This window comes from Raphanus sativus, chromosome 6, assembly GCF_000801105.2.
Source record: "Raphanus sativus cultivar WK10039 chromosome 6, ASM80110v3, whole genome shotgun sequence".
In the NCBI taxonomy this organism is placed as follows: Eukaryota; Viridiplantae; Streptophyta; class Magnoliopsida; order Brassicales; family Brassicaceae; genus Raphanus; species Raphanus sativus.
This window is the reverse complement of record NC_079516.1, coordinates 37,380,541-37,665,340: the sequence shown is the minus strand read 5'-3', so window position 1 is coordinate 37,665,340 and position 284,800 is coordinate 37,380,541. Positions and strand designations below refer to the sequence as shown.

At 33.8% G+C, this 284,800-nt stretch overlaps 31 protein-coding genes, 3 long non-coding RNA genes and 5 pseudogenes across 48 annotated transcripts; 18 read left to right on the top strand and 21 right to left on the bottom strand.

The window, feature by feature from the left end:
- The first annotated feature begins 4,249 nt into the window (after positions 1-4,249).
- On the top strand, positions 4,250-6,266 carry LOC108813574 (probable xyloglucan endotransglucosylase/hydrolase protein 28). Its single transcript, XM_018586160.2, has 4 exons — positions 4,250-4,636; positions 4,722-4,822; positions 4,944-5,152; positions 5,610-6,266. The coding sequence occupies exons 1-4, from the start codon at positions 4,453-4,455 to the stop codon at positions 6,100-6,102; spliced, it is 987 nt and encodes a 328-aa protein (XP_018441662.1). The 5' UTR covers positions 4,250-4,452; the 3' UTR covers positions 6,103-6,266.
- Positions 6,267-7,796: 1,530 nt separating this feature from the next.
- On the top strand, positions 7,797-10,591 carry LOC108806140 (RNA demethylase ALKBH10B). 2 transcript variants are annotated; one of them, XM_018578174.2, is made up of 8 exons: positions 7,797-8,511; positions 8,709-8,807; positions 8,879-8,964; positions 9,040-9,157; positions 9,247-9,357; positions 9,445-9,557; positions 9,644-9,798; positions 9,875-10,591. In XM_018578174.2, exons 1-8 carry the CDS (start codon positions 8,097-8,099, stop codon positions 10,320-10,322), a joined length of 1,545 nt encoding a protein of 514 aa, XP_018433676.1. In that variant the 5' UTR covers positions 7,797-8,096; the 3' UTR covers positions 10,323-10,591. The 2 variants fall into 2 exon arrangements, with proteins under 2 accessions (XP_018433676.1, XP_018433675.1); XM_018578173.2 differs by having other exon boundaries at positions 7,797-8,565.
- Positions 10,592-15,770: 5,179 nt separating this feature from the next.
- Positions 15,771-19,201, top strand: LOC108813576 (65-kDa microtubule-associated protein 7). Of its 2 annotated transcripts, none has more exons than XM_018586163.2 (12): positions 15,771-15,929; positions 16,031-16,204; positions 16,431-16,634; positions 16,719-16,982; positions 17,059-17,274; positions 17,344-17,499; positions 17,565-17,724; positions 17,802-17,953; positions 18,032-18,119; positions 18,199-18,272; positions 18,353-18,427; positions 18,527-19,201. In XM_018586163.2, the coding sequence occupies exons 2-12, from the start codon at positions 16,127-16,129 to the stop codon at positions 18,866-18,868; spliced, it is 1,809 nt and encodes a 602-aa protein (XP_018441665.2). In that variant the 5' UTR covers positions 15,771-15,929; positions 16,031-16,126; the 3' UTR covers positions 18,869-19,201. The 2 variants fall into 2 exon arrangements, with proteins under 2 accessions (XP_018441665.2, XP_056845620.1); XM_056989640.1 differs by having other exon boundaries at positions 15,778-15,929; positions 16,028-16,204.
- A 909-nt stretch (positions 19,202-20,110) lies between these two features.
- Positions 20,111-20,859, bottom strand: LOC108809607 (zinc-finger homeodomain protein 14). The gene has a single exon (XM_018581750.2). It carries the CDS (start codon positions 20,738-20,740, stop codon positions 20,231-20,233), a length of 510 nt encoding a protein of 169 aa, XP_018437252.1. The 5' UTR covers positions 20,741-20,859; the 3' UTR covers positions 20,111-20,230.
- Positions 20,860-23,296: 2,437 nt separating this feature from the next.
- Positions 23,297-24,915, bottom strand: LOC108805684 (protein BASIC PENTACYSTEINE2). Its single transcript, XM_018577619.2, has 2 exons — positions 24,756-24,915; positions 23,297-24,350 (listed from the first exon to the last, which is right to left on the bottom strand). Exon 2 carries the CDS (start codon positions 24,339-24,341, stop codon positions 23,517-23,519), a length of 825 nt encoding a protein of 274 aa, XP_018433121.1. The 5' UTR covers positions 24,342-24,350; positions 24,756-24,915; the 3' UTR covers positions 23,297-23,516.
- Positions 24,916-26,041: 1,126 nt separating this feature from the next.
- Positions 26,042-28,424, top strand: LOC108808378 (zinc finger BED domain-containing protein RICESLEEPER 2-like). The gene is made up of 3 exons (XM_018580535.1): positions 26,042-26,693; positions 26,787-28,307; positions 28,393-28,424. Exons 1-3 carry the CDS (start codon positions 26,042-26,044, stop codon positions 28,422-28,424), a joined length of 2,205 nt encoding a protein of 734 aa, XP_018436037.1.
- Positions 28,425-29,596: 1,172 nt separating this feature from the next.
- LOC108808377 (uncharacterized) lies at positions 29,597-30,439 on the bottom strand (annotated as a pseudogene).
- A 7,128-nt stretch (positions 30,440-37,567) lies between these two features.
- LOC108811325 (uncharacterized) lies at positions 37,568-39,456 on the bottom strand. The gene is made up of 4 exons (XR_008935344.1): positions 39,352-39,456; positions 39,070-39,268; positions 38,675-38,820; positions 37,568-38,091 (listed from the first exon to the last, which is right to left on the bottom strand). It is a non-coding gene; the product is annotated as an uncharacterized LOC108811325 (long non-coding RNA).
- Positions 39,457-41,145: 1,689 nt separating this feature from the next.
- LOC108809249 (protein XRI1-like) lies at positions 41,146-42,626 on the bottom strand. Its single transcript, XM_018581395.2, has 5 exons — positions 42,486-42,626; positions 42,091-42,275; positions 41,956-42,007; positions 41,738-41,824; positions 41,146-41,624 (listed from the first exon to the last, which is right to left on the bottom strand). Exons 1-5 carry the CDS (start codon positions 42,562-42,564, stop codon positions 41,353-41,355), a joined length of 675 nt encoding a protein of 224 aa, XP_018436897.1. The 5' UTR covers positions 42,565-42,626; the 3' UTR covers positions 41,146-41,352.
- Positions 42,627-50,053: 7,427 nt separating this feature from the next.
- LOC108809944 (uncharacterized) lies at positions 50,054-51,134 on the bottom strand. Its single transcript, XR_001942936.2, has 2 exons — positions 50,436-51,134; positions 50,054-50,351 (listed from the first exon to the last, which is right to left on the bottom strand). It is a non-coding gene; the product is annotated as an uncharacterized LOC108809944 (long non-coding RNA).
- Positions 51,135-60,714: 9,580 nt separating this feature from the next.
- Positions 60,715-66,424, top strand: LOC108812481 (valine--tRNA ligase, mitochondrial 1-like). Its single transcript, XM_018584757.2, has 21 exons — positions 60,715-60,884; positions 60,970-61,035; positions 61,264-61,326; positions 61,398-61,576; positions 61,676-61,748; positions 61,905-61,970; positions 62,055-62,138; positions 62,283-62,360; positions 62,450-62,533; positions 62,696-62,775; positions 62,898-62,955; positions 63,024-63,326; positions 63,411-63,581; positions 63,717-63,916; positions 63,992-64,394; positions 64,513-64,764; positions 64,864-65,364; positions 65,446-65,552; positions 65,649-65,748; positions 65,824-65,972; positions 66,064-66,424. The coding sequence occupies exons 1-21, from the start codon at positions 60,759-60,761 to the stop codon at positions 66,242-66,244; spliced, it is 3,324 nt and encodes a 1,107-aa protein (XP_018440259.2). The 5' UTR covers positions 60,715-60,758; the 3' UTR covers positions 66,245-66,424.
- A 133-nt stretch (positions 66,425-66,557) lies between these two features.
- On the top strand, positions 66,558-69,936 carry LOC108808376 (protein NRT1/ PTR FAMILY 8.3-like; annotated as a pseudogene).
- Positions 69,937-84,629: 14,693 nt separating this feature from the next.
- LOC108833214 (uncharacterized) lies at positions 84,630-86,852 on the bottom strand. Its single transcript, XM_018606647.2, has 3 exons — positions 86,291-86,852; positions 86,025-86,153; positions 84,630-84,652 (listed from the first exon to the last, which is right to left on the bottom strand). Exons 1-3 carry the CDS (start codon positions 86,850-86,852, stop codon positions 84,630-84,632), a joined length of 714 nt encoding a protein of 237 aa, XP_018462149.2.
- A 774-nt stretch (positions 86,853-87,626) lies between these two features.
- On the bottom strand, positions 87,627-88,445 carry LOC108833213 (glutathione S-transferase T3-like). Its single transcript, XM_018606646.1, has one exon. It carries the CDS (start codon positions 88,443-88,445, stop codon positions 87,627-87,629), a length of 819 nt encoding a protein of 272 aa, XP_018462148.1.
- Positions 88,446-88,739: 294 nt separating this feature from the next.
- On the bottom strand, positions 88,740-89,367 carry LOC108833212 (uncharacterized). Its single transcript, XM_018606645.1, has 2 exons — positions 88,884-89,367; positions 88,740-88,795 (listed from the first exon to the last, which is right to left on the bottom strand). Exons 1-2 carry the CDS (start codon positions 89,365-89,367, stop codon positions 88,740-88,742), a joined length of 540 nt encoding a protein of 179 aa, XP_018462147.1.
- A 2,887-nt stretch (positions 89,368-92,254) lies between these two features.
- Positions 92,255-96,678, top strand: LOC108833215 (putative Myb family transcription factor At1g14600). Its single transcript, XM_056988123.1, has 6 exons — positions 92,255-92,579; positions 92,707-92,783; positions 92,945-92,987; positions 93,439-93,553; positions 93,741-93,855; positions 96,119-96,678. Exons 1-6 carry the CDS (start codon positions 92,438-92,440, stop codon positions 96,380-96,382), a joined length of 756 nt encoding a protein of 251 aa, XP_056844103.1. The 5' UTR covers positions 92,255-92,437; the 3' UTR covers positions 96,383-96,678.
- A 27,429-nt stretch (positions 96,679-124,107) lies between these two features.
- LOC108810055 (protein indeterminate-domain 6, chloroplastic-like) lies at positions 124,108-127,603 on the bottom strand. Of its 4 annotated transcripts, none has more exons than XM_056990087.1 (4): positions 127,531-127,603; positions 126,927-127,139; positions 126,167-126,563; positions 124,108-125,239 (listed from the first exon to the last, which is right to left on the bottom strand). In XM_056990087.1, the coding sequence occupies exons 2-4, from the start codon at positions 127,111-127,113 to the stop codon at positions 124,423-124,425; spliced, it is 1,401 nt and encodes a 466-aa protein (XP_056846067.1). In that variant the 5' UTR covers positions 127,114-127,139; positions 127,531-127,603; the 3' UTR covers positions 124,108-124,422. The 4 variants fall into 4 exon arrangements, with proteins under 4 accessions (XP_056846067.1, XP_056846068.1, XP_056846066.1 ...); XM_056990088.1 differs by lacking the exon at positions 127,531-127,603 and adding an exon at positions 127,456-127,501; XM_056990086.1 differs by lacking the exon at positions 127,531-127,603 and adding an exon at positions 127,234-127,449.
- A 6,091-nt stretch (positions 127,604-133,694) lies between these two features.
- LOC130495964 (uncharacterized) lies at positions 133,695-135,477 on the bottom strand. 2 transcript variants are annotated; one of them, XR_008935006.1, is made up of 4 exons: positions 134,663-135,476; positions 134,523-134,573; positions 133,980-134,427; positions 133,695-133,908 (listed from the first exon to the last, which is right to left on the bottom strand). It is a non-coding gene; the product is annotated as an uncharacterized LOC130495964 (long non-coding RNA). The 2 variants fall into 2 exon arrangements; XR_008935005.1 differs by having other exon boundaries at positions 133,980-134,573; positions 134,663-135,477.
- A 2,360-nt stretch (positions 135,478-137,837) lies between these two features.
- On the bottom strand, positions 137,838-139,676 carry LOC108808372 (E3 ubiquitin-protein ligase SP1-like). 3 transcript variants are annotated; one of them, XM_056988018.1, is made up of 9 exons: positions 139,394-139,676; positions 139,269-139,321; positions 139,063-139,181; positions 138,902-138,985; positions 138,757-138,822; positions 138,495-138,629; positions 138,341-138,412; positions 138,129-138,235; positions 137,838-138,051 (listed from the first exon to the last, which is right to left on the bottom strand). In XM_056988018.1, the coding sequence occupies exons 1-9, from the start codon at positions 139,465-139,467 to the stop codon at positions 137,958-137,960; spliced, it is 804 nt and encodes a 267-aa protein (XP_056843998.1). In that variant the 5' UTR covers positions 139,468-139,676; the 3' UTR covers positions 137,838-137,957. The 3 variants fall into 3 exon arrangements, with proteins under 3 accessions (XP_056843998.1, XP_056843997.1, XP_018436033.2); XM_056988017.1 differs by having other exon boundaries at positions 137,847-138,051; positions 138,727-138,822; positions 139,394-139,656; XM_018580531.2 differs by having other exon boundaries at positions 137,936-138,051; positions 138,346-138,412; positions 138,727-138,822; positions 139,394-139,655.
- Positions 139,677-143,549: 3,873 nt separating this feature from the next.
- LOC108809975 (peroxidase 4) lies at positions 143,550-145,352 on the top strand. The gene is made up of 4 exons (XM_018582108.2): positions 143,550-143,842; positions 143,926-144,117; positions 144,485-144,653; positions 144,773-145,352. The coding sequence occupies exons 1-4, from the start codon at positions 143,645-143,647 to the stop codon at positions 145,162-145,164; spliced, it is 951 nt and encodes a 316-aa protein (XP_018437610.1). The 5' UTR covers positions 143,550-143,644; the 3' UTR covers positions 145,165-145,352.
- Positions 145,353-146,170: 818 nt separating this feature from the next.
- Positions 146,171-148,346, top strand: LOC108839011 (phytosulfokine receptor 1-like; annotated as a pseudogene).
- Positions 148,347-151,410: 3,064 nt separating this feature from the next.
- On the top strand, positions 151,411-153,283 carry LOC108813720 (PHD finger protein ALFIN-LIKE 7). Its single transcript, XM_018586351.2, has 5 exons — positions 151,411-151,653; positions 151,826-151,858; positions 152,315-152,543; positions 152,678-152,804; positions 152,877-153,283. Exons 1-5 carry the CDS (start codon positions 151,554-151,556, stop codon positions 153,144-153,146), a joined length of 759 nt encoding a protein of 252 aa, XP_018441853.1. The 5' UTR covers positions 151,411-151,553; the 3' UTR covers positions 153,147-153,283.
- On the bottom strand, positions 153,250-158,407 carry LOC108813719 (ankyrin repeat-containing protein BDA1). Its single transcript, XM_018586350.2, has 3 exons — positions 158,324-158,407; positions 154,432-155,056; positions 153,250-153,983 (listed from the first exon to the last, which is right to left on the bottom strand). Exons 2-3 carry the CDS (start codon positions 155,026-155,028, stop codon positions 153,276-153,278), a joined length of 1,305 nt encoding a protein of 434 aa, XP_018441852.1. The 5' UTR covers positions 155,029-155,056; positions 158,324-158,407; the 3' UTR covers positions 153,250-153,275.
- On the bottom strand, positions 156,992-163,210 carry LOC108813717 (ankyrin repeat-containing protein BDA1-like). 2 transcript variants are annotated; one of them, XM_056989722.1, is made up of 3 exons: positions 162,503-163,210; positions 158,324-158,677; positions 156,992-157,686 (listed from the first exon to the last, which is right to left on the bottom strand). In XM_056989722.1, the coding sequence occupies exons 1-3, from the start codon at positions 162,770-162,772 to the stop codon at positions 157,027-157,029; spliced, it is 1,284 nt and encodes a 427-aa protein (XP_056845702.1). In that variant the 5' UTR covers positions 162,773-163,210; the 3' UTR covers positions 156,992-157,026. The 2 variants fall into 2 exon arrangements, with proteins under 2 accessions (XP_056845702.1, XP_056845701.1); XM_056989721.1 differs by having other exon boundaries at positions 158,066-158,677; positions 162,503-163,204.
- A 17,466-nt stretch (positions 163,211-180,676) lies between these two features.
- Positions 180,677-182,610, top strand: LOC108809012 (zinc-finger homeodomain protein 4). 2 transcript variants are annotated; one of them, XM_018581135.2, is made up of 2 exons: positions 180,677-180,903; positions 181,434-182,610. In XM_018581135.2, the coding sequence occupies exon 2, from the start codon at positions 181,506-181,508 to the stop codon at positions 182,448-182,450; it is 945 nt and encodes a 314-aa protein (XP_018436637.1). In that variant the 5' UTR covers positions 180,677-180,903; positions 181,434-181,505; the 3' UTR covers positions 182,451-182,610. The 2 variants fall into 2 exon arrangements, with proteins under 2 accessions (XP_018436637.1, XP_018436636.1); XM_018581134.2 differs by having other exon boundaries at positions 181,430-182,610.
- A 4,067-nt stretch (positions 182,611-186,677) lies between these two features.
- On the bottom strand, positions 186,678-188,582 carry LOC108809826 (aldehyde oxidase GLOX). Its single transcript, XM_018581963.2, has one exon. It carries the CDS (start codon positions 188,492-188,494, stop codon positions 186,806-186,808), a length of 1,689 nt encoding a protein of 562 aa, XP_018437465.1. The 5' UTR covers positions 188,495-188,582; the 3' UTR covers positions 186,678-186,805.
- A 1,359-nt stretch (positions 188,583-189,941) lies between these two features.
- On the top strand, positions 189,942-192,124 carry LOC108810788 (probable pectate lyase 3; annotated as a pseudogene).
- Positions 192,125-194,573: 2,449 nt separating this feature from the next.
- LOC108807379 (ubiquitin-conjugating enzyme E2 1) lies at positions 194,574-196,011 on the top strand. 4 transcript variants are annotated; one of them, XM_018579658.2, is made up of 7 exons: positions 194,574-194,764; positions 194,852-194,904; positions 195,003-195,142; positions 195,235-195,260; positions 195,331-195,420; positions 195,493-195,581; positions 195,651-196,011. In XM_018579658.2, the coding sequence occupies exons 3-7, from the start codon at positions 195,018-195,020 to the stop codon at positions 195,777-195,779; spliced, it is 459 nt and encodes a 152-aa protein (XP_018435160.1). In that variant the 5' UTR covers positions 194,574-194,764; positions 194,852-194,904; positions 195,003-195,017; the 3' UTR covers positions 195,780-196,011. The 4 variants fall into 4 exon arrangements, with proteins under 4 accessions (XP_018435160.1, XP_056845504.1, XP_056845503.1 ...); XM_056989524.1 differs by lacking the exon at positions 194,852-194,904 and having other exon boundaries at positions 195,013-195,142; XM_056989523.1 differs by lacking the exon at positions 194,852-194,904 and having other exon boundaries at positions 195,009-195,142.
- A 435-nt stretch (positions 196,012-196,446) lies between these two features.
- Positions 196,447-198,683, bottom strand: LOC108806233 (probable serine/threonine-protein kinase PBL2). The gene is made up of 6 exons (XM_018578286.2): positions 198,415-198,683; positions 197,915-198,270; positions 197,684-197,819; positions 197,458-197,594; positions 197,239-197,362; positions 196,447-197,032 (listed from the first exon to the last, which is right to left on the bottom strand). Exons 1-6 carry the CDS (start codon positions 198,479-198,481, stop codon positions 196,560-196,562), a joined length of 1,293 nt encoding a protein of 430 aa, XP_018433788.1. The 5' UTR covers positions 198,482-198,683; the 3' UTR covers positions 196,447-196,559.
- Positions 198,684-204,599: 5,916 nt separating this feature from the next.
- LOC108812963 (UDP-galactose/UDP-glucose transporter 3) lies at positions 204,600-206,500 on the top strand. Its single transcript, XM_018585368.2, has 6 exons — positions 204,600-204,780; positions 204,886-204,983; positions 205,066-205,196; positions 205,464-205,494; positions 205,609-205,712; positions 205,791-206,500. Exons 1-6 carry the CDS (start codon positions 204,677-204,679, stop codon positions 206,316-206,318), a joined length of 996 nt encoding a protein of 331 aa, XP_018440870.1. The 5' UTR covers positions 204,600-204,676; the 3' UTR covers positions 206,319-206,500.
- Positions 206,501-206,715: 215 nt separating this feature from the next.
- Positions 206,716-209,135, top strand: LOC108812962 (pentatricopeptide repeat-containing protein At1g12300, mitochondrial). The gene has a single exon (XM_018585367.2). It carries the CDS (start codon positions 206,922-206,924, stop codon positions 208,794-208,796), a length of 1,875 nt encoding a protein of 624 aa, XP_018440869.1. The 5' UTR covers positions 206,716-206,921; the 3' UTR covers positions 208,797-209,135.
- A 606-nt stretch (positions 209,136-209,741) lies between these two features.
- Positions 209,742-210,655, bottom strand: LOC108836709 (F-box protein AUF1-like; annotated as a pseudogene).
- Positions 210,656-213,197: 2,542 nt separating this feature from the next.
- Positions 213,198-215,507, top strand: LOC108807249 (pentatricopeptide repeat-containing protein At1g12300, mitochondrial-like). The gene has a single exon (XM_018579510.2). The coding sequence runs from the start codon at positions 213,428-213,430 to the stop codon at positions 215,324-215,326; it is 1,899 nt and encodes a 632-aa protein (XP_018435012.1). The 5' UTR covers positions 213,198-213,427; the 3' UTR covers positions 215,327-215,507.
- A 9,292-nt stretch (positions 215,508-224,799) lies between these two features.
- LOC130496222 (probable inactive beta-glucosidase 25) lies at positions 224,800-226,539 on the top strand. Of its 2 annotated transcripts, none has more exons than XM_056988114.1 (7): positions 224,800-224,927; positions 225,021-225,153; positions 225,362-225,420; positions 225,517-225,614; positions 225,737-225,839; positions 225,928-226,034; positions 226,117-226,539. In XM_056988114.1, exons 4-7 carry the CDS (start codon positions 225,555-225,557, stop codon positions 226,123-226,125), a joined length of 279 nt encoding a protein of 92 aa, XP_056844094.1. In that variant the 5' UTR covers positions 224,800-224,927; positions 225,021-225,153; positions 225,362-225,420; positions 225,517-225,554; the 3' UTR covers positions 226,126-226,539. The 2 variants fall into 2 exon arrangements, with proteins under 2 accessions (XP_056844094.1, XP_056844093.1); XM_056988113.1 differs by having other exon boundaries at positions 226,129-226,536.
- A 3,666-nt stretch (positions 226,540-230,205) lies between these two features.
- Positions 230,206-232,492, top strand: LOC108805585 (F-box/kelch-repeat protein SKIP11). Its single transcript, XM_018577505.2, has one exon. The coding sequence runs from the start codon at positions 230,862-230,864 to the stop codon at positions 232,104-232,106; it is 1,245 nt and encodes a 414-aa protein (XP_018433007.1). The 5' UTR covers positions 230,206-230,861; the 3' UTR covers positions 232,107-232,492.
- A 625-nt stretch (positions 232,493-233,117) lies between these two features.
- On the bottom strand, positions 233,118-234,512 carry LOC108806604 (60S ribosomal protein L10-1). Its single transcript, XM_018578757.2, has 4 exons — positions 234,390-234,512; positions 233,636-234,137; positions 233,453-233,534; positions 233,118-233,359 (listed from the first exon to the last, which is right to left on the bottom strand). The coding sequence occupies exons 1-4, from the start codon at positions 234,397-234,399 to the stop codon at positions 233,291-233,293; spliced, it is 663 nt and encodes a 220-aa protein (XP_018434259.1). The 5' UTR covers positions 234,400-234,512; the 3' UTR covers positions 233,118-233,290.
- Positions 234,513-239,469: 4,957 nt separating this feature from the next.
- LOC108809127 (uncharacterized) lies at positions 239,470-241,612 on the bottom strand. The gene is made up of 6 exons (XM_018581258.2): positions 241,164-241,612; positions 240,994-241,065; positions 240,562-240,629; positions 240,339-240,489; positions 240,169-240,252; positions 239,470-240,078 (listed from the first exon to the last, which is right to left on the bottom strand). The coding sequence occupies exons 1-6, from the start codon at positions 241,392-241,394 to the stop codon at positions 239,899-239,901; spliced, it is 786 nt and encodes a 261-aa protein (XP_018436760.1). The 5' UTR covers positions 241,395-241,612; the 3' UTR covers positions 239,470-239,898.
- Positions 241,613-248,996: 7,384 nt separating this feature from the next.
- Positions 248,997-251,654, bottom strand: LOC108809982 (probable apyrase 5). Its single transcript, XM_018582114.2, has 8 exons — positions 251,052-251,654; positions 250,710-250,822; positions 250,315-250,422; positions 250,052-250,094; positions 249,747-249,926; positions 249,547-249,644; positions 249,267-249,463; positions 248,997-249,166 (listed from the first exon to the last, which is right to left on the bottom strand). The coding sequence occupies exons 1-8, from the start codon at positions 251,638-251,640 to the stop codon at positions 249,040-249,042; spliced, it is 1,455 nt and encodes a 484-aa protein (XP_018437616.1). The 5' UTR covers positions 251,641-251,654; the 3' UTR covers positions 248,997-249,039.
- A 24,626-nt stretch (positions 251,655-276,280) lies between these two features.
- LOC108808370 (uncharacterized) lies at positions 276,281-277,902 on the bottom strand. The gene is given in 7 exon segments (XM_018580529.2): positions 276,281-276,577; positions 276,653-276,704; positions 276,706-276,932; positions 277,018-277,096; positions 277,191-277,252; positions 277,323-277,375; positions 277,474-277,902. Coding segments are annotated over 7 exon segments (1,110 nt in total). The 5' UTR covers position 277,902; the 3' UTR covers positions 276,281-276,368.
- Positions 277,903-284,800: the final 6,898 nt, after the last annotated feature.

Here is a 284,800-nt window from a genome sequence, read left to right as displayed (position 1 = left end):
AGTATATCGTGAAAGCTTTGTTCCTAGTTTTGTTCCTACCATGGTAAATTTTGCAGGGACTAGGTGGCCATGGTTAATTTTAGTTCCACACTACAAGAAAACAACACTTTGGCGAGGAAAATTAACGAGGAAATAAAATCCTCGTAAAATTACGTCGACTTTACGAGGAAATTACAAAGAAAGAATAAAACGTCGTTATTTCCTCATAAAGTAATGAAGAAAATATTTCCTCGTTAAAACCACGTAAAGCTTGCATCATCTTTACGAGGAAATGAAGAAATAGAGTTTCCTCGTAAACACAACGTAAATTCGCGTCTTCTTTACGAGGAAATGTTTTACGTGATTTTAACGAGGAATACTGAAGCACGTTTTTTTTTTGCTATCTACCTATTCCTCGCAAATTCCACGCAAAACTTCAACTACCAGATTCGAAAATTTTCTATAAATATGGAAGTTTCAACATCATTTTAAACACACCAATATTGAGGTTTGAGGTTTGGAATGAAGAGTAGAAGATAAGAAAGATGGTGTTTGTGGTTTGGGGTTTTAGATTTTAGGCGTTTAGAAAGCATATCTCGTTAATTCTTCGTAGTTAACGAGGAAATAACGGCGAAAAAAAAATGCGAGCCTCGTTAATTCCACGTAAGACGAAATCGTCGTAAAGGCCTCGTAAGCTTACGTGGAATTACCGAGGCCCGTCTTTTATTTCCTCGTAATTTTTTCGTAGGTTTACGAGGTTTTAACGAGATATTTTGTCTAAACCCCTAAACCCTAAACCCCAAACCCCATATTTCTTCTATTTTGTCTAAATCCCAAACTCCAAACCCCATTAATAATTTTATAATTTTCAAAAGATTATATTTTCAAATCTTCAAAAGATTATATATTTGTTGCAAAATAAATAATTTGATTTTATATAAGTTTATATTAGAAAGAAGAGATTGATATTAGAAGTTAAAGAATTGTGGTTTTAAATTTTGAGTTTTGAAATATTAAGAAGATTATATTTTCAAATCTTCAAAAGATTATATTTTTGTTGCAAAATAGAAAATTTAAATAAATAATTTGATTTTGTATAAGTTTATATTAGAAAGAAGAAATTGATATTAGAAGTTAAAGAATTGTGGTTCTAAATTTTGAGTTTTAAAATGTTAAGAAGATATTGAGGTTAAAAGGAAGATATGTTTGTAATATATGAAGTAGAATATAAGAAAGATGGGGTTTAGGGTTTGGGGTTTCTGATTTTAGAGGTTTAGAAATTTACCTCGTTAAAAACTCGTAATTTACGAGGCATTTACGAGGACCAGAAAGACGGGCCTCGCTTATTCGTCGTTGGATTTGGACGGGCCTCGCAATTTCCTCGTAAGTTTACGAGGATTTTACGAGGAAATAAAAGACGGGCCTCTTTAATTCCTCGTAAAGCTACAAGGAAATTGCGACGCCTTCGTAAGTTATATATACAACTCAAACCTCACACTCTCCATTCGTCCCAACTTTCTCTCCAATTCCTCCCCATTTCCTCTCCAACTCCTCTCCCATTCCTCTCTCCTTCGAAATGGTAATTTCCTCGCTCCCCATAATTAGTTTAGTATATTAGGTGGTTAGTTTAGGGAATTTAGATAGGTTTACGGAATTTATGTTCGTTAGATAGATTTTTTAATTATTGATGATAGATTTTTTATTATTGATGATCATAAACTCAAAAAATATATTTTTGCAGGTTCGCAAGAACATGCTTACTGCTCACTACAGAGACATGTTCGGTGAGCCTGGTAGTCAGTTAGACCCGCCAGGTTCTTTTTCAGGTGTCGGCGGTTCCGTGTGAGTGGACTCGAGGTCTTCATAGACGTTATAGCGGCCACAAATCCGGAATGGGAAACTTTGTTGAGGAATATGAAATAACAAAATCTCATTCCAGGCGAGTCATCAGGCACACATGACGAGGAGGATGTTACGAGAAGGAGCGAAGAATTCTACGAGGCGATGAACAGGCCTTAGTTTTTTCGGTTTATGTATTATAAAATCCAAAACTTATTTATATATAAAATATTTTGTTGCATTTGAATTTTATTTAAAATTTATTTATAAACCACAAATTTTTAAATATTTTTACTAAATTAAATTAATAATTATTAAATTTATCAATATTATTTATTAATTCGAAAATTTACATTATACGATTTATTTACGTCGAAAGCTAACCGAGAAATTTACGAAGAATATTTTACGAGGTATTTACGAGGAAAACTTTTCAAGGAATCTACGTGGAGTTTACGAGGAATATATTTCAAGGAAGTTACATCAAATTTACGAGGATTTCTTTTCAAGGAAATTACGTGTAAGTAACGACAAATGCATCGCGTGGTTTCTACGAGGAAAACCCGCGAAGATTTTACGAGGAAATGCGGCGAGGAACTTACGATGAAATCTTTACTTCGTCTTTACGAGGAAATGGTTGACTCGCTACTTTACGAAGAAATGACGACGAAATGTGTGTTACGACGGCCGATAAACGACGAAATCCATTTCCTCGTTAATTCCTCGTAAACTTCCTTTTACGAAGAATTAACGAGGAAATTGGCCCTCGTTAAATATCTGTTTTCTTGTAGTGCCAGTACTAGTTAATCAAAGTTGCAATTACTTCACTGATTCGTAAGATACTCAAAACAACCGGCAATTTTCAGGCATTCATTGGCTTCGTTCCGTAGTATCAAACGTTACATCTTGGCCACTCGCTTCATCACAGTTTTAGCTGTTTTAGTTATTGGGTTATTTTTTTGCATGCGATTGTTGTAGGTACACAAGGGTATTTAATCACTTGATAATGTCGGGAATGTAACGGGATGGCAAATGGGACGGCTAACCAAACCAGCTTTTATTAGTTTTTATTATCTTTGAAGCGTCGAACCATTTTCACTCCAATGGTTCTAACTTTTTCTTATATTGGGACCTCTTTTGTCTCAAGTGGATCCATAATTTTATATTACAGATTTTTGTTTGTAATGTTGGATTGTGGTATAAAATTATAATCATATAAACGAACAATAATCCAGGTTTCCATTTATTTCTGTTTATTTTTTCTTTTTGAATGTGTTAATTGTTAACCCTTTTTAACACATATTTTATAGGAAAGTTATATAGTACTCTCTCCGTTATGAATTACTTGTCGTTTTAGAGTAGAATTTTCGTTTCAAAATAAATGTCATTTTCGGTTTTCAATGCAAAATTTATTGACAATATTTTCTATTCTATTTTTATATTGGTTGCAGTAGCGGCCCTGAGTAGAAACCAAGGAAGCATGTGCTTCTGGCCAGAAGCGGACGTAGTAAGGGACGTACGGGGTCACGTGCCCCCGTATCATTCTTCATTTTCTTTAAGCAGTTATAGTTAATCAAGATCAGTGCCCCCTATATAATTATAAAATACAGTGAAAAAATTATGTGCCCCGACTAAATGTAGTTCTAGATCCGCCACTGGCCATTTTTAAGATATGTAATAGTTCGGCCTTGTTTTGAACAAAAATCTTTAGTAGCGTAGATGGTTTATGGCTAGCATCTATGTGTTTGTGGTGCTGAGTTCAAATACAACCATCTACATTTTCCAATTTTTATATGTAATCAGCCCAAATTTTATTTTTGCTTCCAGCCTAATTAGTTTCAGGACCGAGACTGATTGATTGATATATGGTTAGTTGTATTAATAATAGTATTTTTATTTTAAAAATATGTAAAAATTAAAAATGTTGCAATGGTTGAAACAAACACTTCTGATTAGGCTGATACAGCACTTGTAGCATTTCATATGTATACGTTTTCTTTTCTCTTTCTCTTTCTCTGAAAATAAAATAATTTCGAGGGGCGAGTGAATCTACCTGTGACTATTTGTCGGGCGGGACACATGTGTAAAGCACCAAAGCACCTTGTGCTTTATTGCTATTTTGTTACCTTCTCTACGTCTTTTATATATCTTTTTGTTCCTTTCTGTATTATCCCCTAAATTTCAACGTGATTATATAGCTTCACCAATTTATATAAGTACTAGTTAAATTCTTAATCAACATTTTCTACAATTTAATGATAATTTGGTAATAAGATAAAATATGGTTAATGATTAATTAATTATTCATATTTTAAGTTTCTTTCGGTCCAACGTACTACCTTTTTCACATGTACTACTACTATTGATTCAGTGTAATACATAAATGGTAATTATATGAAAAAGTAAGTTGACATAAAATAAAACTTATAAACCAACCATAGCCAGACGTACTCTGCAGTCGAAGTCTTGATATTCATGCTATTTCTCTCTCAGTATCATCTCTCTATCTTTCTCAACACACCTCCATAGCTCGTCCTCAAGACGCTTAGTTATCCATCTATATCTCTACCCTTTTCACCCTCGTAATACTATACACACAGAAACGTTTTCACAGTTAAACAAATCTTCACAGAAATGGGGTTTCTAACTCGACTTTTAGTTTTCATATCACTCTTCACCGGTTTGGTCTCTGGATTTGCTCTGCAAAAGCTTCCTCTTATACAGTTTGACGAAGGTTACACACAGCTATTTGGTGACCAGAATCTGATTGTTCACCGAGACGGAAAATCAGTCCGGTTAATACTTGATGAGAGAACCGGTTTGTGTTCTTGGTCCCTCTCGAGTCTTTTTTTTTTGAATAAAATGTTTACTTTGTGATATTTCTTCTGTACTGATTTTTACAGGCTCTGGTTTTGTCTCAAATGATATTTACTTACATGGGTTCTTCAGTTCTTCTATCAAATTGCCAGCAGATTACTCTGCAGGAGTTGTTATCGCCTTTTATGTAAGCATCTTACATAAATCTAGTCCTGATTTTTTACTAACCAATTAAAGATTTTTCTCTCAAAGACTTTTTTATCACTATTTCAATTTCTTTTTTTTCTATGCATCTTTCTTATTATCAGCTGTCAAATGGAGACATCTATGAGAAGAATCATGATGAGATTGATTTTGAGTTTCTCGGGAACATCAGAGGCAAAGAATGGAGGATTCAGACCAACATATACGGTAATGGAAGCACGCATTTGGGCAGAGAAGAAAGATACAATCTTTGGTTCGACCCAACAGAAGATTTCCACCGATACAGTATCCTCTGGTCCCCCTCTCACATCATGTAAGTTTACAAAACAAAACTCATTTTAATTACTTCTTAGTCATCCTCTTAAGTCTCTAGTTCAGTTTAGAAAAGTTAACCAAGTCACTTGATAATGAAAAAAAAAAGTCACTTGATATTTGTTGGGCTTTTATGAGTCTTTTAATGATCTATCAGAATCTCTAACCGTCACATGATGTTTCTATCAAAAGAAAGCCAAATGGGTTTTATTTTATATGATAAATTAAATTTTTTTGTTTCTTCAACTTTATACGTAAAGCTAGTGGAGTTTGGCTTCTTGTTCTGGAAAGTTTTGTGCTGTACAGCTTTCGTTTCTGGCATCACCAGAGACCTAAACAGAGTATTTTTGGAAGAAAGAATCTTAATCCAGTTGAATATATTACCCAAAAATGTCATATTTTAAGATAATTTTCGAGGGCATGAATCAGAATCTTTATTAATTTTGATTTGTTGGCAGATTTTACGTAGACAATATTCCGATCAGAGAGGTCAAACGTACGGCGTCAATGGGCGGTGACTTCCCGGCGAAGCCAATGTCTTTATACGCAACCATATGGGATGGCTCCAAATGGGCGACCAACGGTGGCAAATACGGTGTAAATTACAAATTTGCCCCTTACGTCGCTCAGTTCACCGATATGATCCTCCACGGCTGCGCCGTTGACCCTATTGAGAAGGTTCTGAGCTGCCAAGACGGAGCGGCAGAGGATCTCCGGCTAGCGTCGGAGATAACAGAGTCTCAGAGGAAGAAAATGGACAGTTTGCGGCGGAAACACATGACTTATTCGTATTGCTACGACCGTACGAGGTACAAGGTGGCTTTGCCGGAATGTGTGGTGAACCAGGAGGAGGCTAAGCGTCTTAGGGTCTATGATCCGGTAACGTTCGGTGGGATCCCTCACCACCACCGTCATGGGAAGCACCGGAGCAAGAGCCGCCAGTCGATATGATTTGGTGGTGTGTATTATTTTAGCTAGAGGGTTTTTTTTGGCATTTTCTATCTTGTATAGGAATATAAACTATGGACTGAACGATGGAATGACAGTACTCAGATATTTTTATTTACCCCCACTAAAAATTGTCGTGAAACATAATAATAAATATATTTTGAATATTTTATTTGACACGAATAAATTAATATATTTATTTTTCCTAAAAATAAATTAATAGAATTTTGATTGTAAACTATGAATTTAGAAATACAATGATAAAAAATTGGACAAAAAGGCAATATAGAATCAAACACGAAATAACCAGACGGTATACATGAATTATGCATTGATGTCCTCGTAATCTTGGTTTTCAACTTGCACAAAAAAAAAATCTTGCTTTTCAACAAAATTGAGTACGTTTGTTTATCTTGTACAAGTATTTCAATGTCTCCAATAAATACTATTGACTTTTTTTGTCCTGGCAGCATATATTATTGACTTCACTGTCCATTTTACGTGACCACATTGCACATTTCACTTCAATGACTTCAATAATGTGTCATCAACAGTGTCATTTCGAGGTGCATCGACTTTAGAAATCGTGGGTCCGTCTGAGATGACTTTCGTGCGATGTTTTCTGAGTTACAATAATCTTTTCAGTGTAGAAAGTTGGAGCACTTGTGCGAAACCAAATGGCACCTTGAAGATAATCTATGACAAACATTAAATTGTTCGAAAGAAAGATTTGTCATAGTATGAACATATTTGTCGAAGATAAAGGTCGTATAAAACTATGTCGTGTACTTTGTATTTTTTAACAAGTGGTGTCTCCAGATGGCATCTTCCTGGTGAAGATATCCATTGAGCCAGTATGATATACATGTCTTTTTCAAACCAAAAAAAAAAATGATATACATGTCTACTTTGTACTTAATGTTTTGGTGCCTTACTTAAGAAGAGTAAGATAACAACGTCAACAATGATCATTATACGTGTCGTTTTACTATATGTGGACGGTGGACCCGGTTATATACAATTACTTCCCATTAATTAAGCAATGACTTTAGTAAAGAAAGCAGAAAATTCCGTGATTAGTGTAAGAATAAGATTGGATTACTAGTCATACTCAGCTGACTCATCTTTCACATAGCATACGCGTCGATGACTACTGATCTGAATTATCTAAAGTTTCATTTACATAATGGCAGTTGGAAACAACCACAAGATAAAATCTCATATAGCTAAAGAAGTGACAAGTCTTTTTGGGAATGTGTATTCAATTTTAAAGGGACCTCGCTTCTAACAGTCTACAATCTGTCTGTTGCAAGAGAAAACAAAACATAGAATCTATCTAGTAGGCCCATGTTTGATCCATATGTGAATATGACATATTGGGTTATCAGGCCCAGTAGATCGAAAAGTAAAAGGTGACGTGATAATCTTGTGTTATGTGACTTATGTCTATAGCAGACGAAGAAAAATCAACTTATAATCAGCATCTTTCTAAAAGATGCGGAATCTCGAATTCGTTCGAACTACGATTTTCTTAAAACACACCTTGACTCACTAAATGTGAATGTAATCTTTCGAACTTATTATCGACGACCGAACTATTGATTTGCAACAAAAAATTTCATGAACGAGGAAAAAATGAGATTAAGACTCATTTAGAGAAGATGTGAAGTGATCTAATCTAAGTAAGCCACCGTTTTAGACTGTTGAAAACGCATGCGTATTAACCTGAGCCAAAAGTCATCACTTCTTTCTTGTCTTAAGGAAAAAAAAACACCTAAGATCTGTCTTCTCTAGTCTTTGCCTTTTAGGAAGGCTTCCCCATTAAACTTTTATTGCATGATAACTTTCAACTATATTATTATACCTCTTTATGTCAGATCTGTTCTCTGTTTCTGCAGATCTGTTCGAAGGAAGCTTTGCCTTGTTCTGTTGTTTGACATCAAAACCCAAAAAGAAAAAAAAAAGAATCAAACTTTACTGTGTGTTGTTGCCAACCAATGGCAATAATGCCACCGGGTAACTGGATCCCCGACGGGCGAGACGGGTTTATCTCGTGGATTCGCGGGGAGTTCGCTGCAGCTAACGCCATCATCGACTCGTTATGCCAACATCTCGTGGTAGTTGGGGATCAGAACGAATACGAATCCGTTATCTCGACCATCCAACAACGTCAAGCGAGCTGGTCTCAAGTTCTTTATATGCAGCAGTTTTACTCGATTGCAGATATCTCTTACTCTCTTCATCAAGCTGCTGCTCTGAAGCGGCGGCAACAACAACAGGGAAGGCATTACAGTTCTGATCAGTTTGGAGGAGTAAGGAGATCAGGGTCTGGATTTAACAAGCATCATCATGGTGGTGGTGGTGGTTACAGAGGAGAAGGAGCTGAGTCTATGGTGAGAAACAACAGGGAAAGTAAGTTAGCAAGTGATGATGATAAAGCATTGTCTGTTGCTGAGGAGAAGATAGGTATTGTAAATAGTGTTTTAATTGGTTTTATTGCTTGCTTGCTTGCTTGTAAGAAAAGTAAAGTTTATTTGGCTGATAATTCTTGTCTACATTTAGTGGAAGCTCTAGACTCTTTAACTTGTTTACATGTATGTGGGACACAGATGGTAACGAGAAACCAAAGAGCGGTCTTAAAGATTTGGAAGAATCTGAATCTGCTGAAGCCGAAACAGTGAACCATGATTGTAACTCTGCTTTTAAAGGTAATTTGGAGAACCTGACTTTTTTAGATATTTTTCAACTGATACTAAACCTTCTGATTCTGTTCTTTCAGATAACAAGCAGGACAAGAAAGATAAAGAGTGTTGTGCAAGCATGGCAAGGACCTTTGTTGTTGAAGAGATGTATGAAGCAAAGTTGGTGAGTTGGATGGATCTTCTTCAATGTTTGTTTATACTTAACTTATGTATTTCTGTTTTTCGCTTTTGTGTTTAGGTTAATGTTGTTGAAGGATTGAAGCTATATGAAAAAATGGTCGACGTCAATGAAGTTTCTCAACTCGTTTCTCTTGCAAACAATCTGAGAAACGCTGGAAGAAGAGGTCAACTCCAAAGTAAGTAAGAATCATTTTTTTATTCTGATGATTGTAACTTGTTTGTATACTCAGGTTTTGAAACCGTTTGGTTCATGACAAAAAATCAGGTGAGGCATATGTGAGTTATAAACGGCCAAATAGAGGACACGGACGGGAGGTGATCCAACTCGGTCTCCCTATAGCTGATACAATGCCTGATGATGATGAGAGTATCAAAGGCAAGTTCTGTTAAAAAAAAAAATGCTCTTTACTTTGTAACTTCTGTTGTATTGGTTAACATGAGATATGAGTTTTTTTTAATACAGATAGAAGAATAGAACCAATTCCATCATTTCTTTCAGACATCATTGAACGTTTTGTCTCAAAGCAAATCATACCTGTGAAACCAGACGCATGCATCATTGATTTCTTCAACGAGGTTTTAAAAAAAAAAAAAACTGATTGCTAAATTTTAAACTAGTTGTGTCTGTTTTCTTAACGAACGTTCTTGCGTTGTCTTTTTAGGGAGATCACTCGCAGCCTCATATGTTTGCTTCCTGGTTTGGACGACCGGTTGGGATCTTGTCCTTGTCTGAATGTGATTTCACATTTGGAAGAGTCATTGTCTCTGATCATCCAGGAGACTACAAGGGCTCTCTCAAGCTGTCTCTCACTCCAGGGTATAACCAGGGTTCAAACTTTTCACTCTCAAGTTTGCAAAGTTTTTGATCGTTTATGATCTGTGCTTTTGAACAGATCTCTTCTTCTGGTGGAAGACAAATCTGCTGATCTTGCCAAGTTTGCTATTCACTCAATCCCAAAGCAGAGGATTCTCATCACTTTCACCAAATCTCAGCCTAGAAACTCCAACTGGAGTCCACCGCCTAGCAGATCGCCGCATAATCACCACCACAGCCGTCACAAGAGACCTGTTCAGACGATATTCAAAGCACCTTCTCCTCCCCTTGCCGCTCCCATGCCACCGTTCCAAGGTGGTGTCATACCTGTGGGAACGAGCTGGCCACTGCCAACTCAGCCAAGAGTGCCTTTCCCTGGCACTGGTGTGTTCCTCCCACCAGGCTCAGCACAAGAACATGCTGTACAAGGAAACTCTGGAGAAGGAAAGCTGGAGATGAAGACTAGAGAAGTAGCTTGTACTGCAGCCAAGGAAGGTGATGGCAATAACGGTAAGCAGATCAATTAGCTGAAGATAGAGAAAGTTATAAAGAGCAGTGATAGAGAAACTTGGAGCTGCAAAGTTTTTTAAACTATAAAAAAAAAGAGCGGCTACTGCTATGAAACTTTATCTCTCTCTTTTTCTTTTTTTTTGCTACTTACAGAGATAGTTTTATTAGGAGAGACGAACAAGAACAAAGAGAACGAGCAAAATTCACACGTTTTTGACGTTTTCTTGTCTCTAAAAATCATTTAGTTTTTAGCATTACAATCAAACATGAGAGATCCAGTTGTATTCATGCCATTCCTATAACCTACCACATATAGTGTCTATCGTTTTCATGTATTGTAAGAGCATTTTCAATCCAATTCCAATTTTTTTTTGAGTAAAATTGAGTATAGAGTAAAATTTTTCATTCCTATTTTTTGTTTATTTATTATTCTATTATTGAGTGAAAAAATGAGTAAGATTGAAGAATTTTTACTCTATAATCATTTTTATTCCATAAAACGTAGTATTACTTTAAACATATGTTTAGGCTTATAGCGGGAGAAGGGCCTTTTTCAATCCAAACAATATCAGTCGTACCAAATACTATCTGAACTATTGATCAGTGTTAAATATGACCCCAACTCAATTATAATTCAAAAATACTACCTAGACTTCTTAAAATGTGCCAAAATCTACCTGAACAATTGATCAATGCTAAATACGACCATAACTCAATTATAATTCAAAAATACTGCCTAACTTTTTAAAACGTGGCAAAATCTAAATTGACCATAAAATAAGTTAGTCAACCGTTAAAAAAAAAACTTCATTTTGGTTTAATCTTTTTTTTAGGAAAAATATGTTCATTCTGGGATTCGAATCCATGCATTAATACACTTTAAAAGATATACTCTAACCATTTAACTAAAGTAAATTTTTGATATATACTTCTTCATATTCACTGAATAAAACTTTGGTGATAATTGTTTCACATTTTTATGAATACATTAACATATTTTTTTAACTACCATATATTTAATATACTTATATTATACTAAAATATAAATATAATAAAATATTTTAAATTGCACAAATTAAATATAATTAAAATTTTGAAACTATTTATAAAGTTTTCTTATATAAATTATGGTAATTTTTAAAATTTATTATATTACTTCATTACTATAAATATATTATATTAATTTGTAAAAATAAAAAATTACCATTCAAATTTTTAAAATTACAATAATTTATATAAGAAAACTTTATAAATAGTTTCAAAATTTTAAGTATATTTAATTTTGTATCATTTCAAATATTTTATTATTTATATTTTAGTATAATATAAGTGTATTAAAGATATGATAATTATAAAACATTTTAATATATTTATAGAAATGAGGAAAAATTATCACCAAAATTTTATTTGGAGAAGATGAAAAAGGATAGTAGTATATATAGTTTCGAATTTGTAATAATATATCAAACATTTACTTTAGTTCAGTGGTTAGTGTCTATATTAAAGTGTATCAATACACGAATTCGAATCCTAAAATGAATATGTTTTTTCAGAAAAGGAATAAATCAAAACGTCATCGTTTTGTTTTTTTAACGGTTGACTAACTTATATTACGGATAATGTAGATTTTGGCACGTTTTAAAAAATTTAGGTAGTATTTTTGAATTATAATTGAGTTGAGGTCGTATTTGGCACTGATCAATTGTTCAGGTAGTATTTGGCACGATCGTAATTGTTCGGGTTGAAAAGGCCCTTTTCCTGGCTTATAGCTAGTTTAAGTCTCACTTCCTCTAGTAGTTGAGTAAGTGGGCTTCAGACTACTAAAAAGAAGATGCATAAAGGAGTCCGGAGAAACAGACATCATTTTGGTGCAGTGTGCAAGGTTGACTTGTATATGTGCCTTGAATCTCCATTGAATCTATATGGTGGTCCTGGACAGTGCCGTGTAACGTCAGTCCGGTTAAGCAAAGTCTCAAACCGGACGGTATGGATAGAGACATGTCTATTGTCTGTTTCTGAAGTTAGGTCAAATTGTCAGCATTTTCTTTTTTGAGTCAAAAGTTTTCGTGGAATCCTCTAGCTGTATTCGACATATCTTGCATGCACCTAACACAAAAATTATTGAAACAGTGCTGGGTTTGCTGATGTAGTGATGTAATGCCTAAATCATTTTATTCAACAACCACTGCGTCTTCCTCGATGCAATATATGACTATATATATATTAGATCCATGTGCTGTATGTGTCTTTACGTTAACAAAACGTAAGCTCTTTTTCAGGTTACACGTGTGTGGATTAGTCTGTGTGTACATGATGAAATGTAAATATAATGCTTCCAAATGAAACTGAATTATGTTGTCAGCTACTCATTGATATCAAGAGGATTCTTCTCCGAGTGATTTAGCGAGTAGAATTCTACATATCTATAACTTGGACCATGTCAAGTACAACATGATTTCCTCAATGGCATTGGTTTGTGGTCTTCTTAAATATCTAGATTTTTTCTGTTAAATATCTAGAATTGTATAATAATGATCATTAGTTTGGCACTAATCTTCTTACAATTGTGTGAAATCAAAACAAGTGTAAACAAAGACAAGTAGCATAAAAGGTAGTGTAGGAGGAGGAGGAGCCATTTGAGAAATGATGCATATATTCATATCTTTCTCTAATCAAACCCCTTGTGCTTTTGTGATGATCACATTTTATCCTTTTCTCTTTCCACTAATAATTCATTTTCAGTTTTTCATTTACATGATTACATCTTTAACTTCTTGTATTAGTTGGATCTAATCTATATAATATTCGATATAAGCAATTAGTATCCGGACATGTGGGGTCGACCACACGCCCATTTTAGTTTAACTTATCTCAAGTCTTAACCCTTCAAATTAAATAGTATATGAGAGAACATAATCTTTCATTTCCTTGGTGTTTCTTTAATGTAGAATCCATACTCAGTGTTTTTTAATCGCCCATCAGATAAATTAAAGTTCAAAGAGCCATTGAAGAAATCCTCGAAATATGTTAAGAGTTCAATAAGCTCCATGAAACAAGACGCAAACTCACAAACACAATCTTTAGGGTCCGATTGATAACAGTTATAGTTTTAAAAATTTTGCTGTAAAAAATCTGTATGATTCTTGTTGTGGTTTTAGATTTTGTTTCAGTAGAACTTTACGGAAAATCCAAATATTGTTGTGGATATTTGACTAAGTATTTGTAAGCTGTAGTTTTTAAGCTTATATTAAAATTAAAAGTCTACCGGGCTAATTCGGTTACAACTGGAAAAAATCTCGACGGTAAACTGATAAACAAAAATAACTAAAACATGACGAATGATAGACGTGGTTAAAGAAAGAAGAAACTCATAAAAAAGTTTCATTTGTATTCCTAAAATATGGTGTTCGAAAAAACTCAGAGAAATCAAAATCAAAGTTCGAAAAACCCAATCAAATTTTGAGAGCAGTTAAAACTGTTTTTGGAGATGTATGGATTTTCTGATGTTGTAGTGAAATACGGAGAAATTGTAGATTATATTAACAGCTATGATTATTTCAAAAATTAGATTATTTCAAGAGATAATTTAAAAAAATAAATAAAGTTTGATTGATGTGAATTTACCTATATAAAAATCAATGATGTCGTGGAAAGCATCTAGAGAGTACCATTACATTGTCGATCTTATGTTTTTACTAAAAACTCCCTAGAGAGTACCATTACATTGTCGATCTTATGTTTTTACTAAAAACTCCATTGTTTATCTTTACATATATGATGTGATTGGTAACTTAGAGCACCATTAATCCAGTATACAAGAGGATTTCTTAGTCATTTTTCGTATTTGGACTCTACCAAAAACACAAAAACCGGTCACAAAACATATCAAATAAGGATCAATCTTGGTGGCTTTTTAATTTTTTAATTTTGTTTTAATCAGACAAAAAAATATAAAAAAGTTAAGAAACCTTTAATGGATTTTAGGTATAAAGATGGTCTCACTAGAGTAAAATGGAGTAATAGGGTGGAAAAAAAAGTAAACTAGAGTAAAAAATGAAAAAGTTGTTGCCCTGGGTTTCATATAATAAAGATGGAGAAAATGTTTGTTCTTAAAGACACTAAGGGTATGATTGTATAGCATTTATAGAGTAAAACTTTACTCTAGATTTGATTTTTACTCCCATTCCAACTTTTCTTCACCAATCAGGTGAAAATGCAAATAAGATAAAAGTGTATTGATTTTGGTGAATCATTTCTCTACTAAAATGGAGTGGAATCCAACGCAACACATTTTCACCATTTTTTATTTTCTCTTTTATTTTTCACCCAATTACTTCATTTGTAACCAATCACACCCTAAAAGACAAACAACTTTAGCCTAATCTGGAGTAAAACATTTTTTCTCACCTTTTACATGATTGGAAATAAGCGCAACTAGGCTGAAAAATGTTTTACTCTCAGATATTTACTGTAACTTAGACTTTTCAATCACACCCATAGTTAGTTTATTATTGATGCGTGAAGACAAGATTATTGTATAACGCATTAAACTTATAAATTCATATCTGGGGTGGTTAGAACTTAAATAGTCGGCTAATAATTCAAGTTTTTACCAGTACTGGTCGCCTTTTTTGCTGTTAACCAAAATGATCTTGGCTTCTTTTTTTATCAGCACCCACCCTAATTTATTGAAAATTGACTTCTCTGTACACTGATCTGTTAGAAAATCAGTATGGTTAAAATACAAACAACAAACATCACAATATAAATAATGTCATAATAATTGCATATTTGATTGATTAGTAGTTGTGGAGTGCAATAATGAAAGGTTTGGATAGGATTGTAACTTTGTGCTGATTTAATAAAGAGAATATAAGATTTTCAACTTCTTAATGAAACTAGTGGAGTGGTGTGACATTGGCCACCACCACATCCTCCCCTTTGGCATATTTTTCTTGTTGAAAAAACATTACAACTTTTACATTAATGCCAAGCTCCATACACCAAAAAAAGAATTTATGTTTGCAAGTGCTTTAACTTTTTCTTCTCATGATAACAAAGCTCATTGCAATGTCGGTATTAGTCTATTCATTACCATTGTTTTGCATATAAAATCAACTAGTTTATAATTCCTACCATTTTAATCATATGAATGTACTAACTTAATATATCTTGGTCTAAAAAGAATCTTTGTTGGTTGGTCCACGACTGGCGTATTCCAGTAACAGCTCAAATCATACAACGTATGCATATTATATATACTATGATCACACTATACACTATACTTTAAACATCTCATTAAAGAAGCCAAATCTCATTCTTTTTTCTTTCCAATTGGCTTGCCTTTAAAAGCCACGCGCTCACCGTAAGCGCCTGCACTCAATTTTCTCGTACTTTTTCGTGTAACATAACAGGATATTAAATAAACATTTTAAGTAACGGCCAAGAAATTAACTCTACATTTATGCAATATGACAAAAAGAAGCTCAGTTTTTTGCTCATTAAAGAAAAAAAAAACTTCTTTTTCTTTATACATTCTTCAACATAATCTCTTTCTCTTTTCCTGCAACTTTAGCTCGGAACTCTATGCTCTCCGCTGATCAATCTTTCTCCTCTCTGTAAAAGTAATGAGAAACCTTTTTCTATATTTAAGAGCTTCAGATCTGACACTTGTTGTTAACTCTGCTGAGCAGTTTTTGTTTCTTTTGTTTTTTTTTCTAAGCAGCCATTGTTGTCACAAGCTCTGCTCTCTACCTCTGTTCTGGTTCAAGAATCAAGATTCTAACTTTTGAGAGGGAGAAGTAAAACAAAACTCGGTGAAATGCTTGAGATTGGAAGCCCCACTAGTCTCTGTTTCCGTACAAACACTACTTGCAATGCTCTGCTTCGAGAGCTTCAGGTTTCTTCTTCAACCTCTCTTCTCTGTTTCTATGGGGGATAAAAGTCTTCACCTTTTTTTAGGCTCCATAGCTTTAAGGGTTACTGTGAACTTTGTCTCTCCTTCTAGAGTTTAGGGTTCTGTGTACTATTCAAAACATTAGGATAAAGTCTTTACCTTTTCTCTTCTACATGTATCTGTAAGAACTCTGTTTTTTTTTTGTTTTTTTTTTTGGGGTATGGAGCAGAAGATATGGGTTGATATTGGTGAGAGTGATGCTGAGAAAGACCGGATGCTAATGGAGTTGGAGAAGGAGTGTCTAGAAATCTACAGAAGAAAAGTTGATGAAGCTGCAAATTCTAAGGCACAGCTTCATCAGTCACTTGTATCAATTGAAGCTGAGGTTGCTTCTATAATGGCTGCTCTTGGAGTCTTGAACATCCATTCACCGGTATGTCCAAGTTTATGACTCTCTACTATCTTGGAAACAAAAAGGGAAAGTTTTGATTTTGATTTTATTTTTGGGTTGTTGTAGATCAAAGAGAAAGGTTCAAAATCATTGAAAGAAAAGCTTGGCTATGTGAGGCCTCTGCTTGAGGATCTGAGTCTTCAGAGAGATGAAAGAGTGAAGCAGTTTGTGGATGTAAAGGCGCAGATTGAGAAGATGAGCGGTGAAATCTCTGGTTACAACAAGAATGCCATGATTGCTTCTTTGACTCTTGATGATGATGATCAAGACTTGACTCTTCGGAGACTTAATGAGTATCAAACACATCTCCGCTCGCTCCAGAAGGAGAAGGTGTTTTGAAGATTGTTTTGAGATTTACATAAAAACAAGATGTTACTGTGACTCATTTGTTTTTTTTTAATGCCAGGCGGATCGTCTAAACAAGGTGTTGGATTATGTGAATGAGGTGCACGCTCTATGCGGTGTTCTTGGAGTTGACTTTTGTCAGACTGTTAGTGAGGTTCACCCGAGCTTACATAGGACTAACCACGAGCTGTCTACAAACATCAGCGATACTACTTTGAATGGTCTACAGCACATGATTGAAAAGCTGAAAACTGAGAGGAGACTCCGCTTTCAAAAGGTTTTAGATACATAAAACATTGTCAGGGTGTATTGTGGATTTTAACCTTTTTTGTTTTTTTTTTTGCAGTTGAAGGATGTAGTGGGGTCACTTTTGGAGCTATGGAATCTAATGGACACACCTCAAGAAGAGAGAATGAAATTTGCAAGAGTCAGTTCTGTTGTGAGATCACCTGAATCTGATGCCACAGAGCCAAACATCCTTTCTACTGAAACAATTGAACAGGTTTACTATTTTCTTTTTACCAACTTTTAAAGTGTCATTAGTCTCTCAACCTTCTATGTTATTAGGTATCTGCAGAAGTAGACCGTTTCAACAAGCTGAAATCTAGTAGAATGAAGGAGCTGGTGATGAAAAGAAGGTCTGAGTTAGAGAATCTTTGCAGATTGGCTCACATTGAACCTGACACAAGCACATCTCTCGAGAAATCAACTGCTTTGATTGATTCTGGTAAAAAAGTTATTTGTTATTATCCTCACAAATAATAAGTAGCTGGTTCTCTTTGCTGATCCTGACGTTTTCTTCAGGGTTAGTGGACCCTTCAGAGCTTCTTGCTAACATGGAAGCGCAGATAAAGAGAATCAAAGAAGAGGCACAGAGCCGGAAAGAGATTATTGATAGGATTGACCGTTGGCTATCTGCTTGTGAAGAAGAAAACTGGCTAGAAGAATACAACCAGGTAAGAGAAGTTTCTTGAAACGCTTGTTTTGTTGAAGTGTGTAGTAACTGAGTAAATAAGCATCTTGTTTGGTTTCAGGATGAGAACCGCTACAGCGCTGGAAGAGGAGGACATGTTAACTTAAAGCATGCTGAACGAGCTCGGGTTACAGTAAACAAGATTCCCTGTATGTGTTCTTGTCTCATCTTGTCCCACCACTACTTTCAGATGAGAATCTTTAAGCTTATTATTGTTTTATTATGTAGCAATGGTTGACAATCTCATCAAGAAGACGCTTTTATGGGAGGATCAAACACACAAGTCGTTTCTATATGATGGTGTAAGTTAAAAAAGTAGTCACATTCTTGAATTGAAAGGTTCTTCTGTCCTTTGACTATGGTTACTTGTTTCCTCCATCAGGTTCGATTGGTATCCATACTTGAAGATTATAAACTGACAAGGAAACAACAAGAAGAGGAAAAGAAACGTTACAGGGTTTGTCATAATTAATCTCTTTTTACATGACCGTGTTAATGTTTTATTATATGGCTTGGATTGTTATAACGAAGCTTTTGTCATCGTCTCTCTCTGTAGGATCAGAAGAAGATGCAGGATCTGTTATTAAACAGGAGGGAATCCATCTATGGATCAAAACCGAGTCCAAGAAGAAGCAACAGCATAAGAAAGGTCAATGGTTACAGCAGTGGGAATGTATCTATGCCTCCTACACCACGCAGAAACTCAGCAGGCACAGCAAATAGCGACGTTATGATGACACCAAGATCTTACTCAGGTCATCATCATCATGGCCAAAACGGATACTTCAAGGAAGTGAGAAAACTCTCAACAGCTCCTTTGAACTTTGTGGCTATACCGAAGGAAGATTCAGTCTCTACGTACACTTACTCTGAACCAGATTCACCGTTACATAACTGAGTGTCTGTTGCACCGGTTAACGGAGTAGGAGTTGGGATGTTAGAGATGAATGTGATCAAAAGGAGGAGTATAATTTGTAGACAAATTAATGACTGTTATGTGTGTGTGTGTGTGTGTGTGTGTGTGAGTGTGACACTTTGAGTTGACTTTTGGTGACTGACTTTAGGATATTAATAGTAGAAGAGTAGAAACTGATGGATGTTATGTTCTTATAGTCTTTCTATAATGTCTCTTTCTCTTCTGGTGTGTTGGTGAATTTGTGTGAATGTGTGTGTATATGGTGCTCCTTGTTTGCTCACCATATGCAGATATTGAGAGATGTTCTTTTGATTACATAGCACTGCTTATCTTCTCTCTGTTTAGAGGTCTGTGAGTCTTTTTAATTTAAAAATCACTTAATAAGCTTTCTCAAAAAAGTTTTTATTGGGCTTGAAGTGCCCAATAAATCACTTAATAAGCTTTCTCAAAAAAATTCTTATTGGGTTTGAAGTGTCCAATAAAAGTCTATAGTCCTTCTGGGACCATAACTGAGATATTCATCTTCTGTGGATTACTTTATTTTTAGTCAACGAATATAGCTGTTTTATTGTTTCTTAGCAAGTTACATTCAACATGAAGGAGAATTTACGAATATTTTCAAAATTTTATTGATAATTTGAACTATATATTTTTTTCTCTTTGGTTAACAAGTATATGGTTTTTACCAACACAAAAGTATTTTTATATAATTTATTTTAAAATGATTATTTTCTAAAGAACTATTACAATATATTGAATTGATGACGTCATTACAATCTTTAGTAACAAATCTCAAAATAATGAGATAAATTCAATGTTGAGTTATCTCCTTATCCAGTTGTCTTTTCATTATTTAATTTCGAAGTTTTTAAATAAGATGTGTAGTAATAGTTCGTTGTAATGATTATTTTAAATAGCTCGTTGTAAAAAAAAAATATGCATTTTTGTGAAAAAAGCAAATACACGTATTTATTGTTTCTCAATGTCCGTCGCTGTTACTAAATTATTAGTCCACAGTTCATGTCAACTACTTAAAAAATTAATTTCGCATAATATTCTGATTGGTTAGCAGTGGTGGCCATAAATTAAGCGTCAGCTAGTTGTCTTGTCAAAACTCAAAACCCACCGACGTAAAAGTAAGATTAATAAAGACAATTAAGGAGTGAAGGAGCCAGTAGTAATTAAGGACATCATTAAATAAAAACACACACAATAAACCCCTAGTAATAGTAACAGGCTATTCCATTAAAATAAGAACATTAAAGATTACATGAAGAACAACAGTAGAAGTGAAAATGAAATGGAACTAGAATTATGCTACTATTAATTAATGATGTAGTTAGATTAGTGATAAAACTTTTTGTTATTGTTAACCCAAGTCTTGAAAAGATAACGAGTAACACCAATCCTTTCGCAGAAGACACTTATCTCTTCTCTAACCGCTCTCTTATCCTTCAACGTCCATCCCAGCTTCGCCGCGTAATCTCTCATCGCCTCTCTTTGCTCTGCCGTGAATTTCGACTTCCTCCGACGATTTACCGTCATCTTCTCTTCCGTGGAAGTCTCCTCCGTGTCCTCCTCTTCTTGCTCTTTTCTTTCCTCCGCAGATGCTTTCCATTTCAGCCTCGCGAGCTGCTTCACGCGCCTCAAGCTCGTGAAAGGAAACCGCGCGCGAGTAACTTGACCAGAAGGTTGGACATCAATGCGACGGTGGTAGCTCCGGTGGCAACCACAGGCGGCGCAGAGATCTCCGGTGGCTGGTTGAGAGTACTCGCGGCAGCCATCGACGGCGTAAGAGCCGAGCTTGGCCGCGTGGTTGCGCATGCATTCTCTGTAGAGACAAGAACTCTGCATCTCTTGTTTTTTTTCTTCTCTCTCTAATAGTTGTTTTGAGAGTTTGAGTAAACAAACTTGGTTTTAGGCTTTGGTTTGGGTTAAGATATGATATGCTGTTTGTGTCAGAAAGTAGAGTTGGGAGTTACAAAAAGGCAAACCTATTGTTACAATTACCGCCTTGAGATTTTGTACTTACATGTCTATTAGGTGTCATAATAAATGTGAAACCTCTACTTTTTGAGCTGTTTTACTGGCTTTTGCTTTTTTTTCTTAAGTCCAATAATTTTCAAAATTGATTTCATATCTCGACTCTTCTTACCTCGTGAAATTGCCAATACTAATAATTAGGAACCGGTGGTAGCCAAGTTTTAAGCAGTGTGGCAAAATGGTTTGGATAGCTTATAACAAGCAAGAGAAACCAGTAGGAACCAAAAATGTAGTAGACTTGTATTGATTTAGAACAGTTGAATTAATTTAATAAAAATACCTTCTTCATTTTTGGCATCTGAAGAGAAATAAATACCTACAAACAAATCTATAGGTGAACCTTTTTATAATAGTAATAAGGTTTATTAATTTTAAACTAAACCAGTCTAGAAAAGAATTAAGACTTTTTTGCTAAATAACCAAAAAAAGAGAAACTAGATTTTGAGAGAGAGAGTAGAGAAAAATAAGAAGAGAAAGTACGAGAGAGGGGAGGATTTTGGTTAGATTTGTAATTTTGTTGTTTTTTTTAGCTATTTGGCCTAATTTCCCAAGAATTAATTTATTAGTAATCTATAGTACATGGAATCATAATCAGGTGCGTAAGCAGAAGTATATGAGAATAAAACGAGAGATTTTTTAATAAAAATTAGGAAGTCAAATACGTTGTAAAAATTACAACGAGATTTTTTTATAGTTCTATAAAATTTATGACTAAAGTTATATGATTCAAATTTAAAATAAAGCATTTATTTATTTATAATAATTTTAAATGATTTCATATTAAAATATGAAAATATACCTAAATTAATTTTATAAGAAATTATTATATTAATTATTTTGAATATTTAAAAAATTGACACAATATATATATATATATATATATTATATCTCTAATAAAAACCTCAATGCATAAAGATAATATATACAGTATAACCTCTTTAAATTAATACTCGATAAATTAATATACACTAAAAATCTCTTTAAATTAATATAATGTTATAGTTCTAAATTGAGTTTTTGGTTCAATTAGTATATCGATAAACTAATAATCTTTATAAATTAATAGAAAATTATAGTTTTGGCGTAGTCCCGACATTATTAATTTATAGAGGTTTCACTGTAGTATGTTTTAATATTTGTATATTTCTATCATCTTTATTTCACTATTAAATTTAAAACTTTATACAAAAATTTGACTTTATATATTTTTCTTGATTTATATGACATTGTATTTTTTTTTAAAAACGGAACTACGATTTCAAAACAGAATTGTAAATTTTCAAAAGGTTAAAAAAAGAATATTTTAGAAACATTTTAAAAATGAGAATACTTAAATTTCTACAAAGCTCCTTTTTTATTCCGATTCTACCGCGGGAAATGGATGTCCATAAAGATTCCTTACAACTAGTTAGTAATGAATAAATATCATGAGTTTGGATTGTATGAGCTACGGAGTGGTCACATGTTTTCTAAATATGATAACCAGTGTGTTTATGGTTTGTTGACCAAAAAAAAAAGTGTGTTTATGGTTTATAAATAACAAGTATTGTAAAACCCTAGTCACATGTTTTCTTAACAAACTGAGAAACAAAAAGAAGCAAAAATTTCAACTAAATACCACTAGTCACACTACTGATACTTAAAAAGCTAAGATGAGTTGATCTTAACCATTCAGATTTCATTTGCAAGGATAAGAGTCAAAAAGCTTTCTTTTTCTTAGATGCTTAGCAAAACCGGTTATGGGTTTTCAAGCAATTGTGTGACCCACAAGTTGAATATCTTGGCCGCATGTTTATTGCCTCTACTTTTCATTTGTGCAATTAGCAAACGAAGTGGTTAGTTTACAGTCAAATGATAACAAGCTCACCCCACCGAGTCTATCCAAAAATGTCATAAACAGACTTCTCTCTGTTATCTTTCTTGTCTTAAACTCCCACCCCAACTTCAAACCAACCACACGTATTACTTATTACTTTGTTGGTCTCTCTAACTATTTTTATTCTGTGTGTTAGGATTGTTTTATTTTCATAGTCATACGATCCAGTATCAAACTAGTTTCGTGATTTTATCCTGCAAGGCTCCAACACAGTAACTTATTACATTAGAATTACAAAACATGTCAAATGATTTAGAGAGTATCACAAATTAACATTCAAATATCTTTTTTTTTTGTGCAAAAAATTAAAGATCAGTCAAGGAGAACAATATTCTCCTTAATCAACATTCAAATATCTTAATCAACGAAAACATCAGTCAAGGAGAACAAAAAATTTAGAGAGTATCACAAATTAACATTCAAATATCTTAATCAACGAAAACATCAGTCAAGGAGAACAATATTCAACGACTAGTACAAAATAGTAATAATAATCCGAGAAATAAAAACATTTAGTTAAAAAAAATTATCTGTTACACAACTTACTATTACAAGTCAGTAAAATGTTTATAAAGATAACAGAAGGAAGGGGGAAAAATACAAAAAAAAAAGAAGAAGAAGAATTCAAACTTCCCTGCAGATTTTCTAAGTCACCTTCTTCCTCTCAGACAAACAAACAAACAGATTCCAGCAAAAATTAAAGATAACTAATCATCTGATGGTGACGAACTTGTTAGTTCCATGTCTTGCCCAGTGACTCTTAAGATCGATGGGGTTCCCAAAGTTAAACCCATCAGAAGCAAGTTTCTCAAGAACCTTCTTAAACGCGCCTTGACTCATCTTCCTCCCAGAGATCCTCGCTCCACGCCGCTTAGTACTCATTGGCAACGGATGCATCGATATGTTCGTGGTGCAACACGCAGATTGCCAACCGCCGCATCCCCAACGGTAGCACTGCTGAGGAGCTCCAGTGCATGTGCAGACCGGGACTGGTAAACCGGAAATGTCCATATTCACTCCGTTAATAACCAGGTCGAAGCTTTTCTTAGCCGGTTTAACTCGCGAAACATTCGTGTTATTGTCGTTCTCCTCTTTTGGTTTACGAGGCTTCTTCGCCTTAGTAGCGCCGCCAGCAGCTTTCGAATTAGGCTTCCGCTTCTTAGTCTCGACAATGTCCGGTTCGCATTTAACCGGGTGTTCCTCGGTTTGGTGATGATGATGGTGGAGATTCATGTGCATGGATGGGGATGAGGAAGTTTGGGGAAGGACATTTCCGTAATTAGGAGTGGTTGTGACAGGCAACATGTTGAAGAACTTGTCTTTGTGTTGGTTAATCCAATTGTAGCTCATGTGGGGCTCAGGGTGGTGGTGGTATGAACCGGTTTGCCCAATCATTAGATTAGGGTCTCGACCGGGTAGAAACGGTTTAGTGTTCCGATCAATGGTTGGCATTAGCTGCAAACCGAGGTTACCTTTGAATGATGTAGCGGCCGCTGGTTCGTAGTAACCCCAATTACGAAACCCGTCGTCATCCATCGCACAGATCTACAAAAATAACCACACAAAAGAAAATAAAACTTAAGATTCAAATCCAAATTCAGACAGAACATAAAACTCTATTTCTTTCCTGTTCGTGTCGGAATGCAGCACAGCCGAAACAAACATTTCTTATAATCCAATTAGAGTTTCATATATAACGACATATCGGATCTTGTCGAAAACAACATGCAGATACAATATAGAGGTTCTAGATCTGGATAACGCAGAGCTAGATCTAAAGGAAAAACGAGACATGGATCGAGTGTTTTTAACAGCCTATGAAACTATGTAATATATAAAAGAAGGGGGGCAACAGTACACAGAAAGGTCCCATTGTAAATTCAAAAGGAGAGAGAGAGAGACATGATAGATAGATAGATGGGGGAATGGATTAGGAGAGAGAAAACTTACATGAGAGATTTGGTTAAACAAACAAGCGGGTTTCTTTAAGGGAATTTTTTTTCCCTTCTGGAGAGAGAGGAGAGAGAAACCTGAGAGAGAGAGATTGGGGAAAGAGATTGAAGAGAGAGGAGAGAGAGATATGATAAGAAAGAAGGAAAAAAAAAAGAGATCTGAAGAAAGGGAAAGGGTTTTTATTTTTGAATGGAACAGAAGAGAACCCTAAAATTGAAACATTTTCTAATTTAAAAAAATACATGTTATCTGCTTCTAAAATAAATAATCCTAAAAGGCTTCTTTCAGACTATTTTTATGTTTGGTCTGTGAAGGTACATAAAAGATAAGGAAAGCCATTTGAGAAGAAGACAAAAAAACAAAGCCCACACACATTAAAGTCTTTCTTAGACATCTTTTCATTACCAATTTTTTTTAAAGGCAATTGAGATCATTTGATTAAAGAAGATTACGATGGAAGAGGAGACTTTACATTTATTGAATAAATATTATTCTTACTATAAACTTTTATTTCATTAAACTGAAAATGTACATATGGGTCGTGGAGATAACCTGTTTACTATTTATAAAAAAAAATACATTTCCAATTCTAGTTGACTAGTTGTATGTTCTGTTTCCAAAGTGAGAGAAAAACCCCATTAAAAACAATCAGATTTGCATTTGTTTTAGTCCCATATTCTATACACTAGGCCTGGGCATAAAAACCGGATCCGAGGACCCGACCCGGAACCGACCCGAAAAAACCGGGTTCGGATGTATTCGGTTCTTGTAAAATACCCGATTGGGTTTTGCTTTCTCCTTGGTTCGGGTAACGGTTCGGGTCGGTTAATAACCGGTATCCGATAGAGTACTCATAGTTAACCGAAGTTAACAATGGCTACATTTCAATACTTCATTAATGGTTATCTTCATGCCCGGCCATAAAGCAATTTTCTTTATTTCCTTGCCTCCTTGGTTCTATCGATTAACCTGTTCATCTTCGCCGACTTCTCTAGAAAACTTCAATCGTCTGTTCGAGAATCGAAATTGAAGCTCCTAAACCCTAGCTGTGATTATCTATAAATGGAGGACCTTGATCGTTGCAGTTCCTTCACAACTCACAGCAACACAATTCGATCTAAGGTTTATTATCCGAAACTCTCAGTTCTTTTTCTCTTTCAATTGCTTGTTAATTCTGTAGTATTTGATCTATAGTTTCATATTGATGTAGCATGTGTTTGATTCTTGATTCGTGTGGCCATTGATCGTTACACTTTGATTGATTCACTGTTTTTATTTTGTAGATGGATTCATCAATAACTCCTAATGGAAAAGACATTGCCAATCAAAGAGACCAAGAGACAGAAACCCAAGAAACACAACAAGAGTTTGCATCTCCTGACAATTCAGGAAAAAGAAAAGAAGTTCCCAGCTCAAGCAGAGCTACATCTCAGCCAGCGAAGACCACTAAGGTGTTTAGCTCACGGTCAACTGTTTGGGATCACTACACAAGGACACCAAACAATCGAGACAAATGTGTCTGCCACTATTGCAAGAAGACGTTCGCTTGCCCAACCAAATCCGGAACATCCAACCTGCAGAAACATCTTAATACCTGCAAGCATTACAAAGCGTGGGAAGAGGGGAAAGTTCGTGCTCAGCCTGTGATCAGCGAAGATGGTTATCTGAAGGACGCCAAGGTTTCAGAAGATTTGTTCAAGGAAGCTACGAATGAGATGCTTGTCATCAGTGAGATGCCACTTGCCTTTGTTGAAAGCTTGGCATGGAAGTGTTTCTGCAACAAAATGAATCTGCCCAAACCACACTCGAGGAGGACTGCAACAAGACAGATTGTTGAGATGTATGTGAAGAGGAAGGCTGCACTGAGGGAATGGTTCAAAGTTAACAAGCAGAGAGTGTCTTTAACAACTGATATATGGGTCGCTCAATCAACAGGTAATGGAGTAATGGTGATAATTTTTTTTTGTTTGTGTCTGATTTTGTAGCATATGATTGAATCCTAACTTGATTTTGTTTTGTTTTGTATAGGTGCTAGTTATATGGTGATCACAGCTCATTTCATCGATGCTGCTTGGAAACTGAAGAAGCTGATCCTTGGTTTTAAGTACATCACTGATCACAAAGGTCAGACCATTTCAACCGTTCTGCTTGATTGTTTATCTGAGTGGGGTATAGAGAAGGTTTTCTGTATCACTGTTGATAATGCGACTGCAAACACATCGGCTCTTAGGAAATTTAAGAGTAGTTTTGCATTGCTTGGTAATGATGCGTTTGTTCTGCATGGGGATTTTATGCATTTGAGATGTTCTGCACACATCATAAACTTGATTGTGAAAGAAGGTTTGGCTGCAGTGGATTTTAATGTTTCTGCTATCCGTAATACTGTTTCTTATGTACGATCAAGCACAACTAGGCTTAGATCGTTTGAGTTAAGGGTTGATTCAGGGAAGTTAACAAGAGGAAGTTTGCCATTGGATTGCAAGACTCGCTGGAACTCAACGTATTTGATGTTGTCAAGGGCTATTGAGTTCAGGGTAGCATTCAACAAGATGGAGGCAGAGGACCGGCTATACAATGATCACTTCTTGGAGTTTGAGAATGGAATCAAGCGCATTGGACCTCCTGAGATTGTTGATTGGAATGCAATTGAGAGGTTAGTGTGGTTCCTCATCATCTTCTACAACTCTACTTTGGTTGTATCTGCATCGACTTCTCTGAACTCCTTTAAATGCTACGGTGAGATAGTTACAATAGAGAAGAACTTGATAGGATTGACCCGTAGTTTAGACTCGGATTTGAAGGGTAAGGCTGAGGAGATGCTTAAGAAATTTGATAAGTATTGGGATGGTATGAGGAACATCAACAAGATGCTGATTGTAGCTACTGTCTTTGATCCTACAAAGAAGATGCAGTTTGCTAAGATGTGTTTCGAGAAACTTTATGGTAAAGACACTGCAGATGCTCAAGATATGTTTCAGTCTGTCATGGATGTTCTTCGGGATTTGTTCAAAGAGTACAGTGCTCGGTTTCATACTGATGAAGGCGTTCAAGCATCTCAAGCTCCACAACCAGCATCATTCGGTAGCCAAGAGCAGCCAGCATGTGAAAGAATCAATCTGATTGATGAGTCGGGGTATGAGAGGATGGACTGTATGTATGCGGAGTTGGTTGATCTGATAGAGGATCGAGAAGCAAAAGATGAGTTGGAAACTTATCTGAAAGAGAGTGTTGTCAATCCGAGAACCATGCTTGGAGTGGAGTTTGATGTTCTGTCTTGGTGGAAGGTTAATTGCTCAAAGTTTCCGATTCTTGCAGAGATTGCTCGTGATGTCCTTGCGATGCAAGTGTCATCTGTTGCTTCTGAAAGTGCATTTAGCACTAGTGGTCGAATCATTTCCCCTCATAGAAGTTGCCTAACTCACTATATGATTGAAGTGCTAATGTGTTCTGAGCAATGGATGAAGGCAGATCTTCGTGGCAGTGAAGGCAGAGTGGTGACAATGGAACAAATTCTTAGTGAATTTGAGTATGAAGACAAGCTCAAGCGAGGTATATCTCTTACTTGTAACTTATCTTTGATCACCCTTGATGTTTCGTAAGTACTAACTTTGTTTTTCTTTATAATTTGTTTCAGATTATGATTCTCAAGCAACACAAGAAGAATAAATCAAGGATGAGCTTAAGGATCGAGCAATGAAGATTGGAGAATGTGCTTTGGAGAAGTCAAGCTTTGGTGTTTTGTAATTTGTTCTGTTTCTGTTTTGTTCTGTTTCAGTGATTTACATGTTTTCGGTTATGTTTCTGTTTTTTGGTGTGTCTTAAAAACCTATGTTGCGGTAATGCGGTTTAAGATTATAATCGGTGTATGGTACTATGGTTTATCCTTTTTTCAAGAATGCAATGTGTTTTCCCAAAGTTATTGACTTATTGTTATTTCCAAAATCTTATTCAGATTGATCATGTATGGTATTGGTTCGGTTTTAATGTTTTGCTTTGGAAATCAGTTTAACTTATTGTTATTTCCTTACATGCCGTTCCTCAAGTTTTTCAATTAAAACCAAACCTTAGTTGTGCTTCATTATAAATAGAGAACCTTGATTGTTTATTGATTCACAGCAATATGAATATGATAGTTAACTCAAGGTCGGCTGTTTGGAAACACTTCACAAGAACAGAAAGTAACCGAGACAAATGCATATGCCATTACTGCGAGAAGGTCTTTGCTTGTTCACCTAAAATAGGCACATCCAACCTGCATAAACATCTCCAAACCTGCAAACAGTTCAAAGCGTGGAGAGATAATGAAGTGGTACCAATCTCCACTTCAACCTGATCGGTTTTTCTTTGCAGTATTTGGTGTTCTGGTTTCCTTTTTTAGTTTATCTTTGTTGTTTGAAAACTTGAATATGGAATAAAATTTGCAGTTCAATGAAAGTATGGTTAGTTTGGTTACTTTTAGGAACCGAATAAGTATTTTGGATATATGTAACCAAAGTAACTGATAGTACATTGAGTCTTTGGTTATTTTTCGGTTATTAAAACTCGGAACCGAACCCACCCGAACCCGCTTAGACCCGACTCGAACCCGACCCGTAGTTTATATATACCCGATTGAGTATTCACATTACAAACCCGAATAACCCGAAACCCGAAAGACCCGACCCGGACCCGAACGGGTACCCGAATGCCCAGGCCTACTATACACTTGCATTGCTCATAGTCAGAGCTTGTCTCTCACAACATTCCATTCAATCAGATTCAAATAGACATAAATTGCAAAATGGTTTCATCACTACCTGATATTAATCCATCAATAGATCATGGACTGCTCATCATCCCTATGCCTCTTTCTCTTTTCTCTTCTTAGATCCTGGACTGTTCATCATCCCTAGGCTCCTACGTGGTTTCAACAACTTGCAGTTCTCTTTATCCAGCTTTCTGTTTTGCTCCCTCACAATCTCTACTTCCTTCTCCGCTCTATCTAGCTTCAAAACGAGAAACTCTTTCTCTTTTAGAATCTTTGTCACCAAAAACACAGCCTTTTGCATTGACGGCTTCAGTTGATCCCATTTGCTCAACAAAGTTTGACATGATTGATCTTCAATGTTTGCCTCCATTAACATACGCCCGAACTTAGTCTCGTCTTCACTAACCATCGTCGCCAAAACTGAATCAACCAAACATTATTGCTTCTTATTTACGCAAGACACGTGTCTCAGTTCTTGCTCTAGTTCTTGAACCCTACGTTCTGCTTCTCTGGCCCTTTCTTCTGACTCGTTCCCAGAGCGCATCGATGCTTCAAGATCTAGATGATAAATGAAGCATTCTCTTTTCAAATCCTTGCACTGATTCACCAATTCATCGCACTCATCTCTCAGTTTCTGATTCTCTTCAACGAATTTCTTCAGAGCCTGCGCGTTGATGCTCGCTTCAGATCTAACGAGGTCGATGACTTGATTTTTCTCCTTCAATCTTGAAACCGAAGACATGTACTGTTCATATAGACGAAGCTGAGACCCTTGAGCCGCGAAGAGTTTTCTTCTGGAGAGCATCCACGGTGATCGGAATCCCTAAAGAGTGATTGGTCGTCTCCTCGATGCATTCCTCCACATCTCGCGGGAGATCCATTGTTGCTTGATCCAGAAGAAATCTCAAATTCTAGGGTTTCAAAACAAAAGAAGTTCTATTAATCTATTTCTTTAAGGCATTCCGTTTATTTGATGAGCCTTTTATAGTTGGGCCGAAATATAAAGCCCATTATTTTGTTACATCTGCTATGTGCAGTGATATGATTCCAGATCATGTCAAGAAGAACAAGGACCAACCAGCTGAAGAAGAAGATGCCTTAGACCTTTCTAAAGGACCCATGACTCGGGCAAGATCAAAGAAGCTCAAGGAAGCTATTGGAGGCTTAATCAGAAAGTCTTTGAAGAAAGAAAGTCTTGAAGGAAGCTTGATACTTCAAGACCCACTCATCACCATTCAAGTCATCATACCATCAAGCTGAGTATCATCTAGGCTAGCAAGAGAAGTGTGCTCTTTTCCTGTCTTAGTTTTTGTCCCATTGGGTTTTGCTAAGATAGGTTTTTAACGAGGCCTTGTCTTGCTATTTCAAATCACCTAGTATGATACTCTCGGACCAGACTACATTATGTATCTTATTTTATCTTAGACTATGCTTTTTATTTCGTTTACACAAGTCAAAGGGAGCCTATTCCTTTATGACTATTAGTTGTTTCCGAGACCTTGTGCATGTACAAGGCTCTCACTATATATTCTGGTCGAGCAAGTCTAATAAGATCATCATCTTTTAACCTAAAAAACCTTTCTCTTCTCTTATTGCTGTCAACAAGAGTTCGAGAGTTCTGGTGTGTCATATCCAGAGTATAAGGACTTCTCCTTTAGTGTGTCATATCTAAAGTAGTCGTCTAGGAGTATCAAAGAGTCATCTGCATCTCTTTGTGTCACCAATCGCATCCACAAGCCTTGGAAGATTGAGTTTTGATTCATCTTTGCAAGGATCTATCCAATATCATCCATAGTTCATCCTAGGGTCGTGTTAAGTAGTATCAGAGCAGCTCTGGATAGGGAAGTTTCGATCTTTTATTGTTTTCAAATAAGAACCCTTCAACTTCTTTTGAATCCGTCAATCGATCTGTGTTCTTTGTTGTGTTATTTCACTAGATCTGTTCGTTTCAATATCTATTGTTGTTGTTTGAATCAAATCCTGATAGATCTAAGAAGTTTCATCATATTTGATCTTGATCTGTTTCGATTTCGTGTGATAAAAGTTATCAAGTTTTGATCTTTCAAATTGTGTTGCCTTAGATCGCAAGTTTTTCCTTTTAATCAAAGTTGTTTCCTTTTTAAATTTTCTTGAACATCTTACTTGTTTAGATTGTTTCTTTGTCTCAGGTACCAATGGGGAACGAGACAGATGAGGAAGCATAACTTGTAAGAAAGAGTAAGCTACTAAGGGAGGAGATGACAGAACAGTTGAAGTAAACTCTGACCACTACCGTGGCTGATATGATCAAGACTAGCATCACGGGTCTTCGTGATGAGATAAGACAAGAGCTACGACAAGCTACTGGTCAGGGCCATAGTAATGAATCTAGGAGAGACAGAAGAGGTCAGAGTCTACATAATCATCCTGAACCAAGGAGAGATCGTAGAGAGCATGCTGAATCTCATGAAACAGACAACTACTATGAGCGTCACCGGTCTGAACTCAGTGGATCTTCTTCATCAAGAGGTAGTAGGAGAAGGCAGAGACGTGATCATGATGAAAGAAGGACTCAGAGAGATTAGTTCAATGGATTGAAGATCAAAATCCCTCTTTTTCATGGCAAGGTTGATCCGGATGCTTACTTGGAGTGGGAGAAGAAGATTGAGCTAGTCTTCAATTGCAAACACTACACCAGCGATCAAAGGATCCAAATTGCAGCTACTGAGTTCCATGACTATGCTTTGAGTTGGTGGGATCAATTGGTAACTAGTAGAAGACTCAACCAAGAGTATCCAGTTGAATCTTGGCAAGAGATGAAGTCTCTTATGCGCAAGAGGTTTGTGCCTAACCATTACCACAGAGATCTACATCAGAAACTAAGAAGACTCACGCAAGGTTCCAAGACTGTTGAGGAGTATTATCAAGAGCTAGAGTTGCTGATGTTGAGAGCTAGTATTTCAGAGGACAGAGAAGCTACTATGGCAAGATTCCTTGGAGGGCTAAACCGTGAGATACAAGACAATGTTGAGATGCAACACTATGTGGAGATAGAAGAGATGTTGCATAAGGCTATCTTGGTGGAACAGCAGCTTAAGAGAAAGGGTCACTCACGTGGTAGCTATGGTTCCACACGATTTCAACACTCAAAAGAAGATAAGCCTAGCTTCCAAAAAGAGAGTAAGCATCAGCCTAAAGAAGAACCGAAACCTGCTAGCATCTACAACAAAGATAAAAGCAAGGTTGAAACAACTAGTTCAAGAGCCAGAGATGTCAAGTACTTCAAGTGTCAAGGTCGTGGTCACTATGCCAATGAATGTACCAACAACAGGGTAATGATACTGCTTGATAATGGCGAGTTTGAATCTGAAGCTGAGAAAGAAGATCATACTAAGGATCAGTCTGAAGAAGAGTATGAAGAAGAGCCGGTTAATGGGAGGTTACTAGTGGCAAGGAGAAACCTTAGTCTTCAAACTAAGACCGAAGAGCTTGAGCAAAGAGAGAACCTATTCTACACACGGTGCTTGGTACAAGGAAAGGTCTGCAGCCTCATAGTTGATGGTGGTAGTTGTGTCAACGTTGCGAGTGAAACCATGGTTCAAAAGCTTGGATTAAAGGTTCAGAAACATCCAAAACCCTATAGACTCCAGTGGCTCAATGATGAGGGCGAGATGAGGGTCTCTGATCAGGTTCTAGTTCTCTTATCCATTGGAAAATATGAGGATGAGATCTTGTGTGACATTTTGCCTATGGAAGCAAGTCACATACTGTTGGGAAGGCCTTGGCAATCTGACAGACGTGTAGTTCATGATGGCTTTACCAACAAGCACTCCTTTGAGTTTAAAGGCAGAAAGACAGTACTAGTGACACTATCTCCAAAAGAAGTACATCAAGATCAGCTGCAGCTTCAAAAGAAAAAGGAGATTGATCTTAAACCGACTCAAACCAAGCAACACAACTACTATGCCAAAACTGGTGATATCAAGAGATCTATTCACTCTAATCAATCTATTCTCTTATTCATCTACAAAGAATCTCTCTTGAATCTAACTGATTTTGCACCGGTGTACCCGAGTGAGAAGTTGTCTCTTTTGCAGGAATATGATGAGGTGTTTCCAGATGATAGTCCTACAGGGTTGCCACCAATACGTGGGATTGAGCATCAGATTGACTTTGTACATGGATCAACACTTCCTAACCGACCTGCTTACAGAACCAATCCAGTAGAAACCAAAGAGCTACAAAGACAAGTAGATGAGTTGATGGAGAAGGGTCACATCCGAGAGAGCATGAGTCCTTGTGCTGTACCTGTCTTACTAGTACCCAAGAAGGATGGGAGCTGGCGCATGTGTGTTGATTGTAGAGCAATCAACAATATCACGGTGAAGTATCGACACCCTATTCCTAGACTTGATGATATGCTTGATGAATTGCATGGTTCTAGCATCTTTTCTAAAATTGATTTAAAGAATGGCTATCATCATATTAGGATGCAAGAAGGTGATGAATGGAAAACTGCATTTAAAACTAAACATGGTTTGTATGAGTGGTTAGTTATGCCATTCGGATTGACAAATGCACCTAGTACATTCATGAGGCTGATGAATCATGTGCTTAGATCATTCCTAGGCTCATTTGTTGTAGTCTACTTTGATGACATCCTTGTGTACAGCAAGAGTTTAGAAGAGCATATAGTTCATCTTAGGTCTGTGCTTGATGTTTTGAGAAAGGAAAAGCTTTATGCTAACCTTAAGAAATGCACCTTTTGTACGGATAACTTGGTCTTTTTAGGCTTTGTTGTGAGTGCAGATGGAGTTAAGGTTGATCAAGAAAAGATAAGAGCCATACAAGAGTGGCCCATCCCTAAGACAATCAGTGAGGTACGGAGCTTTCATGGTCTTGCTGGCTTCTACAGAAGATTTGTAAAGGATTTCAGCACTCTTGCAGCTCCACTAACCGAAATCATCAAGAAGGACGTAGGCTTTAAATGGGAAGAAGCACAAGAAGCCGCCTTTCAATGCCTAAAAGAGAAGCTTACTAATGCTCCCCTTCTTATACTTCCAGATTTTAACAAAACTTTTGAGATATAATGTGATGATTCCGGTATAGGTATTGGTGCTGTCTTAATGCAGGATAAGAAACCTATAGCTTACTTCAGTGAGAAGCTTGGAGGAGCTACACTCAACTATGCAACATATGACAAGGAGTTGTATGCACTTGTGAGGGCTCTACAAACTTGGCAACACTACCTTTGGCCTAAGGAGTTTGTGATACACACGGATCATGAGTCTCTTAAGTACTTAAAGGGTCAAAACAAACTCAGCAAGAGACACGCCAGATGGATTGAGTTTATAGAAACATTTCCTTATGTCATCAAGTACAAACAAGGTAAAGAAAACATAGTTGCTGATGCTCTCTCCTGAAGGTATGTTCTCTTAAACACTCTAGATGCTAAACTCTTAGGATTTGAGCAATTCAAAGAGATGTATGAAACTGATCTTGACTTTAAAGAAGCTTATCTATCTTGTGAAAAGATTGCTAAAGGTCACTACTTTAGGCATGAAGGATATTTGTTTTATGATAATCGCCTATGTGTACCTAACGTTCTATGAGAGAGTTGTTTACTAGGGAAGCTCACGGAGGAAGCTTAATGGGACACTTTGGTAATGCCAAGACTCTTAAGGTTTTGCAGGATCATTTCTTTTGGCCTCACATGAAGAAAGATGTAGAGAAGATATGCCAAAGATGTGCAACTTGCAAACAAGCTAAGTCCAAAGTTCAGTCTCATGGTTTGTATACTCCTCTCCCTATTCCTTATCACCCATGGAATGACATTTCTATGGATTTTATTGTTGGATTGCCTAGGACTAGAACCGGAAAGGATTCAATCTTTGTAGTTGTTGATAGGTTCTCCAAAATGGCTCACTTCATTGCTTGTCACAAAACTGATGATGCATTGCATGTTTCTTATTTGTTCTTTAAAGAGATAGTTCGTTTGCATGGCATGCCTAAGACCATTGTTTCAGATAGAGATGCTAAATTCCTTAGTTACTTTTGGAAAACTTTGTGGTCTAAGCTAGGAACTAAGTTATTGTTTTCTACTACATGTCATCCGCAAACTGATGGTCAAACTGAGGTAGTGAATAGAACATTAGAAACTCTCTTGCGTGCATTCATCAAAAAGAATTTGAAGTCTTGGGAAGAACATTTGCCTCATTGTGAATTTGCATACAATCATGCTGTGCATTCTGCTTCTAAGTTTTCACCCTTTGAAATTGTTTATGGGTTCAATCCCACTTCTCCTTTGGATCTAATGCCTTTACCTGAGTGTGCTAGAGTTAGCTTTGATGGAAAAAGAAAGGCCGAGATGGTGCAGGAGATCCATAAGCAAGCACGCCACAACATTGAAGAGAAAACAAAGTTGTATGCTAAGCATGCAAACAAAGGCAGGCGTGAGATGATCTTTGAAGAAAGAGATCTTGTTTGGGTTCACCTTAGAAAAGAAAGATTTCCAAACGAGAGGAAGTCCAAGCTAATGCCAAGAATTGATGGACCATTTGAGATCGTGAAGAAGCTCAGCAACAATGCCTACAAGCTTGATCTAAAAGGAAGGTATGATGTGAGTAATAGTTTTAATGTTGCTGATTTGGTTTCTTTTATTGCAGATGATCCAGATTTGAGGACAAATCCTTTTCAAGAGGGAGGGAATGATATGATTCCAGATCATGTCAAGAAGAACAAGGACCAACCAGCTGAAGAAGAAGATGCCTTAGACCTTTCTAAAGGACCCATGACTCGGGCAAGATCAAAGAAGCTCAAGGAAGCTATTGGAGGCTTAATCAGAAAGTCTTGAAGGAAGCTTGATACTTCAAGACCCACTCATCACCATTCAAGTCATCATACCATCAAGCTGAGTATCATCTAGGCTAGCAAAAGAAGTGTGTTCTTTTCCTGTCTTAGTTTTTGTCCCATTGGATTTTGCTAAGATAGGTTTTTAACGAGGCCTTGTCTTACTATTTCAAATCACCTAGTATGATACTCTCGGACCAAACTACATTATGTATCTTATTTTATCTTAGACTATACTTTTTATTTCGTTTACACAAGTCAAAGGGAACCTTTTCCTTTATGACTATTAGTTGTTTCCGAGATCTTGTGCATGTACAAGGCTCTCACTATATATTCTGGTCGAGCAAGTCTAATAAGATCATCATCTTTTTACCTAAAAAAACCTTTCTCTTCTCTTATTGCTATCAACAAGAGTTCGAGAGTTCTGGTGTGCCATATCCAGAGTATAAGGACTTCTCCTTTAGTGTGTCATATCTAAAGTAGTCGTCTAGAAGTATCAAAGAGTCATCCGCATCTCTTTGTGTCACCAATCACATCCACAAGCTTTGGAAGATTGAGTTTTGATTCATCTTTGCAAGGATCTATCCAATATCATCCAGAGTTCATCCTAGGCTCGTGTTATGCAGCACAAAGCAAGACTCTTAGTTAGGAGATCAAAGACACACAACAGCAAGTTGATAAGAGTTCTAACATTTATTAGATACAATGAAGCAGTGCTGATCGTCTTTTACAATCTGTAAAATATACTATATAGAAGAAGAGAGACTCAAAACCTCTTAATGAGAAGAGATGCTTCTTTGGAATATAATCAGACATTGTCTTGTGTCTCTCTCTTTTCGTTCTAACAACTTATCTCTCTGTCTTTCTTTGTTCTAATAAATCCCTGAGAAACCCTGCTTCACTGAAACTTCCAACTGCAAAACGATTGGATTGCCACCAATCGTTTAATGAGAGCTCTCTCTCTCTCTCTCTCTGAGCAATATTAGCCTAGGAGTTTGGCCATGAACGAGACATATTCATCAAACCTTCTGTGGCGGCTCAAGATTTTAGTATGTCTTCTTGTCCGAGTCAGAGAGTCTACACTTTTGTCCGTAAATCTATAACCCTTGGTAAACAAGTTCAAAATCCGTACATGATTGACAATTATTTCCACCCTAAGAAAACTCAGATTTTGTTTTTAAAATATTGAAAGCTATGGTTTAATTAGGGATAAGGGAAAATAAAACCAATAATATCAAAACTAAAACCCGGTCGTTTCCCTAAGCAGAAAACGCGTTAACTTGGTACCAAAGAAAGAAAGTCTTAGGACCACTTCAAACTCTAAACAGTAACACTTTCAAAAACAAAACCTATATTATTCCCTTATATGCAACAGCTATATAATCCATAACTACATAAATAAATTTACAAGTGTTAAACGAATTTGTATGAATCGAAGAACGAGCCAACAACGCGTCTTGAAAATTTCCACGCGGTCTTGTATTGTATCTCTGTAACGCTACACCTATATAGACACAAGTCGGCAGTTCCAGCTTGCAGACAGATCATCATCTCCAATACTAAAGTAACTAAAACAAACCAAACCGCAATAAACCGAGCAGAAAGAGAAAGAAATGTGTGCAAGAGAAGCTAGTCTAGTGCCAAGGAGGGGAGAAGTCCTTAGAAGAGTTCTGAGAGGTGCTCTCTTTACTTGTCTTTGTTTCTCTTCCAGGAAAACTAGACAGTCTCGTCTCCCATCATCTTCTGCAGTCACACATTCTTCAGTAGAGAAAACGTTTAATGTATATTAGGATCAAATAAAAAAACAAATAAGGGAAACTCATTTCTCTTTTTTTTTCAAACTTGTTAACAAAGAGTCAAAGACCCATTTGATACAAGATGGGTTCAGTGTCATCAAGAGGGCATTTCACAATGTTGTAATAGTTCATGAACAAGCCACTTTAGTGTTTACTTTTTGTGTGATCATAAATCTCAAAATAGAAAAAGTCTGTTTTTTTTTCATATTGTTTCTAAAATTCATCGTCTATCATTGTAACGTTGTTTTAATAAAGTCTTACGTTTTTGAGTGACCAAAGTGAAGTAAGTAAAATTAGCACCATGGTTAAAGCAAGAGCTTGATTCTGAGAGATTTATGCTATGTGGTGTGTGTGATTCCATAAGTCCTAGGTATCCATTGTTTGAAACGCAATTTATGCAAATGTCATTAAAAATATAAAATTTGCATCTTTTAAATGAAAAACATTTTTCAGTTTCCTTTTCAAACTTTAAATGTTTTTTTTTAAGTAAGAAATGAAAATGCGAATGCGAGGTTTATCCAATAAACTTTATCAGATAGATGTACCTGGAACAGAGAAGCATCAGAGACATGACGTAGTTCTGTATACCAAAACTAGTGCAAACAAACAAGAAAGCCCCATATTTAAACTTTCAAGCCTAGAAGGTTCTCAATGTTTCCCATATATCTTTAACAATATTGTAATTGTGTACCTGCAACAAATCAACAATGATGAGCCCGTAGAAGAGTAAAGCAAAGAAGCATCCTCATATGTTATCCTATGTGAAGAAAAACCAAACTGCCCTAAAAAGAAAAAACTTAACCATAGTAAGAAGAAACATGATGCAGGCAAAGACAACAAAATATCAAAGTAAAAGATAAGTTCCCCCTTAAAATTACAGAGCCAAAACGTTGCCTCAGAACTAGCTGCAAATCCAAAACAAACATAAGTTAGTAACAACCTTTCTTCTGTTTGTCTGGTGGAATTTCTGTTTCTCAGGCTCAGGAGGTTATAGAGAGGCTTAGGAGGAACCCTAAGTTGAGCCTAAAGGTAGGGTTTTGCATCATCACCTCCTTCATCCTCATCAGCAGCAGTATCAAGTTGAAAGATCTGTTACTATCTGTATCAGTAGCCTGAGCTCCATCTTAAAAGGATCTAAGCTGCTCAGAAGGAAAGAAATCATACTTCAGAGTTCGTCTTGCAATAATGCGAGAGAAAGAGAGATCGGTAAGAAACACCGTACCTCGTCAGCCGATAAGGAACAGCTCACCGCCGCGAGAACTCTCATTAATTATTCTGAATCCTATGACTTTTCTTTGAGCGATAGCCGTTTTCAGGCTGGGCTTGTAATTTTGAACCACTGTAATTGTTAAGGCCCATTTACGAACCAAAACAAAGAGAATTAAACAGAAAGTACACAAGCCTAAATGAAAAAACATTTGATCACAAACAACGTTGGAACATAGATCTATGTTCTAAGCCTACAAACCTAAGCCAACATAAATCCTATAGATGTTAGCCTAGTGAAGAACTCTCCTCACTCGATGTTTAACCAGACCATAACAAAATGTTTACTCAAAAACTATGTTTAATCAGATCATGACTTACAAGATTTCTAATGTCTATAGAAACTCCAGTGTTCATGACAACATGGCCGATAATGAGATTTTGAGGGCTATAAACAATTTACATACATTTTTTTGATAAAAAAGTTCAACAAAGTGAGAGTTTTATTTATTTAATTTATTTTAAAATAATATTATAGAGTAATGTTTCATTTTACTATACTTACGACCATTCATGTTTTTAGGATAGGATACTATTTAAACGGGGTTCTAAATACATTACTAGTCACATTTCACAGTTTTTAAGATGAACATTTGTTATTTAAACGGGGTTCTAATACATTACTAGTTACATTTCACACGTATGATTTTGAAATTCGTTTGTTTCAGCTTAAAATTGTGAATCTTTTAAAGTTTTTCAGTTTGCCCTGTTGATTTACAATTTAAAGTGTATTACAAATATTTGAAGAAAGATGAACATGCAAAGTACTATTGTTTTCTTCATCATTGTTAATTTTAGCTGGTGGTCGCCTAATGGATCCAACCTACTAAGGTTAGAAGCTAGGTTGGTTCTTTGTAGAGGAAAAACAATGGTGATGACCGGTAAATTTCCAACTAATGATCCATTTAGTTTTGGCTATTCTAACAAAATAGAGCATTAAATTAAAGCTAATCCACATCATTAACCACCTGAAGATGTGTGTTTATTGTCGTACATGGTAAACACACTTGCTGTTACGACTTACGATTGCTAGAGAGGGAAAGAAAAAGACACAGCAGTGTGGCTTTTCTTTTTGCCGTATAACTCATGCCGACAAACGTCACATTACATAAACATGACGTTATGTATCTGACTGACGTCACATTACACAAACTGATATCATAAAAATAGTTAAAAGGTTGGATTTTGTTTCATTTCAAAAAAAATATATATTTTCTTAAAATAATATCTGTCCTAGAAGAGTACAAGGGGTTATTCAGATTCGAGTTCCCTTAAACAAACTGATTTATTGTATATCTCACTTTTTTTTTTGAAACGAAGTACTTATTTATTTTAGATTCTTGATATACTAGTTTAACAAAAACCATCAAATTTATACGGTTTTAAAATTTGTTGGTTCTACAGACTACAACTGTAACCTTTCTTTTGATTCAGAATTTACCTATGCCATGGTGTACTTACTATATAGTATATAAACTACTCAACGTGGTAAAAAAGTTTTAATAATTAGTTACAACCACCTACGAAAATTTCATGACAATGTAATACATTTTCTCACTTTCTTTTCCGTTGTTGTTTACTTGCTTTTCAGCACATTCTTTCCCTTTTTGCTTTATGTTCTTTGTTATTTTCTCTTCTTCACGCTTCGTTTATTTATTTGCTAGTCTCCACTGAATGTTTTCTTTAGAACAAAGGGTTCCTAAGGGGGAAAAGAGTAAAGAACAAAAGGCATGAACATGCAAGAACATAATACACCAAAACGATATTTTTGCGATTCAAATTTTTGGTTGATAAGTTCCTAAATGATTCTTTATACTAGAATCTGCAATAATTCAAAATAAACAATTACTGAAAAAAGAAAATCTAATTCGATTATTGAAAACATATTTAACATGTCTTTTATTCTGTCACGTCATCTCGAGTACACGTATATAACGACCCAGTCTAATTACATATCTCACCCCTTAGTTCTTATTATGGTAATTGTACCCTTCCCTGATGTGGGTATCTTGGTGAAAGCAACCACGGTTTTGCCTGAGAGACCCGGTCCGTGAGCAGAGAGACACGGACGGCAGGCAAAAGCTCCAACAGGATGCCGAACTGGCCGAGTCGATGGCATGAGAATCCTCTTATTTATATCATTTAGGGTTACATCTTCTTCTCGACCACCTGGTTTCACCACTCCAAATGGATACACCACTCTCTTCTTCTTGTCATAGAGATTTTTCTCTGTAACCCATGTGTCAAATTAGTATATATATAAAGATTAACACAAAAAAATATTCTAGTATTAACGCAAACGAGAAAAACAATCATTTCGGAAGGAAGTAAAGCATACGTACTTGAAGTGGACGTAGATGGCTCGAAGGAGTGTTTCGAATGATTTGGAGCCTCTGAACAAATATTGATGGATAAATTTGGAGATTCATCTGCTCAATATATAAGAAATTTCATTATGAAAGATCACTAATATAGTTATATTAATATTAAAAATAAATAATATACATATATATATTTATATACATTAAATCGGTGACAATAATAAAGAAGTAGGTCTCACCTGCAAACAGACTACTCGTGCAACTATAAGTCTCAGACACACCCCAATTATTCTGCACAATTATATTTTAAAAAATTAAGAAAATTATTGAGTAATTATGCAAATGACTGCCAAAAACGAAGTAATTATGTAAACCTGGTGAATGTCGAAGTGGTTAGTTGGTTTGTCCTCGGCATTGAACGAAAGACGTCTCCGTTTGCTTTTCACACTGAATTCGATGAGTGCGTCTTCGAGGTAACCGGTGGAAAGGTCGCTGATAATATCCTCCTCCGGCGAATGTAATATATGCTCCGGAAATACATCAGTGTGGCCACATGAATCTACAAGAACATTGCATGGAAAAGATATATCGCATCATTGTATGGAACCCTTAAATTAGTAGTACAAATATATTCACCTTTCGACCAAAGAATGCATTATCGTCTGCATGAAGCACCCTCGTTTATGTATCAACAAACTCAGCATAATCATGTATATAAAAAATGCATTTATGTGTACATATACATATTTGTGTGTGTGTTTGTATATACCTAAACTGAAGTTTTGGTTGAAGAATGATCCAAGGTTATGGAGATCCCAAGTGGGGAGAGAGTAAAAAAGCTCACTCATTGTTTTCTTTTAATGAAATGTTGTTGATTGATTGCGAGTGTGTTGAATCAAGGAGATATCATGTGGCTGTCTATTTATCTTGGTGGGTTGTGAATAAAAAGGTTGAAATTAAATAAAATGAATAAAACGACGTGGTGGAAAAAAGAGAGAGAGGAAGAAAAAGTAAAAGCACTGAAGAAATTTAGAAGATATCAAATTTAGTACTCAACACGGTCAACTCTAAAGAAAAGACAAATAACAATAATGGTTAGATGGTGTGTGTCATGAAAGATTAAATAACCGAATATTATTGTTTATTGTGAGATGGTGAAATTATCATTTTGTTATACTGTTTCCCATTAACCGCATTGTTTTTTCGGAATTTTACAATCATCAAACTCAACAGGTAAAAATGCATTAAAAATAAGTCTATTTCTTTTTAAAGAAGACTACTTAGTTTAACATGTTATTTATTTTTTGAAAAAGGCTTCTAACATGTTATTTTTGTAATTTAATTTAAACCCCACAGTTTTTGTCCAAAAAAAAAATTTGTCCAAAAAAAAATTTAAACCCCACAGTTTGCCCAAAAAAGAAAAAAATTAAACCTCACAGTTAGAGATATGGGGTAATTGTTATGAAACTAAGTGGAGAAACGTGTTTTTGTTATTAATTTTGACCAAGAGTCTTACATATATATATACATCAGGTCGTGTTTATCCTAAGTGGGTAAGTACAATAGTCGATAAGCATTATCTCCTACAGTCGGTACGGTCCTGGTTGGTCCGTTTATGTCGATCACAATCTGGTACATAACACTCCCCCTTGATCGACACATCCGGTACTGGTTCGTTGCATGCTTAATGTTGCCTCATTAAAACCTCTCATGGAAAACCCCAAAACCAATGTGGCAAAATGGGAAACCATGGACAGGAAAAAGAGTACAACACATGAACTCCTCCTGATGAATGCATCACTGTAGATCTTTGGACGATGCATTCCTATCTGGTCGATGAGCTTTTTGTAATATTTTGTAATTTCGCCGGCCTTCTAGAACCTCATTTGGACATGGTCAAAACGTGCTCCTTTGATGCTGACCACTCGACAATGTCTTCATGTTCTGATCGGATGGATGATGCTCAATCAGTACTCGGATAGTACTCGACCAGTACTTGGATGTACCTCTATCCTGCGATTAAATCTTTCTTGCAGGTCCTCTCATGTCCCACGGTTCCTCTAGTCTCATGGCTTTGCCATACCGTGGACACTTTCATTTTATTATTGACTCAGACATTCTTCTGATCACTATCTCTGGATGCTGTCTCATGACTTCTTTCATTTTGTCGTAGACAATGCTATGTTTTCGAAAACATACATGTTAAGTCATAGACCTTGTCATCACACGCCAATATACTCATATATGGCTAAGGTGATCTAGTCCCATCATATTCTGTCTAAAATCAATCGATAACTTGTATCATTGAAATCATTGAACCATTGAACCTCTCTTTAGGTTGGTTTGATATAAACATAAACACAAAGAATTATAATATCCTCTATAAGGATCTATGGACTGATTGTACTAAGTATTTTCTTAGTCTTTCATTATCATTTGCAGCTGCCTTATTTCAGTCCATGAATAGCTTAGGAACAAAACTATTCTATGAGAATTTCTTTTCTCATCTTTCTAATACTCTTATCATCTTTATCCAGTGATCAATCATGTTGCTGACTACATTTCTCTTTTCTTATATCCAGACCTTTATCATTTTCGAATTTGTAGTAGCATCCACCATATAGGAGTACATATCCTTATAATCTGTTCCTTGGTCTCTGTGAGTATCCTTGTGTAATCAAGCCATTCCTTGAATGCTTTAAATAGGAATATGAACACCTTAGTCCATGTCTCACGATTTCTTTTCCTTTCCTACACATGACCTATTTTTCACTGGTTTTATCTTATCAGATGGTTTGAACCCACACGGTTTCCTTTAGTCTATGAATGCATTCTTGTATTCTCGTGGGTTCTGATCCTCGCTTATATCTTTTAAACTCAAGTGCTATTTCCTTATGCATCTCTATCTTTTATGTGTCGACACTTATTTTATATGTATGGTTCCATTGTGTTCCAGACATGAACTAATCGATTAGAGATTTCATTCTTACTAAGAACCTTCATTTACCTTGCAGTTTGGCGTCCCAAACTACATGGTCTGGTACCTTAGATATTAGCTGCGCAGCCTTATCTTAATGTCTGGTCTGGTTTCCCTTATGACCTCGGATATGTCATTTCTATGCACCTTTCTTTTCATTTCCGAGGTTCCTTATCTTATGGAACATATTGGTCTATCTTTAGACTCTATAGCAACTTGATTATGTCTCTTCTAGGACATTAATTTCGTGGTGCTTAAGCTGGTATGACTTAGTCATTCTTTTTCTTTTATTTTCGGATCTAATCTGTCTGGCATTCTTTTAGCTAGCTTTGTATGATCTTTCTTTCTTTGGACGTCTTAAATCATATTCTCTGGTCCGAGGATCTTGCCAAGACAAGGATGGTTTAATACCATTCCATTTCTCTTTATACTTGTACCAGCTTATTTTTTTCTCCCCCTGATTTTGGATAGTCGAATTTAATCACGCAATCCGTAAACCTGGCCTTAATCTGATCACCCATATTTGGCTCAAGGTTTCTTATAAAATCGTTGGAGAAAGCATTATCATATCCAACATATATTCCCAATCTTATCTCATCTTCTTATGAGATTCCATCCTAGACGGCACATATTATTGTGGTTGTCTATACATAATCTCTTAGGATGGTCTATGTCTGGATCATGACCCTTTATCATTCTTAGATGGAAATATCTATGCTCACTTTATATGGCCCGATGCATATTTTTATTACATGTAAATCCATGTGTTCCCAAGCATTAGCTAGTGATCTTTGTATTACAAAGAATTTGGCCAAGTTCTATCATGGTCATAGACCATGTCACTCGGACTTTTAATGTTGTTCATGGACCACGGGAGTGTCATTTCTCCCCCTCATGAACATGCTATAAACCTTTTAGATGCTTGAAACATTATAGCCGTATGAGTTTCCCTTGTGTACATGTTACACAACGTGAGATTCTTTGGGATAACTCTTTTGTGCCTTTTGCAATATCAATCTTTTGCATCAATTTTAAAGACATGGATGGCTAGTCCAGTCAAGCCATAAAGTGTATAAAATTTCGTGGTCAACCTATCTGGTTATCTAGGCCTTTTGCCTTTATCATACTGTTCGTTTAGCATAGTTTAGATCAGTCGGGAGTACAGTCTCGACGATTTCTATGCCTTGGGCGATTTTTATTTATAATTTTGAAGGAATTTTTTATTTCCTTTGCCCATTGGTTCAAGTGGAAACCATTCATTTTCAAAATTTTATAACTCAAATGGGTCTTTTATTTGGGTGAATAATTCATTCCCCCTTTAGGCAATGCCTTTGGTCGGATAATTTTAATTACTATACTCATTTTTAAATTTTCATTTGTCATTTATCAATCAAGAAATTATCAAGCAAGTCAAACATGATAATATAAAACTAAAACAACTCTTATTATATATAAAAAATCGTAAATGACAAACAAATCAAAACATAAAATCAGAATGTCGAAATCTCGATTTTTAGGCAATGTATATGCCGGCCACTCCTTTTATTATTCTGGACATGGCTTATTTGGATTCATCCTTATTCTCTCCAGCCTTATTGGCTTCAGGAAGTCTCATCTCACTGGTTTTCTTTGGCATCTCACTATTCTTCTCAGCTTGTAATAGATATGAGATCAAATTCGTATTAGTGGTGAAACCTTTTTTCTCTGTAGGTATATTGTAACAATAGATCCCTTGGATCAGCTGTGAGGAAAGTCGTTTCCAGTAAATCTTCCTCTGTTACCTCTTCACCACATAGTTTCGATTTAGAAACGATTTTGATTAGAGCTGAGTTATATTCATCTACGGACTTAAAGTTACGAAATCTGAGATTTATCCACTCATGCCTAGCCTTTGGTAATAACACTATTGTGTATCTAGATTTTAAGTTTGTCCAAAGGTCTAGAGAGTTCTCAATATTTAGATACTGATCTCTGAGATCCTCAGTGAGATGTTGGCGAATAATTGTTACTGCCCCATATTTTTCCTTTTCAGTTGCATATTCGCCTTTGATGATACATCTGTCAAGTCCTCTTATCTTCAGGACAATTGCAGTGTTTATTGCCCATTTTAAATAATTATCTCCGGAGAGATTAAGGGCTGGATAATCCAAATTCGACATCTGAAAATATAGATTTTAGAGTCTTATTATTTGACTTATAATCGGATTCAAACAATGCATTTTTGGGTTTCTTTCAACCTTGTAATTATGCAATGTTATTTGGTTTCTTTCAACCTCTAAATTATATAATTCAATCCGATTTATTTTTAGTCAATATAGCAATGCAACTTTAGTTTCTTTCAACCTTTGAATTTATGCAATGCAATCCGATTTTCCATTCAATCTAGCAATCCGATTTTATCATATGATCAATCAATTAAAAAAAATTGTTTTATGATGCAACCTCAGCAATCATTGTCTACATGATCAAGATGAGCTAAAAAATTTAAATCAGATCAAATAATTGATTCTAGATGATTTAAAATATAATCGGATTCTAGAGAAAAAAAATAGGGTCCAGGGTTTCGAAAATATAGGGTTTCACTTTTTAATAATTATTTTCGAAACCATTGATCTGAATAGTCATTATATGACTTAAAAAATAAATCAGATCAATCTAAACAATTTTAACATTTTTCTAATCTTCCAAAAGAAAATTGGAAATTTTCCATCAACTTATAAAAGACAATTTCTCAAAACGGAAGTTTTTAGAAAATTTAATTTTGCATTCTAGCAATCTGGAAACATTCAATTATGGTTTTAAACAAGTTTTAGCAATCTTCCATTATTCTAAAACTAATATGGAAGTTTTCAGAAACCATAAAAAAAAAATTTCACAAAACCGAAAAGTTTTTAGAAAAAGTAAAATTTGCAATTTAGCAATCTGGAAAAATCCGAGATTTTTCTAGCAATCTCTAATGATTCAACCAAAATCAGAATGAGATCCTAACAATCGTTTCTAGGTGATTTAAACACTTCAAACAATCACACACTTTTTATGCAGTTTTTTCGATATGAAAATTTACACTATGACTATGTGATTAAAAACGAATTTGATGAAACTACTTATAGGGTTTCTTAGTTAGGATTTATCATTAGTTTTGGTGAATTTTAATTAATTTTCGGAATTTATTTGAGGAGGTCAATTTCTGACCAGAAACCAAAAAATCGTTTTCCACATAGTTCCAGACCAATGGGTCGGATTCTGATGATGGAAAACTAACTTTGGGGATTTTTAGGAGATTATCATGAATTTTAATTAATTTTAGACCATAATACATAATAGGTCATATTTAGGGTTTTAGTTATTTTATAGATCAATAGATCAGGCTGTGAGATTCAAAACCTTTAGAGTTTCGAGTTTAATTGTTAGAAACAATCTCTGTTGAATTTAAAACTCCAACTTACTCAAAGGATTTTGGGATCTATTATCTTAGGATTTGGGGTTTTGCAAATTCTAATAGTCTTAAACCTTTATCAATGAACAAAATTCAGTATGGTTTCTCTTTTAGGTTTCAGAAATTTAATTACCTAAACTTTGATGTTTGTAGAACCGGACCACCGAGAGCAGGAACTAGTCGGGTCGCGAACTGCATGACCGGAACGGATCAGGAGTTGGTCGCCTCTTCTTAACCTCCAATTGGGTTGAATGGAATTTATGAGTCAAGGGTTTGATCTTGGTTAAACGATTTGAGAGAAACGGCGGTTTGAAATCGTCGGATGAGTTTTAGAATTTCAGGGTTTTAGGTCACTTGACGGCGCGTCTTAGAATAGAGCGTGAGGGCGCATTCGAAGTCAGATAGAGGCGAGGCCGACGGCGTTGGATTCGTCTCGTCAATAGCTTCAATTTGGTATATGGCTCGTCGTTTGGATCCTTACGGTTGGAGAGAACGAGCTGTTTGAAGTGGCGCCGTCAATTAGTGTTTTTGAGATAACTCGGGATTTCAGAGTCTCGTGCTGATAACGTGTTATGAAACTAAGTGGAGAAACGTGTTTTTTGTTATTAATTTTGACCAAGAATCTTACATATATATACATCAGGTCGTGTTTATCCTAAGTGGATAAGTACAATAGTCGATAAGCATTATCTCCTGCGGTTGGTACGGTCCTGGTTGGTCCGGTTATGTCGATCACAATCTGGTACATAACAGTAATATTATTATTATTTTTTTTTTGTAAAAAGGCATTCTATTTAGGGAAAATTTGTGAGATATACATAAGAGGTACAAAACTAAAGAATATGTCCATTCTACAGTATAGACTCATTGATATGACAGGTTCTTCAAAAAATGTCATTACTATCCTTCAAAGAGCGCGTGGACGTGAGAAAGGGAAAACAATTAAAAACGTACTATACAATATTCATTATAGTTTAACAAAACAATGGATATCCACAAGCGAAATTCGACTATACTATATGCATAATAGCATAGACAAAGCTCCAACAAAATTAAACATTCACTTGCAAGAATATATTATTATATATTATTTATCCAAACTATATATCCTAAACACTAAACCCAAATCATATACCCAAAACTCTAAACCCAAACCCTAAACCATAAACCCTAAACCCTAAACCATAAACTCTAAACTCAAACTATATACCCTAAACCCAAAATCTAAACCCAAACCATATACCCAAAACTCTAAACCCAAACCCTAAACCCAAACTCTAAACCCAAACCATATACCCAAAACTCTGAACCCTAAACTAAAACTATATACCCTAAACCCAAACCCTAAACCCAAACTCTGAGCCCTATAGTCAAACTATATACCCTAAATCTAAACCTTAAACCCGAACCATATACCCAAACCATATACCATAAACCTAAACCCTAATCCTAAACCCTAATCCTAAACCCTAAATCCTAAACCCAAACTCTTATCCATTACGTGACTATGATATACATATTATGGTATGGGATACTCGACACACTCACAAACTTTGTATATATGAAATTCTTTAAAATTTTCATAGAAAGAAAGATGATGAGTGGCAACGGTATTGGAGAACAAAACAGTGTAACCACTACAAGAAAAACAGGTTTTATTAGCGGACAAAAAACGCTATATAACGATATGATAGCGGTTTTTGAAGCGATGTATCATCGCCCGTCATAATAGGTGAATGACATTACATAGCGGTTTTTAGCACTACTATCTTTTCTTCCACTATGATAGCGCTTTTCTATCTGCAACTAAATATTCTCTAATAGCGAATAATTTTCGTTATTATTTTTATTATAAAAAACAAAAAAAAAATAAAAAAATAAAAACAAATAAAAAATAAAATTTAATTAAATATTAAAAACATAATTAAAATTTAAACTCGTTTATATATTTAATTTTTTTATTAATGTAAAAAAAAATATGATTTACAAATTAAAAGTATAAACCAAAACCTAACCAAAACTAAACCAAAACTAAACTAAAACTAAACCAAAACTAAACCTAGTAAGAAAACCAGGCCTCCTCTTTTCTTAACGCCGTCGTCAAGACATGGATAGCAAAGATCGTGGAGGCCTCCAAGCTTCTTCATCTTCTCCTTTTTTCTTGTTTTTCTCCACTGTGTTTATGTCTCCCCCACCTCCTTGCTTCTTAGAATCCACTCAACCTGACAGAGCAGACAAGATCTTATGAAAATCAGAGGCGCTTCTCTAACAGTCTCAGTCTTGGTGTCTCGTCAGTCGATGGTTACCTCCGTTCGGAGGACGATGGGGTTCTAGGGTTTGTCTCCGACGGCGCTGATTCTTCTCATGGGCCGGCGCTGTAGAGGGCGTGTTCTTCCTTGGACTTTGAGCGGCGACTCTCCAAAGCGAGATACAGAGGTTGAGGATTCTCTTGACGGAGCTTGGCTGGCCTTGGACGCCCCGGTTCGGCGAAGTCACGAACGTGATTGCAGGTGACTTGTGGTGGTGAGAGACGGTTGAAATGGGAGATATGGTGGACCTTACACCATGGATGGTGCAGAGAGAAGAAGAAGAAGAAAAAAAATGAATCTGTTAGATGAGATACAGAGAAAAGCGTTCACTGTTATTAAAAAAAAAAAGAGAAAAGCTTACAGAGTAAGCTAAACGAGAAAGAGCCACATTGATTCTTAGCCATTGATTTATGTAATCCAATAGCCAAAAATAGAGATCCCAGATTTCAAGAATCAACCAATAAGAAATGAGCACTAGGATAATGACTTTAGACCTTTAGATTATAATTAATCAATGGCAGAAAAAAACACATTTATTTTATCTACAAATGGTTTGAACTTAAAAATAAGAACATATTTAACATTTCAAATATAAACTTGTGTGATTTGAATTTTGTGGTTATATAATTAAAGAAAAAAATGATTTGGTAGTTTTGTGTTTATTCAAATTTTAAGGTTTTAAGTTTATTGTGTTTGTTTACGGTTTAAAAGTTTATGGTTTTTTTGATAAAAAAAGTTTAAGGTTTTGTGTTGAAATTCTGGGAGTATACATAAAATAAATTTATTTTGGTTTTAACATGTATGTTTTAGTATTGAAATTTTAGAACTATCAAATATGAAGTTTAGGATTTTATATTTAAGGATTATGTATAATATAGGGTTTAGATTTAATGTATATAGGTTTGGTGTTTAATTTTAAAATATTTAAGTTTATAATTTTATATTTAAGATTTGGAGTTTAAGTTCTAAAAGATTATAAAATTGTTACTGTATTTGTGTTTATTTTTCTTCTTCTTAGAGTATAGGGTTCAGTTTGTTTAGGGTTTAGAGATTTAAAAAGTACGTTATTGTAGCGTTTATTATTTTATGTGTTATTAAGTGTATACTATCATAGCGTTTCCAATTATGCCGGTCTATCATAGCGTTTCCAAAAATACAAACGCTATCTAAAACTAACGGATATGTCAACCATAGCAGAAAGCGAAAAAACGCTATCCTGGTCTGCTATTAAAACGCATTTTTCTTGTAGTGAACTGATCAAGTAGTGACTAAGAAGAATCAGGAAGCACAGAAGAAGATACAAATTATAAAAGAATAGAAAAAGAAATGTATCATACTATACTGTAATTTAAAATAGTATGGAACATATGACGCATGATATTGTTCATCTTTTTCCCCAATTCGATCCAACCCTAAACCCTAAACCCAAACCATATAACCTAAACCCAAACCCTAAACCCAAACCATGTACCCTAAACCCAAACCGTAAACCATAAACCCTAAACCCAAACTCTGACCCCTAAACCCAAACCATATACCCTAAATCCAAACCTTATACCCTAAACCCAAACCTTAATCCTAAACCCTAAACCCAAACCCTTATCCATTACGTGACTATGCTATATATATATTATGGTATGGAATACTCGACACACCCATAAACTTTGTATATATATGAAATTCTTTAAAAATATTTTAGAGAGAGATGATGAGTGGCGACGGTGTTGAAGAACAAAACAGTGTAACTGATCAAGTAATGAATAAGGAGAATCAGGAGGCAGAGAAGGAGATACAAATTGCAAAATAAGAGAAAAAGAAATGTATCATACTATACTGTAATTTAGAATAGTATGGAACATACCGCATGATACTGTTCATCTAATTCAATCCATCGTTCTTTTCACCTAAATTTTCTGTTTTGCATGGACGACGTTCGTAAGTGAAAAAAAATTCCAATTTCCAAGTTAAAAAACGATATCCTACTTATGCCGCACAGCCGAACCATTTATACTTGATTTAACTTCTCTGTTCCCAAACTCAGATTTCCACACACCTTCTTACTATCTCTCTTTTTGCCGTACCCAAGATATTGTAAAGTAGAAACAAAATTTTCATTTTCAGAATAAAGAGATGAAATACTCGTTGGTGTTTACACGCGCAAGAAAGGATATTTTTGGCACTTTACACAATAATATATAACATATCATAGCCAAAATAGTGTTATGGGTATAAGCTTTTTTTCGTTTTCTTATGTATATGGACTCTAATTTCCCTTCTATTTAAAACCTGAAATTGAAATTACATCAGCCCAGACAGATAGTGTTTTTTTAATGGGGTAATATTATTAATGGTTCTGTTACGTGCAGGTATATATATACATATATATATATATATATTTGTTTATTGTGAGATGATGAAATTATCATTTTGTTATACTGTTTCCCATCAACGACATTGTTTTCAGAATTTTACAATCATCAAAATCAACAAGTAAAAAAGCACTAAAACGAAGTCTATTTTCCTGAAAGAAGTCTACTTAATTAGTCTACCATGTTATTTTTTTATAATTTAATTTAAACCCCACACTCTAATATTAATGGTTCTGTTACGTGCATATATTATATCACTTATCAGTCTAAACTCATTCATCGTTATGAAATCGAATTATAAAATAATTCCATTTGACCAAAAATAACATTTCGTAGACGTTTTTTTTTTGATCAACAACATTTCATAGCCTACAAAACCAAAATACTACAGAAGTACATATATGCATGCTGAAAACAACTAGACAAGTAAGTGAGCTTTTAGATATGCGCAGGTGTATAATTTGTAGAGACTTATCATTTGGTCTTTCTTTTTTAACGCTAGATGATTATGCTATTACAAATCAAAAATATTACAGACCATTATACAGCCGACAATTCTACATGCTTTATGAGGATTTCTGTTTGGCTGCATCCATGAACCGTTCTATGAATCAACGCTTAATACTCCTTGTACCATGATGTATTTCTCTTGTAAACCTTTTTTTTTAATTCACATAATTCGATTTTCTCTGGTGTAGAAACATTAATGAACCCTTAGTTAAAATACTTGACTATGGAGCTTCCGTAACTGATCATTTGGTCTAAAATCATCATTAACCACATTTTCTTAACTGAAGTTTTTAACTTCGGATAAGAGACGGTTCTTAACTTTTCTTATATTTTAACTAAGCAAAACTAAGAACCATCTCTTAAATAAGAGATATAAGAGCCGGCTTTTATCCGAAAAATGTAAAAAAATAAAAAATAAAAATAAAAATGTCAAATCATGAGTTAAGAATCCCGACTAAAAGATCGGGATTAATCAGAGTGAATACTGAACAATGTGGTATGTATTTACCTTTCCATACAATATGTATACCACATTTAAGACGGATTAAATTGATATAATGGTAACGCTTATATAAATTACCATGTTTTCCGGAAATTACCGTGTTGTAAAATCTTTGGTCAGTATGAGTAAATATGTTTTCCACCAAAAATATATCTAGATGTGATATTCAATCAGACCCATGGTTACATAGTTGTCCAAAGAGGAACTATATGTCAATATAAAAACAAATCAACACTGACTAATGTATAAAACAAAAATGGAAAACGATGGACATTAACGTTTTCAAATTTGAGTGGGGTTAGGTAAATGGGGGACTGAATAATGGCTAAAGGTAATAATACTATCATCATGATGTCTATAATCTATTTCTGCTCGTGCATGTCACTCATGGAAGAGAGAGAACGATGTTCTATAACTTGATTTCTCAGTTCTGTTACGTGCTAGACTATTAGTACGATTAACAAAGCAATGAGAAGCTATTTTATTTTTGGGTTGCAACTGCACATACAATGAGATAGCATCAATAATATTTATGATGGCTTCAGAATGCGAAAGCTACTTATTTGATGTTTAATTGAGATTCACTCTACATCAAATTTGATGGGATGATATCATATTTGGTATTCTATTAGAGATAAAATTACATCAAATTTGATATTTTTGTGTACTATTGGAGTTGGCTTTGTCGCTAAATGTAACTATTGACTTTGAGCTCTGCTTTTAAATTTGAATAGACTGCAGTTTACAAAAAAAAAGTTTGAATAGACCGATAGATAGACTGATTAAATTTGCAACATGGTAAAATTAAGATAGTGGGTTCGACGATATCATAAAACGAAAGAGGTATAAGGGGATCAAAATTATATCAAGGCTATGCCTTTACTTAGTTATATAATTAACTTTGTTTAAACATAATATAAGTGAATGCGTAATTCGTGAAATGTTCACAATCCACAGAAATAATGTAATTTGTAAATACAATGAAAAGCCATCGATATATAAATATATACCAGATAATGAAGTATTGAAATATTTTTTATCAAGATCATGCATGCTGAGTTATTGACCCAAAAAAATTGCAGCTTTAACTTTGTATGTATGTATATTCTTCAAAATAGTTTTTGGCTTTTTTCTTTAAGATTTGGGGAGGAACCTATTCTTCTTCTTTTTTTTGAACACAGCCTATTCTTCTATTATTAGGTACTTTTTCTAAGGTTTTTTTATTTTCATTTCTTCCACATCGTGGGGTCATGTCATACCTTTCACGTTTACTACATCATTACACACCTTTATTTCAATATTTTGTTATTTATATCTTGCACATCCTTTTCTTTTATGTTCCATATATTTCTATATGATGAGAATACTATCCCGAAGCATACTAATTAGTAATTACCAACTCTATTTAAGACTCGATGACAATGTTGAGATGATACGATTGTCGTATTTTATGTTTTAGATATTGGATTCTATATGATTATATTAATCGATGTAGCCACAGACTACAGAATGTATTCAATTCTAAATTTGAAGTGATTTAATTTTAATGAGTTTTGGATGATTTTAGATGAATTTAAAAATCTGATATTACTTTTGTTGTATAAAACTATGAGATTTGAATTTTAATTTATATAGCTAAAAATTCATATCAAACACTCTAAAATCTATGATTTAAATTTGGTTTAATAACAATAAATTTTAAAATACTTTATAAAATGACAAGTTTAATGATACTAAATTTTAAATTATTTTTAAAAATTAATTTTTGAATAATAGCACATTTGTTATTGAAAATAAATTGTTTGTCATTGAAAATAAATTATCTTAAACTTCTAGTTGAATACGTCCCTACAAATAACCAAACTAGAAAAGAGAGAATTAAGTATTTTATCTATTTTAAATCTTATGCTTCCTATTCTTTATAGTAAATATCATTTTTTAACTTTTAAATTTTATTTCATTATAAGTGTTATTTTATATATTCAAAGTAAATACTGAACGTTTTTAGTATACTTCTATTTTCAGTTCATTAATTATTAGAATTAAATAAAATATTATATTAAATAGAGATAAAAACATAAAATTAATTATTTTCTTAATTTGACATCAAAATCTCATTTATATCATTTACAACCCGGTATATTTCGGATGCTAGAAAGGGTATGAGTTTCTTTACAGTTATTAACAAAAAAGTTACTACACATTCTATTTTTTTTTTCCGTCTTAAGAATTTTATAAAGAGTCAAAGCCCATAACGAATCCAAAAACACCAAGGCCCAAAAAGCCGGTCCGACTAAAAATACAACAAAAAACCACAACTGGGCCACACGCCCAAGCCCAACCATTCTAGGGTTGGAAACCCTAATCCTAATCTCTGCGGCCACCGCCGCACCACCTCGAAAACGCCACTATGCATCTTCTTCGCCTGGGATCCTTTACCGGAGAGCATCATACGACCTTCGCGATCTCGTCCGTAACCCAAAGCCGACATGTGCATCACATACCAACACAGAACTATGAAGTCACTAGAGGCACCGACACAATTGATCCATCACCACCGTCGTTCACGAAGCGGTTCCAGGTGAGATCAAAAGGCGGAGAACTTTTGAAGAAAACGGACTTCATAGAGAGAACAAAGAAAATAAAACTACAGAAAGCAAGGAAATAAAACCAAACCAAAGAGAGCGATACGATCTGAGCTACCGCCTCCCGGGAGCAGGAGCCGACGATGACGGTGCTACCGGTACCACCGTCTCCCGGAAATAAAGCCGACGGTCGCAGAGCTGAGGGAGCCTCTACCCCCCGGAAACGCAAACTGGACTCACAAGCCGACTGCCGCTTCGATTAACCGACCATCACCCTCACCACAGATCCAGAGGACGACACTTTGCCGCCGTGAAGAGCACCGTAGAACCGAGCATTCTCGCCGCAAAACCATAACCCATAACCGTTAATATATCGGGAAAGACAGTAGATCGAAACCCACAACAGAAAACTGAAACTTTGAACGGAAAAAGGTGAGCCACCGACGCCAGCAAACGCGCGGACGCGCCACCGGACATCGGGATCACCGACACTACTCTCTCGCTTCTCTCTAACTTTCTCTCTTTGACACTCTTTTAATTCACTACACATTCTATTTTACCACTAATTTTAAATACAATAGTATCTATTAGTGCGACAAAGAAAAATGTTTGTCTTTTGTCTCGATTGCAATGCATATTGCCGGCATACGAATTTCAGTGGACCCGAAAGGATGCATGCCGGCGGGGCCTACTAGAAAAATTAGAAAGATTGAAATCGTATCATTTGTGGGGCCTCCTTCTTTAAATTCGACTTTGAATGGTCCACTTAGGTCCAACCAACGCACATTGAGGTCTGAGACATTCTCAAAATTACGATAACTCAACTCAGACATATGCTCCTAATTTGCTTGGTTTTCTCGAGAATGATCCATAAAACAGAGATTGTGTATTTATATTAAGCATACGATTATAGGTGTGTTAATTTCTCATGATTCATTTAGATTTTTAGGTAAGGCTACCAATTAAAGTTTGGCTGACAATCTTTTTTTTTGGATCACTTTGGCTGACAGTCTAGTAGCATCTTTCGGTTTGTTTGTATCCAAGTCTATAACAATACAAAACATGCCCAACCACATAGTTGAAACTCTCGGCATTTTATTGTTTAGACCCAATAAAACTCACTCGATTCAATTCAACCATTGAAACTCGTCTACTTAATTGTATAGTTGTTTTATAAAACCGCGAACACAGCACTGAAAATACTACTACCAACGTGATATTCAATATCTAATATATAAACTTAAAACGATATGATTGATTCATGATATAAACATCTTTTGTTTTGTATGGGTCCGAGTTGATTTTCAAAATTTGTTGTAGAATCCTGGGATTGATTTTTTTGTTTGTCAACTCCTCAGATTGATTAATACTCTGTTTAAACATAAACTATTTCAGCCAAGGTTTTTCGTACATCCCACTATATATTTAATTGAAAAGTCATTTAATTGATTTTTGTTTATTTGTCGATTATATGTGAACTCTTAAAAAAAAATGTTATAATGTGATTGGTCAACGATTTTTTATTTTAATTTATTTTAATTAGATCTAAATAGAAAAGATAAGTTTGTAACCAATTAATATTACTTGTCAAATAATCTATATAATATTACAAATAATGATTTATGGTAACTAATTTTTGAAATTATAGAAATAGTATTAATGTTGATCAATTTTATATTTATAAAATACATAAAATAATAAATGACAAACAATTTATATAAATCGATATAATGATTTTATATCCCACTATATATTAATTGAGAAATCACTTAATTGATTTTTGCTTACTTGCCGATCATAGGTGAACTCTTAAAAAATTGTTATAATTTAATTGGTCGACAATTTTTTATTTTTATTTATTTTAATTAGATCTAAAATTAAAAGATAAATCTGTAACCAATTAATATCACTTGTAAAATAATTTACATGATATTATAAATAATGATTTATGGTAACTAATTTTTGAAATTATAGAAACAGTATTAATGTTAATCAATTTTTATATTTATAAAATACATAAAACAATAAACGACAAACAATTTATATAACTCAATATAATGATTTTATATTCTTATTTAAAACATTATATATTTATATAAATTATTATAATAACTATTAATGTCTTTTAGTTTCATATATGCTTTACAAATCATTTATAAAAATTATAAATACATTCATTAATACATTTATAAAAAAAAATTATCTTGGCTTATCATATATTTAAAATTATTATAAGAGGTTGTGAGTCATTTATATTAGCTTATAAATTAGTTTATAAAATCTACAATATTTTGAAACCTCATCCCACTATCCTACTATCCCACTATATTAGTTGAAAAGTCACTTAAATGATTTTTGCTTACGTGTTGATCATAGGTGAATTCTTAAATATTGATATAATTTGATTGGTCGACGATTTTTAATTTTTATTTATTTTAATTAGTTCTAAAAAGATAAATCTATAAACAATTAATATCAATTGCCAAATAATCTACATAATATTACTAATAATGATTTATGGTAACTAAGTTTTGAAATTATAGAAAGAGTATCAATGTTGATCAATTATTATATTTATAAAATACATAAAATAAAAAACGACAAATAATTTATATAAATCGATATAATGATTTTATATTCTTATTTAAAACATTATATTTATATATTAATTATTATAATAACTATACTATTTATTATAATAACTATTAACGTCTTATAAGTTCATATATGCTTTACAAATCATTTATAAAAAGTATAAATACATTTATAAAATTGTTTATCTTGGTTTATCATATATTTTAAACTAATATAATTTTGTAAGTCATTTATATAAGCTTATAAATTAATTTATATAAGCTTGTAAATTAATTTATAAAATCTATTTTGAAACCTCATTCTACTATCCTATATCCCACTATATATTAATTGAAAAGTCACTTAAATGATTTTTTCTTACGTGTTAATCATAGGTGAACTCTTAAAATTAATATAATTTGACTGGTCGATGATTTTTAATTTTTAATTATTTTAATTTGTTCTAAAAAGGTAAGTCTATAACCAATTAATATCAATTTCCAAATAATCTACATAATACTACTAATAATGATTTATGGTAACTAAATTTTGAAATTATAGAAAGAGTATTAATGTTGATCAATTATTATATTTATAAAATACATAAAATAACAAACGACAAATAATTTATATAAATCGATATAGTGATTTATATTCTTATTTAAACATCATATTTGTATATTAATTATACTAATTATTATAATAACTATTAACGTCTTATAAGTTTATATATGCTTTACAAATCATTTATAAAAATTATAATACATTTATAAAATTGTTTATCTTGGTTTATCTTATATTTTAAATTATTATAAGAGGTTGTAAGTCATTTATATAAGCTTATAAATTAATTTATAAAATCTATCTTGAAACCTCATTCTACTATCCTACTATCCCACTATATATTAGTTGAGAAGTCACCTAAGTGATTTTTGTTTGCGTGTCGATCATAGGTGAACTCTTAAAAGTTGTTATATTTTTATTGGTCGATGATTTTTAATTTTTATTAGATCTAAAAATAAAGATAAGTCAATATCAATTAATATCACTCGCAAAATAATCTACATAATATTACAAATAAGTATTGTTTATGGTAGCTAATTAACATTACAAATAATTATTGTTTATGTCGATTATTTTTAATTTTTATTAGAACTAAAAAGAAAAAATAAGTCAATAATCAATTAATATCAGTCGCAAAATAATATACATAACATTAAAAATAATTATTGTTTATGGTAGCTAATTAACATTACAAATAATTATTGTTTATGGTAGCTAATTACTGAAACTATAGAAATAGTAATAATGTGATCAATTTTTTATATGTTTATAAATTACATAAAATAATAAACGAAAAATGTTTATTAGAATTTATATAATATAAAGTATTCATATATAAAGCCTTATATTTGTATATAAAGTATATTAGTTATGTCATTATTTTCATGTGTTGTTGTTTTTCTATTATTGTGTCTGTATTTGTATCACATATTTACTATCTAATTAATAAATGTAAGTTGATAAAAATAATTCCTTTTTCCTTTTCTTTTTGGAAACAAAGAATACTATATATTTCCCTTTTCCGATCGAGGAATAGACACTTGTAATTCCATAGCCCACTGGGCCGGAAACGATAATGCTCGCTTCATCATACAAACCCAAATCTTATATCAATTTTTATTTATTTATTTTGTAGCGTCCATATATAACAATAATAAAAAAAAAGAGAATTTCAATAAGCCCTAGGAAGCAAATCTCGTTGGGGGTCTCTGTCTGTATGTCACTGCTCTTCCTCAGGAGAGCCAAGCCGTTATTTATATCTCCATTTCCTCATCACTCCACCTTCTCCTCTCTCACGCCTGCGAATCTACTCCGTCGCTCCTTTCACGGCTCCGCAACAATGGTACGGAGGATAATCATCCCGTGATTTTTTCGAATTGTTCGCAAGTCTGAGAATCCAATTTGTTTTTTCTTCTCTGAATTCGCAGTCTGAAGCAGAGAAGAAGATCCTCACAGAAGAGGAGCTCGAGCGGAAGAAGAAGAAGGATGACAAGGTTTGACTCTTTTTTTTTCCCAATCCGCCTAGAGATTGGATAGTGATGCAATGTTCTCACAGTGACTTTGATTCGAAAAATTGAATTTGATGAGAACATATATAGATAATAGATCGAAATGTGTTGTTTTCTTAAGATAGGAAAGTTTGATCGATAATCTTTGCTACATCAGAATCAAAAGTGCTATCCACTACTAGTCTTTTGAGTACCTTAAAATTGTTTTATTAGGCCAAAGAAAAGGAGTTGAAGAAGCTCAAAGCTTTGGAGAAAGCAAAGCTTGCAGAACTCAAGGTACTTTCTGAGCAACTTCTGTTATGCATGAAAGCCACATCCTTAGTTTCTTTTCTTAAATCATTGTGTAGGCAAAACAGGCGAAAGATGGAACCAGTGCCCCTAAAAAGAGCACAAAGAAGAGTTCCAAACGTGACGCATCAGATGAGAATCCTGCCGATTTTGTGGACCCTGAAACTCCTCTTGCTGAGAAGAAAAAGCTCTCCTCACAGATGGCTAAACAATACAGTCCTGCTGCTGTTGAGAAATCGTAAGTGTGTTGTAGAGGGTTTTGATCGTGGTGTTCATTTTTCCTGTAAATATTTCTCTACGTAAACACCCATGTGTTGTTATTCTTTGATTTGGTCAGATGGTATGCTTGGTGGGAGAAATCTGATCTTTTTAAGGCGGATGCTAAGAGTTCCAAGCCACCCTTTGTTATTGTAAGGCCGCATTCGATTCTTGAATTCACGTTCATTCTGGATTACTTAGACCTTCTTTTAATTGTCTCCACTAATACGCAATTCAGCTGAGAAAATCTTGAGCATTTGGAACTATTAATTACAAGTCTGAGTTTTAATCCTTCAATGATTCTGCAGGTTCTTCCTCCTCCAAATGTGACTGGTGCCTTGCATATTGGCCATGCCCTTACATCTGCCATTGAGGTTTCATTAGCACTAACATATTTGTGCTATTGCTCTCTATTACTCCTCCTGATGATTAGCGGCTTGATTTTTTTTCTGATGCAGGATACGATTATTCGTTGGAAGAGGATGTCTGGGTATAATGCTCTCTGGGTTCCCGGGATGGACCATGCTGGTATAGCTACACAGGTTTGCCATTAACATCTTTGTTCTCTCCTTATCATGTCCGTACTAGTAAAATTCATTCTACAGTGTAGAACTCCATGTTTGGCATGGTTGTAGAATATTTTACTTTGCAGTGTTTTATGTTGTGTATTTGGATGTACATTCTAGGTTGTGGTTGAAAAGAAGCTCATGCGTGAAAGGGGATTGACTAGGCATGACGTTGGCCGGGAAGAATTCGTAAATGAAGTAAGTTGAATATAAAAATACGCTCATAAATCATTTCCATTTCCCATTGTTTTAAAATTCTTTGTGGTTAACTTATGATCATGAAAAAGGTGTGGAAGTGGAAGAACCAACATGGTGGCACGATTCTGACACAGCTTCGCCGTCTAGGAGCTTCTCTTGATTGGTCTCGTGAGGTAAAATTCAATGACCCGACCTTTCTTGTACAAGTGTTATAGAAAGTGGGCAATGTTTGATTTCTTTAGCCATTAGGTGAACTTATATGTAAATTGACCTTTTATCGTCACCTGTATCTATGGCTATTTATATAACATATTGTTTACGCTTGTATTGTGTAGTGTTTTACAATGGACGAGCAAAGATCAAAAGCTGTCACTGAGGGCTTTGTACGTTTATACAAGGAAGGGCTTATCTACAGGTATGTAAAAATCCTTAGAAACCGGAATATAGTAAAAACATAAAAGGTGCTCATTTTACTTTGTCAGTTAACTTGTTGAAAGAAAGCACAATTAACTGAAATGTATATTATGACTTGCGCAGGGACATTCGGCTTGTCAATTGGGATTGTGTTTTGAGAACAGCCGTATCTGACGTTGAGGTAAGTCAACAATTGTTAGACTATGATTATTGGATGGCTTCCTTTTTATGCGGAGAGTGTCTATGCAGGTTGATCATATCGATATCAAAGAAAAAACGCTACTAAATATTCCTGGCTATGATAAGCCAGTAGAATTTGGTCTTCTTACGTCATTTGCTTACCCGCTGGAGGGAGGCTTGGGAGAGGTTGTTGTTGCCACTACAAGGGTGGAAACAATGCTTGGGGATACTGCCATTGCTGTACATCCTGATGATGCAAGATACAAGCATCTTCATGGGAAATTTGCTGTGCACCCATTTAATGGACGGAAAATACCGATTATCTGTGATGGTATACTCGTTGATCCAAACTTTGGTACTGGCTGTGTTAAGGTACATACTCATATATTTGGATGTATTTCTTCCCCTATTAGTTGATTTTTCGTGCATCAAAGTATTTATATTCCTCTTTTGTAGATTACTCCTGCCCATGACCCCAACGATTGTGAGGTCGGAAAGCGTCACAATCTTGAATTTATAAACATATTAACTGATGATGGAAAAATCAACACAAATGGCGGGTCTGACTTCACAGGGATGCCACGCTTCGCAGCGCGTGAGGCAGTTCTTGAAGCTCTGACCAAGAAGGTAATTCATTAATACTTCACGTAACATATCATAGAACCTTGATTGATTGACCGTTTGAGAAGATATTGTTACCCGAGGGTGGTTGTTTTTACAGAGATATAACTTAACTGTTTCGTCAATATAAATATGTTCCAGGGTCTGTACAGAGGTGCCCAAAACAATGAAATGAGGCTTGGACTTTGCCAAAGAACCGGTGATGTTATTGAGCCTATGATTAAACCTCAATGGTACGTCAATTGCAGCATGATTGGAAAGGAGGCTCTCGATGTTGCTATCAATGATGAGAACAAGAAGCTCGAGTTTATACCGAAGCAGTACACTGCAGAATGGAGAAGGTTGCTTTCATTTGTCGTTTACTCTATGGTTCTATTATTACCCCATCTATTAACAATCGAACTGGACCTTAACAGATGGCTAGAAAACATACGTGACTGGTGTATTTCAAGACAGCTTTGGTGGGGCCACCGGATTCCAGCATGGTATGCCACTCTAGAGGAAGATGAGCGCAAGGAGGTTGGTGCTTACAATGACCACTGGGTTGTTGCTAGAACCGAAGAAGAAGCTCGTAAAGAGGCCGCTGAAAAATTTTCTGGGAAAAAGTTTGAACTGACGCAAGATCAGGATGTTCTTGATACGTGGTTTTCTTCTGGGCTCTTTCCATTATCTGTTCTAGGATGGCCCGATGAAACTGAAGACTTCAAAGCTTTCTATCCAACATCTGTCCTAGAAACTGGACATGATATTCTCTTTTTTTGGGTTGCTCGTATGGTTATGATGGGAATGAAACTAGGTGGTGATGTTCCATTCAGTAAGGTACGTAAAGTTTTAGCTAAACATTGATCTTACCCTTCTTATCAGTCCTTTTCGATGCCAAGTCTTATCTTGTGACTTTACGTGTATGCTAAAACATTATTTGTTGTCGTTGCTGTAGGTTTATTTCCATCCTATGATACGTGATGCACATGGGCGTAAGATGTCAAAATCTCTTGGAAATGTCATTGATCCGCTTGAAGTAATAAACGGGGTAACTCTTGATGCTCTTCATAAGAGATTAGAAGAGGGTAACTTGGATCCAAAAGAGCTGGTTGTTGCCAAAGAAGGACAAGTGAAGGACTTTCCACATGGTATCTCTGAATGTGGTGCTGACGCTCTTCGCTTTGCACTCGTCTCTTACACTGCTCAGGTACTATCTATTCACAATCAAAACCTCTAATTTTCTCCTTCAAGTTTATATTGATCTTGTAAAACTAAGAATATTGCTCTACTCTTGATTGTTTTGTAGTCTGACAAAATAAACTTGGACATCCTCCGAGTGGTTGGTTACCGCCAATGGTGTAATAAGCTGTGGAACGCCGTCAGATTTGCGATGATGAGGCTTGGCGATGATTACTCGCCTCCGCTGACTCTAAGCCCTGAAACGATGCCATTCAGCTGCCAGTGGATTCTCTCGGTGCTAAACAAGGCAATATCAAAGACGGTGGAGTCACTGAATGCATTTGAGTTCTCGGATGCAGCCAACACAGTATACGCATGGTGGCAATATCAATTCTGTGATGTGTACATTGAAGCTATCAAGCCTTATTTTGCTGGTGACAACCCTGCGTTTGCTTCAGAGAGGGCTCATGCACAACATGCCCTCTGGGTATCTCTGGAGACTGGTTTGAGACTGCTTCACCCGCTTATGCCCTTCGTTACTGAAGAACTATGGCAACGGCTGCCTTCACCCAAAAACACTGAAAGGAAGGCTTCTATTATGATATGTGACTACCCATCTGCGGTAGAGGTCAGTAAGATTTTTAAAGTAACTTGTCTGTCGTAGTTTTGTTCCGTTTTCTAACTCTTCCTGTCCATATTGTGTGACCAGAATTGGACAAATGAAAAAGCGGAGACTGAAATGGAAACCGTTTTATCGAGCGTGAAGTGCCTGAGGGCGCTTCGGGCTGGGTTGCTGGAGAAACAGAAGAATGAAAGGTCTGAGTTACTTGACTAAAATGAACATTTCGAAACATTTTTATAACCATCCTACTCTTCTAGAACAAAGGTCATTTTTGTGTACATTTATCTCAGGTTACCTGCTTTTGCTCTGTGTGAAAACAACTTAACATCTGAGATTGTAAAATCTCATGAGTTGGAGATCAGAACGCTTGCAAATCTATCGTCCTTAGAGGTAAACAAGCCCCCCCCCTTTGTTTTATTCTCTACTGTTTCATTTTCCTGTTTCTAAGGGGATTTGGTATTATAGGTTCTGTTAAAGGGAGAACACGCAGCCCCACCTGGATCTGCAGTTGAGACGGTGAATGAGAACCTTAAGGTATATCTCAAAGTTAACAGAGCCATTAACACAGAAGCTGAGCAAGAAAAGATCAAAAACAAGATTGACGAACTACAAAAGTAAAGTCCATCCAAACCCATAACTGAATCAAAACATAATGTTTGAAAGAGAGTTCCTCATTTGACATTTGATTTTCTTATTTTTCATCAGACAAAAGGAGAAGTTGCAGAAGGTGATGAGCGCGTCTGGGTACGAAGAGAAGGTCCCTGCGAATATAAAAGAAGACAACGCGACAAAGCTTGCTAAGATTCTCCAAGAATTCGATTTCTTTGAGAAGGAAAGTGCTCGTCTCGTTGCAGAGACGGGAAATGAGCAAATGGAGCAACAGTGAAAGACAAAAGTCACAGTTTATTGTCCTGCATGGGACACGAAAGCATATGAGACATTTCAGGTTTGAGAAACAAAGTTTGATGTTATTGTGAACCGGTTTTTGACTATTACAAAACGTTGATTAGTTGTGGACAGATTCCGTCAAGAGACCATTTTGTTTTGGTAAAATTTTCAGTATCCACTTCGGAGTTTTTATCACAAGTCGTAATTAGGCTCAGACCAGGGAGGCTACTGAAGGGAAATAATTGTAATTATAGAAGTTATGGGTAAATATATGCGAACAAAACAAAACATATGGAACAAATAACCGACGAAGAAGAGATTCGGTTTGTTGTACAGAACAAACTAAGCACGTGGCTTGCATGCTATCATCAAGTTTGTTACAAAAGTTTTGTAACGGACCCTTTAACTTTGGGGCTTGAGAACATTGTCTAAGATTACATAGAGAATTTTGAAAATGCTAGAAGCGTGAGTGATTTTGATCAGAGGAGTTTCTTTCTCTCGACAAGCTATGGGCTCCGTTGCAGAAGAGCAGTTCCTCATCGAACAAGGGTTAATACAGGTTCAGTCAACATATATAGTAAGGATACAAACATCAGTTACATTTGCTAAACAAGTTTCAAAATATAACAGGAGGAACTGAAACTATATGCTGAAGATGGTTCAGTCGACATCAATGGAAACCCACCATTAAAGAACAGAACCGGAAACTGGAAAGCTTGTCCCTTTATTCTAGGTGAATCATTTTTTTGACTTTGTCTTCTCTATCTCGAACTGTTTGAGACTGATCTCTTTTAAATATGTGCAGGGAATGAGTGTTGTGAGCGGTTGGCTTACTACGGCATTGCTATCAATCTCATTACTTATCTAACCACTAAACTACACCAAGGAAACGTTTCCGCTGCTAGAAACGTCACAACATGGCAAGGGACTTGTTAATCGCTCCTCTCATTGGAGCCGTCTTAGCCGATGCCTATTTGGGTCGATACTGGACCATTGCTTGCTTCTCCTCCATTTATTTCATCGTAAGTCTTATCTATACTATGTTTGTACCAGTCTTGTTTTGGGAGTGTGTGTGTTGAATGCTGTTTTGTTATTTATCTATAAATACCCTTAAATACTTTAAATAATGTTTTATGACAAAATTAATACACAAGAGAGAAAAATATAAAATAGTATTCTTTCAGTTTTATTTTATTTGTGGTTCTAGGTTTTTTCAGACAGATTAAAAGATCATTGAATTTCATCTTTTACTCTTAATTAATATATTATTTTATTTGATTATATTAACTAATGAATTAAAATAATAGGAATTAAATTGGAAAACTAGTAATTAAATGAATTGAATATAAAACATTTGTAAAAAAAATAATATAAACAATATTTAAAATAAAAAAATTTAGATTCTAGAATGAAAATTACGTTGAAACAGAAGGAGTATTAACTAAAAATTAAAAATACATTTGTTATATTTGGTTTTGGATTTATTGATTAGAAATTATAGTTTAGTATTAAAAGGGTGGGATGAGATTAAAGTTTAGGAGTTCAAATAATTTATTGTTTTTTTCTTATCAAAATAGTGCTATTTTGAGATTTTTATTATTAGATGTTGTTTTTGAAATAAACTTTTTAAAAATGCTGTTTTGGAAAATTTGCCATTCTTTATTGATGATGTTTAGGGAATGTCTGCTCTGACTCTCTCTGCTACGGTTCCATATCTGAAACCCGCTGACTGCATAGGAGACTCCTGCCCGTCACCGACCACAACTCAGTACATAACATTCTTTCTCGGGCTTTACCTTATAGCTCTTGCCACCGGGGGAATCAAACCGTGCGTTGCAACCTTTGGTGCAGACCAGTTTGACGACAGCGACTCGAGTGAACGAGTGAGAAAGTCTTCTTTTTTCAACTGGTTTTACTTCTGTATCAACATCGGGTCGTTTGGATCGTCTGGTCTAGTGTTGGTTCAAGAAAATATCGGTTGGGGTTTAGGTTTCGGGATACCTACTATCTTCATGGGATTAGCTATCATCTGTTTCTTCTTTGGCACGCCACTTTATAGGCTTCAGAAACCTAGAGGTAGTCCCATCACACGGATTTGTCAAGTTCTTATCGCTTCGTTTCGTAAGATGAATCTCGAAGTCCCTAAAGACCCAACACTTTTATATGAAACTGGAACACAAGACCTGAGCTACGTGGTCGTCCAAAGTAGGAAACTCGAGCACACAGATGATTACAAGTAATCCTTTCGCTTCTTATCATGTCTTTGATTTTCATGAACTTTTTACTATTCAAAATTGACACTTGAAATCATTTGTATTAAAATGACAATTCTAGTGTTATTTAAACATTAAGGATTCTTTTAAGGAAAACAATGAATTTTTTTTAAATGGTAGATTTTAGAAATTTGATAGTGTTTGAAAGTTTTATATATAGTTTATTAATTAGTTAAAAATATCAGTGGAGATTTTATGGTTTTAGATAAGATTATAAGAGTTGTTCAAAAAAGAAAAAGATAAGATTATAAGTATAATATTTCTCGTTTGTAATAATATAATTATTCAGTATTAGAAAAATAAAGATTATAGAGGTCTATAAGTAAATTCATAATATTAATAATCTTCATAATCCAACCAAAACATTTAAAACTCACTAATGATTTAAAACTCACTAAAAATTGATTTCAAATATTAAATACTAATATTGTATACGACTCAATTTGACATTAGTTTGATTTTATGGATAATTATGTTATTATTGATTATGAAAATTTTACTAATAAATCTACAGCCTACAATTCTATATTCATAGCACCACTCCATGAGATCTGCTTGACAAAATACAATTTGATAAGAATAATATATTTGTATATTAATGTAAGGTACCTTGACAAAGCTGCTGTTATATCAGCACAAGAAGCGAACTCTGGAGAGCTTTTAAGTCCTTGGAGTCTATGCACCGTTACGCAGGTCGAAGAACTCAAGATTCTGATACGAATGCTCCCAATATGGGCTTCAGGTATCGTCTTCTCATCTCTCCACGCTCAAGTATCCACAATGTTTGTCCAACAAGGAAGAACCATGAACTGCAACGTCGGCTCTTTCAAGATCCCCCCAGCGACCCTCGGGGTCTTGGACTGCGTCGCCGTCCTCGTTTGGGTTCCACTCTACGACCGTTTCAACGTCCCTCTCGCGAAACTTATTACAAGAACCGACAATGGCTTCACCGTGCTTCAACGAATGGGAATAGGTCTTGTCATTTCGGTCTTGTGTATTGCATCGGCAGCCATCGTTGAGAAGGCGAGGCTTGAGGTGGTGGAAACAGGAACAACTGTTTCTTTAACCGTATTTTGGCAGGTTCCGCAGATCTTCATACTCGGTGCAGCTGAGGTTTTCTATTGTGTTGGACAGCTAGAGTTTTTTTATGGTCAGTCACCAGAGTCGATGAGGAGTCTGTGTTGTGCACTGGGTCTGTTGGCTAATGCGTTTGGGAGTTACCTGAGCTCGTTGATCCTCACAGTGGTGACGTATTTCACGACCAAGGACGGTGGAGTTGGGTGGATTACTGATGATCTCAATGAAGGACATCTTGATTACTTTTTCTGGTTATTGGCCGGTTTAAGTATTTTGAATTCTGCGGTTTATGTTTTCTCTGCTGTTAATTACAAACAGAAGAAGGCGTTATAAATTTTACTCTCGTTTTGTTGTTGTTGTTGTCTAATCAGAATATAAAATTGATCAGAACTTATCTGTAGAAATTAATGCCTTTCTCAAAAAAAAAAAACTTATCTGTAGAAATTCGTCTATTCATTTGTTGTTTTCTCAAATCTTAGGTTTTGTGGGAATTGTTGTCAAACCGACCCAAAACTTTCAAACCGAAAACGAACCAAACCGAATCTAGATGAACAAAACAGATAACAAATAGAAAGTTAGCAATGTTTTCATACAAAAAAAAACAAATGGAATGTCCCGACCTCAGTTTAAGTTCTTTGCCAATTTTATAAGCCAAGTATACATAAAATATCGGGAATTCGGCAAAAAAAAACACTGAACATGGTAAGAAAGACAAAAAAAACATGGACTCGAGGCTGGCAAAAAAAACCTGAACTTTTGTTGACTTTTATCAGTTTATTAAGAAACTTTGATTAACCGACCAGATTAAAACACCGTTAACTAACAGTTAAGACGATGGTTAGGTTTCTTGCCACTTGACTATTGTAACTTTTAAAAATATCCATAACATATTTTCTTTTATTGAGTATCAAACAAATCTCGAAAAATCTAAATTCTTTTTTAAAAAATCCAAATTTTTTTTAAAAATTCAAGAAAATTCTGAAAATTAAAATTAAAATTGAAATTATAAATATTTAAAAAAACCAAAACATTAATTTCTTTAATAAAAATTAATGTATCTAAGATCATTTGAGTTTTTTTTATATTAAATACATTAATCATACATTTTTTATAAATTATTATATTTGAGATAAAATTGAAAAATGATATTTATCACACTACAAATGTTTTTCATTTAATTATTATCATATTTTAGAAATTTTGTTTTTGATAATATCATTTTTTATTGTATCTTAATTATCATTTGTCTATTTTATCTTAAATACATTATTCATACTAAAATCTACAGTGTGATAAATATCATTTTTATTTTATATTACATACGTTAATTTATTTAAAAATATGTTTCAAGTTTTTTAATTATTAAATTTAATTCGTTGCATTTTTTGAATTATTTTAGATATCTTTTGAAATTTTTAATGCATTGATTTTTTTTTTAAAAAAAATTATTTGTAATTTCAATTTTAATTTTACTTTTCAGAACTTTCTTGAATTTTTAAGATTTTTTGGAATTTGTTTAAAAGAATTTAGATTTTTGAGATTTGTTTGATACTCAATAAAAGAAAATATGTTATGGAAATTCTTAAAAGTGACAGTAGTCTAGTGGCAAGAAATCTCGTCATTTGGCCATGAGTTCTCAGGTTCGATCCACGTAAACAACATATTTTTGATAATAAAAATAGGTAAAACGACGTCGTTTCATTCCATCTCAAAACGACGTCGTTTTACTGATAACTTACTGACTAAAGTTTAAAGTCAAATATAGTTCGGTGTTTTTTTGGCCAGCCAATATATTCATATTTATTATGACAATTCGTGTAAAGTTCATGATTTTTTTGTCGAATTCCCATAAAATATCTTCCTTTTGCTTTCTTTTCTTCTTTTTTTTCTCAAACATTTGATCTGATTTCAGTAAAATGAATAAGTATTACTGGACCCACGTTTACTTTGCCGCAGCCTTTTCATTTCCTCGTGTTTATCTAACATTTTGTATCTGTTCATTCTTTGATGTATTGATGCTCACTCTGGTAAACTCTTTACATAAGTCAGTGCCCATTATACTACATTGCCATTTTCCCTCGAACATTAGGTACGTTGTCTGATTTTCTCTTCGGTGATATCATTTGTTAGGTAAAACTAGGTTATAATTATTCGGCTGGCCAGGACTCTAAATTAGCTTTGTATATTAACGTTTGATACATACGCTCAGACCCTTTATCTAGATATGAAAACTCATGATTTGTTTTTCTCCAACAACTTATACATGCATATAATGTTGTGCATTCCAAGAGAAGAATATAGAACCAGGGCACATATATACCCTCATTATCAGTCTGGATCAAATGAAACAAATGTTGATTTTTAATTATTTTTGTCTACATTTTGAAGAAAAAAACGAATTGTCAGAAGTTTTAAGCTTTGTGTAGGGGCTCCATAAACACTAGACCGGCCGCCCCAAACACTCTGCATTTAGATATTGTATAGGGAATTCTTCAAAAATTGCAATATTGGTGGATAAGAGAACTTCTAAAAAGCCTGTAAAGGGTGATAATTATTCTCTGTCCCTCTCCTTCTTCCTTCTGACCAGCCACAATATTACAACCTACACAATCAATTTTTTTTGTGTTTTTTTCGATTCTTTATTGCTATGATTACAACCATGTGTGCTCCTCCCTCTAGAACCTAAACTTTCTCTTGAATTTGCCAAATAACCAAAAAAAAAAGAAAATCAGATTTGTAGTGAGAAGTTAGAGAGAGATAGGAAGAGAAATAAGGAGAGAGAGAGTGTGTTTTTAGTTAGATAGTGTATTTGTGTTTTTTGTATGGTTATTGGGGCAAATTTCCCAAAACATAACTCTCTTGATTTTTTTTCAATGTTCGATAAATTGTTGTGCGGCCGTTAGGTGCTTTACATAAGATTATTGATTAATCGGGCATCTTGATCAACTTTTTGAGTGTCTAAATTGATTTTTTCTTTTAAATCAGTGTAAGTAGGTCTGATTTGCCGCATATGCATCCTTAAATCAATTTCTAGAACACTGAATTTTTCTGTGTTATGAATTTATGATGTCCCTTTGTTTGAGTTAAACTCATAATTTGATATATTTGGACAAGGGAGATAAAAAAAATGGGATAGTAGGATTTTTGTTTTAAGGAAAGAAAAATCAAGGATTGTTTGTTTGGTCCTTATTCCTACTTAGCTTAGCTATTTGCATCGCTACCATAGATTTTACTCACATTGCTACATCTATCCTCGAGTGTATCACCACAATGTTTATGGAAAAATAATAATGACATGACATAATAACAATGATAACATGACTTCAAGTTAATTGTGATATGTATATTTATATTTAGTGTTAATTTATATTGTTTTTTCCCCAAAATGATTCAATATTCAAAGTTAAACACAAAACTAATCAATGATTTTTTTAGAACTTTCATTTATCCTATTCACCCCAAAAATTTGGATTATTCAAAAAAACACCACTAGTTTTATTTATTTTTTTCCCGAAAATGGTTGTTTTACTCAATCATTCTCATCTTACTATTTTATTTATAACATTTCATTATCATCAATACATCAACCACCATGAACAAAGAATTTCAAACTCTAAATTCATCTAAAATCAACATCTACATCTTTATATTCTTATTTCTTACACACATAAATAATTTTCCTTTCACTTCCTCTTTTATTTCATCCCAAAATTCCAACTTTTTTATTTCAAAATTTATAAGTTTACTAGAGTTATTCAAGTTCATGATTCTTGGTCAAAAACGAGTGAATAACTTTCATTAAAAAGTGATTTGTGCTTGAAGAACCTAAATATGAACCTTATTGGATCTAACAATGATTTTTTTCTTCTCATTTGTTTGCTAGTAGACTTCCGTGTAAGTCTTTTACAAGGAGAAGACTTAAGAGACTTACACGGAAGTTTTCTGGTCAACGCAGATGTTAGTTTTGCAATTGACTTTATGTATGTTTTTAGAGATACTATTCTGAAAATATTCCAACTTTTCTTTGTTCACAATTTTTCTTTTCAAAAATACCAAAGAAAACTTTCCAGTAAATCTTCTAGGATAAAAATATTAGTTTTGCAATTGACTGAATTGTATCAGAAATCTGACTTTCTCTAGAAAACTTACATGAAAATCTTCCAACGTAATACTTTCAGGAAGTCTTTTTAACTTTCGGTGGAAATCTTCTCACTGTCAGTGAAAATCGTCTCAGGTTACATGTAAATATTTAATTTTATTTAGACGAGTTCCATATAAGTCTTCTTTAAGAGTTTTATTCTGAAGGTCAAACATTGGGTTATCACAAAAGACTTCTATGTAAGTCTTCTTCCGGAAAGCTTACATGTAAGTCATCTTCAAGAAAAAATCAATTTTTTGATATAACTCGGTCAATTGCAAAACTAACATATTTATTCTAGAAGACTTACCGGAAAGTCTTCTCTGGTTTTTTCAAATTTTTCAAACAAAAGTAAGTCAATATTTACAAAAGAAGACTTTCAAAGAAGTCTGTTGTAGAGTAGACTTCTCTAGAAGTCTTTTTTTTGTAAATTTTCAATTGCAAAAATGACCTAAATGGAAGACTTCCTAGAAATCTTCTACATCAAATTTTAATAAATTTTCATTTTCTCTAAAACTATAAAGACTTTTTAACATTTTGTTGTTAATTCATGTATATTATTCGATATTGGAGCTACTGAATGAAATTAATAACTTAATTTGTTTTAATTATGAGCTAATTTTAAAGTAATTTTAAGATATGTTTTTTAACTTTCAAAAAGGTTAAGTAACTTCAAAAATATCAAGTCATATGGTTCAATGTCTCTTTTTAGATCATAAGATATACTTTTTAACTTTCATGAAATTCAAAATTTCAAATTTTTACTTAAAATTTGAGTCTCCCGTTTAAATTTTAATTTTCCGCTTAATTTTAATTTCCACGCTTTAAATTTCCCGCTTGTACTAATGCAATGTTTGATATTTTGTGAATTCAGCTATGTTTACTTGAGAAGTCTTTTCTCTTAGTTGTAGTAAATTTGACTAATTTTTTGTGTTATTGTGTTTTACTATTGAAATTGTATTAATAACTCCAATAATGTCAAGTACTTTTGGCAAAGATAATATTGTAGACATGAACATATTTACCAATTTTTTTCATTGATATCTCTTCAAATTTACAAAAGAATTCACAAGTAAAAGAGTACATATACGAATCACAAAACATATCATAAAGAAAACTAATATAGATTATCCCTCCAAAAGACAAGCTTGGACTCCACTTGACATGGTAGAAGACTCCGTCAGAAGACTTCTAGGAAGTATTCTAGCGCATTATATGTTAGAACACTTTCAAAAATATTTCCCAAAATTTTTCTAAAGTTTGTCTCATATCTAAAAAGTCTGCAAATCCAAAAACCTTTAAATGATTTTAAAAGAGAAAAATGAATGGAAGAATAGATAGATATACCTTTAAAGAACACACAAATTACATATCAAAAAAAAAATAGATCTACCTTTAAAGGAGTAGATAATGAGAACCATGTAATTAAAAACTACAAAACAAGAAGAATTAGCGAGAAAGACATAAGATAAGAAAATGATAAATTATATAAAATTTGTTTATTTCAAGTTCTAAGAGATTTAAGAGAGGTTAGAAAAATTTAGTTTGAGAAAAATGTAAGAGTTTTAAGCAACAAGAGGTTACTAAATGAAGAAAAATTAGATATATAAACTTACCAAAACACTCAAATCTGCTATAAAAAAGAGACATGGGAGAAGACTTTAAGAAAATGTCTAGGAAGTCTTCTAGTGCATTATATGTTAGAAATCTTCACTGTAAGTTTTCCAAAACTTGGCTCAATTATGAAAAACGTGCATATTCAAAAGCATTCAAATGACTTTAAAACGTAGAAAAACTTCAAAATAAAATAAGAGATTTAAGCAACAAAAAAAAACTTCCTACATGACTTACTTGATAGTTTTCTAGACCCTAAATTTACTATTCGTCCAGAAGATTTCCGCGGAAATCTTTTATTGCATACCTAATCCCTAATATCAAAATTAAAATAACTAACTAATTAGAAACAAACACTTCATAGAACCTAAAATCAACTTTAAAAGTATTTAATATACACAAAACTAGACCCACGTTTTTTTAAACTTAAATTTTTTTTAAAAGTTAAGCTTCCAAAATCTAACCCTAAGAATACATACAATAGAAGCTCATCCCAACATCGAGAACGATTCAAATAAATGCAGAAACAGAGTTCACGGAGGCTCTCATAAAGTTCAGAGGAACGGTTTGCCTGCCCCCGACAGGAGTAGTGGGAGCCATTTTGCCTTGGATACTCAGGTCGATTTGGATTGCCCGGAACAAGCTCGTCTTTGAAAACATGAGATCTACACCTGTGGAAACAGCAACCAAAGGAATCGCTTTAGCCCTTGAATGGAACCAAGCACAAGGCAAAGAGAGTAAAAGCAAGAGCTTACCAGAAGTAAAACGGGATCGACATCCCAGAGCAACGAACGCCTCCTCGATGACCAGAATCATCACATGCAAAACGGACGCAGCTTGGAATAAGAACCGCAAAGCGGTGGGGCTAGCTTGGAACTTCTCTGGTCCAACGCTAGATTCCACAATAGTAGAATCGATCACGCATGATTACGTCGCTTCCCCTCTCATCGCAGAAGCTCTAGCAATCATGGCAGCACTTCACTACAAGAAAACACGCTGATACCGAGGGACATTTTCCTCGGTATTTCGTCGGAATAAGCGTATTCCACGAGTGCATCTGCTTCCCATAGTTGTCCATAACTTTATGGACGAAGTGATAATAGATAAACAACGTATCATCGGCATTCCAGTTGAATTGTTGCTGAAAATAAAACACAATTAGTAGAAAATTAATATTAAAGATTAAAAAAATAAGTAAAAAATAGAATACTTACCGCAAACTGTTGAAACCACATATGCTGCTTCTCGAGAGGAAAGTCGGTGAAAGTCGGATGTCCATTGTCGAGGGACGAGTACATCATACTGTTGATCCATCCGCTGATCCCGTTCCCGGATCGGTCGAACCTAATAAAAAGAATTAATTATTTAAAATGAATCAAATTTTAATGAAAAAAAAATAGGTTTAATTACCATGTCTGACCCCGTCCACGTGGATACTGAGTGAGATATGGAAGATGGTCACGACCCGGCTGTCGAACAAACTCCGCAACTCTCAGAAGTGCCGGATGAGCAGGAGCAGGAGCAGGAGTGGGTGCCACACCGGGAGCGGGAGGAGAATGAGAGGGAAATGGAGAGGGAGATGTCTGGTAGGAGCTGTAGGGCGATGCGGAACCCGAAATGGAGCCGCTCCCCGAACCACCACGACCACGACGCTGTCGAGAGCGGGTCTGTTCCTCTTGAGACCTTTATGTAAATAAATTTTATTTAATATATACAATTATTTATTTAATTTGTTAATATATTAAAATTGTTTAATAATAACAAAAAAGTTTAAATATATAAAAAATAGTTTAAATATTTTAATAAATTATTAAATGATTACAAAAAAGTTTTGATATTTAAAAATTGTTTAATAATTACAAAAAAGTTTTAATATATTAAAAATGGTTTAATAATTACAAAAATAGTTTTAATATATTAAAAATAGTTTAATAAATAAACAAATAGTTTTAATATATAAAAATAGTTTTAAAAATCAAAAAAACGTTTTAAAAATCAAAAAATGTTTTAAAAATGAAAAAAACGTTTTAAAAAATCAAAAAAATCAAATAGTTACTGGATGTGATTGGTTGTAGTGGGTCTTCCAGCTCAGAACTCCCCTGAACTCGGCCTCTCGGGTTGAGTCTGGTAACAGTAACCCATGGATCATCTCTGTTCCTTATCCGGGGGTACTTGATATAACAAACCTGTAACATTTTAAATAATTAACATTTACTTACTTGATCGGCCTGAGAAACAAGAATGAAAGGATCAAAATATTACAGCTTTCGTCTCGAATTAACTGATGTAACACCAAATGCATCTGTTCTCACACCTCGATCTGGAGTGATGTCGTGCCAATCACAATAGAAAACAGTACAGCGCAATCCAAGCAAGCCCAAATACTTGATTTCCAAAATCTCATGTATGTGTCCGTAGTATACATCATCTCCCGATGCAGAACAAACACCAGCATCATAGGTCGTACGCGAACGTTTCGTCTTTTCAGTTGTGAATGCATATCCTCGAGTACAAAATCTCGGATATGACTTCACAACATAGTTTGGTCCAACCACCATCTCGCGTATCCAATCGTCAAATGTTTCACCTCTGGCCAAACCAGCAGACACCTATTAATAGCACATATATATGAGTATAAATATGTGATAAATGATTTTTTAATTTGTTTAAGGCACTCACATAAGTAAACATCCATCCAGCAAATTCTCTTTGCTTCATTTCTTCTAGTTCTGCCTCTGTAGCGTATCTATATTCGAACCGCTTTTCTGCCATGAAAATTCTGTGATGACAAAAATGTAATTAATTAAGATATAAATGTTAATTTGTTAAAATAAAATTTTGTAAGATAATAAACTTACCTCTCATATTGAAGAACATCTTCGCAGTTGGTGAGCAAATATGTTTGCAAATGACTGCGCTCCTGCTCAGTAAGTCGACGGTCCTTTGATTTTCCGCTAAGTCGTCCAACATCTGTGAAAATGTCAGGAACCGTAACATGGTATGTTGCCCGTTCGCCTCTATCATCATGCCGAGCAGGTCTTCTGTTTTTGGTCTGAACTTCTGCTGGAAAGTAGTACTCAGCAAAGTTTGAAATTTCTTCATTGATCATCTGTGCGACTATAGAACCTTCCACCCTACTTAGATTTTTCACCTTTTTCTTCAAATGGAACATATACCGCTCATACAGATACATCCATCTATACTGCACAGGACCACCAAGTTCCAATTCTCTTGCCAAGTGAATAACAAGATGCTCCATAACATCAAAAAATGAGGGAGGAAATATCTTCTCAAGGTTGCACTGAATCACGGCTATGTTAGTCTTCAGATTTTCAATACCTTCAAGAGTCACTGATCTGGCGCATAAATCGCGGAAGAAAGCACTTATCCCTGCAATTGCTTCATAAACATTTCGTGGTAATAGTTCCTTGAAAGCAAACGGAAGTAAGCGCTGCATCAGCACATGACAATCGTGACTTTTTAAGCCAATAAACTTTCCTTCCTTTCTGTCGATACAGTTACGCAAATTAGATGCGTAACCGTCTGGAAACTCCACATCGTTTGAAATCCAATCAAAGAACGCATCTTTTCCTTCTGCATCAAGTCGGTATATGGGAAAAGGAGCCCTACCATTCTCATCAACATGAAGTTCTGAACGAGCACATATATCGACTAAATCCAGTCTTGACTTCAAGTTATCTTGTGTTTTACCTTGAACGTTAAGGATCGTGTTCATGAGATTGTCAAAAAAATTCTTCTCAATATGCATGACATCTAAATTATGCCTTAGCAAATGATCCTCCCAGTATGGCAGATCCCAGAATATACTTTTTTGTGCCAGTTATGTAGGTTTCCAACAGCATCTACCGGAAAACGCGCATGTCCACCGATGTCTGGCGTCCTTTCTGCACCAAAATCTCTTAGTTGTGTCTTCAAACCTTTCCCACTAATTTCCGCAGCTGGACTGTCAAACACCTTCTTGTTCTTAGTAAACAAATTCCTACTCCTACGATATGGATGATCAGGTGGTAGGAATCTCTTGTGACAGTCAAACCAACACGTTTTCCTTCCGTGTTTTAGTTGGAAAGCATCAGTGTTATCTTGACAATATGGACATGATAGCTTTCCATGCGTTGTCCATCCAGATAACATACCATATGCTGGAAAATCACTTATTGTCCACATTAGTACTGCCCGCATTTGAAAGTTTTCTTTACACGAAATATCGTATGTTTCAGCACCTTGAGCGCATAGTTGTTGCAACTCATATATTAGTGGCTGAAGAAACACATCAAGTGATCTCTTAGGATGCTCTGGACCGGGAACGAGAATGGAGAGAAACAAAAACTCTCGTCGCAAGCACAAGTTTGGGGGTAAGTTGTATGGTGTAACAATGACTGGCCATAGAGAATATTGTCTTCCACTCTTTCCATACGGGCTGAAACCATCAGTACATAATCCAAGGTAGACATTTCTTCTCTCATACGCAAAGTCGGGATACTTTGATTGGAAATGTTTCCACGCTTTTGCATCTGAAGGATGTCTAATCTCACCATCTGTTGAGTGCTCCGCATGCCATCTCATTCGTTGCGCTGTGCGTTCTGAAAGATACAACCTCTGCAACCTTTCCGTCAAAGGCAAATACCACATCCTTTTATATGGCACTGGAACTCTTCCACTCGTATCTTTATAACGAGGCTTTCCACAAAATTTGCATGTAGTCCGCTGATCATCCGCCCTCCAATAAATCATGCAGTTATCGCTGCATACATCTATTACCTGATAAGATAAACCAACCCCAGCTACGAGTTTTTGAACCTCGTAGTATGAACCTGGAGCTACATTATCCTCAGGTAGAATACCTTTAACAAAATTAGCTATCGCATCCACACAGTCTTCAGCCAAGTTATAATCTGTTTTAATGCCCATCAGTCTCATAGCAGATGATAAAGCTGAATGACCATCTCTGCAACCTTCGTACAATGGTTGCTTTCCAGCATCCAACATTTCATAAAATCTCCTAGCTTCTGCATTGGGTAAATCTTCCCCTCTAAAATGATCATTTATCATCTGCTCAGTACCTACACCATAATCTACATCCGCCCTAATTGGTTCTTCTAATCTAACCGCCGGCTGAGGTTCGCTAGTACTACCAAGTTCATAATCAGTTTCTCCATGATGATACCAAATTTTGTAACTTCGTGTAAACCCACTCAATAATAGATGAGTCCAAACATCCCACTCTTTAATAACTTTTCTATTTTTACAATTAGAGCAAGCACATCTTAACTTACCTGTTTCTGCTTCCGGTTGTTTGCGAGCTACCCTCATGAACTCGATTATACCTTGATTGTATTCTTCCGTAAGCAATCTCGTGTCCGGATCCAAATGAGGTCGATCTATCCAAGAACGAAAATAATTTGAAGAAGACATGTTTTTCTGGAATCAAATTCGTGAGACTAAGAGAGAAGAAGAAAAGAAATGGAGTGAATGAAGAGGAAGAGGGGTGGTTGTATTTATAGATGAAATCCTCCCGGCATACTGAGGAAATTTCGAGGAAATTTCGAGGGAAACAGACATTTCCTCGAAATTTCCTCGAAATTGTTTAAATCCTCCAACGGCTCTCTAACGGCTACAAGATGTCGTCGAAATATTAGAAATATCCGTCGATTTTTTCGACGACCCTGGTTTCCTCGGTATTCCCTCGAAAAATACCGAGGAAGTTGGTCTTCCTTGAAATTTCCTCAAAAAATAGTGAGGAAATTTCGAGGAAACCCCATTTCTTGGTTTCCTCGGTATTTCCTCGATATTTTGTCAGAAATTTCCGAGGAACTCATTTTCCCTCGGTATTTCCCTCAGAATCTGCGTGTTTTCTTGTAGTGCTTGGGTCGGCAAGGGACCGCGGCTTCACCACCCTCAACGTCTTCTCAGACAGTCTAACGCTCATCGGAGCAATCAACGGCAAGATCCAGCGAAAATAGTTGATCGGAATCATCACCGATATCCGATCAATCTCAACTGGATTCACCAACCTTTCGTTTTCTTTTTTTCAAGATCGCAAAACTCTCTTTCTGATTCTCTAGCAAAAGCAGCCCTTCGTGTTGTAACGACATCCTTAATGGGCTAAACTTTATTTGTTTCCTTGGGCCTTGACCCATAATGAAACTCTTTCGTGACAAAAAAAAAAGTCCGATATATGTTACCAAATCCTTAACCAAAAAATACAATGACACACTACATTTACTCATCTACGTTGAAAACAATTCAATTTTAATAGATCTTCGTTTATATCATTTACAAATGTTTATAATTATATGATTTTATTTTTCCCCTATTATAAAATATATAAATTATTTTTAAAATATATTATTTGAGAAGTTCCAGAAAAATTACAAAACCTCAGAAGACTTACAAAACCTCAGAAGATTTTACGGGTTACATTCGTAAAAATGAATTCTGATTTTTTATTTCGTCATAAGTGGTTGGTTGTAATTTTACTAGCTTTCAGGTTACTTTGCATTTGATTCTAGTTTGGGTATATATTTAGGGTTAAAATCAAGTTTTGAGTCATATTTGGCAAATTCCCTATTTATATTTTGGTATATTTTTTAAAATATGGTAATAACTAAAAAAAGGTATAACTCATAGATTATCATCGATATAATTGTTAAATAATATAATAGAAGAAATAGAAATATATTAATATTTACTTTTGAAATATTATTATTTCTATTTTTATAATTATATAATTTTTATTGCTAAAACAATTCTTCAAAATTTTATGCAGCTTTTTAGAATTGTAATTTTCTAATACCATTACCATTAATTTTTTTTTAGTATCTACAAATTTTAGGAATAATTATATCTTACGTTTTGGTAGTTATATACTTAATTTTACAGAATTTTATTTAATATATCTTACCAAAAGAAATAGATAAAAATCTTTCTAAAATTATGATCTATAATATATACATAGATGCTATTAAAAATAAATTTAAATAAAATATTATTTATTTTATCTTTTTACATATAATAAAATTAAATTTAAAATTAAAAGTCGTTAGCAAATAATATATTTTTTAAATTGACAAAAAAATATTTTAAATATAGTTTAAATTTTAGAATTTCCACACATGGTGCAAGAAAACACTTAGTAGTATTGTATATTTGATTAGTTTAGTAACATATTTTTGGCAAAAAAAAATTTGTTAAATCATTTTTAGAAGAAAAGTTATGTATTAAATATGTTTTTTGGTGACCCACCTATTCTCAAATCACACTTTAAAACCAACCCTCTCTAGGTGTTTTTCTCTCTCGGTTGATTGCACTTTTCTACTATTATATTTTCGAATTTAGATCCCTCGTGCATGTTCTATATATATGTAATATGTGATTGAAATCAGTTAATGTGTTAGGGGAAGAAATTACGGCTTATAAAATACCATTATATAGTGGTCAAATCTAATAAAATGGTTCGGTGAGAAATTTGACCAATCAGAAAATAATTTAGCTGTTATGATAATCCACAACTTTTCAACAATCCTATGTTATTGTCAAGCTGCATGTATATATATACAAATCACAGACACAAATATGTATCAGTGGAAGAAACTTATTAAATGTTGGATTGTAGTAAACGCCATGAATCATGGACCTGCGGTCAATTTCACATTAAATTGATTTGGATCTATTTGGGAACTCATTGCATGTTTGATTTTTCGTTTCTCGTTTTGATAAATTATTTAAGAAAGCAATGAACTAACGTCGTGACATGTAGCCACCGAATACATTTCGTCGCACCAACTTTGTATGTGATAAATTGCTTTAGAGTAAGTTCAATCAGTATAAACCTAACCAATAAGGAACATAAACTTTAAGGCCCCTGCCACCTGTATCTCGTCTGATGGATTACAGATGCGGTTGAGACTATATAAAATACACACTTGTATACTTTTATCGGATTCAGGTCACAAGTGATGCTATAAGTGTAAGAGTTTTATATATGGTCTTGGCGAGGTCTCATGAATGCTTTGTCTTTGCAAAGTACCTTTTTAGGATGAGAGGAGCCTTGATGGGTTGAGGGCCGGTTCTGAACCATGTTAAGTGAAACATTTGTAACCGGCGAAATTTTTGAAAAAAATTATATAGGTATAAAAATTTAGATCCCCAAATTAAAAAAAAATTCACATAGACATTACCACAAGTCTCCAAACTTCCAGGGCCGATTCTGATGGGGGTATATTCCTTAACAAACATTATTTGAGACATGTAGGAGAAACATGCTCCAACAAGATATTTTCAGTCTTTCAGATGTAAGATTGTCTTATTTAACATGGGTCAGACACAAGTGATCATCTTATATACTTCCTCTATTTCACAAAGAGTGTCATTCATACACTTTTCACATATATTAAAAAACTCATTAAAATACATTTATATTTTCATTAATGTCATATATCTAACGAATAGTATTTTACATAAATAGATTTATTTATAAGATCAATGCATTTTACAATTAATTTTTAAGCTGAAAAATTGTATAAATTGTATTGGTATTGTAGAATGACATTTTTTATGAAACAAGAAAAATGAACTAAAGTGACACTTAATATGAAACAGAAGGAGTATATAATAGGTAACTCGTATGTCTTGTTGTGTGTACAGCCGATATATAAATATTTTACTTGGTTTACCATACAATCAACCCTAAATTTTACACAATTTACTTTGATTTTCGAAAGCATATATAAAATAAAAGTGGTTTTTGGCTTATATGTCGTACATATTGCACATGTGTACTATTGGAGTATTATGTATAGGACACTTCGGCTAGATTTTAGGTGCAACGTGAAGAAAACCATAGCGTATTTTATGTGTTACAGCAAGTCTTTATCTTGAAAGTCAATGAACATTAGTATCCGTATGGGGTAAAAGGTCCACTTTGGACGTACGTAACCTCTAAAATCACCTCTGATTGATTATTACGGCTTGGTTTGATTTTTGTAGTGTTTATACATGCAACTTTCTCTTTTTGGTCGGTTTTGTTGGAATTCTTGCATATGTAGTTTGTTGAATATCTAGGATCTAAATAATACACAGTTGAAAAAGTATCATTGATACATCTTAAGAAAGGGTGTAAAATATGTTAAACATGCCAAATAAATTTCGCCTACTGCAAACAAACGGATTGATATGTTAAAAAAAAACGGATTGACTGATAAGAATGATTTATATAATTTTGTTTACTTTAAAACTGATGACAGTAATCAATTACGAAACCTCTACTTTTTGCTTAGTTTTTGACCTACATGGAAGTATTAACATTTACACCTCAAAAAACATAGATACCCAGGGGGAAAACTGAAATATTTATTGTAATAAAAACTAAGTTGATGACGAACCGTGTCTACGGTCAAGATGTGTACAACTACAAGTACTACTTACATACCCGTTTGGCCATTTCTCATCGACGACATTTACGTCCCACCACCTTCCTACTTTAAGCAACCTCCTACGTTTTTTTTTTTTTGCAAACAGCAACCTCCTACGTTTTTCTCAATTCTTTTTATTTTTATTTAATTTCTCTATATCAATGTGGGATCCGAATTACACTGGAAGTAAAAAAGAACCGATATAAATTGAGACATACAACGGGATCACTTACCCTATGCCAATCGTCTTCGTACTTTCTTTTTGGTGGAAGGTCTTCGTACTTGTATATATGGTTAATACCATGTATTTATGGTCTCCTATGTGGTCTGTGATTTGTTAATAGGAAATTTAGAGCTAAAGATACAGTATTGAGAAGCATTTAACTGCAGTTCAATTTGAGGATTCTATATTCCTGACGATTAGATATCGTCCATTATAGTTTACGGACTCTATAGATGCATGACGATGGATTATCCATGAGTGAATAAGTTGATTCTTTTGCAATATTAATTAGCTAATCTATGGTTATTAACACATTGTGTAATGCGGAGAAGTGTTTAGAGCATGTGCAATGGTGGAGTTGTGGATGGAATCCTTAGGAATTGTTTAATCAATTTTTTTTTTTTTAGAATAGTTAAGGAGTTGAGTGAAATTAGTGTGTACAATGGTGATATCCAATTAGGAATCCTTAAGAATAAAAAATTAATATTTTTTCAAATTTGAAAATTATTTTATATTTATTGCATTATAAAAATTAAAAAAACAATAATAAAAGTTCATAGATACATAAATTATTAATCATCATGAGCAAAATTTGTTCCAAATATGCTTAACTAAATCTTTTTTCAATTGTTCATGTATATGCGCATCCCGAAGCTCTTTCTGGTTCTGATCGGAAAACATGTTATTGAGATTTGTAGGTATGTCGGTTTCGGTTTCCACCTCTGAACTCCTTGTCACGCTTCCATCTTCAAATTCCGAGATGTCGATACGCCCGTAGCCATTGCGTTCATTTTCGACTATCATATTGTGTAATATGATACATGCTCGCATAATCTTCCCAATCTTTTTTTTGTCCCATGTAAGAGCCGGGTTTTTTACAATCGCAAATCGAGCTTGCAAAATGCCAAATGCCCGCTCGACATCTTTTCGGGCTGATTCTTATCTTTTAGCAAATAACCGCGTTTTGTCACATTGAGGCCGTGTGATAGATTGAATAAATGTTGACCATCTTGGATATATACCGTCTGTGAGGTAGTAAGCGAACTTATACTTGTGTCCGTTGACCACGTACTCTAACCTTGGAGCTCGACCTTCTATAATGTCATCAAAAACAGGAGACCGATCAAGGACATTAAGATCGTTTAAGGTACCTGGAGGACCAAAAAAGGCGTGCATATCCAAAGATCTTGTGAAGCTACAGCCTCTAAGACAATTGTCGGTTTGTTTGATCCCCGGGCGTACTGTCCTTTCCAAGAGGTTGGGCAATTTTTCCACTCCCAATGCATACAGTCAATGCTCCCAACCATCCCAGGAAACCCGCGTTTCTCTCCAATATCGAGTAGTCGTTGAAGATCCTCTGCTGTGGGTCTTCGTAGATACTCATCTTCAAATAAATGTATTACTCCGTGAGTGAAATGATGTAAACATGAAAGTGCCGTCGTCTCACCTAGTCGGAGATATTCGTCAACCGCGTCAGCCGCAGAACCATAAGCAAGCATACGAAGGGCTGCCGTACATTTTTGTAGTGCAGAAAGACCAAACCTCCCGGTAGCATCTCTTCTTTGTTGAAAGAATGAGACGTTCTCTGAGAGGGCATAGACAATACGCATGAATAATCCCCTGTTCATACGGAAACGGCGTCTGAATAAATGTTCCTCATAAGTCGGATGTTCGCTGAAGTAGTCATTCCACAAACGATTGTGTCCAGCTTCACGGTTTCGTTCTATATAAGCACGTTTCTTTTGCTTCTTGGTTTGGGCCTCGATAATGTTGTCGATTGTATCGTCACAGATATCGTCGAAAATCTCGTCCAATCTTTCATCCAATCCATCCTCTGAAGATGATGACATTTTGCCTGAGAAAGATTTATACATACATTATTTAAATAATTTATACATACATATTTATAAATTTATACAAACATATTTTTATAAATTTATACAAACATATTTTTATAAATTTATACATACATATTTTAATAAATTTATACATACATATTTTAAAGAATATGTAATACAAGGAGAAGAAGTGATCTAAAAAGAAGGAGAAGAAGTGTTTCTTTACGGATTTCAGTTTGTGTATTATAGAAGAAGAGTATGTATTACTTTGAGTCATAAAAGAAGGAGAAGAAGTGATGCAAGCAATACAGAAAACATTATAATACAAAGATAAAACAAGGAGAAGAAGTGATAATGTCAAACCGTTTTACAAGCCGTGGGATCAATACACTTCTTAGTAGCAAAATATTACAAGCATTCAAACTTATCATACAAAGTTTTGATAATGAGAAAACAAGGAGAAGGAGATAGTACTTATAATACACAAACTGAAAAACATTAACCCCGTGACTTCCTCACATGGGCTACAAAAAAGGACCACCCGTGACTGCTTTCACCCCGTGACTTCTTCTCCTCTTCACCCGTGACTTCTTCTCCTCTTCTCCCGTGACATCATGACCTGAAACAAAACACATTACACAACAGTTAGTATGCAACTACGCAAGCAAACTGAGCTAAGGATGCAACTACGCAAGCAACTAGCAAACTGAATTAGCACAACACTACTATGCAACTACGCAACCAAACTGAGCTAAGGAACTACTTCACGCAACCTCAAACAACACATCATAACATTTCAGATAGTAGTTTCGAGACTAGCTTCTCCTGGATCTCAGAGAGTGGCTCTTTCTTCGCAAGCAAGCGTTCAAGGACTTTATTCCTAGACACTTTTTCCTTCAGTTCTAAAACGCCTTGTAGCTTTGACAACTCCACTTCTCTAGGATTCTTCTTCTTCAAACTGGCAGCTTTGGCAGCCTTTATACCGATAGGTCTAGCCTCAGGTTCTCTATCAACCTCCAACACTTGTTTCCGCTTTTCCTTTCCACCCTCCTTAGGCACATAGTTGGATGACCATTTCTGGTCATACCTCAGCTTCCTCCAGCAGTGATCCATGACGAACTTGTTGTTGTACTTGACGGAGAATAGGTCTAAGGCGGCTTTCATTACATCATCATCGTTTTGGCCACTTCTCTGCGCCCTCAGAGCCGCATCATAACATCCAGTAAACCTTCCAACTTGCTCGTTGATCCTAGACCACCTCTGCTTGCAAGAAGGTATCTCTCGCGGCATTTGCCCAACGAGGTGAGGGTTTGCGTTGTAGTAGTCTACAATACGCCTCCAGAAAGCACCAGCTTTCTGGTCATTGCCGACGATAGGGTCCTTGCTCGTGTTAAGCCAAACACCAATTAGGATCTTATCCTCTATGGGAGAAAATTTCCTCCTCTCCTTATTAACACTAGACTCTTCAGGGACTTCAGGGACTTCAGGAACTGGGCTAGGAGACTCATCAGGAAGTTCGGACCCGAACCAAAAGGGTTCGGGTGAATCAAGGTCTACAGGAAGTTGGCTACGTAGAAGGTTTGAAAAACCAGAGGAGCTAGCCATAGTTACTCTGTGTTACTCTACTAGTTACACAGAGCCTTAAGTTTAATAGGAAGTAAACTAAGCAATTAAAGCCATTAAATCTAAGCAGTTAGGAAGATAGGAAGTAAACTACTAAACTAAAACATTAAAACCAATCAAATCAGAACATATAAAGCAATTCAGTAGCATTTATTCACCCAAACTAGAAAATTATAATACTAATTTATTCAGAACATATAAAGCAATTCAGTAGCAAGTGTTAAATTTATTCATCCATTTAATTTTGAGAACATACACCAATACAAACGTACCTTATTAGTTAAGGAAGTCAAGTGTTAAAACACTCCCGTTTGAACCCTTTGAAGCTACTCCTGCAAACACATAACATAAAGAAGTCAATTGATTAGGCACACCATTAGCTTAACTCGCATTATCAATCATGAAAAATAGATAACTTACCACGCAGAACCAAGAAGACCAATCTTATTAAAACTAATAGGCACACCATTAGTTTAACTCGTGAATTCTCTCTTCCTAGCTCACCTACACTCTTCTCTAGCAGTAGCTGCTTTTCCTCACTCTTCTCACCTTCTTCCTTAAGCCGCATTAGCAGTGACTGAAACTCCCTCATCTCCTCCATCATCGCAACATCCCACCACTTCCAGATGTGACAGTCTCCATCATCCGCATTGACGCAGCTGAAGTACCTTCGGCCTGCATCTTTGCCAGTGTAGGCGGTTGCTATAACCGGCTCCGCCCCACAGTAGCAAATTGTCGGGATTCCATCATCGGCCTCAGGTTGAGGTTGGTACTGAACCGCCTCTGGCATATGGAAGCTACTCTGACCTTCATCTGCGTACAGCTGAGCTTCAGCTTCGAGAAGTGACGTTATGTCCAAGTCCTCTGATGATGAGGACGGCTGGCTGTAGCTATATTGTCCCATTCTTGTTTACCTGCAACAAAGAATACACAGAGCATTATTCGAAAAAGACAAATAATATACATATAGAAAAAGACTGAGACTTTGTCAAAACCGTAACAACAAAAATATGGAACCATCATTGCATTTGAATCGGTAATAAAATTGAGACCCAAAGCGTTAATCTAAATCCTCTGTAAATACTAGCGGATTGAGAAACCTAAATCGAATGAAAAAGCCAAAAGATTTTGATTTTCAAACCGTAAATCAAATGGAACAAACAAGAAGAACCCTAATCGTAAATCAAATGGAACAAACAACAAGAACCCTAATCGAAAAGTTCTTCGAACAAACTAGGGTTTTCAAATCCATTGAATAAACAAAACCAAACCCTAGATTGAGAGGAAAACAAACAAGAAGAACCGTAATTACAACCGTAAACAACATGCAAACTAATCTACATCGATTAGTCTACAAGAAACGCCTTCTTTTTACCTTGACGATCCGAGAGAGATGAATCGCCGAATCACCGTCGAGAGAGGAGAGGAAATTTTTTTTCTTTGCTTCGGTCGAAATGACCAAATCACTTTACCCCATACGAAACACAAAATCGACCCGGTCCACTCACAATCGGACACGTGCATTTTTCCCGAGTCCGTAAACCACAAGGATCGAGTCCGTAAACCACCTAATTACGGACCAATCCTTAACTATGCTAAACTTTATATTATTATTTAAATTAAACCATGGGGACCATTAGCCGTTACGGACTCGGGGTGATCCTCCGTTGCACATGGTCTTAGGGAAAATCAAGAAATCCTTTGAATGAAAAAAGAAGTCAACAATCACGAACCAGTAAAATTTTATTGGGCTACCACATAGGGAAATGATTTTGATTTGTTTTTCAATATGCAGCAAGAAATCAGAAAAGGTAAGAGGACAAACTGGAAAGAAGCAGAAGCATAGGGGCTTGTGTAATGAATATAATTAAAAAAAATATTTTGGGCAAAGAATATCATTACTTATTTGGCAAAAAAAAGAATATCATTACTTAAAGAAAATGAAAACTGTGTAAACTATTGGATACGAACAAAAAAAGTAAGAAATGGAGATGGACGAAAACGAAAAAGGGAAATTAGGGTAATGAAGTCAAAAAGTCGGTTTAAATACGTAAAAGAAACAAGAAAAACGAAGGAAAAATAGGAAACTTAAAAAAGAATGATTATCTAAGGTCAAAGCATAGCAGTTGGACTATTTACATTTTTAATCTGGTCTAAAAAGAGTTACGATGAAAAAAGAAGTAAGCGAAGGAGACTTATTCATTTGGGTATGCTACAAAAATCGGTAGGCGACATCTATGCGTTCCATAGAGGCCTAGACTTATTAATCGGAGTCTAGAAATAAGATTAAACGTTAAACAAATTATTGTTTATTTTATATAAATTTTATATCTATATAAATTATTCTAATTTTTGATTTAATTTATAAAACTATTATGATGAATTAACAAAATTAGATATACAAAAGAAAAAAATTGAACAAATTTATAATTTTATATTAACATTATTACATAATTTAACATATTTAAACTAATTTAGATTAATTTTAACTGATTTTAACTAATTTAGAACATTTAAAACTGATTTGAATAGTATAAATTAGTATAAATCAGATTCTACTAAAAATATTTTGGATGGGAGTGAGTTACCGCCTAGAATCTGAATTTTAGAATCTTGATTCAGATAGAGCATAAGAGAACTATACTCCCTCTGTTTTTAAAGATGTATGTTTTGTAGTTTTCACACATATTAAAAAAACACATTAATCATGTATTGTTTTTAGAAATTACCAAATTTCAATGCATTTTAACCAATAGTCTTTCAATAAATTTAATTAATTTTATTGAAATTTACAGTTTTTATATAGAAAACATAAATAATACTATTTTTTAAATTCTATTTTGGTAACATGTGTTTTCAACGCAAATTTATCACCCATTTGACTTTGTATTCGTTATTAGAAAATAGCTTTGCAAGAATCGTTTTGAATGTTGGCTGGTATCAATAATCCATGGACCACTTCCGTTGGAGAAAAGTTGTCATGCAACTATTATCCAGAGAAATGGTAAAGAGTTTATTTATCATTGGTTACAGCAAGCGTCAATGTGTGAGATTTGTATACTTTGAAAACTGGTCTTCATACAAAATTGATGCGATACTCGTAATAAAATACTTCATCCGTCTTTGAAAGATGTATGTTCTGGAAAAAAAAAATTGTTTCAAAAAGATGTATTATTTATGTTTTCTAATTAAAATGAGCAAAATAATTAGTTAGGGTATTAAAAAGGGAAAATTCCATAAAAATACCCGAACTAAATTTTGTTAAGCTTTTTAATACCCAAACTTTTTCACTACCCAGTTTAATACCCTAACTATTTCACCAAAAATAGAATTTTTTAAGACTATTGGTTAAAAATAAATTTCCTTTTTTATTTTAGAAAACAAACTAAATACAATATTTAAAACTTAGAAATTTTATTACAAAATTTAATATTTTATACTATTTAGTTATTTTTATTTCTCAAACATCAAAACACATGTTACCTCAGAGGTCAGACTATAAATGAGTATTAGGGACTCAAAACAATATTCCAGCTGGTTACTAGTTAAAAAATATCCCATATTTCTTCTTTCTGTTTTGGTCGTCCAAGAAATTACCTATCATATCATAATTTTCCGAATTTTTATTTTTCTTTACCTTTCGATACACACGCACGAATATAATATAAATATTCACATTGTAAAAACATAAACACGAACAAAAACACACATATAAGCACGAGTTCTTCTAAAAAGGACGTCCTCTAAAAAAGACAAAAGCGAATAGAAGGAAAAAGAAACCTTTATCCTTTATAAGAACAGAAAAGTCCGTCCTTATTAATCTGTAACCTTCTCCAGTCGTAGAGAACCACGATTCATCTTAGGGTTCTTTACTTCCTTTTCTACACCATCTCTCTTCTTCTCCACAAAAAAGAGAAAATTTGTTCAGATAAATCAAAATAAAAAGGCTAGGGTTTTCGTGGGCTAATATCTAAATGGGTAGATGTAGAAGGAGCAGCGACGGAAGGATTAGTGGAGTTAGACCGTACGTACGGTCTCCAGTACCCCGCCTGAGATGGACTCCGGAGCTTCACCAGAACTTCGTTCACTCCGTTAATATGCTCGGTGGTCAATACAGTCAGTCTTGTCAAACCAGATTTTATTTCTTTTTTTCCTTTTTAAAATATCTTTAAAAGAAATTCTTTTAAATATTCATCGTCTTCGAGATTTAAATGTTTGTATTTCTTGGGTCTGAATGAAACAGAAGCAACTCCAAAACTTGTTCTTAAGATAATGGATGTAAAGGGACTAACCATATCACACGTCAAGAGCCATCTCCAGGTCAAACAAAATGATGCAAAATTTCATTTTTATTATTTATTATATCTTAGCTGCTTGCATAACATCATACTACTTTATTCACCTTAGCTTATAATAATTTGATTGTTTGTATAGTAATTTGAATATTTAAAACGTTTCTTCTTTGTTTTGTCATGCCGCAGATGTATAGAGGATACAAACCGGCCACTCTTCTTGGGCGACCAGGTAATAAATTTTATAAATATTTAGGATCACATATTAAGGCAGTAAATTACACTTATAAAGCCACAATTCAAGATTATTACGGTTAATTTCAAACTCCAACTGTAGGCATCAAAAGTGTAATGTATAAATTTAAGTCTTGTTAGACCATTGTCATACATATACATAGGGAAAAATTCAGCTATACAGTTAGTCTTGTTCCCACCATTCACATCAAAATTGTACTGCATGAATGTAATTTCACAGGACTCATTGTCATAAAAACATAAATATTAAATACTGGTGAAATATTTATTAAAACGAGGGAAAAAGAATTTATCTATGGTCTTGTAGGTAAATAGATACTTCTTAAATTTAATGGAAAAAAACGAAAGAGTGAAGAGAATATTCATCATGTTCAATTGATTAATTAATTCATGTTTTTATCATATACTGTATTTTTGGGCGACAAAAGAGAGTTCATCATCTTCAAGAAGAAGAAGACAAGACAATGAAGATCATTTTTATGACAACTTGTCTGAACACGCAAGGAATGATTGTCTTTTGGGTTTTCACCCTTTCAACATTAGGTAATTTTATTTTAATTTTGTTCATTTTACTTTTTGAAAGAAAAGGGAATATATATTAATTTGATTCTGACAAGTCTTTTTAATTTTGTTCCAGAAAATAGGTAGGCTATCATACAGTTTTGTTTGAATACGAATTGTCGAATTTATTTGATTTTTGCTTTCTCCTTTTTTTTTGTTTGGGGAGAAGAGGGCAGACTTCAGCTGATGACGATGACTTTCTTAGCATCGTGAGCATGGAGAGAACGAAGACATTTGCAGGCATTGGCGAATCCATCAAATTTCAGTCTAATCACTTTCTCGAGGTAATAAAAATAGATCAATTTATCGTTCGTATATATTCAATTTATGGTTTCATAAATAGCCGTTACGAAGTAAAACAGTATTTTAGACTCAGATTAACACTCAATTTCTAAAACCATTGAGCATTGTAATGCAATACTAGAGAATATGGATAAGGTTAATTGGAAGTTTGGAACTCTAACTATAACATTGAATTTAATGTTAAAATAATAGTACCAAATTTGATGTTTTGGTGTTAAAATAAAATTTTATGTTTTGGTATTAAACTTTATTTTTTATTTACAACCACAACATTAAATTCTACACCATCAAAATTATGTACACGATATTCCTAAGTGAATTATTCTAGATTTTATAACTTAATCATAATATTTTCCTATTCTATAATCTAGAGGTTCTAATAAATAGTCCCCTATATATTATTTTAGTAGCACTAAAAGAAAATAACCTCAAGTTGATGTGTTATTTACACAATGCTATTTCCTATGTAGCATTCTCACATTCACTTTCACCCTTTTTCTTTTAAAAACCATTTCATTACTAGAAAAATTAAATTGTTTTGCCTTTATAAAATTTGTCCAAATTGTGTTATAACACATGATAAATTGCTACAATTATTAAACATAATAATAGATGATTAGTTTTTCAATCAATCATTTATGTTATGATTTTGTTTTCCATATATAACAAAGTCACAAAGTCAAGTAGTTTCCATAATAATTCATTAAGTATGAGAATTTGGGTTGACCAAATTAACTTGCATGTCTCGTTGGCGATGACCATAATATATTGTTCAATGTTATGTTTTTTTTGTAAACAATCGACTAATACTTTTGGTTTTGTCCATGACAAAAGTCAAATAGAAAAAATCATATGTAATAACATTATATATTATATTTCATTAAATTATATATGACTTTTATCTGATTAATAACTTGTAAAATATATGACGTTAAATACCATATATTGATCCACACCTTTATATATATTAAAAAAAAAGAAGTTACAATATATATTACTAAATTTTTGTAAGTTTTTTAATATATTGAGAATCTAAATTAGAAGATATATTTGACGAGATCTCTTGAATCTCTTAACTCAAGCATCCAATTTTTTTTTACTAACACAACATAAATGTTGATAGACCAAATTATGATTCAATAAAAATTTATCGCTTCTTTAATATTGTCAAATCTCATAGTCAATATTATTTTCTATTTGTTTCTTCCTTAACTGTAAGAGACTTTCCAAAATTTTAAATTTTATACTAAAAGTTAGAGATTATTAGTATTAAATTTAAGAGAGAATTTTTCGTTTTGTTTTGAAATTAAGTGGAACTAACCCCAACTGTAAGATATTACTATATATAAATCAAGTAAACTATACTCTATAGTTTCACAACCTACAAAAATTAAGACTAGAAAAATAAAAATGCTATGAATTTCCTCTCTCACTCTTGAAGTCAGGACAGAAATCAATGTTGTAGATTAAAATGAAAGTCATTAAACTTTGAAAGTTATACTCGGCTGCTTGGTGGAGAGACCATTGAAATAGATTTCGTAGATGCAAAAATTAAATTTTGTTAGTCTTTATATTTTTTCTCAACTACTTTATGTGTTTCTAATGCATAGTTTTTTTTTTCATGAAAATAAAAAACATGTAATTATTAAGAAAGATTTAGTTTCACAATTTGATCATTTACTGAAACATGGGTGTTCTAAGCTTTTGTTTTAACTTTTCTTTTACACTCTCTTACGGCACTATTGACAATAGTTTTTTTTAGCATTTTTAATCAAATTATGTTTTGTTATATTTTGTTTCTGCATGGTTTTATTTGTCTATCTCATATGTTTCGTTTTATCTTTTATTTACGACTTTTAATGATAACAATTATATATATAATATATCTATGTTTATTTTATTTTAAATCATAATTTTATTTTATTATATCTACTTACTCTTATCGATTCACTTCCACGATATATGTTCCAAGTAAACTTTCAAAACGAATACACAAGTTTAAAAATAAAATTCATATACAGTGTAATTTATTTTTATGATTTTCCCTGTATGATGTCTTTAATTCAATTTGATCATCTCTTAAAATCTATTCACTCTGCACAGGGCGCGGGTTATCACCTATCACCCATATATTTGAGAGTTCAAATGATTTAGACTATACTAATACATTATGGACTTGTCTTAACTAGCTTTTACTGTGAAATGCTACGAAATAAGATTTCTTTTAACAACTAAAACTCATAGGTATCAGGAACTAAGAAGTTATGTCTTTGGGCTTATTTAGGCACAGAGGACGAAGACATTAGGGTAAACGAAGAAGAAGAAGAATTAACACTGTCTCTGTCGTTTGAATCATCCTCACAATTCTCAGAACGTTGGAGAAGCAATACGTCGTCACTTAGTGAAACCAGCGAAGCAATCTCGTCTCCTTTCATTTTCAGGGATTGTTTTGCTTCTTCGAAGATTGATCTTAATCTTAATCTCTATTTTTCCTCCTCTTCTTCGTAGCTGAATCTTTGTTCATTTGTTTTCAATATTAGTGTAGTGAACATTCAGATTCCTTTTAACGGTGTTTTAGCTAGGCTTCTAGATTGTTCTCGTTCGTGATGTTTTTTTTGGGCCTACGTACATTGCACAGTCTATTTCGATCAATATGACATGTTTTACCGACTGAGACAAAGCAATATGAGTGGTTATAAACTTAGATTAGACTTGGTTTTTCACATGAAGCACTAGGTTTGCACGATATGTCAAAGAGGAAGATTGGATTACAGTTGTTCTTGTTTAAATGAAAATTAATGGCTCATCCGGTGATTAGTGTATGCCTAATCTTTGTTGGTATTTATGTATTCCAGAAATAAGCATTAAACGCAGCGTTTTACCGTTTAGTAGTGGGTGTAATTTTTATTTTTGTGTGCACTTTAATTTATGAACGCATTAAATTTATAACCGTTTATTTTAGGGAAAAATGATTACAGAAATCAAAATTATTTATGGCAAGTCGCAGTATTACGATTGCAGGTGTTTGCATGTGGGTTGTAATTGCTCTTATGAATTTGGATCCACTGCGATCGTTGCTGCTATGACTTTAAAGCTACAAGTTCTGCTAAACTATCTACTGCTTTGTTTCTTGAATTTACTGGGTGAATGCATTCAAATAGCGAGTTTGGTTTTATAACTGGAACCAAAGCTGGAAGCTGTTCTGCCTAAAGCTGCAACAAGAGAACGGACAAATTTAAATACAGCTTGAGCAACTTCGGCATGACCGGTCCAGAGGGTAAGCTATTCAAACCATCGATTATGACATCCAAATTACAGAGACATATTTAAAAAAAAATCTTATTAGTATTTCTTCAACAAATAAAATTTATAGAGGTTTTTAGCTAACTATTAATTTGGGGGGTTATTTAGAAAAGTTTAAATGATTATTTTCATAGAATTAAAATTAATATTGTATCAATTATAAAAATATTAAGTATGATATGTATAGAACATTCTAAAATACAGCTATTGTAATTTCCATTATAAGTAGTATACTTTTTATTCTTTGTATATATGAAAATAATTTACTATATCTTCTAAATGATTCAGAAACCTTCGTAAAAGCTTTTTAAAATTTTATAATATAATATTATAAGTCAAAATAAATGACTTTATAAATGTTTGTATGGTTTTATAAGTTTTAATATATGATTTTTAAGTTTTTTTATAAATTATTTACGGAATGGTATGGATTCACACATAAATGGTAATGACTTATTTATAAACTGAAGATTTTTCAAAAATCAAGATCTGTGATATTCGAAAACCTTTTGAAATGCTTAAGTTTTGAAAAAAAAATCAGAAGATTGTTATCAAAACACATAAATTACTTATCATATAATATTAATCATTCTGGTATTAGTCACCACAACTGAAAGAAGTTTTCGAAGTTAAAGCTGATAAAAAATTTATATTCTACCATGTCATAAAAGATGTCAAATGGAATTTCTATATTTTTACTGAAACAACTATAATGGAAAAACTTAACTATATATATATATATATATATATATATATATAGTGAATGATTTTACAGGAAACAAATGTAAAAAAATTATATTTCAACAATAAAAGTTTTTATAAACTGTTATTATTTTTGTTGTTTAGTATTGTTTTGACGATCTTAATAATATATGTATAGAGACATAATTTAAATTTGGTTTGGGGCTATAAACCGTTAGACCGGCACCGGCTCCAGGATCTGTTATTGATTTCTTCTTCCAGAGTTTTAGAACAGGCGGTGAAGAAACAAGCAGAGTCAGCAGACTCCTGGACAATTTGGTGATTGTTGCATTTGATGCTAAGGCGTATGTGTGTTGCTTACAAGTTACAACTCCATAAGCATTGTTTCAGCCTTGTGAGGAAATAAGTTGACTTTTCTCCAGGCCTGCTTTTCTCGAGAAGCCTATTTTATGACCCGGTTTTACTTGAAAATGATGAGGACAAGGATTGATCTCTTGCGGTCTGTTCTTGAAATTGGAATACAGTTTTGTTTTCACGGATGCTGATGTGATGTGGTCCAGGAACCCGTTTCCACTGTTTTTCTAAATTGCATTTCTTGGTTCAATATTGGTGGCTAACAAAAACTTTATTGGGCTGGGCCTCTTGTAGTCTTTTATTTCTTTTTGCTCCTAGATTTTGCAGTAACAAAAAGTATTAACGGTGGGGAACTTTCGTTTTCACTGCAGAAATAAACGAAAACAAAACGAGGAGGTGACTAAAAAGCAGTTTATTCGGAGGCAATTCTTCTCATGCCCCTATTTCTCACTCATCAATCTCTATTAGACAGTTTTTTTCTTTTAATTTTATAAGTCTAACGAAAAATCATAAAATTAAATCGGAAACGTGAATATTTTTATTTGATTTATAGAATTTGATAAAAATATTTCAAAAATCAAAAAACTGTTTTTCATAGTTTCACGAAAATCATCAAAATATGGTTAAAAAATGATTTTAAAATATTTTTTTTCAAATTTGAAAGGTATAGAAGTTAAATACTTACTCATGGGTTCACTAATCCATAGGGGGTTAGGGTATAGTTTTGAAGAGGGAGGAAGATTTGATTTAGGATTTTGGATTTTGATCAAAAATAGAATTATGGAAAATGGGTATAGAAGATTATGGGAGCCCATAGAAGATTGTGTGTAGAGAAATAGGGGTATGGGAAAAGTTGACTCGTTTATTTGACGCTTTAAGCCAATATGACAATAAATGTGACAAGCCTCTCTTGGGTAGACCATTTAGCTCTTTCCAAATTTTCATTGGCTTACTAACATAAAAAAGAAGTGTGCCCAAAATGAATAGTGTTTTACCGACCCCGTCACCACAAACCGAGAAGTTTATCGACGAACCGAAGAGTTCACCGACGAATCGAAAGATCTCACCGACGAATCAAACATCTTTCCCACATGCTTTTCCAACAATTTTTTTGATGAACACTCGTCGTCGTACCGACCACGTCACCGATGAGCCGAGCATTTTTCCCAAGTGTTTCCGACGAACACTTGCCACCATGCCGACCCCATCACCGACGTGGCGAGCATCTTTTCCCAACCATTCCATCACCGACAAACCGAACATCTTTCTCAGGAGTTTCCCCGTTGACTCCACGGGCTGAGCATCTTCCCCAGCTCTTTCCCGACGACTACGTCAGTGACGAACCGAGCATCTTCCCTGACGACTCTTCACCGACAAGCCGAGCATCTTTCTCATGCGATTTTCTGCCACAGGCTGAGCATCTTCTCCAAACTCTACCCCGACTCTGTCACCGACGAGCCGATCATCTTTCCCCGACGACTCCGTCACTGACGAGCCGATCATTTTTTTCCCCGACGATTTCTTCACCGACGAACCGATCATCTTTCTTGAATGCTTTCCTGATGACTCCGTCATCGACGAGCCGAACATCTTCCCAGCGTTTTCCTGATGATTTCAGTCCGACGAAGAGCCTACCGCCGAACCGGCACCATGTTTTCCGCATTTCTCTTGGCGAAGAGCCCACAACCGAACCGGCGCCATCTTTCTCCGCAATTCTCCCTGTAATCTCACTCCGACAGATAGCTCACCGCCGAGCCGACATCATTTTTCCTAGTGTCTCCTTGACGACCTCACTCCAACAAAAAACTCACTGCCGATCCGACATCATCTTTCCCATGTTTGCTACTCCGACGACGATAACCATAACTATCATCCCAAAGAGCTATGATTTCATATCTTAACTCCCACATGTTTCCCCACTCTGGTCTGATATCAATCCTAATCTCAACTTTACCATCTGCAAACAAGCTTGAAATATAAGTGTGATGAACTACGAATGGCTTGATCTCTTCTATGAGAGTACGTATGCAATCTTTTCACAAGGTGCAGCTATAACATAAAACCACCTTTTATCTTTTTGCTTTCGTCTAGGTACAACTTCATCAACAAGATTCTTGGAGCTCCATATCTTACATGGATTATTCTAACTCTTGTTTGACGATTTATCATATTTGTTGACCATACCGAATCTAGGCTTCAACAGCCTTATGTAGTCTTTTATTTCTTTTTGCAATCCAAAAATTTGCAGTAACAAAAAGTGATATTAGCTAAGAGCATCTGTAAAAAAATTCTCTACTTCGAAGTTTTGCAAAATTTTATATTTAAAATTTCATAACAATTTTCTCCAAAAACGAAAAACTTCAAAACTTAACTTCAAAATTGTTTGTATTTTACTCTATGTTCTTTATATTTGTCACAGGTAATATAAATTCATAAAACTTTTATAAATACCAAACAAATATATAAAAATAGCACATAAATATTAATTAAATAAATCTTACACTAAAATATAAAATTATAAATAGAAATGCATGATTAAATACTAAAGTATAAGAAAATACCACATTCTTGTTTTCCAATTTTTGTTTTAAAATATTATAACTTTTTGAAATATTAATTTAAAAAAATATTATACTAGAAACAAACATTAAACTTCTTTTGTAATATTTTTGTTGTCTAATTTTAGTTTTAAAATGTTAAAAAGGTTATTTAATTTTATGTGTAAAACTTGAATTGATAAAACCTTATTTGAAATATTTATGACATGAAAATTTTAAAAATTAAAATGAAAAATATTTTTAAAAAACATAAATTTGATTTGTAGTTGAGAAGATCAAAATGCAAAAAAAAAAAATGAAACTTTAAATTTAAAATTCTGGAATTCCATTTAGGAGAATAAAAAATTATATATTTGAAATCATAGAATTTCTTTTTGAGATGCTCTGATCTGCAGTTTCATTTTTGTTTATTTTTAATGAAATATTAGCTAATATATGTTTTCACAGTAAAAATAAATAAAAATGAAACAAGGAGGTGAAATAAAATACTACAGTCGTGAATGCAAATATTTGATGCTTTAACCAAACGAAAACTCTTCCTTGGATACACCGGTATCTATGATTAGCGAAAGAATTTTTTTACTCTCCAAAAGAAATTCTATGATTTCAAATATAGATTTTTTTACTCTCCTAAATGAAACTCCAAAACTTTAAATTTAAAATTTTATCTTTTTATTTGCAGTTTGATCTTCTCAACTACAAATCACATTTATATTTTTAAAATATTTTTCATTTGAATTTTTAAAATTTTCATATGTCATAAATATTTCAAATAAGGTTTTATAAATTCGAGTTTTACACATAAAATTAAATAATATTTTTAACATTTTAATGCTAAAAATGGACAATAAGAATATTACAAAAGAAGTTTAATGTTTGTTTCTAGTATAATATTTTTTTAAAAAATTAATATTTCAAAAAGTTATAATATTTTAAAACGAAAATTAGAAAACAAGAATGTAGTATTTTATTATAGTTTAATATTTAAATGTGTATTTCTATTCATAGGGTTTTTCGTTTACCAAACCATAAGCCAAATATGATTCAAAATTGATCTTAAATGCATAAATATATCCAAACTTCAATCAAATGCAAAACTAACCCAAAGGTTTTGTGAGATTACAATCAGCCTCATATGTCTAAACAAAAAAAACAGAATTCATTTTTACGAATATAACTTCGGAAAGTCTTCTAAAGTTCTGTAAGTCTTCCCGTATATTAGGTCTTAAAAATAATTTATAAAAAAATTATAAACAAATATTTTGCTGGGGAAAAATTGAAATCATGTAGCTATAAACATTTGTAAATACGGTTAATGGGAAACATTATAACAAAATAATAATTTCATCATCCCATAATAAAAAATGATATAATTTTCCAAATATGACTCAAAACTTAATTTTAACCCCAAAAGTTCACCCAAACTTGAATCAAATATAAAAAAACAAGTGGAATTACAATCAATCTTTTATGACAAACAGAAAATCAAAATTCTTTTTATGAATATAACTCCGTAAAATATTCTGAGGTTTATAAATCTTCTTAGGTTTTGTAAGTCTTCTCATATAGTAAATCTTAAAAATAATTTATAAATTTTATAAAAAAATATTTTGATGGAGAAAAATTAAAATCATGTAATTATAAACATTTATAAATGATATAAATTAAGATCTAGTAAAATTGAATTGTTATTAACACAGATGAGTGAATGTAGTGAATTATGGTGTTCTTTGGTACAGTCACCACCCTCAATCTTGGTTTTTAGCAATATCCGACTGAGGCCCGGTTTAAAATTGTTATGGAATCTGTGCTTGAAAAAGGCATGTATTGATATTTTTTATAATTTAGGACCCTAAATCTTAAAATCGAGAACCCTTTATCTTAAAGAATTTTTTCTAAACAAAATATGACCCTATGCAAAAGCATTTCTGGCACACCCATAGAGCCTCTCCTGATCTGACTATTCCTCTCTAACGTTTAGACTCCATGACTCCAGATTTTAGGCTGGACATAAGGTATTATATGCATCTTCGTTATGTCGTTGAGCATTGTTTATAGTTTTTTATTCACAAAAATACAAAATCTTTTTTTTTTAATACAAAATCTTTCATATCACTCAAAAAACAATAAATAGTTTTACTTAAAATCACAAATTAAAAAACATATTTATAGCTTTAATATTTAACTAGATTTTGACCCGCGCTTTAAAAGCACATATATATTTTTGTTTTAATAAAATTTAGTTGAATTTGTAATTTTGATAGAGAATAAATAATTTTAAAGTTTTTTATTTGTGTTTCAAAAAATTGTTCTATTATAATAATTGAGTCTCAAGCGGTGTTTTCATATCCAACTCAGACCTATGATTGAACCGATAAAAAAATCTGGACTTTAATAAGATTTGTATTATGTCATTTGAAGAAAATGAATCAATGGTAATAGAAAATTTTATTATTGATATGAAAATATTACTTTCTTTTTTTTGGTTACTATGATAAGCTTGTATTGTTATTTATGTTTAGATCTAAACTTAATTTTAAAATAAGTTTAAAAAATTGAACACTCAAAATTGGCATATCATTATTATGTAAAAAATGGCATAATAATTTTTTTAATTTGCATGTATATATTCATATCTGATCTTTAAATAATATTATAAATAAAAAATGATATTCAAATTAAATGGAAAGTATATACTGCATAAAAATTAAAATTATTATCATTCACAAAAAATGGAAAATATTAATTACCATAGTTATAGAGAATATTCTATTTTTAGTTTAAATTAAATGCCAATGGAAAGACTTGTAAATATATTGAAATACAGGGGCATAATCCTAAATTTTTTAAATATGATTGCTTTAATAGTATAGATTAAAGAAAAAAGAACCAATCACAAATAACACTTCTAACTTTAGTTTTAACCTTTCTATTTAAATATTATTTAATAGTATTGTTTTTTGCATTGGATTTTGAAAACAATTTATATCATGAAACAAACTAAAACTCTCAAAGATACTTATATATAGAAACAGAGGAAATATTTTATTTAACAAACACAAAATACTCCCTCTGATTCTGAATAAGTGTCATTCTGAATAAATCAATAAATTTTCCATATTTTTTATACAAAAACATCATTATCCATACATTTCAACCAATAGAAAAATAAAATAAAAAATAAAATCAATAAATTCTGTTGAAGGGATCAGTTGTCGCAATTCAGACATGAGGCCAAGACTGAAAAAGGGGCTTCACCTAATGGGCTTCAATACATTTGCAAAGCCCATACGTTTATCAGTCAAGACAACAGCCCATCCCAGAAGCCTGACTTGCAAGTATATAAATAACCTGAAACTTGAAGTGCAGAGTTAGGGTTTTTACGGCAAGTACCAAGCAATAGCAACAATAGCAGGAGAGTGGCGGTGAAGATACTCAAGTGCTGATCAGGTTGTGTTGTTTGGTGATCATAGTGTCAGCTAGCGTTGGTAGTATCTCTTCTCTGGTTCCTGTTGAGAAGAAGAGATCAAGCGTTAGGTTAGAGATACAATACAAGCTAATCATATTGTAAACTTTTGTTACTTTGACACTAGTGGATCTTGAGAGCACAGTCTCTCCCCAGACGTACCGAAAGGGAACTGGGTTACCAAATTGTCTTGTGTTCTTTAACTACAAACAAACAAACGTATCAAGGTTACATTAATCAAGTATAACTTAGGTGATATAAGTTAACAGCGAGGTTAGAGTGAATTGAAATACCTCACAAGTGGTATCAGAACATCAGGCTACTGCAGTGGATACGGTTGTCAGTTTCTGATCTGCAGCTGGTGGGTCACAGGAGAAGGATCCGGTGAGAAGCCATGCAATCCACGAAGATTAAAATTGATGTGGAGAAGTTTGATGGCAAAGGAGACTTCGGGTTGTGGAAATTCAAGATGCAAATGCAGCTTGAGAACTCGGGACTAGACAGTGTCCTGGAGGAAGATAAGCCAAGTTCATCATCTGAGAAAGGTGCTCTAAAGGTTGATGAACCGGATACAAAACCAGTGAAATCTCCTGGTGAGTTAACTGAAAAGGAGAAGGATAAACGTGCTAAGAATATGATATGCGCAAGTCTTAGCAATATGGTTTTGAGGAAAGTTATGAAGGAGACTACTGCCTTAGCAGTATGGAAAGCCCTTGAACGAGACTATCAGACGAAAACATTGCCTAACAGAATATATCTAAAACAGCGGTTTGCCAGTTTTAAGATGGAGGAACATAAAAGTATTGAGGAGAACCTGGATGTGTTTCTCAGACTAGTTGATGATTTGGAAAGTCTGAATATCTCTGTGAGTGATGAAGATCAGGCCATACAAGTGTTGTCAAGCCTACCAAAACAGTACGATCCACTGGTACACACTCTGAAATACGGGAATGGTAAGGAGACACTAACTCTGCAGGAAGTTACCTCATCTGCATATGCAAAAGAAGTTGAGCTCAAGGAATCTGGACTCATAGGAAAATCAAAGTCAAATGCAGAAGGACTAGTGGTGAGCAGGGGCAGGTCAGAAAAGAAATCTACACCTCACTGGAAGGGCAGGCACAAGAGTAGAGATGCAAGGTCTAAGTCAAGACCTAGAGGTACACAGAAACCCCGTGAATGCTGGTCTTGTGGTAAGGAGGGCCATTACAAGCGCGACTGCCCTGACAAGAAAGATTACAAGCAGAATGAGTCTGCAAACATAGCACAGGAAAAGGATCAGCCTATGATTCTAACCGCAAGCATACAGGATCCAAAGAAAGAATGGGTATTAGATTCCGGCTGTACCTTTCATATTACTCCAGAGAAGGATCTACTGTTTGACTTCAAGGAAGTAGATGGTGGGAAAGTCTTGATGGGTAACAACACCTGCAGCGAGGTCAAAGGAACAGGAAAGCTTAAGATAATAAACTCAGACGGTTCCACAGTAATCTTAAGCGACGTTAGATATATGCCTTCAATGGGCAGAAACCTAATTTCCTATGGCCAACTAGAAAAACATGGATGCAAGTACGAAGGACAGGATTTCATTGTTACTTTCTACCGACAAGGACAGAAAGTGATATCAGGAAAATACCAAGATGGTTTATACTACTTGCAAGGTTCAGTGGTAAAGGATGAAGCAACAGTAGCCCGAACTGAAGTGAATTTGACAAATCGCTGGCACTCTAGACTAGGACATATGAGCCTCAAAAACATGAACCTACTGGTTAAAGGAGGATACCTGAGCTCAAAGGAGGTTCACACCTTAGACTTCTGCGAGGAATGCGTATTTGGGAAGACACATAAGCAGAGTTTCCCTGATGGGAAGCATACCTCTACGAGTGTACTGGATTACATCCATAGCGACTTATGGGGATCTCCCTCAAATGAACCGAGTCTGTCTGGCTGCAGATACTTCCTCACCTTCATAGATGACTTCTCGAGAAAGGTATGGATAAGATTCCAGAGAACCAAAGACGAGGTCTTCGATCACTTCTCAGAGTGGAAAATCCTGGTTGAGAATCAAACCAAGACAAAGATAAAGTGCCTCAGGACCGACAACGGGCTTGAGTTCTGTAACCTGCATATGAACAAACTATGTCAGAGTTCAGGAATCAAAAGACACACGACGTGTACTTATACTCCACAACAAAATGGAGTTGCAGAACGAATGAACAGAACAATAGCTGACAAAATAAGATGCATGCTAGCTGAATCTTGTTTGGAAAAGAGCTTCTGGGCTGAAGCTGCTTGCACAGCAGTCTATCTAATAAACAGATCACCTAATGCATCACTCAAGTTCAAAATTCCAGAAGAAGTATGGTCAGGTTCAAAAATCGACTATGGACACCTAAGGCGTTTTGGATGTGTAGCGTATGTTCATAAGGTTCAAGACAAGATCAGTCCCAGAGCAGTAAAAGGAATATTTGTTGGATACCCTCAAGGGGTTAAAGGGTACAGGGTTTGGCTTCCTGAAGAAGGTAAATGCACTAACAGTCGAAATGTTGTTTTTGATGAAGAAAAACTGTTTAACAGGCAGAAAAAGGAAGAAACCAGCAAACCAACAAAGAAAAAGAAAGTCACATTCAACACAAATCTGATACGAGGACCATCTAGACATGAACCTAATGCTGAGGGCACTAGTCAAGGTGGAGTACTGCCTACGACTGAGAATAATGATCAAGGTGGAGAAAGCTCAGAATCAGAGGAAAATGAATGCTCAGATGAATCAGACTCTAATCAGGAAACTGAGCCAAACGAAGGGGAAAGTCTAGATGACTACATTCTAGCTAGGGACAGAGGCAGGCGGACCATACGACCACCATCCAGGTACGATGATGGTGAGTCAGTAGTGGCCTATGCACTGGCGTGTGCAGAAAGCATTGAACTTGCAGAGTCTAAATCTGTTGCTGAAGCAAAACGAAGTAGGGATTGGAAGAAATGGAAACAGGCGATGGTTGAAGAAAAAATCTCCCTAGATGAAAACGAGACTATGATTCTAGTTCCTAGACCAGCCAAGCAAAGGGTAATTGGATGTAAATGGTTATACAAGTACAAGGAGGGGATACCTGGTGTGGAAGATCCCAGGTACAAGGCCCGACTTGTGGCTAAAGGCTTCACTCAAATTGAAGGAGTAGACTACAACGAGATCTTTGCACCTGTGGTCAAACATGTGTCAATCAGAATCATGCTATCGATTGTGGTCAACTACGATTTTGAATTAGAGCAATTAGATGTTAAAACTGCATTCCTAAATGGCACATTGGATGAAACTATTTACATGGAACAGCCAGAAGAGTTCATAGCTAAAGGAGATGAAGGAAAAGTGTGCTTACTAAAGAAGTCTTTATATGGGTTGAAACAGTCGCCAAGACAGTGGAATCAGAAATTTAATGAGTTTATGAAATCACAAGGTTTCCAGAGATGCACAAAGGATCAGTGTGTGTATACAAAGGGTTCAGACATTGAGAAAAGAATCTACTTACTACTCTACGTTGACGATATGTTGGTGGCAGCAAAAGACATTCAGAAAATCAACGTATTAAAGGCAAGTCTGAACAAAGAATTTCAGATGAAGGATTTAGGACCTGCGTCCAGAATCCTAGGGATGGAAATCATCAGAGACAGAAAGAAGGGAACATTAAGGCTATCACAAGAACGGTATCTAAAACAAGTCCTCAAGACTTTCAATATGGAGGAAAGTAGAGATGTTATCACGCCTAGTAACTCACAGTTTAAGCTAAGAAGCCTAACTAAGGAGGAACTAATTACTGAGAGACGCCTTATGGATAATGTTCCTTATGCCAGTGCTGTAGGAAGCCTTATGTACGCTATGATAGGTTCCAGACCTGATCTAGGATTCGCTATTGGTGTGGTGAGCCGGTTTATGGCAAATCCTGGGAGGAAACACTGGTCTGCGGTTAAGTGGATCCTAAGATACCTAAACGGAGCTACTGGAATGTGTTTAAACTTCACAAAGTCAGAGACATTTGATATTGAAGGGTTCTCAGACTCAGATTACTCTAGTGACTTGGACAAGAGAAGATCAGTATCAGGGTATGTTTTTCGAGTTGGTGGAAACACAGTGAGTTGGAGATCATGTCTACAACAGGTAGTGGCCCTATCAACTACGGAAGCGGAATACATGGCTCTAGCGGAAGCAACTAAGGAAGGTTTATGGCTTAGAGATATATGCGAAGAACTGGGGTTTAAGCTAAACGATTTTAAGCTAAATTGTGATTCCCAAAGTGCTATTTACCTAGCTAAAAGCAGTGCACATCATGACAGAACAAAGCACATTGACAGGAAATATCACTTCATCAGAGATATAATTGAGGCAGGGTTAATGAAAGTTCAAAAGGTGCATACGACTAACAATCCAGCAGACATGCTTACTAAGTGTTTACCTGGAAACAGTTTTGAGAAGTGCTTGGCACTTCTAAACTTCACAGCGTAAGCAAGCCATAATGGTCCAGGGACTTCTCTAGTCGATTTGAGAGTCTCACGAAATGGACCTAAAACAGATATTGCAGAAGGTCAGTATCGGTAACAACATAAATGGAAATCGACAGAATGATGCAGTTTCAGATGGTAAAGTTTGAGATGGTTGTAGAATGGTCAAAATTCTAAGAAAAGAGGAAGGTTACTTAACACTGATGGTTCATCTTGCTGGAATCTGGTTTCTCCGTTTAGCAACTGCAGATGCGAAAGGAAGGAGCCGGTCATATACAGAAGTAGAACAGTCTCAGTTTCAGTCGGCAGAATCTGAATCCGAGGCAGTCAGAGTGTTGGAGATAACTGTGAGAGTCAAGACACTTCAGAGGTAGATCTGACAAATCTGTGGCAGTTATGTTGAGCATCCGGGTTGAAGCTTATATGAGAAGGAGAATAGTCGACAACTCTCCAAATCTGTAATGAGTTTCACATTGAAGATGAGCATCATAGGAATCAGACAAAGTCAGTGACTAAGACATGAGTTACAGCAATACTTACATAGAGTCAGCAAGCTATCGTGGTCAAGCGGAGCAGATGACTCAGCTCACAACGCATCACTGTGAGCTGTAATGGCGAGTCGTAGTCAAACCACGTCCTCGGTAAAGGAGACGAAGGAGACATCGATGAATAGATCCACTTGAAGCTAAACGGCCATATCTAAAGGGGTTGAGCTGAATCAAGAAGGATCGGAAGAATCTCAAGGTCAATTGAGGATTGGGATGAGATGGATCGGCGATAGTGGCGATGGTAAGCTGAATAGAGACAAAGGTGGAGATTGAAGGGATCAATTGTTGCAATTCAGACATGAGGCCAATACTGAAAAAAGGGGCTTCACCTAATGGGCTTCAATACATTTGCAAAGCCCATACGTTTATCAGTCAAGACAACAGCCCATCCCAGAAGCCTGACTTGCAAGTATATAAATAACCTGAAACTTGAAGTGCAGAGTTAGGGTTTTTACGGCAAGTACCAAGCAATAGCAACAATAGCAGGAGACTGGCGGTGAAGATACTCAAGTGCTGATCAGGTTGTGTTGTTTGGTGATCATAGTGTCAGCTAGCGTTGGTAGTGTCTCTTCTCTGGTTCCTGTTGAGAAGAAGAGATCAAGCGTTAGGTTAGAGATACAATACAAGCTAATCATATTGTAAACTCTTGTTACTTTGACACTAGTGGATCTTGAGAGCACAGTCTCTCCCCAGACGTACCGAAAGGGAACTGGGTTACCAAATTGTCTTGTGTTCTTTAACTACAAACAAACAAACGTATCAAGGTTACATTGATCAAGTATAACTTAGGTGATATAAGTTAACAGCGAGGTTAGAGTGAATTGAAATACCTCACATCTGTATTGAAATGCTAAAACGACACTTATTTTGCAATAAAAAATCTCTACAACGACATTTAATATGAAACGGTGGGGGTAGAATCTAAGGACTTTTCTGGTTTGTCACATTTATTGTCGTATCATTGCATAGGGCAGTAAAGAGAAGGTGATTAAAAGCCGTTTTTAAGTGTTCGTGTGAGTTTTAATTTTTTTTTCAATTTATTCTATTTTACCTTTTTGCTATTTGCTAATTTCTTCTCATTTGTCATATTACGAAGCACAGCTGGCGTTGTCACGAGTGTGTGTTCTGTGATGCTTTGCTAAGATCTTTTCACGTTTTATATAATTTGCTATATTGGTATCTGTATCGACATGTATCCATATATGCATTACTGTTATCCACAAGAGTTGTCTTGTCACCATCTAAGTTAAGTTAACGGCCTAGAATCAACAGTATCCTGTCTCAACATTCATCTTCTCTTTTTCTCAAAAAAAATAAAAACATTCATCTTCTCTTCATATACATAATCGTATATAATTGTGGCTCTCCTTTCATGTTTTTTGACAAAAAAATACTTTAGGAAATTTGCTTGTGTACAGAATACTAAAACCCATAATAACAGCATTTCATGATTAAAAGTATATATATATAAATATATATGAAACTATTGTGCAATGATATATGGAACGCTAGGAGACACAGAAGAACATGCCATGTTTTGTAAATAGTATAATATTATTTTGATTTCATAGATTTCAAAGAAATGAAAAATATATTTGTTGGAAAAAAATGATTAGCTTTATTAGATATAATTGCATATAGCCATATAAATTTTGAGGATTCGTCTATGTTTTGGTTAAAAATCTCCAATCATAAAAGTATGCTATATGACCTAAATGAGTTCAGTTCGACTGATTATGAAAATTGAGGTCATACCAAATTTGAATTGACGCTATGTCTTTAGAAATTGGGATTATGGTTGTCGAATTATTAGCGTATATATTATCAACTAAATTTGACGAGTGTACTGTGGAGTCAGGGCTGGCTTTTGCATAGCTAGACAATAATAAAGAAACGTTTGTGTCCACAGATCTTAGCTGCAAACCCCACTAAAAATACTTCATATGTTAGCTGTAAGCCTGTAACAATCAGTTACGGCATCATGCATGTACTACACTTCTGAGACAAAAGGGAAAACGTAGTAATTAAGCAAATGCGAACATGCATAAAATAAAGCGTATCACAACAAAAAATTCGTTATATGGTTCGCAGTTTAACAAAATTGAATATTAAAACTGCAAGAAGAAGAAAATAGTAACAAAACCGCAATTGATAAAAATGTTTTTGAATATTTTGTTTTCTTCAAAAACTTTTTTTATATATCCATTGATCATCAGGTTCTTTCTCTAGCATATGATTCAGTCGTCCACTTTCGTCACCATACTTATTTTTACTATAGATTTGATTTCTAGTTCATCACTTTTTATTATATATATATATATATATATACATCATCTGCCTTTGTTGTTTAGAGTGATTTTATGACTAATGGAGAATTTTCCAAAAATAAAAATTGTCAGAAAATATATATGTTGCTTTATCATTCAAGAGTAAAAATGTGTGGCTATCTCGCGCGCTGTTCAAAAGAATGATTTTTCTCTTCATTTATTAAACATGATGTTTTTTTGTAACTGATTAAACATGATGTTTTCTGCCAACATAATGTGTGTGTATGTATTATGTACTAGGAAAAGCCCGCCCTACGGACGGGATGCAAATTTATATGTTTATTATATTTTTATATGAAAAATATACATATTGGTTAGACTTCGTACAATTTGAAATCTAAATAAACCATGCTATATAGAAAATTAATTATGATTTTATTTTATATTATATATTTCTTTTGTTAAGTAACATATGTTTTAACTTTTAATTATACATTAAGATTTAATTTGGCATTACATCATTCCTTGTGATAATCCGTAGTTGGAAGAACGCACATATATCTCTATTTGATTTGTATCAATTCTTTTTATATTGATGGTTAGATCTCGTTGGGGAGGTGAGAATGCAGGTTTGGTTTTTATGTCGAAAATAAGTTTATATAGAGGTTATAGGCCCATGGTGTGTTTTCTCGGAAGATTGTAATATCTTCGTATGTTGATGTGTTTATGTTCTAAAGTTGATATTTTGGGTTTAATATAGTCACCTGATTGAAACGTTTAGATATTATGGTTTAGGAGAATTGTTATTTTTTGTGTTGTTACTGAAATGCGTTTGTTATATATGATGGAGTTTTAATTTTGATATATTTATGAGAATTTTTCTTTTTTTTTTGCTGAATATGATGAATCTGTTACAATTGATTGAATTTGATATGTCGGTGACAAACAATAAATTGCTTTGTTAGGTTAAAACCCTATATTTATATATATTATTAATGTGTACCTAGAATTATGTATTAATTGAGTATTAAAGAGTAGATTGTAGGGAAAAAAGCTTAGGTGTTTCTAACTACTTTTAATATTTTCAGTATATATTATGCCGCATGCCCATAAGTTATATTGGATCATCAAATCTCAGGTACAAAAGTGAGTATATATAGATTACATATTACTGCTGTATTGAGACTGACCTTCAACCCAATATCTTTGTGAGTGCTGTTTGATTTGATGGCAGGTTTGACAGTAAACTATGTATGTCTTTATTGCAACATACAAACTAATTCAATTGTAAGCATGTGCAGCCATTTATTCTTTTTTTCTATGCTTCTAATAGCTTTTCTACTCACCAAATCATAAGCAGAGATGCAAAAAACATTGAAAGATCGATACAAACCTCTATAACCTCTCAGAATCTCCTACAGACTTGATATGTGAACTGACCGATAAACAAATTACATGCAACTATTAAAAAAAAAGTCAAATTACATGCAACTATTAACCACAAACATGACTTGGCTGAGAAATTACATGCAACTTAAAACCACAAATAAATTCCAGCAGCAAATAATATGAACTGACCGATAAAATACATAAACTCGAATCCCTTTTCAAAGAAGATACAAATACTTAACTCGGTTACCAGTGACCAGATTACAAAAGATGACTTTAGTTAGAACAGGTACATGATAATAGAAAAAGCTAGAACGGGTTAATAGCTGAGTTATGTTGGTATACTCATAATTTCATTTCTATCCTGCAAAATCACAAAAAGTGCAATCTGATGTTCGTTATATATCAAACAAAACAAAATGATAAATCATTGGAAAAAGTAAAAAGGAAAACTAAAGCTTTTTGACTGAGATTGACATCAGAGCATACATCACAGCATATCATCTCTTTCCTTTATTATCCAGCATCATGATTCATGAGTCTCTTTGATGGTGACGAAGATGATGATGTCTGAAAATCTAATTCCATCTTTCGAAGCTCCTTGACTCTTGCTCACCTCTTGATCCTTCGTAGTTAACCGACTCGACCCTGCTCCTCCGTGCTTCAAAACGGCCGCTTTCACAACCACTCTCCTCGCTCCTCCTCATATCCAAGAGCCAAAGGAACCGAACTTGAGATCAATGGTGAAGTCACCATTTTCAGGCTTTGATTAAATAAAATGTAGCAGTATAATGAATAGGTTGCAGCTCTGAGGTTTGGAGAGACCTTCGTTCCTTATTTATAGTATCATAAAAAGGGATCCAAAAGGGTGATAGAAGAGAAATTAAAAACGACATAGTGGGAAAGCTGACCGAACTTACTAAATGAGGAGGATTAATGGCAGGATTCAAATGACTGATGAGTTACGGCTGGAGACGTTTTCACATAGGCGGTGGAAAATAGGTCAATCTAGAAGACGACTGCTTTCTGATATGGATGTGGGCCGTACCGGGCTGAGGAGATAATTAGTAATAGTGGGCCATGCTTCGTTTCTTTCCAAACATTTAGGTGTGATTTGTTGCTTTCATACGTTTTTCAAAAGCTTAAATGTAGAATCGTGTGTTTCAAACGACAGACGAAGCTAAGCGCTGAAACGTGACACGTGGCAGAAGCAGGGAGAGTGAATTGATGACCTGGAATCCTAGGTGGACACCCTAGGAGAGATTCAAACTCAACTTTATATAATTAGATAGGTTGTAATTAGAGATTAGCCATAAATGAAGTGGACCAGCGACCAAAGGAGAAAGAGATTATTCCAAATCGTTTTGTTTGTAGAATACGTCGATATTTTATCGATGATATTTTCTTCACGGACATATTGATCTTTCACGTCAACAATAAGTGTATCATTCGCATACTTTCCGTTTTCCCCAATCTCTTAACGAAAACAATATAAAATATTTTTATATTGATATATATATATAGACCATTTCCAAGTTTATAAACCTCATATTCGAGAAGAAATAATAAAGTGTTTTCCATATATATTCTTAAAAAATTATGATTATAAATTTTCAAAATATAAGGATGGAAACTTTCTCAAAGGTCAAGTTTCCATTAGATTTTTACAAAAAAAAAAAAAAAGTTTCCATTAGATCATAGTCATAGTTACATGGAAAGTTTGGGTCTTGGATTCAAGCCCAAGCTAAACAGTTTATTTGGTAATCTCATAACAAGTGTTTTAACTATTTTAAAAATATTAATCAAAAGACATTCAAAATTCGGATCAGACCGTGTAATACTAATCTAGATTGGGGAAGGCACCAGCTCTCTCTGCTCAGGCCCCTGCCTTGGTATCAGATTATGAGTCGGAAGATTCAGTGGAACAACGAAGCTCTTCCTCGCTCTCGGTCCAAGATGCTACGGTTTTCAGGCTGGGAAACTCTTCACAGCCTGTTTCTACCGGTATTTTGAGATCAAAAAGAAAGGACAGAAAACGTCCTCCAGCTTGGATAAGACGTACCAGAGCTAACCTCAACTCAGGCGCTACTGGTTTGGAAAGTGAATCTCCAGAGCTTACTCCTGAAGCGACAGGAAAACGCAAAGCCGACAGCCCCTCAAAGGCACTCGCTAACAAATCCTCCAAAACCCAAGAAAACACGATGGCTTCCGATTTGAAACCGCTGCCATCCCAATGAGCATGTGGAGCTGGAACTGTCAAGGAGCAGGAAGCTCTGAGACAGTTCAACGGTTAAGGGATATACGTAAAAAATATTTCCCTGACCTCATGTTCTTGATGGAGACAAAACAAAAATGTAAATACATGGATGATTTGAAGTTAGAGTTGGGTTACGACAAGCTGTTTACGGTGGAACCAGTTGGCAGGAGTGGAGGTTTGTCTTTGTTGTGGAAGAAGCGTTATGATGTCGAGATTCTTTCAAGCAACAACAGAATTATTGACATTAAAGTGAAGTTGAGGTCTGTGTTTTTCTTTATCTCCTGCGTATACGGAGACCCAGTAAGAAAAAATTGCAGGAGGGTTTGGGATCAATTGATTAACATTGCTACTACCAGAGATTATCCGTGGCTTCTGCTGGGAGATTTCAATGAACTGATGAATAACGAGGAAAAGGATGGAGGTGCTGTACGACCAGAATCCAGTTTCTGGGATTTTAGGAATTTTGCCACCGTTTGCAAGATCAAGGAGATGAGATATTCTGGAAATTTCCTTTCATGGGCAGGCAAAAGAGATAATGTTTGGGTCAAATGTCGTCTAGACAGAAGTTTTGGCAATGATGAATGGTATAAGCTCTTCCCCAGATCGAAAACAGAGTATATGCGGATGTGGGGCTCTGATCACAGGCCTATCAAAGTGAGTTTTGCCCTGGAGCCAGAGGATAGGAGCAAATGGCGTTTCTATTTCGATCCAAGGATGATCAAGAAGCCAGGCTTCGAGGAGGCAGTTGCTAGAGGTTGGAATCTGGCCTCTCAAGCTGGGGGCGTCCATATTATGGACATGATCTCAAGTTGCAGGAAAGAGTTAGCTAAATGGAAGCGAGCCTCCAATTTCAACTCCCAGAGCTATATCGAGAAACTGTCTTCTAAGCTTGAGACTGAGATTGGTAAAAGGAACCCGGATTTCTTGCTCATGAAGAAACTAAAAACGGACCTTGCAGAAGCGTATAAACAAGAGGAGTTATTTTGGTGCCAAAAATGCAGAGAACAATGGTTAAGAGAAGGGGATCGCAACACTCCTTTCTTCCATAATAGTGTCAAGGGCAGGAAGATTAGAAATAAAGTTCTTATGCTCATGGATGAACTGGGAACAGAGTTCTTCTCGGAAGGAGCCAAAGGCAACTTAGCAGTGGAATACTACAGGGAACTCTTTATGAGCTCCAATCCACACGATTTGGAAACGATCTTCTCAGACTTTCAGAGTAAGGTGACACCTGAAATGAACTCAATCTTAACGAGTTCGGTCACTGCAGAGGAAATAAAAACGCTGCTTTCAGCGTGAGTGGAGACAGTGCGCCGGGAGCTGATGGCTTTACTGGCTGTTTCTACAAAAAATGCTGGCACATTGTTGGTCCGTCAGTCACTGAAGAAGTACTGAAAGTCTTCTCTTCGGTCTCGCTTCCATCAGGCTGGAATCATACTCAACTCTGCCTGCTTCCGAAGATTCCAAATCCCTCAATGGTAAAGGACATGAGACCTATCAGCTTATGCTCGGTTCAGTACAAAATCGTCTCAAAAATACTATGCCAGAGACTACAACCGTTCATGCCATCGTTGATATCAGATACACAAGGTGCCTTTGTATTGGGTAGGCTGATCTCAGACAACATCATCGTGGCTCACGAGATGGTTCATGGGCTGAGAACTAACGACAGCATTGGTAAGCAATATATGGCTGTCGAGACAGACATGTCCAAGGCATATGATAGAGTTGAGTGGTCCTTTTTGGAAACCCTGCTGGAAAAAATGGGCTTTGATTGAGTCTGGATTCGATGGGTGATGACATGTGTTAGCACAGTGTCTTATTCGATCCTTCTCAACAGCCAAGAACACGGTTTTATAAAACCAGAAAGAGGCATACGGAAAAGAGATCCGCTCTCTCCTTTCCTCTTTATTCTGTGTACTGAAGCTCTTGTAAATGTTTTGAACGTCGCGGAGAAGAAAGGCAAGCTCCACGGCATCAAATTGTCTCCTTCTGGCCCAGCGGTTCATAATCTTCTGTTCGCCGACAATAGCCTGCTAATGTGTCGGGCAGACGTTGCTGAGAGTTCTACACTCGTTGAGTGCCTCCAACAGTATAGTGAAGCATCTGGCCAAGAAATAAATAAGATGAAGTCGTCAATCATATTTGGTGCTAAAATCCCTCTACCTACCCGAAATGAGATTAAAAGGATCCTGGAAATTGACAAGGAAGGCGGTGATGGCTCATACCTCGGTCTACCTGAGTGTTTCCAAGGCTCTAAAAAGGACTTACTGAACTTTATTCGGGAAAGGCTCCATGGTCGCCTGAATGGTTGGTTTGCACGAGCTCTATCACAAGGTGGTAAGGAAATTTTACTCAAATCCATAGCTCTAGCTCTCCCCGTGTACGCCATGTCGGTTTTTAAACTTCCCAAAGATCTTTGTGATAAGCTAACCAGTGTTATGACCGAGTTGTGGTGGAGCAGTGGTAATAACAGAAGGAATATTTCTTGGATTGCTTGGCAAAGACTCTGTAGAAGAAAAGATGAAGGTGGCCTGGGCTTCCACGACATAAGTGGTTTCAACCAAGCTTTGCTCGCAAAACAGGCCTGGCGTATTCTACAGAACCCTCACTCCCTGGTTGCAAGAGTGTTACAGAGCAAATACTGGAAAAATGGTTCTTTTATGGACTGTGGGCTTGGATCGCGACCTTCTTTTGCTTGGAGAAGTATATTACATGGAAGAGAGCTGATCAAGAAAGGGATGGTAAGAAAGCTTGGCGATGGCAGGATGACAAAGGTCTGGACAAACAACTGGATCATTGACCTTCTTCCTCGTCCACCGATGTATCTTCCTGATGCAGTTATAGACTTGTCAATGACAGTAGATGAGCTCCTCATCCCTCATACTGGCCTTTGGGATGTGCATAAAGGACGTCAGAGGTTTGTTGAGAAGGATGCTATCTTGATCCTTAAGCTCAAAACAATTCAATATCGTCAGGACTCGTTGCAATGGGGTTTTACCAAAGATGGCACTTATACATCTAGGAGTGGCTATGGCTTCAGGACTCCATTCGTGCCTCCCAAGTCCCAGAGACTAGTAGGCCCCCTCCTCTAGAACGCAAGCTATCGCACAATATATGGAAACTCAAAACTGTTCCAAAGATCAGGCATTTCATTTGGAGAGCCATGGCAGGTGCTTTAGCAGTCGCTGACCAATTAAGATCCCGGGGCATACAAGTTGACCCTCTGCGTAAGATTTGTGGAAACAGCAGAGAGACCATTTGTCATGTGTTATTCTCATGTTCTTTTGCTCAGGATGCTTGGAAGAAAGCTAACCTCCCGTTACCTCGCGGTGGTCTCTCTTCAAACTCTGTTTTCCTAAATATGCATCACCTTGTAGAGTGCTCCAAGAAACAGAACTGTTCTGTCAACCTCAAGCGGAGTTTACCTTGGATCTTATGGCATCTATGGAAGGCTAGAAACATGATGATCTTCGAGAAGGTTCAAGTCTCTCCAGAAACCGTTATTAAAAAGGCTGAGGAAGACTCGTCTATTTGGTTTGAAGTGAACGCCTCAGCGGAAGATATGATCTCGCCAATACTACCAGCCATGCCAGGTGCGCCTCCCTGGAAGAAGCCTCCTCCTGGTTCTCTCAAGTGCAACATAGGTGCCTCATGGATTAATAACTCCACTAACTGTGGAGCATAGTGGCTATTGCGTGATCATCAAGGCAGGGTTATACTACACAGTAGACGATCCTATTCCTCTGTCCAATCTCAAGAAGATGCAGAATTACTAGGGACCTACTGGGCGGTTGATTGTTTGAAGACCATGAGGTTCGAACAAATCATATTTGAATCCTCTTTTCGTCTAGCAAAAGTTCGGCTACAAGGCCACCATGCTGCAGTTGATGCTTCTCCTCCCATTGTACGAGACATCATTACGAAGCTCCAACAGATGCAAGCGTGGAGTTTGGACTATGCGGTACCATCCAGAAACACTGCAGCTTTGAAAATTGCGGAGAGTGCAACTACGTACCATAAATACCACTCCTACATCTCCAAGGAGGGTCCAAGTTGGCTCCATTCTCATCTGGAATCAGAAGCAAATGGTTTGAACCTCAACGCTTCTTGAAACCTATTTCCTGGTTATCTATAACGAGCCTCTGGAGCTCGTAGCCTCTTGTTGTGACTTATCTCTTTGTCCCTTTTGGGTTCTCTTTATTTCTTTCCTCGCTTTGTCCTTTTTGTTTTTACTACATGCCTTTGCTTCATGTACCCAAAACAATGTTTGCCTATCAGGCTTAATGAATTTCAATGTTAAAAAAAAAGAACTAATCTATTTTATAACACTAAATGCGTTTTTTGGAACTAACTAGATTAGCTAAACAAACATATTAAAATAATAATAATAAGGATGGTAAACGCATGCGTTGATATGTTTGAGTTTAGGTAGATTGTAGTTAGGGGTGGACACAAATCGGATATCCAAAATTTTAGAGGTATTCGTGATCGAAATCGTTTCGTTCGAATGATCAATTATCCGATCTTATTTGATCCATAGTCACTTGGATATTCAAGGACACTAAATATCTAGATTATTTTAGATTTTTGACTAGATATCCGATTTGATCCGTTCAAATAAATAAAAACTAAAAAATACTTAAAAAATTCCAAAATAATATTAAATAATAAATAATTTAATAAATTATTAAAAATACTATAAAACTTATATACACTATATTATTTATATAACTTATATATATATATATATTTATAAATTTTTAAATATACGTATATATATGCACATAACGGAAGCAAATATATATATATACTATAAAACTTAGAAATATTAGTATTTTTTATTTGTTTTATTTTTTACAGATATTTTATATTAGTATTTGTTTTGTTTCGTAGAGTCACGGATGTTTAGATTTTTTTTATTAGAATCAAAATGGATAACAAATCGAATCGACAATTTTGTCCAGCTCTAACTGTTGCTATAAATATGATCACTAGAATATTTTAAAACCTTTGGTGATTGGTACTCTCTATGCCACTATAGTCTATAGTCAACGTATATTTCTACAAAAGTTATAGTTCCAACTTTATATTTAAGGATTATATAAAATTTAAGTTACAAAGCTGAAATAGTCTACTTTGTTTTCGGAATATATTGTGTAAGAATTTAGAAGTACACCAACATGACTAAAATCACTGTCAATCTATTCATAAAAGTATCTCTATATAGATATGGCAGAATTAATTAAATTGGGCCAGTTCAAATAGAATCTGATCAATTATTACATTTTGTAGCATATATATAATTTCATAGACATTAGAGTACGAAGCATGGATACACTTCATTTGTCTATAATCTATATAGAGCGCAAAAGTCGGATCGAATTATAAAAATGGAGTAGGTGGAGTCAAAGAGTTAAAGACCAAAAGACACAGAGTTAAGTTATGTCTTCAAAATGTCAATACCGTTTAGCCTTTCAACTTAAAATTTTGACGAGCACGAGTACGTAGATTAAAACTCTTTTTTTTTTCTGTTCTTCTGTCCGACACAAAAGTTTCCATCTCGAACCAGTTAAACTAATGGCGTTTGTGTAAGCTGATTTATGTTTTAGCAAAATAAATTTTTTTTTTTTTTGAAAACTAGCAAAATAAAATTGTTTGCTTAAATAATTCTATAGGGTTTATATGTAATATTTGATAACTGCGTTATTTTGTATTAATTAGGTGGCCGGACATCTTTGCTCTATTGTATACTAAAATACATATTACAACAAAACTGACAATTATCACTATACTTATTATATAAATATTGGATTAGGACATGAGCTTGAATAATGTTGGAATGTTTTTCTTCTTTTTTTTGCCAAATATAATGTTAATGTTGGAATGTTGGATGCTTCTGTTTGTATTATGCTTTTGCTGGAATATCATTCGATTCGTTTGACGTATTATTGTAGACAGATATCTCTTGAAATCTGGCTCATAACTTGCATGTGCAACGTTGATAAAAAAAATTTGATAAAAAAAACAAAAAAAACTTGCATGTGCAACGTAAGACATACAATTTATATATGAATCAATCAAGAAATTTATTCATTTGTTATGCAAGAATTAATAAATTTCATGTGGTATTTTATAATAATGTTTCTTCACATACAGTGTATAACTAAGAATTACAAAGAAATCTCATTGGTACAGTGGTTTGAAGGATTCAATATTATATCTTATAAATAATGGGTTCATCAATTTATACTAAGAACATCATTTTCTAACTTTGAGTAATATAATAAATTGTATTGAGCCGGCATTGGATACATCATACCGGAAAATGTACTTTGGTAACAAATTATACGATCGTTCAAGACGTTAAATTAAAGATAATGCATATATAAAAAAAAGGAGAAAACTGAAATATTATATATATATCTACTATATTAATTTAGGATCTGTTTTTTTATCTACCGATTAAGGTTGTTAGACACTTTTGGACCTTTTTTAGAATTAGATAATCCTAACAACCAAACACCTAAAATATTTCGATTATTTGAATTACATCTACTATATTATATTCGATTTTTGTATTATGTTTAGATGAGATTCTTTACTCTAGAATCTAATAATCCTATCATCCAAACACTTTCAATATTACGATCATTTGTATTATTTCCATTTTTTGGACATTCTCTAAACTCTGATAAACCTATCATCCAATCATTTAAAATATCACAATCAAGTTACATACCTTATACTAAATCAACTATATAATTTGCTTCTCTTGCCAGTTTCCACGTTCTGCATCTCCCACCAACTCAGTTTATATTTTGACTGCTACACCAATTCTGGTCATATTGTGACTACTTTCATCACTCAATAAGTTGTCATTGCACTCATAAATATCCACCTGCCACACCAACTCATTTCATATTTATAAAACTTTCATCATTCCAAAATTGACACAACGTATATAATTACATGACTTTTCTGCAATGCACCAATCCATTGAGTAATCAGTATAAAGAAGATTTTTAATCATAAGCCACAACCTCATCTATGTTCACTTCATTTCACGATACTTATATGTATCAATAAAACAAAATCATTTATATTTCTTTTATAAATGATTAAAAATCTTCTAATGTGAAAGTAGAAGATTAATTTTTGAATGATTAATTTAAATATATATAAATATTTTATAAATGATACTTCTTTTATATATATAAATATTTTAAAAATAATGTTCATTTGTACTTTTTGATAATTATACAGTTTTATATCAAATTTTATTAATTTTATACAAACTAATTTAATATATTTTAACCAAAATAAATAGATAAAAATATTTAACATTATGTTTTAAATATATACATATCTGTTTTTAAGTATAATTTAAAATAAATAATTTTTATTTTATCTTAGTTTTATATTTAAAATATTTTAAAATTTAAAATTTTGTTTAGAAAAACACCTTTTTGTCATGGTAGAGGAAAACAACTAATCTAAACTATTAATGCCGAAGTATAAATAGTATTTACCCCTTAGAGTTGCACAAAAATTATATAATCATGCCACTATCATCAAAACGACGTAGTTTTATTTATTTCTTATAAACTTTTGTTGCTCTAAATTGGGCTTACGAATTGTTAATGGCCCAGATTATTAATGTTAAATTTTGAATTTTACCAAACCCAACACAGAAAATCAAAACGTGTTGTTTCAAAATCTACTGACCCCTTTGCAAACCAATCCATTCAAATACAATTACAAAATGTTCTTCGTATCAAAAAGTTTCTACACCATTATACATGTTTTGTATTACATATGCATGATATAAACAGAGTATAATATTCTTTATGACTATGTTGACCAACATTTTGTATAATAATTTTATAAATGTACAGTTTGATATTTTTATGGTTTAGATTTTGGTTCGCAATATCAAATATTTATTATTGTTTGTCAATTTGTTATATTTTTGTATGCGTATAATATGCTCCTTAAATATCGTATTGTTTTAGATTTTGCATATAAAATTGTACCTAATTAAACTTTTTTCCTTCAATATATTTGCATGATAACATTTTAATTTTGAAAAATTACATAAAATTTTTAAAATCATTAAATTGAAAACTACATAAAATTTTGAAACATTGTCGTATAACTAAAATTTATATAATTATAAATAAAATAAAATAATATTTTATAAAATTTAAAATATTATTATAGTTTTATTTCTACTATTATATTATTTATTGTTATAATGATGATTTACGAGTTAAACCTATATATTCCAAAATAAAATTAAATAATACTTTAAAAATGGTAAAATATTATTATATTTCTATTTATATTGTTGTATTACTCATTTTTAAGTTAACGATAATTCACCTTAATTTATATATATATATATTATATCTGTGTGTATACACAAATGAACAACTAAAACAAATGACAATTTAAAACAAATAATGCAGTTGATGCTTATAAACTATAAATTCATATTAAATACTGGTAAGTGGTAAAATATATACATTAAGAAAATTTAGACTATTAACAAATTTTTTCTGTTTCTTTCGTGGACAAATTTTTTCTACTGGGCTTCGCATATACTTTTCCTTTCAAACTTTAACAAATCGGGCCTATTTGTGTGGATAGAGTTTCGTAAAACAATTTTCATAACAACTTTTTTTGGTACATTTCCATTAATTTTTAATTTTTTAAAATCCTGTAATTAAAAATTTAAAATATTTAAACTTACATAACTAACTGATAATAAAATTGAGTTAAAAACCCCAAAATAATATATTGATACTAATAAAATTGATATTTATATATTTTAAAATTTTATAATCAGATACTCAACAAACCGAACGAAATACACCAATATCAAAAATCAACAAATATGAAAGCCATCAAATTTATGTTTAACATTTAATCATTCCAAACATACATCCGCGCGGGCGCGCGGGTCCAAAATCTAGTATATAATTAATCAGCGGAAATGAACTCAGATGGTTGAAGAATCCATGGAGCCCCGGTTCGAAATTCAACACTGACAACATTATAGAAAAAAACGAAAACCAACTTTGCAAGACTAAAGTACTAAATATAGGATACTTAATCCCACTTCAATAGTTGACAACAGACGAACACGAAAAATCTTAAAACTAAAGTCTTCAAGGAACCCAACAATATATCTTTGCATACGATATCATCTCAAGCTCTTTCAAATGGATTATTTGGTTGTGAAAACTTCATCTCAGTGTCTAAAGGAGCTGGGTTACGACTATTTACGTTCCTCATAGCCCCTCCATTAACGCCTAGAAAATCCAAAGTCAACCTATCAGAGCCTCCCATGCTAAGACTGTTACCGAAATGAAGGTCGAAAATGCTGCTACCAGATCGACCTTGTTGATCTGTTGTCGTAGCTAGAGAGTTCATTAAACCATGAAGGTTTCCATTCTCATTATCTCCAAAGTCATTAACAACCGCACTTGACGAAGATGAAGAAGTTAACCCTCTTAGCAAAGCAGAAGGATCGTTGTTGTCAGCACCATCAGCGAAAAGTGAAGGAACACTTATATGATCAGAGTGCTTGATATTGTGTTGAAAGTTTCCGAGGTTGAACAAGTTGTTGTTGTTGTTATTGATTATGTTATCACCGAGGCTGATCATACCGTGCTGGTTCGTGAGACTCTGGTCGTTGTGCGGCAATAATCCTTGGTTTGAAGAGCATTGCAAGAGGAAATTGTTTGGGCCGGGATAAGGGTTTGTGGGCTGAGGAACGAAGTCTTCAAACTTTTGGGAAGATGAACTGTTCAGATTGTATCCTGCAGCTAGAGGGGTAAAACCAGTGTTTGAGTTGTTACCAAAATGATTGTGCGAGAGAGCAGAAGAAGCACCGCCGTAAAATCCATGTCTGCCACCACCTCCATTAACGGCTGCCATTGCCGTGAAGCTCACGGTAGGGCTTCTTGTTGACTCTTGTATTAATGCATCACAGAATGCCCTGTGTGTAATGTAACTGTCTCTTCTGAAATATCACCCAAAAAATGTAACTAAGATAAAATTATAGTGTATGTATAGACAAATGAAAAGATTAATATTTTAGAACATAAAAATAAATATCAACCCTAGAATTGCACAGTGGTTGTTAACCACTCCTACTATATCACGCAGACCACAATATTCATTACTCAAGCAATTAAACTAACCCCTCCTGTAATACATAAAGCACATGCATAATCTAGTTATTCTAGAGAGAGAGAGAGAGAGAGAGAGAGAAGAAGGAGAGAGAAGTGGGTGAGACCCACAAGAAGAGGAGTTACATGGAAAGAGGAACCTGCAAAGGTGAAGAAGAAAACAAAAGTGGGAATGCATGGAAACAAATCCAACTCACATGTGACCAAATTTAGCATCTTTTATTTTCTCCTTTCTTCACTGCCTTCCTCATTTACTCTACTCATTAGCAACCAACCAAATAAATTGATAGATCCAGTGTGCGTATATGCATATGTGTTCATGTCCCTATGTAGGAAATATGTTATTCCGTGACCAATATAGATGATGATATCTAAACGCGTAGATTTCAGTCACAAGTCAAGATATATAGAGAGAGCGCACCAAACTCATGTATTGTACATAGCTTGCATAATCATTCGTTAAATAATTAATATTCACTGACCGACATGCTTTTTTAGCTGGAATTTCAAGCAGAAGCCAGAGTACGATACCTTATAAATATACCGACATGTAAACTCGAAGTAAGAAATGCTTCTAGTTTCGCACAACAAAATGATGACCGCTATAGACTATAAGATCTATGGACTAACCAACACGTTTTTATAACAATTATTAACGTATATATGCTCTTTTCCCACTATAGTATTAATCGTTTCTCATTTCATATGATACATATAGTATGAACAAAATTATTGTATGAAACCAAGAAAGAGTTTACCTAGAGAAGATGGTACCACAGTCACATCGATACTCTTTGGTACCACAGATTTTAGAGTGAGCTTTCCAGTCAGATTGAACAGCATAACGCTTAGAGCATTTCTCGCAATTCCACTTCTTCTCACCGTGCTTCCGGTAATAATGCTTCTTTATTCCGGTGAGGTCTCCAAGAGCACGTGACGGGTCATGGTGGACACACGTGGGCTCCGGACAAATATATACCTTCCTCCTCACTTCTTTGTTCGACTTTTGTATCAGCTTCCATGGAAGGTTGTGTCCTCTCCTGTGAAGCTGTAGATTCTGTTCTCTTTGAAATCCTTTGTTACACACTTCGCATAGGAATCTGTTCGTCGCCATGATCGTCTTTGGAGATAACGCTATCACTTCAGCATCTGGATCTGTTCAATCAAAAGACAAATTAATATATTGACCACCAGAACAAAACCATTACTCAAGAGAATATTATATAAGAAAATTGAATAGACTAAAATTCTCGTTAAACTTTTTGAATAGAGTACAAGAATTTCTAAATAATATATAATCTAGTCAGATCGAATGATGATAATCTAATTCCTGATTATCAAGAATGATAACAAAGAAAAGTGAATTAAAATTTAGGGTTCTTATATTTTTTGTATTTCCTCCCAAAAGGAAAAGTCTTCACTGAGGCTTACTGATTCCTTTTATTTAGTGGAATATGAACACACTTATATGTTTGTGTACAGCAACAAATATAAATAACGGAGTTATTGGGTACTCACATGAGTTTCCGGGTTGGTTTCTTCGTTTTTTGGGTGGTGGTGCTGGTGGAGCAACAGAGTTGGGTTGTTGGATCATCGTCATCGCCGTCTCTTCACGGTTAAAGTTGTTTGCTCCGGTGGCGGCGCTGGGGAGGAGGAAAGACTGAGTGGAGGATGATGAAATTGTTTTGTTGTACGATGAAGACATCTTCTCAGGTTCTGCTTTTGCTTAATCTACAAAGATCCAATAATAAAATAATTTAAAAGTGATGAGAGAAGAGAGAAATGAAATATGATTCAGAAGAAAACGAAAGTAAGGAATTATAACAGGAAGAAGCCGTAGAGATTGACGACATGAAAAGAAAATTTATATCACTAGAAGACATTTACGAGAACAAATATAAATCCAAAGAGTTATTTTTAATTTGTAGTTTTTGACAGAAGACATAGTATGAGTTGTTTTTATTGTAACTAAGTCTTGAGATGCAGAGAAAGAAACCAAGAAGAAGAAGGTCAATAAAAGCTAAAACTCAGAGACAAAGAAAGAAACCAAGTAGATGATGATAATGTTAGAGGATGAAGAAGAAGCCATAGGCAAATATAATAAATATACAAATACACACACCTTAAAGAAAAAGCCCTATCACTTTTCTTTCCCTCTTGCTTTGTTGCTCTGTTTTTTTTTAAAATAATTGGGATTGAGTCTTGTAAAATCTCGTTATAATATTATATATAGCTACTGTCCATTTCCCTTTTTCACTACTAAAGAAAAAAATAATGTTTTTGAAAAACAAATCTAATTAAAATTTGGTACGTTTCTATTCTGTAACGTATGAGTGGTTTATTGATTAAGCGTCATCATGATCTAACCGTAGTTTTTTTTTATCAAAATGATCTAACCGTAGTTAACTAACTTTTGTAATTTTAAAAGTTTTACTCCTCTTCATTTGTGAATTAATTTAAATTTCACTTATAAATATTCATATATAAAAAAGCAGTGTTACATTGTCATAAAATTAATATCTAAAATCATTTCCCTTATATTGCAATATAAAATCAAATTTAAATAAATTGTAAACTAGTTTTAGCCTTTAATTTTAACATTCGATACATTAATATTTTAAAACTTTTTCAAAAGAATGGGGAAGATTAGAGTCTGTGTCATTGTAAAACGGTGGGATGTGTAGGGCTGGGCCAAAAATCCGAACCCGAAAAACCGAACCGAACCCGATCCGAAAAAGTAGCACCGAACCCGAATTGAAATTGATTAAATATCTGAACGGGTTCAAAATTTCGGTATTTAAAGAACCGAAACCGAACCCGATCCGAACCGAAATATTTTGGGTAGCCGAATGTATCCGAAATAAATTTATATACTTAAATATATACATTATTTTTATATATAATGTATATTAAAAACATTAAAAATATATAAGATATCCTTAAGTTTTCCAAAATACTCAAAAAATATATGCAAATAGTCAAAAGTAAATGTTTAAAATAGCTAAAGTATACTGAAAACATCAAAATAGTTAAATATCTATTGATTCTTTATCCAAATATTCAAAGAAAACTAATTTATATGTTAAATTAAGGTATTTTGACATATATGTTATAAAAATTTATATGTAATATATTATCTTTCTTATAGATTTTGAAAATTTAAAGTATATAATGAATTTTGAAAATTTAAAAACATTTTAAATGGGTTATCCGAACCCGAACCGAATCCGCAAAGATCCGAACCGAACCCGAACCAAAATTTAGAAATATCCGAATGGGGCTGAAATCTTTAACCCCGAAAATCCGAAACCCGAATAGAATGAACCGAAATCCGAATGGGTACCCGAACGCCCAGTCCTTAGGAATGTGAGCACATGCAGGTGTGGTCAGGGTGGCTACCTCATACTCCTTCTCGTGTCTCTCGTATGGCTTTAACAAATCATTTCTTTTTCTCTTCATCTAAGTCATAATTTTTGTATCTAAACAACCAAATCCTTCACTACTTTTCGTCTATTTTTCTGTTTACCTAGAATATTATCTTGCACACTAGCCACGACAGTGTACACAAAAAGTATTACTAAGTTTTTAAAAATCATATGATTTTATGTATATTTTTGTTATTTATAGTGGATGAATTAATTTATTAATTATGTTATTTTTATAAATCGAACTATTTATTTTTAATCTGCTATAGTATCATTTTAACTTCATTTTTTCAAATCACTTTTGTGAATTTTTTGTTTGTTTGCAACTATTGATATCTAATTATTTTGAAATTTTACTTATAAGATAAGTACATATATAGTGATTAACCATAATTTTCATTGCTATAATGAAAACTTATTTATTCTATACGAAAATACAATGTACACTGTAAATACAAAATATCTTTTAGCATTACAAAGAAACAAAGTTTACCAAAACCTTTTATTCAAATAAAACAAAACAGTAAAAATCAGTTGAACGCGTGTGTTCCAGTGTATGATGACATGATGTTATTAAAGAGTATTAGCAAATTATTATTCCCTCCATATCATTTTAACGGATGTTTAAGATTTTTACACAAAAATTAAGAAAATACAAATTTTTATGCATTAGCATTAAATTAAACTAATTCAACCAATAAAAAACGGATGTAATATTTTGTGATTGGTCAAAAAATTTAAATAACAATAAATTATATCTAGAATTGTAAGAACATCAATTATTATGAAACAAGATACTTCCTCCGTTCCTATAAGATGATTGTTCTGGAAAAAAATATTTTTAAAAGATGGTTGTTTTATGTTTTCTATGAAAAAAGGCAAATTTTAAAAAAATTAATTGGTTTTATTGGATTAATATTGGCCAAAAGTTGTTGAAAATTGAAAACTACAGAAAACAATAAGTTTATTATAGTGATTTAATGAATTTTTTTTAATATATGTGAAAACACTAAAAATTTATCTTTTAAAAACAGAGGGAGCAAAAATCTTTAAATACCACTTAAAGTGATACAAAGAGAATAATATTTATGACTCTTAAGGTAGAAAACATGGAGAGACGCCTCAGACCTCTGTTTCTCTGCTGAAGTTTATAGATAAAGGAGTGCGCAATCGGATATCTTTATTGCGTATGGGAGGGAGTCCAATATTTTCGAGAGCTTTAACGGATTGGTTTGCCACAAAAAGCTAGTGAGAGATTAAGTTGTTTTTCTTCTTAGTTCTTTCTTTCTCAAACTCTAGAACTCTAAAACAAAGTTACACATGATGTAAAACAAATTTTTTGATTTGAATAAATTTAACATTCTTTCAAAAAAAAATTATGACTCTTTTCATTGTAACTATTAATACCCTATTAATTACAATTGTTCATTTATATGAAAAAATAAATGTGTTAAAAGTAACTATATGCAACAAGACAGTTGATCAGCTAGCCAAATGATCGACAAAACTATTAGAAACCACATTACTTCCACTTATAAGTATTTCCTAACCCAAGACTACATGACTGATGATTCCAGTGTTTTGAAAACTTGACCGGACCGGCCAGTCAAACCGATACGACCATGACTTGACTCGTTAAAGAAGACGAGTTCTGTTTGATTTAAAAGTTCAAATTTGAGAAAATCCGGCAAATCCAACTAAAAACCGGTAAAACTAGTGACCAGATCAATTTTAAGATTCGGTTACAAATAATCAAGATATATTAATGTGTTTCCAATTATTACTAAAATTTAGTATTTCAAAATTGATTTTTGACTATCACTATTTAATTTTATTTTCTTAAAAATAATGTAAACAAAAATCTCTTTTTGACTCTCATATATTCTTTTTATTTTGCCATATTCATAAAATTAGAAACTTTAGTTGTAAGAATAAATAAATATAGTAATTTTAACGGTTAATCATTTGGTTTTTACCAATTTTAATTTATATAGTATTCACTTATTTAGTGTATATACCTGGGTTTATGATTATTGTTTATTTTCTAGTTACTAAAAAAGAAAATAAAGAACCTATCATATACTCCCTCCGTTCCACTTTAAGCGAAGTTTTAAGATTTTTATTTTGGTTCATAATATGTGATGTTCTCACTATTCTAAGTAAAATTAAATGTCATTCAAATTTTGTGACCAATTACAAAATCATGTACTATTTTGTTATTGGTTAAACTTGTTTTATTTAATGTGATTTTTATATAACCAAGATAAAGTGCATAAAATTTTATATTTTCTTAATAATTGTGCAAAAACCTTAAACATCACTTAAAATGGTACAGAGGGAGTATAAAACTACTTTTAGATTCTTATACTATATATATGTGGATATTAACTTTTAGAAAATAGAAAATTTGGTTCGACCAGTTAAACCGATTCAACCAACCAATCAGTAACTATACTGAATCGGTATCTGATCCGGTAAGTCTATGTTACTGCAGTTTAGCTCATTTGACCAGCTTTCAATTTCCATCTTCTCGAATTCATTATAGATGTTGATATATTCTTTTGCGATAAATTTAACATTTCATACAAAGAACTATATTTAACATGTAACAAGAGACAACTAATGACATTTTATCTTAGTCAACAAAAAGACAACAAGTGACATTTTACATTAAAGCTTCGAATGGTGATGGACCGTACCGCATCACCAACTTTAATAATAGCAAAAAATTTCTATATACCTACGTATCTATATAGTTTTGTTACTACTGGAACCACAATACATTGCAGTTGTCTCGCACGTTACTATTCAAAACTTAAAGTAAGTTTAACTCTTGGCCGTACACGTGTGCTCCAGTGTATTTCCATATTATTATGTATTAACTCAAAGTCAATGTCTTGGACTCCCTACCAAAAGGTGAAAACCAATTAATATGTTAATTAATACAAATATAAATAACTACTAGACCTTGACCCGTCCGACCAGACGGGTGTTTATTTTATATTTTTAGTTTTTTTGTTTATATTAAATGATGAATTTACGATATTTTAAACATAAATTTTAGACTAAAAATAAATTTTGGTAGTAATAATAAAAAGTTAAAATTAAAAATTTAATTAAATATTCAGATATAAAATTTAAATTTTCTAACTAAAATAATATAAAAGCGGGTCATATTTTTTTAATTCTAAAATCTTAGCATCTCTTATAAACAAATAAAATAAATTTATAAAAATATAAAATATATAAACATATTTAGAACTATAATTTCTATTAAAATAAATTTATTAAAGAAAATAATCTTGCGCTGTTGTTATTTATTTATAGATTCGATCCGTAACTGTATAATTATTTTTTTCACTTTAATTTTTCTGTGTCCTAATGATATAATATATATATGTACATTAAACTCTATAACATTATTGTTAATATTACATTTTAAAAATATTTTTTTATTTATTATGTTAAATAATTATATTTTATGATTTTAATTGTCTATTATATCACATTATATCATATAAACAAATCCAATATTTATAACTAATTGAACTTATATTTTGAAACCATTATACTAATAATATATGAATAAATTATTTTATATTATATTTATATGTTATATAAATTGATTATGTTATGTGATTTTAATATTTAATAAGTTAATACAAAATATATAGAGAAATCGATTTTGGTTAATATATGATTAAGGAAATTTATTATTTAAATTAGAAAAATATTAAATGTTTAAATCTATTATTTAAATTCAAATTAGGAAAATACATTTATTAATCAAAAAGACAACAATAATTAAGGAATCTAAATCAGAAAAGACAACAATAATTTTGGAAAACACATTAAATAAACTAAAAAAGACAAGCATTAAAATATGAAACTTAGTTAATTCTCAGTGGCATACATTGTAAATAAAACTGAAAATTAAGGGATATTTTTTATTGGGTACTTCTCTTTTAATAAGATAGATTTCTAACTTTCTCTTTTAATTTCTTTCGATTTTTCTCATAATTTTTAAAATGCCACTTGTATATGTAACTGCTATATTTGTTTGACTGTGTGAACTGTGTAGAATTCACGAGTTACGATGCGCAATGCACATCTACCTTAGCCAGCTTTACAATTAACTGTTGTATTTTTTGTGGTCTAACAACATTTTTAACGTATGTCTTTATATTTTTCTCTAAAATAAAAATTTTTATTATAGAAATAAATTTTATTGCAATGTATGTTTTTATAATAGAATTTTTCTATTTTTAAAAAAATATAGAACAAAATTACTTTTATCTCTATATTTAGAGATAAAAATAAGACACCTCTATATTTTCTTTTATAAATAAAGAAACTTTATTATAGAGACATACATTAAAGCATATTCGCCTTTATAATAGAGATTTTCTATTAAGAAAAAATATAGAGATAAAAATATAGGTGGATTGGAGTTAGTATAAAATAAGCATAGTGCGAGTTTTAATTTTGTGATCATTAATCCAATTAAATTAATAGAAAATGTCAAGACTCAAATGTGACCATTTAATCTTAAAATCATTCATCCATCTAAGTTATAGAGATTTAAATGATTATTGAATCTATCAAAACTTCAAAAGCATCATACTGACCATTTTAGTCTAATTTTTTTTAATCCAACGAGTTAATAGAGATTTGAAAGATAATTGAATCTTTTGTAATCATTATAGCGTAGTGACTGTTAAGTCTAAAAATTATTCATCCAATTCAAAGAATAGAAATTTAAAAGTTTATTAATTTTAAAAACGACAAATTTTCACTACTATATAAGATGAAAACTCTAAAACCTGTTTCAATATTAGATGATTTTTTTTCTGTTCATTGCAAATTAAAATTTTGGTATATTTTAAAACAACTATCCTAACATAGCATCTTAGATAGTTTAGTAGATATGATCTTTGTCATTCCCATGTATCGGTTTTGAGATTTGCGGTCACCTCCCTTTGGTTCTTCAGGCAGAGGTGGGAAAGTTGGTAGCACCGTTGTTGTAACTAGTGCTCGTTGCAGTTATTCTTCTTCCTCATATTTTGCAACAGCCTCTAAAGAAACAAGTCAGCTTAAAAGATCAAATCATACATTGAAGTTGTTGTGGACAAGTTGTAACACTAACCATTGGGTTTGGAGTTAGGAGAGTTAATGAGAAGCTGCCTCTTGGCCGTTTCTTTGAGAGAGAAGCAAAGTGTTCGCCAGGACAACTGTCCATGAACGGCACTAAATCCTCTAGCAAAGTTTCTGGCTCGACCATTCCACACCACATTCTCATCCTTTGACCAGTGGTAGTAGGATCAATTATAAGCACAACAGGAATGGATTCTAGCTTGTAGTATGTGCAAACCTTTCTACAGTATCTTCTTTGGTATCATCATAGACCTAGTACAAGAGAAGGAAGGATTATAACCAAATTCTGTAAAGAGAGTTTCAGTCTAAGCACGTGAAATCTCTCTATAATATATCAAATGCTGTTCTTTAAGCTTAAGCAACATAACTAGCAAGAAGACAAATCTTATCTTTTGACCAGAAACCTGCAACGGAGAACCTTTTATGCATGTCTTACTTGTCTGTTGAATTAGGTAATGCAAGGGAAGGAACTCAGGCAACACAAACTTGACAGTCTTACACATAAGCAAACCTTAACTATTAAGATCGAGAGCACCTTGAGGATGAAACACTAATTCCGGACTTTGAACTAGCAGCTTGAGCAATTCTGCAGCCGAAAAGATAGAAAAGTTTGGAATGATCACCCAACAAGAGCTGATATTTCAACAGATAAAATTGTTCAGGCCAAAATTTTACATGGGCTGGATAAACAAAAGCCCACAGTCCTTTAAATTTGCTGTTGCTGCTGCCTTATGCATTGGCTTTGCCAATCGGACTGAGATTTTCCAGCAGCAGCAAAAAGATGTTAGTCGAATCAATTTCTCTGCTCAGAGATTTTTTTTGATCTGATTTTTATTCTTTGGCAGAGGAAAGCTCAGAATCTTGCCAGAGCACGCATAGACGAGCTGAAAGGATTGGATATTTTTAAGATTTATCTAAATTTTCAGGGGATCGTCTCTAAAAGGAGGCATTGTGCAACCCTATTGTTGTGATATTTGGAACAGTTGGACCAAATTCACCCATAGACAACACCCGTAGTGGCATTTTGTGTGTTTTTTTTCTTCTGAGGAAACGGTAAATGTTGTCCGTGGTTTTCTTTTGGATTGTGTTTCTTCAGTCTTGAAATCAATCTCTCTCTTTTTTTGTGTTGCTTCGGGCCAAATTCGTTATAAGCCGGAGGAAATTGTACCGTAAGGAGGTTTCTTGGTATTTGGTAATATGTGTTTTCATATCACAATGACACAAACTTGTTCCTTAACTAATTAGCTTCTATTTTCTTATTCGCGTTAGGATGACGGTACCGCTCGGGTTTATGTTAATGGGAGCCCAATTTGGACAAGTCTGATAATGCAATGCCTAACGACAGTATCCTACTCCTATCTTATCAATGAAACAGCACAAGGATATGTTAAACCGGAAAGAGGCATCAAACAGAGTGATCCCCTGTCTCCCTACCTATTCATTCTGTGCGGTGAAGTATTGTCAGGCCTATGCAAAAGAGCAGAAAGGGAAGGGACCTTACAAGGGATTCGAGTGGCTCGAGGCAGTCCGAGAGTGAACCATCTCCTCTTTGCTGATGATATTATATTCTATTGCTACACCACAAAAGACAGTTGCTGCAAACTCAAAGCGATCCTGCATGAATACGAGGAAGCATCGGGTCAGAAAATCAATACCGAGAAGTCATCAATTACCTTTTCCTCAAAAACACCTAAAGAAGTTAAAGACCTTGCAATGCAACAACTCGATATAGCAAGAGAAGGAGGATCAGGCAAATACCTCGGGCTCCCAGAATATTTTGGAAGACGAAAGCGTGATTTATTCACATCCGTAGTTGACAAAATCCGACAGCGAGCAGCCAGTCGACCCACAAGATCCCTCTCCAAAGCGGGCAAACTCACAATGTTGAAGTCTGTACTAACGGCAATACCAACCTATCCCATGACTTGCTTTCAACTCCCTGCGAGTCTGTGCAAGAGAATTCAATCAGTACTTACACGCTACTGGTGGGATGACTCTGATGACAAGAAAAAGATGTGCTGGATATCATGGGACAAACTAACAAAGCCAAAATCAGAGGGTGGTCTAGGGCTCCGAGATATTCAAATATTCAACCAAGCTCTCCTAGCTAAACAAGCATGGCGGATTCTAACAGTGCCTGATTGCCTTCTAGCACGGGTCCTAAAAGGCAAATATTGTCACAATATATCATTCCTAGAGGCCCCACTCCCCTCGGTATGTTCACACGGATGGAGGAGTATATTACATGGGAGGGACTTACTTATAGGAAACCTAGGGAAAGCTATAGGTAATGGCTGCACAACCAGAGTATGGAAGGACTCCTGGATTTCCCTAGAGCAACAAATAAAACCCTATGGACCTATCCCGGAAGCTGCACTAGACCTAACAGTTTCAGATCTTCTAACTGATGATATGCAATGGAACAAAAGTAGGATTGAAGAGCTCTTACCTAATCTCTCATCACAAATCCTATGTTTGCGCCCTGGACATGCATCAACAGAAGACAAATTCGTATGGCAGCCTCTCCAATCGGGGATCTACTCAGCAAGATCAGGGTATTGCTCTGCAGTTTCAAAAGTACAATCATCAGTAACGCCACAGGAATTCAACTGGGTAAAAGATGTATGGAATCAAGATTGCTCACCAAAGATGAAAGTCTTCCTGTGGTCGATAGTTCAGAAAGCATTGCCCTTCGGGGAGAACCTTCAAATCAGGGGAGTAAGATCAGATGCTGTCTGTATAAAATGCAAAGGGACTGAAACGGCGATGCATACCTTCTTCACATGTCCATTTGCTAAAGACGTCTGGGAGAAAGTACCACTGAAGCAGGTAGTTCACATAGCTACAGGATTGAACATCAAAGACATGATAGTCGCCTTTAGATCGGTCTACTGCCTCCCACCAATAGGTATATCTAGGACAATTCTTCCTTGGATTTGTTGGGCACTCTGGACTGCGCGGAACCTCCATATTTTTGAGAACAGAATCCTATCAACAGAGGAAGTGGTTATAAAAGGTTTACAGCTTGCACGAGAATGGATAGCAGCACAAGTCAATAACCCGACAACAAGAGTAGACTTACCTAAAGGACACAGAGACAAGCGCTCACCGGCGAATCACCCCCTCACCAGCACATGCAAATCCGATGCAGCCTGGGACATAACTTCGAAGAGAGCTGGCCTCGCTTGGAGTATCTCCGGAGGATTGATCATCAACAAGCAGCAAGGTAGCCAAACGGAAAGCTTCGTCTCTTCCCCGATCGTTGCAGAAGCCCTAGCTCTCCGATCGGGTCTCATCGCAGCGGTAAATCTTGACATCACACTAATCAAGATGTACTCCGACAATCAAACGCTCATCCAAGCTATTAATTTCGAGACACAGGCAAAAGAAATCATGGGGATCATCAATGACATCCATCGTATATCCTCTGTGTTTACCGAAATCGAGTTTTTTCATCTACCCCGCGACTTGATCAAAGACATAGATCAGACTGCAAAAAAGGCCCTACGCGGCCCATCTGTTATTTAATTTCACCTTTGGGCTAGACTTGGACCAGATGCCATGTTTTTAAATTTTTATCGTAATGAATCATTTGGTGCACAAAAAAAAAAACTAAACATAACTTCACTGAACCAGTGACCGAACACTTTGAAATGCTTCACGTCCAGCAAACTAAAGCCAATTTTCTCCTATTATTACAACTTACAATTTTCACCTATTTTTTATGTATAAATATTGCAAAAAACATTACAAATATCATTTTTTCAGAAAAGAACTACATCACAAGTACAAATTATAAAATGAAACAAAATTAACTCCCCCCCCCCCCCCAATTTTTTTTTTTAAGATCATATATACAAATAACACAATCACGTTGTTTGTTTTAATCTGATTGATAAACATATAAAGTGAGCGACTAATAGAACGACAGTTAAAAACAATGCAAAAACTCAAATTGATTTATGCGTTATCATCGCGGTCTTTCTACAGCAGTTTGTATTATGTTCAGAGCTAGCAAAATTGCACCCAAAACTGTTAAGCAAAAGGATAAATTCCCGAGTCCCCTGCAAAATGTGACAAGAGAAACATTCTAAGAAAAATACATATTCAGTAATTAAAACAAATAAGATATATTTCTTACTCTGATTCTGATTCCAAATCAGTAACCAATTCGTTAAGTTGTATATGTCCATTGAAGAACTGATATGCGTTTCCTATCGTGGGAGCTCCATCTTTGTCTCTCACAGCCTAGAGTAAGATGTAGTAAATTTCACATATCAACTAGCTACTAAGTGTCGTGACAAAAAAAAAACTAGCTACTAAGTGAAACCAAGAAATGAAGATTGAACTTACCTTACCAACAACAGTCAAATACGTGCCAATCTCAAGAACTTGAGAACACTTGTTACAGTCAATATCAGTAATCTAAAAAGAAACACCAACATTGTTATTTAAGCCCAGAGAAGAAAAAGAAAAAAAGAATTACTACAAGTAACAGGACAAATACCTTGATTTTTTCATCAGAAACAGGGCTTTTAAAGTATGTAATGACTGGTTCAGTAGAGAAGTACGTTTTTAAAGTATCATAAAATCCTGTGGCATATTGGTAATCCAATACATAGACTCGAGCAGTACCATCATCCTATAATCGTGAAAATAGAAGCAACTAATTTACTTAAAGGATATATGTTTGTGAAATTGAGAAGAAAATAATGTCATATATGAAAACATATCTTTACCAAATACCAAGGAACTTCCTTACGGCTTACAGAAATGGTTTTAGAGTCCGGTACTGCCGAATCAAAGAGATTCGTCCTCTCAAACTCAACTGAATCCTGAAGGATCACCAACCAACATTGTTCAGTCAATGTCTCTCTTGGATAGATAAAAAAAGAAGGCAACACAAATCTTTACCGCTTCCTCGGTATCGATGATGATACTGCTCGAGTCCGGTACTGCCGAAACAAAGAGATTCATCCTTTTTAACTCAAGTGAAGTCTGAAGGAGCACCAACGAACATTATTCAGTCAATGTCTCTCTTGGATAGACAAAAAAAAGGCAACACAAGTTTTTACCGTTTCCTTTATGAAAACACCAAAACGGCTGTTCTCCACGGCCACGGTTGAGGTTGATCCAACTGTTCCATGTACCATAACAGTGGGGTTTTTTATCTTATTATTTTCAAGACATTCCCCTGAAATTTTTGGAAAAAGCATCAATTTTTTACAAAGCAAAAACACACCGAATCCTTTCAAAAAAAACATCAACTTATAAAACCTACCCAACCCTTTTAGGTCATTCACCGGTATAGCTCGACGTAAAAGCTCACAATTCCTGAACGGAACAAGTAGTCGAAATCAATAGTGAGCAGATCAGCAGAGAAATTTGATTTAGGAACTGACTAACATCTTTTTGCTACTGCTTGAAAATCTCATTAGGGAGGCAAAGCCAATGCATAAAGCCGCGGCGGCAAGATCCATCAGACTTTTTATGTTGAACCCAAGGAATAAATCAAACACGGACTCATCAAAAACGTACGTAATCAACTCAAATAAATTCAGGAGTTTTTAGGGTTCCGCTGAAAGATGCGCTGATGAATGAATCCGCCGAATTCTGTATATGTATATTGATCGCGATAATAGTAAACAGGCCAGGTTCGGTTAGAGTGTTTTCGGGTTTGAATCAGGTTTAGTAAAGATAAAGTGAAATCTGAGTATACCGGATATCCATTCGGCCGTTTGTTTCTCCCCAAATTATGTATTAGCCAACACATGGAGTTGCATGTATATTGCGTATATATACATGATTGAGTACGTGTTTCATACGTTTCATTTTTAAAAACATTTTCTGAAAACGTCAATTCAACCAAGTTAGGCTATTAAAACCATGTTTATCCCTCGTACCCACTTGGTTTCTTCCTTTTTTTTTTGTTTTTTTGTCTGATTTTTTTTTTTTAAATGCACCAATCGCGAGCCGTCATCTGTCGGTGATGCTCACGAATAGTGAACAAACCAAAGAGCATACGTTTCTTCCTTGGCGACTTTTGCTTTATGTTTCTTTCTTTCTATGGACCTTACAGTCTACTTTTTCACTAAAAACTTTTTGAAGACACCGCGATAAATATGCTATAAGAAAATTCCAATACATCGCTATTTTTTTCCTATAAATATATATAAAAAGTTAAAATAGAGATATTTTTTTCTCTATTGTAGTTCTTTATATTAGATAAATGTTATATTTTCTGTTGTAGAAGAATGATAACTTTTTACTCTAAATATAAAGTTTAAAATAATTAGGGAAATGTGACATTTCATTATTATAGAATAATATACTAAAACAAAATTATATTTTTATTTTCTAAAAATTTAGTTATAGAAAGTAAAGATAGATTGGAGATGATCCAGATAAGTGCATTACTCCAAACGGTCTTTCATGATCTAATTAGACTACAAGCTGTCATCAAATCAAATACAAAGTCAAACCCAATGACATCTATTTAACTAGTTACTCTTTTGAAAATATAGAAATTGTCAAAAAAAATTGTAACCCGGGATATCCGGCGGGACGTAACCCAAGCGACTAGTCCTCTAGGGGTCTGATTACCGACACCAGTCACACCTGATTGATCACAAGATGCATGGCCACATAGATGAGTAAACCTAAACTGGCACGGATTTCAACTCATGTCCCTTACGAACATTTGAGACGCTATGCGCCACCCGACCACACCGATGTGATTTAGAAAATTTTCAATTTCTGCTTCTAGAAATTGTTTTTTAGTATAACAAAAGTCATTCTATTGTTTAAATAAGAGTTAGTTTTGAGAATCTTTTTTAGTTTTGAGAATTCATACCAAAATAAACAACTAACAAAACATAAATATTTATGAAAAGTATGTATAATCTTGGCTAAAAATCTGATCTCCGGTTTTGCGTAGAAATTGTTATTACACGTCAACATTAGAATATTTGTATTAATACTGATCATATACTTTTTTAAAAAGATGTAAATTCACTACGACGATTGGAAAATAAATATCAACAGGCCAGGGTCAGGTTAAGTCGTTTTTTCTCTTACGGTGGAAGATTAGAATAGATATATTTGTATAGCCCTACACCCAATTCTTTATACAAAACCGTCAAAACGTAATGAATTCCGTGTATGATAGAATCATAGAATGTAAAATCATTTTGTTTCTCATTATATTCTACAAAGTGTTTTTGTTACAAACAAGTAAATTTTTACGCTTTCGTTGTTTTATTATTTAGTAATCATAGGTATCTAACTATAAAAGTAACAAGAGCACTTAAAACTTAAATAGGAAAGCAGAGAAGAACAAGCTAAGAAGCAACCTCGGCGCCACTTGTGGTTACGGTATGGACAATTCCGCATAACATTAAGATTCTCTCGCTACTATTTCAAAGTCAAAAGTCAATTTTCAAAATTTCACGTGAGCCTAACCGTTTTAATATTTAATATTAAGCTTGATTTGGTCAACGCAGGCCAGCTTTACGCAAATATAAACCCAAGTCATATACTTTTTAAGTTTTTTTTTTTTTGAGAAATACTTTTTTTCTTTTGATTGTAACGTTAAGTAATGCAAGAGTTGAAAATGTAGGGGTCACTAATAGAATACTCCGAATAACACTCTTCTCTTAAAAACGAAAATCTTAGTCGTAATCATAAAATTTTAACTTAAGTTAAGACTGTTGAATTCAATATAAGATGTAAACTTTTTATCAAAGTAAAGTTTAATATTCATCGTAAAAAACATTTCAAATTACTGAATCTAATAAAAGAATATTATCACTTTTCCATTATTAGTAAGAAAACTATATAAACAGGACCGTCTTTTTGCACGTGCAATTGGAGCGGTCGAACATGGTCCAAATTTTTAGAGGGTCCATAATATTGTTTTGTAATAGCTATATATATATAAAATCATATATTTAAAAAAATTAGATAACTATTATTTAAATCTAATTTTTGTATTTATTAACCAATTAATATAAATTATAAAATTAGTTTTGTTAACACAATCAACAAAAAATGCAATAAGTTAGGAACTAATTAGCATTTATCTCGATTATATATTTTGGAAAGTGAAAAAATAGAAGTTGGTGTTTGTTTTAATATTCAACTAGACTTTCGGGCGGGTATTTATTCTATGTTTTAAGTTTTTTGTTTATATTAAATTATATGTATTTGTAATATTTAATTATAAATTTATATTGAAAATTAATCTTTACAGTTATAATAAAAATTATATTTATAAGTTTAATAAAATATTCTTATATAAATTTTAAATATCCTAACTAAAATAATATAGGGGTGGATCATAATTTTTTCCAATTCCAAAATCTTAATATCTCTTAAAACAAATAAAATAAATTTATAAATACATAAAATATATAAAATATTTTGAAATATAATTTCTGTTAAAATAAATTTGTTAAAAAATAATTTTGCAATGTTGTTGTTTATTTCTGTAGCTTGATCCGTGACCGTATAATTATTTTTCCGTATAAATATTTGCTTTCACTTTAAATTTGTTCTTTCTACTAATGTATAATATATATATATATATATATATATATGTATATATGAAAATTAAAATATATTACATAATTATGGAAAGAGGTTATCTACTTATTTATAGTATTAATGTACATTAAATTTAAGATTTATCATGAATTTGTTGTGGAATCAATTTAGGAAATTATGCATTGAATTAGGAAAAGACAAAATCCTTAATATCAGGTTTATTAATTACTTTAGTGGCATTAGGTTGTAAATATTTTAAAAGTCTTAGGGTTAATTTTAAAGTGTACTTCTGTTTTAATAGAATAGATGTAGGTTTAGAAGGTTAATATTCTAATTTGATTATGTTTAGGAAACTATTATTAATTAGTGATTATAAATAGGTAGAGAAATATATAATTTTCATAATATTTCTGAAAATAGTAAATACAGAATAAAAATTAGTCTAAGCTTTTGTCGAGAAAGAAAAAAGAGTCTTCAATTTTTTGTCTAATGAAATCAAGATTCTACAATTTTTCTTACCACTATACATATTCTATTGTTCTATTATTATAACTTTTGATTACGATATAAAAAAATTAAAAAAAAAACGGACAAAATCATAATCTCAAAGAGGTGTTTTCATAAATTTTAAATGAAAAACCCAAAACATGTCTATTCCACTCAAACCAAAAAAAATTTGGTCGATGATTTTTGCATAAGAAAAGCTAGAAAATGATGCTATTTAGATTAAAAATTAGATTGGTATAATAATATTTTATCAGAAAAACATATAAATGATTTTAAATTCTTGAAAAAGATCTTATTTTATTTTTTGAATAGGATCTCTATAGAGTTTGAGATGGCTCTGTATATAAATATTGGAAAGGCAAAGTACACTACCAGAAAATACGTATTTGAAAAGGTCAGAAGGGCTTTCACGCGCTCCCGCAGCAAAAAGGGACCGCAAATGATTATTGCTTGATTATTTTTCTCCTATATATATGACCTATTTCGTCTCATTTCTATAACAAACCAAAATAACATTTTCAATATCAAATCACTAATCAACTAGCTCTTTGCGAAATTTGTTTTGTTACTTCAATACTTAACATAAAGTTTATTTTAAAAACTACTATGGTTATTTTCAAGTTTTTTGTATTGTTATTGAGCTTGTCTTGTTTCTGTCAAGCACAACTTTCTCCTACTTTCTACGATCAAAGTTGTCCAAACGCTCTCTCAACCATCCGATCCTCAATCCGAACCGCCATTAGCCGTGAACGTAGAATGGCTGCTTCTCTCATCCGTCTCCATTTCCACGACTGTTTCGTTAATGTATGTGATTAACATATGATATAACATGTGTGTTGATGGACCGGTCTAAAATTTGTGTTCGGTTTTAATTTTTAATTTGGTAGGGTTGTGATGCATCGGTCATGCTTGTGGCAACTCCAACCATGGAGAGTGAAAGAGATGCAGTGGCAAACTTTCAATCAGCAAGAGGATTTGAAGTTATTGATCAAGCCAAATCTGCTGTTGAGAGTGTCTGTCCTGGTGTCGTTTCTTGCGCTGATATCATTGCCGTTGCTGCTAGAGACGCGTCTGAATACGTAAGTTTTTATCTGTTTCTCTCGACACATTTGCATGCATAATTAGACTATCTCAAACATACTAACAAGGTATATAACGCGTTATTTTTTATATTAAGATAAGGATTTTTTTTAATTTTTAATGTAAAGTTTTATGTAATTAGTGCTTATTTTTGTTTCTCTTTTCTGTTTGAAATTAATTTGCACTATACGAATTACAATTTTTCCTTACTAAACATTTATAAAGGTTGTTTAGTTTGAGAAAAATATATTACTATAACAGCTAAACGTAAAGGCCAAGAAAAACAATCGCGTAGTACCACTTTTATATTCATTTTCTCGTAGTTCAAATAATTCTTCTGTAAAATTTGAAATATATCATCAATAGGTAGGAGGTCCAAGATATGCTGTGAAGGTTGGTCGGAGAGACTCTACCACTGCCTTTAAAGCTATTGCAGACAGTGGCGACCTCCCCAGTTTCAGGGCAAGCCTAGACGACCTCAGTGATCTCTTCCTTCGAAAAGGTCTAAACACTAGAGACCTCGTCGCTCTCTCTGGTTAGTCCCGATAAAAAGACCTTTAGTCACTTATTTATTGTCAATTTCTCTCTTTGAGATTTGAATATGACGATGAAAAAAAAGATATTGCTTATGACACACGAAAAATTTATTTACAGGAGCTCATACTTTAGGGCAAGCTACATGCGTAACATTTAAGGAAAGGCTTTACGACAATTCGAGCGACATTGACGCCGGATTCTCCAGCACACGTAAGCGCCGCTGTCCGGTCAACGGTGGAGATACAAATCTAGCACCTCTAGATCAAGTTACACCAAACTCGTTCGACAATAACTATTACAGAAACTTGATGCAGAAGAAAGGACTTTTGGCGAGCGATCAAGTTTTGTTTGGAAGCGGAGCTTCTACTGACAGTATTGTATCGGAATATAGCAGAAACCCTTCTAGATTCGCGTCTGATTATGCAGCTGCAATGATCAAGATGGGAGATATTCAGACACTCACTGGCTCAGCTGGACAAATCCGAAGGATCTGCACTGCCGTTAATTAAAGACATATTATTACTTCTCTTCTCCGAAAGAGTTTCCAGACTTAAAATTCACGTTATTTTATTTACATCTACTCATTTAATTTGGTTCATTTGTAATTGTATGTAACTAATTCCTGCATTAATTCGTTTGTTATTTGGAAATATCATTTAAACAATAATTCATTCGTATATATAGACATATAATTCGATTTTTTTGTGCAACCAGATTTTTCATTCATAGAAATCGTAACTATATAAAAACTACATTAAAATCACAAACAACAAAGATCTAAGTCCAAACTGAGTTTCAACAAACACATGATTTATTTCTTAGCTATACGATTTGTAGACCTGGTCAGTTTATTTTCTTTAAATTTTTTTAAAATTGGCGATATTGAGCTAGTACAATATGTTCGCAATTACTTTATCCACTTTCATTTATTTCAACTTTTGAGCAATGGTTTGTCCTATTTCTCACTTGAATGGGGAAAATTCTTTGTAACTGTAAGTACTAAGAGAAACTTGTGTATAATTTAATACGTTTCGTTACTTTCGTATACATTTTTTTTTATAGAAAGCTCGACCACGAGAAAAAAAAAAGTTGTTTGGCCGAGGCCAAAGACAGGTTAGCAAGCGAATGATCTCCGCGAAAAAAAAAAAATATATTTTAGTCAGAAAAAAAAAATCATAAAATATTTAAACATAATAACATAAAATAAAACCAAGGAAATGAAAAAAATTAACCACAATCAAACCATTACTGTACCGAGAAACCGGTTCAGGTTCAGAACCTGATGAATTCATTTGAAACATTTAAAAATGTCTACGTCATTCTCTCTCTTAGTTTTAATTTTTTTTTTCTCTTAGTTTTTATTAGTCAGCGGAAAGAACTTTGGGAGCTAAAAGTCAATCATCACCTCCCCTTTTGGCCTTTTCCGTGTATTCCACACATGTCTCTATCTCCTCCTCCAAGATTTGTTAAATGTTCAGTCAAAGTTTCAATTTTTTAAAATCATATTCACTTAATCTCTCTTCCTCTTGCGACATGGCTCTTCTTCAACGTTACCGGTCCGGGATGATGATCATACTTGCTGTCGTAGTAGAGCTCTGCTTTTACTCCTCAAACTCTCACAGCCTCACGTGCCATCCACGTGACCTAGATGCCTTGCGTGACTTCATCAACGAACTCTCCCCCAAGCCAGATAGTTGGGAATTCACTTCTACTGGAGATTGCTGTGAATGGGAAGGGATCACATGCAACTCTCTGAGAGTCACCAAACTGAAGCTTGTGAGCAAAACACTGTCCGGTAAGTTGTCTGAATCTCTTGGAAAACTGCATCATCTTAGAGTTCTTAATCTCTCCAGCAACTTCATCTCAGGCTCCATCCCTCCGTCCATTTTCAATCTGACAAACTTAGAAGCGCTAGATTTGAGCTTTAATGGATTCACTGGCTTAATCCCTGAGAGCTTGAATCTTCCTTCACTGAAAAGTCTCAGCTTTTCGTCGAACCAGTTGAACGGTTCGCTTCCGGTGCATATATGTCGCAACTCTACTGACCTTACGCTGATCAGACTCGAGTCCAACAGATTCTCTGGAGAGTTTTTATCTGGGTTCGAGAAATGCTCTCTGCTCCAACATCTCTTCCTTAGCGGGAACGGTCTAGCTGGTAACATACCTGAGGATCTCTTTCACCTTCAAAGGTTGAGTCTTTTTGAGGTTCAAGAGAATGGTCTCTCTGGTACACTCAGTTCTGCACTTGGTAACCTCTCCAGCCTTGTTCATCTTGATATCTCAATGAATAGATTCTCAGGAGAGATCCCTAACGTGTTCAAGAAACTGTCGAAGCTAGAGTATCTAGTGGCTAGGTCTAATCAATTCACAGGAGGGATCCCTATGTCGTTGGCAAATTCAAAAACTTTGAGTTTGCTGAACTTGGGGAACAACTCACTGAGTGGTCCTTTGCATTTGAACTGTACTGTGATGACTAACTTGGCCTCGCTTGATCTGGGGGTGAATAGGTTCAATGGCTCTTTGCCTGAACATCTACCGTCTTGCAGACAGCTCACACACGTTAATCTCGCGCGAAACCACTTTGATGGACAGGTCCCAGAGAGCTTCAAGGACTTCCATAGCTTATCTTATTTAGGGCTCTCAAACTGCAGTCTTGTGAACATTTCATCGACGCTTCACATTCTTCAGCACTGCAAGAACTTGACGAATCTTGTTCTTACTTTAAATTTCTATGGAGAGATGTTGCCTGATGACCCCAGTCTTCATTTCAAGAACCTCAAGGTACTTGTTATACCAAATTGTAGGCTTACCGGTTCAATGCCAAGGTGGTTGAGCAAGAGCACTAAGCTAGAGCTGTTGGATCTCTCATGGAACAGTTTATCTGGAGCTATACCAAATTGGATCGGTGGTTTCACTCATCTTTTTACTTGGATCTGTCGACAAACTCGTTCACAGGAGAGATCCCAAAGAGTGTGACAAGGCTGCATAGCCTCATAAGCCAAGATATTTTAGCCGAGGAGCCTTATCCAGATCACCCATTCTTCTATAGAATGAATGAGTATGGGAGATCTCAGCAATACAAACATGTTTCCAGATTTCCACCAACGCTTGAACTCAGCCAAAACAATCTCTCTGGACCCATTTGGGAGGAGTTTGGAAACTTGAAGAACCTCCATGTATTTAAACTGAATGCCAACAGATTATCAGGACAAATCCCTAGCTCCCTTTCAGGAATGACAAGCTTGGAGGTTCTTGATCTGTCTAATAACCACATTTCCGGTCCAATCCCGGGATCTCTGCAGAAGCTAACGTTTATGTCCAAGTTCAGTGTTGCAAACAATAGCCTCTCAGGGAGAATCCCTTCTGGTGGTCAGTTTCAAACCTTCCCGAACTCGAGCTACGAGGGCAACGATTTTTGTGATTACGACTGGACTCGATGCCAAGAAGATACGCTAGACCAAAACCGAGCAAGAAGCAGTGATGAGAGTGACAACAGTCCTAGTGACTATGCATTAGAATTTTCATATGGAGTTGTTCTTGGGTTTGGTTTATCGTTTGTTGTTGTTGCTACTTTCCGTCAGAGGCTGTTTAGAATTTAATCTTCACGGCATCAAGTTTCATGTTACACAATTACCACAATGTTTTGATTATGGACTGTTTACGTCAGTCAATATATGGTAAAAAAGTTTTTCGTAAACACTTATAGATCCCATGAATACTCGGTTTTACTCAAGTCTACCCATTTCAATTTTTGAAGGGAATTAAACAGTTTATGTACGTCTTGTGCAGTAATTATAAATAACAAGTTAGTTAAATACTTAAATATAAAACTTATAATTCAACAATATATATAAAGTAAATATATAGTAAAGATAACATTAAAAATACATAACTATTACTTATAAACACAAACAAACTTAACACAACACTGAACAATTTTTGACAAATTAGTAATGTTAGAATAGAGCTTTACCATTGTCTTATATGTGGTTAAGTAATTTTACTAATGTGATAAATATTTCATTTTAATAAAGTTAAAGTTTAGGTGAAATTTTAAATTTTTTTAATAAATAAGTATAGTTTTAAATCTTTTCAACTAAGGTGTGTTATTAGAAATAAACAAAAAGTTAAAAATGAACATATTACAAATGGGAAAATCACATAAAAAACCTCAAAATGTCACTTACTAACACTTTAAACCTTGAAATTTTTTCACTAACACTTTTAACCTTCAAAGTGACATTTGTATCATAAAAAACCTTCAAATCAAAAAATTGACCGGTTCAGCACGTAATTTTTTAAAAATAATTATTTAATTAATAAAATAAACAAAATAAATAAATAAAAATCCAAAAATAAATAAAATCGAAAAATTCTAATAAAATTTACAAAAATGGAAAAAAATCAAAAAAGAAAAATTAAAATTTTAGAAAATTAAATAAATATATTAAAAATTAATTATTTTCTAAAAATATTAATAAAAATAACTAAAAAGTTAATAATAAATAAGATTAAATTTAAATAGAGAAGAACTAAATAAAAAGTTCACAATTTTTTTTAAAAAATGGAAAATATAAAATTCAAAATCACTAGTGACGATGATGGTTTCTCACATAACCATTAACAATGACAATAATTGCCATATCTCCAACGACAGTTTCCAACATCATCTTGAAAATGACAAAACAAAATCTTTTTCAAACTTTTGAATTTTCATTTTTTTGAAATATATGAATTTTTTATTTTTCTGTTTTTTTAATTTGATCTCATTTAGTTTTGAATTTTAATTTTCTAAATTTTAATTAATTTTCTGATTTTTTCTAATTTTCTGATTATTATTAATTAATATATAATTACATAAGAATCAAAAAAGTTAGAAAAATCCGAAATTAATTATTATTTAGAAAATTAAATTCAAAAATAAATGAGATCAAACTAAAAACAGAAAATAAAAAAATTCATATATATCAAAAAATGAAAATTCAAAAGTTTGAAAAATATTTTTTTGTCATTTTTAAGATGATGTTGAAAACTATCATTGGAGATATGACAATTATCGTCATTTTTAATGGTTATGTGAGAAACCATCATCGTCACTTGTGAATTTTGAATTTTGAGTTTTATATTTTCCATTTTTAAAAAAAAACTGTGAACTTTTTATTTAGTTCTTTTCTATTTAAATTTAATCTTATTTATTATTAATTTTTTAGTTATTTTATTAATATTTTAAAAAATAATTTAATTTTTAATATATTTATTTAATTTTCTAAAATTTTAATTTATTTTTTTTTATTTCTTTTTTTTTTTTGATTTTTGTAAATTTTATTAAAATTGATTTTTATTTATTTTTGGATTTTTATTTATTTATTTTGTTTATTTTATTAATTAAATAATTATTTTTGAAAAATTACATGCTGAACCGGTCAATTTTTTGATTTGGAGATTTTTTATGATACAAATGTCACTTTGAAGGTTAAAAATGTTAGTGAAAAAAACTTCAAGGTATAAAGTGCTAATAAGTGACACTTTGAAGGTTTTTTATGCGATTTTCCCTATTACAAATTGAGGAGAAAAATAAAAAACAATGTTGGAGCAAAACTCAAATTCAAAATAAAATTTACTTCAGTTTAAAGAAAAATTTGAAAGAAACCTTTAGAGATGGTTTCACCACCTTTTTCTCACAACGGTCATACGATTTAAATCGAATTCAAGACGTCATCGGCCATAGCCATGAAGTCTATAGGAGACTGCAACAACAAAATGGGAGAAGAATTAGTTAACACTCAATGTCTCAGTCTATGTTATATTTTCTCTGCTTCAATTTAATAATTAGAGAAATTCCATAGGCTATTACTAAAAAAGTTTTTCTCACAAATACAACACACTAAGAAAAGAAAATAATTAAAATGTTTTATTAAAAGAATTAATTTATAACTATATTCTTAGGGTTAACAAACCTAAAATGGAGTTTAGAGGTAAGGGGTGGGATTTTGAGTTTAGGTTTTAAAGTTTTACAAAATAAAAAAATAAATATTAAAATTTTGAAAATAGAAGTTTTAAAAATAGTTTCAAAAAGTATTCTCGAATTTCAAAAAAAAAGTAAAAAAATAAATAGTTGAAAAAGAAATTGATTTTTTTTTGAAAAACAGATTTATAAAAAAATCGAATTTCAAAAGTATAATTCGAAACTATAAATAATTTTTTTAAAATTTTTTAGTTTTTAAAAAAAAATATTTATTTATTTATTTGTATTTATATATCTAGGATATAAAAGTATTTTGCACTTTAAATGATACATTTTGGTATTTTTTTTTCTTGTATGCTATTTTGTGACAAAAACATAAAAGTTCTATACATGAGAATTGTCCATTTAATTATCGTTGTATAGTAAAATTGTTTGTTTTAAAATAAATATTGTTTTATAATTTTAGTGCACAATTTATTACCTTAATATAGTATCCTCTTTTCTATTAATTGAAATTTATTAGATGTATAAGTATGTAATAGTGTTTTATATAATAAATATATAAAAATTAAATATTTTCTAAATCTCTATGCACAAATCTAATGGACAATTATGATTTATTTGTTTAATTCGAGAGTTTTGGAAATATGAAAATATAAACTAATTTGATAAATAGATAAATACATGTCGCCGTGCCTCCAAAAATAAAAATAAATACATATTTGTCCTTTATTACAGACCCCAAGTTGTCTTTTTTCTTATAAAGCTCCTCTCTCTCTCTCCTTCAATTTCAAAGAACAATTCCTATACAGTGAAGATTAACAGATTGTCTCGCTCTGGATACGAATCTTCCAAGTAAACATTATCGCTAAAAAGGAAAAAAAAAATCAAAATATCCGATCACAGCCGGCGTTTTGTGAGTCTGAAGGCAAAATGGAGGGAATACAGAATCCTGTTGTACCTCGCAGTGTGGAAGAGGTGTTCAGCGACTTTAGGGGTCGAAGAGCTGCTCTCCTCAAGGCTCTCTCTACAGGTTCCCACTTCCCCCATCTCTCTCTCTTTTCTTTTGTTCGAATCTGAAAGCTAATTGCTTTCTTTAGAGAGATTAAAGCAATGAAACACTTTGTATACATTCGCGAGTTTTTTTTGTGTGTGCATGTGTTCAATTGGGTTTACTCATTTTTTTTGTTGATTTTTTTATGCAGATGTACGGAAGTTTTACCACGAGTGTGACCCTGGTGAGTTATTTCATCATCAATCTTTGTATAACTTCTCTGGTTGAATTCAACAATTGTTCATTGTTCAAGTAGTTGAGATTGTATGTTTTTCAGTGCAAGAATCGTCTGTTGAATTAGATGCATTTTTTTTTTGCTTCATGAGTTTGTTTACAGGTCTGTTGTTTTTCTCGTTTCGATTTGTTAGATCTACAGGTGTTGTCAGGGTTCTATTTCTTGTCTCCTCTGGCCTTTATTTTTTTCTCTTCCTCCTCAGAGTAGGTTTAAGTGTTTGCTACTAAGACCAAGTTAGTGCTCTGTGTTGGTTTTCTTCTTGTGCAGACAAGGACAAGTTGTGTCTAAATGTTTGTTTGTGAGTTGTTTTGAACAGCAGAATAGAGGCTCTAAATGTTTGTGAGTTTCTTCATGTTTGCTACTAAGATGAAGTTAGTGCCTCTTCTGTTGTTTTTTCTTGTGCAGACAAGGAAAACTTGTGTCTTTATGGACTTCCAAATGAGACATGGGAGGTGAACCTTCCTGTCGACGAGGTCCCTCCGGAGCTTCCTGAACCAGCTCTAGGCATTAACTTTGCAAGGGACGGAATGCCTGAAAAAGACTGGATTTCTTTGGTTGCTGTTCACAGTGACTCATGGCTCATCTCTGTTGCCTTCTACTTTGGCGCCCGTTTCAGGTTTGGGAAGAGTGAGAGGTTAGATTCCTTCTCTGCCTAGTGTGTTCCATGTACTTCTCTACAAGTGTTTGGTTCCTGATACTACTATACAGCCAAACAGTTTAATAGTTGTCTTCCCTGCCTGCCTCTAAGCTTATTAAATTTTGTTTCAGGAAGAGGCTCTTCCAGATGATAAATGATCTCCCAACCATTTTCGAGGTTATAACTGACAACGCAAAGCAATCCAAGGATCAATCTGCTAACCACAACAGTAGCAGAAGCAAGTCTAGTGGTGTCAAGGTAGATTGAAAGCCTTCTGTTTTCACCATTTTGTTTTTTTTTCCTGCTAACTTTCTCCTCTTTTCATTGCAGCCTCGACAGTCTGAATCTCAGACTAAGCCTTCAAAGATGTCTCCACCACCAAGAGAAGAAGATGATGAGAATGGAGATGATGAGGAAGATGATGAACAAGGTGCGGTTTGTGGTGCGTGTGGAGACAACCATGATGATTTCTGGATATGTTGTGATGCTTGTGAGAAATGGTTCCATGGCAAATGCGTGAAGATCACACCTGCAAAGGCTGAGCACATCAAACATTACAAATGCCCTACTTGCACTACCAACAAGAAAATCAAAGCTTGAAGGGTTATAATAGCTAGTGGACAAAAGGCTTTTCATTGTGTAATCTTAATGGGATTGAGTCAGCTTTACAGTTAGTTATGTCCAAATGCTATAAACTAATTTGTCTTTATGTTTCTGCGAAAACTGTCTTTAAGCTTTTGATTGTCTCTGTTTCAATAGTGTTACAAACATTCTAGTCACTGTAGCCTTCAAATGACTCAGCCTCAGGGCTATAAAAATTTCCAACAGTAGATACAGAGGAAAGAGCAGGTACAAGGCGAAGGCTGCGCAGATAAACAGCACTGGGTGTGGTGAGATTACAGCCATAGCAAGCGCATAAGAAACTCCCAGAGACGCCCCGATCCAAAAGAACCATGTGGTAAACAAGCTACTGACTGGTAAGAGACAAAACGTGTAAAGTAGAGCGCAGCAGAAGCCTATAGTGTTAGAAACCCATAGTACAATGAAGAACGTCTGCTTCATTACCGCGGAACCACCTTCCTCGGATTGGCGTAGACCTCCTGGAGGCTGTAGAGCGGTTTGATAAGTCGATGTGATTATCAAAGTGCATATGATCAAGAACACTGCTCTACCTTCTTCTGAAGTGTCTGACTTTAAGCGTTTGATGCCAGTGGAGCAATAAGACCAGAAAGTGATTGGTGTCTTGTAGTGATCAGAAGTTGTCTTCTCTAGTTTAGGAAGAGAGGTTGCCTGCTTGCACCCGGTTTTAACAACAGCTTGTTCCAGTCCCAAGTCTCTAGTCTGTCCTTCGTGTCTTAAGATATCAAGAAACGTTAAACCATCACCATTTACTTCGTTTGGCTTCACCAGCTGACATTCTAGTAACAGTTTTATCGCCTGCATACAAATTAACATATAAGCCTACAATCAGTCTAAGCAATGTTCAAAGAAATATGTAGGCAGTAACTAGGTGTTTTTAGAAGACTAGTGGCTAATCGTAACTTTAACGAATTATTAATTTACTACATATATTATATTTATATAAAATATTTTAGTTTTGAGTTTAGTTATAAAATTATTTTGATAAATCATCAAAATTAGATATACAAAACAAAAGAAATTAAACAAATTTGTGGATTCATATTATCATTATTATGTAATTGAACGGATTTATACTAATTAAAATCGATTTTAAACTAATTTTACTCGTTTTAAATAACCACGATTTGAATAGTATAAATTGGATTTAAAAAAAAAGTTTTAGCTAGGAGCTACACTGATTTTTGAAACCATGAGTCCAAGTAACAAAATGTAAAGAAAAGCTGAAGCTTATTAGGAACCATGCCTGATGATCTTCCTTATATGCTGCAAGATGCAAAGTCGTGTTGTGAGATGCATCTTTTTTATTCAAGATGTCAGACTCGGTTGAAGCAGAATCTCTTTGGCTCATTCTTTGGATCCAACCGGTGAGGACTTGGAGAGTTTCGAATCTACCATTCGTTAAAGCAAGGTGAAGAGCGTTATGGCCATTCACAGTCACATCTTGGATACATTCAGGACAAGATATGAGACACTCTGCCACAAGATTTGCATCTCCTCTTACCACAATGAGATGGAAAGGCGTGAGGCCTTCTCTTCCCTTAACGCGAGAAAGTTCTGGATCAATACCGAGAAGCCATGTTGTAAAGTCTCTATGGTCATTCTGGACGGCAAGATGCAATGGACTGTAACCGCTTGTGTTCAGCTTTGTGGCAAAAGATGGCTTCAGATTCAGCATTTCTGTGGAGAAGGGTATGTTCCCGGAAGCTGCAGCTACGTGGAGAGGAGTGTTAACAAATGGCACGGCATTGATGTTTTCAAGAATGTAAGGATTGTCATCAATCAGAGCATAAAAGTCATTGATGCTTCCGGTTTCTGCAGCATGTTGTAGTCTTGGATCCATGGAGAGAGAGAGTTATTGAGAGAAAGCTCTGTACTCAAGAAAAATGTTATGATCTAGTAGACTCAGAAATTGTCTTTACCAAGAAGCTTCGAAGCAAGAACCAACAAACAAACGTAACAAAATAATAAAGAATGTGAAAGTATCTCAAGGAACCACATGTACATGTGGAATAAGAAACAAACTAAGAACAAGTGGGACTCTCTATATATTATCAGTGTCAAAATAGTATTACCATTTCACGCTATCTCTTTCACTATGCTAACTAGCCTCTTCTTCTTGGTATCAAATTTATTTTCACAACTTTATCACTGAAAGCCTCATTAATCATACACCAAGATTTATATATGCTTAAGACAATTACTGCGGGGATCATTACATTACAAGGAACTCAGAGATGTGTCAACTATTGAATTGTTACATGATATGCATGGCTGGATCTAGACACAGAGCTTTCCCAAAATAATGATTTTAAAAAAAATTAAACCTCGAAAATCGAATTGTTACTCTAAAATTTTTAAAGGTTATAAAAAATAGATGATAGAAATAGGTTCCCAAAATAATGATTTTTAAAAAATTAAACCTCTTAGTAAATATTTAAAACCCTCAAAATAAATCTCGGATCCGCCCCATACGATATAAATTTTCAAAAGTTATCTCCTCTGAATACAGTAATCTATTCTATTAATTCTTTAACATGTCCAATTGATAGTAAGTTATGTCCAATTTAAAGTACAATGCATCTAAAATATAACTGCATAAAATAAACTATAATAAAATATAATAACTAATTCACGTTCCATAACTACCAAAACTCAAATTGTCTATTTTGTTCCCTGCTTTTACGTTATAAACCGTCAAGTTCAGTTCCATTCAAAACAAATCATATTTTTCTTCATGCATATAAAAGATCAACAGAACTACAGACGCATAAAATATATTGCGTTATTGATTTTTGGATGTTCAACAAAGAAACGAAACCACAAGAGTATGTTTTTAACGTTAATGTCTAAAACTAAAATAGACAGATTAAAAACTCATCTATTGATACACAATCATACATATAACAATGACACCAACATCAATACTACTAAAATATAAACATGATCTATTGATATAGGTTTGGTTCCACTATTTTAATACAAATATTAAAAATAATTATTAATAATTTAAGAAAATACTATACAATAAAAAAACACAAATATAACTAAAACACACAAATAAACAGTTATACAACCTTTTTCAAAAGAGTCTGAACTGACATGCGGCAATTTATTCAATAGACGATAATTTGTTGTTTGTTGTTGATTATAACCTGGATTTTATATAAATTATATTTCTTAAAAATATAAAACAAAAAATATATCCGTCTTTTTAAGGACTGATCATAAGTTTGATCTAATTATTTGAAAAATTGATTTGGGGGTTCGGGTTATGAGTATTTTATGCGGGTGAATGTGGGTTGGTTGATTTTGGATCGCGGCTACCCGTCGACCTGCAAGGTATTAAAAAATTAAATATTTCTTTAAAAATATAGGAATTTGAATAACTGAAAATCTAAATCATGTGTAAATTTTTTATATAAATATATATATTTTTATAATAATTAAATTAAATAATAAATTTTAAAATATATATAACCCGCGGATAACCACAAAATTAAACGGAGCGGGTGCATGTATAAAATTATTTGTTTACGGGTTGTGCGGTCATATTTTTTAACCAAAACAAAATTGAAAACCAGCAGATTGGCGGGTCAGTGGGGCGAGTTCGACCCATAACCCAACCTTAATAGTGCATATACCAGATCAATTTTTAAATTGCTATTATTTAATAAAATATATTTTGATTAAAACTTATACACAAATATTATTAAAAAATACAAATATAAATAGAAAGAAAAAACAAATATCAAAATTAAATTTAAAACAAAAAAATATCCGCCCTTTTAAAAGCGGGTCAAAATCTAGTGTGGTATTAAACCTTTCATTTTTAGGGTTACTAAACCAGCTCAAGTGGGGCTGTCACATGCTTCCGCCACCCAACAACAGCAAGCAACAGGAGATAGAGAACATAAAGCAGGAAGATGCCAAAGGTCATCATGAGAAACATTACAGGATCGGGTGAGTTTGCCGCCACAGCTAGTGCATAAGAAACTCCCAGCAAGGTCCCTATTGAAATGTACCATGACGTAAACAGACCCCTGAGTGGTAAGAAAGAAAAGGTGTAGAATAGAGAGCAGTAGAAGCCTAGGGTGTTGGACAGCCAAAGAAGGATGAAGAATGCCTGTTTTGTTGGATCCTTGGATGGGTGTCCACCTCCAGGAGGCTGGAGACCAGTCTGATACGTAGCTGTTATTATCAGAGTGAATACAATCAGGAAAGCTCCACGAACTTCTTCTGAACTGTTAGACCTCAGGCGTTTCATACCAGTGGAATAGAATGTCCAGAAAGTAAATGGAGATTTCAAAAAATCACATAGTGCCTTAGTTTTTGGCATAGATGCAGCCTCCTTACACCGGGTCTTTAGAATAACTTGTTCCAAAACCAAGTCACAGTCACCTGAGTTCTCCAGGTTTCTTAAGATATCAAGGAATGTTAAACCATTACCATTTACTTTATTCCTCTCCACCAACCGACATTCTAATAGTAGTCTTACCGCCTACACAACATAACATCATTCTATTAGGAATTTTGTTGTGAACAAACACAAATTAACCACGAATAAAGCAAATAAAATAAGAAGAGCATAACACAACTAAGAATACTGCAAATTAATTAATTTATAACCCGTTAGATCCATATTTATACAACTTTAATGTTCTGATATTCATTTCCTTTAGAAAACATTGTTATCTACTAAAAACATTTTTCCTAATCCTATATGTCTTCATCCGGCCCAATGAATATGACATTTACTAGTGCACTGAGACTCGAATCATTTCCAGAATCAACAAATCTCATAGTTAACTCGATTCATTTCCACTGAAAGCATTATATCAGGTATGGAAAAAGAAAGCACTGGAGAAAATAAAACTTGCCCGAAGATCATTCTTATATGCTGCATGGTGCAAGGCCGTGTTGTAGCTGAAATCTTCTTCATTCAGAAAACGGAACTCGTTCTTCCCAGCGTTTCTTTGCCTTGTTCTCTGGATCCATCCCGTGAGAACTTGAAGAACTTCAAATCTATCATTCACCACAGCAAGGTGCAGAGCGTTCTGACCATTCACACTCACATCTTCGATACATTCAGGGGAAACATTGAGGCACTCTGCCACAAGATCCACGTTTCCTCTTACCACTAGGTAGTGAAATAGCGTCATGCCGTTTCTCTCTTTGACGCAAGCAAGTCTGTGATCATGCTTGAGCATCCAGGAAACAAAATCTGTATGACCCTTGTCTACAGAGAGATGCAATGGACTGTACCCACTTGTGTTCAGCTTTCTGGCAAAAGATGGCTTGAGATTCATCATCTCCATGGCAAACTCTATATTTCCGGAAGCTGCAGCTACATGGAGGGGAGTGTTGATAAATGGTACCGCATCGATGTTCTCAAGTATGTATGGATTCTCATCAATAAGAGCATACAATCCATCAATGCTTCCAGATTCAGCAGCTTGTTGAAGTCTTGGATCCATAGCAAGAGGCAGAACCTTAGTTACCAAGAAAAATGTTAATTTAATCAATAAAGTTTGAGCAAAAGGGAAATAGAAGGAAATGAGCGTTTTCTCTTTATGTTTTGAATATGTTATTTTTGTCATTACCTACCACAACACATATTATATACTCTTAATATCAGAATCGGCCCTCGGGCAGGTGAAACATGATTTATTAAACATGATTTAGGGCCTGACTGGTGTAACCGCAGCGGTTGCGGTTGCGGTCGCGGGAGTTTGCGGGTGCGGGTGGTTGCGGTTTTAAGCGTTTTCTAGAGATTTGTACGACTGGTACAACTGTTAGAAATTGTTGCGTTTGCGGGACTCTTATGACTGGTAAACTACCAAACGCAACATCTGTTAAATAATAATTTAACAATATTTACATTTTATGTAATTATAAAAATATTAAAAATCATAATAATATGATAAATATAAAATTTATATTTATAAAATCATATTATTCAATTTTAAAAATTTATAGAAAATATTTTAGTTTTGAATTTTTATAATATAAATTGAAATATAATATGAATACATTTTACAATTTCTATTATTTCAATTGAAATTTTTTATTGGATATTTTTAGTATTATTTTTATTTATTCTGTTTTTAAAGAGAAAAAAATTTACCCTCCCGCAACCGCCCGCAACCGCAAACGCTAGCTGGAACTAGCTTTTGATTTTAAGAGGTTCGGAGCGGTTTGAAGCGATTTGTAGCGTTTTCTGTGATTGTTTCGAAACGCCAACAACCGCTATGAACCGCAAAAATTGCGTTTGCGGGTGATAGCGGGAAAACCAGTCAGCACCTTAATAAGCATGATTTAAATCACCTCTTGAGCTTAGAACCGGTGATCTAGCAAAGTATTTTGGGGCAATCAAAAATCAGTTTATCATTTCGATCAACTAGTCTAGCAAGCTATAAGCTATACATCTACTTTGGTTCTTTATAATCATGTATCCCGTTAATGATGATATATTTTTTCTTTAAATCCAAGAAGATGCAAATTCTTTTTTTTTTTGAATATTTTATTTCCTAGCAAGAACAATAAAAAGGCAGAGCTAATTTTTATTTATACATGGCCAAAAAAATTTCCTTGCTTACTCAGTTAAATGCCCTCTGCTTAAAAGTAAAACAAAATGTTAGAACATGAGAACTTTAGGAGGGAGCTTGAAAGCAAAAGAGAAAAAAAACAGTGAATAAGTAAATAACCACAGATGGAAATGAATTGCAAAAGAATAAGGGTGGACTTTTGACATGAAATGCACTAACTTGTAAAAGGTAATAAATAAATTCTAGATCAGTTTGAAAGACATCCTAAGAAGTTTTTTAGATTTAAACTATGAAAAGCATTTTGATTGGTTTAAATTTTCTAAATATATCTTTGAATCTATAATATTAAAGAAAGTTTGATTCAAATTTTCATTTGTATATTCAATCTTTTATTGATATTTAATAAATTAAAACAAAATAAAAATAAGTTTTAACATCTGATCAGTTATGTATTACATCAAAGAGAAATATTAAATAGATGATTATACAGCCTACAATTCTATCACCATATGAGAATACATGTCTGACTGCGCCACTTCAAACCATTTTATAAGATTCATGTATGATGATACGTCATGTACTATGTTAAAAATTTCTTGTAACCATTTTTCATAATGTACATAATTTGCATTTAGTCACAAATCATTTAATAGAATAAAGGCTTCTTATATATTTTCTTTCTTACCATGTAGATTTTTTTTTTGAGAATTGGAATACTAATCATGTTTGCTCTCATGTATTCTATCTCCACCTATTTAAAAACGCATGAACTTATCGGAAGAAAACAATCACTGGCTTACATACAAATGCAAAACAATATATGTCTTCTGCTAAGCTCATATGTCACAAAACACCAACAAAAGAAACATGAAGTTCTCTACTAATACTCGTTCAAAAAATCGTAGAACCGTCCACACAAGAAACTGGTAAAATTCAACCCCCACCAGTTCTTTAATTTCCTACACTAGATCCTCGTCCTCCAAGCCCACCCACTAATAACGAGACCAACATGTTTATGCCTGAAAACAATGGCTCGGATGAGATCACTATGCTACCTTATGTTTTTATGATTTATCAGTGTGTACTTATCTTATATTCTTATATATATATGAATGCAAGAAAGTACTTCATCACATAAATATGATAATAATGTTTCATTATGATTGTCACCTTGAACAAATTATTTATCAAAAGAACATATGTTCACATTACACACATAAATGCAATGATGCAAAAATGATGTTCCTCTTCAATCTAAGATTTTGATATCAAACTACAGAAGGTAAAGAATTACTCCTGGAATGATGTTAACACTTGTTTGTAAAATATTATGTCGACCAAAACTCAGACTAAATTTGTGATAATTTTAGAAGAGTTTTTTTTAATTTATGATACTTTTTGAACTAAAGGCTAAAACTTGGGTAAAGTCGTGAATGATCCAACGGAAAAATGGTCTACTTAAAACCTAATTTTACGTTGTTGCGTCTATTCCATCATAATTTTAGCATAGAGTCTATTCCATTATGAATTCAACAAAATTTTAAAATATCAACACGAATTTTCACAAATATGCATATATACACGTTGACTATGACGATGGTCAGTTAACCTTTTATTCAGGTGACTAAATAGCTGACATGACATTTTCGTTAAAACGATGTCGTTTTGTAGATATAAAAAATTAAAATTTTGAATCTTAAAGACTTCAAATCCACGTCTTGGCGGATAAAACCCACTTCAAACTTGCGTCTTGGCTAATAAGTAGAATCATTTTATCCGTCAAAAAGTGGATTCGAAGTTTGCAGGACTCAAAATTTTAAATTTGTGATATTTACAAACGACATTGTTTTAACGAAAATATCTTGTCAGCTATATAGTCACGCGAATAAACGATTGACTAACCAACACTATAGTCAATATATACATATTTATGCATGTTTGTTAAGTTCACGATGCAATATACATTATACTAAAATATATGCATGTTTGTTAAGTTCACGATGCAATATACATTATACAAAATTCATGATGGAATAACATGATCAGAAAAGTTTGTTTTGAAATAGGTCATTTTTCCATGATCCAATGGTACCAAACATTTAAGAAATATTTTTCTACATTATCATTTGAGAAAAATTCTACGAAGGTACTAAAAAGTTTGTTATCACAAATATAGATTCTAAAAATCAAAATGATCAAAATGTTTCATTAAAAAGGTAAATATACACTTATATCCTTTGGTGGTAAAGATGAATAATGGTACCTTGAAAGTGGTATTTTTGAAAATTCCCCTAGAGTTAATGGGTGAAGATTTGAGATTGAGGTTTAAAATTTTATAAAATAAAAAATAAATATTAAAATTTTGAAATTAAAATTTTTAAAAATAGTTTCAAAAATATATTTTTAAATTTCAAAAATAAAATTTGAAAAAAATTCGAAAAATGTTTCAGAAAAATTACTAAAAAATTCTAATTTGAAAACATATAATCTAAAATTATAAAAAAATATTTTATTATTTTTATTTATTTATTTGTATTTATATATCTAGGATATAAAAATATTTTCTCATATTAAATAAAATATTTTGATAATTTTTTTTGCGACAAAAACTCGAAAAAGAATCTATCGAAATTGCCTTTTATCATTTTATGATTTTTTAATTAAAAAGAGTAAAAGTAAGGTATGAGGCCCAGGAGATAAAAGGTCCATAAATTAAAGAAAGCCCATGATGATTTGTCATAAGAGAATCGAAGCTAAGAAGGAACGCACGGTCGCAGAGGAGGATTTGAATCCAATACCGGAGAAAATGACGAAGCCTTTGGGTACTACCGGCGAAGAGATGAGTGGAGAAAGCATCCGATGCTCTCGAACCAAATGAGACACGCTCTTCCCGGTCTTGGCATCGGCGTCGCCGCCTTCTGCGTCTACCTCGTCGGCGAGCAAATCTACAGCAAAGCTTTGGCTCCTTCTAAATCGTCTCACCACAACCAGAAACAGCCTGCTCCGTCTCATTAATGAGCATCGATCTTCTCTGATCATGTAAAAATGAATCGTTGATGATTGATTCAATCTTGTGTGCTAACTCAGAGAGGAGGATGATACATTCTACTATAGGTTAAATTGATCACTGAGTATTCAAAATGAAAAGAGCTTTTTTTTTTTGCTAAAAAAGTGAAAAGAGTTAGTGAGTATCTTTTTTCACCCCAAATTAGGCGATCTCTTCAAACGATTGTATTCTAATTTGAAATGTAGCCTATAGATCTTACATAATATAACTCATTTGTATAAACTAAGTACTCAGAGCATCTCTAATGTAAAACACTATTTTTCCTCTAAAATAGAGTAAAAATGATTATGGAGTAAAAATGTTTCAACCCCACTCTATTTCTTATTGCATAATAGAGTGATGAAAAATAAAATAGATTACTCCATTTATGGGGTAAATTCTATTATAGAGTGAAAAATGAAATGAGGTTAAAGCATTTTCTACTCCAAACTCACTTTTACTCCATTTAAAATGAAAAAATGGAGTTGGGTTGGAGATGCCCTAGCCGTACTAACCCATTAGGGTTTTAGAGTGAGTAAATAGTCAGGACAATTCAAAAGAACTAAAAATAAAACTGTTTTTTTCTTGTTTTGCTGGGAAGAGATATGCATATGCACTCGCTGCCTAAACAGTGATCGGGTTTTTTGTCTCTCTATGTTCGAGGTGTACAGATCTCTTACACTTAAAACTGGTTGTCTGTTTGCAGATGCTCGAAACGGTGGCACCTATTTGAGGCTTCTTCTCGGTTACTAAAGCTTTCTTGAATTGACTTAAATAATCTATTTGTTGTAATTAAGAAACAAAGAATTTGACTTATCTGTTGAATTTTAAAGCTTGTTGTCTCAAAGGTTCTCTTTGTATTCCTTTCAAGTTTGTCTTTCTTCTCAACTGACAGTGAATTAGTGAAGGCTTCCCTTCTCTTTGTTCAACTGTTTCTGTAAGTATATACTCAGCTAAAACTGGGTCGTTTTGGAGATAATAGTTTTCATGGTTTAGTGGTAGAGAATCCATTCCCCTGTGAATAAGCCTGCACGTAAAATAAAGGCCCAATATGTTTAGCAATGTTGTCCATTATATATTTTCATGATTTTTCTTCTTTTTTTTTTAATAAAGGGATGTTTGTGAAATATGAATTGAAGATACTATTTCATACACTTTGGAATTTTATAATTCCAAGTACAGGTGAGTGATGGATATGTTGTTGCAGTATAGTCAGAAAATAAATTATAATAATTTCAATTATTATAATGTTTCAACTTTTATCCTTTTGTTTAGAAAATTATATTATAAGGTACGGGTTTATATTTTCTTACACGCTACGTCCATTTCATCTGCCATATAACTGTACCTTGAAAATATTTTTTTTTTTTACCTTGAAAATATATATTTTACAAAATAGTAAAGTGAATCAAAAAACATATAAATAATACATGTATGATGAGAAATCAGATGTCAGTAAACTGATTGCACGTAAAACCCCATAATAGTGTTTAAAAATCCAGGACTCGTGCATTTGCTTTGTTGGAAAGATTGTCGGCAATAAGGGAAAATGATCTTCGTAAAAATAAAAATCGAACACTAACCAAAATTTCTTTCATGTGTATATTCTAGTTATGTATTGATTCCATGTTGATGTTTAAAAAAAAATGAAACAAGGGAAATAAATAATTAAACAACAACAAATAACATAAGTAACTACTTGTTTATATATAAGATTAGACTAATAGTATAACTTAATATTTGAAAAAAAAAATGGTTTTCTTTCTTCTCTATATGCATAATCTATTATGAGTCTGAATAACATAGGATGCATCTAATTTATTATGAGAAGGTCGACCCGAACTGTATATTAATTTAGCTTTCTAGTTAACAAAAATGTATACCAAAGTTGGCAAAATATTCACTGTCACAATTCTTTTTTTTTTTTTTGGCAAACTCACTGTCACAATTCAAAACTTCAAAATCCAGGTTTTCAATCTATCTTTTGGTGGTTATTTTAAATTTTATAATCTTTCTCTTGGTATTCTCGACCGGTCAATAGCGGAACGCCACTACTACCAATAAGTTGTATCTATGTACGTAGTTTATCATCCATCGTAATCAAAACCATCGCATGCATTGTTAGTCAATAGCTGTCAGTAAGATATATTGTTTGTCTTTTTCATTATTTTAACAACTATATATTGATCTTAGAATATGTCATATATGTTCTCTTAAGATAATGCCTTTTTCAAATTAAAGTTTTCTCTAAGGAGATGAGAAGATTCTTTGTAAATTCGATTGGAATTGATATTGTGTGTTGATCTTGGGATTAAGAATAAAGAATATGACATATGTAAAGGATAATTCTTTGGGTTTTCAGAGGACCAATATTCCTCAGAAAAGAAAGATAACCAGTATTCATCCACGATACGAAATTATACATCATGAAGACATTAACCATTTTTAATTACCAACAAAATAAACGCAATGAAAAACGAACTATTTTCCAACAATTATTTTCTGAGTTAGATTATATTTACAGCAAATAGGCAATGAGCTGGTCCGTGAATTGGTCCCCAGTTCGTCTGTTGCACCGTTTCTAGTATAAATAATTAAATTTGGGGGAATTTTCAAAAATACCACTTTGATGGTACCATTATTCATCTTTACCACCACTAAGTACACATTTTCAAAAATATCTTATCTATTAAAATGTTAAAGACTCTTATATCTTTGTTTTTATATGCTTTTCAAAATTTTAATCCAAAATTCTAAATCCAAAACCCCCAATTCTAAACCCTAAACCCTAAATCTTCAACTCTAAACCCTAAACCCTAAATTATATACGCTAAATTCAATATCCTAAACCCTAAACCCTGAAACCTCAACTATAAACCCTAAATCCTCAACTCTAAACCCTAAACTTTATACCCTAAACCCTAAAACATCAAATCTAAACCCTAAAACATAAAATCTAAACCCTAAATCTTAAACGTTCAAATCTAAACCCTTCATTAAAAGTAGTGGTAAAAGTGGTTAGTGTAAACATGAAAAGTGGTACTATGAAAATGGTATTTTTGGCAATTTCTCTTAAATTTGTGCGCCTATGAATTTGTATATGTATTAATAGTTTACTATGATATATATGAGAAAAATACGAATATTTATACACATGTACACACAAAAGAGCTCTCTTTAAAATTTTGGTTGAAAAACTTTTTTCCGAAATGATGTATATCAATAGTGTATTATGTTGGAACAAAAGGGGCATCCCAATGGAAAAATTGCCAAAAGAGAACAAAAAAATAAAGTTGTTGTCCCCTTGGTATAATATCATCACATAGTTGCTTTATGGTATAAATCTTTTCATAATCCCAAAACTAACCTTTCATTAGTAAATTAATAACAAATTAAAACGAAATTAATTAATCTCTTAATTAATTATAATGAAAAAGGTTTTAAAAAAAGTTTTCACAAGACAAAAAAATGTTAAAAAATAAGATGAATAAATATCACTCTAATAAACAATTTCATTTTTCTCTCTTTGTCCTCCGCCTCTCTGTCTCTGTCGAGAGGAAACCAAACCCTAAAACATTCTGTATCCGTCTCCAGTGACATCTCCGCCTCCATGGCTCTCTCTATCTCCGGTGTAACCCCTTCATATGTCCCCTTCTCTGAGCCTCTCCGTCTCTCCACCTCTCCGTCTCTCCACCTCTTCGTCTCTCCGCCTCTCTTTCTCCGTCTCTCTGCCTCTCTCCGGTAACATTTCCGCCTCTCTGGCTCTCTCTATCTCCGGTGTAACCCCTTCATCCGTCCCCTTGTCAGTTGTATTTTCATGGAATTAATGGGCCGTAAACCCCTCTTCCCTGGTCGAGATCATGTTCATCAGCTTCGCTTGCTCATGAAGGTAAAGTAGACAACACAACAAAGACCCTTAGTAAATAAGACACGATGACATAATTTTTCTTTTTCTTCTTGCAGCTAGCTCATAGGAACTCCATCAGAAGCAGAGGTTGAGTTCTCCAACGAAAATGCAAAGCGGTACATAAGACAACTTACACCGTATCCTCGCCAGTTCATCACTGATAAGTTCCCCTTAGTGCATCCTTTAGCTATAGATCTTATATGGGAAGATGCTGACGTTTGATCCTAGACGAAGAATCACAGGTCAGTCCCCAAACTATAACGTTTGATTCTTGAATAAGTTAAGTCCTCATATCTTCATAAATCTTGATTTCAGTTCTAAACGCGCTGGAACATCCATACTTGAACTCGCTGCACAACATTAATGATGAGCCAGAGTGCACAACACCTTTCAACTTCGATTTTGAGCAGCATGCACTCTCAGGGGAGCAGATGAATGAGCTTATATACCGTGAGGTGCTTGCTTTCAATCCAGAGTATCAGCAAATAGTTTGAAGAACAGCAATTGGGAGATGACAGTGGGATCGGGCTTGGTTTGGTTGGACTAAAACATTGTTTGTCTGTCTATTGTGTATACCTGTGATAGATGCTGGAAAGGGATGTGATTAGTGAGTTTCAAACTTTTAATTTTTTTTAGTATTTTAGGTTTTCTTTTCCCTCTACATTTTGTACTTTGCTCATTTTTTTTGCTTTGTAAGACATAATGATAATTGCAATTTTGATTTCCAGTGTATTGTTGTTGCCCAAAATAAAAAAGAACTATTGATATTGCAGAGAAAATGAGGATGATGAAACAAAAAGGAATTCATGTTCTGTCTTTTGCTCTATACACATAGAAAGTGGGTTCGCTTATGTACGAATGAGATACATAGCCAGTAAGCAAAATATAGCTACAAAGTACACACAAAAAGTTGGTTCCCTGTTTCCATTACTTCCTGCGGAAAAACCTCATTAATAGTCACCATATTTCATCTTTGTTTTCATTTTAAGATCATAGAGAACAATGTTTGTGATAAAAATCAAAAGAAAAGCTATGAAAAAATCATATATTGATGAAGAAGACAAGGGAGAATCATTTTTTTTAATTTCTGACAAGCAAAATCAAAAATAACACGTTTTAGGAAGTTAGAATATTTTTAGGAGATTTTTAGAATATTTTCTTAACTGAAACTTTCATTAATTTTCGCAAAAATCAGGTAATTTTATCCGTAGAAAGTGTCTTCTAAAAGTTTAGAAGATTGACAAAATTCCAGAACACGCTTTCTACGTTTAGTAGAAGGAAGAGTAAACTTTAGAAAACACGTTCCGCAAAATTTAGAATACTTAATAATAGTAGAAGATGCTTCCGGACGAAAAGTAGAAGCTTTAGGATTAGTAGAATGCGCATTCCACATTTTTAGAAAATTAGTAAATAGTAGAATGTACGTTCTAAAAATAGTAGATGAACTTATTTATTTTAGAAATCGCTTTCTACTATACCATTTTCCGTAGAAGGCACTTTCTACCTTTAGTAGAACGTATTTTCAAATTTTTATTTATGAACTTTTTAGAAAAAAAAAAAATACCAGCATGTGTATTATAGGTGTTTTATTAATTGTTTATATTTTTAGTATTGTTTTTGATTCACAAAACTATTTATTTTATTAGTTTTCAGAAATACAAAGGGTAAAAAGGAGAAAAATTGGACAAAAAAAAAATTTATACCAAGGGGACAACACCCTTGTTTTTTTGTTCTCTTTTGGCAATTTCCCCCACCCCAATAGTACTGCAGAAAGTAAACCGAGAGACACAACAAAACAAACAACCACTATGCTTTATTAGAATCTTCTTTAAACAATCTATTACAAGATTTGCTTAATTCAGCTTTTACACGTCTAGTGTTAACACCCTAACACACGCTACTGAAAGATTCCTAAGCTACACCAGTTATATATCTCCTTCGTCAAGTACTTCAGTCACTGCTTCAGCACAACTCAGAACACTCTTGGGAATCTACACCGGTTATATATCTCCTTCGTCAAGTACTTCAGCCACTGCTTCAGCACAACTCAGAACACTTCCAAGAGCTTCTCTCTCTCTATAAACTCAGCCTCTGTGTCTCCTTTTCCTTTATCTTCCCTTCTTTCCTCTTGCCTTCGGGATCCTCACCAGTAACTTAGGTGACCCGCTCTGATACCACTTGTTAGAACAAAAGGGGCACCCCAATAGTACTGCAGAAAGTAAACCGAGAGACACAACAAAACAAGCAACCACTATGCTTTATTAGAATCTTCTTTAAACAATCTATTACAAGATCTGCTTAATTCAGCTTTTACACGTCTAGTGTTAACACCCTAACACACGCTACTGAAAGATTCCTAAGCTACACCGCTTATATATCTCCTTCGTCAAGTACTTCAGCCACTGCTTCAGCACAACTCAGAACACTTCCAAGAGCTTCTCTCCCTCTCTATAAACTCAGCCTTTGTGTCTCTGTCTTCATACAGACGACTCCATAGCTATTTTATATTATTCTCCACGTTCCTGAAACCTAGTTTCCAAGGCAACATGAATATGGACATCTTCCATAACAATAAGTGCAACTTTTCTTTTCTTGGAATGCACTTATTCCTTTTCCTTTAAGTCATAAACTTGCTTCTCAAGTTTATTCCTCTTTCCATATCTTCAAGATACTCTCTTGCTCTCCAAGTCTGTTGACTCCAGCTCAACATCTCGACTCCACATGATCTTCATCACTCAACAAGACGTCTCCTTCAGCAATTACGTCAGCGACTACTTCAGGGTTGACATTTTACATCAAAAATCTCCCCATTTTAGCTTTGTGTGCCAATCAAGCACAATACAGTTCTGGTTCAACAACCATGTTTCCCACCTGGAAGCTTTTATGCTAATTGTGCTTTTTTCCCCCACGGGATGTGCACCACACCATGCTTTTCTCCCCCATGAGATAAGCACAATCTACATCAGGACGTCATCCACCATACTCTTCTCCCTCACGAGATATGCACTCCTTGTACCAGAACGTCACCATTCTCCCCCTGCTTGATTGCATACTAAGCTAAAATACAGATGCTTAAATGTCAAGCCTTATAGACAAACTCCCCCTGAGTTTATGCTTCAATCTTGTCCACTTCTCGGAAGTACTTCACCAAGTACGTCAGCACCTAATGCACACCAGTGACACCAAGAGCACGTTATCTTCAACGCACCACATGCTCACCACAAGCTCCACACGATGGCTAACTCCACCACACAGAACGTCAACTCCAATGCCATAAAACTAAGTCCACATCGGACTCCATTATGAACTACTTCAAACACTGCTTCGACACCAAGTAGTAACACACACTAAGGAAACCTCTCTCTTTATTCTACGAGGTCTATCTTTCTCATAAGGCATGTATCTTCTTTCCTTTTCCAAGCTCATGCAATCAACACACGTACTCTAATATATCTCCAGCTTCATGTAACATGTTACGTACTACCTCCTGTAGTACTCCGCGAACTAATACTTATCTCCCCCTTTTTGACTATGTATGTGAACTCATCACCACTAGATAGAAAACCACGTCTTCATTTTCCTCCTATGAATCACATCATGGTCAAAAACTAATATGAAGATTTATATCCTCCAAAGTGGAGGAAATCTCATTCCACCATCTCCATAGTGATCAAATCTCCTAGACCACTTATTCATGAGCCCAAATCCTCCATGATTAGCCCTTTGAACAGACTTGAAACACTCACGTCGAATATGTCCTTGAACTCCACAAGAATAACATATAGGACCATGTCTCCTCATACCATAAGCTTGCACCGTTTGGTTCTTCTCCCTCAATAACTTGTAACACCTTGGCCTAATGTGCCCAATAACACCACAATAATGACAAACAGGCCGAAACTTCCGTTGAGTTGCACTCTTCAATCTAGAAACTCTCTCTGGAGCAGTCACCGTAGCAGTTGCCGTAGCAGTACGTGTAGCAGTCGTGTTCTTCACATCAGTTACAGTCTTCATTGTAGTCTTTACATTGGATGTCTTCTTTGCAGACACTTTAACCCCTGGTCTTGTAGCAGACGTAGCTAAAACCCCAGTTTTTCCTGCTGATACAAAAATACATTTAGCTGTAGAACTTTCTCCTTGATATCCAAGGCCACATCGATCACTTTTCCTAATACTGAGAAGATGATCTAGTTGCTTCGTCCCACCATTCAGCATCCTCAAACCCTTCTGAGTCTCTGCAAGTTGAGCACTAATCTGTCGTGCTTCTTCTTCTTTCTCTGAAGCATACTTAAGTGCTTCAGCAACTTGAGCTTCTAGCTTGACCTTCTCCTTTGTCAACTCTGAATTCGCCTCAACCTGTTTGAGCCAATTCTCATACAGTTTTCCAGAATTCTCAGCAAGATCAAAATCCCCATCATCATCATCACTTCCACATGAAGCCCTTGTCACAGATGCTGATGCTGATCCTGCCGCAGATTTCGTCTTAGAACCAGATTCAAAAGTTGTAAACGCCACCAAGTTCTTCAACTCTTCACTATCATCTGAATCAATATCAGATTCATTCTTGACGTCACTGTTATTCTTTTGCTTCAGTAAATTGTCATATTTCTTCTGAGCATTACCAAATTCATTACCCTCAAAGCTTTTGAATCTTAGTCTCTTGAAAGTTGGACACTCCCTTTTGAAGTGCCCATATTCTCTGCATTTGTAACATTGCACCTCTGTATTGACACATTGCTCGCCAGCTTCATGTCTTCGCTTTCTCAAACCAACTTTCTCATGTCCTTGCCACTTTATCATTTCCTGTAGTACTTGGTGAAGCACGCGAATCATCTTGATCACCTCATCTTCATTCTCTGATTTTTGACTTGTTGTTTCATCAACTGCCAAATTCACTTCAGTATGATTCCCCACGTCATCAAGCTCCATCTCATGAGCTTTTAACATCCCTACAACTTCATGAAAGCTGAATTTATCTATGTCAAGAGACACAAACATTGATGTCTTATAAGCTGTGAATCTTTCTGGTAGACACCTTAAAAACTTCTTCACTAGTTTCTTGTCCTTGTATTCCATGCCTAGAACACGAGCCTCTTGTGCTAACCCACTGAGTTGAGAACTAAAATCTGATACAGATTCATGTTCTTTCATCTTCAAGTTCTCAAATTTTGATTTGAGAAAATCCATCCTTAAGCTCTTAACCTTTTCAGTTCCTTCAAAGTGTAATTGCAGAATATCCCACGCCTCTTTTGCATTCTTGCATCCTTGAATAAGATCTAGCTGTTTCTTTGTGACTGATGTAAAAATACCAAATAAAGCTTTTGCATTGTGCCTTGACATATCCTTCTCACGCTTTGTCCATTTAGCCAATGGTTTGTTGACCACAATACCATCTTTATCTACTGTCTTGGGAACTTCATAGCCATTTTCTACTGATGCCCAAACATCCATATCAATACTTTGTAAGCTTGCCTTCATCTTTGCTTTCCAATGCCCATATTGTTCAGGATCTAGCATAAACTCAACCACCATGCTTTCTGTTGTACTTTATCTTCTCTTCTTTCCTCTTGCCTTCGGGATCCTCACCAGTAACTTAGGTGACCCGCTCTGATACCACTTGTTGGAACAAAAGGGGCACCCCAATAGTACTGCAGAAAGTAAACCGAGAGACACAACAAAACAAGCAACCACTATGCTTTATTAGAATCTTCTTTAAACAATCTATTACAAGATCTGCTTAATTCATCTTTTACACGTCTAGTGTTAACACCCTAACACACGCTACTGAAAGATTCCTAAGCTACACCGCTTATATATCTTCTTCGTCAAGTACTTCAGCCACTGCTTCAGCACAACTCAGAACACTTCCAAGAGCTTCTCTCCCTCTCTATAAACTCAGCCTCTGTGTCTCTGTCTTCATACAGACGACTCCATAGCTATTTTATATTATTCTCCACGTTCCTGAAACCTAGTTTCCAAGGCAACATGAATATGGACATCTTCCATAACAATAAGTGCAACTTTCCTTTTCTTGGAATGCACTTATTCTTTTTCCTTTAAGTCATAAACTTGCTTCTCAAGTTTATTTCTCTTTCCATATCTTCAAGATACTCTCTTGCTCTCCAAGTCTGTTTACTCCAGCTCAGCATTTCGACTCCACATGATCTTCATCACTCAACAAGACATCTTCTTCAGCAACTACGTCAGCGACTACTTCAGGATTGACATTTTACATCAACATATTAGAGTCTGATTTGATGTTTTTTTAACTATACCTATTAATTTAGAGTCTGATTTTTATCTACTATTAACAAATTATAATAGGATCATTTAAAGAATTAGCTAATATGATATATTTGATTATTTACATCAACAATAAACCAACTATAAATTTGATGTTTTTTAACTATACCAAAATCTGAAAGAATCTAATAAAATCTTAGTTAAAAATTTAAATTATTTTTTTATAAATAATTTATTAATAAATTTCGAAATTAGTAATAGAATATTATTATAAATCAATGCTAACTAAAATTTATTATAAAACAAGAAAATAAAAATTCTATAATATTTTTTATAAATTCTATGATTATATTCTGTATTATATAAAAATAGCAATGCTATGTAACAAAATCATAGATAATAAATATTAACTTTTTGAAATGTACAAGGAAAATACTAACTATAAATGTTGCGAAAATTAAAGCAACTTAATATTTTGACGTCTTGATTAAAATAAAAAACTTAATATCATAACATCCAAAACAAATATCCTATATATTAAAATTTAATAAAATAATATGATAGATACTATTATGTATAAAATTTACTAAAACAATAGGACTATATTATTTAAACAAAACAATATTTTTACTTATAAATCCTGTAAAATACTAAAATGAGATATGTTAAAGTATATTTTCTTAAACACAACATGTAAATATAAATTATCTTAAACATATTTATTTTCTATAACATAAATAAATAAAATTTAAAAATGTATAAATTAAAGAAAACAACATATTTTGAATGAGATTCTTTTTTGAGTATTTCGTATTTTTATTTTATTGTACCTAACTCAAAAACATATTAATAAGTAATAAAAGTTAATAATCAAGTAAAATGTTTAAAAAAAAATATTATATATTAATAATATCAAATAAGAAATATAAACAATAATATGATAAAGTTACACAATATATAACACTAATATATAAATTATATATTAAAATATTTGTAATAATATTAAATATATTTATAAAACAGATAAATATCTGTACGGATTTGTGGGTTAAAATCTAGTTTTGTTTAGAGTTAAGTTTTTATCCAAAAAAAAACAATTTTGTTTAAGGTTACTTTAAAAGCATTCCAGAATACAGCAGATGTCAAAGTTCATCGGATAACACAAACAAAAAAGTTTCGAAGTTCATGGCTTTCCGTAAACTATAATATACTAGATCCATATGATTATATGTCGGACATCCCGAGATATTTAATACTAACATTTTATTAAACATGATTTACTTTTCTTTTGATTGAAGTGGTGTGGTGAAGCGGTTGGTCAGCCTTGTTTTGTTTCTAGGAGGTAGAGGTTTTAATAGCTCTGTCGCCGCCGGCCCTTGCTACCGGAAGGAGAAAACGTTTCTCCGTTTCTCTATCGCCGGCTCTTGTCTTCGGGATGGAAAGGCTTCTACAGTTTTGTACCGCTGAGTTTTAGTTTTATTTTAAGTTTAGTTGGTGGCTAGGATTTGTGATTCGAGGGTGAATCGAGGTTGTAGCTTTGTAGCTTTTGCTTGTGGAACTATGGCTCGCATTGGTGCGGAGAGGGATGAGCGTTCGAAGAGATCGAGGAGATTATTCCCAGGAGAGAAAAGCATTAACGCTAAGAGATGGTTGTGGTTGGTGGTTCGCCGGTCTGCGAGCTCCGACGGATCGAGATGTGGTGTTTGGAACCGGCGGTGTTTTTGACGCGGCAGCGACGGAGTCGAGGCAGAGAGGACGCGTGGCGTCACATGGAAAAAGACCGCAATAAGCGGTTGGGTCTCCTTGTCGTTGGGCCTGCGGAATTGTTCGGGTTTGTTTGGGATTGGGGCGTAGGCCCGTTTAGTGTGGTAGATTACTGGGCTTTATCTTTGTCTTTAAGCTTTGTAGTTGGTGATCCAACAGTTGTAATATTTGGGCTTTGCCTGTTTTAATATAAATCTTTGATGGGAAAAAAAAAAGTGGTGTGGGGATTTGAATCTCATGCCAAAAGGAATAATAAAAGAAGAAAAAAGCTGGAAAAGGAGAATAAGTAACGAAGAAAAATAAAGAGCGAAGATGTTCTCAACGGCTGAATTTCTATCCTTGTGTCGATTTTTGTAGCTTTTATAAAAACTTAAGGTTACCAATTCATTCAAGGCCTCACATAAATATTGTATTGCACGAGATATAGTAGAATATAAAATACAAACCATGTTCGGAAGTTGTTTATATACAAAAATAAAAATGGTAATAAATCATAGTCAGATTATTATATGTTCTTTGTCAAAAAGAATTTGTTATATATGTTGGAAACTTTTAAATGTCTGTAAAAAACAATTTCTATCACGGATTTTAACCATATATAATGCAAATTTAACAACAAACTATAAAAAGTTAACAATTTATTTAAATCCATTTCTTTTAGTTTTATAAAATATTAATAAAGATCAGTGACAAAAAGCATATTGTTATATTCATCTATAGTATTTATTACAAAATCTCTTTTATTAAAACAGAACAATTTGATATACGTCAGACTTATTATTAACTAAAATACAGGTTAATTTTATCTAGTTTTACTTTTTTCACGTACTGTATGCAAATGCTTAACGTTTATTTTTATTTTTTGTAACTGTGCTCAACGTTTATTTCTTACCCTTAGTAAGATGTTTATATATCACTCATGCATTCTTTTTTATAAAAAAAAAAGTCACCCATGAATGTTACTGGAGAAGTTCTATAATTGTCACATGTAGATTGATGAATATTTTTACAAAGCAATATAGTTATACCAAATATAGTGATATATATAAAAAATGGATCACTCCTAAACTGTGAGAATAATCGAAATAGTGTGTGAGAAAAGCAAGGACATATCACATGCAAAAACAGAGGTAGAGCATGAATAAAATGTGAAATTTAAGATTCATTTTTGTTGCTTTCAAGTTAAATGCTTGTTGCGATATACATAATGATGAAACTTACAAAAATGATGAATTATGATCAAGGCAAGTAAGAAGGAAAAAAACTGTATTACAAAATATGGAAATAAATACGAAAATATTGGACTTATTTTTATTCTCATTTCAAATGCAAACTGCAGCGATGACTCACATAATGCCTGAGATTATGAAATCTAACAATGATGAATTAAGAGATATAATCAATTACTTTTTAATCTATTAAAATATAACAAATGATGTTGTTATCATAATTTTATTCTAACCAACCCTAAAATGAACTCATCATTATATTACTTGTCAATGGGATTGTGACTTCATCTGTATTTTGATTAGCTAAGATAAAATGATTGAAATATTGATTATATATATAAGAATAATACCATATACACTTTATTTGATTTGTCGCGATAAAGATTGTTAGAAGAAAGTTGGCATCTTAAAATAAAGAGTTATTCTTGGGTTCATCCCCTAGGATGAATTTTTAGGTTCACCAACCAAAAGAAACTTGTTATTTTAGATTCAATATCTTTTAATTAAGAAAACAAATAATTTGTCAAATTATATTATTTTTTCATAATAAAATTTAAAAATAAATAAAAATAGTATATAAAAACTAATTAAAAAAAATGTTGTCAACAAAACACTAAACCCTAAACTCTAATACTAAACTCTAAACCCTTGGGTAAACCATAAACCCTTGGAAAAACACTAAACATGTTGTCAACAAACACTAAATCCTAAACTCTAATCCTAAACCCTAAACCCTTAATAAACCTTAAACCCTTGGGTAAACCCTAATCCTTGGAAAAACACAAACATTTGGATAAATTCTAAATTATAAATCTTAAACACTAAACTCCAAATCTTATAAATAAATATTTTTTAAAATAATCTTTATTGAGAACTATTGTTATTTTTATTTATTTAATCTTTTTTATTTATTTTAAAAGCATAATATATTTTGGTAAATTATTTTTGTTTCCTTAATTAAAAGATACTAGATTTAAAATAACAACTTTCTATTGGTTGAATCCTAGGGAGTGAACCCAAGAAAAAGTCTAAAATAAATATTACTCCCTCTGTTTTTTAAAGATGTATGTTTTATGAAATTTTTTTGTTTCAAAAAGATGTATTTTTCATATATTCAATGTAATTTTTGTCAACTAATTATGAATAATTGTGAATCTCAAAAACATTAATTGCATTTCTTGAAATTTTATTGGTTTAGAAATATAGGAAATATAAAATAACAAAAAACTATGCACTAATAAGTAAATTTAATATGTTTTATTAAAAAGTGTGAAAATCTCAAAACATGTATTATTTAAAAACAGAGGGAGTATTATTTAGGGATACAAGCTTTGGCTGACCAAAAATTGATGGTTCCATCTAAAAAAGAAACTAAACAGCTGCCTTTGCACGCTTGTCACTTAATAAATATTTCAAAATGCCTAAAATCCATCTTGAATCTTATAATAATAGTAACTAGATCTTGACCCGCCCAACCGGGCGGGTATTTATTTTATGTTTTTAGTTTTTTATTTATAAATGATATATTTGTAATATTTAAACATAAATTTAGATTGAAAATTAATATTTATAGTTATAATAAAAATTAAAAGTTTAAAAACATATTCTGATATAAATTTTAAATTCCTAACTAAAATAATATAGAGATGGGTCATAATTTTTCCAATTCCAAAATCTTAGCATTCTTAATAACAAATAAAACAATTTATAAATACATAAAATATATAAACATATTTGAAATTAAAATAAATTTGTTAAAAAAAAATTTTACGCCATTTTTGTTTATTTCTATAGTTTTACCCGTGGCCGTATAAATATTTGCTTTCACTTCAATTTTTTACTTTGTTCTAATGATAATATATATATATATATATGTGTGTGTGTGTGTGTGTGTGTAAATTAATATGTATTACATAATTGTTGGTATAACATTTTAAACAGAAATTTTATATATATTACTTTAAATAATTATATTATGTGATTTTAATCGTCTATTATATCACAGTGTATCATATAAAATCTAATATTTATAACTAATTGGACTTATATTATAAAAGTGTTATACTAACAATTTATAAATAAAATATTTTATATTTTATCTATATGATATATAAATTGATTTGATGTGTGATTTTTATTTTATTATTTTTATTAATAAATATTGAAAACTATTAAATGTTAACAAAAAATCTATTAGGAAATTTATTTTGGTTAAGATTCATTCTATTAAAAAATCTATTATTTAAATTAAGAAAAGACATTAAATACTTAAATCTATCATTTAAATAAGGAAAAGACAAAATTATCTACTATCTTTATTACCAAACAAAATTTAATTTTTTTAAAAACTACTATACATGTTACCAAACAAAAGCTTAAAGTACTTCTACTTTAATAAGATAGACAGTTTTTGTAAATATATTAGATATAGACACATACCTTAATGCTTGACTTAAAAAATACAAAATGGTTTGAATTCTACTTTAATATATTATTTATTTTTTTGTAAAATACTTTAATATATTACTAACTTACCACGGTATAGCTAAATAATAGAAGTTTCATGTAGGAATTATTCAGTCACTAAGATATAAATATCTTTTTAGTAAAATGAAAAATATAGATACAAATAATTTAAAGCAACATGTATGTATACATCAAGAAATGAGTTTTAAGGGAATCTTAAGATTATCTTTTAATATCTATGGAAAATCACCCGCCTTTTTTGAGGAATGTACAATTAATTGTACATGCCTAAAAATACATCTTGAATCTTTTTTTCTTCTTTTTGATATACAGGAAAAACAAAATAAATAACCAGACGATATATATATTAAAGTGTCGTATATTAATAAAAGGGGTACGAGTAAATACGAACATCTTGAAAATTGTGAACAATTTTGGACCATCGACCTAACGTCATTTATTCTTGTGGACCCTTTTTATCTTGTTCTTTTTTGTTTTAGTTGCATGAGTAAATATATTTTGGAAAATACTAAATACATCAAAACAAATTTATATTTATTTATAAGTGCTCTAAATTATCCCTAGTTTTGTGTTTAGCCTATAATATAGTCAAACGAACACTAATATTGGTTTAAAGAATCTATCATAAGAAGAGACAACAAAACAAAAACCAGAAAAGGAAAACGCATCTCAAATGTGTGACCTGATGTTCATAAATTATTAAACTAAGATATTGGTTCATTAAACGAATGTAATTTCAAATTGTAGTGGGTAGCTATTACATGGTTACTATACTGTCTAGTGGCTACTGCTAAGAGCGGTAAGTCTGAAATTTCAAGCAAGTTTCTCCATCTGACTAAGACTTCCTATATCTAGCCAAACGAACACTTAAGTTTCGATCTTTTGTCCATGCTTCCTAATTTAAAGTACTCAAATTATAAGCTGTATAACTATACTTTAAGTGGTGAATACACTCCACAACTTAGCAAATATTGCAGGTATATACTGAAGTTTTTTGCTGAAATATATATACAAACTAAGAGAAACACGAATTAATATCTCGTTTGTGATGTGAATTGAATAGTTTACATGGTTTGATATGTGTTGTATGTGGATCTGAAAAGTTTTTTATAGTCTCGAATTTCATGTGGTGAACCATATTTCGTCTATTTAGATAAAATGCACTTAGAAATGTACATATTTAATTAAAAATCAAATATAACATACCAACACCAATTCATTTTTTTTGTTAAAGTACCGTCCAGTAGTACTTTATCATTGTTAAAATACGTAACTTTAGCTAATATATCTAAGAAAATCCAAATTCTTGTGATAAGTAAATTATAAAAAAATTGTTAAAAATTTCAGTTTTTAAAACCATGTATGGTGTTAGTTCCGGGGTTTAAATTGCATTTATATGCAGAGAATACACTTATGATAAATATGTGAAATATTGTAGGCCCTTTATTAATAGTAACTTTTGGTTAATTATATAATTCACATGCATGACATGACAACCTCGAGAGTCCAAAGTCTTATTATTGGAAAAAAATGATTTCAATTTATTTGATGTTCAACGATGAATTATCTATAATATGTGACTTTTTGTAAATTAAACGTGTAATTTCAGTAAGATATGATAACTCCAAAATCCCGATTAATGAAGGTTGAAGTACAAGGGTTCTAATACTACGCCATAGGACTTTATTTACAGTTTTCAATTCCAAAATATATATAATCAAATTAAAATTTATTTTATTTGTTGGTTGTTAACTTACTAATTAAAACATTAGTTGCTTTTTGTAAACAACTTTCGTTTATATATGAAAGTTAACTTATGCGATTTATATTACTTTTATGCTTGTCTCACTGATTCAGTACTCTCCCCACCACTCTCTGACACATTTTATCTCTACGAGTTGTGTAAAATTTGATGTCTGATAGTGCAAGCAAAGCAATCACCCATATAGCCTTTAGTTTTCTACATTTCTCCCCTTCTTTGGATATATAATATTTGTATTGGGAATTTAATTTTGTAGTTAGGTTATACTATATCTTATATTGGTGTAAAACTTCCATATGCATTTTAAAAATTAGATGGAACTACATTTTATTTGTGTAATTGATACAAAAATGAAAATACTAACAAAACTGACATAATTAGATGTTGTGTATGTAGAAAAAAACGGGAAGAAAGGATAGAGAAATAGAGTGAATATTGAAAAATGGAAATATCTAGTTTGGCTTTCTCTCTCCTGCTTTATTAGTCTTTAGGCTTTCACTACTAATACCCTAAGCCCTCTCTTAGTTTAAGACATTGTCTTCACATCCAAAACTCAAATGCAAATCTTTGTCTCCTTTCTTCCTTCAAAGTATTTCATTACAAAACTCTAGATATCTAATCTTCTCTTGCCTCTCTTAAGGGTTTCCATCTGGCTGATGCTGACTATCTTCAAACAAGTTCTGAACTTTTGAAGTTTATTAAGATCAAAGTCTTCTGCTTTTAATTGAGTGGGTATGTGTTTTTCTGTTCAATCATCAACAACTTAATTCAGTTTTCTTTCATAACTTTTACCGCTCTCTGTCTATTCCGTTCTCATCAAAATTTGGGGAGGAAATGAGGTTGATAATCATAGAACAGCTGTTTTTATGACTAATTTCTTATCTTTTTCAAAAAAGTGTTCACCATAAATCTCACTTACATTGAAGACATGACTTCTTTTGAAGTGCGTTTGTCAGCTTTTTTATCGAGCAGGCTTGCAATAAGAGTTTTTTTTTGTATCTTCCCTTAACTTCTTTATTTTTGGTATTCTTCCGTTTTGTCCTTTAATTTATGGATTTTCTAAACTTTGTGTTTCTTTTCAGTAAAATCATTTAAAATGGTTTCCGTGAGTAGTTTCTAAAAAAGTAGACATTTTCCAAGAAAAATTCTTTAAGGAGTTTTTGATAATAAAGAAAGCATCCACCTTTAGTTCATAATCATTTTTAGTCTTAGTTACTAATTATTCTTCTTCAACTGTCTTGTTTTATTTTCTCCTTAGCTAGCCTCTTTGTCCCCAAACCAAGAAACAGTTTGCAACAAGAAGAAGATTTTTTTTGTAGAAGACTCCAATAAAAATGGAAATTGCAAGTCAAGAAGACCATGATATGCCCATCCCGTTGAACACTGCATTTGTTGGTGGTGGTGGTGGTCATGGTCACATCATTCATCATCATCATGACCATCATGCTGCTAATTCTGCTCCTCCAACTCACAACAACAACAACATTACCACTCAACCACCACAGATGCCCTTACATGGCAATGGTCATGGTAACAATCATGATCATCGTCAACATCAAGATCCCCATCATGTGAGTTACAACGCCATCATCAAGAAGCCTATGATAACGTATAAAGAGTGTCTCAAGAATCATGCAGCAGCAATGGGAGGCAATGCTACTGATGGGTGTGGAGAGTTTATGCCCAGTGGTGAAGATGGCTCCATTGAAGCTCTCACTTGCTCAGCTTGCAACTGCCACAGAAACTTCCATAGAAAAGAAGTCGAAGGTGAAACCACAGCCACCGCCATTTCCTCTTACCACCAACCGCCTCCACCCCGGAAACTCATGCTCAACCACCATAATATCAGATCAGCCATGCCTCACCAGATGGTCATGCCGGTGGGAGTTTCTAACTACCGTTATATGCATCAATCGGAGTCTGATGACTTCATGGAGGAAGACGGCGTAACCACCGCGTCTAGACCCCCACCGTACAACCAGAAGAAGAGGTTTAGGACCAAGTTCACGCCGGAACAGAAAGAGAAGATGCTGGGTTTTGCTGAGAGAGTTGGGTGGAAGTTACAAAGGCAAGAAGATTCAGTTGTTCAGAGATTCTGTGAAGAGATTGGAGTGAAGAGAAGAGTCCTTAAGGTTTGGATGCACAACAATAAGCTCCACTTCTCCAAGAAGGACAATAGCAACAACATTAATCTCGAAGACAACGACAACGAAAAGATCAACAACGTTAACAATGTTGATCTGTCTGGTAATATCGACATGACTAAGATCGTCCCATAAATTACTATTAGTTAAGTTGTTTTATGATTTGATTATGATTAGTCGTCTCTTTAATTTAGCTATTAGGGTTTTAATATTATGTTCTAGTTGGTGTGGTTGTATTTATATATAAACTTGCGTTTGCTATCTGATTAGTGATATGGATTATCATATATCTTTTCTTTTCTGGTCTATGTAGTATCTTTTTTTTTTTCCTTTTATGAAGTTAATATATATTGAACTTCTTGCAATAAAAGCATATGATCACTACGAGTCTTATTTATTATTCTTCTTCTTTTGGCTATGTATGAAAATCTACTTTGGTTATATCATTTTGAATCATTAAACTTTTTTGCAGTTTGTGATCATTGTGTTCACAAACTGCTTGCAAGAAGTTAACTACATGACTTCTGAAAGCTGTAGAAATATCTAGAATAGATAATATATTTATGACGAACCATAACTCTTTTCTGGTTGTAAATTGTAATCTAGTTTTCTTCATGCCTTGGATCTAAATTGTATTATCTATAGAATAATAACTTGATTACAATCGGTGTAGACTATAACAATCAGAACTACCAGAGTAGCTAGAGAATAGTCTTGGCGTTTATTTTTATTTTATCCGTAATGTAAGAAACCAATTATCTCCTAAATACAAGTTTTACTGACACTAATGATATTGTTTTTTTTTGGTTGTTCCTATGCAGTTCTTGAACATACAATAATATAATAAATTTAGAGAAAGATATAAAAACAAATAGTTACGTTTCTACTATTGAGAGCTGGAGTGTACTTGCGAGTTGTAAGTTAGGTCCTCTTGTGTGTCACACACAGTGTGTGACGTATAAGGTTAAGTAAATATATGCAGTTGTTGTCACAAGCGACCTCATTTATTAAGTACTAACCTCTTTTTATGTACGTATGTTCAGTAATTAATTACTCCCCTTTGTAATTGGGTAGAATATCATAACTAGTGTAAATGTGAAATGTGCTATATTGGATATAATTAAATAAAAGAATTCGTCGTTAAAATCTTATGTTATTAGTTATATCACATGTTTCAATTTCCTTTGGTTGTTGTATAGAATAATTTCATGTCTCGCATGTGTTATTGTTTAATGCAGGTACATGTCTATGCTCTTGTGTATGTAATTGTTGATCACACAAATGTTAACTCTCTAAGATGGAGAATTTCCAAACAGTAAACATATTATGCTTAACTTAATTTGTGTTATCAATGTACGGTAGACAATAACCGTACGTGTTACGTATAGTGCACTACTGCTTGATGTCTCAATCTTACTAAAAACAATTATAAATTTATATCTCTTTCAGTCTTGGAATAAAAAGCATAGTTCACTCTCTTTTTTACGTCAAGTAACTTTTGATATCAAATCACTACTCACCGTGCTAAAAAAATACTGAATTTGTAGGTTAACGAGTCGTCACTATTACATTTATTGAGGGTCCGTAAAAAATATGATATTCTGAGCCCTATTTATTATGTTTGCGAAGGAAACTCCATTAATGTAGTTGAAAATAAGGTCCCCTCTTCTTCCTACTCTAAAAGCTTTATGAAATGTGATCACATTATTTGTTCAAAACAATCAAGACTGATCGATCTAGTATACTTAAATCTGAACCTGTTAGTCTGTTATGCTTATTCTCTGAGGTCATGTGTATAAAAGATTTAAATCCAATGTCGACTTACAAAAAACAAATTACTGGACAATACTCCATATTAAACATGTTATGATCTTTTTGATTCAAAAAAAGAACTACATACATGGGTCGTGAACCAATGAAGCTATCTATCGGAAAAAGTGCCTATTTTAGACTGAACTTTCCATATCGTGCGCATTCCATCACGAACTCTAATACAGTGCGGAATTTCATCATGAACTCATAATAAATTTGAAATTCCTATACAAACTTTCAAAATCGTGCATAAATCAATGTTGACTATAATGGTGTTAGTCTGTAACTTAAACAAAAGACTCTTAACCATAGCACCACATCATACTCCTTGTACGTAATTACAAACATTTTAATATATACATAAACAACTTACACGGATATTAGTAAAAGAAAAGAACCAAGTAAGGTTCGAACTCAGGGCAATGGTACACATCTCATTAATTTTTAAACCACTGGACTATCACGACTTATTGCAATGAGATACAAACAGAACTAAATATTAACATATCTATCGTCTCTTATTCATTTAATAAATCAAATTCTGTCCCGACAAATTTCATCTTTCTCCTTCTCCAAAATTGTGTTCGAAGTTAAATGGAGATTAGGGTTTTCAGAACGAATCGAAGCTAAATTTCTGAGAAACAACCTTACCTTACAAGCTGAAGTCTTTGAGAAGCAAAAATGAGGTACATTAGTTTATTCAAGGTTTAATTGAATCCGATTAAAAATAAAAAATTTGGTGTTTTTGATTCAGTTTATGTATGTTACGTTTAGTTTGCTAAATTTCAATGTTTCTATATATGGAGAAGCTTTATATTTCGATTTTATGTTTAGAAATTTTGATTTATTATTAGCTCACCAACTGTTCGATTAAATGTCTGTCAAAATGTTTGTAATTACGTACAAGGAATATGATGTGGTGCCGTGGTTAAGAATCTTTTGTTTAAGTTACAGACCACGGTTCGAAACCTGTGAAACACAGATTTTTTAATTTTACAGAATTTCTTAAAACGACATCATTTCATCAAAATCGACATGTCAGCAATCCAGTCACCAAATTAAAACGGTTGACTAACATCGTTATAGTCAACATTGATTTATGCACGATTTTGAAAGTTCGTATAGGAATTTCAAATTTATAATGAGTTTATGATGAAATCCGCACTGTATTAGAGTTCGTGATGGAATGCGCACGATACGCAAAATTCAGTCTGAAATAGGCACTTTTTCCGCTATCGATCCATCTACATACACAAGACCATGGAAACGATAAGCTATCCGGTAGGGAGAAAAAGGGGTGAGTGACGTACTTCCAAGTGTTGGTCTCAAAATAGAAAATTTCACATGTTGTGGCATTTTAGCCCTAATTCTGAAAATTTATCTAACCAACCCTGCTTGTAAAGTGCCATTTATTTTGTCTGTCTTGAGTTATCGATGCCTTGTTTTTTGTCAATTGAGTTATCGATGCCTAGGTGCAGTGCCGGACTAATCTTTTATATTACCCCAATCCAAATTTAAAATTATGCTCCTGTGCATATTTTTTTTTTGTCAACACCTTGTACATAATTTATCAAAACTACAAAACAGTACAAAAAACAAGATAAATTTTTATTTAGAAAAATCAAATTCTAGTCTACTAAAAACATTGATATTAAGAACATTTAATGTTGAAATATAGATCTTCTTGTATTTTTTATGCAAAATCATCCATTAGACTTCTACAGTCAAGTCTTTCAACCATAACTGTCTCAATTGATAAAATAGTCAGTTCATTTAATTTTTCTTGTGACATGGTAGACCGTAGATAATTCTTTATCAGCTTCAACTTCGAATAACTTCTTTCAGCTGTGGCGACCGACACCGAAATGGTTAACTATCTTATAAAATAGAAATTTACTTATATAATTAATTTTTAACAAATTCATAAATATTGTTGAAAAATCTTATTTTAATTAAAAATGCCTAATAAGTAATATTTTAACAAAAGAACCCACAAATTTTATTTATTTATCAATACTAATAATTTTTTTTTTGAAAAATATGCCCCATTAGTTTAGATGATAAGTCCAACAATCTTATTCTAACTAAAAATGCCTAATAAGTATATTTTAACAAAAGTCCCACAAAATTTATTTATTTATCAATACTAATAATTTTTTTTTGAAAAATATGCCCCATTAATTTGGATAGTAAGTTCAAAAAATGCTTAATAAGTAATATTTTAACAAAAGAACCCATAAATTTTATTTATTTATCAATACTAATAATTTTTTTTGAAAAATATGCCCTTTTAGTTTGGATGCCCCAATCTTTGGCTTGGGTGGCTTCCCCTCTGGGCCGGCCCTGCCTAGGTGGAGGAAAACTTCGCGATGTCCGAATTGTAAACAGTGTATACGTACATCAAAGTGTAATATGCGTAGGAATCACACACCGAAACTGATAATTTGATAACCAACGTGCTTAGCAGCCTTTCATGTATAATAAACCATTATTATCTTCACTAATATTAGAATCTTCTATATTATTTTAGTCCCGACAAAATCTACTAGCTTCTGTTACTAATCTCTTAATTTCACTAAAACAAAATGTTTTACAACACTGTAATACTAGAACGAATCAAAAAGTAAATGAATATATGTAAAACAGAGTCAAAAGCAGAGTAAAAACTGCATTCACGTTTAAACTTTAACCCAGATAGCCACGCTCGGAGTTCCACGGTGAACCATGAACATCATATAATACCCAGGCGGTGCCACGTAGGAGTTAGTAGGACCATCCACGTCAGCTTTATACGCGAAAACAGATAACTGAACGACGCGCCTCACGCGCAAGACCAGCATCCTCTGGTTCATCGCCGTCGAGTGCGTGCTGAACGACGGAGCCACGAGCCGCACCAACACTCTTCCGTCGAACATCCCAAACGCCGGAATCACGAACGTAACGGCAAACGACTTACCGTACAGCATATTCCCGGCGAGCTCAACCGTGACAATCGACGGCCTCACGCCCGCGTACTGAGGATCCAGGTAACGCGGGAGATAAGCCTCCAGACTGAGCTCCGTCGGATAATGCCTCGCCGTGAAATTGTAATTCCGGTGAGGATTGCTCCCTCCGATCAAGACTCTTCCGTCGGCGAGGAGGAGAGACGCGGAATGGTACATTCTAGGGATCCGAGTTGGCGCGAGAATTTCAAATCTCCGGGTCGGGTCGGGTTCATCGGGTAAGTATAAAACCGGGTTGAGAACGCCGTTTGTAGCGTCTTCCCAACCAGCGGTTCCGTTCGTCGCGCCGTTAATGATCAAAACGTCGCCGTTAGGTAGCAACAGCATATCGGGCATGACACGTGGCGACGGCATCTGCTCCATGACCCAGCTCGGTTTCGCGTCGGTCACTCTCAGTCTCCCACACGTGCGAGACGCTCCGACGAAGATCTTAGGGATCGTTCTCGCCGCCTTCAGAAACGCTCCAGGCGGAGCTCCGCCGCAGACCATAACTTCCGCCGTGATCTTCGATCGGTTATTTTCTCCGGTGAGGGATAGAGGGAGGAGTACGGAGGAGCCAGTGCTGGGGTAGTTCCGTTTATCGCCGCCGGGAATCATCGGAAACTCCTTGACGATCCGGTGATTGACGAAGTCGAACGAAATCGATCTCCGGTTAGCGAAGATGAATAGGTTTCCGTCGGGGAGAAGATGGAGAAAGGGGTAAAGATTGTTCTCTTCGTTTGGATCTCTCGTCTCCGCCAAGAATCTGAGATTGAAAACGGATTTTCCCGCGTTCTTGGGGTAGAACTCGTAGGTGAAGGCTCTTCTCCCGCCGACGATGATGATCCGGCCGTCGGGGAGAATCTGATTGGTGGAATACCACCGGCGAGAGGAGAGATAGGCTCTGTTCTCAACCCAGTCGCAAGAAGCGCCGTCGCAAGGTGTGAATATCCGTACAACTCGCTCGCCGACGCCGTAACCGCCGGTTTGGATCAAAGAGCCCGAGGAGTTTAAAGAGCCGGATGAGCACCACGTGTCGGATCGGAGAGTGAGTGGACGAAAGGTGTTGGAAGCGACGTCGTATAGGAGTGAGTGCGCGGAACAGTCGAAAACGGTGGCGTTTCGGCAAGTTTGGGAAGGGAGGGAGAGATTCGAAGGGCCGTAGTCCGTACGGTCAAAGATGACGACTTTGTTGTTGTGGAGGAGTTGCATGTGCATCGCTGATATGCCTACACTCGGCTGCAGGAGATCCCACCTCCCTCCTGTGAGAATCTCTAACGGCGAACGTGGGAGGAGCAAATCCGACGTGGAACAGAGGTTGAAGAAGGAGAAGAAGAAAGATAAAAAGACTGTGTATTGGTTCTTCTTGAATCTTTTTTCTTTCATGCTTTTTCTATTTTCAGCTCAGAATCTTCTTTCTCCGGAGAACGATGTTTAACAGTTAAAGGTTTTTGTGTAATTATTGTCTTTCTTGAAATAGTTAGGAGAAGAAACATTTATGGGTGTTTTTAACTGCGGGTGATCACAGACTCACAGTGCTATGTACTAATGATCTGTAGATGTATTATCATTAAGGGTCAAGGAATTATTTATTGCTTTTGAAAATAAGCAGAGAAGTTGGTGAAGTTGGATCTGTATAAAATTGATCACGGACCATCTTAGCAGAGATAAACAGTATAGCATCTTTTATCAACTTGCTATGTGAACTATTCATGATACTCAGTTTGCATTTCTTGTTCTGTTTTCTTCAAAATCTGTTGGGGAACAGAGAGTCCCGCCATTAATAAGCTTCTGACTGCAAGGTACACAAGTCTAGTTACTTGGACGGCAAGAATAAAGACTTCCATTAGTATTGGACTATTAGTAAATATATGGGCCGAGCTTATATGCTGTTTGACACCAACTAATTCGACCCATTGGGGTTTTGAGTCTGCAGTCCGCACCATACTACGTTACTAGAAACACTTTCTATTAACGAATCAAGTCACAAGCTAAGACTGTTAAGCGTAATGAAAAAAGAAGATTTAGACTGTTAATATGTACTATGGACACATGAATTTTTACTTTTAGTAAGTGTGAAATCCAGATATATCGAATGGTCCTGATCTGAATCGATCAACCAAATCCAAATTTATGTTACTTATATTATTTTCTTCTGTATACAAGCAAGTCAGACTTAAAATCTCGATTTTATGGTACATAATATGTATTGAAAACACATATTGGACACTCTTTAAAAAATAACAGTGCTTCTCGATTATTATTTTCAATTGTTTGGAGCTTTGTATATCATACACTATGTAAGATTATCCTATGTATGAACTAGTAAAACCAAAAATAGTTACCTCAAGATTAGGTAAAGACAAGAACAGCTGAAAATAATCTTTGATTTTCTACGTAATGTTGGGGGCATAGGCAAAGGTATGGGGGAAAAAGATTATGAGTGGGGGCATTTTATAAATTTGGCTGTAAATTACACTAAACTTTTTAATCTTGTTGGGTTCATTGACCCCATGTTGATGCATGTGGCTCCGCCACTGCCCACGGTACGTAGAAAATCAAAGATAAAGGCATCTAAAACTAAAATTTTGTGTTTAGGAAATATGGTCAAAGAAATCTAAATTAATAATTGACTAATTTCTGTTATTTCTTAATCCTCTGTTAACCCTTCATCACCCTCTCTCTGAGACTCTCTCCAGGTTCTTGTTATCAAAGCAATAGATGATTCAAAAATCCAAATTTAACCTGAGTAAATCTATCTGAAAACCACAATTTCTGCTTGTGGTTTTCACCAGGAAAAAAAAAAAATCTCAGCGGCATTTCACATTTGCAAATGGCAGCAACCTTTTTGAATATTGGCGGCTACGCTTTAGTCTTATTATTAGCCATATTGGTCCCACATGTTCAAGCCAATGTTGCTATCTTCGACGACTAATGGACGCAGCGTCAAGGCGATGCGTCGAAACAAACCATAGCCTCTTACGATCCTAATCCCCTTAACGTCACCGACCACTTGAATTACCATGTCGCTTTGTGTGTTTTCTTGTTTTTGCTAGTCAAATGTAAACCTAACTTTTAAAACACGTAACCTAATAAAACAATATGGTTCTTCTTAACAGAGCAGTGGACGGCACGGAATCAACCAACAACACAATGAGAGAGCTTTCACAGGCGCCAAGTGGTCGAAAAACGCAAGATGCGAGCGGAAAATGCATAGCTTATAACCCCATAGACAAATGCTGGCGATGTGACCCTAACTGGGAGAAAAACCGGAAGAAACTAGCGGAGTGCGTCCTCGGATTCGGCAGGAAAACCACCGGAGGAAAAGACGGACCTATCTACGTTGCCAACGACTCGTCAGACGACGATCTTGTCACGCCTAAGCCAGGGACGTTAAGGCACGCAGTGACTAGAGACGGATCGCTTTGGATCATATTCGCAGGAAGCATGATTATAAAACTGCAACAAGAACTGATGATAACGAGCGATAAAACGATCGATGGACGAGGAGCTAGGGTTTACATCATGGAAGGTGCTGGATTGACGCTGCAGTTTGCGAACAATGTGATCATAAACAATATTCATGTCAAGCATATTATTCGGGGCCGGCTTAAGATGAACACGGACCCTTGGGCAAAACTTTTTTAAAGGCCCCATGGTAAATATTTTGTTAGCGTTGTTAAAGAAAATATTTGTCTTTAAGCTATTCACACGAGCATCAAAACATGCACATCCTTTTATTTGATATTTGAACTATAAAATTTTGTGACACTGTATCTAATGCAGTCCAAACCTAGATCATCTATGCTAATGAAAATAATTAAGACCCCTAATATTGTTGGATTTGAAGCGGGCCCGGGGCGGTCGCACCGTCCGCCCACCCTACTAAGCCGGCACTGATTATTCCTGGGAACGGTGGCTTGATCAGAGACTCTGAGGGACATGTAGGGCTCAGGACAAAAAGTGATGGTGATGGAATCAGCTTGTTTGGAGCAACTAATGTTTAAATCGACCATGTCTCGATGGCAAGATGTACGGATGGTATGATTGATGCTATTGAAGGCTCAACTGCAGTAACTATTTCCAACAGCCATTTCACCGACCACCAAGAGGTAAAGATAATATATATTTTTTTGAATAATACCCTTAAATATTACTAAATCATGACAAAATTAACACACAAGAGATTTATATTAAAATAGCATTAGTTTTTTTTTTTGAACACATCAAAATAGCATTAGTTCAAAGTTAAAGAGACATTTAATTTTATATTTGAGTTTGGATTTAATGAAGAATATAGAGTTCAGTATTTAGAGGGTGAGGGTGGGATTATGGTTTAGAAATTAGAGTAATTTTTTTTTTCTTGTTAGGTGTGTTATTTAATGAATTTTTATTATAAGATGCTATTTTTGATAAATATATTTGTAAAATGCTGTTTTGGAGATTTACTTTTTGAATGATTGTGGTTGCGTGTACATCAAGTTTAGTGTATATTTTCAAATGAATCCTTAAGCCCTTCTTCGAATCTTATAGGTGATGCTTTTTGGGGCGAAGGACGAACACGTGATAGACAAGAACATGCAAATAACAGTTGCGTTTAACCATTTTGGTAAGAGATTGGAACAGAGGATGCCTCGTTGTAGATTCGGAACGATCCATGTGGTGAACAATAACTACACACATTGGGAAATGTATGCTATTGGTGGAAACATGAACCCTACAATTATAAGTCAAGGCAATCGTTTCATTGCTCCTCCTAATGAACAAGCTAAGGAGGTTACAAAGAGAGAGTACACGTCTTACATTGATTGGAAAAGTTGGAATTGGCAATCAGAAGGAGATTACTTCCTAAATGGAGCTTATTTTGTGCAATCTGGAAAACAAAATGCATGGAGCCCTAAACCCAAAAACCCTGTCCCAAACAAGTTTGCAATTCGACCTAAACCGGGAACGATGGTGCGTGAACTCACCATGGACGCAGGACCACTTGGCTGCGAAACGGGTAAAGCCTGTTGATTGGAATTACCATCTTGTCCCCTTCCAACACACAAACAAAGCATATGCTCTGTTTTGCTTGTTTCCCAAGAAAAGGGGAGAGAAGAAGATATAAGAAAGAAAGTAAAAGGGAGTGTTATTATATGAATATGTGCTAGAAATTAAAAGAGTGCATATACAATGAGCAGTTTCAGATTACTATCTAATCTATTAAAACTGAAGTACATTTTGTACTTAATCCTGAATTTTCCACAATAATTACGGTGAAATGCCACTGCTTTTAATTCTCGGTTACCAGCTATATTATTATTCCATATCTAACCAAATTCAAACGTGATACATAACCAAGTATATCTCTTTTTTTTTTGTAACAGACCAAGTATATTCTCGGTTAGGTATTATTTAAACAATCCAACTATTTCTATCCAAAATTCAATTAAATACTTATATATATACCATTTGGTTTAGGAACACGTACACAATTGGTTTAGTGTTGTCATCATAATAGAATCAAACATTTTCAAAATTCAATTGACTACTTTTGTATACAATTTTTCTAAAACGTACCACAACAAATCGATCCATTATATAACATCGTTCTTCGAACATGCCATTATACGGCAGAAGAATATTAAAAATATAGTAAAACTAATATAATAAGTTAATAACCAATTATATCTCGGTTTTAATTATAATATATATGTTTGTTCTGTTTTTAAAAGAAAAAAAATAGATTGTGAATTAGGGGTGGGCTTTCGAGTATCCATTCGTATTTGGTTCGGGTCTGTTTGGGTTTCGGGATTCCGAGGTCAAATATTTCAGTCCCATTCGGATATTTCTAAATTTTGGTTTGGATTCGATTCAGATCTTTGCGGGTTCGTTCGGGTTCAGATAACCCATTTAATTATTTTTAAAATTCATTATATACTTTAAATTTTTCAGAATAATATATTACATATAAATTTTAATAACATATATCAGAAAGCCTAAACTTAACATATAAATTGGTTTTATTTAAATATTTGGATAGATAATCAATAATTATTTTAAGTATTTTTGATGTTTTGAATATATTTAACTATTTTAAATATTTACATTTGACTATTTATATGTATTTTAAATTATTTAAACCAACTTAAAAGTACCTTATATATTCTGGATTTTTTATATACATTAAATCTAAAAATAATATATATAACTATATAATTTTTTTTCAAATACATTTGGATATCCGAAATGCTTCAGTTCAGATCGGATTCGGTTTCAGTTATCTAAATACCAAAATTTTGAATAATTTGGATATTTAATCAATTTCGGTTCGGATTGGTACTTTTTGGATCGGGATCAATTTAATTTTTTGGATTCGAGTTTTTTTGCCAAATAATAATATTGAAATGAAAAATAAATAGCAACACATTTTATAAAAATATATCCGCACGGGCGTGCGGATCAAAATCTAGTTCTTATTAGGATTCATTACCTTTCGTCTCGTCTCATGTTTTGTTGCTTCAAGAAGAGAGAATTTTTTTGACATTAATTTGCTGGGTGACATCAATAATAGGTCTTTGTAGGTGTTCATACAAAAATTACAAAGAAAATAAACTATAATTCAGATCTACAAGCCACGGCAAACATTTGCCGACAAAAAAACAAAGACAATACAAACTTTTATCAGAAATAGTTATCCAATAACCCGGATTGCTACAAATTATCCAAAAGAACCAAACCAAAATTGAATTAAATTTGAAATTTTTAGATATCAACCGATTTTATTTTCGGACCGAACCATCAACCGAAATAACCAAACTAATAAAGAATAAAATTTATAAATTAACAAACTATTTTTAATATTTTGTTTTATTAAGTTTTATATTCATAATGTTTACTAAATATATATTAAATTAAATAATTTTTATTTAGATGTCAATAATAATCGTTGAGAGAGTTTAAAGATTAATTAATAACAATTACCAAATAATCTAAATGATATACAAATAATAATGTAAGGTTATTAATTTTTAAAATTATAGAAAATGTAATAATATTTGATTACTCTTCTTGTATTTATATATTACATAAAATAATTAACTGAAATCCAATTTATAGAAACCGATATAGTGATATCATATCACAAAATATGAAATCATTATATTGATTTTTATAAATTGTTTTTCTATTAAACAGTTTAATTTTTACAATGAATCAATCATCACTTATATCTATTATATTAAAAGAAAAACATGACTTATTAATAAATGTTATGTTGAACTATATATTTTATTTATTTAAATAATTATATTATCAAATTAAATTAATATTAAATTTATGATTAAAAATATAAAAATTAAATGTGTTCAAAAATAATTAAAACAAAAAATATGTCAGAATCTTGTTTGCAACTCTAATCTTGGATTGTAAGGTAATCGACCAAGTCCGGTTAACAGTACGGTACAATTCGCCCTAACGGTTTAGTAGCCACTCGCTCGTCGAAAGACAAACGCAAAGCCATCAAACAATTACAGAGCAGAGAATCTTTCTCTAAAGCCACCACCTGATTCTCGACTTGATCGGAGTTTCTCTGGCCGCGACACAGATGTTCGCTTGACGACCTCTAGCTTCTCGCCGCCTCTCTTCCTTTTAACACGAGATCTGTTCTCCACGGTATCTTTTCATCCCATCCATGGATTTTCATTTTCATCTGAGCTATAGCTATTCTGGTGAATTGATTCGATTTTAAGCTATTTGTAGGTTCAAAGTCTTAGGTTTTTAAGCTATGTAGGCTGTGTGTGTCATCATAGCTCGTAAGCTTCCTTTACAGATCCGAATCTGTTACTTGGCATATACCCAAATATCAGTTTTTAATATGTTGCTTCTTTAATATGTTCTGTTTTTTTTGTAGACTAAGGTAGGAAGGATGTCGACTCCAGCAAGGAAGAGGTTGATGAGGGATTTCAAGAGGTTGCAGCAAGACCCACCTGCTGGTATTAGCGGTGCTCCTCAAGACAACAATATCATGCTCTGGAACGCTGTCATTTTCGGGTTACTCAACCCACCACAGCACTTAATAGTAAACATCATCATTTTCTTTACTGTGTGTGACTCAGACCCTTCTTGTTTTTGTTGCTTTGCAGGCCTGATGATACCCCATGGGATGGAGGTAACTACGTTATGTTTGTTTTTAATTGGCAAGGATCAATCGTGTTAAGTTGCTTGATCTACCTGTGCAGGCACTTTCAAGCTCTCACTCCACTTCTCTGAAGACTATCCAAATAAACCGCCAACTGTTCGTTTTGTGTCACGGATGTTCCATCCTAATAGTAAGTTTTTCTCTTTTCTTCCACTTTAGCTTCTTTTTTTCAATTTTGGCTAATACTAACCTGTTTTTGCAGTTTATGCTGATGGGAGTATATGCTTGGACATTCTCCAAAACCAGTGGAGTCCTATATATGATGTTGCTGCTATTCTTACCTCCATCCAGGTATTCCTAATCGAAATGCACATCTTTTTAATACCTCTTCTCTAATCCCTTTTCCTTATTCGAACGCAGTCTTTGCTCTGTGACCCTAATCCCAACTCTCCTGCAAACTCCGAAGCTGCTCGGATGTACAGCGAAAGCAAGCGTGAGTACAACCGAAGAGTGCGTGATGTTGTCGAGCAAAGCTGGACTGCTGACTAGTTTTTATTTAGTTACTTGTAAGCTTGTGTAAACTCTCTCCTACTCTCACACCATTCAGCAACAGCTTTCTACTTATCTTTTTCATTCATGTCTTTTGTGTTTCCAAAAAAACTCTTTTAGTGATTTGGATTCTTTGATGGGGGTTCTATGAGACCTAACATCCTTTAAAACAACTTTGTACCAAACCTTATGAATTGTTCCCCTTTTTGTTGTATATATGTGTTATTACATTCTTCATGCCTAGGAGGGGTACCACCAACGTTGTAAAAGGTTTTGATATGAAAAAATATTAAAGGGTTTGTAACCTTCTCTCTATAGCCCTTCCATTTATAACTTTCTTCATGCCAACTACTATGGCTCACAAGCTTCTCCTAGCCTCAGCTAAAGGATCTATGAACGGTAACAAATCTTTTTCCTCTACAAAGAATAGTGGTAAACAAGACTCACATTCACACAAAATTAAAAGCTTTACTCATATCAAACAACCTTTTAACTCATTCGTTTCTTGATTGTTTCAGATGAGTCAACAGAACCGAGTGGTAGGTTCATGCAAAGAGATTGTCTTACACAATCACACTTAATTCTTTAGTGTGTTCTTTCCCTCTCTGCATTTTAGTTTAGTGTGGTGTGCTTAGATAGTATTTAGTCAGAGTTCATGTCATTTCACTTTGATAAATAAATCATTTCTTCACTCATCTCCAATCATACATACAAGTACACAGACAAACCGCATTTTACATACATTACGCATACAAGCAACGATATATGATCTATTTACTTTCATCTTACACGTGGAGACTTACTATAAGAAGGCAAAGGCGATGCACCAGGAGTTATGTGCTGCATAGGCCGATCTTGACCAAATCTTACCGGAGATTTCTGCATACCAGAGCAATGACGAGCTCTTGGAGATTCCATTTGCGTGTGTTTATTACCTCCAGGTTTAGCAGCGGATTCCAGCTGCTCTAACGTGACTAAAACCTCTGACATTTTTGGCCTGAGCTTTGCATCAGGGTTTAAGCACTGCAACGCGAGGCCTGCAGCTGCGAGAGCTCCCTTTTGTGGATACTGGCCGCCTAGTTTTGTGTCCATTATGCGGAAAAGCTTTCGCTTATCGTCAAGGTAAGGTTTAGCCCAGTCCACAAGACTATATTCAACTCCTCCATTTGAGTTTTCCATGGCACGTCTTCCTGATATGAGTTCCAGTAGTACCACACCAAAGCTGTACACATCACTCTTTGCCGTTAATCTACCTGCAGTACAGTAGATTGAAAGATTGTCTAAGAAACAAAAACACTCTAAAGGTCAACAGATTTTTGGTTAATGTCAAAGATAAAGCTTTTCAAGATTTAGAAGTCAAAGATTTTGAAAAACTTGTTGAAGTGTTCTCACACTGAAACTGATAAAACCTGTTTTTAAACTATAGATTGGTTTCATGGTTTAATCTACAAGAACAAACCTGTGGCTATATATTCAGGAGCTGCATATCCTTGAGTACCCATAACCTTTGTGGTCACATGTGTGTTATCACCAGTAGGACCTGCTTTAGCCAAACCGAAATCTGAAAGCTTAGCATTGAACTCCTGCAATATTTATATGACCAACATTAATTCAAACAGTTAAAAGTCTAAGTAAATCACTAAAATGTATTTGAAGAGAGTCAGTTTGAGTTTATTACAGCGTCGAGTAGAATGTTAGCAGCTTTAAAGTCTCTATATATCACTTGTGACTTTGCTTCATGTAGAAAATTAAGCCCTTTAGCTGCACCTACTGCCACTTTCATCCTTATCGCCCATGTAAGTGGCTGTGCACCACCTGCCATAATCATTGGCCCAACGGATTATTAAATACAATGCTTCAAAATAAAAGTTATGATATATTTTTTTTTACTAAAGAAAACATACGTCTAAAAAGATGATTCTCCAAGCTTCCTTTAGGCATGAACTCATATACAAGGAGCCGGTTCTCGCCTTCTAGGCAATAACCAACTAGTAATACAAGATTTGGGTGACTAAGTTGACCAAGATAGTTCACTTCAGTCTGTTAAAATAAGAAGAAGCAAAATCTCAATGTTAGCAACAACTAAACCCACACACATCAAATCACAAGAAGGGCAAAAAGTAACCAGGGCTTACCAACCACTCTTTATGACCTTGGAAACCTTCAGGCTTAAGCTTCTTAACAGCAACAACGATACCAGAACCAGGTCGTGAAGCAGTGAGAGTTGTTTCATCAATCCATCCTTTGAATACACAGCCGAAACCTCCTTCGCCCAGTAGACTATCAGGACGGAAGTTCTTAGTTGCGTTCTTTAGTTCGTTGAAAGAGAAAGCTTTTAGATTCGGAGATGAAAGTATCTCTCCTTCTGTTCTTGGCTGCGTTTGTAATGATGATCCTAAACTACTGCTTCCTGTGCTGTAAGAGCTTGTGCTTCTTCCTGAAGGACCCGTTGAACGGCTTGTGTTGCTAGAGACTTTCGACGCGGACGAACCTATCGAGCATAGGAAACTCTCATTAATTTGCTAAAAACATCAATATCAAGATCCCTATTTGGAGACCAGAACAAATCTTCAAGAAACTTTTAACATGTGACACAAGTTAAGCGATAAAGGCTTGAGAGAGGGTAACTATTTACCAGAATTAGCATGTGGACTATGGTTGCTGCTATCCACCTTAGCTGATGAATCTAAGCAATTACCCATTTCAGATAAAAAAAAGCAACTTGAAGACAGACAAAGCTTGTGGAACAAGGACACAGATGATCAGGACAAGAACAGAGTACAGTAAGTTTCGGCGAATAGATACGTCAAACAGAATGAAAATATCAACAAGAAGAAGTCTAGAGGAAGGACGAAGGAAGGTGAAGAAGAACAGAGAGGTTCAGAAGCAAAAACAAATAAATAATAATAGTATTACAAAGTCGTCGTGTGCTTTTGTTTTCTACTCATGATAACTTATTTGAAAAGACAAGACTACCCTTGAGTCCATATTGACGTCAGTTTTCGTCTGGAAATGACAATAGTGTCCGTGGTCCCAGTACGTGTCTAACGCCATCGGACAGGACACTTCTGGAAACTCGAGTTAGACCCGGCTGCGTCATGCTCACGTTTGATTATTGACTGTACGTAAAAAACTTTTGAATGATATTTTGTTTTCAGTAACTGAGTGGTGATTAATTAGTACAAGAATGAAAGAAGGTGGTGGACGAAAAAGTCGTGTTCCCATCTCAGTGTCTGCCTTTTCTTGCTTGCTAATGGGAGAAAGATGAATATTTTAAAATTTTTAGATAATTAAATACATTAATTGAATATATAAATATAAAATAAATTCATAAGCTAAAAAAGATTTTAAACAATTATTCAAAATAATTCTTAGCTTTCTATCATTTATTTTCGCTTTACTAGAAATTATATACTAATACTACACAACACAACTGAGACGTGATTTCAAAGTGGTTTGTTTGTATTTTTGTTTCCAATTCAGTTTCAAGTTCAAAATATAGATGAAATGAAACCAGATTTTTATTTACAATGTTTGTTTTTCTTCCCATCTTTCAATATCCCCTTTTAGTTTCTTTTTCCCATGTTTTACTTTTTGTAACTAAAATTTTCCCCATATTTGTCTTTTAAATGTTATGGCATATTTTGGATGGCTCAAGTTATAGCTGACTCGTTAAAACGTGTACTAGAATCAAGTTTATACTTAAATGGCTTATTTTTCTGTCGAATACTTTTTATTAATATGAAAATATATAAGTTATGGAATAAAGAAACAAAAACGAAGGTCTTATTTTTATTTGACGTATATAAAAAATAATAAAAATTCCGGTTGTTGTTTTTCAACAAATATATGGTCTTCGTTGACGATCAAAATATTATTTATATTAAGGGACAGTAAAGGTGGTGGGGCTGGATCGCCCATTTCGTTGAAATCTTCTTGTCTATTTTGCTTTGCTGGATAATAACTTTGATGTTTCAGTCACGATCAATAATATGTGGGAATATTCTCTTACAATTAAAAATTGAATGTTTACGTTTTAAATTTTGGAGTTAATTTCCCAGGATCTGTACATTTTATGGTTTATAGGTTTTGTATCATTCGACCCCGAGATTGGAATAAAATGCATCCTTAAATGAAAAGAGGCATGCAGAAAACGGACATGCGAAAGCAAGAATATTGAAAATGAAAAATTGTGAGTTGGTGGTGAAGTTTTTTTTTTATGAATAATAGGAGATTTGAGGCTGGCGCTCGTAATCCGTCCAACCCCGAAACTATATTACGAAATATTAATATTAGTTATTTATCAAGGAAAAAAGAAATATTTATATTAGTTTTGTCTCAGTGTTCACTCAAATCGGGAACCTCGGAAATAATGGCAGAGTCTAAATTGTATTTTCGTGGTGAAGTGTTTAAGAACTAAAATAAGTTTATCATGAATTAAAAAGACTTCTTTTTTTTTGTAACAAATTAAAAAGACTTCTTGCCACAACAACAAAAAGGGATTTGGCAACAGTGACACATGCTACCAGAAGAAAATAAAGAAATGACCGAGAGATATATGGAAAGGTGAAGTCGTTTTCGTACAAGGTTAGGATGTGTTCTTCTATCATTTTTTTTTTTGGAACACTTGTTTGCTTGTTCGGAGTGCTCTCATTCTATACGGTTATGCAATGTTAAATTTATGATTTATAAAGTGTTAAAATATTTGTAGATCACTATTGTATTTATGTATCATCAAACCATGGCTAATAACTAAAAGCATTGTTTGTACCATATATAATATATAACTAATGTAAAGTGGTAAAAACCCCTTTCTCAGAAAAAAAGAAAAAAACTAATGGAAAGTGGTAGTCGACGTTTATGAATACTTCTCCTTCTTAAATATTATATCACATGATAAGAGCTGCATCCGTGAAATGAAAGAGCTGCATGGCACGTGTGGACAAAAAACAATTTGGCATCTTTTCAGAATTCTCTCAATAGAAGTAACTTTGTAAATTATAATAGAAAGAACTAGGATAATACCTGCGCAAATGAAATATTTATTAAAATTTTATATTTTTATATTGTAAAATCTGATTATTTCTACGAATCTTTACGGGTCTGGTTTGGTTTGGGTTGGATTGAAACTTTAGGGGTCTTGTTCGGATTCTTTAGCTCATGAGTTAATCTGCATATTTAAAAATGATACACTATCTTTGAGTTAAAAATTAATAAATTAATAAAAATATTTATATTATTTAGTTTCAAAAAAATTTGATCAGACGTGATGTTTGCCAAAAATAATAAACAAAGAGTGAAGATGATTACATTGGAGTCGATTAGAACCATCTCGATAGTGAGACCACCAGCAGCAGAGTATTGTCTCCACAAACGTATGATCTTAACTCTAATCTTCCACATCGATTTGAATGGTTTCAAATCACACACAACAGTAAGGGAAGCCATTTTTGTAGGATGTTAAGAACTCGACTGTTTTCCGAATGTTTGAGATGCAATAATATAGAGAGGTTGAAGGCTACTTATATAGGTAGCTAAACCTAACTATACCGTTCATATATGACACCAATGATAATTAATAACATATATTCTCACCTTGCCGTGCACTCAAAGTAATACATATATTACCATAACATATATATACACGATCAAATATATTACCATAACTCATATATCCACGATTAATTATGTAAACACGGCTTATTATTTTACTTGAAAAGGTCACACAATCATTTAATTAACCATGAAGACTCGATTATGCTGGTTTAATTCGATTTTGATTACTTATTGTCAGTTTCGGTTTAATTAAATTAATAATACCAATCGAAAAAATTATCAGTCGACATGAGAATGTTCTTACACGTACGTGCATGTGTAACAATAACATCAACTTCATCAAAAAGTCGAACCTCACAAAATGTATATCAGCAAGCAAGAAGAGTGTCATGACGAAGAACACCATTGTCTAAAAACGCCATTACTTGGTAGTCGACATTTCACTCTCACGTTTTGTAAGTATCATAAGTGGTCTCTCGAATAACACCCACACGATAAACGCACACCCACACAATAACACCCAGTCATTTAGTTTCTCTTCAAGCTTAGAGAATTAGATATTACTGATCCAAAGGTGGTCTCTTCTGTTCCTTGAAGAAAAATGTTCTCACGTCCGACATATAATATGATGGGATAGAAGAACACACACATAAGACCCGCGCCTTACAGACATTCATACGTTCGAGCTCACCAACAACACGTATTTCAGATCTTGGTACTTGCGAGCTCAGCAACAAAACGCAAGAGACTGACAATCCTCCTTCTCCATCGACGTAATGGCTCTCATGCCTCTGCATTGCTCCATTCGTAATGGCTCTGACGCCTCGTCCTTGCTCCATCCGTTAACCTTCTTCCTTGTGCAATTCATAATGCGTCTCATGCCTCGACCTCACCAACAAAACGTCTTTCAGAGCTTCATACTTTAGAGAACACCATTAGTGCAACGTAAGAGACTTACAATGCTCTTTCTCCACCGCTGTAATGGCTTTGATGCTCTGCATTGCTCCATTCGTAATAGCTGGCATGTCTCTCCCTTGCTCCATTTGTTAAATTTCTCCCCTCATCCATCCGTAATGGCTCTCATGCTCTGAAACACTCCATCCGTTAATATATTGCCATGCTCCATTCGTTAATATCACCCTCTGTTAACCTCACGTGAGTCACGACTCACATTGTTTTGTTCGTGTAATCAAAGTTTTTTTCTGTCCCGATGAACACATAATGTCAATGCAAATTAGGAAAGTAGTGCTCGATTTTTTGTGAGAAGCTCTACTTGCTTGACACGTTATCCCTTTCCTCTCAAACTCTCCTCAACCTTCCATATATAAATTTTACAATGTGAATGCATTTAATGCAAAATGCTTCTCTTTTAATAATAAGGGGATTACATTAATAGAAAGAATTACATTGTGACTATCTGAGACCAAGTTACTTGAATCCACCGGTATCACGAATTCTTTATACCTGCTCAATAGAAGAAAGCTTAAAAAAATAAGCTAACTATGCATGTGTGATTGATCAAAAAGAAAACCAGACTTATTTTTTTATTGATAAAAATAAGCTAACTAATGAAAAATTTGGTGGGTTGTAGACTTTTTTTTTTGTCGACAATGAGTGGGTTATAGACTAATAGTTACTCTTTTGATTCTTCAAACCAGACTTGTTTTTTCCAAATTAAGGACGATTATGTATGTTTATTTTACACAAATTCATTCCTTAACTATTCTCCTTCTGTATGACTTCTATTTCGTAAAATACTAAACTATAACCCGCACTATGCACCGAATTCTGTTATTTTTTTATGAAAATATAGTTAGTTGATGATTTACACTATTTTATAAGAAATTGAAGTTGTATTGATACTCTTATATGAATACCTCTGTATAAAGTTTCTATATTTATATCAAATCGTAAATAATCCTGCATGTTTATATGACATCTGTTTGGGCTTGCATTTTTAAAGTCCTATTATTGATTATTTTAACTTTTCTAAACTTATGAACATGACTTTTCCATCTAATGAAAAAAATATATAATGTAAAATTCATAGTATCAAATTTTATATAGAAAAGAAATCATTACGTTGCCAAAAAAGACATCATTTCAATAGACATTGGCAGTCTCGATTTCACTACCTGTTAACATAGGTCTTGGCCACTGAAATGATTAATTAACATATCTTTTAAGATATTTTTTGTCTATTCTAGCTTAATTAATACATTTCGAAAATTAAATTTTAACTAAAAAATCATGATAAATAATTAGTAAACTTAACTTTTAATATTCTTTGTCTTTTCCTATTTTAGATATATGTATGTTTGGAAATAATTATTAAAAATAGTTTTTAATAGTTAGCAAATAATATTGTTTTAAAATCTATAAAACTATTTTTAGTAATAACTAAAATAAAAGTCATCAAATAGAAAGATTTATTTATATATTATACAAATTTATTATGTTACATATATTTTTATATAAATAACAGTCCAATGTAAATTCGATATGATAAATGTTGAATTTTGTAAATATATAGCACTATATATTTAAAACATTATTTACAACAATTTTATTATACAATATCATAAAATTTTGATCTGTAAAAAATATATTTGTACGAGTATACGAGTTATATTCTAAAAATATAAATGATATGATTGATGGTTTAGAAGAAAAAATAAAACTACTCAGTATAAACTATTAACTTGTTGTGGTTAGAAATATTATGTAAACTGATAAATTTTAAAATATATATCACTTATATAAATAAATATTTATTTTTAAAAAGTAAAAACAAATATGGGCACGGATGCACAAGTAAGTATCTAGTTATAATTAATTAGTTTAATAACCTTCCATTCTAATTTTTAATGTTATTTTAAAACTGTAATTAGCTTCCTTTAACAGATTAGTTTCTTAAAATACATCATTAATAGACCATGTGAATATATGTTCTTTTACAGTTTTTCTTTACGTTGTTTAATGTTTACTGTCTGTAGTTTGGCTAATCAGAAGAAGGCCAAATATGGGTGCCATAAAACTCCTGAGGTTTTTCATAGAAACAAACGTCACGTAGTTCATATCTCTATCTCAGACATGGAATGCCAGTGTGTGACATGGATTTCATAAACGAATCCACGTCCCATGTCCAATGAAAAACGCCATGTCAGTTAATCCATCCAATAAAACAACAACACGTGGAACATCTACGTCTTTCTCGCGCCTCTTACACTGTTAATAACTTCCATTTCACTTCAGATCCATCTCATAAATTGATCTCCAAAAACTACTTCAAAACTCACATTCGAATCCTCGCCGGTGTAATAGTCGGAGAAAAACAGGCGATGGAATCTCACGGCACCGGTCTCCGGCGAGTTCTGTTGTTATCGTTCTGCGTCGCCGGGATCTGGGCTGCCTACATTTACCAAGGCGTTCTTCAGGAAACCCTGTAAGCAAAAATCTCTTTATCTCCCTAATCGAATCCGATCATCAAAGGCATATGCGTTTGTGATCCACAAAGTCACAAACTTTTGTGTGTTTCTTAATATAATAGGTCCACGAAGAGATTTGGGGAAGATGAGAAGAGATTCGAGCATCTTGCGTTTCTGAACTTGGCTCAGAATGTGGTCTGCTTGGTTTGGTCTTTTATAAGTGAGTACTCTTCCTTTTTTTTTAATCTGTATTGTTGTTTATATGAAGAAGCTGAAGTGATTTTTGTGTGTTTTGTGAGCAGTGATTAAGCTGTGGTCCAATGGAGGTAGTGGTGGAGCTCCATGGTGGACGTACTGGAGTGCTGGCATTACTAATACCATTGGTCCTGCCATGGGTATCGAAGCTCTCAAGTATATTAGTTATCCTGCTCAGGTAACTTAGTCATAGTATTGTTGTAAGCAACACTGTTCGTCTTTGTTTTTTGTTGATACTTCGGCTAGTTAGTTTTAACCAGTGTTCTAAAAATCGGTTTAGGCGTTCAAAAAATCGGGCCCTAACCACAGCTAGTGGTAGTGGTAGTATAAGGGGATTGGTTCCCTTGTGCCCTAGGATTAAACTTCCATTTTTAACCAAAAATAAATAAAAACTCATAGCAAAGAGATCTTGTTGATTTGGATTCTGTTTTTTTTTTTGCTGCAGGTCCTGGCAAAGTCTTCTAAAATGATTCCAGGTGAAGTGACTATTTAGGGAGATAACTCGTTACTATTTTCTCTCATGTTTTTTTTTTTATAAATCAAGATTTTCTTGTATTTCTTATCTTATACTTTTTTTCCCTTTCATGTAGTCATGTTGATGGGGTCCTTAGTTTATGGCATAAGATACACTTTGCCTGAGTATCTTTGCACCTTTCTTGTTGCCGGAGGAGTGTCCATGTTTGCCCTTCTTAAGGTAAACAAATCTGCTGCATTCATTAACATTTTGTTATCTATGGAAACATTAGTAAACGGTATTAAAATCTGGTTTCAGACTAGCTCAAAGACCATCAGCAAGCTAGCAAATCCAAATGCTCCTCTTGGTTACGGCCTCTGCTTCTTGAACCTCGCCTTTGACGGGTTCACAAACGCCACCCAAGATTCTATTACCGCAAGGTACCCGAAAACCAGCGCGTGGGACATAATGCTGGGAATGAACTTATGGGGAACCATATACAACATGGTCTACATGTTTGGTCTGCCACACGGGAGCGGATTCGAAGCTGTGCAGTTCTGCAAGCAACACCCTGAGGCAGCATGGGACATTCTCATGTACTGTCTGTGCGGTGCGGTGGGACAAAACTTCATCTTCTTGACGATAAGCAGATTCGGGTCTCTAGCTAACACGACCATAACGACAACGAGGAAGTTTGTAAGCATCGTGGTGTCTTCAGTTCTGAGCGGGAATCCGTTGTCGTCCAAACAGTGGGGATGTGTGTCGATGGTGTTTGGTGGTTTGTCTTACCAAATTTACTTGAAATGGAGGAAGCTGCAGAGAACGCAGAAGAAGAAAAAGACTTGATTGAAGCTGAGAATGGGGGCGCAGCAGAATCTATAATTCTTGTTTTTGATTTGGGAAATGTTTTACTTTCACCAGATAATGTCTGAAACGTAGATGGAAGAAAAGCTTAGCAAAAATGTAGACTAATGCACTTAGAAGAAACTTATATATATCAAGCCAAAGTCAAATCATATTTCCTTCCATTCAAGTGTACGTCTTTACATTCTGAAAGAAATACAATATCCTACAAGGAAAAATGTGTCTTTTTTTCTTTAATGTTGTGATATAGGGACTGTCTGTACAAAGATAATAAAGAAAACATGATTATTGTACCGGAGAGTAGAGATACCACGCGGTCTGGTTTTACCCAAACCGGAGTCTGAAACCAAATTAGATAAATCTTAAATTCTACAGACCGAGAACATGAAGTAGATTACCGACGACGAAACCCTCTCAAATTATTGATAAAAATAATTCATTCTGCTGTGGATGAAATTCGTTGGGTGGTGAGATTGGGCGAAGAATCATCAAGTCACTGAAGATGGGAGAGAGAGTGGAGTTCTTCTTCTTCTTCTTCTTCTAGGTTTCTTTTTTTTTCCAGATTTGAAACCGAAACAGACAACAATGTTGTGTCGGAGATTGGTAATTGAGCCTCGTAGTATCCCTCTGAGTAGTGTTGGAGGTACTCTTACAACTCCTTTCCTTGGAAGAGCCTTTTCTGGAGGTGTCAGCAGCACCAGCAGTGATAGGAAGATGTCTTCTCGTTACAAAGAGAGATTGAGAGGTGGTCTCGTCAATATCAAGAAAGATGATGCTGTTGCTCTGTTTCAGTCCATGATTATGTCTCGTCCTCTTCCTACGGTCATTGATTTCAGTAGATTGTTTAGTGGTATTGCTAAAACAAAACAGTATGATCTCGTGTTGGATCTCTGCAAGCAGATGGAATCTAGTGGGGCTGCACATAACATCTACACTCTCAACATTATGATCAATTGCTTCTGCCGTCGCCGGAAACTTGGTTTTGCTTTTTCTGCTATGGGAAAGATGTTGAAACTTGGATATGAGCCTACCACAATCACATTCTCTACTTTGATTAATGGTTTATGTCTCAAGGGTCTAGTTTCCCACGCTGTGGAGTTAGTTGATCGTATGGTTGAAATGAAGGTTGTTCCAAATCTCATCATACTTAACACTCTTGTCAATGGTCTTTGTCTCCAAGGTAGAGTGTCTGAAGCAATGTCTTTGATAGATCGAATGATGGATAACGGATGTCACCCCGATCAGTTTACCTATGGTCCGGTTTTGAACAGAATGTGTAAGTCAGGTAACACTGCCTCGGCCTTGGATCTGCTCAGAAAGATCAAGCCTCACGTAGTCACATACAGCATGGTTATCGATAGTCTTTGCAAAGATGGGAGGCTCGAAGATGCACTCAGCCTTTTCAACGAAATGGACACCAAAGGAATCAAAGCAGATGTCATAACCTACAACTCTCTCATAGGAGGCTTCTGTAGTGTCGGTAGATGGGATGACGGAGCACAGTTGCTAAGGGATATGATTACAAGGGAAATCACCCCTAACGTTGTCACTTTCAATGCGTTGATTGATTGTTTTGTTAAAGAGGGAAAGCTTAACGAGGCTAAGGAATTGTACAATGAGATGATCACAAGAGGCACTGATCCTGATATCTTTACATATAATTCTTTGGTATATGGATTGTGCATGGAGAAGCGCTTAGATGAAGCCAACCAGATGCTGGATCTTATGGTTAGCAAGGGATGCGATCCTGATGTCGTGACTTATAATATCCTTATAAATGGATATTGTAAGGCTAAACTGGCTGATGAAGGTATGGGACTCTTCCGCAAAATGTCTCTTAGAGGAGTAGTTGTAAATACAGTCACTTATAACACTCTCATCCAAGGCTTTTGTCAATCGCGAAAACTTAGTGTCGCCAAGGAACTCTTCCAGGAGATGGTTTCTCAAGGTGTTCATCCTAATATTGTGACCTACAAAATTTTGCTGGATGGGTTGTGTGACAATGGAGAAGTAGAAGAGGCTTTGGGAATACTTGATAAAATGCACAAGAGTAAGACCGAACTTGATATTGGTATCTATAATATCATCATTCACGGGATGTGCAATGCAAATAAGGTCGATGATGCTTGGGATCTATTCTGCAGCCTCCCTCTTAGAGGAGTGAAGCTTGATGTCAAAACATACAATATAATGATTGGGGGATTATGTAAGAAAGGCTCGCTGTCTGAAGCGGGTCTATTGTTTAGGATGATGGGAGAGGATGGGATTGCGCCAGATAGTGGTACGTACAACACTCTTATCAGGACACATCTCCGAGATAGTGACTCAGAGACATCAGCTAAACTTATAGAAGAAATGAAGAGTTGTGGGTTCTCAGCAGATGCTTCCACGATAAAGATTGTTATGGATATGTTATCGGATGGTAGAATGAAGAAAAGCTTTCTGGATACGCTTTCTTAGAATGTTTGGACCTTAGTTTGCAAGAGACAAAGTTCTGGTTAGTGTGTTTTATTAGTTGAGAGTTGAAACTACATTTGTTTGTGTACACTGTGGGGATGTGTGTCGTTGGTGTTTGGTGGGTTGTCTTACCAAATTTACTTGAAATGGAGGAAGCTGCAGAGAACGCAGAAGAAGAAAAGACTTGATTGAAGCTGAGAATGGGGGCGCAGCAGAATCTATAATTCTTGTTTTTGGTTTGGGAAACGTTTTACTTTCACCATATAAGGTCTGAAACGTAGAGGGAAGAAAAACTTAGCAAATGTAGTACTAATGCGCTAGAAGAAACTTATATATATATAAGCCCAGTTACAAAAAAAAAAAAAAAAAAGAAACTTATATATATATATATATATCCTTCCACTCATGTGTTTGTATGTCTTTACATTCTGAAATACAATATCCTAAAAGAAAATACAATATCCTAGAAGGAAAAATGTTTTTTTTTTATGTATACTAGGGTAAACCCGCCCGTAGGGCGGGATGAAAGTTAAAAATTAATTTGAGTAAATATTTAATGTAATTTTTATTATTTAAAAATATACATATTAGTTAATTTTTTATTATTTAATATAAATATTCACATGAGGTTCATGAAAAACTACGGGAGGATAGCGCATAGTTCGATAAGGATATTGAAAAAGTCGAACCACAGTTCACTTAACTTTAAACTTGAAAACGAATTTAAATTACTTCTCCTAATGCCATTTCTAACGGACCTTAATGGGCTTTAACCGAATCCAGTAGACTTGAATCTCGACTCTCATCGCAATCTGCGTGATTTTTAACTGCTTGCGTTGATTCTCTTTTTCTGTTTTTTTTTTTTTTTGGCATCGCGTTGATTCTATGTAATAACACTCACCCTTAAATATAACTATTGTCTGTATTTGTCCATTACTCTACTGAGAATCATTTAATGTGACAATCATATTCTATCAGTGTAATAATTTGATCGTACACTAAATGGCCGGATAAACGAAAGCCCATTAAGCTAAAAAAAATTCATCTCTAACACATTCCTCTTACGCTTAAGCAACGCCGTAACGGCTTCTCTATACATACTACAACTGCCGAACGCCTCCATCGCCTGCTCAGCATCCTCGCCATCATCAGCACAACTCGGCCTCACGACCACGAGCGTCGCGGCTTTCACCGACGGCGCGTGTCTTATACTCATCCTCACGCTAGCAACCGCCGTGCATCCACACGATCCTTTCTCGTCCACATGCGCCTCCGTCTCTCTGCGCTCCTTCATCCCCGCCGCGTCCATCGCCACCCTTCTCCGTCTCCGTCGCGCACCGCCAACTTCTCCATCTCCTTGCGCTCCTTCACCAGATCTTTCATCCGGTAGTGGCGCGTGGAGACCGCCATCAACGCGCGGATCGTCCACACCACGTGCGTCTTTATACCGGAGACGAACTCTGAATCGGTCTCCCCGTCATCGCCGTCGATTGCTGAAGCGTTGTTGACCGTCGCCGAACGGAACGCGACGACGACGCAGCTCTTGAGACTCTCCCCGAATTTCGTCTTCCATTTTACGACGGCGCCTTTCTCGAGCTTGACGTCTCCGCCGTGTAGCTCCACCTCCAGGTTTCGGATCCGGTTAAATCCGGAGAGAATCTGAGCCGGAGTCGGTGTTTTGATCGGTTTAGCGGGTCTGGAAAAGATTGGGATAGATTTGAACAGTGAACGGGAGAAGCAAGCTTAGGGAATAAGACAGAGGTGCGATTTCTTTTTTTTTGTTTGCAGCAAATTAGGGTTACAGATGTGCAACCTCTTAATCGGGCCGAAAACAAACACCAACACAGCTTAGTGAAGCCCATACGCACAACATAATGTAAAGCCCACTACACCAAGGATTAAATGAAACGGCAAGATTACCTGCGTATTAGACACGTGTCGACCGTACGGAGCACGACTTTCCAGCCTGGATCCGACGTGGCAGCCTGTGAGGGATGAAACATTTTTTTATATATGTAGATTGTGTGATAGGGACTCTGTACAAAGATAATTGAAGAAAACAAAACAAGAAATCAAGGGTTAATACGCAGATAATGTATCCGACTGCAAAGCAAATAATTTTTTTTGTTTTAGAGACAAAGCAAATAATTTTGTTTTCTTTAGGACACACTGCTGCCTTCCGTCGTAGATGGCTTCCTTATGTGTTTAGTAAGAAAAGAAAAAGGAAATTTGAACCCGAGTATAATGCAGATTTTTGATAGTTTTCTTTGTTGTGGCTAAGACATGTCACCATTAACATTCTAGGCAGGGCCGTCTCAAACTTTAGACGGACCCTGTTCAAAATAAAAAAATAAGTTTTTTTAACAATCTAAAATAACTTTGATTTTTTTACAAAATATCAATATAACATAAAATAATTACATCAATTTATTATTTAATATCTAAATAATACCATTTTCTAGTTCTAATGCAAAATCATTGATCAAAACATTGAACATAATTATTTGGCATTTTTCAATGCAAAGTCATAGATCAAATCATCAAATTTGATCATTCTTCTAACTTTTTCAGTTATTTTTTTACGTTTATTATATGCATAATCAAAAATCATAATCTATAAATATAGTAGAGCTACAAAATCTGGACAGTAAACTATATACTCTTGATTAGACAAATCATTTTTTTTTCTTATCAACAGAAGTTGTAAGCTAATTTTCTTTTCTTTGTTTTTGCTATTTCTAATTAAAAAATGGTGAAAAAATATATTTTTATATCCATATTTATAATCACTAATTGATAATTGTTTCCTAAACATAACCAATTAGTATATTAACTTTATATACTACCACTGAATATTCAAACACACATTAACAACTATCTTTTACTTTCCAAAATATATAATTGATATAAATACTAATTACTTCCTAATTTATTGCATTTTTAGTTGGGTTATATAAACAAAAGAAAAAAATTGTAATTTACATTTATTGGTTGTAAATACGAAACCTAAATTCAAATATAGTTATTCTGATTTTTTTATAAAAATATGATTTTAAATTTATAACTATTACTAAAAAAAAAGAATTATGGATTCTCTAAAATTTTGGACCCTGTTCGATCGCTCCACTTACACGTGCTAAAAGACGGCCCTGATTCTAGGAAGCAACAAAGAAGGATGCAAATGCAGATCATGGCATGCCGGCTTCACAAAAAAAAACTTCCTGGCCGATTTGGCTGCAACACCTAAACTGAAACCTAAAGAAAAAGTGGGTGAAAAATCATGTCTCCGTGGAGACAAAACCACGGTTTAGGGACAATAAGAAAGATGGTTGGCTTTACAAACGATGGAGAAGGACACGTTTGCCAAGGGGGGTGGTTGTGAAGGATTAGAATTTGGACATGGAGATGTAGACTCTATCCCGAGTGTGTTTTTAGCAGGAAGCTCCTCTCCTGCAAAAGCAATTACTCTTTTAGAAACAATGTTTGTTCAAAGCTCTCAGTATTCTATGAAATATGAATGAATGACAAAGCTTATACTTTTTTCTGAGAACTTGTGGACTTGAGATGCTGTCTGCTAGTCCTGAATAGGCCAGCTAAAGTTTTTTGCCCCCTTGGGGACGTCACATCACACGTCCAGAGAAACTCCTCTCCACCTTCCTTTATGTTCTGTGTTCTGTCAGAGTATCATGCAATGATGGTTGTGTTCTGACACTAGGCTCATCCTAAACAAAATTTAAATAAATACTTTAGATTTTAAATTACATATTTATTTTGTTATGATATTAAAAATACATATCCAAAATTTAAATAAATACTTTAAATAATCAATTCTATATATTAAATAGATATATTAGAACTTATCGGATATAACCCGAATCCGAACAATATAATGGTTATTTTATGGGTTTTAAAATGTAATACAAACTAGAATTGAAACTATTGTATTATATCTGAATATGATTCGTACTTATAAATTTACGAAGATAAGACCTAAGATATAAAACAGATTAAAACCGAAATCCGAAATACCTGACCTGAACTCCAACGGATATCCGAACGCCTAGACATGGACGGATGCACAGCCAGCGAAGCGGTACATGGTCACATACCCCCCATCTGATTCTTAATTTTCCTATAGTAATTAGTATCTTATTATAAAAATTTGATCCTCAAAATTGCTAATTGACATAAATATGATACATGGCAATTATTTATTTAAGATTATGATATATTTAAAATAACAATTTTCCTTTAAAGAGAACTTAAACCAAAATAATATTAAAAGTTAGTTTTCCATTTCTAAAGAACTCTTAAAAAAAAAAACCTGTAAAAGAAAAATGGAGATATCAACTCGTTAACAAACCAAACCAGAGGCTCGTTGGCGCATTTAGTCGAACAAGTTGTGGGCGATTCTCCTGAAGTTGATAATTTTAAAAGCGATGTCGTTTTTCTTAGTCGACAATACATTACAAAAAAAACAAATTGAAATCGCATAGACAAAGACAAAGACGAGACACGAAATTGTTACCTAACGGGTCTTCTTCGTTTTGTACTCTCTCTCTCCCACAAAGATTTTCAGAACTCATTCACTCACTCAGAGTGTGCCCTAGGAAGAAGATTCATCTGAAGCAGGGATGATGATGATGAGACGGAGTCGTATTTCTACTTTCAGATTGGTTCGTCCCCGTTCGCCTGAGACAGGCACTCTGAGAAATGCTTTCGTCCAAATCCCATACGAGTTCTTCTGCGAGCGAGGCTTTTCTGGTGGTGTCAAGAGCAGCGATAGAAAGATCTCTTCTTACAAAGAGAGATTGAGAAGTGGGATTGTCGGTATCAAGAAAGATGATGCTGTTGCTCTCTTCCAGTCCATGATTCGGTCTCGTCCTCTCCCTACGGTCATAGATTTCAGTAGATTGCTTAGTGGTATTGCTAAAACAAAACAGTATAATCTCGTTTTAGCTCTCTGCAAGCAGATGGAATCTAGTGGGGTTGCACATAACATCTACACCCTGAGTATTGTGATCAATTGCTTCTGTCGTCTCCAAAAACTCGGTTTTGCTTTTTCTGTTATGGGAAAGATGTTGAAACTTGGGTATGAGCCCGACACAATCACATTCTCTACTTTGATTAACGGTTTATGTCTCCAAGGTCGAGTTTCCCAAGCTGTGGAGTTAGTTGATCGTATGGTTGAAATGAAGGTTGTTCCAAATCTCATCATACTTAACACTCTTGTCAATGGCCTTTCTCTCCAAGGTGGACTGTCTGAAGCAATGGCTTTGATAGATCGTATGATGGCTAATGGATGTCATCCCGATCAGTTTACCTATGGTCCGGTCATGAACAGAATGTGTAAGTCTGGAAACACTGCCTTGGCTTTGGATCTGCATAGAAAGGTCAAGCCTCACGTAGTCACATACAACATCATCATCGATAGTCTTTGCAAAGATGGGAGTCTCGAAGATGCACTCAGCCTTTTCAATGATATGGAAACTAAAGGATTCAAAGCAGATGTATTTACCTACACCTCTCTCATTGGAGGCTTGTGTAACGCTGGAAGATGGGATGATGGTGCACAGTTGCTAAGAGATATGATTAAAAGGGAAATCACCCCTAACGTTGTCACTTTCAATGCGTTGATTGATTGTTTTGTGAAAGAGGGAAAGCTTAACGAGGCTAAGGAATTGTACAATGAGATGATCACAAGAGGCATTGATCCTGATATCTTTACATATACTTCTTTGATATATGGGCTGTGCAATGAAAAGCGCTTAGATGAAGCCAACCAGATGCTGGATCTTATGGTTAGCAAGGGATGCGATCCTGACATCGTAACGTTTACTACCCTTATAAATGGATACTGTAAGGCTAAACGTGTTGATGATGGTATGAGACTTTTCCGCAAAATGTCTCGAAGAGGAGTGGTTGCTGATACAGTCACTTATAGCACTCTCATCCAAGGCTTTTGTCAATCTGGACAACTTGATGTTGCCAAGGAACTTTTCCAGGAGATGGTTTCTGAAGGTGTTCATCCAAATATCATGACTTACGGTATTTTGCTGGATGGGTTGTGTGACAATGGAGAACTAGAAGAGGCATTGGGAATACTTGATAAAATGCACAATTGTAAGACCGAACTTGATATTGGTATATATACCATCATCATTCACGGGATGTGCAATGCTAGTAAGGTCGACGATGCTTGGGATTTATTCTGCAGCCTACCTTCGAAAGGAGTGAAGCCTGACGTCAAAACATATACTATTATGATTGGAGGATTATGTAAGAAAGGATCGCTGTCTGAAGCGGGTCTATTGTTTAGGATGATGGAAGAAGATGGGATTGCGCCAGATAGTGGTACGTACAACACTCTTATCAGGGCACATCTCCGAGATGGAGACTTAGCGACATCAGCTAAACTTATAGAAGAAATGAAGAGTTGTGGGTTCTCAGCAGATGCTTCCACGATAAAGATTGTTCTGGATATGTTATCGGATGGTAGAATGAAGAAAAGCTTTCTGGATATGCTTTCTTAGAATGTTTGGACCTTAGTTTGCAAGAGACAAAGTTCTGGTTAGTGTGTTTTATTAGTTGAAAGTTGAAACTAAATTTGTTTGTGTACATCTAAACAGAGCTTGATCATGCTTTCAGTCTTGTCCTCTTTTTTTTTTGTCGATTCAAATGTTTCGCTTCTGATTCAGGCTGATGTTTTCAGTTTACCGAATGTGTATCAAGTGCATGCAATCTTCACTTGGGAAAAACATGGACTATAAGTGGTGTAGAATGAGACACAAAACCCATAGACAGAAATTTCATGAAACCTCATTAGTGGAGGCATATGCCGATATAAAGCATCATACAGTATATAAAATTATAAATGTTGTTTGTTGTAAAGAATCGCATTAACACATCCAACAACAAACAAACAAAAAAAGAAGCCAAAGCCACGAATTAAACCTGAATTTGTAAGTGTTGTAAAGATGGCTTCCTTATGTGCTCACTAAGAAAAGAAAGAAAAAAGGAAATCTGAATCTGAGTTTATTCATTGAGAGCTTTCTTTGTTGGGGCTAAGACATGTTACCATTAACATTCTAGGAACCAACAAGGAAATGGTTAGAAACATTCGAGGAAGGAATGCAGAATCATGGCATGCCGGCTTCACAAAAACTTTCAGGCCGATACGGCTCCTTATGCTCTGACTGAGTATCAGGCAATGATGGTTGATCCTGAACTAGACTCGGAGCTCGCTGGTGAGTTATAGAGCTCATGTTGCCTATCAAATGAAGAGGTTATACAATCAAAACCTTAGGATCAACACAAACTTACAGTGGTGACTGAAAGCTATTTTATTGCCATGTAATTATATACTGAAACTGCAGATGCGGCAAAAGGGCTATATAGCCGTAACTTATATAATGAAACACAAGACCTAGATGATAGAGAACAGTCATCTAAGCATTTTATTGCCATGTAATTACATGAACTAGTTTAGGCTCAAAAGGTACATAAAACTGGAAACACTAAAACCAGAGGCTGGATAACCTTTTTGAGAAAACCAACAGATAGCAAGGCTTTGATAGCAAAAAACAGATAGAAAAACATCCTCTTGTCTATGATTCCTTATTGGTCTTAAGTAGCAGTAGAATTCAAGATTGATAAGTAAACCAAAATTCCAGGACAAAACAAAAAAGCCAGAGCACAAACCTGAGAGAATCAGCAGCGTCAATGATGTCTCCTATATATACATCATTTGGAAGCATCTGAGGGAGAAAAGTAGTTTTTAATATTATTCACAAAAAGGAACAGGAACTAACAAAAAGTTCATTTATATTCATGCAAAGTTTAAACATAAACACGTCGGTGGTAAAACTCGGAGGCGTGTTCTTACCTCAACTTCTGTTATCTCTGTAGTTTTGTCCTTAAGATGAATTAGCAATTCATGGATCAATTCAGATGGTTGAGTATTGTGCACAAGTTCGTGCTGTCCAAGCAAGCCATCTAGTTTTGGAATACATGTTCGCAGTTGGAGCGTAATGAAGTTTTCATCAAACTTGAGGACATTCAAGCCTGTGAATGCGTCCTCGACCTGTTCTGCAGCATCAAGCCTGAAGGTAGAAAAGGTGAAGAACCCAAAAATGTAAGTTTATAAGGACGTAAATCTGAAAGCACAGTGCCATTACCTTTTACGTACAGATATTTGTTATCAGGAACCTCAGAACATTTGTTATCAGGAAGATATATAAAAGATATTTGTTATCAGGAAGCTCAGAATATTTTCGATAAGTCTCAAGTTGTGGTTTCGTGGTTTTACTGTCCAAGCATTCTCCATGCTTTGTTCTGTGTTGTCTTTCATCAACCTTTTATGCCACTATCACTCTCCTTCACATTGCATGTTTGATACTCTACTTCCAAGCAATCAATTCTTGTTAGTTGCTCTAGAATGTCACTTCTACCTGCCTGAAACCACCTTTGCTTTTTTTTTTTTTTGTGCAACCCTGAAACCACCTTTGCTATCTTTTTTAACTGCTGATTTATTATTTACGATATTGCAATTAACCACGTTTGCTATCTTAGTCCATCTATTTCAAAATACTCTTTGCGCCCAAGACACCACATACCAACAACTTAAAGATGATCAGACGATGAAGCCAAACAACAAAACTAAAATATAATCCAAGTAATAAAGTGGATTCACGTCACTGAATATTTTTTTTGTAAACTTAACACGTCACTATAACAATATGTAAATAAAAATTGTTGGTCGTCGTCCACATGTTGATAAATTTGTTCTATATACTACATATATTTTATTTTTTCTAAATCACTAATACCACATAGTCGTGCGATTGCGAATAGTCGCTTAAATGCCATTAAATCATTCAAAATTTAGTTAATTACAAACTTGTGGTAGTCTTGAATTTTCTGAGAAATTGTCGTATGTCATTGTCTTCTGGAAACAAAGCTGCAAAATTCTTAGTAATTTAGTGATGAAAGCCTTGTAATAGTTTCATTATTATTATATATTTTTTTAAAGCTTTTATTATTTAGTTAATTAGTAACTTGTGGTAGTCTTGAATTTTCTGAGTCATTAAACGATTTTCAGTAGACCTTTCTTGTTCGTTGTTCACTATATATTGCAAATTCCAATATGAATCCGGATCGTGATAGGAACTCGTACTATCTGAGTCTATCAATAAAGTGTGGTTTTGACGTTGTGTGCCCCTTTGGCGTTGGGATTTTGGAGTAATCCTGGACTTCACCAACAAAAAGGATCTTTGGGCCGTTACATAGTAGGCTTCTACTGTAAACATCCTTTAATAAACAAACGTCTAAACGTGTAAATGTTGGATAACTTGGATGTTATCTTTCCAACCGTCCAGACAGGTAAAAGTTTTTCTCCGTGATACTTTTTTTCTTTCTTACAGATGTATTATTGACATGTATAGCATAAAAATAATTCTAAGTTATTCATGTACGAGAGAAATACAATGGTTCAGTCAAAAAAAAAGAAAATAAGAAAAGGACGTACGCCTAACAGTTGTCTGATGTACTCGTAAGAAAATGCAAAGAACATTAATCAATGTTCTGAAAGAACTAGTTACTGTTCTTGCATATGAACCCTTGACAAAATCATGAGATACGTCTCTCTTTCTCCATCTCTCGTTGTCTATTCGTACTTCTCTCCCATAGCCACATCCCACCTGTATGTCTCATCCTTAACTAGTTAAAATTAGATTCATTTAACAACTATTTATATATAAGCCGTTCTCCGGGTGAACCGGTCTGTTTATGGTGAGCGGTTGTAGCTTCTGATCACGCAGCCCTGAGCATAACGAAATGAAACATTGGCTTAGGAATTCCATTTAAAAAAAAGTTACATTAAAAAAGGCCCCTGAATTTGTAAAAGAAATTTTTGTTTGTTGAAACCTTACTAAAATTTTTAATGGCCTCCAACATCTTAGAGACGCCCCCTTCTTCTGATCATGTGGCTATGTACTTCCACGAAAAACCAAAATAAAACCATCGTAATTAAGAAATATGTCTTTTCATTATTTTCTTAAACTATCTTTTTCATTTTTCACATCATGTAAAGTTGTAAACATGTCGATCTATATAATATGTGACTACAGTGGTGTATAAAATAATTAGATTTGAACCCATATATATTGTTAACTGATTTTGTTCATGGAAATAGTTAGCTTTTATAAAATGCATGGTTGAAGAAATATTTGAAATTTTGGAATGGTATGGCTTAAAAATGATGAATAATTCGAGACTTGGCCCCAAAAAGTATTCAAAATTGAATATCTCCAATCCATCTAAATATTTACCCGTATTTACAATCAAATCTACTACAACACATCTCTGTTTTTTCTAAAATATAAATTTTAATTTTCTTCTATGTTTAAGAGAAAAATAACATTTTTTCGCTTTATATATAATTTTGAAAATACTATTTTAATATATATATATATATATATATATATATATTGTTTATTATAGAGTAACTTTATTTCAGAAAATAACAATATATATTAGAAATAAACTAATAATATACAACTAAAAACTGGGTAACCAACTCTAACTTACAACTCGGTGGTTGGTACCAACATATTATATATATATACTAGATCTTGATCCACGCAACCGCGCAGTTTTTTTTATAAATGTATAACTAAATATTTTCAATATATAAATTATATTTTAGTATTTTATACTGTTTAGCTCTATAATCTTATTGTTATAATTTTATTATTTGACACTATTAATATATAATGAATTGTTATACGATATTTGTTTTAATTTTTTTATCGATATTGATGTTTTTTGATGTTATGGTATTAAGTTCTCTATTTTTTTACTAGATAAGATTTCAAAATATTAACTATTAAATTTTTTGAGAATATTTGTTTCCTGTTGTATTTCAAAAAGTTATACTTTAAAACCTATCATTTTATCTTTTGTAAAATTTGGAATATATAATTATGTGATTGGAATATTTATTTTTAAAATTGTATATTTAGTCAACAGATTTGGAAAATTACATAACTATTTTTAAGTTTGAAGATTATATGACTTTTACATATTTTGTTACTAAATTAATGCATTAATTTATAATAACAATATTTAAAATTTTGCTAATTTTTGTATTTTTCAAAAAAAAAATATTGTTATAATTGTAAATAAACAACAAAGTTGTTAATTATTTGTTATTCATATTTTTAATGAATATTAACATTTCAGAATTTTCTAATAGAATATCTTAAATAACACATAAATTAAAGGTTAGTTATTAAATTTATATTGTGTAAATAATTTTTTTTTTTGTAACATATTTCTGGGAGATTCAAAATAAATAAAATAATGATATATAATTATTAGAAAATATATTTATGTGAGTTACAAAAATATATGTTGATAATTTTTTTCTTTAGAAAAATATTACATGATTTACAAATTAGCTCATTTTAACAGTGGATGATATTTATTTATTTAAATGAAAGAAAATTTTAAAAAATAAATTAGATTACTTTACTAATATATATATATATTAGTAAATATATATATTTTTTTTTAATATTTATTCCATATAGCATATCTAATTTAATACAATGTAGACTATAATAAAGTTTGTAAAATATAGCATATAATTTTATTTTAATTAACATTAATTTATAATACCATTATAATGATAATCTCGAAATTAGTTAATGTATTACTTAAAAAATAAATATTTAAACTTTTTGGTAAGATCTTGTTAGATTCTTTCAACAGATTTGGTAGGCTTAGGTGTCGTTAATTTTAAGATAGATGGGTTTACACTCAGTGGCGAACCTATGTAGTTTAGAGAGGAGGCAGCTGCCCCCACAAAAATGTAAAAATAAATAAATTTGCAAATGATTAAACATTGTTTCCGTAGCATAGTTGGTTCAAATCTTTTTCTTGCCCCCTCTAGACCTAGGTTCAAATTCCCTCCTGAGCCCCCTTTATTTCTTTTTTATTTTTTTTGTCCCCACAAAATGTTTTTTTTAGATTTGCTGTTGTTCACACTTAAAACCAATTGGTGATAAATGGAGTGATCCATCTATCTTATTGTAATATTACTAAGGATCCCTTTCAATATCCGATGTGAGATATTTTTTCCTAATACGACCCTTCGAGATGATGGCTCTTTGAATGTTAATCTGGAATGTTCGGGTAAAGATCGATGGGCCAACTTTTGGGTCAAATCGATGTGTATCGGGTTGGATTGTGTGGATCGGATTCTGATACCATGTTAAGCTAGATGCACTTCTCACTTAAAATCAATTGGTGATAAGTGGAGTGATCCATCTATTTTATATATTGCTAAGGATCTCTTTCAATATCCGATGTGAGACATTTGTCTCTAATAATTAAAGTTATAAATATATAGGGTGTGATAATAAATTATAATAAGTGGAGTGATCCATCTATTTTATATATTGCTAAGGATCTCTTTCAATATCCAATGTGGGACATTTGTCTCTAATAATTAAAGTTATAAATATATAGGGTGTGATAATAAATTATAATAATAACTTAAAATAAATATAACATGATTTTCTAGGAATATATCCAACTTAAAATATCACACCTGAATTGAGATTGTAACTTCTATTTTAATATATAAGATATATCGATTAACTCAAAACTTGCAACAAAAAAAACTCAAAACTGTAAAACAATTATATTGTAGCAAAAAATAAAAGGTTATATGCTATGGCGTTAGAAGTTCAATTCAAGTACAGTATATGGAGCTTCCCAATCTTACGAGTAAATTAAATAACATTAATAAGGCCAGATATAGTATACAGTGGCGAAGCGTACGTTGAGTTTGAGAGGGGCATTTGTCCACCATAAAGTTTTTTAAATTAATGTAATTTTATCAAAGTTTATAGTAATGTCCCTGTTAAAGTTAAAATTTATAATTATATTTACTAGAGTTTTATCTACGCCCCTGATATTATATATTAAAATACTCTTTAAATGGTAAAAATTATGCAGGAAATAGTCGAGTATTTTCACTCAAACAAAAAAAAAGGTCGAGTATGGGTCCAACAAAACCATTATATTTACGACTTTACCATATATGGTTAAGAATAGAAAACAAAAAGGTTTAAAAAAAAAAAAGGTTAAATATGGTCTATGTATAAACGTATATATATCTATTATCTTGCTTAGTTTTAGTTCGGATTTCAGTTTCACAGTGAGGATCAAAGAATGATTTTGATATTGAGTTGACGTCAATTTGGGGATAGACAACGTCTTTTGTCAATCTTACCTAATCTTCTTAAATCATAATTTTCTTTAGTCTTTGTCGGACTCCATTTTAGTCGATCTCGATTCAGAGAATTCCATTTGGAGTTGATATCTTCCATCTTTCCACAAGCATGATTGATATTAGTTTTATTTTACTATATATCTATAAAGTTCTTTTCATATGTAATTCTTAGTTCTTTTTTTTCTTTCAAAAAGCTACTAGGAGCCGCGACTTTATCTTATAAAGACGATCATTCAAAACAACTCTAATACTTTTTTTTGTTTCTAATACTTTTAGCTGGATAATTAGTTTATTCATTAAGAGAATATTTTTTTTTTAATGTGTAAAGATAACCTTTTTTTTTTTAATTTTTTTTTAACCTAGTTAAATCCAGGAGAATTATAAACTCACAGATATACTTATTCTTTAGAGTATTCAAATGAATCTTAAAGCATATACATATATCTATGTTAGGTGAATAAAACGATGTGATTTAGTTTCGCATAATAGGAAGATAAATGTGTTTGCATTCCAGGTTCGTCCACTACCACTTCGCGACAATCGTGTGTAAAGATAATTTCGTTAACCAAATTTACACCCAAAAAACTTTGTTAACCCAATATATTGCTGGCAGTTTTGTCTATTTCTTCTAATGTGATTGCAGATGCAGCGTGCTGTCACGCAGCCGATGACGGCTCAACGACTAATGCGATATTCAAATGAGATGTAAAATAGTTATTTTATTTATTTTCTGAAAAATGTAAAATAGTTATTCAAAGTGATGGTGGTAACTCTCTTTAGCAATGTTGTGTTTATACCCTAATGTATGTAACATACTACTCAGAATTTGGAACTTTCACATATATAATTTAGAAATGTAATCACCGATTAAGATAATATTCTTTCTGACGACTGAGACTCGTAAATTAAAGAAAGAGATCAATGTGGAAGGAAAAGGAATGTGAACACACAAACAGACAGATCACGTGGACAGCTCTTATGACTTCACTTTCAGACACAAGTCACCACCAAAAATACAGTCACCTATTGGTCCTATTCGATCATTTTGCAAGAAAATTAAAAGCAAAATTACCTTTTCCAACCAGTATTCATTAAAAACGGAAAGAGGACAAAAAGCTATATGAAGATAGATAGTTAGATACGATTCATTCGATATCATACAAATCTTCTTCGACTATAGTCATAGATATATCGTTTAGTTCATAGTTATTGACTGTTGACTCCCAAATTTGGTAAAACTTTGAAATTTCAACAGAAAATAAGTTCATAAAAATTACAGCAGTTTTTATTCAGAAATTATTATAAAATACCTTAAATGTCACAAGCATAAGTTTTATTCTATGTATAAAGTAGCAATGCGGGTACATAAAATATAGACCTTAGATATCTAATGCTCCGTCGACCTCAACGAATCTATCTAATTTTTTTTCATTAAAGCACATGACTCTTTTTAAAGGGTTTTCATGAGCTTTGGGAAATAAATACCTTATTGATAACAACCAAAACTCTCTTTTTATATATCTGGTCAGCCATATTATCATCCATTTCAACTCTTATCTTTAATAAAATAAACAAACAAACGCTTAAACCGTAACTAAGATAAAAAAATGGTTCGATTAAATTAGTCATACAATATTATATTATATGAATAATTTTATGACTAATTAGTCGTAATTAAGATGAAAATTGTATATTATATGAATATCTTTATAAATTAATCATATAATATACAAATATTAAAGGTAGCCATTTTTATTTTAGCATTTAATTAAAAACTAGATCATGACCCGTGCGTCTACGCGGGTTTATCTTTTGATTCACATATTTTATATACATTTGTATATTATTTAAGATTTATAATATAAAAAGTTAGAATGATCCGGAACCAAAAAAATCGACCCGGACAAAAAAAAAACAAATACCTACTTAGATCCAAATGTTGAGAACTCGAAAAACCCATACCTGAAATGAACACATTTATACCGATCCAGTGAGCTAAATTTCAAACATAATATCTTTTGTTATATTTTTAATTCATTTTTTTGGATTGGTGAGAGTTACTATTTATTCGGAAGATTTTTGGCTAATTTAATGGTATATATTCGTAGGTTTCTTTTTTTCTGAACAGGAAAAAAAAGATTTGGGTCTTGATTAAATTTTTCTTATATAACAAATTGCTACTATAAATATTTTTTATAAAAACTAATTTGTAACAGTAATATCATTTTTGTTATAAATTAGTATATCATGGTTTATAGGTTAAAAGTATAGAGTTAGTCGTCTTCATAGTATTGCTAATATTGATAGATGCAAGTTAATGAATACAAATAATATATTGTATTATTAGTAATTTGTCGTATAATATTATATGTTAGTAGATGTATTATTAATAATCTATCTTATAGTATAATATGCTAGTGGATGTATCTAAATTATAGTAAAATATATGTAATATAAGGAAACATGCGTAGTGGATATAATAATAAGGTAAGAAGTGAAAAACTATGGTAATGTTTGATATTAATCATATATATAATGAGGGACTTTTCTCTCTTTAGAGAGTGTCCACGTCGGATGTTTTTTAATGCCTGTGGGTCCCGCGTAATTTCCGCATTTGGTCCAAAAGATTTCGCGTTTGGTTTGGTCTGATTTGGGTTTTCTATGTTCGGTTTGATTATTAAACTATTAGGGCTTTATTAGTTGTTTTTTTCTTCCCTACTTCATCTTCGCCTTTTCCTCAGAACCACTGTCCGTTAATCTTTTTTGTCTCTCTCTCTCTCTCTCTGGTTAATTTCGGCAATCACCATGTCAAACCAACCTAAATCTTTCAACTGGTAACAAAGTTTCGAAGTTTCTTATCAAGATTAGGGCTTATAGTTGATCTCTCCACTGATAAGCTGGTTTTGACTCATGGGGTTTTGTTACAGGAAGTCGAAGAAGGATATCAGTACTTCTATCCTTGAGAGGAAGAAGTCTCCTTATCCGCTTATTGTCGTTTCTCTCCATCACTCCACCATGGAAAACGTTCCAGATTTTCCGGGCGATGCAAATCTCATCCAGGTTTGTTTTTTCTCTGAATCACTGGAATCTGAGATTGAATGTTGGTTTCAATTATTACCAAATTAGAGTTTTTTCTTGATCGATGAATTGTTACGTGATTGCACGCTTCTCTCTTGATTTGTTGCTGAATTGTTATTATCTTTGTAAATGTATTGAGTTAGGGTCTACTTATCATGTCATTTAAAATGATCTTCTTCTCGCTTTGCAGGGTTAGAAAAGGAAGGACACTGTCACTCGAACCTCTAGCTTCGAGTCCACTAGCTCCATGTAACTCCCTTTCTAATCAATATGCTTGTATTGTGTTCTTTCGTTATGTTCAAACTGCATAAGTTGTGACTAACAGTGTGCTATTTTCGGTGCCAGTCAATGGAGAACAATGAAGAAAAAAAAACAAAGAAGAAATGAAACAAAGATCAAGAAGAGATCCATCTGAAATATCAACTGAACCGATAGACGATAAGGTAATATTGTTGCAACGTTCTCTCAGTATGAGCCTGTGAGCTGGAGAGATTATTTCTCTTTGTTTTACTCGCTTTAGAGCTTTTTCTGGAGACTAATTCTCATGTATCTGATTATGTTTCAGCCGGCTACTGCCAAATATCCAGTGTGTGCTGATGGATTAAGAAAAGTTTTGAAATACATCAAAGAGAACAATAAGTACCGAGAGATCATGGTCACTGAGAATGGTAAACCATTGGCTATTTTCTCTCTGTTTTGAACTTGGAATCTGTTACCTTAGATTGATCTGAGTGGTGAAACTCATTGCATTTGCAGGGTACAAGGAGACACTTGGAGAGAAAGATGTACTGCCGGATGCGCTCAGCGACAGTAACAGGAAGTATTACCATGAGACATCTCATGGCATTACATGGAGCAGTCTGGTGAGTTTTTCTTCCATAGTTTCCATCAAGACTCTGTTCGCATGGTCAATTTTAATTATATTCATCAATAACATCAATGTAGCTATGGTAGCAGGGAGGTAATGACTATCCGGGGGATGACATGTTCGACGCTCAGAGTGTTACGAGAAGCTCTCTAATGTCGTCCAGAATGGTGTTCCATTGAACAACAACCGATGCGATTCTGGACACTGACTGCACCACCGCTAGAAGGTCCAACTGTGGCAGACGTAAGCTCTGTGGAGGATTGTACTTGAACAATTGATGATGATGGGTCTGCTACACATTATGAAGACCCACCAGCATTTTTAATGTTTAAAATTTGAGTGGATAACTGTGTCGTCCATTTCGTATTTCCAAACCCTATGTTATTTGTGTTTAGTCGTTCTTTTGGTTGAGGGTTAAGAATAAAACATTAGTTTTAACCATATGTTTAATCTAAATCAATTTCATGATTTTCTATATCTTGACATTGTCATCCATGTAATTGATATGGTCTTTAATATACTATGGCTTTTGTTCCTCTGCTGATTTGAGCTTAAGTTGGTGAATAACAGACTTCAAGAGATAACATGTTTACAATTCTCAAATGGTATAAACTATCACTCACAGTGGCCAACAAAGGCAAATCAAATCCAGACGTTTTTTGGGAACAAATAATATGGGGTCAGTTGCGAGGCAGGAAGCATTTGCGAAACCGTAAAGAGTAGTTAGTATTGTATTTAAATCAAAACTTTGGTAAGTGGTACGAAGACCAATCAAACACACACAAAATATATACAGACTCTTATGAATTGAGCTTAAAAGCCCAAAATCTTTACGACCCAAAAGTTAGTATTTCGTGGGAAAATATTTTAGTACATTTTAAACCTGTTAAGACCTGAAAATCACTACAACTCCCGAATGAGATTTGTATTCCACTTCTTAAAAACTTTTTCCAAAATGTGTGTTATCAAAAACAAGTTACTGAAGAATAAAAGTTACCACGATAAAAAAAACAAATAACAACCAAATTTGGGATATTGATCATTATTTGAAAACTCAACATCAAATACACCCCATTAAGGCACTCACTATAGTACGCTGCTACAACAACAAAAACATACATACTTGAAACATATTCAATAACCACAATTGATCACTCTACCTCAACCCTATTAAAATACTAATCTTAGCAGATCAAGGACCAGGACAAAGTTATATAAAGCAACACCTACGTCCTCGACCCCGCAACACAATGAAGCATAACCCAACTACAATCCAAAATTGAGATTTACGATGCCTAGACGTTTGACCTCTTTACATGCATTTACGAACATTTAGATATTATATACCTTCACCTGACCATTTTATTGAGTTCAACATCATTTATAAACAAAGTGATTATACACTTTCAATTAGTCTGCCAAATTGAAAATCAGGAAAGTCCTAAATAAAAAACACATAAAGTTGGAACATAAACGACCTTACAATTAAACTATAAATTACAAAAAAGGAGACTCTTACATCATCATCTAATCAATTATAAGAAAGACCAATAATTCATACACCATGTACTAAAAACTAAAACAACCTAACTTATCTTCCCATTAAGGAATCCATCGCAGCAACATATACACACGGCGTAATTGTTTCAAAAGTCAGCATTTCATGCAAGCTTTTTAACTTGACGTCTAAGGAACTGTTTCTTTCTAAAGATCTCAGGCTCTCTCACCAATGGTTAGAGAATTACATGAATCATTTTCAACGACCCCGCGCTTGCGCGGGGCTCCGCCCCTAGTTATTTATAAAAAGGCTTGTCTAATAATAAGTAGATTAATATAGCATTAATTACATAAGGTCCAACTTCAAAATCCACCTAAAAGAAGTTGTAATGTTTCTGTTTTAATAAGATAGATACTAATTATAAAGAGTATTTATATTTTGAAATTTTTATTATATATTTTTTAATTAGTTAACTTCTTGCAATGAATTTTTAAAACAAGTGAAATAAGAAAAATTGTAAAACAATTTATATTTTATATATTAAAACTGAGAAGGTAAAAGCACTTTTGCTACCGTCCAAATAACGATTTAGATGGCTCTCACGGATGGCAGTTAATGAGTGGATTCAAGCTGGCAAAATAAATTATATACTCAGTAATCCTTTAGTTGCACGCTATAATCTTTCGGCGCGAGTCAAGCTACGATTTATGCAGTACTTCAACATGTAAGATAAGCACCCATATGACCTTTAGGAGTATGACAAAATGGAACATTTACCGACATTTTTTTATTAATATTTTAATATGGCTTTTCATTTACTACTATATTCGTTATAAAACGAAGGTTATAAAATGGTTGACATATAGCCCATTTTTAAACTCCTCAGTCCAATTGTAAAATGTTGTTGATTCACCAAGATCATGGAGAATAGTCCACTGTCAATCCGCGAAGTTGTTGCGATTGTTAACGTGATTAATTTTCATTATAATACTAGAAACGTTTTCAATAATTAGAGGTTAATCTACGTTTCTATCTATTATGTGGAAAAATCCATTGTTAACGATAAAGATTTTTTTTTTTTTTTTTGATCAACGTTAACGATAAAGATAAGACGTGTAGAATATGATAAAAACACATGTCAAAGAAAACGGACGACTTAATTTACAAAGAAAAAAGAAAACGGACGACTTAATATTTTCTTGACGAATAAAGAGCCCACCACATAAGTTGTTTTTGGGGTCAACGGCCGGCGCCCACCACATAACTAAAGTTAAGTGATGCAGTAAATCTCGGTGATACTTGTAATAAATAAACTAAAGAAAACACATAGTATTAAATTAAGTAAAGACACTAATTTCATGGTTTATGCGCAAAAATATACTCCCACGTGCGTCGGCACGTGCTCCGTTAACCTAGATTCACTTTGTCGACAGCTTTCTCGTAATCCTCATCTCTCTGTTCAGCTATTCTGATAAAACACACATACATGCTCTCTCCCGTACAGTTGTTTTATGGAAGTTATATTCGAAAGACATAAAAAGGAGTATTATATTCGGTGAAAAAGAAGCATTATATTCCTAAATAATATTTGTGTGGGAAATGCGAATAATAGTCTTTAATTTTGTTTTCCAATTCACAAGCCACTACTATATTCCATAGACAAGATTTTCAAATGAAACCGATAGTTAAAATGATTTTTCTTTTGGAATTGTTTGGAAGAAAATTCTAGAAGAATACAATCACTTTGTTACTTGTTCTCGTTTGTTTAACTCTGTTTCTCTCGTGTGTAAGTTCGGGACTCCATAACACATTCGATCAAGATTGACTCAAGAACGATAGGCAAAAAAATAAAATAAAAATACATACAAGACTTTTAGAGTTCTCGTTCAATCTCCAAGTATATCTCTTTCAGGATCAGAACCTGATAATTTACTATATGAGTGTTTTCAGAAGTTTTGCTTGGTCTACAATACTGGTGATCGCTCTCTCTGTTTTAGCCTTTTAGGTTAAGAGAAGAAAGACGGTGATCGTTTGTGTTTGTTACACGGGTGGTAATCTCCTGCAATGCATCCAGTTTATAAATTCGTAAATCATGCGTCTGCTTTCATTAAATCGCCGATAGATATATTCTAACCTTGCTTCTATCTTGGGTTCGACTTGGGATGGAACTCAAATTGACTTCTTTAGCTAGCAGGGACTAAATCGCGCATCACACTTATCACAAGAACATTGTTTAGAGAACATTGATTGTGAAAAATTGAAAATATACCTTATATATAAATTAATCAACCGTGATGAGATGACAGATGCAATAATTTCCTCTGATGATGAGGTTATTAAAGATATAACATTGAATTTTTTTTTGAAATACATAAAAAAATTGGATTATCTTCTTTTTTGGTAAAGAAAATGAACAAGGAGATGCGAACGTGACGAACATACTATAGAAAAGTGTATTTATGTGGATGACGTACACGTACGTACATAGTTTTGATAACTTTTCATTACAAAGCAAGTTAACTTCCTTTGACCAGATGATTTTATTACAGGTAAAGTACTGAAACTTGTAGAACATTTTACACTGAACACTAGAAAACAAAACTAGAAACGGTTTTAGTTTCTTGATTTAAATACACGTTAACCACTAGTGTGGAAAACAAAAAAAAAAAGAGGAAGAACTCATCTAAAATATTTGAAGTCTCTCTAACGTAACGCAGAAAGAGAAAGAGAGCTTCAAAGAAATATTTAAAAAAGTAACTTCATTAATTAATACAATTTAGACAAAACAAAGTACAAAGAACAAAGAGTGAGAGAGAAAAAAGAGAAACGTTAAACAGAGTAATAGAGAGAGTTTGAGTTCGACCTTTAACTTTGAGACTCCATACGCTTCACTCTGATTCGCAGAGAGTTTCGAAGAAACAACAGAATCACAACGACAAATTTATTTAAAATCTTTTCCTTTTTTAATTTCGTTAAATCCAATCCGTAAGTACCTTCCTGTTTATTACATAACCTCTTCTCTTTGTTCTTTTTTAAAGATTCTCCCTTTTATTTTTTTCCTTTTCTTCTTCCTCTTTCTCCGTTGAGCAGTTCATATTCAGATCGGGATCATCGATTCCTCCGGTTTAATTTTTTCTGGGTTTTCAATCTTTGAGTGAAATTGTGTTTCAAAATTTGGAATCCAGAGATCTAAATTTTTAATTGTTTTTTTTTGGCGGTTGGATCGGTGATTCTGTTATTTCAATTGAATTCGTCTCTCTGTTTCATTGTCGTGATAAAGGATTTGTATTTGAATCTGCTAATCTAGCATCAGACAACTCTAAGATGGTTGGAGATCGGACCCATCTGTTATCAAGAGTCTTCTCAACTTCTCGTCCCTCAGAATCCAAGTGGGATCACATGTATCCACCACCACAAGAAGATTCCTCTGCATCTAACCTCAAAAACGGCAAAAGAGCTTTAGATAACGATGAGCTCGAAGACGATGATCTCAGACAAAGCAAATCTCTCAAACTGACGGGAGTTTCAACCGACGGCGACTCACTCATCAACGACATCATCGGCAGAGACATTTCAATCAGCTGTCTGATCCGCTGCTCCCGGTCTGACTACCCTTCGATCGCTTCCTTGAACCGGAGTTTCCGGTCTCTGGTTAAGTCCGGAACCATTTACAGACTCAGGAGACAGAACCGGATCGTCGAACACTGGGTCTACTTCTCCTGCCAGCTCCTGGAATGGGTTGCTTTCGACCCTGTCGAGAGAAGATGGATGAATCTTCCAACGATGCATTCGGGTGATACCTTCATGTGCACGGATAAAGAATCGCTCGCCGTGGGGACCGACTTGCTTGTGCTAGGCAAAGATGATGGCTCCTCTCATGTTGTGTATAGATACAGCCTCTTGACTAACTCTTGGTCTCCTAGTGAGAAGATGAACTCGCCGAGGTGTTTGTTTGGCTCAGCGAGCTCAGGAGAGATTGCTATCTTCGCCGGTGGTTGTGACTCTTTTGGCAAGATCAGTGACGTTGCGGAGATGTATAACTCTGAGCTTCAGACGTGGACTACGCTTCCTAAGATGAACAAACCGAGGAAGATGTGTTCTGGTGTGTTCATGGATGGGAAGTTCTATGTGATTGGAGGGGTCGGCGGCGGCGAGGAGTACGATTTAGCGACCAAGAAATGGACCGAGATACCGGAGATGTCGCCGCCAAGGAGCAGGGAGATGCCGGCATCAGCAGAAGCACCACCTCTTGTTGCGGTTGTGAACAATGAGCTGTATGCGGCGGATCATGCTGGTATGGTGGTGAGGAAGTATGATAAAGGGAGTAAGAAGTGGTTTACTTTAGGGAGGTTGCCTGAGAGAGCTGGTTCGGTTAATGGTTGGGGGTTAGCGTTTAGAGCTTGTGGTGAGAGGTTGATTGTGATTGGTGGACCTAAGAGCTCAGGTGGAGGGTTCATTGAGCTGAACTGTTGGATACCTTCTAGTGATGGAAGCCCTCCTGTGTGGACATTGCTTGATAGGAAACATTCATCTAATTTTGTTTACAATTGTGCAGTGATGGGTTGCTGACAAAATTTTGCAAATTGAAAATCAAGATTCTTGGCTGCTTGGGGAGAGGTCTAAAGATGCATGCAGTCTTTTCTTATTTATTTTGGCTATACAATTTAATTCAGTTTCAGTACAATGGTCTTGGTGGTATTGTTAGGTTCTTTGGGGTGGGAAGGAACAGAAACAAGTTTTACAATAAGTTGGTGGAGAAAGTTCAGTCTTTCAGTTCTGTTAAAAGTTGTTGAATTTGTGTTTCTGAATACAATGTTTTTGTTATGTCTTGGAAATATTTATATATCATTCATTCTTTGCCAAAAAAATTGTATTTATGTTTTGTGTTTCTCTTCACAGAAAAGAGAAGACTAAGAGCTTTTAATCTCAAGGACTCAGTTGCAACTTGCAATCTACCTTTGATATTTTTGCTTGCAAGTACTACACTAAACTAATTATAAACAAAGACATTGGTTCTCTGCTTTTGACAGTTTTTGGACCTTAATGTATTGCAACAATTTTTTTTTGGAAAACACAAAGATGGATTTTACACATGAAAATGGCACGCTGAATCTGATTTTTGACATGTAGTCTAGACTTTTGTTATTTTTCTTTTGGATCACTCAGCCTAATATAATTCATGAGATACTAGATCATAAATATTTAAAAATGACATCCACCTAACATTAGCTAGATAAGCTTTACTAATTACAAATACATGCACTTCTACAAGATGTACTAGTGTCTAGTGATATCAAAAGAATCACCTATCTCTGTGATTGCTACCAAAAGTTTTATACACTCTAGAAGTTTCAGTATTGCAAATTTACAGGGAAAAAAAATCAATCAATAAATCGTATAACAACTCCCCAAGAATCAACATCTATTTTAGCATTAGAGATTTGCAGTTTTACTGTAATGAAACATAAACATCAGCTTATTTGACCAATTTCATTTTTCAAATCATTTGATTTCACTAGTGTTGAAGATAGGAAAAACGAAAGTTAAGTAATGAGAAGTAAATAGCAGACACGACAAAACTTGCAAAAGGAGCAACATAGAAATAGCAAAAATATCATTTCACAAAGATTCATAATACTGAATGTGTCCAAACTAAAAAAACTTAAAAATAATTTCAAGGATGAAAGTAAAATGATTCGGACTCAATACAACTCTTCACGGGAGAGGAAAGAGTAGACTACAGTCCTGAAACTTCAATAGGTGGCTGGCAAAAATGCACTTCCCGGCTGACGGTTAGCCAAAGGTCCATGACACGAAAGGAACTGCCAAAGAGAACCGAGACATTGTCAAACTCAACAACAAAAGACTGTTACAATAACAAAAGAGTCGACGTGTTATAACAAAATTTAAGATACCTTAGCATTAACACCATCAGGGACAACACGCTTCTCTTGCCTCAACTTGGTAAAGTCTGCTCTGTTAAACTTAGTAAAACCCCTGAAAGAAAGAAAAAAAAAGACACAAACTTGATGATGAGTTCAGTTTCGATGTCTATCCGCAAACAGAACTTGATTCTCAAGGATCAATCTCTATTATACCATTTCCTGCTGACGATAATCTTTTGACGACCAGGGAACTTAAACTTAGCCCTCCTCAAAGCCTCTTGAGCATGGTGACCATGAGCATCCTTGCACCTCACAGACAAAAGCACCTGACCAATCGCAACACGAGCACAAGTACCCAACGCTTTTCCAAAAGCACCTCTCATACCAGTCTGAAGCCTATCAGCTCCAGCACACGAAAGCATCTTGTTGATCCTCAAAACATGGAAAGGGTGAACCCTAATCCTCAGATGGAACGCATCTTTCCCAGCAGATTTAACCATGTACTTGTTGCAAGCGATACGCGCAGCTTCGAGTGCTTCGCTTGAGACGTTCTCCTTCTCCCACGAGACGAGGTGGACGCAGAAAGGGAACTCGTCGACACCCTTCCTCTTCATGCCGACATCGTAGATCCTGATTTTGGGGTCAGGAACACCACGGCAGTAGCGAGATTTAGGGTATGGCTTACCCTTGATCTGACGGTAACACCTAGCCGGTCCTACATTAATTTTCAGATTTTATATTAGCTACATTGTTAGAGGAAGCATTAGAGTAAACTATGAATCTACGACAAGACCTAACTAACCAGCTCAGATCAATTAATCTACGACAGGACATAACTGATAAACTTGTGTCTGAAGAAAGCTGTTAACAGTCAGTTGCAGAGACATTTGCTTGATAAACACTTAACGAAACTGAAAGAAGACAAAAGCTGTTAACATGAACAAACGAGTGAGATGGATAAACTTACTTCTTCCCATGGCGTCTCAATCTGACAACAGGGCTGCTGCTGCTCCTCGACGAAGACTTGGAAAATGGCTTTTTTTTTTTTAACTTATATGACCTGATATTTTCTAGGTTAAGTAAATGGTTCTTAATTTGGGTTTTGAAGAAAGCCCATTTATAAAATATCAAAGGGACTTGTTACGGCCCATATAACTTCGTAGGGTCAAAGCTTTTTTATTTTTGAAGAAATGTATTTCTATAGGTAAATTTGACCCTAAAAAGCATTCCTCCACTTTTACATCACTCTATAAATATTTAAAAATGTTGGTGTATAAAATAATTCTTATAATTAATTAGGTGACTATACATAAAAATATGGTAATTATATAACTCTAATATATATTATAAAGCATTTTATAAAATTGTTAGATTGACGATCTCAATTTTAATTTTGAACTGGTTTCCATATTTTTTCTTTTTCGTTCATCTTTTTAGTTTTTACATTATTTCTAAAATTATATTCTATTATATAAAAAAAACATTAAAGCAAAAACTTATTTCTATTCTTTTCATAGTATAAATGAATTGGCCGATGCATGGTCTCTTAGGTAGAATACTCATTCACGTGATCACTGCAATATTGACGCAAGAGGTCAATTTTAACAGTTGTTTGTATTGTCCGTGTGTGTATTTTGGTATTAACGGTATGACTTTACACTACAAGAAAACAGAAATACCGAGAAAAAATGAATTCCTCGGAAATTTCTGACAAAATATCGAGGAAATACCGAGGAAACCAAGAAATGTGGTTTCCTCGAAATTTCCTCACTATTTTTTGAGGAAATTTCGAGGAAGACCAACTTCCTCGGTATTTTTCGAGGGAATACCGAGGAAACCCGGGTCGTCGGAAAAAACCGACGGATATTTCTAATATTTCGACGACATCTTGTAGCCGTTAGAAAGCCGTTGGGAGAGACGTTGGGGGATTTAAACTATTTCGAGGAAATTTCGAGGAAATGTCTGTTTCCCTCGAAATTTCCTCGAAATCTCCTCAGTATGCCGGGAGGATTTCATCTATAAATACAGCCACTCCTCTTCCTCTTCATTCACTCCATTTCTTTTCTTCTTCTCTTCTAGTCTCACGAATTTCCAAAAAAACATGTCTTCTTCAAATTATTTTCGTTCTTGGATGGATCGACCTCATTTGGATCCGGACACGAGATTGCTTACGGAAGAATACAATCAAGGTATAATCGAGTTCATGAGAGTAGCTCGCCAACAACCGGAAGCAGAAACAGGTAAGTTAAGATGTCCTTGCTCTAATTGTAAAAATAGAAAAGTTATTAAAGAGTGGGATGTTTGGACTCATCTATTATTGAGTGGGTTTACACGAAGTTACAAAATTTGGTATCATCATGGGGAAACTGATTATGAATTTGGTAGTACTAGCGAACCTCAGCCGGCGGTTAGATTAGAAGAACCAATTAGAGCGGATGTAGATTATGGTGTAGGTACTGAGCAGATGATAAATGATCATTTTAGAGGGGAAGATTTACCCAATGCAGAAGCTAGGAGATTTTATGAAATGTTGGATGCTGGAAAGCAACCATTGAACGAAGGTTGCAGAGATGGTCATTCAGCTTTATCATCTGCTATGAGACTGATGGGCATTAAAACAGATTATAACTTGGCTGAAGACTGTGTGGATGCGATAGCTAATTTTGTTAAAGGTATTCTACCTGAGGATAATGTAGCTCCAGGTTCATACTACGAGGTTCAAAAACTCGTAGCTGGGGTTGGTTTATCTTATCAGGTAATAGATGTATGTAGCGATAACTGCATGATTTATTGGAGGGCGGATGATCAGCGGACTACATGCAAATTTTGTGGGAAGCCTCGTTATAAAGATACGAGTGGAAGAGTTCCAGTGCCATATAAAAGGATGTGGTATTTGCCTTTGACGGAAAGGTTGCAGAGGTTGTATCTTTCGGAACGCACAGCGCAACGAATGAGATGGCATGCGGAGCACTCAACAGATGGTGAGATTAGACATCCTTCAGATGCAAAAGCATGGAAACATTTCCAATCAAAGTATCCCGACTTTGCGTATGAGAGAAGAAATGTCTACCTTGAATTATGTACTGATGGTTTCAGCCCGTATGGGAAGAGTGGAAGACAATATTCTCTATGGCCAGTCATTGTTACACCATACAACTTACCCCCAAACTTGTGCTTGCGACGAGAGTTTTTGTTTCTCTCCATTCTCGTTCCCGGACCAGAGCATCCTAAGAGATCACTTGATGTGTTTCTTCAGCCACTAATATATGAGTTGCAACAACTATGGGCTCAAGGTGCTGAAACATACGATATTTCGTGTAAAGAAAACTTTCAAATGCGGACAGTACTAATGTGGACAATAAGTGATTTTCCAGCATATGGTATGTTATCTGGATGGACAACGCATGGAAGGCTATCATGTCCATATTGTCAAGATAACACTGATGCTTTCCAACTAAAACACGGAAGGAAAACGTGTTGGTTTGACTGTCACAGGAGATTCCTACCACCTGATCATCCATATCGTAGGAGTAGGAATTTGTTTACGAAGAACAAGAGGGTGTTTGACAGTCCACCTGCAGAAATTAGTGGGAAAGGTTTGAAGACACAACTAAGAGATTTTGGTGCAGAAAGGACGCCAGACGTCGGTGGACATGCGCGTTTTCCGGTAGATGCTGTTGGAAACCTACATAACTGGCACAAAAAAAGTATATTCTGGGATCTGCCATACTGGGAGGATCATTTGCTAAGGCATAATTTAGATGTCATGCATATTGAGAAGAACTTTTTTGACAACCTCATGAACACGATCCTTAACGTTCAAGGTAAAACAAAGGATAATTTGAAGTCAAGACTGGATTTAGTTGATATATGTGATCGTTCAGAACTTCATGTTGATGGAAATGGTAGGGCTCCTTTTCCCATATACCGACTTGATGCAGAGGGAAAAAATGCGTTCTTCGATTGGATTTCAAACGATGTGGAGTTTCCAGACGGTTACGCATCTAATTTGCGTAACTGTATCGACAGAAAGGAAGGAAAGTTTATTGGTTTAATATTAATTTGCGGTAAGTATTCTATTTTTTACTTATTTTTTTAATCTTTAATATTAATTTTCTACTAATTGTGTTTTATTTTCAGCAAGAATTCAACTGGAATGCCGATGAGACATTGTTTATCTATTACCACTTCGTCCATAAAGTTATGGACAACTATGGGAAGCAGATGCACTCGTGGAAGAAGAAGTGGGAAATAAACAAGGTTCGTTTTTATTTATGAAACAATTTTTTAATTTATTAAAATATTTTTTTATTTATTTAACAATTTTTTTTTAAAGGTTCCAAAGGGGATGGACCCTGTCGTCTGGCAGGAGTTGGGTGTGCATTGGAGTAAGAACGAAGTGAGAGCAACTTCTTCCACCAACTCCACCAACCGCAAGAGCGACCGTAAGGGGAAGGGCATGTACATCCATAACTTGGGTGCTCAATCTTTAGCCAGTCTGGGGGATCGCTTGGTAAGCTTGTCGGTTTTTATTATATTATTTAAGATTCTAATATTTTTTTTGTGCATTTCTTTTAATTACTAATGTTTGTTTAATTTATGTTTTTTTCAAGGCGAAAGAAAATGAGGGGGAGCCGGTTGATCATCTCCGCCTAATAAAGACGGCGTATACCAACAAGAAGACCGGCGAGATTGATGATGGTGTTGTGAGGATGTGGTCACCCTCATCGACAGTCAGATGAAACAGGAAGTGTCTCAGCTTCAAACCGAGGATGACGATTCGACGGGATCGACCGGCTTGCCTCGGGTTCGGATCAACCAAATCGTTGAAGCGGTAAGTTCTTTTTTTAAAGTTCAATTCATTTTTTATATTATTTAAATTTGACACTTTCTTTTTCAGGTGGTTCCAAAGAAGAAGGGCCGTTTGTTCGGTTTGGCTCGTCGGTCCAACTCGGTTCCGTCTGCTTCTGCACCAACGTCGTCCTTTGTTGATCAAGAAGTCCTTCTGAGTCAGATGAGGGACAAGGATGCTCGCATATCTGCGTTGGAGTCCATGGTGGCGAGTCAAGAGGCGGGCTGGGAGGCATAGAGGAAGCTGAATGAGCAAATGATGGCGATGATGAGGAGCATGAACCCAAACGCCAACATGGAGTTCCGGACCATGCAAGACCCGAACGACCCGTAGTTTAATTTGTTTCAAAAACTCGAAATGTTTTATTTTGATTTGTATGACTTTGAAATTTAAAAAATATGTTTTTAATTTAAATTTTAATTTTATATTTTCGAATTTAAATTTTAAAAATATTTTTTTTTCAAAAATAATTTTTTCAAAAAAAAAATTATTTTCAATATATTCCGAGGAACAGCTGTCCTCGGAATATTCCGAGGGACATCTTCCTCGAAAAATTTCGAGGGCTACCTTCCTCGAGAATTTTCGAGGAAAACAGTTCCTCGGAATATTCCGAGGACAGCTGTTCCTCGAAAATTTTCGAGGGCCACCTTCCTCGAAATTTTCGAGGAAATGGTCCCTCGGAATATTCCGAGGAACTTAGTTCCTCGAAAATTTTCGGAGGCCTTTTCCTTCGGTATAATCCTCGGTATATATCGAGGGAATGGTTCCTTAATATATATCGAGGACCTCTTCGACGAACGCCTGTCCTCTAAATTTCCTCGGAATTGTTGTTTCTCGAAATTCCGTCACAAAATTTCGAGGAAATTTCGAGGAAAAATGAAATTTCGAGGAGATTTTTTCGAGGGACTTTTTCTTCGGTATGTCGTCGGAATACGGTTATTCCGACGACATACCGAGGAAAAAGTCCCTCAGTATCAACGTGTTTTCTTGTAGTGTTAGGAACTATTGCGTGCAACTAGTTTTGAGCTTTGTTCTTCATTATGTGATCGATCTTAGTAATATTTTTTTTTTCTTTTTGTGTTCGACCAAAGAATTCAAATGCTATGAAATAATATGAGTTTTCATCAACTTTTCTAATGTGATACTTAACCTTCGTATGAACAATGAACAGAAGTGTTAGACGCATTGATCGGTCTCAAAGTTAAATGCTTGTAATGTCATTGTAAAGCTCAATGTTACATTACAGAGAAAGAAACATAAACATCTTTCAGTTTATACAGTGCACCGAATCAGATACTTTTAATTCTACATACACAAGATGACATAATCTTTCTACTTTAGCAAAAGAACCATGCACTAAGTTAGGACACTTTTTGGGCACGCTTTAACTTGTGAGAAAGCCGACTCAAAAGGACCTTTGTGTAGATCTTGTGATGATTCTATAGCTACGTCATCTTGACTACACCACACATGACTCAGTAATTTCATCAGAAAAGTGTCAGTTGCAATGCAACAAGTGAAAGAAAGAGGAGATTTATTCAATGGATCTTCTGTTCTTTTTACTTATTGCAAGTTACTCTTTCAAACCATATCTTTTTCTGAAGTACCAGAATTGTGGTGTAAATCAAGGCTCCATCGATAGATAATTAACCATGGCACTAGGTTGACGTGAGCTAAGCACCAACGCAAACCGGGTGGCCAAAGCCTCTGCTTCCTGTCTTTGTCTTCGCCGATGCAAGATACTAATGGCTGAAGCCATGATGTAGCAAGGAAGAAGAAAAGTGGCAGCTCGGAGTAAGAAAAGCTGCAAAGAAGATTAATAGATTAGTTTTGTGGTTTTGGACTTGGAACCATCAGCAGCATAGTCTGTTATATAAACTTGGTTTCAACTTACTGAAAGTATAGAAGAAGGGTCCTCCTCTTCACCATCTGCATAATCTGGTATAGTCAATGCGTACCGCAATAGAAGAGTCATCATCTGCAAGAGCGATATCATCAGGTTTACAACTCATTGGTAAGAAAATGGTGGTGTTTGAAACTCTAAGAAAAGCTTTATAGGCTTACAATTAGAGCAGATATGCGGAAAAATGCAGCTAGACTAGTATCTGGTTCTGTATAATCATCATACTCCAACTCTAGAATCTGACGTTCAGCTTCTGCGATTGCCAGTAGGTGTGGATGGTCTAAATCCAAACCTGAGATTGTCCATCCTCCACTACAAACATATAACTTTTAAGTTAGAACAATTACAAAGTCATGTATCTAGTAGTTACGAAACTGATCATACCCAATGTCAATAGTAGTTTCTTCAGATTGGAGTGGAGGTGGTGGAGAGGTATATCCAGCTTGGTATGGCTGGATAAGACAAGTTCAAATGTTGTCAGATTTCAAACTTACATAGATTTATTTTTACAGTAAATGCATGGAAGGCAGGAGATGATTTAAATGAATGATCCTAAACTACTCACCATTGGAATTGTTGTTCTTGATAATCTATAATTTCCTCATCTAATACTACCTCTTTTGTGCCAAATAGATCTAAAAACTCCAAATAATAATCAAAGACTCCAATATATATACTTTGACTCCATAAAAGACTACAAACATATGTTATAAACAGGTAAAAACACCAATATATCAGTTCAGTTTCTGGTGGTGTCATTAGCTCTCTCTCTCTACTCCTAATGATTAAAACAGAGTCGAGAAAAGAGATATATACCTGGTGACAGATCTCACATATAGTGTTTCCCTTTTCATTGCACCAACGTTGAACACATTTTCTATGAGCATACTGTCCAAAAACATTTGAAGCTTTTTTTCTCAGCATCTTCTTGGATAATAATCATAGTTTCTTGGTGTGAGCATGATGAACAATGGATAGAAAACTACCTTTAAGCTTCCATTGCAAGCACATGGGCTCTCAAGATTCTTAATAGCAGATTCCTCCTGACAAATACGACACTCCCCCCACCAAACCAGTGGATCCTCCTCCTCTCCCTCGTAGATATCAACTGCATTATCCTCCATGATGCAAGACGGCTCAGGTGTTTCAGACTCAACGGGAGGTGAAGGAACCGGACGCATCAGTCGATCCACATTTACCACCATGTGTTCACTCATCTTCAGCCTCACAAAAACAAATCAAGAAAATCACCTGGAAAAGTTCAAGAAGAGAAGTGTTTATAGCGTGGAGTAGGAGGATTTCTTGTCCTTGATTTAAGAGCAGAAAAATCGGGAGGAATGTTAGCAGAGACGCAAAGAAGTTGTGGTTTTGCTTTCAAAACAAAAAACAAATCTGGGGAAGATAGAGAGACAACTTCCAAGATTTTTCCCGTAAATCAAGCAAATGGAAAGCAGCTTTTTATAGCAGCGAAAGAAAAGAGGAGAGGAACAGAGAGAGAGAGAGAGATAACGGCGTCTGAAAAGTTTAACGGCTCCGTTAGGACTAGCCGTTGACCATAGTTTTAATACTTATAACGGCTCCTAGTAGTTATATATAATGAGCTAATTAATATTGACAACATAGATTATAGTTTTGGTAGAGGAATTAGAGAATTTTATACATACTGATTTACATATACAACTTGTCTCTTTATATATCCAATGTAGAACCGAGTCAAATAATTCGAAATAAATACAACATATAACCATTTATTATTTTCGTCCCAAGATGAGTTCAACAAAGCTATCCAATTTCAAAAGTATCATTTTCGTCTTTTAGCTTTTAATTTTCTGAAATTTTCGTTTTAAAATATAATTAGAAATATCAAATATGTATCTTACTTACCTTTTTATTTTGTTGTGTGTAGCTTTTTATCTTTAATAAAAGATAAAAAAAATGAATACAAAATACCTAGTTGTTTGATATAGATGGAGTTTTGTAAAACGATATTTATATCATGATGGATAAGGCAAGATATAAGTACGACTATGAAGAATGGGTATAAGATTCATTAGAATAAGTAAACACTTGGTTTGAAGAACATTATAGAACTCACATCTTCTTTTTTTCATTTTAAGAAACATATTAACGTCGTTGACCATTAATGATCATATACATATCTGTCAGACTGTTTATATTTTATTGACATAGTTGTTGTATTTTTTGGAAATTATTGACCGTTGTGGTGTATAGAAATGATCAACTACAAAGAATGATTCAATAAGGAAAGACATGGTCACGTCTACATAATTTCAACAAATGTAATAGTTTGTCTGACACAGATGATGAATGCAGACAGACGCTCTGATTCTTGACGTTATATAATCTTTTAATAAGTTGCTTGTCGCACGGAGAAATGTAGTGTTTCTATTATATAAGAAATATATTTCAAATGTAAATTTATTCGGTGAAATATATTTCTAATGTAAATTTAGGGCTCGTAAATTAATTCGGTGAAATATATTTAAAAATTTACCTTTAACATCAAACAAAATAAAAAGTTAAGAAAATCCACCAAAATATATGGGATACCAACTTATATGCTTATTAAGTTATAACTCACTACTCCCGAAGAACATCTATCTTATTAAAGTAGAAGTACTTTAACCTTTTGTTTGGTAGTAGGGATGAGAGTTTTTGAAAAAAAAAAATTTTGTTTGGTAACAAAGATAGTAGAGAATTTTGTCTTTTCCTTATTTAAATGATAGATTTAAGTATTTAATGTATTTTCTTAATTTAAATAGTAGATTTCCTTAATAGAATGAATCTTAATCAAAATAAATTTCCCTATAGATTTTTGTTAACATTAAATATTTTCATATTTATTAATAAAAATAATAAATAAAATCACACATCAAAATCCATTTATATATCATATAAATAAAATATAAAATATTTTATTTATAAATTGTTAGTATAACACTTTTATAATAATAAGTTTAGTTATAAATATTAAATTTTTATATGATACAATGTGATATAATAGACGATTAAAATCACATAATATAATTATTTAAAGTAATAAATAAATTTTAGTTTTAAAATGTTATACTAACAATTATGTAATACATATTAATTTACATATATATATTATATATATTTTATATATATATATAGATATTATCATTAGAACAAAGAAAAAAATTGAAGTGAAAGCAATATTTATACGGGCACGGGTCAAACTATAGAAATAAACAGCAATGGCGTAAGATTTTTTTTTAACAAATTTATTTTAATTTCAAATATGTTTATATATTTTATTTATTTATAAATTATTTTATTTTTTATTACTAATGCTAAGATTTTGGAATTGAAAAAATTATGACCCATCTCTATATTATTTTAATTAGGAATTTAAAATTTATATCAAAATATTTTTTTAAACTTTTAATTTTTATTATAACTACAAATGTTAATTTTCAATCTAAATTTTTTTAAATATTACAAATATATCATTTATAAATAAAAAAATTAAAACATAAAATAAATACCCGTCCGGTTGGGCGGGTCAAGATCTAGTAAACTTTTATGCGTTTTAATTATCTAGTTCAAAAAAGAGGAGGTCTAAAGAATATAAACGCTTGATCTGATGTACATACAACTATAACTTATACCCGAAAATTGAAAATTGATTTCTCAATTACAGAAAATATATTTAAAGATTCTTTTTTACAAAAAAAATTACAGAAGATTCAAGTTTACTAAGCCAAAAAAGAAGTATAAGCTAACCTTGACTTCTGCAGAGTACACAAAGGTATGTTTTGCGAATATAGGTTAGTGGCTTGGATCAGCAGAATGGTACATATAGGATTGATATTTATTTTATAGACCTACTCATAAAATATAGGTTAGAGCAGCATTATCCCACAAACCCCAAGTGGGTTTCTAATTTCTTTTTCTTTTTTATTTTTCGGTTAAAAAAATTGCACATGGGGTCCGCAAACAGTGCAGAAAACCTACCGAAATGTTTCTTCTCCTGCGCCTTTTTTGCTCGGTTTCTCCACTTTTTCTGGATCCTACATGCTAAAATCTCTTTACAGAAACCGCGATAATTCTGCCCTTAGAGCATGAGCATTGGTGGTTCCTTAAGGGAGTTTTAGTAGAACGCTCAATATTTTAAGTCAATTTATTTAGTCCAAGTTACGGACTGTCCAAAATAGGACAATTGTTTTTGGAGCTGCAGTTGCGCCCACGGGATGTATTCTCATTGTTAAGACCAAAGAAGAGTTGAAGTTTTCATCCCTCATTGTCTAAGTCAAAGTTAATTTCCGAAAGAATCTACTGATTTGTTTTCTTCGACATAGTGTCCACGACATACATGGTCTGCTTTGTGATTGCAGATTTGATCCTGCGAAAACAAAATAAATCAGTGATAATACATGAAATAACTACAAATTGATATTAAGATATGGTGTTTTTAAGTTGAAATAGATTAGAGAGAGGTCGGAGAGTTTAGAATGAGGATCATTACATTTTGTTACAGCCATTTGAGAGGAAACGAGAGAACATGTATATTTTCTTTATATAAAGAGACAAAATTCCATTAAGGTTAAATATTTTCGATTTAGAAGACTTTCAATTACGTGAAAGTCTTCTAGAAATTTACTATTCGCCGAGATGACTTCAATATTTTTAGTGGGAGTTAGAAGACTTTCAGAGAAGTCTTCTAACCGATAATACTAATCATCAGACGACTTCCCTGTAAGTCGTCTAGACTCTAAACATAACCCCTAAACTAATTTAACTAACTAAACACTTCATAAAAATCAAACTAAACTTAAAAAATGTTTACTATACACATAAATAAACACATAGAGATAAAAAAATTATTTTTCAAAAAAACATTTAAGCTATTCAAAATGTAACCATAAGAGTACATACAATACTACAACATATTTTGCCAAACCTTAAACCAAAGAATATCATGATTCACTACTTTCACTCATCTATGTTGAAAAAATTCAATTTTATTATATCTTAATTTATATCACTTAAAAATATTTATAATTACATGATTTTGATTTTTCATTTATCAAAATATTTTTAAAATTTTTATAAATTATTTTTAAGATCAACTATAACAGACGACTTCTCTCGACGTCGTCTAGATGACTTACAAAAATCCGAAGATTCAGAAGACTTTTTGGGTTATATTCTTAAGAATGAGTTCTGTTTTTTTTGTCACAAAGGGCTGACTGTAATTTCACAAGACTTTTAGGTTAGTTTTGCATTTGATTCAAGTTTGGATACAATTTTGCATTTAAAATCAAGTTTTGTGTCATGATTATTATTTTTAAAATATTTATTTTGAACAATAGTAGAGATATATATTGGTAGAATAGGTTAGTTTTTATTAATTATCTTTAGTATCATGATAAATGTGTGTATATATATATATGTGTGTGTGTGTATATATTAAAGCAAGATTTTAATTAATAATATTAATTAACCTAATGACTTATCCTATAATCATGAATAATATAACAAGTAAACATATTCACTAAAATTATGGATAATATGACAAGTAAATAGATATTCTTAATTTTCAATAATTTATATCTATTTATTAATTAAATGTCTTAAATATCATGATAATTAAATATATTTTTTAAAATAATAGTATATCATGATAATTAATTATCTTAACTATCATAATAAATATTTTTTTGAGCAACTGATTCAATATATATATATATATATATATATATATATATATTAAAATAAAATTTTAAATAATAATATTTATTAAACTACTAAATTATCATATTATCACGGAGAAGATGACAAATAAGTAAATTCACTTCTAAAATAATAGTATTGATTGATGTGCGGCAACTTGTGCGGACTAATATATGCATATGTACCTAACAATTTTAGTTCTGATCTTTTTATGATATATTTTATTAAATTAGATAAAAATTTAAAATTAGAATTATAAACTTCAATAGTTATATTGATAATCAATATCTTAAATTATATTACTTTGTTTCATTGGTTTATTTATAAAATGTAGGTTTTGGATCATAATATTTTCTATAGTAATAATCAAATTAGAAAACTTGGGTTTGAAATTAAAAAAAATATTGTATTTTCACAAAAAGAAATCCATTGGCACTAGAAGGATCTGGATTGCATGGAAGTTTTATCGGACGTTCGCTTCCTACTTCAGAATCAGAATCAGAATCAGAATTAGAACCTTGTCGAAATGAATAAGAATATAAAATCATAGTTCTAGTTTATATAAAAATCAAATTTTAATAGTAATAAAATGTAGAGAATAGAAATATAGAAATTTTAAAACTAATACTAGAAATTATCTTTATGCATTGAAATTTTTATTAAAAATATATCATATATTCAAATAAATTGTGTAAATTATTTATGAAGTATAAAAAATAATTAATATAATAATTTCTTTTAAACTTAATTTATGTGTATTTACACAGTTTTGACATGAAATCATTTCAAAATTATTTTAAATTTAAATCATATAATTTTTAGTCCTAAATTTTATAAAATTATCATTTTAATATATGTATATATATATATATATATATATATATATATATATATATATATATGGAAATACACTTACAACATGTACCCGCTTCCTAATTTTTTTTTAAATCTCGTTTCTGCGTTTCCATACGCTTATGTTTCCATGTAACATAGGGGAGGACTATAAACAATCAAAACCCATAAAACATCAACAAAATAACAATAGTCTAAGGATGTTCAATCTGGTAAAACTGAACCATTTGAAACCGAACTGAACTGAACTAGAAAAAAAAAATAGTTTGGATTTGGTAGTACCAAGAAAAACAAATGGATGTTATTTTTAAGAAACCACAATATATGGATATGGTTCAATATATTACCAGATCCAACCGAATAAATGGAAGAAACAAATTTATTAAAATATATTAACATATTTATATATAAATTTTATAAAAATTTATATTTGGATTAGTATTTCTAATAAGAATTAGAGAAACTGACTATAATATTTATCACTAAAATCATAAAATAAATATAAAATAAACGTTTATAATGCAAATATCAATTGTCAATATATATTTATTAATTAAATAGTTTAAATATCGTGATAATTATATATTAAAATGTATCATTTTAAATAATAGTATAGTCTATATATCAGTAGCATGAGTTAATGTTTATTAATTATCTTTGATATCATGGTAAACAAATACATGTATATATTAAAACAAAATGTTAAATAATAATATTAATTAAACTATGACTTATCCTATAATCATGGAAAATATGACAGAAGCAAATTCATAAAAATTATGGAAAAGATGACAAGTAAGTAGATATTGTGAATGTCTATTTATTAATTAAATGTCTTAATTATCATGATAATTATTATTTAAATACAATTTTAAAATAAGAGTATATTATATATATATATATATATATATAAGAAAGTCTAATACTAATTAATTATCTTCCAAAAAATAAAAATAATATTTATTAAACTGATAACTTATTAAAATATATTTTTAAAATAATAGTATATATATATCGGTAGAAAAGGTTAATATTAATTAATTATCTTATACATATATATATATATATATATATATGTGTGTGTGTAAAATCTTAAATAACAATATTAATTAAACTAATAACTTATCCTATGATCATGAGTCTGTGTTTGCTAACAAAAAAAAAAGAAGAATATAAAAAGTAAGCAAATTCACTAAAATTATAAAGAATATGACAAATAAGGAAATTCACTTCTCAAATCAAGAAAATTTATTACATTTACTAAACTCTTATTGGTGTAAAATTAAAAAAATAGATAATCACAAAAAATATATTTAATACTGAAATTTAATGTGTTTTACTAATCTGTGTGAAAAAGTTAAAACATGTAATATTATAATATATAATTATATATGAACATAATATTAAGCATTGAAATATAAGATGATATTAAGTTTTATTTACAAAATATATTTAAATATTTTTTTTTTATTTCAATTTTCATTCTCCATGAAATAAAATCATTTGATTAACCTTTAAAACCTAATAAGAACTTTGGCTTAAAATAAGATAATAAATAATTAAAAAATTAATATAAAATTAACGTTTAAATCTGAAATAGTTAAAACAAAACTTATAATATATTATCAGTAATAAAAATAAAAATAGTAAAATATTGTTATATCAATAAAATTCTGGTTTTCTTTGTTATTAGTTTATTCATTTACTTTGAATGATATAATACAAATTTCATCAAAGTAATTTATTCAGTTTTGTGTAATATTAATAAGTGTAAAGAAAAGTGTAATTAGATTTTGTTAGAAATATTAACCTTTTTTCTCGACTTTGATCAGGTCAACTGATGTTGGATCGTGAGTCTTTTTATCAATTTTTAAATCAATAGATTTTTTTGTTAGTTCCAAATAGAATTATTTATGGATTAATGGGTTTTACAATTTGATCAGATTTGGATCAAATATGAAAACACTGATTCAGACTATAATTGGCATTTCCAAATAGTTTTAACGTCGCAGATAATGCTGTTATGAGATGTCAAACTATACACATACCGCCACATATATTACCGATAAAAAATATCGTAAAAACTTTTCTATTAAATCAGTCTGACATTCTTTTTTTTTTTTTCAAATTATAGTAGCTAATTTTATTTCATTAAGAGAAAACAACGACAATAGTTTCAAACGCAACTTGACGTAAAATACAAATACATTACACAACTAACGTGTTTGATTAGACACGTGATATTTCGCAGCATATCAATATCATATTTTTATTTTATTTTGATACGTCATTTCAACCAAGCATTTTTCTTGATATACCACTGTAGTCAAAAGTGGCTGAGGAAGTTTTCAGGATAAAAGCTCCTAATGCCCATTCTAGTGGTATGTCTTTTTCTCCTGCTTTACTCGCAAACTCGATTCTGCAAGACAACACAAACACAATTTTATTTTATTTATCGAAACATAAAAATTCAACATTGATTTTTAAGACCGTTCTTGAATTTGTGCGATAACATTTACCTTCCATCATCAAGAGCAAAACCAAGACTATCGTGAAGCATTGAGATAATATATGCTGATGAGAAGCAGTACCCAAGCAAATACTCTTCTTTTGTTGTTGGGTGTTCTGCTTTCAGTTCCGACCATTTTTCTTTACAGTACCTCTTTCCAGCTGGAATCATTTCAGCTAGCCAATCCTTTTCATCCAACTCAAAGAACTGATTCATACATAAACATTAGTCGACCTATGTTCCATAAAAAAACCATCCATGCAGATATGAGGTTTTGGATTACATTATACCTTGGACGTGTAGTAGAAATTTGATGTCGCCAAAAAATGCCCTTGTAGATCAGGTGTGAATGTAGATCCAATAGAACAATGCTTATAAGGACATTTCTCTACACATAACAAAAAGTACCAAGGCTGAATTCTTAAGAGATAAAGAAACTTGACACTGATCAACGATACTCAGATATATTAATGATAAAGTTATCTTATACCGTTTCCTTCTTGCAACATTGCATATGTCGCTGATCGGCATTTTGTGAAATTACCAGCAGCTTGAAGCGAGCCTGTTAATCTGCTTTCCTCGGATGAATCCTTGTGTGAATTTTTGTCGAGGTTGTAACCTTTAGGAGTACAAGGGTCAGTAACTATCTCGTCTTCTGAAGAGCTTGCGGCTGGAAGGATTGAAGCACTATATGAGTTTTGAGATAAGTAAGCTTTTTTTAACACAAAGTACGCTTATTTCAATTTGGCTATAAGTAGCTACCCAATTTAAGTAAGCTGATATATCAACATTTACCTGAGTTATGGAGTGATGTCCATAACTTTTCATGGGCTTCATTCTGCAAGGCGACAAAAGTTAATAGCTTATTCAACATCAACATAAGTGTTTGGTGGCATGTTATACAATTTTTGAGAATTTTTTTAAAATGTATATATATTTGAGATCAATAAGCAGCAAACAAATAAGGACATACAATACACGAGTTTCAAAAGTACTTTAAATGAATGGACCAAAAAAAAGTACTCGAAGACACATGGTCTGCTCTAATTAGATTTTACCTGTCCAAGGTGGAGGAAGCTGTGAGTATAGATTTTATACGAAACATTTCCATATGATATCGTACGGAAGAACTCAGGAGGCACATTCTCACTTGACACAAATGTTACCTAAACAAATGCACAAATTATATTACAATCTATTTTTTATAAGAATGTATATAGATTTCACTAACTGAAAATTAGAATTTTACAGAAAATATGTGAACATATAGAGCTTCAATTCTAAACTTAGTTTCACGGTAAAAACAGATAAAAACAAAAGACAAAGATAATCGATACTTTAGAATTTCAGCTTGGTAATAAAGATGACTAGAAGTACCGATGCTATCTTAAAAGCTCGGTTTTCACCACCTATTTGAGGTTTATAATAATTTGACAGGGAAAAGAGATTATACCTGCGCAGAAGCCCCACCGAGCTCAACAATCCCTGTTGTTTTCAACGGATCACCTCCAAGCGAACCAAGTGCATAGTTTGCTGTAACCCAAGCATATATACCTTCATCAGATCCTGCCCAAAAGAATTTCCAAGAGATTTCTAATTAATAATTTATTAACTTAACTCTTAATGGATTGGCACATTTACTATTAACTCAACTTATTAGCTAATATATATATATATATAGAAAGAAACTAAAACTTAGATCCAAGCCATTCCAACCAACAAGTAAACTTTGAACATTTATGTCAGCAATCAATAAAAACCCTAATCTTAGTTAATCAATAATAGCATTACTAACCAGAGATAACCGAGGCCCATTCATCTCGAAATTTAAAACCAGAAGATCTAAGAACTCTTCTGGTGACATCTAAAATCTGTTCCTGAACATCTACATCAAGCAATCTCATTCCAGCTGTCGCCATTAACCTAATGCCACTCTTCTTCAACATTGCCTTGGGAACTCTCCCCTTGGCGAAGTCCACAAGTTTTGTGACTGACACGCTAGCTTCTTCCGGATGATCAGCATACGAAGACAAACCAGGGTTCAGCTTCAAGTTAGCGTAGTTGTCGCCACTGAAATCGTAAACCGGTTTGCCTGACTGGTACCAGTACCGGAACACGTGAACTCGGCTCCCTGAGCTCCCAGCATCGATAACAACGCTGTACCGGTACGAACTTATGCTCCAGTTCCATCCGGAGAACAGGAATGGATAGAGAAGAAACATAAACCCAAACGTGACGGCGACAGAAACGAGTGAAGTGAGGATTAGCAGGAGAAACGGTATCGAGGGTTTTGACTTGGGCTTAGTGAAAGTGTATGCCGAGGGCAATGATTGGTGGTGGTCGGGTGAAATCTGAACCATGAGAGGATCCATCTCCGACTTCATTTTTCAAACCTGAAAATGAGCATGACAATATAGTTTTCACCAACGTTTAATTAACCGTAACGAAAATTTTCAAGATAATCTTGAGATCTGAACGTATATGGACATATGGTAAGTGGTAACATTCATGAAAGTTAAAACTATAAATTATACATAAACTATAGCAATTGCTTTGTGTTTGTAATTTTCGAAGTTTATGCATTTTAATAGAGAACCTGATTCTTTTTTTAGTGGTAATAAAACGGAGGTTGAAACGGCAGTTCGAAGACTGCCGGCGTTGAAGGCTTGAAGCTCGTCGGCTACTCTACTCTTACTCTCCTGTATTTTGTAGTGAAGAAGAAATCCTTGAGCACATATTTATAAACACCTAAGTACTCGACTTTTGGGGTGAAGGTCGGGTGAGGTCTAGTTATAATTCAAAACGTGATTCACAAGCCCCTCTAAACGACAGACCCAGTTAGAAACACAAGGCCCCAAATTTCTTTTTCGTCCTTTTAGGGCATCATTAATGGGTGTCCTTGTACTAAAATCTTTTAAAAAAAATGTGTATGTATATATTATATATGCGTGATGTAATTGTAGGTTAAGGATTTTACGGAAACTCAAACCCAACTTAAATAAAAAAATTTCGGTTTGGATTTCCGTAAAATCCTTAACCCACAATTACACATGCATATATATAATGTTGTTCTTATTAATGCGGTAGACATTATGATTCTAAAGATAAGAATCATTTTCAATAAATCTTTAGTATTAGAAAAAATGATTGCTGGCTACATGAAGTATTTGACATCACATGGCTAATCATGCAAACTAAATAAATGTATACCCAGCTACACGAAATATATATTATGCATGATAACATCCCTCAACTTTATGATGTTATGTAGTTAACATTACGATTTTAATTTAATTCATCCAAAAATTGATATATATATCATTGACTGCTTAAATATATCATTTCATCAATTAAAATATAACGTATTTGACGGTAATTTACCTAAATTTTATTTTGATCCGTGATTTTATTGATTATATTATTTGATGTCAATTTATTAACTCTAACATTTTATTTGTTTAATATAATAAGTTAAATTAATGAAATATTTTATAATTTTTTATAAACAAAAATTGCATTTGTTGAAACTCAATAAAACTTTCATATTAGATTTTTATTCCTCATTATTTTTATTCTTAAAAGTATATAATTTATCACATAAGTTTTAAACAAATACAATGTTAGTGAATAAACTGACAACAAATAAGTTTTATAATTAAAAATATCAAGAAGTATATATCACATAATTAATCAAACAAATTACAGAATATTTATTAAAAGTTCATAACAAAAACAGATTAAAACAATAACTTTCATATTAATATAAATATAAATAATATAATTATATAGTTTTAAAATACACTAAAATAAAATGTCAAAACACAACTTATCAAAAATGTTAAAACATATTGATTTTGTAAAGTAGATTTTGTTAAAAATATTTTGACACTTTTAAAATACGGGTCAAAACAAATTTTAGTTAAATTACGTTCGTTTTGGTCATATTTTAATTGATGAAACGAGATATTTAAACAGTCTCTCACATACACATCACTTTTTGGATGATTGGAATTAAACTCGTGATGTTAACTATATAACTTCATAAAGTTGAGGGATGTTATCATGCATAACATATACTTCGTATAGCTGGATATACATTTATTTAGTTTGCATGGTTAACCATGTAATGGCCAATACTTGAAATAGCGAGCAATTATTTTTTCTTAGTATTATTCGCGTCACTACTAAACCAAAATGGCTTAATTGATTTACGCCAACTATTTGGTAAACTTCTGATTTAATATATATGTATCTCCATTACATTAATTTTTCTATAGTACTATCTATAATATTTTTACTACCTGGAAATCTATTTCTGATTTGGAGAGTTTAACATTTTTTCGCTTAGTGTCTCTCCACAATTTGTCTCAAATCACTATGGATTTACCGTTAGGATGATTCGTCAATCTCAGTTTAGTGTAAACATAATCTTTTACATGTTTTATCTAATATAAAATGTAACATTTTTTAATTCTTTCCTTCGAAAAAATAACACTATATGTTTATCAATTTCGAACTCATGAATCTCATTGTAGAATCGACAACATGCCTTATTTGGGCCATGTATTTTTTTATATATATATCCTTATAACTTTTGAGAATTATAAAAATATAATACAATAAGAATTTTAAATTGTATTTTTATATAAAATAATATTATGTACTCTCATGAGGCATTCATATATATCTTTTATGAACATTCTATAAGTTTGCACCAACGTTTAAGTAATCTTAGCGAAAATTTACAAGATAATCTTGAGATCTGAACGTATATGATTATGGACATATGGTAAGTGGTAACATTCGTGAAAGTTAAAACTATAAATTATACATAAACTATAGCAATTTCTTCGTGTTTGTAGTTTTCGAAATTTATGCATTTTAATAGAGAACCTAACTCTTTTTTTAATGGTAACAGAACGGAGGTTGAAACGGCAGTTCGAAGATTGCCGGCGTTGAAAGGCTTGAAGCTCGTCTGCTACTCTACCCTTAGTCTCCTGTATTTTGTAGTGAAGAAGAAATCATTGAGCGCATATATATGAACACCTAACTACTCAACTTTTGGGGTGAAAGTCGGGTCAGGTCTAGCTATAATTCAAAACGTGATTCACAAGCCCCTCTAAACGACAGACCCAGTTAAAAACACAAGGCCCCACATTTCTTTTTCGTCCTTTTAGGGCATCATTAAACGGTGTCCTTGTACTAGGGTCTTTAAAAAAAAATATGTGTATGTATATATTATATATGCGTGTATAATCGTAGGTTAAAGACTTTACGGAAATCTAAACCCAATTTAAATAAAGAATTTTCGGTTTGGATTTCCGTAAAATCTTTAACCCACAATTACACACGCATATATAATATTTACATACACATATTTTTTTTTTAAAGATCCTAGTACAAAGACATCAATAATGTTGCTCTTATTAATGTGGCAGACATTATGATTTTAAAGATAAGAATCATTTTCAATAAATCTTTAATATTATTCGCGTCACGACTGAACCAAAATGGCTTAATTAATTTACGCCAAGTATTTGGTAAACTTCTGATTTAATATATATGTATCTTCATTACATTAATTTTTCTATAGTACTATCTATAATACTTTTACTACTTTGAAATATATTTCTGATTTGGAGAGTTTTACATTTTTTCACTTAGTGTCTCTCCACAATTAGTCTCAAATCTCTATGGATTTACCATTAGGATGATTCGTCAATCTCAGTTTAGTGTAAAGATAATCTTTTACATGTTTCATCTAATATAAAATGTGAATTTTTTTTTAATTTCTACATGTTTGTCAATTTCAAACTGATTCTCATTGTAGAATCGACAACATGCCTTATTTGGGCCATGTATCTATATCTATATATATAAAGAAAATGTGTCTCTGTTTTTAGAGAGCCACGTCACTAAATGAGTTCCTCATGACTCGACACGTGTCCAAACGGTAACCCCATCCGTGTTTCACTTAAAATCTGTTTTGATATTTGGGCTTTGACAATTAAAGCATAATTTACGGATAATTTTGGTAGCTTTGTATAATGTTTTGCATTTGGGCTTTCGGGATGGTTGGCCCAGAGCCATGACCACACTTCTTTTCTTTGTCTTCAAAGACGACATTCTGTTAATCATTTCAACTTCTTCGTCGTACACTAAAACTGAGTAACGGATTCACCAAGATTTATGCTGAAGCCATAAATGATAACATGACTTTTCAGGTCCCTATCAAATGAAGTAGTATGTGAGATGTCGAATCAATCCTATGTGATTTCAATGCACTGAGAATACAAATCTATGCTTAATCTAAGTGCAAACAGGTTTTGAATGATGATGTGAACTAGAACTATGCTAAAATACAATAAATGAACAAGCTTTCAATCAATCTAGGACAATAGGACTCATGGGGCTAGGCATTTGACTTTAATTGATTAAGATCCAATCTAAGGGTGTCAAACTTTCAATCATAAGACTTCCTTAAGTCTAGAACACTGAAATAAGTAAGCTCTATGGTCAAGAAGAATGCTCATTTGCTTTAATCAACTAGACATCAAAGGTCTTTGAGCCTAAAAGATCTAATCAATCATTAGGGATGAGTCTATTAACTATCTAAACTCCCTTAGCACAATGGTCTTTGTGTAAGGTAAGTTTAGAGCAAGCTCTACTTGGTTCAGACATTTCATCAAACACCTTGTGGGTGGGAAATGTCTAGAGCTCTAGAATAAAGAGACCAACTTTAATCTAGCAATAAGAGAAGTAGACAATCAAGAAAACAAGAGATCTAACACTAAACACCTTTAGATCTTCACTTAATCACTCTAATCACCCTATCCCATGAATCCAAAAGGTAACTACTCACTAATAGACATGAATAACCCAAAACCCATGGATGATTGAAAGTTAATCATGCTTAGTGGTCAAGATTGATCAATAATCACAAGAGATAAAGATGAAAAAAGCTCAAGATTAAGTCTTTCACCAAAATAGCTAATGTGATTACAATGAAAAACAAGATCTCCCTCAAAATCAGGTCTAAAGGGTATTTATAGAAGTCTAAAAACGAGCTGGGTCAACCCAACAATCCTGGATCAACCCAAATAAAAAAACAGTCTTTTTCGCCCGTAGCGACCTTGCATCCCGCTACAGTGGTCGCTACGTACGCTCGGAGCCCTCCTAGCGACATGCTCTGGTCGCTACGGCTCTGGTCGCTACAGGGTTGATATGCCTCCAGTAGATTGATCATAACTCCTTCAATACAGATCCAAATGACTTGAAACCACCTCCATTAGAAAGCTAACTCAATTTACTTTGTCTTCCCAAAATTTGAGCTTCAAAAGATATCTTTAAGGCCTTCATCCATGTTCATCTTTAACCATTTTGACTCAAAACCCCTCAAATGTCTCCAAAGTCACCAATAAGCATCTCCAATATCTGATAGAGACAAATGTAATGCAATGCAACCTAAATGCACTCTAAATGCATGCAAAGAAACAATATAAAGACTAGAATGAAGCTTAAGAACATGTAAATACACAAGATATCAATAAACTTAACATTTAATCTTCGACCCCACTACTTCTCATCACATCACAACCTTCGATCTCTTCGAATTCTTCACGATTTGGAGATATAAATAAGCGTTTCTGCGAGCTAGGTCGTGGTGGGTTCGGAGTGGTCTACAAGACGAGTCTCCAGGATGGCAGTCAAGAAACTGACCTTCTCGGGTCTGATAAAGTCGCAGGAGGAGTTCGAGAGCGAGATAAGAAAACTCAGACAAGCTGAGGCACAGGAATGTCGTTGAGATCAAAGGGTACTACTGGACGCGACTGCTGCAGCTCCTTCTCTATGAGTTTGTATAGACTATGAGTTTGTAATTTCTAGAGAGAGAGTTTTCTCTCTGTTCTCAAATCTTTATATCTTTCAAAGAGAGAGAAAACTTGATTTTCTTTTCCGGCTCATGTTCATAATAATATAATGAATTGGATCTTTTGTTTATAGTTTACCTCTTCTTTTTGTTTCTCTTCATTGGTTTTCAATCTAATCTTTTGTGGGAGACAAGAAGAGTAATTTTTAGTGGTTTGTTGTGGTTTCAAACTAAAACTGAAGCGGTTCTTCACTTCTTTCATCTCTTAACTTTGGTTTTAGCTTGATTTTATTAAAGTTTCGATCTTTATGGTTCGAAGTTTTCTTTCTGATCTGTGATCAGATTTCAATTCCGTTCTGGAGTCGGAAAGCTATCGTGCCATATAGCTATTTCAAATACCTATTCTTTAATTTCTCTTAGCACTCTCTTTCATGGTTCAGAGAGTAATATCGTGGTCTTCAAGCGTCAATCCTGAGTGCGTAGCTGTTTTCGTGGAGTGTTATGATGTGTCTGGGGAAGCTTATACAGACAGGGACGAGTGCGTTTGCCTGCCTTGGCGTGAATGATTCAGCATCATTCTGGGGATAGCGAGAGGTCTTGCTTATCAGCACGGGAGTAACATCACTCACTACAATCTGAAAGCAACGAACGTGCTCATAGACGCAGCCACATGGGAGGCAAAAGTCTCTGACTTTGGGCTTGCCAGGCTATTGGCCTCGGCGCTGGTATGCTTTTGAAACTGCAATAAGACAATCTTGCTATATATGTTATGTATCGATAATGTGTAGCATATGGATATATGTATGTATAGGTGATTCAACCGGAAGAGTCATTAACGCAGTCTCTTACACAACAGCTTGCTCAGAGCAAACACTTCCATCAGGATACTATTCTCTTGCCAAGAACATGCCTAGATTCTCAGACTTGCAATCCTATAGGTTTTTGTATTAGTTTTTATTTGGAACACAACACCATCCTATAGGTTTTGACAATTCGACATCTCTATACACTTCGCTGATAAAAATACACAAATACAAATTGAGAAAGCTTTAAAGCATTTAAAAGCCCCGTGTCAGTGACCCAACATGTCTGTCAGCAAGACCAATATCATTTGCGACTCAACTGACAGGAAGAATTCGAGAACTTAATTCATTTGAGATAAAAGCGTATATCTTGCCATTCCATGTCCGTAATCGACTAATCGTCATTGCTTCATGGACAAGAAGCCTCTCTGTAACCTGCAACATTAACTCAAAAATATCAGCGTATGGAAGTAAATTTGGAAATGTGCCGGCTATAGTAAGTAAAAGTATATCATGATCTAGTTATTTATGGTGAGAACACATTGCATAGAATCCATATCAGTCGACTTTTTATCGTTCCAAGTTAAACTTCATCCCAAATTTGATATAAATTAGAGAAAGTCACTGTATTATTAATTATCCCCCTTGAGTTTTACAAGATTTTAATAATTTTCATCCAAGGATTTTTCAAGAAGATTGCATGGCGGCCCAAAGAAAGAAAAATGTTAACTAAGATGTCTAATATAGTTAGATCGATAAATCTATTTTATCACTAAACCAAACATAACTGATTCATATTTGGAAACGATAATTCAATTATTCTAAAGCTATTAAAGATAAGTTGTAAATAATTTTTTTCCATACAAACTTGAATGAACAAGATAAAATATTGTTTAATCATATCAAAAATTTAATTAACTTTTTATTCATGTAGCTTGCTTTCTTGAATATAATTTTCAGTTCTGATAATTCAAAAATGTGAGCACAAATAATTTTAGTTTGTTCATCATGAATAAAAAGGAAAATTTTCATTCACCTACCATTATATATTTGTGTTATCGGTTCATTGTATATTTAAGATATATTTAAATACAAATGAAACAAAAAAATTAAAAATATAATTCAAATAATAATGAAAAAAAAATCGTAGTAAGAAACATCATCTCGAGAATAATCACAAGCATAACTATGTTGCATTTATCACAAATTTATTAACAATATATAACGAGCACAATACGATCATGTCATTGTACTTTAGGGAGATAGAGGGAGAAAGTTAGAGAGAGAGAAACAACCAAGAGAGAAAAAGCTTTTCCGGCCGACGGAGTGAGCTTTTACAGTCACTGTCCGTCGGTCCGGCGTTTCTTCCTAGTTGTTTTAAAGCGTCCTTTCTTTTAGGATTTTGTGTAGATCTTTAGTTTCCGTCGCCGCACCTTCTTCCCGGTGGGCGGTCAGCTTAGCGACTCTGTCGTTACTCTTTTCCTTCAAAGGTGAACAGTCGGTTTTAGGGTTTTCTTTAGGTGGAGGTTTCTATGTTCCGGTGACGTTCCGTTTGATGTCTGGTGGTTGTGTTTGGCTTCGGATAGGGAGGAGATCTCGAGTTATCGATGGATGCTCTCCGGTTGATGAAGCGTGATGTTGAAGCTGTGGACCGCGACGCCTCGGGTCGAGATCTCGGGTGAGGCCAGATGAAGCTCTCCGGTGTTCTGAATCTAAAAACAAAGGCGATGGTGATGCGGCTTCTTTATCTGTCGAGGTTGGAAGCAAGAAAGCTGGTGTTTGGCGCCGAGGTTTGCGACGGCTGGTGGGATTCGTCCGTGCCCTCCGGTGAAGATCTGCAGCGGCGACATCGAAGGGAGGAATCGGATGACGCGTGTCCATGCCGTGTAGAGGATGGCAATACGTGGTTTCTCCTCCCAAGGTGTCGGTCGAGTTTAGCAGTTGTGCCTCGTTGGTGGTAATGGACTTGAGGCCCGTTTTTATTTTGTTTGTGTAGCCCAGTTTGTTGTGTGGACTGTGTTGGTTGTAAGGGTGTTAGGATTTCGGCCTGCCCAGTTTCGGCCTTTGGGCTTTCCTTTAATATAATTTCTATGATGGAAAAAAAATATATAACGAGCACAATACAAACCCAAATGATCAAGAAGTATGTAGTTAAGTATGAGTGTCCTCAACACTTATCCAATAAAAACTCTCCTCTTTAAACAAACGGCATCAATATGAATTGAAATAACTAATTTTTTTTGTCAGATTGATATTGGAAGTTTTCAAAGCTTCCAAGTCAAATGATAGTATAGAAAGGTTGTCGAACCACATAGAACTAGTGATCTATAACACCAAGAATACACAAACTCTCTTAATCTAAGCAAACGAGAAGATGGATGATAGTAACAAGCTAAGAACCTACTAATATGAACAAGGTGATCTCAAATCCAATCTAGAAACTAGTGCAAGAACTCAATCAAATGCTAAGGTGGACTCATGGGACTAGGGATTTGATTTTGGGTGACTAAGATCCAAGCTAGAATGGCAAACTATCAAATCAACAATTTCCTTATGCCTAGACACAACATTAAACAAGCTCTTTCTCAAGATGAATGCTCAATTGCTTTAGTAACTCAAGCATCAAATCTCTTCGGTTGAATATTACTAAAGCAATCATTATGGACAAGTCTACTAGCAATCTTAACACCTTTAACAACAAATCTCTTTGGCAAAGTGCATTAAAAGCATTGAAGAGTTGGTTCAGACATTTCATCATACACCTTTCGGGCAGGAAATGTCTAAGGATCTATTTTAGTATGATCAAGACTAAAATAACATTAAGAAACCCTCAACAAGCAAAGAAATAAGTAGATCTAACATTAAACACTCTAGATCTTCACTAATCACCCTTAATCACCCTAATCCATGAATCCAAAATGTGTCTACTCCCTAATCTCCATGAGAAACCTCAAATCCATATGAGATTCAAGGCTAATCATGTTAATGATTAAGAGAAACAAGATATAAGATGAATAAATTCCTAGATAATCAAAAGGTTCAAGGTTTTACAAAATGAGGCAAAGTCTAGAGAGAAAATGAGATAAAACTAGGGTTTTTAGGTCTACAAATATATATAGAGGAGTCCAAAATCGTCCTGGTTTACTCAGATTAAACCGGTCAAACCGAAACTAAACCGGTCAACCAAATAAAATCAGGTTATTTTTCTTCTCTTGCGCCCGGGTTACTCAACCTGTTCCCTATCACCCGGTTCTGACCACAGCGACTTCATGGACCCGTTTTGGCAAACCGCTGTGAACCTCTACGAGCTTGAGCTCTGAGTCCTCTTCCTGGCCAAATCAAAATCGAGCTCAAGTCTCCTCCGTAGTGTCTTGCTCCATACGCCGTGCTGTGCTCCTCCGCGAAGTGGCTCAGACCTCGAGTTCTCCGCCTCCACCGTGAAATCAAAGGACGGGAGCTCCAAATCAAGCTTCTACGATCCGGCTCTGCAACTCGTCTCCGTCTTCTTCGTCATGCTCAGCTTCCTCGCCGTCAAATCGAGCCTCGCCGTCGTCAACCAGTCCGGCGAGAAGAACAATCGTCATCGCCAATGGTGGATTTTAGGGTTTTTGCATCTCTGGTCCTCAGACCTTTGGCTTTTCACAAAGTGACCCCAAAGCTCTTGAAATTTCATAAATGCCCTCACGAATCAACCCAGAAACTTCCAATTGTGCATTCCTAACCCTGTTAAATGCAAATGGACAAATGTATGCACTATATACATATAAATGCATCCTAAAATAATTAATATGACATGAAATGAGTAGCTAAAAACTATAAAAATCACTATATATCAACTCCCCCACACTAGTCCTTTACTTGTCCACAAGTAAACTTTCACAAAAAATCAAGGAAGAGAGATATGAAAGTGGGAGCTCATCATCAAAAGAAACTCTTCTTAGCCATCAACATGATATCCTTATATAATCATACCAAATAGCAAGAGCAAAAGCAAAAGAATATAAGGCAACCAGTCTGGGAAAGATTGACGAGGATTGGTATTTCACGAATTGACCCATGGTTTATTATTGGAGATCTAAATGAGATCAGAGGCAATCACGAGAAGGAAGGGGGTACTCTACGACACGCAGATACGTTTTTGGATTTTAATAACATGATAGATAACTGTGGTTTAATGGAATTTCCAAGTTTTGGGAATACTTTATCATGGAGTGGAAGGAGGAAGGGACATAATGTTAAGTGCCGGTTGGACCGAGCTCTTGGAAATAACGACTGGCATAACATGTTTCCATATTCCCAAGTAGAGTATCTGGGCATGTTTGGATCGGACCATAGACCGATTGTGGCTTCGATTGAGGATAAAGTCATCAAGTTTCGAGGTTCCTTCCGGTTTGACAAGAGATGGATAGGAGAAGATGGGCTTATGGAATCAATATCGCGGGGTTGGCAATCGAGAAGGGTAAATGATAAGGTCGGCATTGTGGATAGAGTTCACTGGTGTAGACATGAGATTTCAGTATGGCGAAAGAACAATCCTCCATATGGGAAGGAGAAAATAAATACTCTCCAGAAGGCACTTGAGGAAATTCAAAATGATTTCACAAAGACAAATGAAGAGGTATTGGAGGTTTCTCGTAAGTTAAAAGAAGCTTATAGAGACGAGGAGGAATATTGGGAACAAAAAAGTAGAGTCAAATGGCGCACCTGCGGGGATAGGAATACAGAGTTTTACCATGCCTTGACAAAACAAAGACGAGTCCAAAATAGGATAATTGGTTTACATAAGGAGGATGGAACGTGGGTCAATTCAGAAGAGGGCATTGAGAGAGTGGCTGTAAACTATTTCAATGATTTATTTCGCACCTCCTCTCCATCAGGTATTGAAAGTTTTCTGGAGGAAGTACCGACTTCGGTTACGGAGGACCAGAACAATAGACTGATAGCTAAGGCTACTGAGGAAGAAGTACGGGCAGCACTTTTTATGATGCACCCGGAGAAAGCGCCGGGACCAGATGGAATGACAGCATTGTTCTATCAACAATCCTGGTCAGTAATTAAGGGTGATGTGGTTTGTATGGTTAACGAGTTTTTGCGAACTGGGGTTTTTGATGGTAGATTGAATTTGACAAATATTTGTCTAATTCCAAAGACAGCGAGACCGAATAGAATGACAGAACTTAGACCCATCAGTTTGTGTAACGTAGGGTATAAGATCATATCTAAGGTGTTATGCCAGCGGCTCAAAGTAATACTACCAAATTTGATTTCGGAAACACAATCGGCTTTTGTCTCTGGGAGGTTGATATCAGATAATATTCTCATTGCACAGGAAATGTTTCATGGGCTGCGAACTAATAAGTCATGTCAGGGAAAATTTCTAGGAATCAAGACGGATATGAGTAAGGCATATGATCGAGTTGAATGGAGTTTCCTCCAACGGATTCTATTAAAAATGGGGTTCTCGGAAGTCTGGGTTGCGCTGATGATGCAATGTATTTCCTCAGTTAGTTACAAGGTCTTACTAAATGGACAGCCTAAAGGGCATATAATCCCAGAACGAGGGTTACGACAAGGGGACCCTTTATCACCGTACCTTTTTATTTTATGTACTGAAGCGCTTATTGCAAACATTAAAAAGGAGGAGAGGGGAAAGAGGTTAACGGGTTTAAAGGTAGCCCGGGCTAGCCCGGCAATTTCTCATTTACTTTTTGCGGACGACAGCCTTTTCTTTTGTAAAGCGACAGCGCAGGAGTGCGGAGTAATTCTTAAGTTACTTAAGGATTATGAGAGGGCATCAGGTCAACAAATTAATTTTGTGAAATCATCGATCCAGTTTGGCCATAAGGTTCCAGCAGAGGATAGAGTGGTTATTCATGACTTATTAGGTATTACCACTTTAGGTGGTATGGGGAATTATCTGGGCATTCCCGAGAGCCTAGGAGGGTCAAAAATTCAGATCTTTGGTTTTTTAAATGAAAATGTAAATAAGAAGGTTAATAGTTGGACAGTTCGGTTTCTCACACGAGGTGGTAAAGAGGTTTTAATTAAATCAGTCTCCTCGGCTATGCAAACACATGTTATGTCATGTTTTAGACTTCCGAAGGGGGTTACGAAAAAAATAACGAGCACCACAGCACATTTCTGGTGGGGGGGGAGCGGTAACAAAAAAGGTATTCATTGGTTTTCATGGGATAAAATGTGCACACATAAAGAAGAAGGTGGGTTGAGCTTCAGAGATCTTCAAAATTTCAATACGGCTTTATTGGCAAAACAACTATGGCGACTGATAGATAAGCCAGACTGTTTATTTTCAAGGGTGTTTAAAGGAAGGTATTTCCGTAACTCTCATCCATTGGATGAACACAGATCTTATTCTTCCTCTTATGGGTGGAGAAGTATCTGTTCAGCTAGATCTCTGGTTAAAAAAGGGCTAATCAAAAGAGTTGGAACCGGACAATCGATTTCTGTTTGGAACGATCCCTGGATCCCAGCTCCTCGCCCGAGATCAGCACAACAAAAAAACTCTGTTCAATTTTTAAATCCATCTTTAAAGGTGGAGGATCTCATCAATCCACTAGACAAGTCTTGGAATGTAAATCTGCTCAATGCATATATACATCCGGACGATGTAAAGATCATTAGAGGTATGGCACTTAGCCGAAACCAACGGCCTGATACATATGGATGGGCGTTTACAGAATCTGGGAAATATTCGGTCAAATCGGGATTTCGAACGGAAACCATATATCCAGATAGAGAGGCAAGGCCAACACCTTTCGGCCCAAATATAAAACCATTATTGGCTTTCTCCTGGAAATTAAAGTGCTCTCCAAAATTGCGGCACTTTATTTGGCAAATATTATCCGGAACTTTACCGGTGTTCAAAAATTTAAAGACACGAGGAATTGATTGTGATCTGAGATGTAATATTTGTGGAGCTGAGGAAGAAACGGTGCATCATGTTCTTTTCGAATGTCCACCAGCTCTACAAACATGGGCCTTATCAAGGATCCCGTCTCCACCGGGAGTTTTTCCCTCAACATCAGTTTTTACAAGTTTAGATTACTTATTTTGGCGGCTACCGAAAGAAGTGGACTCAAACTATTTCCCTTGGATTATGTGGTATATTTGGAAAAATAGGAATAGTAAAATCTACACAAATAGGAATGGGAACCCCCAGGAGATTCTGCGGATAGCGGATCTCGAGGAAACACTATGGACAGAGGCACAATTATTGATACAGGACACTCATGGAAATGTTCAGTCACCTACCGATTGGCAAACTTTGGGATCAACCAGGGTATGTTATATCGATGGATCTTGGAAGGAACAAGATGTATTTACGGGACAGGGGTGGTATTGCCGAACGACAGACTCAGAGGACAAGATGATGGGGGCAATGAATCTCCGACGTAGCCTATCTCCTTTACACGCAGAATGTGAAGCGCTGATTTGGGCAATGGAGTGCATGAAGACCCTGCAGTTCTCAGATGTGGTTTTTGCGACGGATTGTTCTCAATTGGTGAAGATGGTGTCCTCACCCGAAGAATGGCCAGCATTTACTACGCATATGGAGGAATTTCGCAGAAGTAAGACTTTCTTCCCTAATTTCAAGATCCGACATATCCCAAGGGCGCAAAACATAATGGCGGACAAGCTTGCTCATGGGGCAAAGATTTCACCATCAGCTATGTTATATGTCGACTCGATCCCTCCGGTTTGGCTTTCTGAACCGGTGGAATCACGATAGAGTAGTTTATTGTTGTCAAAAAAAAAAAAAAAACTTCTCAAGGCCTATCCTACTCCTTTGATCCCTACACTCATCATCAAGAATCCACATACACACCAATCAACCAACTCTCACATTCATTAAGAAAAATTATAAGTGAGTTCTTGCAAATGGTCAAATCGTCCAAATCATTTGGTTAAGTAAGGAAAGACTTTAGTGCAAAATGAAACAAGATGTTTAAAATGATCTTTCAAGGTGGTTTACTCTCAAAACAAAGTAGCTTTGACATTGCACATAATATATCTAAGAAAGGGATCAACTCATGCATACAATGCTCAATCTCCATTGTCCTACCCTTTTCCCAAATATAAAAATTACACCCTTATTCCCAATGCCAAACCTCACTCTCTTCACTCACCCAAAGATTTCCCAAAACACTCAAGAACACTTCTTACTTAGAACTCTTTCTTTATTTTGATGTCTACTAGGGAATTTCACTCTTTTAAACACTTATTAGCTCATACTAACCTTTGCTAGCCCCCTTTCTTTATTATTATTATTTTTTCTTATATATATATATTTTTTTTAATATGAACCAAGACTTTCTTTACAAATTTGAGCTAGAACTTTCTTTTACTTATCCCTAGTGACTTAATCTCTTTTGAGCTCTAAGAGTCTACCCTTTCTTTCATCACTTTTCACACTCCCAAGATCAAACTTTAATTTACAACATTCCCATCCCATCCTAGAAGCTAGACAACATGAGTTTCAAAGCTAGCAAATAATGGAGACCAAGCATTGTCGATCCCAATACTCTCAACATTATGCACATGTAAAGCTTTCCAAAAAGACCTCACTCAACAATCAATGATGGCTTGAAAGGAGGGAAGGGTTTTAGGGAATGGACTACCACTTGAGTTTGTCAAAAAGATTGGCAAAATAGGTGAGACAACTCAAGTGTGTATAGCCATGACTTAGTACACAAAAGACCATAAGCAAGAAGCAATAAGTTCATTCAGTTCAAATAAGATTGGAGTTGGCTTCAAAGATGAGAAGTTTCAACATTCAATGAGTTTCAAGAGGAGTTTCAAGGCTCGAAGTCTACAAGTTTTCAAAAGAGTGCTCAAGCTACTTGTCATGATTACAAAGGATATCAAATTGAGTACTTAGCATGAGCTTTTTACAAGGTTGGCTCCCAATGCATGAATGCAACCTATATGCTTCTAGACTCAATCCTAAAGATGCAAATGAAACATGATATGAATCTAAATGCTTGAAAATTTTCAATTTTTTTTTTCAATGCAAATAAGTATATACAATGCAATGCATGAGACTCATGACAAGTAAACAAAACAGAGAAAACAATGTGAGATAGTAGACTCTCCCCCAAACTTACTTCACACAGTCCCTTGTGTGAGAGTAAGCTCAAAGAAAAGATCTAAGGGAAAGAAATAAACATGATAACTAATTATTTACAAGGGTAGAGTGACACTTACTTGGAGTTATAGGCTGAATTGGGTGGTAGAGGACCCTTGGCCTCATGTTTGTTTCACCGAGAGAGAGGGAGAGAGGCTGAAGTGGAAATGAAGACTTCTCTTATCTAGAGATAGACCTAACCTGAAAATCTCAACCATACTTACTTAAAAAGAAAGAAAGATAAAGAAATATATACAATGGATAAACATGGGACTTTCTCCCAAGTGAGCTTGTTTTAAGTCTCTAGCTTGACTTTGCGTGCATGCTAATCATAGGTATCAAAAGGGTGAGCCAATGCACCTTTGGTCCTTCTCCTACAAGAACAAGAAACCAAGTGCGCAAAGGAGCACACTACTGTCCATAGATAATAGACAGATTTTTCATCAAAGAGCTTCACTAAAGATGTATCATGAATCATGAGATGCTCTTTGAGGTTCAAATGGTCATGAGAATCAAATGCATTTGGTGGAAAGACAAATTAAACTACAGGTTCAAACGAGGTCTTAACAAAGTAGTCAACTCTATCTCCATCAACTGAATAAAACACAATGTTCACATTCTCATGATTATTTTTGACAAAGGGGTTTTCTATCTCAAGCAAGAGCTTGTCCACATCAAGTTCATCCCCTATATCAGCAAGAGCAAGAAGAGGTCTAGGCTCATTAAGAATCAAAAACTCAGATTCGAGATCAAATGAAGCACATAGATAGCTCTTGTCAAAACAAACTTCAATATGATCTCTAGCAAGTTTTTCTATTCTCAACTCATCTAGTTTCCTAGTTTCACATATCAGATTATGACATTCAGTGATGAGCACAAGAGAATTATGATCATGGGCAATGTCCTCAACACAAGGCAAGCAAATTTTCTCAAATTGAAGTTCTAAAATGGAAATTTCTATACCTTCCAGCTGGAGTGGTGGAGCCCAATCCATTACCTCTTTAAGGTCATAGGCAACATTAAACTCATACTTTGTAATCTCTCTTCCTTCAAGCTCTGCTCGATCCTTAATAAGCTCCAACCGGATCCTTCGTGCTAGGGATGTCTTTGCCGAACCTGGGTACTCCTTCTGAAGCTCATATAACATCACAAGTTGTGCTGGTGTGAGTATACTTGCATCAAAGTCATATTCAATGTGATATTCAAATGAGTCTTCCTCTTCTTGTGGCTTCTCATGGTAGCTTGAAGCCATTTCTACAAATAACAAAAGCTAGAAGAAGGAGTTAGTAACTATACAAAAGCAAAACAAGGACAAGAAAATAAAGCTTAGTCTCAAGAAAGATTGAAATCCTAATGATAAATCTACTAGTCCCCGGCAACGGCGCCAATTTGATATTGGAAGTTTTCAAGGCTTCCAAGTCAAATGATAGTATAGAAAGGTTGTCGAACCACATAGAGCTAGTGATCTATAACACCAAGAATACACAAACTCTCTTAATCTAAGCAAACGAGAAGATGGATGATGGTAACAAGCTAAGAACCTACTAATATGAACAAGGTGATCTCAAATCCAATCTAGAAACTAGTGCAAGAACTCAATCAAATGCTAAGGTGGACTCATGGGACTAGGAATTTGATTTTGGGTGACAAAGATCCAAGCTAGAATGGCAAACTATCAAATCAACAATTTCCTTATGCCTAGACACAACATTAAACAAGCTCTTTCTCAAGATGAATGCTCATTTGCTTTAGTAACTCAAGCATCAAATCTTTTCGATTGAATATTACTAAAGCAATCATTATGGACAAGTCTACTAGCAATCTTAACACCTTTAACAACAAATCTCTTTGGCAAAGTGCATTAAAAGTATTGAAGAGTTGGTTCAGATATTTCATCATACACCTTTCGGGCAGGAAATGTCTAAGGATCTATTTTAGTATGATCAAGACTAAAATAGCATTAAGAAACCCTCAACAAGCAAAGAAATAAGTAGATCTAACATTAAACACTCTAGATCTTCACTAATCACCCTTAATCACCCTAATCCATGAATCCAAAATGTGTATACTCCCTAATCTCCATGAGAAACCTCAAATCCATATGAGATTCAAGGCTAATCATGTTAATGATTAAGAGAAACAAGATATAAGATAAAGAAATTCCTTAGATAATCAAAAGGTTCAAGGTTTTACAAAATGAGGCAAAGTCTAGAGAGAAAATGAGATAAAACTAGGGTTTTTAGGTCTACAAATATATATAGAGGAGTCCAAAATCGTCCTGGTTTACTCAGATTAAACCGGTCAAACCGAGACTAAACCGGTCAACCAAATAAAATCAGGTTATTTTTCTTCTCTTGCGCCCGGGTTACTCAACCCGTTCCCTATCACCCGGTTCTGACCACAGCGACTTCATGGACCCGTTTTGGCAAACCGCTGTGAACCTCTACGAGCTTGAGCTCTGAGTCCTCTTCCTGGCCAAATCAAAATCGAGCTCAAGTCTCCTCCGTCGTGTCTCGCTCCATACGCCGTGCTGTGCTCCTCCGCGAAGTGGCTCAGCCCTCGAGTTCTCCGCCTCCACCGTGAAATCAAAGGACCGGAGCTCCAAATCAAGCTTCTACAATCCGGCTCTGCACTCGTCTCCGTCTTCTTCGTCATGCTCAGCTTCCTCGCCGTCAAATCGAGCCTCGCCGTCGTCAACCAGTCCGGCGAGAAGAACAATCGTCATCGCCAATGGTGGATTTTAGGGTTTTTGCATCTCTGGTCCTCAGACCTTTGGCTTTTCACAAAGTGACCCCAAAACTCTTGAAATTTCATAAATGCCCTCACGAATCAACCTAGAAACTTCCAATTGTGCATTCCTAACCCTGTTAAATGCAAATGAACAAATGTATGCACTATATACATATAAATGCATCCTAAAATAATTAATATGACATGAAATGAGTAGCTAAAAACTATAAAAATCACTATATATCACAGATCATAGATCTATGTGTTAAATTGTAATATAAAAATCTTATAATAAATATTAAAAATGTGATAAAATTAGCAAATATCACGCGTGAAACACGAAAAAATGAGATACCAAATATATTATATATACAAATGCATAATTGTAATATTAAAAATTTAAATGACGAATAGTTATAATTTGGGTATTATAGTTTAAGACCGGCAACCAGTTTCTGAACTTCGTAGTATGAACCCGGTGCAACATTATCCTCAGGTAGAATGCCTTTGACAAAATCAGTAATCGCATCCATACATTCTTCAGCCAAATTATAGTCTGTCTTAATACCCATTAATCTAGTTGCAGATGATAAGGCTGAATGACCATCTCTACAATTTTGATACAAAGGTTGTTTTCATGCATCCAACATGTCAAAAAATTTCCTAGATTCGGGATTTGGTTCTTCTCCTCTATAATGATCATGTACCATCTGCTCAGTACCTACACCATAATCTATATTCGTTCTAGATTCTTCTAACCTAATATCCGGCTGAAATTCACTAATAGGCTGAGGTTCGCTAGTACTACCATATTCATAACCAGTTTCCCCATGAAGATACCAAACTTTATAATTACGTGAAAACCCTTTCATATACAAATGAGTCCAAACATTAAATTCTTCTATAACTTTATTATTATTGCAACTAGAGCAGGGACATCTTAACATACCATTTTTTGCATCTGGTTGTTGTTGAACAAGCCTCATGAATTCTTTAATCCCTTGAACGTATTCTTCCGTAAGCAATTTTGTGTTGGGATCCAAATGAGGTTTATCCATCCATGAACGATAATAACCTCCTGAAGACATGATTTTTACGGAATTGTTATGATCAAAGAGAATGAAGAGAGAATGAGGAGTGAAGAGTTGAAACGAGGAGGGGTTGAATTTATAGGAAATTGGTTACGGCTTTCCGACGACTTTCTGACGGAATTCCGACGGACATAAAGTAGTGCGTCGGAATTCCGTCGGTATTTACAAATTTCAAACGGTTATAAAACGGTCATATGGATTTGTCGGCAACGGTCACATAGTCCGTCAGAAATTCGTCGGTATTTTCTGACGGAATACCGACGACCACAACGGTTATATTTGTTGATCGGAATATCGTCGGATAGTCGTCGGTATATACCGACGAACCACGGTTCGTCAGAATTCCGTTGGTATATTCCGACGGAATACCGACGACCGCAACGGATATATTTGTTGATCGGAATATCGTCGGATAGTCATCGGTATATACCGACGAACCCTATTTCGTTAGAATTCCGTCGGAATATACCGACGGAATTCCGACGACCTCATATTTTTGGCTTTCGTCGGAAATTGGTCGGAAAATCGTCAAATTTGTCCGACGACATTTTGGTCCGTCGGAACCTCCGTCGGAATTCAGCATGTTTTCTTGTAGTGTTTAAAGAATACATACTGCTTAAATTAGACTAAATATTTTGAAACATTTAATAAATGTTTTGATATATTTCAGTTACCAACCCGCTCGTAGGGCGGACTAACCCTAGTAGTACATATAGGATTGATATTTATTTTATAGACCTACTCATAAAATATAGGTTAGTGGCTTAGATTAGCAGAATAGCACATATAGCATAATAGTAAACAATCAAGCAGTCAATGTCTTATAATATAAGAAATTTATGAAGATATATTTGCACTGAGCCCAATGTGGTCAATTGATCCTGGTTCCGACAACTTCAGCCACAACTGCCTTATCACAAGAAAAAAACTTGAAAGATTTTTTTTTTTTAAGTTACTTGAAGAAGATGAGTATCAAGTAATTATAAGGAACACCATATGGGTCTTGCTAGTTCCACACAGCTCCTCAAACGATTCATTATCGTCAAAGGAATTCTTCTATGGATGTCTATTGAAGATGTTCTACTTGACTATTTGGACGATTAGAGGTTTGATCTCAAAATAATGCATTGTGAAATTGGGGGTCGAATGAGCAACATTATTGCTAGTCCCAAATTGTTGGTCCTTAGGTTTTTTTAATAAGATTCTGGTGTTAAAGACAATTGTTAAGGACAGTCCTTTAATTTTCGATTATTGCTAGGACTTTTAGTGGTCCTTAAGTTTTTTTTTTATATAATTAGTGATATAAAAAGATAAGTTTTAAATAAAACATTACACATTTAAATAGAGAAGACAAGAAAATTACAAAGAAGGGAAAAAATAACAAACATCATAAATGAAAGCAAACAAACATTTTATTGAATTCATAGAAACATAAATATTATATAAAATTTGCAAGATGTCCAAATTTGTCTCATATATTTTCAATCAAATCTTCTTTTAATTGTTGATGGATTTGTCGATCTTAAACTTCTTTGCGACGACCATTTATTTGGCCGTGTCTTGTAGATTTTTTAACGGTAAATGTAAAATTTTCATCTTGAAATTTCTCAACAGTGCGTGCATCTCGTTCATCTTCGACAATCATATTATGGAGGATGAGACATGCTTTCATAATATTTGAATTTTTTTTTTCATCCCGTAAATTAGAAGGATTTTTAACAACGGCGAACGTAACCTGCAAGACCCCAAAGGCACGCTCAACATCTTTTCGAACGGATTCTTGTTTTTTAGCAAATAAAGAATGTTTCGGAGTTTGTGGTAGTCGGATTGATTGAATAAAAGTCATCCATTTTGGATAAATACCATCCGTGAGATAGTAAGCCAAATTGTACTCACTCCCGTTGACATGAAAGTTTACTTTCGGAGCTATCCCGTCAATAATGTCATCAAAAACAGGGGATCTATCAAGAATATTAAGATCGTTCATAGTACCGCCGAGGAGAACCGTCGAGAAAGAGGACCGCCGTCGAGACAGAAGCCAAAGAGAACCGTCGAGAACGAACCACCGTCGAGACCGAACCAATCGCCTTCTCAATCGCCTTCTTTGAGCAACAGATTTCGAAAAAAAGAAAAAATGAAGTTATAATCGAAACCGATGAAACGCGTTGTTTCCATTCCTAATTACCATCGCCCACTAAAAATACGACACGTGCCTCCTAAGGATGTCCACATTTGTCTCTTAGCTAAGGGACGTCCCAAAATATATCGACTCATTTTTTATTTTCTTTTCGCGACTTTAAATCTAAGGACGCTCTAACATACGAGCGATAATGTTGCTCTTACCATTCTTGTGCTTGAAACTCTCCCAAAGATCTTGCTCTTATCAGTGTTGCAAGAAAAAAAGATCTTGCTCTTATCTTTTTAACATGTCTTAGACCATACTCAGTTTTAATTCGCGTATTTGATGGGACAGCACCGGTTAATCCCATAAACTGTTTCATCCTAGGGTTTGGTACTGCACCGATCGGACTCGGAGCAAGTGGCTGGCCTATTGTTCTTCGCTATCCTAGTTATCCCCAACTCGTTCATCTATCAAATCAACCACAACTCTGCTTCAAATAATTTTTCTCTTTTAACAATACTAAATAAAACAATTATTTATTTCATATTTTTAAGGAATATTATCTTTGTTCACAATACGGCATTTATTATTTATAATTTAATATATACACAACCAAAATTACAATACTACTGAATATTATACCAACAAAAATAACAAATACACAACGTATACCAACACCAATTTAATTTTATTGCATACACAGGTGCAACCTCTTTAATAATAGCAAAATTATCGCTCTTTTTTTATTCATATTACATGCACAGGTGTATAAATAAAAATCAAACCCTTCCGGATCATCTATACTATTAAAAGAGAAACATTCTGAAAAAATCTACTTAAATAAGGTTGGTTGATCCTTTCATTAACTAATAATATTTTGGTATTACCATAATATTTGAAAACAATCTGTAGCCTATAATTTCTCTAACAATCATTTAATTTGGGACAATTTCATTTATTATAAGTACTATTAGCTTTTATCCTAAATACGATGCGTAACATTAATTTCGACTACTACACAAAATCTAAACGTCGGCTTCTTACTATATTTGAATTCAGAGAATATTTATGCAGACATATGAACATGTAGCATAATTTGTCTTCTTATCAACATTTTTAAAAAATGTTTTCCGGTGCAAAGCGTTTGAATTTTACAAAGCACTATGTGTTCACGAAGTTTATATATGATTTTTTCACCTAATAATAATTCAACGTAAAACCACAATCTAGACAATTAGATGATTATACATCGCCAGCTTACCACTTGGTGTTAGAAAGTTAGTCAGCTTAAGTTAATTATTCTATACTATTTATATAGATACTCCCATCAAATATTCCTCCATATAGATGAAGTAATCTTTATTTTGAATGTATTGATCAGATTTGAAAATATACTTAACTAAATTTCGGATTTGCTAATAAAAGAGAATCCAAAAACCTAATAAATGAGAGTCTTTTAACTAAAATCAATGCAACTTACTATTTTTATGTTTTGCAAAAAAAAACCTTTTTGCAACAACTTCAATCTTGATATAGTTGATTACGTAATTTTTGGTATTGGTAATAATATTGTAATTTATTGTTAATTAAAAACTGTATATAAAAATATTCTAAATGTGATTTCACTAAGATTACATATTTGTGAGAAATGATCCAAAAATTTAACAAATAACTAATAAAGTGAATATGTTTTATTCATCAACCAATATATTATCTATATTACTAAAACAGTAATATTAATATTTTCCATGTATTGAAAATGTCAATTTTTTCCAAAAGTACCTCTAAATTTACAAAGAAAAATTAATTTCATTAGTAGCAACCTTTTCTTTGGGTTTAAAACTATATACACCCATTAGTTTAATTCGTTGTATATACGATCCATTAAAAAGGCTCATTTCATCAATCATAAATTTAATTTATTAATAGTCATAAAATGATTGTATTCTTCTAAAAAAAATAAATAAATTATCTACATTATAATTTTAATAGTATTGGTCACTACAAAACCTATAAATTAAAATGCATAGTATTAATAAAATGAATTTACTTTATATGACAAATTCAAATTATTCAATTTTTTGTACTATTATAAAGTATATGAAAATTTTAATCAGTTTTTAGAAAAATATTATCAAATTTTTCTGGATTTTTTTCAGGCCAACCTGTGTTGAATCACAGGTTAATGGTAAAATTTTGGGTTTTATGGATTTTATTTAATAGATTTCGTTAAATCTGAATTTGTGGAAATATATCAAGTGATAGAATCCTAGAATGTTGTGAAGAACATAAGTCAGTCCGTTATATACGGCCGCATGTCCAGATCGGGGTTCCGTTGTGAAAACAATATTAATGTTTAGTTCATCTATAAATCACATATGTACCCTACTAAAAGAGTTAAATAATTAAAAATGATTTTCTCGCACCATTTAAATGTAAATGCACTATTAATCATCAGTATTTGGTTCGGGTGTTTTGGTTTTTTGTTTTTTTAGTTCTAAATTTTTTGGAACCGTTCATGTAATTACAAAGTTAGGCTGGTTTCAGTTTTTGGTCTGGTAGAAAAACTTAGAACCGACTAATATCCAAAAATTCAGGTCCAATTCGGTTCTGATTCAATTTTGTTTTCTCAGATAATTTTGGATTTATAGATAAAAATAGCAGATAATTTGGGTTTTCAGTTCAAATATTGAGTAATTCGGTTGTTCAGATAAAAAATATTAGATAATTTAAATATTTTCAATATTTGAATATTAAAAATATTCGAATAATTCAAAATTTTTGGTAATTCAATTTCTAAATAGTATTTTTAGGATATTTTGTTATTTAGAAATTAAATAAAATTAATATTTATTGGTATATAATTTGTATTTTAAAAATTCAGGTACAATTTGGTTATGGATTCGATCTTAGTTTTTATTTTGTTTCAGAGATACAGGATTTCTCCAGTATTTATGAAATTCAGTTTAGTTTTGGATTCAATTTTTGTCGTTTGGTTTGCAGTTTCGAAAAAAATGTATTTGAAGTTTAACTTATCTTATATAGAAATTCATTTTAAATAAAATTATTTAATTTCAAAAACAAATCCGCGCTTTTTAAGCGCGGATCAAATTCTAGTAATAATATTATTAGCTAAAATTTATTAGTTATTATTTTTAAAGGATTTTATATGGGTTAGATCTGATTAAGCAAAATGTTTTTAAAAAAACAGAGAAATATACAATTTTATATCAATCATCATGTCTTTTTATATTAATATTTGTTACACTCATCATCCCTAAGTTCTAATATAAACTCCAATAATTATAAAACCATCGTCGCATTGAAATGCGCTCTCTCTCCGACATTTATACTCTAGACTCTTTTCTTTTCATGCTTCATATTCTTCTTCTTCTTCACGTTATCTTTCACAGGGATGACGTCCACACGGCTCATCTGAAGTTGAAACGCCGGAACAATCTTGCTTCCGCAGCTACAAAAACTTCCTAACCAGTCAAAGCTTCCAAGTCTAGCTTTACACTTGGGACACAATAACTTTCCTTCCGGCACATCATCTGCCACAGCTAACATAGGGAAAGAAGATCAGACTAATCAAGAATCCAATACAGATCTACAATCCTTGTGATTAAGAGTATTACCTCCATTCATCCAATTGAGAGGCTCTACGAACATAGAAGTACATTTTTTTCGTCTGATCACCGGTATCCTTGTTGTGAACTTCTCCCATCATGTTTTTAAACATGTCATCAAACTCTAAACCAGCTTCACCAGGAGTGTGATCAATGACTTGCTCCTGAAACAACAAAACATTCTTGCATTTCTTGCACTCGTACGTACTACCACTACCCTGATTTGACATTCCTGGATCAGCCCTTAACTTTAGTTTGTCAAATCTCTTATCTTTGCTGTATAAATAACCTGGTATAACAAAACAACCAAACATCATATAATCAGATACATGACCAGACGTGAATGCACTTATTATGATAAAATAAATCAAAACCTAAAGTTTTTAGACGGAAGTGCTTGTAAATAGGGCTGGATCGGTCAACTTTGAAGTTCATTCTTTCAAACAAATCCAACTGCAAGATGTAAAAACGTTGATTATGAAAATTACATCAATTCACAGATGTGTAAACTAAACTCTATATATATATCAAATAATTTAGTCTTCACCTGTTTTAAGAAGCCAAGATTGGGTCTAGCGTGAGCACTTTGCTTCAGTGACGCCAACGCATCTGTAAAAACATAACAACATATCAATTAAAGGGACTCATGAGAGATCGTTTTAAAAATTATCGTGCATACCTTGACAAGAAAGCTTTTCGGTCCTCATTAGATACGCAATGACCATAGAAGCACTAAAACAAAAACGTAATAGTTATAGTCAAGATCAAGCTTCAAAACGTTAACTGCACGTAATAAAAGAAAAAAACAAACAATAACTAAATAATTTTACCTTCGAGATTCTCCTGCAAAGCAATGAACTAAAACACCTTTCTCTTGGCGGCCACCATCAATAAAATCCAAGCAAATATCGAAAAAATCAAGCAGATTCTCCCATTCTTGATCGTAAGCAAAGACAGCCATCCTAGTAAATTTGAGATCTTTGCCAGTATGCTCAAGTGAATATAGAAGATTGCCAGATGGCAATGCACTCTCTGTCGCAAACTCTTTGCCTTGATCATGATCATCACCAACATACACTTCCTTGATTTCTTTAGAGTCTAGTTTCACGTTGCGCCATTCCTCGAACACAGATATGGAAGGGCAGTGTAAAACTGTAAGAACGTGTGAAATATCAGAGCTTCCGTTCTTGAGAATTTCAGAAGCGGCACAGATATCACCGAGGTATAGATTTTCCCTAATTAGGTCAAGCTTCTGCATTGTCGATGAGAAGAACCCTAGACACGTTCAAAAAGAAAAAAAAAAGAAGAGAAATCATTTAATGCTTAAACAGGTTTATTGCCACACACAAGAGTAAACTGATATTAACTGCAAACACGTAAAAGCTATGGACAACAATGTTCAAAAAGAAAAAAAAACAATTTCGTCCGTTAGAGAGCAACTCAAGATTAAACACTAGTCTTTTGTTTTGTGTAAGTTTGCAAAAAGGCAAAAAGGAAAACCTTTTAAATCCTCGCAGGTAGTGATTTTTTTGGGTTCAGCAAGCTTCTTCCAGAGAATAACGAACAGAGGGCTAGGTCGGACGAAGAAGAGGAACGCAAGTTCGATGAGGTTTGATGTGTATTTATTTCCTTTTATTTTTAAACCTTCTAACTTGTCTAGAGGGTTTTCATTGTCGTCCTTTGTTTTGTCGGGATCGGGTACATCGGTCTCTTCGGTTCGGGTTGATCGGTTTCTGGGTTGTAATTCGGAATGAGAAAAAGTTACCGAATTGAACCGATAAAAACGGTTCAGTTCGATTTTCGGTTGGTAACCGAACTCAACCGAAATATAATTTTTTTGTCAAACCAAAATAAAAATTCAAAAAAATAAAGATCGAAACTTTCTGAAAATTTGTTTGAACAACCTCAGCAACCCAGATCATAGACCTCTTACCATCAAATCAATTCCAGAAGGAATTGCAGGTTTGGAAGGTTTATTATGCTCAGAAAGGTAGCGTACAAGGAACCAATCTATAGCAGAGAAACAAAGTTGGTATGGTAGTAAGGCAGAGAAAGTGGAGGATGGTGGTTTGACTGACTACCATGGGTTCAAAAGGGATTGAATTGAATAGGCCCTCGGTAGAGGTGGTTTTATGGCTTAATAAACTGCAACTGCAGTATTACAAGGGCTGGCTTGATTATTTATTGCTATAGAAGATTGATGGATATGGAGAGGATGTTTACACTTCATAAAGCACATTACCTTTTTGGGACAGAACCTCGACAAGAAAAGCAGCAAGGTCTGGTGGTTCTCCTTAAACCACCGAAGGGGCCATGAAGCTTTTGCACTGGAACTGTCAGGGTTTAGGACAGCTCCTCACCTCAAAGATATTAGGAAATCTCATAATCATGATATCATGCTTCTAGTGGAAACAAAGATGCTTATGTTTATAGTGTAGTTAAAGAGCTAGGATATGCTCACTCTTTTGTAGTCTCTGCTAAAGGATGTAGTGGTGGTTTAGTTATTATGTGGAATGATATGAGGTTAAGGTTCATTTTTTGGGTAACCAATCACTGAATAAGTCTGATATGTATATAGAGGATGGGAGAAATCATCTAACGCTAGTTAAACATGTCTATCGACAGACATAAGAGTAAACTGATCCTAGCTTCAAACACGTAAAAACTATCCAGAGGACGCCTTGATTGGTAAAGCATTATGCTTTACATTATCCAATCAACATTTATTAGAAAAGCATTTAGAAAAGCATTTACTAAATGATAATGCTCTCCAAATGCTTTCTGGCAAATGATCTCATATGAAGCTTTCGGAAAAGCATTTGCATTTACGATTTATAAATTTAAGAAATAAATATAATTAGTTCATTTATTTGATTTAATAATATCATAAAATTATTTTTATATCCAGAAAATGAAATTTTAATTTCTAAAATAAATTTACAATATAAATATATTTTTTTGTAAAAAATAGTATTTCACATTTAAAATGCGAAATATTATTTTTAAAATAGATATTTTAATTGTAAAAATGATTTTTTAAATAATATATTATATTTATTTATTTCTTAAAATAAAAATTTTGGATATAAACATAACTTTTGAAATTATTAAATAAAATAAATTAATTATATCTCTTTTATATATTAATATGTAAAATAAAAAGATATATATACAATGATAATTTATTTATTTTGTTTAATAATATTCAATTGATTTTATATCAAAAAATGAATTTATATTTTATTTATTTTATTTAATAATATTCAAAATTATTTTATATCCAAAAATAAATTTATATTTTTTAAAAAATTACATTTATTTTTTAAATAATAATATTTCACATTTAAAATTTAATTTAAGATTCATTATTTTTAATAAGAAATATATTATTAATATATATATTATAATTTAATATATATTATTTTAAAATAAATATATTATATACTAACTTTTGTTTAAAAAAATTTGTATAATGCTACTGCTCTACCAATCATCTTATTAAAAAATTTAATGAGAGCATACAGCTTCTGCAGTATACTGCTTCTACATCATATTGTTACTACTTCTTCATCAGCTGTACCAATCGAAGCCAAAATAAAAAGAGAACTTAGGTGTAGAGTTTTTTTTTTTTTTTTTGAACTTGGCTTACGTATTAAATGCAAAACGAAGAGAAAATAATACATGCCAGTATGCCACAGGCCAGGGTTTGTTTTTTTAGAGCCCATAGAGCCCAGTTTTTGACAACACAACAAAAAAGGAGAGAGTGGGCCTAGAAAGAAGCCCAAGATCACATTAGACAGGAAAATGAAGGGGTTTGCAACTTCTATCATACAGAAGGGAATTGCAGAGGATCAAATCAGCCACTGCTGCATCAGACGAGAAGAAGCCGTAGGGTTTGAGTCTCGAAGAGAAAGAATACGATCCTTAATCTGTCTATCCAGTTGGTGAATGATCGAGTCGTAGGAGCGGAAAGGAACTTACCTTTTTTTGTTTTAGACGACCGACTTACCTGTTTTTTTTTTCTTTCTAATTCGGTTAACCGTTCGGTTATTACAAACCGAACCCTAATAACCAATAACCAAATTCAATTTAATATGTATCCGATCGGTTTTGTAACTTAATTTAAACTGAATTATCCAAATTCCGATTCGGTTTCGGTTTGCAAAAGTTTGGTTCTGCTTAAAATCCCTGCCCTTTGTTTTGTATTTTTTACAGACTTTTGGATAGTTCAAAGAAAAGTAAAATTTCCTTTTTCATAAACTACAGTATCGAAACCAATGTTCTTAAACCCGACACTAAACTGAGTTATTTTCTGAGTTCCCAAACCATTGGATTGATTGTGGTTAAACTGCGTGTCAACAAAACAATAAATTTTATTTCCTCCATTTTATTAAAATACATGTTTTAGAAAAAAATATTATTTCAAAAGATACATTTTTATATTTTCAATATTTTTTTGTCAATTAATAATGATTTAACTAGTTGATATTCCGCATCTTATGTGAATTAATATATGCATAAATACCTTAATTTTAATGTTTATTTTTAAATTTTTTTTATTAAATTAGATAAACAATTTAAATTAACATTTTAAACTTAAATATTCATATTGATAATGAATATATTAAATTCTGTTATTCTGTTATTTTGTTTCATAGCTTTATTTATGAAATGTAGATCTTGGATCACAATTTTTTCTATAGTAATAAACAAATTCAGAAACTTGGGTTTAAAATTAAAAACTTATTGTATTTGGACAAAAAGGAAATCCATTGGCACTGGAAGGAATATAAACAATCAAAACCTATAAACACATCAACAAAATAACAATAACCTGAAGATTTTCAATCTGGTAAAAGTAAACCATTTAAAACCGAACTGAATCAAAATAGAAAAAAGGGTTTGGATTTGTTAGTACCAAAGAAACCAAATAGATGTTATTTTTTGCAACAGTATATGAATATGGTTCATCATATTAACAGATCCAACTGAATAAATCGAATAAAAAAATTTATCAAAATATATTAATATAAATATATCTAAATTTTATAACAATTTGTATTTAGATCAATATTTCCAATAAAAATGAAAGAAACTGACTATAATATTAGCCATTAAATCATAAACTAAATATAAAATAAATATAATTATGATATTATCCGTAGATATTGTTTATATCAACTGTGAAGATCTATTTATCTTTTAAATTTCATGATTATTATATATTAAAAATATATTTTTTGAATAGTAGTAGAGATATATCGGTAGAATAGGTTAATGTTTATTAATTATCTTTCATACCATGATAAATAAATATATAATGTTTATTAATTATCGGTAGAATAGGTTATGTTTATTAATTATCTTTAATACATGTATTTAAGTCGGGTACAAATCAGTTATTATCAGGTCGGATCTATTCGGATCGGTTTTTTTCGAGTCCGGGTCTATTCGAGTCGGTTCTTTTCGGATCCGGATCTATTTGGGTAAAAGAAATTTAAATCCAAAAAGTATTTGTAAATTTTTGGGACGGATTTGGATCGGGTATTTTTGGGTCGTTTCCGATTCGAGTTTTCTGGTCCATGTTAAAATGCCGAGGCCTACTTTGGATTTTAAGTCATACTAGATCTTGACCCGCCCTTAAAAGGGCGGGTATATTTTTTGTTGGAAAATTATTTTACGTAATAAAAATTATGTTTTTTGATAAAATATATATTTTAACTTTTTTTATGAAATTTATCTTAAATTTACTTATATGACTTATTTTTGTTATTTTCAATATGACTAAATTTTAGAAGATTCTAAATAATTCTAACCCGTAATATTATTTTATTTATTTTAACCAAAGTTAAACTTATTTTACACTGATTTTTTAACTTAAATAAAATATTTTATAATTTCAACAATCTTGTATTGAAAAATTCATTTATGTGTTTCAAAATATTTTCTATAATTTTATTAAATTTAGTTTATGTGATTTAGTTTTTATTTTAAATGAAACTATTTTTTAAGGAGTTGAGATAATTTCAGATCTGTATTATGATTTTGTTGATTTAATCATTTGTTATTTCAACTTGATTTTATTTTGAGGTTTCATTTAATAAATGCTTTCAAATAATTAATAATGTGAAATATTTTTTGGAAAGATATGGTGCAAACATCTAGGAAACAAAATTTTCAAAACGACTAAGAATTTAATTATATTAAATACTCTTTAATGTTATTGCAAAATAATGACTTTTGATTTATTGTAGATAATGCTGGGAAAAATGTACAGACAATTTTTGTAATTATTTAAAAATTTCAGGGGAAGATTCATAAAAAGTCATATACTTTAATAGTATAGATATCCAAAACGGAGAACTGAATTAAGATATAAGTAGTGTTTTTACATCTTATTTGGATCTGCGATCGAATTAGTAAACCTGGTGGTCGTGTATAATCCAGACTGGCTTATATTCTTTATGTAGTATTATATTAGAGGTTTTACCAACTGATATGTTTACACAAAATTCAGATTTAGTAAAAATTATATTAATTAAAAATCTGATAAAACCTAAAAACCGTTATTAACCCGTGAATTGATGCCGCTTGACCCAGAAAAAATCCCAAAAAAACTTATAATATTTTTTATAAATTAATTAAATAGGGAAATGAAATGTATAACCATCATCTAAGATTTTATATATCGTTTAAAATTATAATGGCATATTTTTTTAATATTTCAAAAAGAATTAAGGTTAGTTATAAAGTGCAAAAGAGAAGATTATAAATCACTTGGATTGGTTTTATGGATACACAACAACATGTGTTTTTGATACTTTATAGTTATGATTCAGTTGCTTGAGTATTGTGTTTTTGATATATTTAAAAGGAATATCCTATGTGCATTTTTTTTTTTGAACTCGTCGTTTAGTTTGTTATAAGATATTTAAATGTAGAATATTTGGTTTATTATAAGTCAAGAGAGATTCATAATACAGAGATATTCCGGATCTCAATGGCTGGTTTAAATAGAAGCATCAATTTAAAGAAATGATCTAATTCAAACCTAATCTATCTTTATAACTAAAAATTTATAATATATGTAATTTGTTAAGATGAGAATAGTTATGTTTATTTGCAGTTATTTTTTAACGTGAGGTCAGACGTCCGTCCACATCAACTTTTATTATTGATATGAAATAGAATGGTGAAATATATCTTGATAGTTTTGTAATTAGTATAGTAGATCTATTCATATGCAATAGAGATGTTGGAGCGAGTTTTCAAGAAAAAGGGCAAATTATTATCATAAGACGTTGGTTAAAACATGGTTGGCGTCCATATAATTCATCTTTTGAAAAAGTTTAAAATGTATGAAAATATATTTAAATTTGATAGCAAATGATGATTATTGTTTTAGGAAAGTAGATATTGTCGGATATTCTGTTATTATAGTAGATATTTAAATGATTAATATAAATTATTAAATAAAATATATTCAACAATAAATGAAATGGTCTTACAATGACTTATAATGAAAGGGTCCAAACAACTTTTCATAAGTAGATTTTTTCAGAATGTTTCTCTTTTAATAGTATAGATTTACAAAAAGACCTAATTTTAAAGCCAAATAAGAACATTGGCTAAAAATAAGATAATAAACAATTGAAATTTTAAATAAAATCTATCTTATTAAAATAGAAGTACAAATATAAACTTACCCTCAAAATAACCTTTTAATTACATTGTAATGCCATTGAAAACTTCCTAATCCTACCTTCAAGCATTCGTTTATTTTTTTCTCAATTAAAACAGCAGATCTCGATTTCAAACTAATTAATGATAAATCTATATTATTAAATTTACTGCATTTAAAGATGCATTTAAAGTCTAAACTACACGGTTTAATCGATAACAAGATACACATTATTACATTAAGTACTTTTGAATGTTTATTTTTAAAATAAAGGCTATTCATCGCTGTTACATTTTTATATTAGTAAGATATTGATATACTTATATACATGGCTCAAGTCTATTTATTTCCACAGTCTGATACTTTTGATACGTAACATAAGTGAAATAAAGAAATAGTTGATTTACATAGACAACCCCCATATACCAACGTAAATACATAGTTCTATGCATATAATTTTACAGATTACGATTTTG

What these genes read in the sequence shown, in the direction of transcription:
- LOC108813574 (XM_018586160.2), top strand. Translation starts at nt 4,453, where the DNA reads ATGGGGTTTCTAACTCGACTTTTAGTTTTCATATCACTCTTCACCGGT. An exon ending in AATACTTGATGAGAGAACCG is followed by an intron (nt 4,637 to 4,721) that starts GTTTGTGTTCTT and finishes TGATTTTTACAG; the next exon opens with GCTCTGGTTTTGTCTCAAAT. An exon ending in TGGTCCCCCTCTCACATCAT is followed by an intron (nt 5,153 to 5,609) that starts GTAAGTTTACAA and finishes ATTTGTTGGCAG; the next exon opens with ATTTTACGTAGACAATATTC.
- LOC108806140 (XM_018578173.2), top strand. Translation starts at nt 8,097, where the DNA reads ATGGCAATAATGCCACCGGGTAACTGGATCCCCGACGGGCGAGACGGG. An exon ending in AAGAAGAGGTCAACTCCAAA is followed by an intron (nt 9,158 to 9,246) that starts GTAAGTAAGAAT and finishes ACAAAAAATCAG; the next exon opens with GTGAGGCATATGTGAGTTAT. An exon ending in TGATGATGAGAGTATCAAAG is followed by an intron (nt 9,358 to 9,444) that starts GCAAGTTCTGTT and finishes TTTTTAATACAG; the next exon opens with ATAGAAGAATAGAACCAATT.
- LOC108813576 (XM_018586163.2), top strand. Translation starts at nt 16,127, where the DNA reads ATGCTTGAGATTGGAAGCCCCACTAGTCTCTGTTTCCGTACAAACACT. An exon ending in CTACTGAAACAATTGAACAG is followed by an intron (nt 17,500 to 17,564) that starts GTTTACTATTTT and finishes CTATGTTATTAG; the next exon opens with GTATCTGCAGAAGTAGACCG. An exon ending in TACAGTAAACAAGATTCCCT is followed by an intron (nt 18,120 to 18,198) that starts GTATGTGTTCTT and finishes TTTATTATGTAG; the next exon opens with CAATGGTTGACAATCTCATC.
- LOC108809607 (XM_018581750.2), bottom strand. Translation starts at nt 20,740, where the DNA reads ATGCAGAGTTCTTGTCTCTACAGAGAATGCATGCGCAACCACGCGGCC.
- LOC108805684 (XM_018577619.2), bottom strand. Translation starts at nt 24,341, where the DNA reads ATGGATGACGACGGGTTTCGTAATTGGGGTTACTACGAACCAGCGGCC.
- LOC108808378 (XM_018580535.1), top strand. Translation starts at nt 26,042, where the DNA reads ATGGATTCATCAATAACTCCTAATGGAAAAGACATTGCCAATCAAAGA. An exon ending in ATGGGTCGCTCAATCAACAG is followed by an intron (nt 26,694 to 26,786) that starts GTAATGGAGTAA and finishes TGTTTTGTATAG; the next exon opens with GTGCTAGTTATATGGTGATC. An exon ending in TGAAGACAAGCTCAAGCGAG is followed by an intron (nt 28,308 to 28,392) that starts GTATATCTCTTA and finishes AATTTGTTTCAG; the next exon opens with ATTATGATTCTCAAGCAACA.
- LOC108809249 (XM_018581395.2), bottom strand. Translation starts at nt 42,564, where the DNA reads ATGAGTGAGCTTTTTTACTCTCTCCCCACTTGGGATCTCCATAACCTT. An exon ending in ACCACTTCGACATTCACCAG is followed by an intron (nt 42,008 to 42,090) that starts GTTTACATAATT and finishes ATAATTGTGCAG; the next exon opens with AATAATTGGGGTGTGTCTGA. An exon ending in CACGAGTAGTCTGTTTGCAG is followed by an intron (nt 41,825 to 41,955) that starts GTGAGACCTACT and finishes TATATTGAGCAG; the next exon opens with ATGAATCTCCAAATTTATCC.
- LOC108812481 (XM_018584757.2), top strand. Translation starts at nt 60,759, where the DNA reads ATGTCACTGCTCTTCCTCAGGAGAGCCAAGCCGTTATTTATATCTCCA. An exon ending in CCAAGCCACCCTTTGTTATT is followed by an intron (nt 61,749 to 61,904) that starts GTAAGGCCGCAT and finishes ATGATTCTGCAG; the next exon opens with GTTCTTCCTCCTCCAAATGT. An exon ending in GTGATGTTCCATTCAGTAAG is followed by an intron (nt 64,395 to 64,512) that starts GTACGTAAAGTT and finishes TCGTTGCTGTAG; the next exon opens with GTTTATTTCCATCCTATGAT.
- LOC108833214 (XM_018606647.2), bottom strand. Translation starts at nt 86,852, where the DNA reads ATGTCATCATCTTCAGAGGATGGATTGGATGAAAGATTGGACGAGATT. An exon ending in GATGGTTGGGAGCATTGACT is followed by an intron (nt 86,154 to 86,290) that starts GTATGCATTGGG and finishes TTGGTCCTCCAG; the next exon opens with GTACCTTAAACGATCTTAAT. An exon ending in CGCTTACTACCTCACAGACG is followed by an intron (nt 84,653 to 86,024) that starts GTATATATCCAA and finishes ACTTCCATGTAG; the next exon opens with GTCAAAAACTAAGCAAAAAG.
- LOC108833213 (XM_018606646.1), bottom strand. Translation starts at nt 88,445, where the DNA reads ATGGCTAGCTCCTCTGGTTTTTCAAACCTTCTACGTAGCCAACTTCCT.
- LOC108833212 (XM_018606645.1), bottom strand. Translation starts at nt 89,367, where the DNA reads ATGGGACAATATAGCTACAGCCAGCCGTCCTCATCATCAGAGGACTTG. An exon ending in GGTCTTCTTGGTTCTGCGTG is followed by an intron (nt 88,796 to 88,883) that starts GTAAGTTATCTA and finishes ATGTGTTTGCAG; the next exon opens with GAGTAGCTTCAAAGGGTTCA.
- LOC108833215 (XM_056988123.1), top strand. Translation starts at nt 92,438, where the DNA reads ATGGGTAGATGTAGAAGGAGCAGCGACGGAAGGATTAGTGGAGTTAGA. An exon ending in ACGTCAAGAGCCATCTCCAG is followed by an intron (nt 92,784 to 92,944) that starts GTCAAACAAAAT and finishes GTCATGCCGCAG; the next exon opens with ATGTATAGAGGATACAAACC. An exon ending in TTTCACCCTTTCAACATTAG is followed by an intron (nt 93,554 to 93,740) that starts GTAATTTTATTT and finishes TTTGGGGAGAAG; the next exon opens with AGGGCAGACTTCAGCTGATG.
- LOC108810055 (XM_056990087.1), bottom strand. Translation starts at nt 127,113, where the DNA reads ATGTCTTCATCGTACAACAAAACAATTTCATCATCCTCCACTCAGTCT. An exon ending in AAACCAACCCGGAAACTCAT is followed by an intron (nt 126,564 to 126,926) that starts GTGAGTACCCAA and finishes TTGATTGAACAG; the next exon opens with ATCCAGATGCTGAAGTGATA. An exon ending in TGTGGTACCATCTTCTCTAG is followed by an intron (nt 125,240 to 126,166) that starts GTAAACTCTTTC and finishes GTGATATTTCAG; the next exon opens with AAGAGACAGTTACATTACAC.
- LOC108808372 (XM_056988017.1), bottom strand. Translation starts at nt 139,467, where the DNA reads ATGGATCTTGCCGCCGCGGCTTTATGCATTGGCTTTGCCTCCCTAATG. An exon ending in GTGTTTTCATAAAGGAAACG is followed by an intron (nt 138,986 to 139,062) that starts GTAAAAACTTGT and finishes GTGCTCCTTCAG; the next exon opens with ACTTCACTTGAGTTAAAAAG. An exon ending in AGGAAGTTCCTTGGTATTTG is followed by an intron (nt 138,630 to 138,726) that starts GTAAAGATATGT and finishes TCACGATTATAG; the next exon opens with GATGATGGTACTGCTCGAGT.
- LOC108809975 (XM_018582108.2), top strand. Translation starts at nt 143,645, where the DNA reads ATGGTTATTTTCAAGTTTTTTGTATTGTTATTGAGCTTGTCTTGTTTC. An exon ending in TCCACGACTGTTTCGTTAAT is followed by an intron (nt 143,843 to 143,925) that starts GTATGTGATTAA and finishes TTAATTTGGTAG; the next exon opens with GGTTGTGATGCATCGGTCAT. An exon ending in CTAGAGACGCGTCTGAATAC is followed by an intron (nt 144,118 to 144,484) that starts GTAAGTTTTTAT and finishes TATCATCAATAG; the next exon opens with GTAGGAGGTCCAAGATATGC.
- LOC108813720 (XM_018586351.2), top strand. Translation starts at nt 151,554, where the DNA reads ATGGAGGGAATACAGAATCCTGTTGTACCTCGCAGTGTGGAAGAGGTG. An exon ending in AGGTTTGGGAAGAGTGAGAG is followed by an intron (nt 152,544 to 152,677) that starts GTTAGATTCCTT and finishes ATTTTGTTTCAG; the next exon opens with GAAGAGGCTCTTCCAGATGA. An exon ending in GCAAGTCTAGTGGTGTCAAG is followed by an intron (nt 152,805 to 152,876) that starts GTAGATTGAAAG and finishes TTTTCATTGCAG; the next exon opens with CCTCGACAGTCTGAATCTCA.
- LOC108813719 (XM_018586350.2), bottom strand. Translation starts at nt 155,028, where the DNA reads ATGGATCCAAGACTACAACATGCTGCAGAAACCGGAAGCATCAATGAC. An exon ending in CATATAAGGAAGATCATCAG is followed by an intron (nt 153,984 to 154,431) that starts GCATGGTTCCTA and finishes ATTTGTATGCAG; the next exon opens with GCGATAAAACTGTTACTAGA.
- LOC108813717 (XM_056989721.1), bottom strand. Translation starts at nt 162,772, where the DNA reads ATGATCAGAGAAGATCGATGCTCATTAATGAGACGGAGCAGGCTGTTT. An exon ending in TCAAATCCTCCTCTGCGACC is followed by an intron (nt 158,678 to 162,502) that starts GTGCGTTCCTTC and finishes TTGGTAACTAAG; the next exon opens with GTTCTGCCTCTTGCTATGGA. An exon ending in CATATAAGAATGATCTTCGG is followed by an intron (nt 157,687 to 158,065) that starts GCAAGTTTTATT and finishes TATGTTGTGTAG; the next exon opens with GCGGTAAGACTACTATTAGA.
- LOC108809012 (XM_018581135.2), top strand. Translation starts at nt 181,506, where the DNA reads ATGGAAATTGCAAGTCAAGAAGACCATGATATGCCCATCCCGTTGAAC.
- LOC108809826 (XM_018581963.2), bottom strand. Translation starts at nt 188,494, where the DNA reads ATGAAAGAAAAAAGATTCAAGAAGAACCAATACACAGTCTTTTTATCT.
- LOC108807379 (XM_056989524.1), top strand. Translation starts at nt 195,018, where the DNA reads ATGTCGACTCCAGCAAGGAAGAGGTTGATGAGGGATTTCAAGAGGTTG. An exon ending in TGGAACGCTGTCATTTTCGG is followed by an intron (nt 195,143 to 195,234) that starts GTTACTCAACCC and finishes GTTGCTTTGCAG; the next exon opens with GCCTGATGATACCCCATGGG. An exon ending in CTATTCTTACCTCCATCCAG is followed by an intron (nt 195,582 to 195,650) that starts GTATTCCTAATC and finishes ATTCGAACGCAG; the next exon opens with TCTTTGCTCTGTGACCCTAA.
- LOC108806233 (XM_018578286.2), bottom strand. Translation starts at nt 198,481, where the DNA reads ATGGGTAATTGCTTAGATTCATCAGCTAAGGTGGATAGCAGCAACCAT. An exon ending in AAGGTCATAAAGAGTGGTTG is followed by an intron (nt 197,820 to 197,914) that starts GTAAGCCCTGGT and finishes TTATTTTAACAG; the next exon opens with ACTGAAGTGAACTATCTTGG. An exon ending in TCCTGAATATATAGCCACAG is followed by an intron (nt 197,033 to 197,238) that starts GTTTGTTCTTGT and finishes ACTGTACTGCAG; the next exon opens with GTAGATTAACGGCAAAGAGT.
- LOC108812963 (XM_018585368.2), top strand. Translation starts at nt 204,677, where the DNA reads ATGGAATCTCACGGCACCGGTCTCCGGCGAGTTCTGTTGTTATCGTTC. An exon ending in CTTGGTTTGGTCTTTTATAA is followed by an intron (nt 204,984 to 205,065) that starts GTGAGTACTCTT and finishes TTTTGTGAGCAG; the next exon opens with TGATTAAGCTGTGGTCCAAT. An exon ending in CCATGTTTGCCCTTCTTAAG is followed by an intron (nt 205,713 to 205,790) that starts GTAAACAAATCT and finishes ATCTGGTTTCAG; the next exon opens with ACTAGCTCAAAGACCATCAG.
- LOC108812962 (XM_018585367.2), top strand. Translation starts at nt 206,922, where the DNA reads ATGTTGTGTCGGAGATTGGTAATTGAGCCTCGTAGTATCCCTCTGAGT.
- LOC108807249 (XM_018579510.2), top strand. Translation starts at nt 213,428, where the DNA reads ATGATGATGATGAGACGGAGTCGTATTTCTACTTTCAGATTGGTTCGT.
- LOC130496222 (XM_056988113.1), top strand. Translation starts at nt 225,555, where the DNA reads ATGAAACAAAGATCAAGAAGAGATCCATCTGAAATATCAACTGAACCG. An exon ending in CTGAACCGATAGACGATAAG is followed by an intron (nt 225,615 to 225,736) that starts GTAATATTGTTG and finishes ATTATGTTTCAG; the next exon opens with CCGGCTACTGCCAAATATCC. An exon ending in GATCATGGTCACTGAGAATG is followed by an intron (nt 225,840 to 225,927) that starts GTAAACCATTGG and finishes TTGCATTTGCAG; the next exon opens with GGTACAAGGAGACACTTGGA.
- LOC108805585 (XM_018577505.2), top strand. Translation starts at nt 230,862, where the DNA reads ATGGTTGGAGATCGGACCCATCTGTTATCAAGAGTCTTCTCAACTTCT.
- LOC108806604 (XM_018578757.2), bottom strand. An exon ending in ATTATCGTCAGCAGGAAATG is followed by an intron (nt 233,535 to 233,635) that starts GTATAATAGAGA and finishes TCTTTCTTTCAG; the next exon opens with GGGTTTTACTAAGTTTAACA. An exon ending in CTGATGGTGTTAATGCTAAG is followed by an intron (nt 233,360 to 233,452) that starts GTATCTTAAATT and finishes TCTCTTTGGCAG; the next exon opens with TTCCTTTCGTGTCATGGACC.
- LOC108809127 (XM_018581258.2), bottom strand. Translation starts at nt 241,394, where the DNA reads ATGAGTGAACACATGGTGGTAAATGTGGATCGACTGATGCGTCCGGTT. An exon ending in CTTGCAATGGAAGCTTAAAG is followed by an intron (nt 241,066 to 241,163) that starts GTAGTTTTCTAT and finishes GTTTTTGGACAG; the next exon opens with TATGCTCATAGAAAATGTGT. An exon ending in TATGTGAGATCTGTCACCAG is followed by an intron (nt 240,630 to 240,993) that starts GTATATATCTCT and finishes TGTCTTATCCAG; the next exon opens with CCATACCAAGCTGGATATAC.
- LOC108809982 (XM_018582114.2), bottom strand. Translation starts at nt 251,640, where the DNA reads ATGAAGTCGGAGATGGATCCTCTCATGGTTCAGATTTCACCCGACCAC. An exon ending in ATGGGCCTCGGTTATCTCTG is followed by an intron (nt 250,823 to 251,051) that starts GTTAGTAATGCT and finishes TCTTTTGGGCAG; the next exon opens with GATCTGATGAAGGTATATAT. An exon ending in GCTTCCTCCACCTTGGACAG is followed by an intron (nt 250,095 to 250,314) that starts GTAAAATCTAAT and finishes GTCGCCTTGCAG; the next exon opens with AATGAAGCCCATGAAAAGTT.